Source organism: Phacochoerus africanus, chromosome 1 (assembly GCF_016906955.1).
Source record: "Phacochoerus africanus isolate WHEZ1 chromosome 1, ROS_Pafr_v1, whole genome shotgun sequence".
NCBI classification, from domain to species: Eukaryota; Metazoa; Chordata; class Mammalia; order Artiodactyla; family Suidae; genus Phacochoerus; species Phacochoerus africanus.
The window spans coordinates 207069798-207349748 of NC_062544.1; the positions used below are offsets into that span (position 1 = coordinate 207069798).

Here is a 279951-nt window from a genome sequence, read left to right on the forward strand (position 1 = left end):
TTTTCTAGGGCCACACCCATGGCATATGGAGCTTCCTAGGCTAGGGGTCAAATTGGAGCTGTAGTTGCCATCCTACACCACAGCCAACGCAGGATCTGAGCGTGTCTGTGACCTACACCACAGCTCATGGCAATGCTGAATCCTTAACCCACTGAACAAGGCCAGGGATTGAACCTGCAACCTCATGGTTCCTAGTTGGATTCGTTTCTGCTGCATCACGATGGGAACTACATGATGTGGCAAAAGTTTATGTGCTGGCATTTGAAAAAAGAAATGTGCCAGGTCCCTGAGTCCTGGGTCCTTGGTCCTGGGTCTGCAGTCTTTCTTTTGCAGGTCCCAGCGCTCCCCCCCCCGCAACTCGGCCCAGAGTGGAGAAATGTGCACCAGGAGGATGAGGACCAGGTCTTGTGCCCCAATTTACACAAATATTAGACCACAAATATTAGCTCTGGTAAAAATATGACTTACCATAGATTACAAAGCCATTAAATGGCAGATCGAGATTAATTACATAGGTGCCAACTGATCACTGTTCATTCAGTACATATTTATGTAGTGCTTGACCCACGCTGAGCATTGGGGGGAATCTATGGGAGAATAAGATGTGGTCCTTGCCCTCGAGGAGCCTGCAGTCTAGTGAGAGTGCCATATGCTTAAATGGAAAACAGTGTCATGGGGCAAATACTCCAAACTCCAGAGAGTTTGTGTGATTCTGAGAGAGACATCCTACTGTCCACAGCACTACCCTACTGATTCAAAAGTGGTGATGAAACTCAAAAATCACAAATATACCCCCTAAATCTAATTGTCATTACTATTAATAAAAGGTGTATAGTCTCCAGGCTTCATCAGCTTTCTTAGTGTGAGTGGGAAGCAGACAGATACCAGGAAGATTCTGGCATCCAGAAGGCTGTTCCTGCTCACCCTCTCAGGACAGGTCAAAGAGGGAGTGGGCGGAAGAATCCAGGACATCTTGAAAGAGAAGACAGGAGAGAGAGGTGTGTGTGTCATTGTAGAACGAGAAAAGCCTCACCCGTCAACCCGGTTCCCAGGCTCTGGCAGGTGGAGTTCCTCCCTGTAAACAACCCCAGTCCTCTCCTTTGACCCTTTGTTGGAGGTTGAGCACATCCCGCTTGGCCATCTAGGTGAGGCAAGATTCAAATCATGTGGGGTGACAGCACCCCACACCTTCTTGTTTGGCTTCCTCTGAGCCTCACCTCCACCAGCCACTGTGGTCTAACCCCCTTTATCCAAGAGAAGAAGACCCTAGAGGACTGGCCACAGTCTAGTCAGGTAAGACCAGGTGGCTTGTCACTGGTTCTGCAAAGAGATGGGGTTCCTCTCTGTGAGCTGATTCCTCCTGTTCCCAGCTTGAGTCTCTGGTCCCCTCCACACTGCCTTGGAGTTCTACATTCCTATTTTCCATGACCTGATGAAAATGCTCTGCTCTTCCTTACTACACAGGGTTGATGAGATTTGTAGACCAGCATTTTTCAGCCTATAAAATCCCTTGACATACTTATCTCTATATTGATTTTGATCTTAACTGCCCTGGAAGAACAGTAGGATAGGTATAATTTTCTCTATTCAGTGGCTTAGGAACTGAGTCTTGGTGAATTGAAGTGATTTGTTCAAGTCTGATCTGCAGACTAAGACCCAGATTGGATTTGCTGCCTCCTTTTCTCTCCCTCTGCTACAACCCCAAGCAGGTCAGACCTTATCTCAAAAAGCCAAAAGAAGTAAAAGGGCTTCCTAAACTGTCAAACGGCCAACAAAAGTGTTCTTTTCTTTCAGGCAGGTTGGGAGGGATTATTTTTGAATCGATCTGAGAGAGATTTTATAGTGATGTATAGGCACCATCAAATAGATTATTTTTAGGTGGATGAGACTATGTATGTAAAAAGGCCTCACAAACTGAGAAGTGATATGCAAATTTGAGAAAGTGGCTACAGGGAGCCTGACACAGGCTCTGGATTTCCTTTGGGGCTGAATGACACTCTCTTAATGTCAACAGCAGTATTATGAGGTACTGATCACACCAGCCCTGGGGAAATATTTCAGCTTTTCTGTCTTACTGTGGTATGTGGGAAAAGCAAATCTCAAGGGGGGGGCACCCCCACATCCTTTCAAATTGACTCCTGCAATTTCCTCTCTTATGACAGCTATCATTATATCTCATTGTTCTCCAGTTTTAAGAAAATCTCATCTTCAGTGATTATGTAGTTTATTTTTTAAGAGGCTAATTTTAGCTATCATTTTTCTCTTCATGCTCTAAAGGTTGTATCATTCTCAGTTGTGGAAAGAGTTGTTTCCTGTGTGTGTGTGTGTGTGTGTCTGTTTGAGTTTGTTATGACAGTGCTAATATTCATCCCCGTGGGCCCACCACAATCCAGTGAGTTGCAAAGTTATGTCATCTTTAGCAGGCTCCTGTATATTTTTTCTGGCTGCAAGGGTCTTGATAAATCCCTTAATCAATTACATGATTCAAAGTAGAGAAACTGAGGCCCAGAAAGAAGACATGATGTGCACAAAGCCAGGCAGCCAGTGATCACTGGAGCTGTAGCTTGTTCGCTTCTCACTGCTGAAGTGCTGGGTATCCTTGAGCAGAAGCTTAGCTGTATCAATGAGGGGACTGTACCCAGATGTCCTGTAAGAGTCTTTCCAATTACAGGTTTGGGGGCCCTTTGACCTTTTCTTAGCATCCAGTGGAAATGCCACCTTACCCTGTAGAGGAGGAGACTCTTCCAGAGAAGCCTCTTTCCTTATTAACTTGGTTCTTGTGACATATTTGCTATCAACCAAATTTTGGGACTTCTTAGGGGTAGGGTTGGGAGATGGGCAAGCCGTGGTGGTGTCTACAGTTGAACTAGTTGCAAATATTAAACATCCAGGACATTTCTTGTAAAAATTCAGGCATCTCATTTTCTAGGAAGATCAGAAGTTTTGGTAATGGTGGATCCAGGAGATTCCTTGTGGTATAATGGGTTAAGGATTCTGCATTGTCACTGCAGAGGCTAAGGTTGCTGCCATGGTTGAATTCAGTCCCTGCCCAGGAACTTCCACATGCTGCAAGCACAGCTTCCACCACCCACCCCCAAAAAAACTGACAAAAAAATGAATGGATCTGCATTCCCACCATCAACTGGGAGGGGGCAGCCTGTGCACCCTGTAAATGGAGCATGTATTCCCCAACCCTCCACAGTCCCCCTGGGACCTGACTGAGGAAACCGAGTATTGAATTTGTCAATACTTATCTCTTCCAATCTCTTATGGGTTCAAATCATTCTCTTTCAAGAGAAACCTAGTTCTACATTATGAAAGACCACAGATCAATGTCACCAGGGAGGAGGTGAAATTAATTCTTTGGTCCTAACCTCTCATTATTTCAGAGGTAAGAGGAAAAATGATGACTTCTGCAGAATACGCCTTTGGCTCTGATACCTGCTCAGGATATTAAGCCAGATATCAAGACTCAGTGACTTGAAAGCTGAAGTATTAAACAAGATGACACAACTCCAACATCATCTCCAGGGACAAGAGAAAAGGAAGGGAAATTGACAAGTACTGGGTAACACTGCTCCATAGATCACTGACATAAAAATAAGAAAAGGCATTATAATATATGACAGCACATGGATAATGATACAATGCCTGCATCCCAAAGAATACAGAACAAATTATTGAAATCTTGGAAACTAGGCCAATGAATGATGTGGTTTCTATAATTAAATCACTAGTAAAATATTACCTCTTGATTACTTATGGTGTACATCACTCTAAGCTTGGGGATTTAGTAATAAGGAGCAATGACCCTCCCCCAAAGGGGCTTCCCTAACATTATAAAGGTGTATGCAAATTACTGCAACACTTGATAAGAGATGATAAATGCTGCAAGAAGAGGAAAGCAAGTGTGGTTGATTTTACTAAGGAAAAATTCATGAAAAACAGGTTGCCATTAGGGATGGTTGTAAGGAGGAAATGACATTTGACCTGGGCTTTGGACAGAGATAAGAAGGGTTTCCAGCAAAAAAAGAATTTGATCACACTTCTAAGTTAGTACTCTCTGAAAACACTTGAGAGTGTTTGCTGTGGCTGCCTATAGGGCCAGTGGTGTGTAAGGGGGAATGAGGTTGGTTCTGCACCAGGTCCTAGTTGCTGAGCAGCAGGCTAAGGGCTTTAGATCAGGCACAGCATAGTGGGTTTGAGGAACATGGCAGCTATTGACTAGACATTTAGTCCAAGTTCATGATCATCCATGTCTATTATTTGGCAGTATCATAACATCTGTGTATGTACTGCCTAGCTCTGCTGTAAGTTTTTCAGGAGGATTAACAGGAAAAAAACAAAATTGAGCAGTTTTAGACACAGTGGACAGTATCAGATACTTAGGGAGGAAGGGGTAATATATAGTGAAAAGATGGATAAAATATCATAAAAACACATTGAACAAATCATAAGGGATATTTTGAAAAAAAAATATTATTAACCTTTCTTTTTTCTTTTTCTGGCCATACCCACAGCTTGTGGAATTTCCAGGGCCAGGGATCGAACCAGAGCCATAGCAGTAACAACACCATGTCATTATGCTCTAGGCCACAGGGGAAGTCCAACCTTTCTTTTCTTTAAAAGTCTGTTCCTCTGGGTTATCTGAAATTTAGAAAAGTTATGTTGCATAAGTTCCCAACATGTGGGATGTGGGTCTTATTTTTAGTTGATAAGCTTTGTCCTTTGGTCAGGGAGTAGTCACCCACTAAGGAATAGTTAGAGAATGTTTGTCTCAGCCCGGACTCTTCTGTAATAAATGTGCTGGGAATTCCCCAAGTATGTGGCTACTTCTCTGTGGTCTACAGCATTCCTCATGAGTTGAAGGGAAAGTTCTGGGCTTGTGAAGAGCTCTACCAGTCACCAAAACAAGAGTTAGCACAAATACCCAAGGTATTTGTATAATTAATTAAACTTTTCTCATTTTCATGCACATGGTTATATGAGACATGATTCAGATTATATCTATAACTCAGAAGTCTGTGCTTCAAGGGAAGTAGGTAGTTGTCATGACAAAAGTAAAATGAAGTATTTGAATAAGATTCATTCATTTGGAGTTCCTGTTGTGGCTCAGTGGGTTAAGAATCTGACATAGTGTCCACGAGAACTGGGTTTGATCCCTGAACTAGTTCAGTGGGGTTAGGAATCCAGCATTGCTGTAAGCTGTGATATAAGTCACAGGTGCAGCTAAGATCGGGTGTTGCAGAGTCTGTGATGTAGGCCTGCAGTTGCAGCTCTAATTCAACCCCTAGCCTGTGAACTTCCATATGCTGCTACAGGTGAGGCCTTAATAAGAAAAGCAAAATCATTCATTTAAAACAATTTATTGGGAGTTCCCATCATGACTCAGCAGAAACAAATCTGACTAGTATCCATGAGGATGTGGGTTTGATCCCTGGCCTCTCTCAGTAGGTTAAGGATCTGGCATTGCCATGAGCTGGGTTGTAGGTCACAGACATGGCTCAGATCTGGTGTTGCCATGGCTGTGGTGTAGGTCGGTGGCTATAGCTCCGATTCGACCCCTAGCCTGGGAACCTCATATGCTGAGGGTGCAGCCCTCAAAACACAAAACAACAATAAAACAATGACAACAACAAAATGTTTATTGAACATCTGCTCAATGCAAACATCTTGATTCATTCATTTCACAAAACTAATATGTGTTCTAGGGTTTAGGAAAACAGGAGTGGTGAACAAAAAGAAACAATCTTCTCTCAAATAGCTTACATTTCTAATGGAACAGATGGTCAATAAAATCAATCATTGAAATATATAATCTATGGGACACAGAGAATAATTAGACAGAGAAGGGGTTAGGAAGTCTTTGGAGGTGAGATTTTGGAGAGGGTGTTTAGAGAGGAATACATTGTTATTTAAGCAAAGAGCTTAATGATTCAAGAGAGCAAACCAGGTAAATAATTGGAGAAACAGCATTCCAGGCAGCTGTAGCAGCAAGTTCAATGGTCCTGAGGCAGGAACTTGCCTTCTTACTGCCTTTGAGAGTAAGGCATAGATTAAACTGAGTGAAAAAAAAGTCTTTGGAAACCAAGTTAGAAAGATGATGGTGGAGTGGGGATGGGGCAGTGAAATGGGCCCTGAGAGACAAGGGGAGGTCCTTGACGTTCACTCTGAGTGAAATGGGAGCCAACTGCACATTTTGGGCAGAGGTCTGACCTCCATTTTAACATTGTATTGAAGATAGATGAAGACAGGATAGGGAGAGGGCAGGCAGAATGACGGAGATTCACCAGGGAGCTCATGCTGTAATCCAGATGATTGCTGTGGAAGCTTGGACAGGTAGGTAGTGGTGGAGGTGATGACATGTGTTTGGAGCATATGTGTGTTTGATGGAATGGGGAGTAATGACACAGGCAGGGGACCAGGAGAACTCCAAGATTTTTGCTGAGCAACTGGAAGGAAGGAGTGGCCTTTATCTAAGATGGAGAAGATCATGAGAGGAAGAGGTTCTGAAGGAACATTAGCAGCTTACTTTGGGACAGGATGACACTGGAGATGTCAAAAAGTGACTTAATATGTGAATCTGAGATTCAGTGAGGATATCTGAGCTGAAGATAAAAAGTGGGAGTCATCAATAGATACATGATACAGCAATGAAATTAAATGAGGTCTTCTGAGGAGTTAGTATAGACAAAAAAAAAAAGAGGCTTAAGGGCTGATGTTTGGGGTGTTATAAGGTTTTAGGTTAGGGTAGTGGGGAGAATCTAGTCAATAGTGTGCTAAAGGGGGAAGGGCATGGTGGGGGATATCTTGTACTAGCAGAGAGGAAGATTTTGTCACTGAAATTGTTGAGAGTTGCCAGCACATGGTAATAATGAAAAGCATGTTTCAATCATATTTTCTATAGATAGCACTCCCACCCCTTTATCTTCTGCATCCTGGAGCAGGCGACTCCTGCCACCCCAACTCCCTCTATCCCCTCTGGTTCCATGGGAACCAAAAAAAGATGGAGGAGGAGCAGTGGAAGTGGCAGGTTATGACCACTAGGAGAGATGGTTTGTGTGCTGGGATCCAAATGATGAAGACTTCCAAGGAGGAGAGAGGTGTTGGATGGCACAGATGCTGCTTAGAAGTGGAGTGAGATGATGTCAAGAGATAAAGGGAGAAGAGGAACTGGAGCTGGTGGATACAGATGTTTCTTTCTTTTCCTTTCTTTCTTTATTCTTTTTTGCCTTTTTTTTTTTAGGGCCATACTTGCAGCCTATGGATGTTGCCAAGTTAGGGGTCGAATCAGAGCTATAGCTGCCGACCTACCCCACAGCCACAGCAATGTAGGATCCGAGCTGTGTCTGTGACCTACATCACAGCTCACAACAACACCACAGCTCATGGCAATGCTTGATCATTAACCCAGTGAGTGAAGCCAGGGATCGAACCCACATCCTTATGGATCCTAGTCAGGTTTGTTAACCTCTGAGCCAGGAAGGGAACTCCCCAAATGTTTCTTTCAAGGAGCTGATTTGGAAATGGACCCAGAGGAATTTGGCACAAGCTAGAAATCAAAGAGAGAGGCTCCCTGCCCCCCAATTGTAAGAGAAAGATAATAGAATTGTTCTTTTGTAGAGATTGTACCTGGATTAATCCACACAGATATAGTATTTTATTTTCTTTCTCCTAGCCCTATAGGTAGTACTGGTAAGGGTTATTTCTTACATTTTTTTTTTCAGGGAAGGAAAATTAAAGTTCTGGGGGTTGAAGTCATCTGCCCCAAATCACATAGCAAATTAATAGCAAATGGGGCTCGAACCCGGGTTCAAAAAGTCAAATTCATTGCTCTCTTCACTGCTACTGCTTCATACCAAACAGATAATTTTGGAGCACACTTATAGCTTTAGAACTCTCTATAAAGTTCGAGGAAACTTTCACTGTTATTGTTTAAGGATCTTTCGTAAATTCCAGGAATTCACACTTCTCAGGTATATCTCCTGAACTGTAGGTGTTTTTACACCAGATGCAGGATGTTTGGGGCCCTGGGAGGGAACTAGAACTCGACAGCTGCATCAATGGAAACTTGCAATATTAGAGAAGTCTTTCTTTTTTTTATTTTAAGTGATTTTTATTTTTTCCATTATAGCTGGTTTTCAGCTGTCAGTTTTCTACATACAGCAAGGTGACCCAGGCACACACACATATATACATTCTTTTTCTCACATTATCCTTCATCATGTGCCATCACAAGTGACTAGATATAGTTTCCAGTGCTATACAGTAGGATCTCATTGCTTATCCATGAGAAGTTTTTCAAATATAGTCAACACAAAGCTTCAGGTTGAACCATCTACCTGCTGGAGGAAGGGAATCCTTTCTTGCACCTGTAATCGTGGGCTGATTCTCACATCAGTCTCCTCCCCTGGTAGTGAATTTGTATCTACTTACTGACATTCTTGATACATCTATGATGCTGCCTGTTTTCTGTCCACCTGAGGATCATATGCTGTTAAAATTCTTTCTGTTCACATGAAGCTCCAAGCACATGTTTCAGGGTCAACCCTTCTTGCTTCCCAATTGAGATATTGCTACTCTATAAATAAGGATACATTGAAACACATATTATTTGGTCCATACTTGGACAATGCATTCTGGTAATCAAAATTTTAGAAATGGAGACCTGATTGAAATAATGAGACATTTATTTGGGGTTTGTTAGAACTGCAGCCCAGGTGACACAGATTCAAGAAGCACCTGAATTGTGTTCTGCTGAGCTGCAAAACGGCAGAAGCTTATAAAGGCAAAAGCTGCAAGGCCACAATTGCATAAGTTGTTTGTCAAGAATTATAATTGCAGCTGGCAAGAAGTGAGAATGCTTGTTAAGCAAAGATTGGTTTGGATCTGAAATGACTTGCATCATTACAAGGCAAGACTTTGAGACCATAGGGTTAGAGCTGGTGGGTGTTGTTCTGAATACGTCGGGTAGTGTCGCTGGGTAAAGAAAGTTCATGTTCTCAGTGGTGCAGAATGTGTCTGAGAACAGATCTCCAATGGCTGCTCATGACTCCATTTTTGGATATCCACACTATGATTATTTAATTATAATTTCAGTTTGTCGAGAATGAAAAACTTTGCATGCCACTGTTCTCTCCCATCATTGATGGTACCAAGAGGACACTCCTAGAGTAAAATGTAGCTTTAATCTTCCAGCAGCAGGTCATCCTGGGTCCTTGGTGTCTGTTATGCTTTTTGCAAGAGCCCTTTGATACGTATGTATCCAGACAGCTCAGTGAGACTCCTAGAATGTCCTATTGCACCTTGCACAGATTACTGTCTAGTCTTTATCCAGGCATCTTGTAATTATCTATTTGAAGATCTAATTTCTTTCATATGAGACAGTGTATTCCTTTAAAACAGAAGGAAATTCTATTTGTAGATTTTCTTTTACTGGAGAAACTTCTCTCTTTTCTCCCTAGCACAGTGATTGTAACAGAGAAGGTCCCCCTCCAAAATGTGTTTCAATTAATACATTAAATGAAACAATTTCTACCATACAGAATTTCACTCTGGAAGTTAATCTAAATCGTGTAAGAAAAAAAGTGGAGTATCCAAGTTAAGATATTCTTATAAACAGAATGAATGCCACTATAATCATTAACGGCTGCTGACATAAACATTTATTTGATTTTGAATGTGTTTAATAAATAAATAATTCTTGTGAATCAGTGAGACCAAGAAGATGAAATTAATAAAAATGTCCAAACACACACACACACACACACTCCAACTTTTTAATGTCACAAAAAAGCACTGCAAATTAACACAAATATTGGACTATCTTAAAACTTTTAACTATCACATATATATTTTAAAATTAAACCTTCTTCGGACTTTCAGAAAAATGGGCTTCTTATTCCTTTTTAAAAAATTATTGTAATTTAAAAAATATTGAGGTAAAAAGCTGACCTTTAATATTGTATTAGTTTCGGATGCACAGTGTGATAATTTCACATTTGTATATATTGGAAATTGATCAACACAGTAAGTCCAGTTATCATCCATCACCACACATAGTTACGATTTTTTTTTTGTGTGTGTGATGAGATCTTTTAAGATCTACTCTCTTAGTAACTTTCAAATATACAATATAGTACTATTAACACTAGTTGCTATATTGTACATAACATCCCCAGGACTTATTCATTTTATAGCTGAAACCCGTTTAGCCCACCCCTCACTCTCTGCCTCTGGCAGCCACCAATCTGTTCTCTGCATCTATGAGATTTTTTGTTTGTTTGTTTCCACATATAAATGGGCTTTATATTTTAATGAGACTTAAATTACTACATTTCTCAGAGGGGCAATTTAGCCATATACACCAAGAAACTTAAATGTACAAACCCTTTGACCCAGCATTTCCATTTCTAGAAATTTTTATAGAGGAAAAAATTAAGGACTTTAAAGGTTTTACCAACAAGGGTCTTTGGTGCCTGGTCATTACAAAAGCAAAGGCGGGGGGGGCTTCCCGTTGTGGCTCAGTGGTTAACGAATCTGACTAGGAACCATGAGGTCGCAGGTTCGACCCCTGGCCTTGCTCAGTGTGTTAAGGATCCGGCGTTGCCGTGAACTGTGGTGTAGGTCGCAGACGCTGCTCGGATCCCACGTTGCTGTGGCCCTGGCATAAGCCGGTGGCTACAGCTCTGATTCGACCCCTAGCCTGGGAACCTCCACATGCTGCAGGAGCGGCCCTAGAAAAGGCACAAAGACAAAAAAAAAAAAAAAAAAAAAAAAGCAAAGGGGGGAAATAAAGGCAACATGAGCAAATAACAATAAGGGATGAATTAAATAAATATGGATGATTGTATAATGGAACATTGTACAGTTACTAATATGCTACTGTGGAAATTATTCATGCACTGAGTAGTGTGGCACAGTCTGGAAAGCAGGGGTTTGAGATCTGAGAGATCTTTGATCAACTCAAAGCTCTTATCATTGACTGCAACCTTGAGCAAATTCCTCAACCTTTCTGAGTTTCAGTGTACTAATATGTAAAATGAGGGTAGTTGTAATACCTGAACCATAGGTCTATGGTGAGTGTAAAATGAACCAACGCAGTTAAAGCCCTGTGTTTGGAACACAGTAAGTGCTTGATAAACATTGCAACCATTGTCTGTATCAGCATCCTCATCAATATGCTAAATGTAAAGGGCTGCTTTTGAAACAATATTAACAGCATAATTCAGGTTTTTTTTTAATGGCTCTACCTGTGGCATATAGAAATTTCCAGGCCAGGGATTTAATATGAACCACAGCTGTGACCTATACTACAGCTGTGGCAAAGCCAGATCCTTTAACTCATTGAGCCAGGCCGAGGATTGAACATGTGCTTCCACAGTGACCTGACCTCCTGCAGTCAGATTCTTAACCCTCTGCACCACAGTGGGAACTCCATAACTCAGTTTTTGAAGAAGAAGAAAAAAAAGATATAATCTACAGATAAATGTAGAAGAAGTCTTAAAGGATATATACCAAAAACAGTTTACTTTCATTTTCTCTGCATGGTAGGTTTAAGAAAAGATTTCTTTTCCTTCTTTTGCTCCTTTGTATGGACCACAATGTAATAAAAGTTAAATGGGTCCAAAGAATCATTAATATCCAGGTCTAGCTGGATGATGCCTAGGAAGGTCAGCCCTCTCTGAAGTGTCACTCTCATTGGTTGGAGGAAACAGATAATGAAACCAAACAAGACGTTCCTATCATTTGGTGTATTTTGCCTGCCAAATCCATAAACAAACAAACAAACAAAAAACAAGCTAGTAACTTGTTCTCTTGTTCTTATTTATTTCTTATCCTGGATGCTCTTAAAAATGCAATTTCCTATGAATGCATAGCCAAGGACTAGAAAGCTTTGATTTGCAGTGGGGTAAATGTGATACAATTAAATATATCCCAACTTTATTATGTTGGGTATTTGACCTGCTTGGTAGATGATCTCTTAGCGTTCCAGCTTGATTTAGAATAGAGGCTCCCCATTAGGTCTATGTGGAGTCTTAGACTGGCACGACTGGAAGATACCCTCCTAGTACATATGAAAAAAATTAAAAATGCCAAAAGAAGAGGAATAACTTGCATCTGAACCCAAATTTCCTGACTCCTATTACATTAAGGCATTTTCCACCATCACTAGTTTTGTATAATCATCCAATTGTTTAAGTTGTTCTAATATAAATTCGATTGATTATTACACTCCTTCTAGCCTTTCCTTTCCTCAAACTTTTAAAACTCTATTTTGATACCCATTATATTTTAAGTATTATACCAGGCCTTTAGATCCATTAGTCCTCTGATTCTTACACTGTCCCATAAAGTAAATACTGGATCCACTTCATGTTTGAGAAAATTGAAGCACAAAAATTTTCAATTGCTACCCAACCTCAGGCAGCTGGTAAGTTGTAGAGTCTGGACTGAAGCCCAGGTCTGTCTGACTCCAAAGCTTTCTTTACTGTGCCAGCCTATTTCCTGATATGGGAACTGATTACCTGAAATAAATCAATTTGTGTCTTTCCCTGTCCATTACCTTGTGGAAAGCTTGGCTTAATTAATTCTCCAAACATTATTGTGCCTTTAAGTTGTGGGTGAGTGATCTTGACATCCCACCCAAAAAGTTGTGTTTAAATCAAAAGTAAAGACATCTTTCAGGTTCCAATGGAAGAAGGTAAATTGTGGGCTTAGTCACTCCTACTGATGGGTTGAGCTCCCTAACGGGATTGAAACTTAGCAATTGAAAACAAATAAGAATTAAAGTTTTGCAAAAGTTGAAGTAAATAAAAGCATGAAAGGAAAAGACAGGAAAAAAAATAACCTTGTTCAATGTAAGTAATATCATCTTTACGAAGAGAAAGAATGTATTTTAAGGAGAAGCACTGATGTCAGAAGGTCATGGAAGCATTAGCAGACATGAAAAAAAGTTAGGGATATGGATTCCCTTGGCCTTGCATTTTCTCTTGACCTTTTCTCAGAGAAGATGGCCTGTAGTGTGACTGCTAACTCTTTGGGCATAACACAGGAAGAAGAAGGAAAATTATTTTACTCTAGTTTGTTTCAAAGACCAATGTTTTTGAAGCTGGCCTAGGTCAAGGTCAGGGTGATGTGGAATGGCTCCCTTCCACAGCCCCCCAACTACCCCTCCCCCAGGTCACTCTCTAAAACAAGGCCATTGCCACCTCTTTCTTCTCCAACTCCACATCACATACTAGGGCCTTTTGCTGGTAAAACTAGAACTTTTGCCAAACTATTCTGTCCAGTTCCTCTGTAACTAAGGGCTTTGTTCTCAGAGGATCTGTTCAGTAGATGTGCATTGGACTTATCACTGTAAGAAAAAATTTCCCCCACCTTTTTCCATTACATAATTTACATAACAGGTTTGTAACTTCTCAACCTACAAAGCAGTTTCATGATTTATTGTGATAAAACTTACCCTAGAGACACTATCTTTCTTCATCTCTCAAAGCTTCTTTGATTTTGTTTCCTGAATGTAGATTTTGCATATTAGTGGGCAGATAAAAGTCACTGCCCCAAAATATAGCTATTCATGTATAGGAACGTCTTTATTTGGGTATGAATTTTCTTTTGACTTTAATTTTTGGAGAGTTTCTGAGGGCCAGATTTTGATGATCTTACTGTATGAAACAATTAATTTTTTCCTTATACTGGAAAATAGTTAATTTGTGATGAAAACGTGAGTGCTTAAGCTTTCAAATGTTCTGACTAGTGCCAATACTTTTTTCTTATTTTATCCTCTTTGTAACATTTTCATTGTATAAAATTAGAAAATATAATTAAGTTAAAAAAACGATAATCCAAATCACCCAGAGAAAACCTATGTTCACATTTTTTTTTTGTCTTTTTGCTATTTCTTGGGCCGCTCCCACGGCATATGGAGGTTCCAAGGCTAGGGGTCGAATCGGAGCTGTGGCCACTGGCCTGCGCCAGAGCCACAGCAATGCAGGATCCGAGCCGCGTCTGCAACCTACACCACAGCTCACGGCAATGCCGGATCGTTAACCCACTGAACAAGGGCAGGGATCGAACCCGCAACCTCATGGTTCCTAGTCGGATTAGTTAACCACTGCGCCACGACGGGAACTCCTGTTCACATTTTTGTGGATATTCTCATAATACATATGCATTAGCTATACATAACCATATTTTATTTTGATAAAAACTAAGATCATGCTGTGTCCTATTTTACAACTTTAAAAAATATAACTTGGATGTTTTTCTATTGTACTTATACAGTGTTAATTATACCAGTTACATAATATTCTATCTAAATTAAATTAGGTAGTTTAGCTAAAGAAAATAAATTATAAATAAAATAGTATTGATATTTTAAAAGAACATTAGCATAAGGAATGAACTTGGATTTGCCACTGGAAGACGATGAGTTAAAAAGATAGCTAGATATATCATTTATTTTAAATAATCTCTCTATTTCATGTGTTAAAATATACCAACACAGCTTCTAGTCGTGTACCAATTAATCTCACTTTGTCATGAGACTTAAATCTGCAGATAGGTAACATTATTAAAGAACGAAAGTAACCATCTTAGAGATGCCTACTAGATATGACGCTGAACTGTATATGATCCCTCCTAAATTAAAGGTTTTTCATTCAGTCACTCCCAACAGGAAAGTTAGTTTCAGCTACTCTCTGTAGCATTTTCTAAGTCTGTCCACTGGCTGGGCTTTTGTGGGAGAATAACAGAGTTTCATGGTCAAATATTAGTGGCATTTGAAGCCTACATTGCCTATTTTTGGTAGGATGCAAGAGAAGAAGTAATGGATAATATTAAGCAGGAATAGTACTAGTTATTGTAGATTGGGCCCAGCTCATTAGGAAGAGAAGATAGAACTGCCCTGACAGATAACAGGGATTATATTTTGGAGATGTGTCAAATGTTTCAGTGATCTCTTTGAACACCATGCAATGTCATAGTTGAAGTTCTTAAATGCAGGGATACTGCCAAACAGCACTACTTTGAGCTAACCCACTTTTGGTGATGCTTATCTCAAAAGAGAAGCTCTAAGGAGTGGTCAAACCAAGTCCACGCGGTTGAATTTCTCCATCACAAATAGGGCATAGATAAGCCACAGGTGGTTTTTTTTTTTTTTCTTTTTAAAATGATTTTTTTTAAAATTATAGTTGGTTTTCAGTGTTCTGTCAATTTCTACTCTACAGCAAGGTGACCCAGTCACACACACACGCACACACACACATACATTCTTTTTCTCACTTTATCCTCCATCATGTTCCATCGTAAGTGATTAGACAGATATAGGCTCCTGTTCTATACAGCAGGATCTCATTGCTTATGCACTCTGCGTGCAATAGTTTGCATCTATTAACTCCAGACTCACAGTCCATCCCGCTCCCTCCTCCTCGGCAATCACAAGCCTGTTCTCCAGGTCCATGAGTTTCTTTTTCCACAGGTGTTTTTCACTGCTTTCATATTTGGAAGAGATACTCTGGAGCAGAAATTGACATAGGAAGTATGTGTACAAGTTACTTGGGCAGCATCAAACTCAGGACCTGTAGACTTGGGTTTCTGTCCAGTCCCCCAGACAATAGCCTCCTGGGATGGTTTGACATATCCCTGGTCCAGACACATCCCATCTTCTTACCATCACCCCATAACTTGCCAGTAGTCTTGACTTGGTCAAAATAGACTAGACGATCCCTAAAATTTTGGGCAATGCCACTTTCCCTTTGGCATCTTCCAGGGATTACCAAGAGCACCCGCTTGAATATTATTTTATTTCTTCCTCCTTCTATGATAATATGCATTAGGCTCCTCAAAAGATGCAAGATCAAGACTCCACCACTCACAAAGTACTTTCACAACTTTTTCATTTGATCTTCTCAAAATATCTCTGAGAGTAAGCAGTGCAGGCATCCACATGCACTTTTGTAGATAAAGAGTTGAGAGATATTATTACAACACACATGTACACTTAATATATGAAGATGACATTACTGACCACACTTAATAATGGCTATTTTGAGTCATCTTTCCCTGGTCCATTCTTCTACCCCTCTCTTGATTGCTGTACATATAGCCATACATTTACAGAAAGGCTGATCAAAACCAGAGATCTCTCTCCAGGAAGCCAGACTTGAGATACATATTCAAAGAAACAAGGAAATGTGAATATCAAGATATCATCTTAATTTTCTCAGTGCACATACTATTTATTCTGGCTAATGTTGCTCATCGCTTTCACAGTCACAGATACATATATATTTATCTTTACTTTATAATATTATTTACTTATGTGCTTATATCGTTATCTTTTCTTAAACACATTTTTTTCTCTGAAATACAGAAAAAGAAAAGACTTTTTTTTGATGGATGTTATTGTTCTTCATCTGTGTCTCTTATCTAACTACCTTCAGGAAGCTAATATGATTTTTTTTTTTGGTTTTTATTCTTTAGCTTTCTAAACTGTCCACTTAAGTCATCTTATAATGAATCTGAATGTCACTCTTGAAGCATAACTGCTTTCATTTTCTTTGTACTTCTATCCTGGCTTTCATTATTTTCATGAGAGCTCCCCCTTTGTCCTAGCTCTCTTGCCTCTTCTCTCTGGTGCAATGCTCTGGACCTATTTGGACCTTCTTGCACCTCATACGTTAAATTTCAGGGGTTTACCTTCTCACCAATGAGGAGTGAAATGGGTCAAAGTTGCATAGAATACTCTCTAACACTTTCTTATATCAATTATTCTGTCCAATTAGGTGTCTTGTTTAGCATTTAGCATTTTAGGAACTTTTTTTGTCTTTTGTCTTTTTAGGGCCATAACCTGAGGCCTATGGAGTTTCCCAGGCTAGGGGTTGAATCGCAGCTGTAGCTGCCGACCTACGCCACAGCCACAGCAATGCAGGATCCAAGCCACGTCTGTGACCTACACTACATTGGATCCATAACTCACTGAGCAGGGCCAGGTATTGAACCCTCGTCCTCATGAATACTAGTTGGGTTCATTAACTACTGAGCCACGACAGGAACTCCTGTATTTCATTATTGAAACATGGATTGTCCTTCAAGCTATGGTGACCAACAAGATGAGAAATTAGCAGTGTTTTTTTTTATGACCCTAAGCCCTTCTGGTCTTTTCCCACCCCTTTCAAGTGCCTGCTCCAGAATGAATATTGCCCTTTGGTTTTGAGATTAACTTCCCTCTATTCCCTCCATCATGCTCTTAGGAGAGGCTTTTATATTTATCATTTACACCGCAGGGTCATTTCAGGCAGAAGTGAGTTTTTCCATGTTCTGTCTGTCTCTTGTGGTGTAGACATCTTCTGTGACAGTCTCTGTGACTGACCTCACTATTCCAAACACAGGATTCAGCATTCTGTGGCCATACAAGAGGACAAAGGAGGGCATGGCTCCTTCCCTTACAGAGCTCATGATATGTTCATAGAGACCAGTCCTAGGCAATGGTTAAAGAAATGGTCGATAAAAGATCATAGTACCTGAAGAGCACAGGAAAAATTGCATTTCTCAAATACCATTTGTTCATGTTAAACTTGAGGGAACAGGTGAACTTGGAGCTTGGTTTAGAAGAAAGAGCTTTAAATCATCTCTTGTCACTCTGGTTCCATCACATCCAAGGAAACAGACTCTCTAAGATGAATCTCTTTTGCATTTTCTGTCATGTGAGCTCCATAGAGTGTGGATATTTATTATTGAATGCTTTCTACATGCTCTACTTGGTGTGAAGGATACCATAGTGAGGGAAAAAAGCCGGTCCCTATCTTCAAGGATCTGATGTGTACTAGTGAGTAGAATGTGAAAATGAAGGCAAATTGACAGGTAGGTGCATAATAAGAACTGTTACAATGATAAACACGGTCTCAAGGAGAAATGGTGGAGAGGCATATAACTCATGAGAAAAGACTGGCCAAGGAAGCCTATAGTTGCCTTCTAAATTGAGACAAAAAAGATAAATGGTAGTTAATCTGGGAAAGGAAATGAGAAGGAGCTTGGTGGACTGATGAAGCTGAAAGTATGGTATAGCTGAAGCGTAGGGTGTAAGTGGTATGGTGGAGCAGGGAAGATGGAAGGAGGAGATAGAGAAGAAAGAGGAGGGAAGAGATGTGATGAGAGGTGAACCTCTATGAGTTAGTAGGAGTTCAGATCATGAAGGTCTTGCCCAGCCTGCTCAGCAGTCAGGTTTTATTTAGATGGTAACGGGGATTCATCAGAGGGTAAGGGGCCAGTGACACAATATGTTTTGAATTTTAGGACAATTAGTCTTCCCCCTCTGTATCATGTACATTTGAGACAATAATATTGGAGAGAAATCAGTTAGAAGAATTTTATGGTAATCCTTAAGAGATGAACTGAGGCTGTGGCAAGATGTGGAGTGAAGTAGAGAATATAGTGGCTATTGAGGAATTAAAAGCTGTAGGACTAAATGCCTGAGTGGCCAGTATCAGGCAAGAAGAGGGAAGCAGGCACCTTTCCAGATTGGGTAGCTCTGTAGCTGTGATCTTATTCACTGAGCTCGGAACAAAAAGGAGGAGCATGTTTATGGGGGAGGTACGAAGATAAGTTCATCTTTTTTTTTAAAATTTAACTTTATTGGATTATAGTTGACTTACAATGTAGTATTAGTTTTGGCAAAGTGAATCAGTCATGCATATAAATATATCCATTCTTTTTTTCCATATTGCATTTTCCTGTGCAATACAATAAGTTCTTGAATAGATTTTCCTGTGCAATACGATAGGTTTTGTTAATCATCTGTTTTATGCAGTAGTGTATATATGTTATTTCCACCCACTCAATTCTTCCCTCCCCCAACAACCTCACCAATACTAACTGTAAGTTTAGTTTTGAAATCTATGAGTTTTTCCCTGCTTTTTTTTTTTTTTTTTGTCTTTTTAGGGCCGCACTTGTGTCATATGGAGGTTCCCAGGCTAGGGGTCAAATTGGAGCTAAATAGCTGCCGGCCTACATCACAGCCACAGTAACCAGATCTGAGCTGCGTCTTCTATCTACATCACAGCTCATGGCAATGCCAGATCCTTAACACACTGAGCGAGACCAGGGATTGAACCTGTGTCCTCATGGATACTAGTCGGGTTCATTAACCACTGAGCCATGATGGGAATGCCAAGTTTTTTTTCTGTTTTTTAAAGAAGTTCTTTTGTATTGCTTTTATTAGATTCCACATATAAGTGATATCATGGGACATTTGTCTTTCTCTGCCTGATTTATTTCACTCAGTATGATAATCTCTAGGTCAATCCATGTTGCTGCAAATGGCATTATTTCTTTCATTATTTATTATGACTATGTAATATTCCACTATATATATATATCACATCTTCTTTATTCATTCCTCTTTTGATGGACATTGAGGTTGCTTCATATCTTGGCTATTGTAAATAGTGCTGTAGTGAACATTGTGGTGCATGTAACTTTTTGAGTTGGTTTTCTATGGCTATATGCCCAGGAGTGGGGTTACTGGGTCATATGGCAGTTCTATAGTTAGAAGTACCTCTGGGCCAGCAAAGACAACAGATCTAATAGATGATTGTGTAGATGGATTGGGGGTTTATGAGAGAGATCTGACTGTAGATGTATATATGGGAGTCACAGATCTATAGATTATTGCTAAATAATGAAAATAAAGAAGATTGCTTAGAGAAAGCATCCAGAGTGATTTCTGTCAAACATCAACATGGGAGATATAGCAGAGTCTCCATAAAGGAAACTGCAAGTCATGAACAAAGAAGTAGAAAGAAAACTGAGAATCTGCCATTCCAAGGAAGAGAAGGAAACAAGAATTTCAAGACACATTAGTCAGCAATAACAATGCCAAATAAATCAAAGAGGATAAAGAGTGGAAATTATCTATTGGCTTCAGTCTTAAGATCTGGGTTGAGAATATTTCAAAGATATGCTAAAAAGCATATTTCTATGGATTAATGAGATAAAATTAGAGACAGCAAGGATGGACCATTTTTCTTTTCTTTTCTTTTTTTTTTTTGAAAAGCTTGGTCATGAAAAACAAGTCATCCTTCTCGTGCTTTCTAAGTTCAAATGAAATAAATGTGGTCTTTTCCTCCTGGCAAGGCTTTAGACATCTGAAGAGAGTGATCAGAGTACATCACATTTGCTCTTTTCTCGGCTCAATTTCTCCAGTTCCCTCTGCTGTTCCTCCTGTGACACAGTTTGTGGTCCCTCACCATGTATATGATAACTTCTCTAGAAAAGAAGACGATCATCTCCCAGAATATGGGTCCAAATGACCAGTCTGATAATGGAAAAAGAAGAATTTGAAGAACATTTGTTGATAACATGAAATGTTTTTTCCTGAATTTGCTTAAACAGTTCACTGTATGTTGGATATATATCCTGTGCCCTGACATAAGAAAGCGATGATTTGTGTGGGTTTTAGAGCAATGTTTTCAGGACAGCTCCACAGAGCCTGGCTTTATGGGGACAGGAGAGAGTGGACCTCAGACTCCTGAAGAAAGGTGTCACCAATCAAGTTCCTCCTGCTTCACAGGCCAGCAAATCCTTCCTAAGAATTAAAGGCAATGAAGACAGGAAAGAGGAGCCTGAAACCCTAGTACTTCCTCTAACTTGCTTTGGAAGCATCTGGTTTCTTATTTGTAAGATGAGGGTGTTGAATTAGATGATATCTAAACTGTCTGGCAGCCTCTCAGGTTCCATCATGTGAAACCAATTGAATATTCACTTTGAGAAAATAATCCTGTCAGGGTGCCAGTAATATGGATTTCTTGACCTCTGTGTTGGTTCCATGGGTGTGTTTATTTTTATGATACTTTATTGATCTACATATTTATGATTTTTGGAATGCATGCTCCACTTAAATAAAATATTTATAATAAAAAATGTCGTTAAAATAGTAAAGGCTGTAGTTTTTATTTGGGGTGTGGGGGACAGTTGTCAGCATTTAGGTGAATGTCTTTCCCTGAATTTCCTGAAAATGGTACATGAGCTGTCACAGTTGGCCTAGCAGGAAACCCAGGCTTTGGGGTGACTTCCTTAAACAGAGCTCCCAGCCAGGAACATCTGGTTAAGGAATGTGGGCTGGTGCCCCTCCCTGACATCAGGATTAAAGAGGGGTAGGTAGTAATCCCTGGTAGAAAATCCACACACTCCCCTGGGATGTCCCAATAACTGAGAAAGAGGCTGGTTCTAATTTCTAAGCACTGTCACCATCCTGTTTCTGAATCAGAAGATTCAAAGTCAGGATCTTATTTACTTTGGAGAGATATAAAAAGGAGCTGCTGCCGGCTGAATTGTTGGCCTTGGTTGATTCTTTTTCTTTTTCTTTTCTTTCCTCCTTTTTTAAAAACTTTAAAAAAAAACATATGGTTGATTTACAATGTTGTTTCAATTTCTGTTATACGGCAAAGTGACCCAATCACACACAGTTCCCTGTGTGTACATTGCCCATCCATTCCAAATGTAACAGTTTGATTTTTCTGTTTCTTTTTCACTTAGGAAAAAAACAAAACAAAACCAGAGTACTTATAAATCCTGGAAGTATATCATCAGGACCAACATCTTCATCCTGGTCAATTCCTGTATGCTTCTCTTTTCTGTCTTTGGAGGGTGTGGGAGGCTGGTGAGTTAGCCTTAATTATTCTCCTCTTCAGGAGGAGAATGCCACCACTTCCTGTCCCTTCCCTGGCCTAGGCTCTTTATGGTCAGGCCATTTGCAAAGTAGACAGATATTTCTGCTACTGCCAGAGCTAAGTCACTACCCTTGATGTTCAGCTAAGTTGGCTTTCTTCTACTTTTTCAGATACTCTTCCAGCCAGGTCTCCCCTGACTCACAAATCCTTGCAGAGGTTTATCTTAATGACTACCTCCAGAATTTATCTTGGTGGGGGAATTGCATTTGTTTTGGGCATGTTGAAAGGGAGAACTTGAGAGACCTGAATAGACAAGCATTTTGAATAATAACCACACACACAAAGCAGAAATGGTTACCCTGGAAAGTTAGAAGTCACAGATGAACAGGGCAAAGATGGAGTATATGCAGTGTGGCTCATCTCTCCATGAAGGCTCTAAATCTTTAAGGAAGTTATTAATCTCTTGAGGCTATCGTACTGAGCCCAGACTCTGTATCTGGGTTGATTATGCGGGACTTAGCCCAGCAAGGGTGGAGATGTGACAGCAGAGAAGGGAATACAGAGGATGTATGAGGAGGATTTCAGGCTTTCATCTCATCAGAGAGCCTTGGCTTTGACCAAGTGTTACCAGTTCTTCAAGGGGTAGGGTTGGGGGTAGGCAGCTGACATTTACACGCCCACATTATATGCTATTCTTTGAACACCCCTCCTCCTCACACCTCACACCTTTACACCCTTTCTGGGAAATTCCTTGCCCATCCTCTAAAACGCAGTAAGCTCTGAGGCACTTTCCTCTATAGCTCTAACTTTCCACCCTCTCTATCCTCCTATTCCACTCACCCCTGTGTCTCTCATCTTCTGTTTCCATTGTGTTTTGTGCACATTCTTGTATTTGGGCTTTCTCATATAAATCTGCAGTTATCCACTTATGTTTTCATTGTCTCCTCTAGACTATGAGCTTCTACTGATGAAAGACTGTGGCATGTGTTTCAGTGTGTGTCTGTGTGTGTGTAAGTGCATGTGCACAGAATATGTTTCCATTTATGCCCCACAAAGAGCTTCATTACTCAATGGGCATTTACCGAGCCTCATGGATGAGGTACTGGGTAATGTGCAAACAACAGTGGATCAGACATCAGACATGCCCTCATATCTCAGACCCAACAGAGAAACAAGCAAGGCACCCATTCATCCATTTGAGAACTTGTTCTTAGTGCCTGCTCTGTACCATGCCCATGCCAAGTGCTGTCTCTGAAGATGGATGCAGCATAGTCCCTGCTCTGGAGTTGCTCGCAGCCCAGGAGTGAAGACAGGAGAATAAAATAAATGGCATTTATAGAACAGCATGACAAATGCTACAGAAGTCAGAAACTCCAGTGTCATTGTAACCTTGACAAGATGAGTGGTGGAAGTCTTCATGGAAATGTGCAAATTTCAAGGGATCTGTAATCTCACCAAAATCTGTAGTCACTATCCTACCTTAATCAATTCTTTTCTCTATATTTTTGAGGGACTCCTCTAAAAATTAAGATTTTGTGTGAGAATCTTGGCAAACCTGTAGAATTTTCCCTTCTTAAATGCAAGAACAGTTATCTAGGCACTAGCATGTTTCTGGCCCTGGCCCTGGCCCTGGTCAGGTGTCCGCCATTCCGCTGTGGGGTCCCTAGCATCTGTGGTTATTGTGGGTATCCATTTGCATCAGAGGGAAGTCCAGGCCAAACATCCCAGAATGTCCATAATGGATGCCTGAATTCATGACTGCCATCACAATCCTCTTCTGACTCCAGAACATTTGGAACATTTTGAAGAGGAGTTGGGGGAATCCATATTAAGCAACTTTCTTATTTCTGGCTGCACTGCAGCCTATGGAAGATCACCGGCTAGGAATCAAATCCAAGCTGTAGCTGTGACTTATACCATAGCTGTAGCAACGCTGGATCCTTAACTCACTGTGCCACTGTGCCACTGTGCCACAGGAATCCCTGGAGCAACTTCTATGGGCTTATCTGGAGTATTATAGGCACTGGAGAAAAATTATTTAAATCTTGTGAGTGTTGAACCGGAAAGAATAATTTAGTCCTTCAACATATTTCCCCAAAATGAAAGCTTCAGAGGTCCAGAAACAGAGAAATAGATCTGTTTTGTTTGAAACGGGTTAGCCATTTGCCATCATAAAGTCTGGACCCTCATTTTATGGATGAGGAAACTGCCATGCTGAGAGGGAAAGGAATTGCCCAGGGTCCCTCCCTGGGCAGGGAGGGAGGGAGCGGGGCCCATATTTCTTTCTCCTGGTCCTGTATTCTCCCCTCATTCCCCCTCTGCCTGCTGAGGGAAAGCTCAAGGAGCAGAGCCAAGGGCCTTGCCTACAGAGGAGGGAGCTGGGAGGGAAGAGATCCTCCATCAACTCCATTTCCCCCCCAGACACAGAGCAGCAGCCCTGCTGGCATGTTATCGCTAATGTACAAAATGTGAAATTGTGAAGAATTGTTTGCCAATTTTCTTATCTCAACTGGCACAGAGGAGGGCTCGTGGGAGAGTTTTCGAGGTGTTAGAGTATTTTTGTTTATCCACTGCACATCCCTCGGCTGTTCTCACAGAGACTCAGGAAAGGCTGCACACATAAATTCACATAAATTACCTTTATGAAATGTCAAAATTAAAAGCGGATTTTTATTTTGGGGCTATGCCTCGAGGATGTTAACCCCTTCATATGAGTCGAGATGTCACCATCAGAAAAACAGTTGACATCTTTGAATGCAACCCAAGCCACAGAAACTACCACCCACACTTCCTCCCCAGCCCAGCACTCCCTCACCTGCATGTGGGAAGAAGTTCCTGTTAACAAACCACAGACTTTTCTAAGCTCCTGGTTGGCCCACAAATATTCCTCTAGATACTATATGTTTAATCTTGTGGTGGCTGTAACTTTATTTTTCATTGTCTTTAACTTTTAAACAATTAACTAAACTGAGAGTTTAGGGGACACATAATCCATCTGAGCCTCAGGATCCTCATTTATAAAATGTGGAGGTTAGAATAGATGGGTGTGTTCTAACTAGGCAATCCATTTTTTCAAGGATCCAGTGAGGTAGTGATGAAGACACTCAAGTAACAGTATTTCTAAAACTTTGTGGAAATCACAGATACCTGCAGTAGGGTGGCATAGGATTGAAAAATAAATCCCAGGAACACATAATGGAGAGCTTAGGAGACCCACGTGGGAAATGAAGAAAGCAAGAGAAAGAGCGGATGTGCAGGCTCTCTAGGAAGGCAGAGAGAGCAGGGAGACGAAGGATTCAGAGGAAAGGCAGTGCTGAGGAAATGGAGAGTACATAGCCCTACGAAGGGGTTCTTCATGAAACAGCCCTGAGTTTTATCAGCATCTCTATGTAATGGCAGTCTTGCTATCTTCATCAGAAACATGATGCTTTTTGTTATGTCTAAACTTCTTTATTAAATGCTTGTGTAAGGGGAAAAAAAAATCTTCAAACACCCTCTTTCTTTTCCTCTGGCTGGGGTTGTGGCCACTGAGTGTTTGAAGTTGATTAGAATTTCCCAAGATAATTATTCATCTCCTTCTCTGGGAAACATATATTTATTGGAGGTTAACTATACTGGATTTCCCTTTGATTTTCAGAAAGCAAAAATTGTTATCTTAAGATTGTAGCGTTTGTCTATAGGACAGAAATTTTTCGGTACATGGTGGAACAGAATCTTCCAGGAAAGGTGTTACCGAGCTAGGTTCATTTTGTTTGACATGCAGCAAGTCAAAATGCTGATGCACCAATGTTTGCAGCAAGAGAGGGTTTATTCGCAGGCAGCCAAGCAAGGAGAGGAGAGCACTACGGGTCTCAGATCTGCTTCCCAGAAGGCAGGGGGCTCTGGGTATTTATAGGATAAAGAATAAAGAAGCAGGTTAGTCTGAGGTGTGGGGGCTGTGGAGAACATGAGGAAAGGAGGGAAAAAAGGTGCAGTAATTGATGTTCTGCACAAATGTAACTAGGCTACAGGCCTCTGAATGTTCAAAAATGGAGGCACTTCAGCACAATCCGAGGGTGGAGTCTTTGGTCCTCTGGCATCAAAAGGTCATGAAGCAGACACTGCACATACCCAGATGGAGGGGAAGTGGTCCTATCCAGTCTCACCAGTACCTAACTAGACACAATCAACTCCAAATTCCTGGAAAAGAGCTTGGGCAAACATCTTATTATTTAGGCTATGTGCAGCTCAGATGACATAGAAGTCTTGATTAGTGAAGGTACAGGAAATGGTTTTGACTAATGATTACCTGTGCTTTTATAAGGAGATTGGAAAGTGCTGGAATAGGGGGATGTTTATAGCTCTGATGGTCTAGGATAGAGTCCCAGAATGGAATATGAAACAGGAAACTGAGTACTGGTAGAGAGATTCAAGTCAGCACCACAATATTACTTCTGTAGATCTAGAACTCTTTTGCCTTTGCAGATGTTTCTACCATAATTATATCAATATTAAAATGCATATTTCTATAGCCATAAATTGTTCAATATTTTATCTATCTATCTATCTATCTATCTATCTATCTATCATCTATCTATCATCTTTGTTTTTAGGAAAAATATAATAGATTTTGGGTACCCTGCAAGTTTTATTTTTTCAAATATGAGAAAAAAATATTTTCACCATAAAGTTTAATTTTTCTCTTCTGATTTTAAAATGCATTAAAACATTTCCCAAGCCCTTAAAAGTTTTGTGGATCCAGCCCCTGCCCCTCCTGTGCCTAAGGATAAGTCAGCCTGATGCCAGGTGAAGGAGGAAGCTTCCCCTGTGGCGCTGGGTGTGGGCTGCTGATGGGGGAAAAGCTGGGATGCAGCCCGGCTTCATGCAAGCTGAATCTCCCATCCCAGAGCAAAGCAAGGCTGACTGGTGGCTGACATTTGGCAAAAGTGTCTTCACTTTACTGATATATACGTTTGGTAACTGCTTCTCTTCTTTTCTTCTAAATGTTCTGACTTGAATCAGTGAACTGGAGTCCCAGAGTCTGATTTCATGTTTTAATTCTATTTTGCTGTGACCTCAGGCGATTCTTTTACATCAGTGTTCCAAAATTTGCAAAATGAAGGAGTTGGACCTGACAGTAATTCTCTAGCTATCCTTTATGCCATATATGCTTCTAAAATATTCTTAGCAAAAGTCCCAGAGAGATAGATGAAAGCGGGTACCAAGCGAGGCAGGTATACGTAGATCAGGATCCAGAAACAAGTTATTTACTCCAATATGATATTAGATTTAGCCCTGAATTTGGTGGTGGCTGAGACATACAGAATTCTTACCGTCTGACCAAAGGAAGGTAACACTTCTTTAGGCATTGTTGGAGGAGGTCATCTGGAGGACATGGTTGCAAGTTGACCATCAAGTGGACTGGGCAATGGGAGGTTCTTCACCCCCTGCCCTGTCCTTGCAATGTACTTTTCATCCAGAATCCCCCAGCTCGAGCCCTTTTGGAGGATGCAGGCTTGACAGCAATGTGTGTTGAGGCCATCCAGATTGAAGATATGACTGAACCCAGTTAAAACTTCTCTATAAACTTTAAATATTCTGGTGTGCAGGTGGGTGTGGAGATCTACTCACCTTGTGGCTGCACCCAAGACAAGCCTGGTATTTAAGTTCTCTTACTTATTAACCCTGCCACCTACCAATCTGGAGTGGTCTGTCTCTTTCTTCTATCTCTTCTTGCTCTTTCTGCACAGTGGCTGATTTCAGATTTCACCTGGGAAGCTCCTAAGTTTGTGAACCAGTGCATTTATTCATATATTTTATTTATTTATTTATTTTTTATTACAATAGCAGCACAAACATGATTTAATTTTTTTGAAAGAGAAAAAATTCACTTATAATCCATCTACCTCGATAAATCGAAGTATTTCCTTTCTCATCTTCACCAATGTAAAAGTTATTCAGTTATTACCAGAAAAAAAGTCTTTGTTTTTTTGCTTTTTTGACCCAAGAAGATCCATTCTTTACTTCGTCCTGCAGTAGTGCTTGTACACATTATTTTAAATGTCTGCTCATTATCAACTGGGTAGCTTAGCAGTTCCTTGGCCATTGGGTATTTAGTTGGTTTCTAATTTCTTGTTATTGCCTAGAATATGTAGTTAATATTGTAGGCTTTTCGAGGATAATTTTTATTACATGAATTCCCCAAAATGAGAAAATTAGGTAAAAAACATGGACATAATTACTTTATATGTCTTGGCCCTTTACTTCCTTTAGATATTGTACTGTTTTTCCTCAGTAGGGCATCACATGCCAAGATAAATGTACTGGACCATCTTAGGTAACAATCCTTTTCAATTCTAAATGGCTTTGGATGGGTCTGATACAAGCATAATTTATCCAGGTACAAGTGTTTAGTATTTTGAGATATATTTAGTATTTTGAGATATATTTAGTATTTTAGAGAGAGAGAGCGAGCGAGAAAGGGACTGGTTGAGCAAGGACAGAGGGCATGTTTAATCGAATTGGGAATAAACATTGTCTGGGCAGGTGGCGATGGGGACTGGCATGGGCTACTTGGTTGCCTGGCACTCCTCTATTATCCAGACGGTTGTTGAAGAAATTATGTTCATTGTCCTGACAAAGGTGTCCCCAGGAATGTAACAGAGCTGGAATCATTCTGGATCGAGGCATCTGGGCTCAACTTTCCACTCCTCACGGCTGTCAGAATTTAGCTGGAGCTGAGAGACCCCTTCTTTCCTGGACCTCAAAAGCTCAGTCTCAAAATGCTCCATTTCCCTTCCCCAAGAGTTTCCAGAGAAGACAGCCTGAGGGAGAGGAAGTAGTGCTAATTAAAGCCTCCCTCTGTTTTCCAGGCCCTGGAACCTTTCACAGATGTCTGCTGTTAGGCTCCAGTTCACCAAATGCGGCAAATACAGAAGCAGGCTTTCCTCCCCTAAAGGCACAAACTTTCCTTCACAGGTTATGGGGAACTCTAGAAACACACTTCCTTCCAACAGCCACTGTAATAGAGGTGGCAGACCTGCAAAAATAGAGCATTCCCCTGCTGGGGAGGACACAGTGCTTCAATTCTTTCTCTCTCCCCACCCCACACACACACTACACACACACTAAATTACTCCTGCTTCTCCATGCATGCCCTTGTATTCCTCACAAATTATCTGAACACTTGGCAAAGCTCTTCCTGTTTTAAGAGCTTGAAGCATGGTGGGCATGTTGGACTCAAGCCGTGGTTGGGATTCCTTAGTGGGAGACCAGCTGCTGTCACTACTATCCAAGTGTGCCTGTGAGGGAGGGCCCCACCAACTCTGGGATCCCCAGGGAGATGGAGATGAAATCATCTTCCTAGGAATGCTGGAAGAATCAGAGGAGACAACCTCAATGTAATCTGGCAGAGGGCTTTTCATTCATGAGTCCCCTAACCAGCTGTGTTTTCTCCTCCAGAAAGCTCCTCAGGGGGACTCTGTATATGTCCACATTTGCCCAAGACAATGCCAGTTTACTCCTGGCACAGTTTTTTTTTTTTTTTTTTTTTTTTACTTTTTTAGGGCCACACTCACGGCACATGGAATTTCCCAGGCTAGGAGTTGAACTGGAGCTATAGCTGCTGACCTACACCACAGCAACAGCAACATGGGATCTGAGCTGTGTCTGTGACCTACACCACAGCTCAAGGCAATGCCGGATCCTTAACCCACTGAGCGAGGCCAGGGATTGAACCCACAATCTCATGGATACTAGTTAGATTCATTTCCATTGCGCCACAATGGGAACTCCCTGGCACAACTGTTAATACCACCCTTTTCATACTCAAAAGTGTCCAGAGTTAGGCAATAAATTACATGCTCCTACTATTTTTACCTCTCTTGAATACTCTAATTATCCCCAATTTCAATCATGTAAACTGTCTTTGGATAGGGGTTGTTTCTCACATTCTGGTGTTGCACAAAAACCAAGGAACTGGAATTTGTCTGATTAAGAACACTGAAGCTGCCCTGAGAATAAGATGGCAGTCATGTGATGATGCTGAATTGGAGCCTCCTATCTGGTGGCATTGGTAGTGTGCACACCTTAGCCACAACTATGTAGCCTCAGCTTGAAAATGGCCACTTGATTGAGGCCACTTTTTGCTAGGCCAGCATGTGCCTTCTATTTTGTTTTGGGTCACTTTATCTTTACAAAATGTAAATAAATCTATTGTGTTTCTATTTATTTTAAGTCAGATAGAGCTCTTGTAAGCATCCAGAGACTTAGAAAACAGAAAACAAAAATCACCTGTAACCCTATATACAGAGGTAATCATTGTTTTCTTTATTGAGGTATAGTTGATGAATGATACTATGTTTCAGGTATGCAAAACTGATTTGCAATTTTTAAAGGTTATATTCCATTTATGGTTATTATGAAATATTGGCTATATTCCCTATGTTTTATAATATATCCTTGCAGCATATTTATTCTATACATAGAAGTTTGTGCCTCTTAATCCCCTATCCCTATATTGCCCCTCACTTCTTCCCTCTCCCCACTGGTAACCACTAGTTTGTCAGAGATAATCTTTGTTAATATTTTATCTTACTTTTTTCAGATTTTTTCTAACCTCTGTCCTACCATATATATGCATACATATATAAGTTTAGGTATTATTTATTCCCTCCCTCCCTCTCTTCTTCCCTCCCTTCCTCCCTCCATTCTTTCCTTCCTTCTATCCTTCTTTCTGAATTATTTAAAAAAAATGTTAGGAGTTCCTGTCTTGGCACAGAGGAAACAAATCTGACTAGGAAGCAAGAGGTTGAGGGTTCGATCCTTGGCCTCGCTCTGTGGGTTAAGAATCCGGCGTTGCTGTGAGCAGTGGTGTAGGTGCAGCAGACATGGCTCGGATCTGGTGTTGCTGTGGCAGTGGCATAGGCTGGCAGCTGTAGGTCTAATTAGACCCCTAGCCTGGGAACCTCCATATGCTGCTGGTGCAGCCCTAAAGAAAAAAAGCAAAAGTAAATAAATAAATAAATAAACATTTAAAAATGTTAATAACATCATTCATACTAATTTATAACATTTTTACATTAATAATATATTTTGGACATCATTCCATGGTGAAAATATATATATATATATATATATAGTCATCTCATATTTATGATGATTACATGGCATTCACCCTTGGGTCTTATTTAGACAATCCCTTACTGATGAATACTTAGTTTCACTATATAGTTTTTGATATTAGATACAAGGTGGTGAGAGTGTCTAATGTTACTGTAATACAGAATGTTTTGCCATTAGATATAAAGTTATGTATTTTTTCTGCTATTAGAAACAATGTTGCAATGTACAACATTCTATCTATGTGTCTTTGGGTATTTGTCTAAACTATTTTTTTCACATACATTTAAATTTTTCAATTTATTTTAATTAATTTTTATTGAACTATAATTGATGTACAATATTATATAAGTTACAGGTGTACAATATAGTGATTCACATTTTTTAAAGTTCATATTCCATTTATAGTTATACAATATTGGCTATATTCCCCATGTTGTACAATTTGTCCTTGAGGATACAGTTTTAGAATTGCAATTTTGCTGTTAAAAATATGCTCAGTTCTAAGTTCTTTTGTGCCCTATCGCTACCCAAGAAGTATACAGAAAGATGCATTTTTATCACTTTTGACTCTTACATAAGCTTTTGGGCTGATAGGTTTTCACACAAAAATGCTATGAAAACTTGAAGAGAAATTGTCTGATAATGATTTAATTCTGCTGTTCCCCGGTTCAGCTTCTTGTTCCCTGGGATTAAAGACGGGAGAAATGGAACTTTGCAGATTCCTTTTTACTGTCTGGAGCATCTCTGCTTCTTTTTCCTGGTAAATGTCCCCAGAGGATTGTGGAGTCTGTGTTAGTGAACTGCAGCCATTAGTACCTCTGTTTAATTTATATGTGGTGGGTTTGTCAGTTTCAGGAATATCATTTGTTCATTGTCAACTGTTTTGCCGTACCGAGGACACAGGTGCCTTTTCTTTTGTTTTTTGTTTTTTTCCTGATGAGAAGATTGTTTCTTCCTTTGTTTCAGGCTGAAGAAATGTCAACAATTCGGAGTTTTGAAGGATTCCAGCCTGTGTCTCTGAAACAAGAGGGAGATGATCAAGCCTTTGAGACTGATCATCTGTCTGCAAAGGAGGAGGACCCAGACACGCTCTCAGGTCTAAGGCAGATATCCAGGCTGCCAAGCATGACTGGATCATCACTCTGCCCCAATCCTTATCACCGGCCTTATAGCTCAAGGAAGTACTTCGTTACGCGGGTAAAATTGTAAAATCATTCGTATTCTTAAACACTACATCAGACTTCTCCTTAAAATCCTAATATCCTTCCATGTACCACACGTTACAACAACTATTTTCACATTTGTTAGCTCATGTAATAGTCAAAATAACTTATCTCCATGTTATAGGTGAAGGATCTGAATTTCAGAGAAGGGTCTAACATTTTTAGTGTTCGTTAGATTTAATATTATTTTTTATTAGAGTATAATTGATTTACAGCATTGTGTCAATTTCTGCTATAGAGCATAGTGATCTATCTATCTATCTATCTATCTATCTATCTATCTATCTATACATACATATTCCATAGATGGATGGGTGTGTGAGAAGCAGGTCCTCCAGTCTCCATGGGTCTTTGACTCCTTAGTCCTGTAATCCTCCTAAACTTGATCTTAGTGTTCTATGAAGAGAGAATCAGACTAGCTAGAATATAAAGCTATGAGTCCACAGTGGGTACTTGTTTTATGTTTGAAAAAGACATGGATGATACAGTGGAAAGCGTTGCTGAGAATGAGCCAAACCTCAAGGGTCTAGGTGGGCATGCTTGTATTATAGAGTGCAGGCAGGCACTTTACCCCAAGCCTGTAGCTGTAGTCTGGAGCTGAGCTTCTTCCCTATGAAGATGGACAGATGTGTGATGAGATGTGTGATGACGATGGGGTGTGTATATCTAGATGTTAAAAATATTTTGAACTTCTCATATTTGGATCAAGCAGAAAGCGCTTCCTTGGTTTCTAGAAACTTCTCTGTCTTGAACTCTCCTTACTACTTACAGATCTCCTTTCTGACCCTTCAACTTTCTTGTCAACATAGTAGCAGTGGGCTCATAGGCAACAATCAGTTGGGGGCAAAATTGCAGACCATGCACTGTGGCAACAGAAACCACCTGATTTTTCAAGTATTGAACATTGAACATCTCTTTGTTGAAATTTGTCTTTCAACCTAATCTCCTGAGTAAGTGGTGGCCAAGAGTTTGAGACTATTGACAATACTTTAACTGATAAAGCCTGATTCATTAGCTTTTAAAATATATCTTCCATTAAGATATATTTTTAACTAAAGAGACTCAATGTGTGTGTGTGTTTTGAAGGTATATATCCATATTAACTATATTCAGTGATGTAGGTACAAAGAGCTTTGGTAATTCTAAACTATGTGTGTATGTGTTTGTGTGTTTTTGCATGTGTAGAGCAAATGTCTTGTTTTCCAAAGTGTATAAACTTCATCGAATATGCAAAGTTAAGTTGTAAGATACAGCTGTGAAGGAAATAAAAGCATCCTCTGAAATGTCCTTATCTTTGATAGTGATATGGTGTATCTGTGAGGATTTGATGAGAGATGAACAGTGATGAGTGATACAGAATAAGGGATTTATCACTGGAAGCTGGTGCAACTGACAGTTGCCTGAGAAGTTTGTATGAAGCTGTTGTCTTTGCATCTGATGATGGGTCCGAAGTGGCTAGAGGTCAACTGATTGGCCTATAGCCAATAGGGAAGTAGGAATAGGGAATAGGGGAAAAACGGAATCTGCATGGACAGACTAGAATTCCTTATGCTTGAGTGGCACTTATGAAGGAAAAATGGAACATGGTCCCTCTCCCACCAAGTCTGAACTTGCAAGTGTGAATCTCTTTCGGAGAAGCTGGTGTTCTTCTCCATTGAGCTGCACTTACCCCACCTGGGGGAAGGAGGATCTGAGGGAGGAAGTCTGACTGTAACACAAGCAGCTATAGGTCCAGGGGCTGCCCTCATCTCCATGCCAACAAGTGAATCAGGAGATCGGCAGCTATGAACCTGAGCTATGTCAGGCCTGTTGGCCTGCCCTGATCTCCAGCAAGGAACATGACTGATGTTTCACTTCTTCCTTTCGAATCTGACACAAATATCTCTTGTGGCCAAGCTGAATTTGGAAGCAGATGGGAGAGGGAATTCTAGAAAATGTCCTTCCAGCTTAGCTAAATTGACACAGTCTAAAGCTACAACAGGATATATGAATGTGTGTATTTATTTACATGATGCATTTATTTGTGTGGCTCTACGTAGCTTATTTGTGTGGCTCCAGTCCCCTAGAGCAGCACTGTGAAGTAGTCAGGGGAGGGCTTATCACTCTCACTTTAATGGTAAATGTACTGAAGTTTCAGGGAAGTGGAGTGACCTAGGTCATAAAATATTAGTGGAAGAGCAGTAGCTAGAATCTGTATCTTCTGTTCCTAAGTCCAGTGCTCTTTTTACCATAATGTGCAATGGAACTTATGGCCCCTTTGTAAAGATTTTCAATGATTGATCTTGATTCATGTGAAGAACGTCTTCTCTATCAGGTATATATAAACCAACTTTAAGTTCTCAAAAGCTTGGGAAGGAAAAGCTTTGTCTAATGTTATCAGTGAATCTAAGGTAGACCCTAGGACTTTTAGGAGGTAGCTGTAAGGCAGGCAGCACTCACTTTTCTTCAGATCAGGAGGCAAATATGATGATTTATTTTTGAGCATGTGAATACAATGAATGTGCTTTAATGCATAATAGGATAATGAAAATACAATTGTTGGCTCAACTGAAACTGCCCTATTTTTGTTGGTCTGGCATTGTAAGGTGCCCATGACCTCACCATGACCTCTGGGCTCTGTAGTAGGAAAGACGTTCAAATGAAGGAAGCTAACTCATTTTCTCAAGGGATAATTAGATAAGGCCAAGACTCTGAATGACTCAGATCTATGAAACATTCATCAGAAGGTATCATTTCTTGGAACAAAAATGAGATCTACAGATGATCTTGCTTAGTGGTTCTCAGGCTTTGTCCTGCAGACAGATCACCTGGAGAGCTTGTTGAAACACTTGCTGGATTCAGCAGATCTGGGTTAAGGCCTTGAATTCTGCATTTATATAAACTCTCTGGCAATACTCATAATTTCTGTCCACAGACCACACTTTATAAACGCCAAGTTGCTAGTCAATGGTCTCATTTTCAGAGGCAGCTAATGCCCAGAGAGTGGAAGTTGCTCACTCAGAGAGGGGAAGTTAGTGAGCACTGACTTGCCCAAGAGGCTAGTAAGTAGCAAAGCTAGGGTTTGAGCCAGTGTTTCCCAATTCCCACTCATAGTTCTGTGATCCTATGCAGTAATTTAAAAAAATAAATTTATAGTGTAAGAATTTAAAGAATACATGTTGCAAATTCAGAAGAGCAGTAAGTGACTGAATGGAGAAATTCCTTGGCCAGGCATTTTATTAAAAGTTTTAAAGTAATTTCACAAGAAGCTGTTTATTGGAAAAAAAGAAAAAGGAAAATGTGGATAAGCAAGATAAAATCACCATAAACCCACAGCTTGAAGTTAGCCAAAATATATAAATGTGCTTTTATACATTTTGGTGCATTTCTTTTCTTCCCTTTTTTTTCCCCTTATATTTTATTGTGCAAAAATAGCATTACATGTCAAATTGGTCTTATGTCAATAACTACATGTCTGAAAAATCATTTTCATCACTCTATAACATCCTGCTACAGAGATGTACTATACTTTATTTAAGTTTTGCTGAGTATTTAGGCTGTTTCTTGTTCATATCTTTTAATCTGGGAAGGATATTTTGCCTTAGTTTGTTGAGACAGGAGAACACACAGTTCTCATCTTCCAGGAGTGCACATCCAATGCTATAATAAGGAGGACCAATGAGATGAATTTCAAGCTGAATATGTGAAAACATAATGAATATGGAAGAATAAATCAGTTTAGGACAAACAAGAGGCATTTTTAGCATCATAAGATCATGCTTTAGGTAACATCTCTATACACCAGGTTGTAAAAGAAGTGAATCTGTTCCTTTAAGCCTTTTGCATTCTTCATGGGTCTCTCTGGATTGTTGCTTCCTCCCCTCAGGCTCCCAGCCTATACTTTATTTCCTGCAACTTTGGTCTTCCAATAGAGCTTAGAAACATTCTTGTTCAGAGCCAGGACAGACCTCAGAGAATAGCTAATCCCATGCCTGGGACATGCAAAAGAGATGTGACTTGTCCAAAGGCAACCAGCGACTTAGGGGCCAAGGCAGCCCTGAAACCCAAGATTCCTGGCACTTTCCACCACCATCCACTGCCTCTGACCTTGGACAATGAATGAAAAGTCACAGTAATGAAGGTCTGAACCCCTCGCTATCAGTCTGCTTGGATAACCTTTTCCTCCTATTTTTGTTCATCTGTTATTATTGCTTAGACATGTCTAAAAATGGCCTACTGCCTTCTCTCAACAAAAGTACCCCTCAAGGCTAATAACTCGAGGTATATTATGATAATCACTTTAGTTGTGTGGAGTGATATTCAAAAGCAACTTATGAAAGGAACAATACTCGATCTGCATGGGGAAAGATATATTTAAACTCCCTGTAGGAATCTATATTTGCAGATACCTTATCAGAAATTTGAAAGCGATTAGAGATGGGGAATTATCTCTAAATTTATACTTGAGAATGTAAATTACATACAAACTAATGGGACTAAAACTATTTGATCTTTTAGTATTTAATTAATGGTTCCCCGTGGCCTTTTTATAGCCTGTGTTCTATTGTGAGCAACGAGACTTTAATAAGCAGGTTTGGGACTTCCCATTGTGTGGAGAGATGTCGTTGCCTTCATGACACTAATTTGGCTTTCATACTCTCTCCTTTTCCCTTTTCTCTTACTATAGGGTTCCCCATGTCTTGCTCTCAAATTGGGAATGACTAAATATACTAGTTGTATTGTTATTGGGTGTGTGAGCTGCTTTCCGGCTCAGAAATCATCTATCTCACTGGCGGCAGAAGGTTCCTTGACTCCCTTCCTCACACTAACACCTTTTGGAGATTGTAATGAAGTTGATGTTTCTATCTGAGGGCAGACACTTAGCGATAATGAAATAAGATGCATTTCCTTCCTTTTCAGGGAGCAACACATTTGCCTGGGCTTTACAAATCACATCCACTTTAGAGCTGGTTTTCTTACCTTATGCATTTGCCACAGAGCAAACCCTGTCTGGACGTGCTGACATCCATGAAAGAAATCATATTGTGTGTGAGTCCCTAGGAGCATTATTTTTATCCTGCCCCCTCCTCTCACTGTCAATCAAAAGATTTTAGTGTAAGGAGGGGAGTCAAGAAACCTTTCCCAGAACATGGGAAAATATTAGCAGCAGACATGAATATTGTTTGTGTGACAGCTGGTCCCGGGCTAGGCTAGCTCCAGGAAACATGAGGAAACAAATACATATGTCTTTGAAATTTCCTCAGTACATTTGTTTTGACTGAAAATATTTACTGCTAGATTCTTAGAGATGATATTGCCCATTATCCTATTTAGTGACTTATAGATAAGGATCCCCCTAATGATTTTTTCTTAAAATTTAGAATTAGCAATCCATGTGTGCTCTCTTGAGAAGCTTTCTTTTTATCGCATGATGAGCACATTCCATCATCCTGTCCTATTAGTCTTAGGCTGTGAAGAGGCTCAGAGCTAATTGCTCCATTGCAGTAACCATTTGATTCCCAAATCCTGGTACAAAGATTTCCCTTCTATTTAATACTAACAAGAAGAATGATAATAAAGTATCTCATGATTCAGCATTACCAAGTGATTTTGGCATTTCCTGACAGCTATGTTATAGTTAATGTCATTTTTGCTACCTAACAAATGAGTAAACTGATGCATGGGGTGACAAGGTGACTTATCATGAGTCTCACAGCAAATGGAAAGGCTGAGATTTAAAACCTTGTCCTGGACCCAAGTCAAAGTGTTCACACACTCTATTTCATTTTTGACACTAAATGGCTGAAGTTAATTTATTATAGTAACCAATAATAACAAATGGAGGAGAGTAAAATATTCTTTCAGGATAGAATGCATAACTGTTCCCTAAAGGCTTGATTGATGCTTTTGCTGAAGGTAAGAACACAGGCAGTGAGCACACAGATAGAACTCCAGAGACTTCCGAACCATTATGTAAAGAATACACTTTATTTATTTATTATTTATTTTTGCTTTTCAGGGCCATACCTATGGCATATGAAAGTTCCCAAGCTAGGGATTTGAATCAGAGCTGCAGCTGCTGGCTTACGCCACAGCCACAGCAATGTGGGATCTGAGCTACATCTGTGACCTACACCACAGCTCATAGCAACACCAGATCCTTTAACCCACTGAGTGAGGCCAAGGATTGAACCCACATCCTCATGGATACTAGTCAAGTTCTTAACCTACTGAGCCACAATGAGAACTCCCAGAATACACTGTATTGTTAACATTTAATTCCTGACAACATGTGCAGGAAAACCCCTCTCTCCACCATCACCATTCATCAGGTTCCCTACTTTTAGAGTACCACTGTTACTATTTTCCTTTTTTTTTTTTTTTGTCTTTTTGCCATTTCTCGGGCCACTCCTGTGGCATATGGAGGTTCTCAGGCTAGGGGTCCAATCAGAGCTGTAGCCACCAGCCTATGCCACAGCCACAGCAAAGTGGGGATCCAAGCTGCATCAGCAACCTACACCACAGCTCATGGCAATGCCGGATCCCTAACCCACTGAACAAGGCCAGGGATTGAACCCATAACCTCATGGTTCCTAGTCAGATTCATTAACCACTGAGTCATGATGGGAACTCCCACTGTTACTATTTTCTATGCATCCTTCTTGAGTGACTTTAGGAATGTACAAATAGATACTTTTTCTTATTCATTCTCCTTTTTTTCACACAAAAATGTGGCATATTTACCCTTTCTTCTGAGCATGTTTTCTTTCACTTAATATATTTTGAAGTCTTTCCATATTAACATGTTTCTTCATTGTTTTTATATATTTATCATATTTCATTGCATGGATATGTAACATAATATATCTAACAAGTCTGCTATTGATAGACATTTGCTTGATTTCTGAATTTTTGCTAGCCACAAACAAGACTGCAAGGGACACTTTATATATATATGTCATTTTGTGCATATACAAGAGTATGTATAGTATAACTTCACAGAAATGGAATGTGTGTATCGAAAGATAGATCACTTTGATAGATTTTGCCAATTGCTTCCCATAGGGAAGACAAGTTAGGTTTGGAAAAATTCTCCATTTTTTAAAATTCATCTTCACATATTTTTGGAAAAATGCCTGGTATAAAAGCATTCAACGAAATGCTTATTTTAGAATTATTTCATTATTCTCCAACTCTGCATATAATTCTTTTCATCTGAAAAGCATTCATTTCACTACCAAGCTATATTAGCTTGAGGCAGAAATGATGTGAACATAGGAAGAGATATAAGAAATATAGCCATGATGAGTCATCAAAGAAAGTATGATTTTTTTTTTTTTTGAGAACTCTGACCGGTAGGCCTGATCGAGTCAGGCTGTGTCACAGGGAGCTGAGGAAGGGTGTTGGGACAGTTGTCATGGAATCATAGGAAATTTCCCTGCAGGGTACTTCAGTCCTACCAGCAGGATCACTTGAAACCAGTCATGTTGGCATAACCTCATTATCAGTGGGAGCTCAAGGTGTACTTGATTAAGGTCCCAGAGCTTGCTGATTTCATGACCCTTGGGTTTCAGCAGGCATGGGGTGCCCTATCAGCTTTCTGACAACCCTTTAACCAGCAGCAGAGGATGACAATAGAATCAGAAATCAATCAGTCCGCTGGCTGACTATTCAATTCTACGGGAAACTTTTAAAAATTGAGACATCAGAATCTCTTGGTATAAAGGCTGTGATCATATTTTCTTAAAGATGTTCCAGGAGGTTTTGATCATTAGCTTGGCTTAGAAGCTTTGGTTCTGTCTAATGAGTTGTCTTGTAGATAAAGAAATAGAGGCTGAGGAAAGTCAAATAATTGTCTGTGGGTCACAGACTGTATTCATGATAGATCCGGAACATGTACCCAGCTCTCTCGACTCTATGTAGTTGTCCTGTCCATTTCCTACATGACATGGGCTGTGTGGAGTTAATCGAAGGGGAGGGGAGAGCTAAGTCAGTAAATTCTGTACTTTTTGCCACCACCTCATCTGAGGCAGATCCATCCCTTTTCTATACTTCACATGTGAACTCTTGTGAGATTTTTCTTAACCAGTGGACTCTGTGGCCAACATCTTTCAAAGCCTTTTATCATTGACTGAGAAAACAAGTAAACCAAAATCCTACAACCACCTTTTCTCTGCGGGAGGAAGATATTTGAATGGGTCCTAGCTCTGCTGATGTTCCATTTTGTTTTGGGAGAGAAAGGTCTCAGGCTAGGAGGATTAGGAATATTAATATTTATGGAAGAGTAGATGTGTAGCATAAAGCCCTATTGTAGAGAGACTATATGAGAACTTGCAACATCCTTGTCCCAGTGTTGGGCATGAGGCCAGAACTGTGTTGTAGGCCTGGACATGGAATGTCTGGGTTTCCTGTCTTGTCTGCCATTTGTTAGCTGAGTGAATGTGATGAATTTCTTCCTTACACAGATCCTTGTTTCCACACCTAAAAAATGAAATGGCTTATAATATGTAAGCTATGAGCTGCTACATATTGGAGTCTTCTGGGATGCTTTTAAAAAATCCAGATGTACTGTTATGTGGGCCCCATCCACTGAGTATCTGATAGAATTGGGCAGGTATACAGCCTGGGAATTAGGATTTTTCAAAGCTCTCCTGGTGATTCTGATGGGTAGCCAAGGCTGAGAGTGATTGCCTAGAGAATAGTGGTTCTCACATTAGAGTTCCACACCTACAGCATTCCCTGGGAACTTATTATAAATGCATATTCTCAGACCTACCTCAGAACTACTGAATCAGAAACTCTAGGGACTGTGCCCAGAAACCTGTATTTTAAAACACACTTCAGGTGATTCTGATGTGTACTGAAGTTTAAGACTCACTGAGCTAGAAGACGTATGGATTTATTATTAAGATAGGGTTAACCCATTTTTAAGCTACTATGTAGGCACATAGTAGGAATACCTATTTGGAGAAGGGTGAAAAAAGAGAGATAAAGAAACCACAACGGTTTACTTCCCAGAGCCAGCTAAAATTATAGTCAGAACATTGGAAGAAGGTTTCTCTTCTGTATGTTATTGCCATGTACTCTTTGAAGAAAGAAAGGTTCCGTTTACATTTGTTTATCAGAATAACTGGTCCTCTGAAAATGGCTGTCTTCATTTCTATGTGAAATTATGAGTAAGTCAGTCTCATAAGACTTGGATCACTTTTGTCCCACCCAAGGAGAGCAGCTTACTAAATACCAGAGTTCAAGAGTAAGCTCTCCGGCAGGCAGTGCCTATGACAAATAGGAAAATCCAAGAATGATTTTTCCTGGTCAGCTTTCTGGAGGAGCTGCAGGGATATGATAACTAATCATGAGCACAAGGAGGACTGACTTTGTCTTCTCTCAACTAGGTATTTTCTTTTTCCCACTCAGCCGGGCACCATTGAGACTGCCATGGAAGACTTGAAAGGCCACATAGCCAAGACTTCTGGAGAGACAATTCAAGGCTTCTGGCTCTTGACAGAGTGAGTATTTAAAACTAACTGAAGGGCAGTGGAAGTATAGTATTTTCCTTGACAACATAATAGAATAGGAGACAGTCATATGGAAGAATTTCTCTTGGATACTGTGTAAGATAATTAATTGACATATCCAGTTGGAGAGCAAAGCTTCGTGGTGTGCCATGGCTGACGATATGACCAGGTTTGACCCCTGCCACTGTTTCCCAGGCTAGTTGCTCTATTCAACCATCACTATGACTACATTAGGTCAGGCCCACATAATTTTCTCAAGGACTATTGCATTAGCCTCCTAACTCCCTAGTTCCAATCTCTGTCTCTTATAAGCACTCTCTTTCCAACTATCTCAGGCTACTAAGCATCCTACTCTGGGTTCTGTGGAAAGAAAAGTTAGGAAAGAAGATGAATGAGGCCAACATGTACAGTGTGAAGTTTATCTTACATACAATAACATGAGCAACAAAACTAGAGAAATCACACAGGTAGAGAAGACAGGCCACCTGTCCAGAGTTAGGATAAAAACCAAATCTAACACTGAAGTCCTTGTCACATAAATAACTACTCCATTCACCCTCATGGCTTAGCTTAGCTACCAGGGTTTTCATTGCAAAAGGCACCATGAAGATGGTTACCTTTCTGTCCTACACTGAAACTCTAGTGTCTGTGTGACCTTTTCTTCACCACCCAGTGACTATTAGGAATGCCACGATCTTTACAATAATAAGTAAAATATGCACATAATAAGGGTAAGAGGCACCTCTTTTCTTCCGCAGCATTCAAAATATTAAATGGAAAATGCAATTAGAACTCTGTTTCAGACACTTAATTGGTACAGAAGTTTTCTTAGGTATAAGGTCATCAAAAGTTCTAGCAGAAAAGCCCAGAAATTTCTATACTTCTGGGAGGGACTTCTTCTTTGAGTAAATTTTAGGAAGACAACACTGAACTATTCCACCATTCAGAGAGCAGAACAAATTCCTCAATCAATGGAATGCAGGACCAAATAAATTGTGAGCCCATCTGTCTCACCACTGTATTACATTATTTTTTCAAATGCATTCTAAGAATTGAATTAAAATCAACTTTTGAAAACCAACCTGACAACTTCTAAGCATTTATGGCTTCATCTATAAATTGAAGATAATGCTATATACCTGAAGATTTGTTATGAAGACTGAAAAAATAACATTGTAAAATTCTTAGCAAAGTCCCCAGCACAGAGTGGATTTTCAGTGGATATTACTATCCTTCCTCCATTCCCAAGTACTGACTCTTGGTAAAAAGCTTTTTTTTGGTAGCCTCTATCTTTATTTCTATCATATCCATCTCTACCTCTGTCATCTCTGGGTTACCTTTAATGAAAAGCCTTTTTGTTTATTCACTTTGCCAAGCTCCATTTTATTCTCCACACTTCACCTCCCATCTACAGAGTAAAATATGACTTATGCAGATGAAAACTCTGCCTTGATTAGGATACATGTCTACTTAAATTCTGAAGGTTACATCAGAAGTAAACACTTACCTATTTTGCTTCTACAATGGATTTCATTTATAAGAAGGATTGGACAAATGTGGTCTTTCAAAATCCATTGGTGGCTGTTTTTGAACTCTCAAATAATAGAATCCTTAATTTCTTTAATGGTGCATGTTTTGTTTTGTTTTATTTGTATAGAAATTTGACTTGGTCTTTTGTTTGTTTCAATGTTTTTATTCAGTGATTATAATGGCCTGAAGATATCAATTGTCAAAAGATAAATCTGCTTGTGTGATCTGCATGGAGGCTTAGCACTATAATTGTGTGCTTGATTTAACATCCACGAGGGTGATTGCTAAAACCAGCATTTTTCAGATAAATATGAAAAGCTTTGCCCCAAAGACCCAAGTTTTGTTCTTAGCTCTGAACTTAATAGGACGCTCAAAGAATTGGTAATGACTCTCTGGCAACTGGTTTTCTATTTCTCTTTTGTTTTGTTGCACTCATCTATATTAAGGACAATAAAACGGTATGTATCCTGTGCATATAGAATTTCAAGTAATTATATTTGCATATTTTCTGTAAGACTTGCTTCCTTTGCACATTGGAACCCATTTATCCCCTTTAAATAATAGGATTTTTATGTTCTTTTTTGGTCATCCTCTCTGCCAAACTTCCTTTACTTTTCTTCCCCAAGCCCTTCATCAAAAGCTATTTTCAAGAACAGATTTGATTTCAGTCATTTCTACCATAGTAAGAATTTCCTGGTTTCTTTTCTTTGCCTGTTAATCCTATGGCTAGTTCATACTGCCTTCGTGTAAGGGAAAGGGCTGCCAGTTATAACGATGGTTCAGACATCTGGACTAAATGAATAGGCTCCCAGTCACTGCAACTGTTCAAGTAGAAGCTAGGAAGCTGTTTGTCAAAGGAGGAGCATGCATATAGGTTTTATTGTTGTGGTATTTTTTTTTTCATTGTTAAAAATTTCATTGAAGTATAGCTGTCTCACAATGTCAAGTTAATTTCTGCTGTACAGAAAACTGATTCAGTTATACACATACACATATCCATTCTTTTTCAGATTCTTTGCCGTATGGTTTATCACAGAATTCTGGGTTCCCTGGGCTATACAGCAGGTCCCCATTGACCATCCTTTCCAAATACAATAGTGTGCATATACCAGTCCCAAACTCCCAATCCATGCTTTTGCACTTAAATTTTCTGTTTGTTTGTTTGTAGGGCAGCAATGTAGGGAAAGGCAAAAAACAACAGTAAAAACAATCAAACAAAAAACAAAACCTCCAAAATAACAGTGACAAAACTAAGCAAAACAAGCACATACAGGGCCACAGAAAGGTGAGAGCCTGAGGCTCCTTTTGTCCCCTTTCCTCTTCTTTCTAATGGAATAAAACCCACCCATTCTTATGAGTTATAGGGGCTGTGATACAGACCAATTTCCCCAACCTTGCCAAAGCTCTTTTCAAGCATAACACTTTTTTTTTTTTTTTGGCTACACATATGGCCTGTGGATGTTCCCAAGCCAGGGACTAAACCCACATCACAACAGAGACCTGACCCATGGCAATGATAATGCCAGATCCTTAGCTTACTGTGCCACAAGAGAACTCTTCATAACACTTTTGTATATGACAGAAATGACTGGGCTTTATGTCAGCATTCAGCTCCTTTTGAGGAGATGAGAAATCCCAGGCTGGTCATCCAATGATTGAAAGAAAGTCTGTTTTCACAACTTTGTAAATCAACTATACTTTAATTAAAAAAAAAGTGAAGAAAGTGTGTTTTCAAACCAGTATTCCAGTTTCAGAATGATGAATAGTAAAAACCCTATTGATGGCGTATTCAGCAAATTACAAACTATCTTCACGGTCATGAACTTACTTTATACTCCCTATATTCTTGCTGGTTTTAGGATTCCCACTTTACAGATGGCAAGTGAGGAAGAGAAGGTGAAGTGGCCAGATGAATATCACATAAGTGATAGAGCAAAAAATATGGACCACACCCCTGCATTAGCTGGATTCGATTCTTTCCCACAGAATGTAAGGAGTAGATGTGGGATGACTAATGAGCCCAGCTCCATCTTTAGTCATGTGTGGTCAGACTCCTAGATGTAGTTTGATATGGAAGGGCAAGGTGGGAACTGTTGAGGGGAAGCTTGAAAAGTGCTCATGGACCTTGTGTATCATGTTTAAGAACTTTAATTCTATCCCTTAGGTGACAGAGAGGTATGGATGGGTGAGAAAATGTGAAGCTATTTCTATTTTATAAAAATCACTGAAATTCCAAAATCCCTTGTCCAAAACCCTTGGGACCTCATGAATTAGTTGAGAGTTTTTCAGATTTTATAAATGTAACACAATGTGTATTTTATTTATGTCCCAAATGGAAGTCTGGGGCAGCCCTCCATAATCAAACATTAATATTTTTTTTTGCAGGGAAACATGATATTAGAATAAATGGCTTCATGCTGGTCCAGATCTAGTTTTATTGCAAAGTGAGTTTGTGCCCTGGCTGTGGTTTTCAGAGCTTTTCTGAATTTGGAACTGTGGATGAGGGTTGGTGGCCTGTACATGTTTGAAATGTGGAGGATAAAGGAATAGGTGGGTGGCTAGCTGACAAATCTGATACTTGGGCAATATCAGTGAGGGTCTGGTTCAGTGGCATGCCAGAGCTTCACCCTGGCTCATAAGAGGGGAATGGTCTAATTTCATGAATTTTGAGAGCCAATTGTTAAATTATTTAAATTATATAGTTTCACAAATTATTATAGTATGCTAAATTAAATTAGTTTCATGCCAAGTAAATTGCCTCACTCAGTGGGTTAAGGATCTGGCGTTGCCGTGAGCTGTGGTGTAGGTCATAGACACGGCTCTGATCTCTCACAGCTGTGGCTGTGGCCTTGGCCAGCAGGTATAGCTCTGATTCAACCTGTAGCCTGGGAACATCCATATGCGCAGGTGTGGCCCCAAAAAGAAAAAAAAAAATAAAAAGTCCCCATCTTCTGATTATTTTGGCTCCTTTTGCTGTTACATACACTCTTGCCTATTCTATTTGCATGGTGGGAATAATACATGACCGTGTGCTCCTGCTCATCTCTTACCAACTACACACACACCAATATCCTGTGTCCTGTCGGTAGCTTGGAATTGGCCCTGGTGGAAGCAATTACATCATGGAAGTAAGAAAACCTTGGCGATCAGTGTTTGATTTATTCTTTTGTTCATTGTCTATACCTAATGGGGGATATGTTAACAATGAGGATTGTTTAAAGATATGTCATGGAGAACAGTATGGAGTCTCCTTAAAAAGAAAAAAAAAGAAACCAGAAGTAGAGTTATCATACAATCCTATAATCCCACTCCTGGGCATATATCTGGAGAAAACTTTAATAAATGCACCCTCAATGTTCGCAATAATCAAAACATGGAAGCAGTCTAAATGTCCATTGACAGAGGAATCATTAAAGATGTGATGCATATGTATATACATATTACTCAGCCATAAAAATGAATGAAATAATGCCATTTATAGCAACATGGATGGACCTAGATACTATCATACTAAATGAACCAGACAGAGAAAGGCAAATATCATATAATAGCCCTTATATGTGTAATCTAAAAACCAAATGATACAAATAAACTTATATACAAAACAGAAATAGATCCACAGAACTAGAAAATAAACTTATGGTTACCAAAGAGGAAGGGGAAGGAGGGATGAATTAGGAGTTTGGGGTTGATACACACACACACACACACACACACACACACACACACACACACACACTCTCTCTCTCTCTCTCTCTCTCTCTCTATATATATATATATATATATATATATATATGTAAAATAGATAACCAACCTATAGCACAGGGAACCATACTAAATATTTTGTAATAACATATAGTGGAAAATTATCTATCTACATCTATCTATCTATCTGTCTGTCTGTCTGCCTGCCTGCCTGCCTGTCTATCTATCTATCATCTATCTATCTATCTATCTATCTATCTATCTATCTATCTATCATCTATCTATCTATCTATCTATCTATCTATCTATCTATCTATCTATCTATCTGAATCACTTTGCTATGCACCTGACACTAACACTGTAAAACAACTATACTTCAACAATAAAAAGTTTAAAAATGTGTTATGTCTGTGGCTGTGACAGTGTCACAGCACTAAAACATTGAGGAAATATCCTTCCAGCATTCAAAAACTATTATCCAATTCAGCAAAACGTCACTTTTTCACTGATGCATGGATGAAAGTGGCTGAGGAAAGATTACTGCCAAGCAGAGACGGCAAGCCTGCAGAGGGTCTGCATTCTGGCTGGGGCAGAGGCCATTGGCTGCTCTCATACCTGTACTGCTGACCCCCAGCCCAAGCCAGAAATTACAAAAAACCACTTCCTTTCTATCTCTCTAATGCTCTTTATTGCAAAAGCATAACATGGTGCACACTGGAAGACAGACATGCTTAAAGGAATTCTGTTGTTTAACACAGAGTATATATTGAAGTATGCATTAGGAACTGAGAAGCAATAAACTGATAACTGACATAGCTGGCCTTTGTGGGTCTTTGTGTTTAATCATCTGTGAGGAGAGAGTTTAGGGCCATGCTTGGGCTATAACCTGGCAAACTGATGAGTTTTCTGTGCCACCGTCCCAGGTTTAGAAAGACATGGTAACTACTTTATTGTGAAACCACCATATGCCAAACACTGGAGAAGACACTTTGGGCACACAGTATCACTTAATCCTCCCAACAGTCTTGTCATTTCCTTTTTATAGAACTTGTTGAATATAGTTTTGGGGAAAAATGTGTCTGAGGTTTCCATAGAGCCTCTTCATGGTGGTGTTGATAGATAGTTGTTAATAGATGGTGGTACCATCTATGGTAAAGATGGTCCTAATGTCATCTCCCTTAGTCATTTTCAAAAGAGACAGTAATCCTGACATATTTGTATAGCCTTGCCCTCTATAGATGCTAAGGGCATGAAATTAAGTCAGTCAAGGCATTTTCCAAGGGCTATCACTCAAATTTGTTCAAATGAGCTTCTCTGCAATGCTATGCATTTATACACATATATTATTCAGCAAAATTAGAAAATGAGTTTGAAGGCACTTGGGTAGAGAATAAGAGAAGAATGGACAGAGAGACCAAAAGGAGAACTGGAGAGATGCAGTCAACTCCATTGAGATCCCAGTTAGCTGAAACCATTAAGAATACCCTGAGGAGAACTATATCCAGTTTCTTGGGATGAACCATGTTGGATGACAATATAAGGGAATGTATATATATGTATGACTGAGTCACTTTGCTATACAGCAGAAATTGGCACAGCATTGTAAATCAATTACACTTTAATAATAACAAAAAAGAATACCGTAAGGAAGCTCCAGTTAGACCCAACACTCCATCCCAGCCCAGCCTATCTGCTATGAAGACAGGATGATGTTTATCTCAACTTTCTCTCCTTCTCTCACTGTCTTTCCTGGCGCTTCTGGGAAAGGACTATAAATAAATAGTGTGTACCCTGTTAGAAGTGGTCCATTAAGCCAGCACCAAGGAGAACATCTTGACACTCTGCGGAGTCTCCAAAAGTGCGATATGATGGCAATGAAGTGGCTCTTCAGTTGAATGTACTCAAGATGTCTTTGTCTGCAGTGGTTAAGGAGGTGGGAGGAGATAGGATCTTCCCTCCACAGACATTAGTGTGAAGTGGTGGTGCGGGTTGCTGTGCTTATTCCTCTTAGTCCTGAACGAGAAGACTTGCCTTTAGTGGCTGGGATCAAGTAACTCTCGCTCTTCATCGCAATGGAAAATACAACATGTTGCATAGCCTGTCTCTCCCTAAGCCCACCTGGGTTTTTATCCTCAGACTTTGTTGAAATCCATCTATCTCTGTTGACCATATAAACAGTGGAGTGAAAGTGAAGTTGAGGAAGCAGCCTGGTGACATAGAAAGAGTCCTGAATTTGGAGTCAGTAGACTTGGGGTTGATTCCTGGCTCTGCAACTTATTGTCAGGGTAGCTGGATGAACTTGATTAGACTTTTCCATTTTTTAAAAAATTACTGAATTTGCCTTAATACATTCTTCTGTCCATTAGATAGTCCCTGCTCTTGAGAGAAGCACAGCTACTGTTAATTTTTGGTATATATCATTCCAGCTTTTCCCCATGCATTTTTGTCAAAGATTGTTATAATATTAATATATAACATTTAGTGAGCACTTAAATTGTACCAAATGTTATGTTAAGTGCTTCCCATTCACTTGCCATTTTATTGATATAATGTGTATAATTTTGATGATCTCTAAATGGCATTTTTCTTAGGTTTTTCATTGCACTTTTCTCAGATATCATGTAGTTTTGTAATGTATTGGACAATTACTTTTAACCTGTCAATGACTACACAAATGTCAAAGTTTATATTATCCTTTTAAAATTGAAGCACTAAGTAAGGGTTATTTACCAGTAGGCCAGAGTAACACTCCACAACTGGAAAGAGAAATGAAAAAATATAGGGCATTCTCCCATTTTTGCATAAAAAATAGGTCATATTTCTATAGAAATTTATAGTTTTAAAAGTATTCTTCTTCATATAATTCAATCTTTTTTACCTTTTTATTTGATTTAAAAATTTTATTCACTTTTTCAAAAAAAACAGTTTACTGAAGTGTGGTTGATTTACAATGTTGTGTTAATTTCTGCTGTGCAGCAAAGTGACTTAGTTATACATAGATATTCTTTTCATATTCTTTTTGTTTATGGTTTATCACAGGATATTGAATATAGTTCCCTGTGCTACACAGCAGAAACTTGTTGGTTATCATTTAATTCAGCCCTCGTAGCAAATGTCCAAGGTAGGAAATATTACTTCCGGTTTGCAGATGAGGAAATAGAGGCTCGGAAGAGTCACACAGCTCTAAAGTAGCAGAGATGGGGCTCCAATGCATTATGCTGCCTTGACTGTTGCTAAAATGGTTCTTTTGCTCTTGTGCCCAGATTTCATGGGTGCCCCTTATCTGACTTTAAACCAATTGATAAACTCAGGATTCTGCCTCTTGGGCTTGGTGGGGTAAGTGGAAGTGTGCAGGGCATCTCTGCTTAATTTAGAATGATTTCCTGAAAGAAAGAGCTATCCTTGATGTTTAAATGAAAAGAAAGATGTCCTGTGAGCAAAGCAACACTGAGACACAGGAGCCTGGGAACCATTTTCCAGGTCCAGGTGCCTCTGGATTACACTAATCCCCAAAGCAGCAGTGCCTGTATTCACTTTCACACCTGCCCTCACATTTGACCCTGAAAAAGACCCCTGGGAGAAGGCAAAGAGGAGTTATTGTCTTTATTTTATGGATGAAAAAACCCAGAAATTAAATGACCTGTCTAAGGGCAACCACTTATTAAGGGTCACAGAAGGGCTTGACTTCACGGGCCCTTTCTCCCAGCCTAGTTGTCACCTCCTTGCTCTGTTCTTGCTACCTTTTGTGATTTTTCATCTCCTGACACAGAGATCACCATGGTTTAAATTGGTTAAATGATCTTTGTGCCTATGTCTGGTTTCTTTGTTGATTGTCTATTGTTTGCCCAGAGGAGGACAGAGATTTGTTGGGCAAGTTCAGAGACCTTTTCCTCTTTTCCTCTCCAGATCTTTCTGGCCTTGTGTTGTCCTTTTGACTTTATTTAGTCTTTTCCCAGAATCAACCAAAAGAGTCAGATACCTGTAGGGAATGGTGGATGCTGCTGATGGGCTAAGGTCAATCACACCTTATGTTGTAGAGTCTAATTAGAAGGAGTGCTGAGGTGTTCCTGTCGTGGGGCAGCGGAAATGAATCTGACTAGGAGCCATGAGGTTGCGGGCTCGATCCCTGGCCTTGCTCGGTGGGTTAAGGATCTGGTGTTGCTGTGCCTGGGGCGTAGGCTGGCAGCTGTAGCTCTGATTAGACCCCTAGCCTGGGAACATCCATATGCCACGAGTGTGGCCCTAAAAAGGCAATTTAAAAAAAGGTGTGCTGAATTACTTTTGTAACGAAAAATACTGCTACTAATAATTTAAAAAAATACCCCCCAAAAAACCCCAAATAGACTGCAGAGTCAGGGATTACTACATACTTTAGTCATGAATGATAAATGTAATATGCAAATTAATAATTTGAAATGTGGCTTCTATCCAACTCCACTCATTTTTTTATCCTTCCATCTATTCTAGACTTTGCCACTCAAAGTGTGGTCTTGGAATCAGCAGCAACAGCAGCACCTGGGAACTTGTTAGCAATGCTGACCCTCAGAACCCCTCCCCACGTCATAATGAACCTGAATCTGATTTCTATGATTAAACATTTGGAGCATTGGTGTAGGTCACTGTCATGCTCATGATCTGAGGACAGCAGTGTATTCTCACTACCTGCATCCTCTTCTTTTGCATCTTTAAGACTCTGCATGTCAGGGATTGAATTCCCTTTCTGGCTTGATTTACCATTATGCCTCTTAACAAATTCTATCAGTCAAATTCATCTGCCCGCTATTTCCCCAGAGTTCCTGTTGCAGTGCCTTGGTCTTATGATTGTATTCATCTCATTTTCTCTACTTCATGTGCTTTCTCTACTTCCTGTCTATCCAGACCTTTCCTGTCCTTCACAAATACTGTGGCCATAAATATTTTCCATATTCACACAACCAGAATAACCTTCTCTGTGGTCACCTTAGGCTACATAGTATAGTTCATTGTGCTTCTTGTGAGGAAAGCATTCCTTAAGTTAGGGCCTGATTCTTTTTATTTTTGTTTTTTTGTCTTTTTAGGGCCGCAACTGCATATGGAGTTTCCCAGGCTACAGGTCAAATCAGAGCTGTAGCCTCCGGCCTACGCCAGAACCACAGCAACATGGGATCCGAGCTGCGTCTGCAACCTGCACCACAGCTCACAGCAACGCCGGATCCTTAACCCACTGAGCAAGGCCAGGGATTGAACCCGAAACCTCATCTTTCCTAGTTGGATTTGTTAACCACTGAGCCATGACGGGAACTCTAAGTTAGGGCCTGATTCTGATTGACATTTATAAGCCCATCTCTGCCCATCTCCTGGGACTTGGTACAGTGTCTGGTACATGGTAGGGGCTCAGAACCTATCATGCACTTGATTTGCATTTAATTTTGATAGAGTCATCTACTGTTTGAAGCCCCGCACTGATACTAATAACGTCCACCCATAGAGTCCTACCCTCCATCATCCTGGCCCTCCAAGCAGTTCAATGCCCAACGAGACTTCTTCCATCATTGGGTGAAAGTACTCAGGCTGAAAAATGCCTCAAATCTATCAAGATGTTAATGACCTGTGGCAGTACTCTGGCAGCAGCAAAAGCACCTCTGTTGCCAGAATCCATTTATACTGGGTGGGTGTTTTAGACAACCACTTAATTAAACTCATTGCTTTTCTCTATAACTTCCCCAATGGCAGCAGGCTCATCCAGATAGCTAATGGTCCCTGAGTAGCCTGAATTATAGGAGAGTGAGGGCATTTAGTTACTGCAATCACAAACTTACCTGAAAGTGTTTTCCCAAGACTGCTATGAATTAGGGAGGAATGGGAAGAGCCAAGAGCTGAAAAAAAAAAAAACCCTAATGCAGCTCCATCACTTACTAGCTATATGACCTTGGTACATAAATCTCTTATATCCTCTGGGCCTCAGTTTTATCATTTATCAAATGGGAATGTAAAGAGGGATACTAATTTAAGGGTTAAATTATTTAATATATTAATAAAGCCTCACACAAATTTTTGCTACATATTATGTGCCACCTAAGTGTTAGCTTTTATTATTGTTATTATTAATTAATATTTACTCATTTATACATCCATTTATGTATTTACTGAGCTCCTTAAATAAGCCAAGACTCCACCCTAAATGATGAAAATACAGAAACAAATAAGATAAAATTTCAATCTTTTTTTTTGTGTGTGTGTGTCTTTTTAGGGCCACACCTGCAGCATATGGAGGTACCCAGGTCAGGGGTCGAATTGGAGCTATAGCCACCAGCCTACACTACAACCACAGCAACTCAGGATCTGAGCCATGTCTGTGACCTTCACCACAGCTCATAGCAATGCTGGATCCTTAACCCACTGAGCGAGGCCAGGGATCTAACCCACATCCCCATGGTTACTAGTCAGATTCCTTACCACTGAGCCATAAGGAGAACTCTTAAAATTTCCATCTTGAAGGAGCTCTCAGTCTTGTGGGGAAGGAGGATGTGTAAATGAAGTCATGACACAGTGTGACACATGGTGATACACAGTCCTGCAAATGATTATGTGGGAGCACAGACCTCAATGTATCTACATTATTGAGGTAGATCAAGGGCATATCCAGGACTAAAGAAGGAAGAGAAATTTCCAAAAAGATTTGATGGGAAAGAACAGCCCAGGAAGAGGGAAGAGTCTGTGCTGAGTAACAGAGACAGTCTCAGGGAACCACAAATAGTTCAGTGTGGCTAACTTACCCTGAGCAAGAGTCAGAGAACTAGAAACAAGCCAGAGAGGCAGAAAGGAAGCAGAAAGTAAAGGATTTTGAATGCCACGCTAAGGAGTTTGGATTTTTTTTTTCCTGGAGTCACAAATTGGGGATCCATAAGCCATTTCCACCCTGCTCAGTATTTTTCAAAATTTGAGTTTGAATGTTTTTAGTTAAGGTATGTGCTCCCAGTTTGTGAACACCTTGTCACTACTTACTGCCTTCTACTGGCACCTTTTTCTTCCCTGATGCAGTGGTGTGTGTGGCTCCTCTACTCTTGACAGCCAACTGAGTGCATCTCTTCCAACTCCATGTCCAGTGACCTCACCTTGGGATGTTGAAATCAATCATAGGAGATAGGAGAATTTGTACAAAGGAAATAAAATCAGGACATCATCATTATCATAATTATTATTTTAGAATGTTTATAGTATACAACTGCCTTTATGTTTCTTTCATGACCACTATATAGGCATTTCCATTTGGAGCTATCAAATAAGGTGTTTGATATTATTAGAGAAGTAATAGATTCTGGAAATAATTTCCCAGTAATTTAAACTTAGTCTTGATTTTTTAGGGGACTGCCAGTGTGTGTTTTATTAAAGAAAATAAATAAGACCCTAATTTTAATATTGAGGCTAACAACACAGGCCACTACAGCTGTTATACAAACAACTATTATGTCTCATATGAATAAACATGCTGCCTGATTCTCAAAGAGGAAATTGTCTCCTCTCTATGGGGTCCCTAGGTTGTCCCAAAATGCCCTGTTTTAGGGAAAGTAAGTTGGTTCTAGGGAGAGTAATCAATGTGAAGAGAAGAGAGGCCCTGCTTTTACTAGTATGTTCAATAGAAATTTAAAAAGTTTAAGAATTACTGTGGTTTCTGAAATACTCTGCTGTGTGAATTAATAAAAATGTGGACTTATGAGCAATGGAAATTACCAGAGAAACTGAGAGGAAATTGTATATGATGAAAGGGTTAATACACCAAGAAGCAAAGGTAATCATAAACATGTATGCATTGAACAATAGAGCTGAAAAATATGGGAAATAAAACTGTTAGAACTGAAAGGGGAAATAGAAAAATCCATGATTATAGTTGGAGACCTCAAGACCATTCTTTCAATAACTGGTATAAAAAATGGGCAGAAAGTCAGCAAGGATTTAGAAGATCTTAAAAACACTAGAACCCAATCAGCATTTATAGAACTCTAGCAAGTAATAGCCAAGAATAACTCCACCAAGGATACATGTTCTTTTCAAACACCCATAGAACATATACCAAGATCCATTATATCCTACAAACCTCGTCAAATTTAAAATAGTCAAAATCATAACAGAGTATGTTCTCTGACTACAGTGGAATCAAACAAAAAATCAATAATAGAAAGATAACAGGAAAATCTCTGAACACTTGGAAACAAAACAACATACCTCTAAATATTGGTAAATAATCTGTAGTCAAAGAGAGCATCTTAAAAAAATTTTTTAAAAAGTTTATTGAATGGAATGTACATAAAATTACAACATTTCAAAATGTGTGTGCTGCAGCTAAAGCAGTCCTGAGAAAGACCTTTATAGAACTAAAGGAAAAGTGCTCAAATCAATTGAGAAAATATCCCAAGTCAATGATATAAGCTCCAGATTCAAAAAATTAGAAAAAAGAACATACAAACCCAAAGTGAAAAGAATGAAGGAAATAATACCAATAAAAGTAGAAATAATACCAATAAAAGTAGAAATAATGAAAAACAAAAACAATAGGGAAAATTAAAGAAACAAAAAGCTGGTTCTCTGAAAATTTCAATAAAATTGACAAACTGCTAGGAAAGCTGACAAAGAAAAAAAAGAAGATGCAAATTACCAATGTTAAGAATGAAACAGGGGATGTCACTACAAACCCTGTAAACAGCAAAGAGATAATAAGAAACTATAGCTAACAACTCAACACAAGTACATTTGACAACTTAGATAAAATGAACCACTTCCTGAATACACACAAACTACCACAACTCACCCAAGATTAAATAAATAATTTGAGTAGCCTTATAACAACTAGAAAATTAAATTTGTAATGAAAACCTTCCCCCAAAGAAATATCCAGGCCCAGATGGTTTCATTGGAGAATTCTCTTAAATGTTTAGAGAAGAATGAACACCAATTTACATAATCTTTTCGGAAAACAGACAAGAACACTTCCCAGTTCAATATTAACTTGATACTAAATCCAAAGACAGCACAAAATTAAAACTACAGACCAATACCCCTCATGAAAATAGATGTTAAAAAAATGACAAAACATTAACAAATAAAATTCAGCAATATGTAAAGATAATTATATACTCTGACCAAGTGATGTTTAACTCCAGGTTTGGAAGGCTGGTTTTGTATTACAAAATTAATCAATATGATCTACCATACACAGGCTTAAGAATAGAAATCATGTGATCAAATCAATGCATTCAGAAAAAGCATTTGACAAGATTCAACACACCTATTCATGACAAAAACTCAAAAAATAATGGGGGGAGTGAGCTTTCAACTTGATAAAGAATATCTAAATAAAACCTATAGTTAACATCACGCTGTTGGGAAAAGATAATTTTTTCCCCCTAAGACTGAGAGCAAAGCATGTGTCCACTGTCAGTACCAATATTCAACATGGTCCTAGAAATTCTAGCCAGAATAATAAGACAAGAAAAGGAAATAAAAGGAATACAGGTCAATCAGAAAGAAATGAAAACTGTCACTAATTGCAGATGACATGGCAATCTATGAAGAAAATGCCAAGGAATCTAACAAAAAATTCTCAGAACTAATAGATGAGTTTAGAAAGTTTGCAAAAATACAAGCTCAATGTAACAAAAATCAATTGCATTTCTATATACTAGCATTAAATGAGTGAAAACAATAACAATAGTAATTACTCAAAAAAGAAAAAAATATTTAAATGCAAATATTTAACAAATGTGTATAGGACTCACAGAATGCTGCTGAAAGACATCAAAGAAGATCTAAATGAAGGGAAAGACAAGCTACATTCATAGATTGGAACAATCAATATAGTAAAGACGTCAATTCTCCATAAATTTGATGTACAGGTTTAACATAATTCCTTTCCAACTTAGCAAGATTTTTGTAGGTATAGACAAGACTATCCTAAATTTTTTATGGAAAGACAAAAAGTTGAAACAATTCTGAAAAAGAATAAAAGTGCTTCTCACTGGCAATTTCTATTTTCTACTATATAACTTCAGCCTCTGGCCATAGCTGATTGGACAAAGAGGAGCTAATCCATTAGTCAACTTGAGACCCCAAAAGGCAACTCAAAGGAATTATTTAGACTAATAGAACACCCTATCTTGAGAGTCTGAACTGACATATAGGGCTACAGAGGCCAGTTAGCTCTGAGAGCAGATTGAAAATTCATAGATAATCAAGACTAAGGAAACAAAGGTTACAGGCAAGGTGGAATTCAAGGGGAATGAACATTGGCAGTAAGCAGAAGGAGCACATCGGTCAAGAGGAAAGATATGGGATGTGTAGAAGGATACACAGACATCATGAAAGAGACGGCCTCTGAGAGAGCAAATTTTATTCCTTGTGACTTTCCAGGTTTCATAAACCCCAACTGCGCTATGGTTCCTGTTCTTGGATTTCTGTGGGATTCCTCAGAGTATTTTTATAACACATCTCTTCTTGGACTCGCCTGATGTGGGCTGTGTCTGCTGTACCCAAGGAGATGTAACTAACACAGTACAGTAAGCAAACATCTTTCCCATTTAAAAGAACAAAACAATGGAGGTGGGGAGATGTGAGCCTTTGTTGCATTTTGTCCCTCTGTTCTTCCCTCTCTGCCGCCTCCTCAAAATTAGTCCTTGTTCTCCTGCCAGCTCCTCTGGCTTCTGATCAAGTGAATCCCCTGAAGTGAATTTGGGGGAGGAGGGGAGGACAGAGCCCCTCAGGGGGTGGACCTCTTGTTAGTGCCTGCCTTCTGCCTGGTGTGCCTGGAGGACTAGAGCTATTCAATAGCCCTTCAGTGGTTTTGTGGGAAAGAGAGAAGGATGGAGTGTGCTCAGAGTCTTCTCTTTTGTGTAAGCTTTTAAAATAGCCTCTTGCTTATGGTACTATGGTAGGGAGAGCACAACTGCCTGACTGCATGGGGAAAGTACAGTGGGAGAAGCAGCTAGATGGAATGTACCTAGCCTAGGTGGGGGTCTCAAAGACCTGGATTCTCCCCTTGACCCTGCCGTTCATACTAGAAGCATGTCACTTGACTGGGGCTTGTTTCCTCCCCATGTAAAGTAGGGGATAATAACCATCTATGTGAAAACATTCACACATTGCAAAGAAATCGTGGTTATTCCAGCATGTGATGTGGCTTCTCCTTACTCCTCCTTCTGCTAGAGCTCCTGCTCCTCCGAGTTTCCTTTGCTTTGCTCATGATGACTTCCTTCCTATTTCATGAAGCATGATGGATGCCTTCTCATGGACATTCTTTTCCAGGGGAAAAATTGACCTTTGCATTTTCTGCAATCAGCTGGAGCAGTATGATACTTCAGGGTAGGCATTCCCTTACTCAGGAAAAAAAATAGTCTTTGTGGATTCAAAAATGACTGTTTCCAGGTTTATCCTCCCCGTACTTTATGGGGACATTTAGTACTATATTGGTACATGCTAAAGGCATAGTGAAGAAATGAATACATATTCCTGAGAGTCTTTTTTGTGTGTGTGTTTGTGTGTGTGTGTGTGTGTGTGTGTGTTCCAAAGAATTGTCCGTTCTTTGTGACTTGTGCTTTTCCTTCACCAAATAGCAGGAAATGAAAAGCTAGTAAGAGGGTCTTCTTTAAGGGCATTGGATAGATGCCTGGGGCTTCTTTCCCTCAGCCCTGGGGACAGTGGGTTGGGAATCCAGTCACCTGAGTTTGTGGTCTTGTGGACTTGTATTGTCATTATCCAGTCTTATTACCCCACATTGACTCTTTCATGGGTGATTTCATCCCATATCTCAGAGAACTATGTATCTCTTAAGAGCTGAATGCTTTTCTCAGGACTCCTGGTAGCTCTCACAGGGCCTGATACATGACTGGCTGCATGGAGTTGTGGGGAAAAACACGAACCACAGGAAGTCAATTCAGGGGACAGGAACAGGGAAGGTTTATGGACATCGGGTTTTTATTAGAATGCTGTGTTTACTTGGAGGGTCCCCTATTTTAAACAAATTGGAGAGGCCCAGGGAAAGAGTAACCAAATGATTGAAAGAATTGCATGTGGGTTATTTAGCTAAAGGTTTTATAAGACTTCACTTAACTCAGGGAGAGGGAAATTACTTTGCTTCAGTGCCATGCATTTTTCATCTGTTTGTGTTTGAATAGCAAACCCAAATTGGATTCTCTTTAGGGCCTGGAACCCAGTGGGTGCTCAGGGAATATGTGTGGAATGAATGATTCAGTGTTTTCCTCCCGAGTTGCTGATTCCTGGCTAGCCAATATACTGTCTTCTTCTTTCAAGGGCTGGGTTGTGCTAGGAAGCTAGAGGGTCACAGGAAAGAAGATTGCTTTTTAAATCAAGTATAACCACTCTATTCAATATCAGGGAAGATATCTCACTGAGTGGTATGCGCACATGTACGGCCTACACACGTGTGCATGCATGTGTGCACGTGTCCTGGGGAATGATAGAAGAAAATATTTGGGGGAGAAAAATTATTTCCAAACCACAAATTGATTTGACACAGCCTGAAAAGAGCAACTGAAAGTATTGTTAGGCCTAGGGCCACTGGGAAGCATCTGGGAAGATTTGAGTAACTGGGGGGTTAGGGGGTGGTCCTGGAAACTTCCTCAGATGGGTACCGCCTGTCATTGCTAGTTCGCTGTTGCCCTCTGCTGGCGAAACTGTTGTAATCCCAGGAAACTGCAAATCTCCTGGAGCAACTAGGTTCCCAGTTTCCATGAGGAGGTCTAGGTCCCCTCCCTGTCAAAAGGGTGATGAAGGGAGAGCTGAGGATGAATGGATGTGTGGTGGAAGGGTGTGGCAAATCGTCTGCCAGGAAAGACAGGCTCTCATAACCGAGAAGATGAATCTTATTATTCTAATTTTTTTATTCCATACTCTGTTGATTTGCTAAGACCTTGCTCTCCCTTTGGCTCTGTGCTGGGCACAGTAATGGACCCAGATAGGACTCAGGTGCTGTCTTTACCCCCAGAGGGCCTCTCATCAAATGTGGGAGAAACAGAAGGACAAGTACAGAAAATTGTGACTAAGACCACAATGGAAGCACTGATAAAGGCTTTTGTGTATTTAAAGGCAAGAGATGACATCTACTTGAAGGTGAGGGACGTGAGGGGAAGGTGCCATTAAATAGGTAGCATTTAAGCTGGGAACTTGAAGGATAGTGATTTTTTATTTCAAAATATCTCTTTTCTCATAAAACTAGAATGTTTATCATAAAAATTAAACTCTGGCTAAAAAAAAAAGCATGAGAAGAAGTGAAAGTCATTGGAAATCCCATCACTCAGAAAAAATAAGTATTAACATTTTCATCTATGTACTTTGTTGTTTCTACAAAATTGGAATTATACTGAAGGTAATATTTTGTATCCTGCTTTGTCTCACTTTATGGCATGAACATTATCCCAATGTTACTGATTTTTTTTTTAAATGTGCTATTTTATGGGGGCATATTTCAATGTGTAAACCCGAGGATAGGATTCTTCAAGCAGAATGAGGCAAAGCATGTAGGTTGCATTGCACAGAGATGATTAATTCTTCATTAATTCTTCATTAATTCATTTCAGAAACATTTTTTGGGTACCTATTGCCTGGGAGACACAAAGCAAAGAACTGACTCTGTGAAGTGTACAGTGTAGGAGACTGACATTAATTAGGTAATCATAGAAGTAACTATAAAATTGCATCTAAGTACAGTGAAGGAGAAATATGCTGTTCTAAAATCTATATTAGAAGGAAGAGAAGTGGTCACAGAGATCTGGAAAAGTGTAATGCCACAGAAAGGAGTAATTGAGCTCAGCGCTATAGGCGCTAAGTAGGTACAGCAGATCAGGAAGAACATGGTCAGCAAAGGGAACAGCATGTGCAAAGTCCCTTCAGTAGGAACGGGCATCGTAAGTCCAAGAAACTGAAAGAAGATCAAGGAGAAGGGCGTGCAGAGGCCTGGCCTGAAATGAAGTTGAAGACATAGGTCGGACCTGACCCTGAAGAGCTTTTTAGACCAGGTGAAATTTTTTTCATTTCTCATAAGGGCCTTGGAGAACTGTTGAACTGTTTGAAGCCAGAGTTGGTATGTGTCGGGGGCAGGGGGAGGCGGGTAAAAGGCCAGATGTGTTTTTTTTTTTTAAAGGTCTACCTCATTGCAGTATGGCAACAAGATTGGAAGGGAACTAAAGTTTATGCAGATCCATCAGGCCCAGGTGGCTAGTAACCCAAGCCCATGAAAAGGTGGTTGCAATAGTCCAGGCAGGAGATGTTGGCAGACTGGATTAAGATGGTGAAAATAAAGATGGAGAGATGTGGATGGTTTTGAGAGATGCTGGGGAGTAAAATGTTTAGGACTTAGCATGTGAGGTGAAGAAATAGGATGAGTTCAGAAAGACTCCTAAATCTCTCACCTGCATAGTGGATGGAAGGAGGGTTCTTCCTTAAGATAGGGAGCACTGGAAGAGGTCAAAGTCTGGAGGGGACAGTTATGGGTGTTGTTTTGGGGGAGAGATTTCCCAGAGAGAACCGTTCCAGAAGTGGTATAGACCAAATCGGCTCCTTCCATAGGTGGGTTTTACTACATTTGCCTACCACACTGAAGTGTTCTCTCTTGGGAGGTGAGGGGTACCAGGGAGAAAACCTACATTATATCTGGAATTGGTGTCTCCATACTTGTTTCAGGGCTTGCTAGGTGTAAGAGCACCTAAGTCATTTTAAGGATCTCTGGAGCTGAGTTTCTTGTCTCTAAAATGAGGGTAATAGAATTTGGTCCAAAGGATTGTTAGGAGGATTTAATAAGAGTATTGCTAGTCAAGGGCTTTGTGAACCTCCATGAACTGCACAAATACAATGCATTATTATTATTTCTACTTCTCTACTTCTTCTGAATATTATTGCCAACCAAACTAAAATTGTAATAATATTAGAAATATAAAATTTGATGTTTTCTCCAAGAGTTCTTTGGGGGAAAAAAAAGGTGTGATTGAAGTCTAAGTGAATAAATATACCACCCAAGAGCTAGAGATGGTGGCCCCAAACTATTTATAAGCCTGTGTGTTTACTTGGATTCAGACTTTCCCGACATGTAAATTATGCAGAGTCTGTGTCACAGCAGAGCACTTTGTGTTCCTAAAAAGAATCTTCTTCCCCCCCCCCCTCGAATCCATCCTTTACCTTTTAAAATAAATCTCATTATGGAGTGCTGACATTTTCAGTAAAGCCATTCAACCAAAATCTGAGGATTTTTTAGACTAAAAACAAATCTGGTTTATTAGGCAGCAGCTTATAACTTGCTGCTAAGTAGATACAATCTATTTAGAGAAGTTTATGTAGATAACTGATAAAACATTTCACAATCCTTGTCTCTTTCTGACTAAGACTGAGAATGTTAAACAGATTATCAAGAATTCTCTCCTTCTCTCAGTGGAGTAGAAGTTGAGTATTGCAGCATTTTTGGAGTGGATGGAAATCACAGAAGCAAGATTTAAACCAGATCTCTCGGACTCTACATCACTAGTTCTACTAGCATTTTCTAGCAAGTGACTGCAGATGTGACCTTCTTCAAAGGGTTGTTGGGAGATGTAGAGCTGATACTGTACATGCATCCTGGTTGGCATATGATAATGCAATGATCTCATCTTTTCTTCTTCTGTTTCTTCCTATTTCTTCCTCCTTCATCTCCCCTTTTCTCTCCATGTCGCCTCTTGTTCCTCCCCCAATTGACTTAACTCCTAACATTATCTTGCCTGTCTGTCTTTAGACTGCATTGATGAATGGCATATACCTTGGGGTTACCCAAGGTCACTTAGTCACTTAGGTCCCTGCCAATGATGATGACAGCTAAATTACAAAGCACGGATTGAGAGTCATGTCCTTTCATCCTCTCCCCAAACTTAGGAGATGAGTAGAAGTACTGTCTCCATTTCTCAGATAAGGAACATGGACTACAGACAGACTCAATGTCCAATCTTACAGAGTTAGTCATTGGTAGAGCTGGCAGTTTTCACCTCCACACTCATCCAGCCCAAACGCCTTCAAAATGATTATGATCAGCCCTCATTGAGCTACTCAATAGATATTTATTCAGTGCATGCTATTTGACAGGAAAAGAGTAACTAGCCCCAGAGGCAAGTCTCTGCCCTCATGGAGTGCATGCATGTGCACACACACACATACACATGTAGGGGTGATTCTAAGACCGCATTCACTGATATGGTCCTACCCTTTCCATTTGGGGATCTGTTCTAATTTGTGGTGCCAGTTGCTAAATCTTTCATGCCTTGTTCCTTCTTACAAACCATGGTAAGTGCTGAAAAGGAAAAAAGGATCAGAATGCTTTGAGAGAGTGTAATAGGGGGACAAGCTTATAAAGGAGTTTAAGAAATCTTTCAATGAGGCAATTGAACTATGCTTTGGACAATGAGTTTTCTCAGCCTGCTGTAAGATGACCATGGTCAGACCCCAGACCATCAGGAACTTGTAGTCCATGTGAAGTGACTTGGATTTGAAATCTAAAAATAACCCTGAAATCTAAAGGATGCTGTTTAATAAAGTGAACAAGGGAGTAACATCATTGCCTTTTTATTTTAGGAATAGCATTGTGGTGGCTGTGTGATGATGGATGGGAGCAGGGTACCCATATTATCTTTGCATTATATTGACTGTGTGTAGTGGGGCTTCAGATATGAATCAGTCAAGAATCATCCTTTTTCAGTCTCTTAGAGAAGACAAAACATGTACTGAAATAATCATAATAAAAGTCACAGAGTGCTATATAGGAAAGGCTGTAGCAGACAGACAGCAAAAGTGCTGTAGGTGAGAGAAATTTCAGACCATGTTCACTTTCTTTTACCCAGAAGCCACCTCTTTGATTCCTTCCTGGTCTCTAGAGGTTCTTAACTCTCAGAATGTTCCATGTGTACCCTGAAAGGATCTCAAATCTGAAACAAATCAATAAACGCTTACCTAGTGTCAGCTTTGTCTCTGGCTCATAAGAATTTCCTTCACTTGTTTCGCTATATTCTTACCACAAGAAAATGATAGAATGAGCTTGAAATAGTGATGGCTAGAGCAGGGTCAGTGACTAATATTCAAGTCTCCATTTTTTATATTCAATCAATAATGTGACCTTTGGAGATTAGCATAAACCAGTGCTTAGTAAGTTGTCCATATTGAATTAAGACAAAGAGATATTTTTGATGTCCTTTGAGGAATATGTGCTCCATGAGGGTTTTCCAAAGAGTGGAGGAGATGTAGAGGAGCATCTGGTCAGTTTACTGCCAACATGATGTAATCTTGCTCTTCCCCTAATGGATCCTGTCAGTGGCAATCATTTCTGAGCTCTGTGGTTGTAAAAACATTTCTCTGTGATCTTCCACCTCTCTCTCCCCTTGGTCACGGGACCAGAATGGGAGAGAAGGGATGGCGTTCTTCAGCTCCCCTTTCTTCTGAGGTGATCAAACCTCCTCATTTTCTTCTAGTAGAAATGCGTCAGTAAATGCCATTATCTTCAACTTGGAAAGATTATGTCATTGACTCTTCTTCTCTCTGGATTTTACAGGATAGATCACTGGAACAATGAGAAGGAGAGGATCTTGCTGGTCACGGACAAGACTCTCTTGATCTGCAAATATGACTTCATCATGCTCAGCTGTGTGCAGTTGCAACGGATTCCCCTGAGTGCTGTCTATCGCATCTGCTTGGGCAAGTTTTCCTTCCCTGGGATGTCACTGGACAAGTGAGTATTGATGTCTTAGACTTGGGAAAGTGGTACAGTGGGGGTGAACCAGGCAGGGAAGCAATCACAATGGTCAGTTCAGTCCTGTAAGCTGAAAGAATGCAGGGGAGAACAGTGCAGTTGTAGTTTGTTGGTTGGTTGGTTGGTTTACTTTATTTATTTATTTATTTATCTATTTATTTTTCCTTTTATGGCCACACCCACAGCAAGTGGAAGTTTCCAGGCTAGGGGTCAAATCAGAGCTACAGCTGCCGGCCTACACCACAGCCACGGCAACAGGGGATCTGAGCCGCATCTGAGAACTATACCACAGCTCACAGCAATGCTGGATCCCTAACCCACTGAACAAGGTCAGGGATTAAACCTGCATCCTCATGACTCCCAGCTGGGCTCATTAACCACTGAGCCATGAAGGGAATGCTGCCGCTGTAGTTTAATTCATCCAATAATCCTTGAGTTTCTACTCTGTGTCAGATACCAGGGATACAATTTTAAGTACATGTGTATTTTCATATGAGAACCTGACAAGCAAATGGTTACAAGTAAAGTGAAAAGAGCTGTGGGGGCATGGAGGAAATGTTCTCAACCTAATTCGTATGGTAAAAATCAGAGAAGCTTTCTTGGAGAAGCACTTGGGCCAATATTTGACATGGGTGGGAGTTAGTCAAAGAAGTACAAAAATTTAAGAATATTTCAAGCAGAAGGCAGAGCAAAACAAAAGGACTTGGGGTAGGAAGAAAAGTAATGCCTTTGGGATTTGAAATTATTCTGGAAAGCTTAATGGACAGAAGCCACGATAGCTAATAGCTCTTCTTAAGTCTCTTGGGGACCTTCCCTGGAAGCTTAGCAGAGCTTGGTCAACTCTCTTGGAGATGTTGATGGTTATCAAGAGACCTGGTGAGGTCTGTAGAAGAGAGTTGCTGAACTGAGTAGATTCTTATGGTCTCAAAAGGAATTGACTTTTCTAAACATTTTAAATCTAAGCCAGAAGGACAACAGTCTTCTTCTCTACCTCTGAATGTGAACTCTTCCCATGGGACTGTGAGCTACTACTGTGAGCTCTTTGAGGGCAGCTACCTCTTTATTGTTGTTATTCCTTAAATAACCAACAGTGGGTCTGATATGAAGTAAAGTAAGAACTAAAAATCTTTCTAAAATACAGAAAAAAAGCCCCACAGGTCAATCAAGTGATTGATTTTCCTTACAGAAAGCATATCAAGTCAAATACATTTTTATTTGCTTTTTTCATGGATGCTAGAAATGATTGATTTAGTTCGCTAATGTCTTGAACTTGTGGATTTTTCAATAACAGGCACATTGTAAACATATTTAAACATGGCAAAAAAAAAAAATTACTGTCAGGATACAGTCTCCTACCCCAGACTCTTGGTTCTTCAGAATTATCTCCATAGCTGATAGTCAGCAAGTAAACAGTTTCATTTTTTTAAAGAAATAATCTGTAAATATATAAGAATAAACTGTTTCTGTATGTTTATATATTTTTTAATATTTATATATATATTTCTCACAAATTATTTTACTCGATGGGTCCACATGTCATAAAATGTCCTACCTCAAGCTATTTTACCCAAAGTTATGCATTGGGACTTTAATATATAATAATAGATTAAATTCAGTCTTTTTAATAGTGCAGCCTATACCATTTCAAGTCTATTTATCCAGCTCCTTATTCATAGTTATTTATTTTTATCTTTTCTATCACAAACAAAGCTGCTATAAATATCCTTATCTATGCAAATGTATCTGTAATGCAAATTCAGTAAATGAAATGTAAATGAAATAATGCCTATTTGAACATAGTCCATATTTTTTTCTATTGAGATATTGATTTTTCTTATTGATTTTTAAGAGCTCTTTATATATCAAAGAACATCATGTTTCTGCCATATGTATGCAAGTATTTTTTCCCATTTGTTATATCTTTTGTAACTTTAAAATGCTATTTTCTTTCTTTTTCTTTTTTTCTTTCTTTCTTTCATTCTTTTTTTTTTACTGTCTTTGAGTTTTAGGTTATCAGATGTTTATTCTTTCAAGGCTTCTAGTTTATTTCTTTTTGAGAAAGATTTTCTCTACACTGAAATTATAAAACAGATTTTCAGATTTTCTTCTAGGGTTTTGTAATTTTATTTTTAAAAATCCTTACATTTATGTTACATCTGGAATTTACCTTAAATAAGGAAGATGATATGCAATCAGCTTTAGTTTTTAATCCAGATGGCAGGCTAGTTTTTTCAACATCATTTATTCAATACTCCATCTTTCCCTCTCTATCAGTTTATATTTTACATATTTATTTGTGTTTATTTCTGGATTATCCATTCCATTTCTTGTTTATTAGAGTACAAAAGGGTTTTAATTACTATAACATTTTATAACACTTTAATATCTGACAGATTTACGGCCCTCTTATTAATCTTCTTTTTAAATTATTTATCTATGCATATTTATTTTGCATCAGCTTGCCTAATTAAAAAAATCCTTTTGTTAATAGGATTTTCAAATATTAAATCAATCTTTCAGTCTTAAGATAAACACATTTAGTATTGTCCTTTCTATACATTGTTGAATTCAGTTTGCTAATTTTTTATTAGGGAGTTTTGTCTATGTTCTTGAGAACATTAGTTTTTTATTTTCATTCTTTTGTAATATCTTTGCCAGGTATTTGAGTTAGCTGGTCTCATAAAACAAGTGGGAAAGTGTTGCCTTCTTTTATTTTCTAAGGGCTTTTGTGTGTAAATGCTGTTATCTCTTCCTTGAATGTTTGATAGAATTTACAAGGGAATTTTTCTGGTCCTGAAATTTCTTTGTAGGATAGTTTTAGATAATAAAGTTAATTCATTTTATAAATATTGAGTTATAATTTTTTTCTGTGTTGTTTGGTAAATTGTGATTTTTCAAGATTTATTTTTTAAGTTATTTTATTTGAAAGCATACATAGTTAATATTCCATTATTATTCCTTTAATGTCTTCTTTTCTAATTTTTGTGATCTATGTTTTCTCTCTCTCTCTCTTTTTTTTTTTTTTTCCTGTTGATGAACCTATAAATTTTGTTGGTTTTAACAAGGGCACGCTTTTCACTTTGCCAATTTTCACAATTGTCTGATTTCTATCTGGTTGATTTCTACTCTTCATTTTTTTCTCCTTCTTTATTTCTTTTGCTTCTGTTTTTCTTTTTAAAACTTTTTAGTTTGCAACCCAAGGGCATTGATTTTAGACCTTTCTTCCTTTCTAATGTGGGAATTTAAACCTATGATATCCTTCTAAGTGCTGCTTTCACAACATCTTGCAGATTTTTGTATGTTTTGCAATCTTTCCTCAGAAATATTTTCTAATTTTTTTAACTTTTTTTTTGACCCATAGGTACTTTAGAAGTTGCATTGGCACATTTCCAAATATTTTGATTTTTCCTAGATATTTTAATATTACTGAATTTTAATTTAGAAAACCTATTGTCTCTGACTTTAATCCTTGTAAATATATTAAGACTTGTTTTATTGACTGAATTATAATATATCTTTTGAGTTTATTATGTGCATTGAAAATAATTTTTGTGTAATTTTCTATAGCTATCAATTTGTTCAATGTATTTGATAGCATTTAAATTATTTATGTTATTACTAATTTCTGTCTAGATTTTTTTATCAGTTACTGAGAGGGGAATGTTAGAATTTGTTGTCATTGTGGGATTTTCTCTTTTCTCTTTAATTTTATTATTTTTTGCTTCATGTATTTTGAAAGTATGTTAGATGCATACACATTCTTGATTAGTATGTTTTCTCTTGATGAATCAAGCCTTTTTTCATTGTGAAATGTTATTTTATCTCTGCAAATATCATAAGTCTAAAAGCCTACTTTATATCTCATATTATTATAGCTGCTCTATCGATTTTGTACTTATTTTTGCATAGTACATTTTTCATCCATTTGTTATCTTTGTATTAAAAGTGCATTATCTGTAGAGATCACACAACTGAGTCATACTTTTAATCTGTTTTGTTAATCTCTGCCTTTTAATTGGAGTATTTAGTCCCTTCACATTTTATGTAATTTTGATATGATTGAAGTCAAGACAGCTACCTTTTATTTGTTTTCCATTCCCCCCTTGTATTTTTTATTCCTTTTCCCCCTTTTTAACCCTCTCTTTAAATATTTAAATTATTTTAAGTATTTAAATATTCCTCTTAAATATATATGTGTATTACATATGTATGCATATAAGTATATATATGGATATACACACGTATTTAGGCTTTTTAGTTATAACATTTTATATAATATTGTAGTTGCTTTAGACAGAGTTTCTCAATCTATTTACATTTTGATAAGGACCATTTTTTGGTGTGGGAAGCTGTTTTTTACTTTGTTGGATGTTTAGCAGCAACCCTAGCCTCTACCCACTAGGTGCCAGTAGCATCCTGTCTCTGTGTTATGAAAATCAGAAATGTCCCCAGACATTACCAAATGTGCCCTCAGGGCAAAAATCACTGGATTGAGAACTGCTGCTCTAGGAATATAAATATTTAACTTTTCACAGTGTACTCGGTTGCTATTATAATACTACACTTAAAACATAAAAACCTTGTAAACATATTGTTCTAAAAATGTACACATTGGAAATGGCACTATACAGTCAGTGTGGTCACAGGAGGAAAAAGAATAGGCTTGGAAGGATAAAGTTTGTTATACTCAACAAATTCCAAAGAAGGTGTCATACAGGGCCATAGAAAAAGACATAGTATCTGTCAAGAGGCAGAAGGGGCAGGAGCTAGGGGAGAAATTAGGCCAGGGCCTTTATTGGAGTTTCTACTGGAAAGGCAAGGCAGGGCAGGGTAAAGAGTTTAGGATTGGCTAGTTTGAAAACTTTTTGTAGGCTTTAAGCTATAGGTAGTTCTTCATTGTCTAGTACTTGTCCTTGAGCCAAGGAGGAGGAATATTGCCTAATGAGAAGTATGGGCCAGATAGAGAAGGTTTGCCTCTGGATTGTTTAATTTGCATATCAAGGTCCATGGGTTGGGCCATCACTCTCTCTAAGAGTGGGCTACCCCTAAGGGAGGCATCTCTTCTCAGTCAGATGTCAAAACATAATACTCAGAAATTTATATACATATAAATATATATAAATATATATATGTACACATATACATAGAGGTCCATTTACATCCCTTCCTCACTGCCTTTTCTTTTGTAGTTTGTCACATGTATTACTTTCAAGTGCATTTTAAACCCCACAAGATAATGTTATAAATTTTGCTTTAAGAAATCATATGTATTTCAAAGAAAGCAGGATATAAAATGTCTCATATTTAAGCACATGTTTTCATCTCTGATGTTCTTTGTTTGTTCTAGAAGAGTCAGGTTTCTCTTTGATGTCATTTTCCAAATACACAGCACTTTGCAGTGTAATATGCTGGGATAAATTTCTTATTTTCTTTTTTTTGGGGGGAGGTGACATTTATTTAGCTTTCATTCTTGAAGAATGTTTTCTCTAGTTAGAGAATTCTGACTTGACTTTTTTTCTTTTAGCATTCACAATGTGTTGTTCCACTGTCATCTGGTCTCCATAATTTCTGAAGAAAAGTTCATAGTCATTTGAAGTGTTATTCCTCTGTATATTCTCTAGCTGCTTTCAAATGTTATCTTTATGCTTGCTTTTCAGAAGCTTGACTATAGTGTGCCTACTCCCTTGAGTTATATTATTAATTTCTAGTTTTATTACATTGTGTTTAGAGAAAGTTGTCTCTACTATTTCTACTCTTTGCCATTTACTGAATATATTTACATTTCAATACTTAATTTGTATGAACATTTCATATATACTTGGATGTGGTGAAGTCTCTGCTTTCTTTGTATCATATTTGATAAATGATACGTAGATCCATTATCATTATGTTATTTATATTTTCTCTGTCTTTTCCAATTATTTATTAATTAAATTTTTGGATAAATTTATTAATTAAATTTTGATCTGTCATAGACTGAGAGAAGGTAATTAATTTTTTTAAATTACTCCTATTTCTCTTTCTTTCTTTCTTTGTTTCTTTGTTTCTTTGTTTGTTTCTTTGTTTGTTTGTTTGTTCCTTTCTTTCTCTGGCATGCAGAAGTTCCTGGGCCAGGGATCAAACCACAGCAGTGACAATTATTGTAATTATTATTATTATCTATTTACTCTCTAATATAAACTCATTTATGTTAACAACTCCCTTTTTAATCTTCTTTTTATACTTCCATATCATTCACTTTAAATTTTTTATAAGTATCATTATCAGCTATATCAATGGTTGTTTATTTAGATAATAAGCTTCCACTTGATGTGACATCTTCAGTAGTATATATTAAACCTCCAGTGAAGCATAAGAAATCTGCATATTTGTACTATTCTTACATTCTATTGTCTTTCACTTCCCTTCTTTCATTAGTTTTACCAGACAAATTTCATTTTTATGGCATATTTGATTTTATTTCCCATGAGGCATGCAATTATTACTGCAGAGAATTGATATAATTTCAGTCCTTTTAATTAACTCGTATGGCTTTATTTAGTTTTTCATTCTGGGGCTAGAGTAAGAAAGCCTGTACCAGCATCTAGCATGCTGTTAAAAATTAAAGGGCCTTTTCTGGGCCCCTGGGGTTAGAAACATGATGAAGGGGTGGTTTTTAAAGTTCCGCTCAATTTTTTTAGCAAACTTCCATAGTCAAGTTCTGGACTAGGGGGAGAGCCCCGGATTTTGGTCCCAATTTTACAACCGTTAATTTTGTTTCCTCATCTATCAAAAGGTCATTCATATTGTCATTCTGTTTCATTAATAGTCTTATTGTACAACTCTAATTAGATGCCTTGAAAGCCTTTGTAATATGCCTTCTAGATATCAGGTGTTAACAAGTTCTGATTTTCTCTCAGATAAAAGATTTTGTTAACATGGAACTAAATAGATTAATTTGATTGTTATCTTTATTTCCAAGTCAATTGGCCTTGCTTGGTTGGGCATTAAGTCACCATTATAAGTAAGAGGTCAGGCGGCAGCAGGCAGCAAAAGGAGGAAGAGGCAAGGGAAAATCAGCTGCTAAATAGTCATAAATTGACTCAGGGGAAAGACTGAAGAGAGTGAGCAATTCCCTTGCTAAAAGAAAACACAATGACAATATTAGCACCTGCTGGCCTTAGGTGGTCATGCTGACACTGTTTACCAGGAGCTTTAACATCTTCTGTGCCATTTGATCTTCAAAACCAAGAATAAATACCATGGATTGACTATATTTTAGAAATGAAAAAAGTGATACCAAGAGAGGTCCGGAGATTCAGGTACCATCAGCTATTTAGAATAAGAGTTGGATTTCAGTATCAATTCTTCCAACTTCCTGTCCAGTGTTCTTTTAATAAATAATATTTTATTCCTTTTTTCTCTCTCCCTTCACTCTCCCTTCTCCCCTCCTGTTCCTTCCTTTTCCTTCCCTTTCCTCTCCTCTTTCTCTATGATCTTGCCTCTGTTTTTTTCATCCTCTCTCCTTTCCTTTCCTCCTCTCTGTCTCTCTGGGAGAAGATAGCCTCTCCTGTTAATGTAGCTTCTGCTTCTTTTCTAGGAATAGGACTATTGGAACTTAGGAGAACATGTGCCAGCATATTCCACATATGGGTGCTTACAAAACAGTGTTGTTTTGTTTTATTCACTCTTTTGCCTTTGGCTTAATGTGCAGTGAGAGGGTGATGGACAAGAGAAAGCTACAGACTATGGATCATTTATTTCTGAGATGAAGGAAGATTCTCTTGGATTAAAACATTCACCAGACACAAAAATCAGGAAATGATAAAAGGTCTGGTTTATCCTACAAGGTAACTGGTTTAACTAGTTGCTAACACACAGATTTGGTAATTGTTCCTTATTCAAGATCAAAACCCCAAATCTTATTTCTATCATAATTGGATTCATTCCCACATCTTAATTTAAAATTTAATTTTTATAATCCTATTATATATATAATCTCCTGAAAAGTAGAGGAAAGAGAGGAAGACTCAGTTTCTAAGATTAACCATAAATTTAAAGCTTTGACTAATCTTAACCACATCAATTTTCTTACTGTTTCAATTTGGACAATTCACTTTAATTCCTGGGCTCTCAATTTCCAATCTATAAAATGTCAATGATAAAAATTCGTGTCAAGCCTAGCTCATTAAATATAGCCCATTTAAGTGATAGGTATGAGAGTGTTTTTTAAATTGTAAGGTGCTAAAATGATTTGTTCCTTAAAGAGTTCTAAAAATCCATATTCATTTGTTAATGCTCCCAATTTTTAAAAAATATATCCACAAGAAATAATGATGAGGAAACTGACTGGTCAATTCACTTGTGTATAATCATGTAGATAAATAATGGTGGGATCTGAATCATGAGCTCCTCTGATGTCAACTCCTTTTGTTGTGTACCTAATTCCTATCTGTCCTCAAATGTATTGGGATTTTTGAGGTTAAACAGGCCCCATTTTGTGACCTCTGTCCCATCTGCAGTCTATAATGAGGAGGTAGAGTGTAGATGGTCTAGAGCTTAGAGAGCAGGTCCTGAAGTCAGGCCGCCTGGGAGCCAGTTTGAGGTGTGCTTCTGGGTGACCTTGAGCAAGGCACACAACAGTCTATGCCCCAGCCTCTTCATTTGTAAACTGGAGAGGGTAATAGTATCTATAGTATTGGGGATTAAATGAAATAATGCCTATAAAATGCTTAGAAAAATATGTTAAGCTCTTGAAGGATGTAAGCTTCTATAATAGGTTTTTGAGAAAGGCCCTTGTTAAGGGTTCAGGGATTTGCATACGGAATCACTTTCTTGATTAGGAAAGTCTCCTCCTTGTTAATTTTAGTTTCCTCATTTATAAAATTTCTAAATTTTTAAAATTGAAGTTTAGTTGATTTATAATGTTATGTTAATTTCAGGTATATAGCAAAATGATTAATATAACTGTACCTATACCTCTGTCTATTCTTTTTCAGATTCTTTTCCCTTATAGGTTATTATAGAATATTGAGTAGATTTTCTTGTGCTATACAGCAGGTCCTTGCTGGTTATCTATTTTATATATGGCAGTGTGTATTTGTTAGTTCCAAATTTCTTATTTATACCTAAACCTCTAAAATATTTTTTGCTTTTTTTTTTTTTTTTTTTTTGGTCTTGAAACCCTGTGCTTTTGTAGTGCTCCATTGATGTATCAATTTTACCAAAATAAATCATCTTAGAGGACTGAATGATTTTACCTAATCAATTACTCCTGTGGAAAAAAAGAGGTTTTCTGCTGGAAAATAATGTTGCTTCACACTCATGTGCTAACAAAACCTAAGCAGGAAGGTCAGGTCAAGAAATACCTTCCTGCAAGAACAGGTATTATATGTTTCTCTCTCTGTACTGTTTAAATGTGTCTTCTACAAAATCTGAGGGATAGGAAATGTTGCAGGAGTGAGGCTTGGAAACTGCTGGAGGGGGTCACCCCTCATCCTATCTGTAGAGATGCTGGTAAATGCAGGACCTAGGAGCTGCCCCCTGTTGAATTATTATCAGCGGGAGGAAGGCATGAGAAGGGAGGGCATCTCAGACATTACTCCACTACCTAATCCTTGCTCCCTTGGATCCAAAGGCCAGTGAGCTGCTCTGTGCCCCTATAGTTCTGATTTGGCATCTCCTTCTCAGACAAGAGCTTCAAAGGGCCTCTGCTCTGCTTTGCTCTGCTTTGCTCTGCTCTGGGTGAAACCGGCTCATGGTCCAGGCCAATTCTGCTGGCTTCGCGTCTGTCAGTGGGTCCTAATCACTGTTATAAGTGTGGTTCTGCGGAACACCTTGTAAAATATTTTCCTATTGCTCCAGCAACATCTCCTGTCTAGACAATCTAATTATGAGCACGGAGCAAACAGCTCAAATGTTTGCCGCTCCTAAGGGTTGCCTAACTCCAGAGGTGGGGGTGGAAGGGCAGGGGAGGGGGTGTGGATGGCCTTGGTTACTTTTTGTTGACTTGACCAGAAAACTGAGTGCTCCAAAAGAATCCAGCTAACTTTTAATTAAAAAGAAATGATCTGGTTGAAAGCTGGCATTTTGTTGTTTTTCCAAACTCAGTGGAAGATTAAAGGTTGCAATTCATTTCCCTCCAATCATATCTTTTTCTTGGCTTCAAAGGTGATTTGTGGTCTCTTTGCTTAAAAAAAAAAAAAAAAAACCTGAAAAAAAACCCTACTTATTTAATAATCTGCCCTCCCAACAGCATGTCGAAAATAAAAAGTGGCTCCCTAAAAGTATGTTTTTTCCAAGTAGTAATTCGATTACATTCAGGGAGAATTTCCTGAGCTGTGGCCACGTGGCAAGCATGATGATGACAGTGATGAGACCTGGACTCTGCTCCCAGGATGTTTACAGTCTCCTGGGAAGGCAGACACATACGCACTGACACTTTAACTAGGCTTTGATTAGTGCTTCGGGAGAAAGTCAGCAGTGCCATGGGTGCAGGAGAGGGAGAGAAAATTTCTCCTTGGAGACATGGGAAGGTCTTAGAGGGGAGGTAGAATCTGAGGGGGTCTTTATAGGATGAGCAGGATTTGGGCAGAGAGCTAGTGAGGAGTAGGACTTCCGGGCACAACAAACAGATGGCTAACTATTGAGACCATGCTGGGTCTCCTTAGGGGCTGGGTCCCAGCTGTTGAGAAAGTCTGGTGGAAGTTTTTGAATGACTTTGGATAATGTATGAGATATTTGGGTTTTAGTCATCTTAGGATCTGAGATGTAGAAGGTTGGCACAGAGAGGAGCCTAAAACAATTGGCATTTTGCTTCAGGAAGATAGGAGTGGTGATGATGGAAGAGACAGTTTGGAGGAAACAGAAATGGGAGAATGGGGTCAGCTAAGGCAGAGATTCTGAGATTCTTTGAGGGTCAAGGTGGGGATTATAATGACCTGAACTGGGCCAGTGGATGAGAAAAGGAAGGCATGGGTGTGAGAAGACTTGGCTTAGTAGAACCCTTGGCACTGGCACGTGATGACTGAATTGGGTGTTCTTCATATGTGATGGGAAGGCAGAGAAGGAACCCTGAGACTACAAGTGGAAAATGCTCTTTATTTATGATGCTTATTATTTGGGGTGCATGCTTGGCTATGGGAAAATTCCATGGTTGGGATAAACTATTGGCGCCACTGACTTTTACTGAGAACTTTCCATTTCCAGGTACTGGGCTGGGTGTTGTGATGTCATTGAGCTAAAGAGAGAGTTTCTGCCCTCATGGAGTTCTCAGTCAAGGGCATAGTCAGATCATTAATAAGTATAGAATTACACCAGTGGCAGTGCTTTGAAGAAGAGATACAGGCTGGGGTGTGTAAATTATCCATTGCTGTGTAAATACTTACCTCAAAACTTGGTAGCATAAACTAAAAATCATGTATTATTATTTTTTGTTTCTGGGTCAGGAATATAGGTGTGTCTTAGCCAGGTCCTCTGGTTCAGGTCCCTGGGGACATGGCATCTTAAGCTAAAGTTCACATTGCTGTTGACAGGCTCAGGTCCTCACTGGTGGATGGCCAGAGATATTGGTTCCTGCCATAGAAGCATTTCCCTAAGGCTACTGACAATATGACTCCTGGCTTCCCTTACAGGGAACAAGGGAGGGAGTGAGAGGGAACAAGGGAGATTGAACAAGATAGAAGTCACAGTCTTCAGATAATCTGATCTTGGAAGGGACAGCTCATCACCTCTGCCATATTCTATTCACTGGAGGCAAGTCAATAAATCCAGCTCACACTCAAGGGGTGGCCATCACATAAGGGCATGGCATATCAGAAAGCAGACATTGCTGGAGGCCATTGGAGAAGTAGCCTGCTGTGGAAATGATATCAGAGCATTTATTACAAGATTAAGACCTAAATGGGAAAGTGAAGATGAGGGAGTTTTCTCTGAGGAAGGGATTCTAGAACTGGGGTTGGAAGAATGAGTAAGAATATGAGTTAATGAGTAGGTGAAGGTTATGGAGAGTGTTCCAGGGAGAGCAATGGGGTTTGTGTAAGGGAGGGAGAGACCCCGGGTACCTCTGGCTCTCCAGCATGGCTTGGTAAACATGAAGGGCCCGAGGACACTGACAGGAAGATGGGTTTTGTATTTAGATGTCCCTAAGCTGCAACATTTGGGAGAGTTAGAGTAATTTTTCCTGTATCTACCTTTCACTTACACTGGCATTCACTGGAGGGTGAAGGGGTTCATAGTAAGAACTAGTTTGAAAGCCCTTGCTCTAAACTGTAGGGCCGTTTCTGGAACTGCTGAGGAATGGGTCTGATTCAGTATATAAAATGAATAAAATTGCCCACTTATGTCTTAGGATAATTACTTACTGTGGAATGAGATAATGTTCGTAAATCTCCTTGGGCTTCTTGGAGAAAGACATTATATAAACACAAGGCTTTATGGTGATGATGGAAACAGAATTGGGGATTAAAATCAGATATGCATTTTGATGCTATGACCTTTTACTCCAAACTAAGAGATCTATAAAGTTCATGTCAGTTCTTGAGAAGGGTTTCAGGTTAAGAAATGGAGGCAGCAGGGCATTGGGAGGTGAATGGAATGGGTGTAGGCCTGGAGAGGCAGGGTAGGGGTTGGGGTGCTCTCTTTTTAGCTCATTTACTCTGATATTGAAGAACATCTTTATTAATCCAAATCTGATGAAGGTGACCACTTAGAAATTCTTCTGGGTTGGGAAGAGGAAAATCTGAATTCTCCTGATTCTGCTTTCCAGATTCTGTGCATTCTTGAGAGAAAGTTGTTTCCCTTCTCAGAGCCATACTTTACCTCCATGTAACATGAAAGAGGTTAAATTAGATAATCTTTCAGGTCTCTGTCATCTTGTGGGCCAATGATTTTATAAACTTCTTCCCACTGGTGCTCCCATGAAATGAGAATAATAAGAACTCCTTGTCAGCAGTCAAGGAATATTGTGACCAGTGACAGTTTTTGTTTTGGGAAAGTTTAATATTGACGGCAGAACTTGAACTTTTGTGCATTTATTTTGCAGACCCCAGGGAAAGATGGAATCAGTGGAAGAAAATAGGCCAGATCTGGTGTTTGATACATTTTTTTCCCTAGCTTTGAATGACATATTCTCTTCTTCCTCCTCTTTTTTACCCCCTGCTCTTCTCTTAGTCCAACCTCTCTATACCCAGTCATCTAGTTCATAGTTTGGGGTTAATAATATCCATCCTATAAAGTTGTGAGGATTATTATTATTATTTCTATTTGTTAGGGCCACTCCTGGTGCATATGGAAGTCCCCAGGCTAGGGGTCGAATCAGAGCTACAGCTGCCGGCCTGCACCAAGGCCAGAGCAACACCAGGCTTGAATCATGTCTGCAACCTGTGTTGCAGCTCACAGCAATGCCAGATCCTTAACCCACTGAGCGAGGCCAGGGATCAAACCTGCATCCTCCAGATACTAGTCAGGTTTATTTCCACTGAGCCACAACAGGAACTCCTAAAGTTGTGAGGATTAAATGAGAACATTCAGAAGTGCCAAGCTGGTGCTCCAAACATATTAATTTCTTCTTTGTTTTCCAATATGCCCTGCTTTCTTTTCAAATCAGGAAGATAATTCTGTACTTTAAAAGATATATCCTTTAAAGTGTTGCAAATGCTAATAGATAGCTATTCCCTGAACAGTTACTGAGTCATTGAGTGGGGCAATTAGGACTACAGTACTGTGCTGTAAATTCCACAGGAAAGGAATACTAATCTAATCATTCACTCAACTCAAGGCCTGGAGACCTGGAGCCTGTTTTCTGATGGAAATGGGAACTTGAGGAGTTGATTTGAGAAAGGCTAAGCTCTGTTAATGGGAGACAATGGTCTATTTCTGAAAGCCGGAGAAGCACTTGTAAAAATGCTGCTAGGGGTGTTCTCTTGTGGCTCCATAGGTTAAGGATCTGACACTGTCACTACAATGGCTTGGCCTGTTCCTGCTGTGGTGTGGGTTCGTTCCCTGGCTGAGCATGAACTTCTACATGCTGTAGGCATCCCCCATTCTCAAATGTTCCTAGGAACAAAATGGTATCCCCCAATTCAGACCACACAGGAGGCATATAAGAAGGGGTGACTCTACAGGTATGCATAGAGAAGTGACCTTAAACCCAATGCATGGCCACCTGAAACACCTAGGCTTATATATATATTATATATATATATTTACCATTCGATGATGGGACAGCAGGCAGAGGAAGCTTGCTCCATCAGAAGACCTAACTTATAATTATGAACATTAGGTAATTAATGATATTTGATTTTTTAGTTAAGAAGTTGTTTCAACTATTTCATATAGTTACAGCCTTTGTGTGTTTCCCTTGCATTTTATTCTCCTTCATGGTGAGTTCAATATTGCTACTCCTAGATCCTGGAAACAAGCTTTAGTTATAATAGTTTTAATATGGTAATTCAACAAATAGAGGACAATGGTTTAATATCTCTGTAGGGAGAGATGAATTATATATTGGCCTTGCCCTCAAATAGCCTGAGATCTATTTGGGAACAGGGAGAGTAAATGTATAGAAAGCAATTTTCACAAAACTCATAACAACACAAACCCTAAATTGAAAGATGGGAGCAGTGCATTTTGGGAGCAGAGATGAGGCGATTATCTTTTTGAGGGTGAGAATTGTTAAAGAGACAGATTGATGAATTGTGATAGAAAAGAATAACATCACTTATACGCTGAGGGAAGAGGCTTATCAAAAGACGTGATGATACAGAAGTTCCTGTTGTGGCTCAGTGGTAATAAACCCTACTAATATCTGTGAGGACTCGGATTCAATCCTTGGCTCCGATCAGTGGGTTAAAGATGCAGTGTTGCCATGAGCTGTGATGTAGGTCTCAGACACAGCCTGGATCCCGTGTTTCTATGTCTGTGGTATGTAGAACAGCAGCTTCAACTCTGATTCAACCCCTAGTCTGGGAACTTCCATATGCCACAAGTGCAGCCCTTAAAAAAAAAAAGATGTGATAATACAAAAGTGTAAAACTTTGTTTCAGAAACCAGGACCAATCTCTTTGATGGGAGAGAGGACGGAAAATGGAGAGTTTGTTACAGACAGTGTTAAATGACAGAATGAGGATATTGTATATATTTTGATTGGCCAGGGGGAGTCACAAAGATTTCACTGCAGAGATGTTTTATGCATCTTTGTGTCCCTGCAGCTTGTAGTCTGACATCAGTATGTGGCAGGCACATCACCACGTACTCAGTGAATAGTGAATCCATGATCAGAACAGGTAGTGGTATGTGGGATGGACTGGGGCACTGAGGATATTTTGATCAGGTATTTGAGTCAGTCCTGATGGATGGGATGCTTGACCTAGGTATAGAAAGGAGAAGTCGTAAGTGAAAATATGAGTATCATTCTCTTGTGGGCAACACTAATTAATGGCCTTAGACTCCAATGGAGAAGGTCACTTGAGATTTGCTTGGATGGAAATAAAGTCTGAAAACAGAATTGCCATGGGGTTTATGGACCCAGCATCCTCAGCAAGTATCCACTTATGTCACATACTGTGATGAACTGAGAAGCAGGCAAGGATTTTGTCACACTTGCTCTTGACTTTGCCTTTGGGAATCTGTGCCAAGAATGCCCTAGATTTGATCTTGGGTGCGGTGCTATCCACTCACTCATAGTGCCCTGGCAGACGTGTTGACAAGGATGGGTGGATGGTGGGGTTTTGCGGAGCTATTTCTTGGCAAACCTGTGAGAGGAGGCGTCCCCAAATGCCACAATACTGTTATTTTTGAGTAATGGACTGAACCCAGGTGCCTGATTGGACAGGGCCACTCCCAATTTCTTCTAGATAAATATTTGGTTGCCAGGAGGTTGTATTTAAACGAGAAATACCTCCTTAGGAAGTTGTTGCCCAGGAATTCCTGCAGAGGGCAGGATCCCATCCCTGCTGGGAAATGTTTGAGATTCACCCCAAAACTTACACTGCACTCACTATACACTTGGTGAGAGGGCATCTAGTTTGAGGTTCTCTAAAACTCTGTTCCTCTGAATAACAAGACAACCATCAGTGTCAGAGGCACTGGTATTTCTTTGGAGGAAATGTTTCTGGTCTTTAGCATCATAAGGGAAGGCTTCTGAAGCACAAATGGAATCCAAGTCAGAGATGTGGCTCTAAAGAGAGAAAATCAGTTCTCTGCGAAAAGAGCCTGATTCTTTCTGGAATCCAAACAGAGTCTGGGAATTTGAATCGTTCAGACAGCAAACACTGTTGACTTTTCTCTTGCTGCCTGTAATCAAGGTCTGAATGTTAGTTTTTTAGGCCCCATCCATTTAGCTTTTCTAGTCTCTCTTTGGGGAGAATCCTTTTATGTTTTTGATTTCCATTTTCATTAAATGAGACCATTAGGGTTCAGCAATTAAACCTTATAACTTTTTGGGGAGGGGGAATCAAAGTTTCTGTCTTTGGAAATTCCCCAGTTAACATCGTCAGTGTTTCATTTCGTTTTTTAAAGAACACAGAACAAAACACAGAAACACAGCAAAAAACAAAGCGTAAGTAAAAGCACAAGTAAAAAGACTATCACTCTTAATATTCTATTAAGACTCATCTTAAACATACATTCTCCATAGCATGTGGCATCAAGGTCATATGCTGTAACTTTCCACATGATTTTCTGAATCATTTCTTAATCACCAGCTAGCTATATATTATTTCTTGTTTTTAACACTTTAATGCCTTTTCATGAGGGGCTCCACTGACATAGATCACCTCAGAGAGAGGAGACCTTACCCATGTCTACCAGCTTAAATACAAGTGAGAAGAGGCTTAATGCATTGGACTGGGCCCCCAGGCAATAGGAGGGTCTGTTTTGGAGACTCCATCTGGAGGAATGACATGGAGACTGGGGGACACTTGGCAGAGTCCAAGTTCAAGATCTGTTTCTTCTGATTTATTGCAGAAGAAACTGCTCTCTACGGTGTGTTTAAATTCTTTCAGTGTGCTATTATTATAATTTAATACATGAGAATGGGTGATAAGAAATATAGGATTTTGGAGCTGGGAAGGAATTTAGATATAAATTGTGGCCTTAGGGGACTGTGATCCAGATCTCCAATGGCAAAGCCTAGAGTAGAGATAAAAGATGGAGAAACAACCAAGGAGGTGGTTCATTGACTTTCATTGATTTCAGTCTGTAAATTCTAGCATTTTAAAAGTTTTCTTCTCTTTATGTCTTCAGAAAATAGAGAATCTGCCTTTTTTTTTTTTTTTTGGACTCTTTAGTGCCGAACTTGCAGCATGTGGAAGTTCCCAGGCTAGGGGTTGAATTGGAGCTGCAGCTGCTGGCCTATGCTAGAGTCACAGCAATGCCAGATCTGAGCCTCATCTGTGACCTACACCACAGCTCACAGCAATGCCGGATTCTTAACCCACGGAGCAAGGTCAGGGATCAACTCATGTCCTCATGGATGCTAGTTGGGTTCATTACCACAAAGCCACAATAGGAAGTTCGAATCTGCTCTTTAGAAGCATCTAGGGAATGAAGCATTGGCCAGGTAGACAGGGGATGTGGAATAAGAATTTTGACTCTCCATGAGCAAACTGACATGACTTTTGATGGATTAATGTCTCTCTTCTCTGGATGTTTTATTTTTTTGTTTGTTTGTCTGTGCCATGGCATGTGAAAAGTTCCCTAAACCCATGCCACAGCAGTGACAATACCGGATCCTAAACCCACTGAACCACCAGGAAACTTTCTGGCCTGTTTTAAAAATCTGTATGGCAATGAGAACACCCTGTGATCTTCCAGGTGTCCTTCAGAATTAAAATTCTATAATTTGAAATTGTTATCTAAATACTCCTAAAAAGAGTAATAATGATACATTGAGGCAGGAAAAAAAAAGTTTAGATGGTTGGACAGAAATTATACCATATGGAAGGTAACATGCTTGGATATTAAAGTTAAGGGTTTTAAATTTGACCCGATCCCAGCATTTAATCCTTGTTAAGAGTCATTGCTGGTGAAAAGCCTTTCAAAAAATGTTTCCCCTCATTTCTTAGAATTTTTAAATTCTGCTTTTCTGAAATCCATGCAGTTCCCCTGGGCAGTTGCTGGGTGGCAGCAGAAGTGCTGAAGTGGTGGCCTATGGATCAAGCAGAATGAACAAATGATAATATTTCAAGGATCACTTAGCATGAATGTATGCCCTAGTCCTCACAGCAAGTTGCTGATATAGCTAGGAAGGGTACTAGGGCTGAGATTGTCAAAAAAAAAAAAAAATCCCATTATTTCTCACTAGGCATTTGAAAAGGGTGGTAAATAATTACAGTCGCCACTACAATTTACCAAACAGCTGTGTGGGCCAGGCACTGTATCAGGCTCTTTATACATCATTGTGAATCCAAATATCACCATTAGCTAGGTGTTCTTATCCCCATTTTACAGATGAGGAAGCTGAGGAAAATATTATCTGAAATGTCCCCAAAGCCACAAAGCCAGCCAGTGCTTTACCTGGAATGAAACACAGATCCCTGTGTTACCCAAACCTACACTTTTTCTTACCATGGGACTGCTAATATCTCATCTGGTTTTGAAGTGAGGTAATCAATGGGTCAGGAAAAATTTTGGCTAGAGAGATAATAATAAGTTCCAAGTACTTTAGTATCCTGTAAGTTTGCAAGACATCTTGCACACTCATTATTTGATTGGATTCACATACATACACATATATGCACATGCAAATCTCACAATAAATGCAGAAAGGTCGGTTAATTTTGAATTTTATAAACAAAATATGGAGGCTCACTTGAGGGTGAGGTCATCTTGGCAAAGTCCTCAGTAAATAGCACAGGGTTGTTGGGTCTCCTGACCCCTAAGTGGGGACATCTTCATTACACCGGGGTCTTGCAGAGATGGGTTGTTTTCTCTGCATCGGCTGTCCTCTAAGGTCAGTTGGACCAAAGGCAGAGGGACCATCTTAGGCTTTAATACATGGCATTGAGATAGTCTCCATCTGTTTGATGGCCCTCATCTTTCAACACTAGCTGACTCTAGCCAACGTTTATGATGATGCCTGTGTAAGCTGCAGCTGCTTACCGAGCTCTGCAAAGAGTAGATGTCTCACTTAAGTTTTCCCATCATGCACGTAAAGAAACTGTGGATGCGTTGCTTCTTTACTGAAGGCCTTTGGTTGGTGCCAACATTCAGACAAATATAGCTAAATTATTCTTAAGAGAAAATAGAAAAGAAAGCAATATCTTAGATATTGTGCATGCTTATGTTTTGCATCATTTGTTTTTGGATAGTTCATATATATATATATAACTTCTTTCAAATCTTGAATACTTGCAGTTGCATCAGAGAACTTCTGAAATTAGAATGGACCTTGGAGATAACCTAGGTCCGAAAGAGGGAAAGGTACTTATTTAAATCAAACTCCTTGACAGAGAGACATGGATGGCTGGGGTGTCTTGATTCCTTGGGATCAAGCTTGGGCTTGAGAACCTAATAAATGCGGATTTGAATCCTGACTCTTATTTACTGATAATATGACAACAGGTTAAACACTTGATATCTCTGAGCCCTGGTTTCATCTTTGCAGGGTAGTTGGTTTGCCTAAATAAGCTAGTTGATTCAAAAGTCTAGGTACCTAAGTACAGTGCTTATGTACTTTGCCTCTCTTTTATACCCTGATTCCCTAATGCCTCTCATTTGGTTTGGATTCTAATGAGATCACATGTTTTAGAGTTTACAGCACAGATGAACTCCATGATACTAGAGTACGACTCAGTCCTTGATGGGAAAAATACAGTGCAATCAATCTGTTTATAATATATTTACGTCATGGGTTAACCATGTTATGGCATGCTTTTCTCATATGTACTTTTAGCATCTGTTATTACATTGGGATCTGCTTTGACTTGTATTTCTGAACCTGTATAATTAAGTTTTATATTATAGTGGGCTTCACAGCATTGGGTAATGAAAAGAATTCTGGCCTTGTAATCAGCAGAATTTTGTGCCAACTCTACCAGGCCCTAGCTGTGTGATTATAAATACCTCCTTTTGAGGACTGTATTTGAGCATTTTTGTTCAGGTGACCTATACAATTCTGATAAGTTTTCAGGTTTGATTTGTCTGTATTTTCTTCTACTGGTGTATATTGAGACCTCTGTTTATTATGTCTTCTAGTGGGATATAAGCAAGTGTCATGCTTCTAACACAAATCAACTTCCTAGTGGAAGACTGAGCCACTTCCCAGATGCAGACCTCTCCTGTTAAGTTGGGTGGGGGTTTTGGTTGCTTTTGTTTTTGGTCTTTGTTTTGCTGTTATTTGCAGTGCCTTGATACTCAATAAGATCAGCAAGTTCACTCGTTGGCTCAGGCAAAAGTAGACCTTTATATAGTACCCCAGGTTACAGGAAGATGGCACTAGAGACTCTTGTCTCAGAAAAATAATAAAACCTGGGATCTGGAATGGAATAGAAACATAGAATCACTAAGCTGAAGACCACCCAAAGCAGACATCTTCTCCCCAGTAAGCCTGACAGGTGGTTATCCAGCCTCTGTTTTCAGGCTTCTGGTAAAAAGAGAATTTGCTACTTCTTGCCTTCCATGTCCCCTCTGTGAGGCTGGTTAAAATGGTCTTTTCTGTATTAAGTAGCAGTAAGCTCCTCTTGAAACCATCATCTGTTGGTCTTAGCATTTGCCTCTGTAGCTACACGGAATCAAATGTCAGTTCATTAATTCAACAACTATTTAGTTTTTATTCTAGTCAAACACTGTACTGAGCTCCGGAGAGGCAAAATATGACATTTTTTTTTTTAAAGGGGCTTATATATAATATGGCTGAAAGGCTAGAAAAGTACAATGTCAGTTTCAGTATGATACAGCAATGTCCTGTTGTATGAAAATATGGGGCCCTGTGGATCACAGAGGGATGCACCTTACTCAGATGAGGATGGCAGGAAAGATATCCCAAAGAGTTTGGAAATCAAAGTTTTCATGTCCTCCTTCACGTCTGTCCTCTGCTGGTTAACTGTACTTCTAGGATGTGGAAGGCAATGTACTTTTGGGAGTCACAGAAAAACTCAGGTAACTTGAATGCTAACCCCAGTTTTGTTACCATTGTCCCTGTGAGACATGGAACATGTCAAATCATTTCCCACAGTAGAGGATGCAAATAGCATCATTTCATACTACCAGTACTAGACAAGTAAAAATAAACAATTGATGCACTCCTCTACTGAATCTCCCAATATTTCCTTCCTCTTTATTTCTACTTCTCGCTGGTCAGCCTAGAGTAGAAAACCAGCACTTAATTCTTCTTGTGTTTGGGCCAAATCAAGTCTCACAGAGTTCTCTCTTCCATACTCTGTGCCTGCATTGGGGTGACCCCTAGCTTGTGCCTGAACTGTTCTCAGCATGACAATAAAAAGCACTACATTAAAAGTATACTTAGAGAAATGCACAGAAATTTTAAACATGCCCAGGCAAATGGGAAGTTTCCCCTAGGATCTTTCCATTGACCAGCACAAAAAAGATGACTAAGGCAATGTCTGCCCACTCCCATGTGGAAATAACTTTGTGTTTGTCTAGAAAAAATGTATGTTGAAGATGGCCTGATGACAGGTTATTCTGTACCCCCAAATGCCTTGATACATCAAATCTTTTATCTTTAGGATTCTTGCACTAATTTTTTTTCACTGATCCTTGGAGGGATTTTTAGAGAAAATAGGGGTCTGAGAAGTCTGTTAGAACTGAGGCATTACTCCTACCTGCTTCCACCAAGCTTTGATAATTTTCCTGGAGCTCAAGTAAAATGAAAACATTGGGTGAGGGGGACCTCTCACAATCACTGGAGTAAAATCTCATAATGATAGGACATGAAATCCAGTTTCCAAGTCCTGTCACATAAAATATTATTTTCCTTGGTATAGGAAAAAGTATAATGGCTATTTATTTGGCCTGTCTGGGTAAATTTCAATGTCAAAGCCAATCTTTCTTGGCAGTTTTTTTTATATTATGGAGAACTTAAATCAGAACATGGACTTGGGAGTTCCCGTTGTGGCTCAGCAGGCTATGAAACTGACCAGTATCCATGAGGATGCAGGTTTGATTCCTGTTCAGCGGGTTAAGGATCAGGTGTTGCCGTGAGCTGTGGCATAGGCATAGGTCCCAGAAGCATCTGGGATCCCATGTTGCTGTGTCTTTGGTGTAGGTTGGCAGTTGCAGCTCTGATAATTCAAGCCCTAGCCCAAGAACTTCCATATGCCACAGGTATACGCCACTCCCCCGCCCCTGTAAAAAAAAAAAAAGAAAAAGAACATGGACTCAAAGGGTCAGTGAACTCACTAACTCACTGATTTTTGGATTTTGAATGATTCTCATGTGTGTGGTGGGGGGAACAGTGATTAAGGCATTAAGATTAGGGGTCCAGGTAGTAGCAATGAGAATTCTCTAGGACCATATTATAAGAGTATAGATTGTCTAATGCAATTTCAGTAAATTTTCACCATTGATTCATATTTTTGCAAAAGAATCCCCAGGATTTGCTACCTCCTCTTGTTTCCTCAGCTAAAGGAAGTGAATCTTCTTCCTCAACTTGGAAATAGATATTTCTTATCAATTTAAAAGCATTTAGAGACTTGACTGATTTTGATCATGTTTGAGAACATATGAATAGCTATTCATTCCTACCTTACCTTTAATTTTGATTTATGCTTCTTTTAAAACAAATCCAAACCATTAAGTTTTCCCATGAGCACATCTTGGGAATTTAGTGAACTTTGATATATATATAAAAGCGAAGTTCATTATTGACTGCTATAAATATAACCCACAAAACCATTCATTTATCAAATATTTACTGAGGGTAAGTCATTGCACATATTTATGTCTTTTGATTGCTTTAGAAAGAAGAGAATAGAAGAATGCATCACCTATAGGGAAACCTGAGGCCTTTTCCTTTTTGACTGAACTCCTTCAAATCAAGCTTCTACTTGATAACTTGGCTCAGAGACCAAGACCCATGCATAAAAGTAATATTTCAAGCTAGGTTCGACTGATCTGTTCAAATAGAATAAACATGCATCAGGTATGAATATGTGTTAGGTGTTAGAGTGATATAGAGTGAAGTAATACAGTCCCTGCTTTCATAAAGGGTGCATTTTGCAATAGCTAACTTGAATATATAGACATCTGTGCTTTAAGGTGAGGTGGGCTTATGCCATTGGAGTGGCATTGACACCAAAGAGAAAATTCATACAGCTGTGGCTGTATCCAGGGAACATAAAGGAAGTGGTATGTGACATGACTTTGAAGGAGGGAGCTAGGATATTGGTGGGGAGCTGAGATCAAAGATAGGGTGAGGAGAAGAGGGTGGTCCAGGTGAAAGGTTCAGCAAGAATAAAGCCACATGGTCAGGATAGAGCAGGGAAATACAGAGACCAGTGAGTGGATGCCATTTTGCTTGAGTATAATGAATGCATAGGGAATGATACAGCTAGAAATGGGGCCAGATAAGGGAGGGAGTATTTGAATGCTGGTATAGTGTTTGTACTTTCTTGGTGGTGATGGACCTACTATTTAATTTTAAATGAGAAAGTACATCTATTTAACAAAAAATTTGAAGTGCCCTGTATAGGTCAGGTAGCATATAAACTATTGAGAATTCAAAAAAAGAAAATAGACAACTCAAACCTCAAAGTCTTCAGTGAGGAGAGGCCAATACAATTCTTTTAATATAGGTATGAGTACTGAGAAGGATATCTTGTTCACACAACTAGGGGATTATGGAAAGTTTCTTAAAGGAAATGAACCTTAAGGATTGGCTGAGGGTCATGTATGTTGAGACAATGAGAAATGCTGCTCCAATAGGATCCTTGAAGTTGTTTATATGATTGTTAACACAAGGAACACTGGGAAGCAAGATTTGAGTGGGACGATGGGGACAGAGGGATGGGGGAGGGAGGGAGGCCTGTTAGGAGGCTGTTGCAATCTAACAGGGAAGAGAGGATGAGTCTGGACCATAGCAATGGCTGTGAGGATGAAAAGGTGGTGGCTCCAGTGAAAGAAGCAGCAGCAGCAGCAGATTTTAATCTGATGCTGGGAGTGGGGATGGGGCTGGGAATTGCAGAAGTGGAAGAGAATGTGAAAAGGAGTTGAAAAGCAGTCTGGTAGGCAAAAAGATGTTACTTCTATTGTTACAGACTGTAGCAGTCAGGAGGGGGTGGTTTCAGGGGAAATGTGTAGAATTCAGTGTTGAGTGACTACTGAAAAGCAGAATAAGCAAACTCCATAAAACTGGGCCATGAGCAAAATTCTTGGGTTATGATGTCATAGTTTCTCCTTCTTCCCTCCTGGAAAATTTTAGGCCACAGGACAAGTGGCCAATATTGCCTCAAGTACATTTCAAAGTGTTGTCCTGGGAGTTCCTGTGGTTAATGAATCTGACTAGGAACCACGAGGTTGCAGGTTCGATCCCTGGCCTGTTCAGTGGGTTAAGGATCCAGCGTTGCCGTGAACTGTGGTGTAGGTCGTAGACTCGACTTGGATCCCGAGTTGCTGTGGCTGCGGCACAGGCTGGCGGCTACAGCTCCAGTTAGACCCCTAGCCTGGGAACCTCCATATGCCGTGGGGTGCAGCCCTAGAAAAACAAAAAGACAAAAGACAAAAAAAAAAGAAAAAAAAAGTGTTGTCTAAGGTGAAAAGATCTCGAGTATTAACTGTAAAGTGTGAAAACCAGATATTGTTAGCAATTCCTTGGCTTGGCTTATGGAGGCTCTAAATAATACCTTGGGATTATTTATGATGACAGGTTTGGCGCTCTTCTTGGAAAATATACATGCCCCCTTAAGCAAACTGCTTCCTGGGGAAGAGACCAACAGAGGCAGAGTTTCCTCCAAACACCTAATTTTCATTTCTTTCCCTCTGTCTCTTTTTTTAACTTGGTGGGTAAAATTAGTGATTACTGGACCACATACATATATTTAATGACCCCACATGCTTTAGGGATGAATCATGGTGGCCTTCTCTCTTTGCCTCCTTATTACTTCATTTCCAACTCCATTTCTGTCTCCACTGTAATTGCAGCGCTGGGTGAGACGCTGCTGGAGGAGGAATTAGCTGAACTTCGGTGGTTTGGCAACAGAAAGGTAGAGAGGAAATCACATGGAACAGGAGGTCTGTGTGAAACATGTAGCCCTGTGGCTTTCTGCCCAACCAAGGCAGCTTCCCCTACAGCTCCTAGCCCCCCTCCGGCTTTCAAGGCATTGAGTGTGAGGTAGGGGTGAGGCCATATGCTGCGTTGGTCCCCGATATAATTATCTGGCTCTGAAGGGGCACCTTAAACACACATATAAGCACTCACAACTTCCCCTCCTCTGAGATCCCAGGGGAATTTCAAAACCACATACATGTTTCAGGAAAACAGTAAATTTAGGGTAAGGAGAGGAACTGATTTGGGTTGTCTGATAGTTTAGTGGAGAAAAGAATACAGAAGGTAGGATGAAATTAAGAATGGGAAGGAGTTCCTGCCATGGTGCAGTGGGTTAAGAATCTGACTGCAGCAACTGGAGTTGCTGTGGAGGTGTGGGTTTGATCCCTGGCCCAGAAGAATCTGGCATTGCCACAGCTGTGGTGTAGGTCACAGCTGGGGCTTGGATTCAGCCCCTGGCCTGGGAAACTTCCATATACTGAAAGTACAGCCATAAAAAAATAAAAATAAAAATAATGGGAATATACAGCTCTATTCTATTAGAAGCAGTTTTTTTTAAATGTGTTTTTTTTTCACTTATAACTCAAGTCTCCACTAATCAAAATGTGCCACTCAATAGGGCTCTGCAGTCATCACATGTTTGACCCATGTGCAGAATGTATAAGGCTACACGAATGTTCATGGCTTGAAATATTGCAAGCCAATTAATCAATTGGGGAGACCAATTGTTGGAAAACTATGTACAGGAAACCTCAAAACAAATGCATGAAGGAGTATGGGTAGCATCAATCCATGAATTAGAATGTAGTTTTTATCTTTCCTTCCAATTTCACAGTCTATGTGGGAATTGCTCTTAGCTGGCAGAGGGAAATTTGTGTCTGCTCCGGCATACTCAGAAATGGAGAGCTCACTACCTCTCCAGGCAGCCTGTTCCATTTTTTTAATGAGCTATAACTCTGAGCACTTTCTCCTGTTTTGCCAAATACAGCCTGTTGGTGCTTCTTTTACCTCTGTAGCCAAATGGAAGCTTATTTCTTCATATCCATAAACATCAGAGCCGTGAACGTGTGGTTTTTTCAGGATTTGTGTTTCCAGGCTGATTAACCCTCTTCACAGAGGACATTTCCCTTTATCAAAGACCCTTTCTTGTACCCCTGCTTGCTTACTTAGGCTTGGTGCCTTTTCTTTCCATGATGTTTCGTCTTTGTGGAATTAAAATGGTGCTGTGACTCCAAGGCTCGGGGCAGTGAAGGTAGGTTCTGGGTAATGGGATCATCAGATAAGTGTTCACAAGGCAAGCGTTTGGGTAGTGGTGTCCACTCCCCTGAATGGGGATAGCAGCAGCGGCCCAAGGTCAGCAGGAATCTTGGGTCTTCTAGCCAACCACAGGGTGTCAGAGGCTGATGCTGGGAAGTGTTTTGATTTGCAGACTGAGCAGATTGTTCATCCAGATCCATAATGTCCTATCTCAGTAACATTGTAAATGATGCTATGAGGAATGCCTATTTCCCTCCATCTCATTATAGCCCATGCACTCATACAATCAGGTTGGATGCGGCATCATGGAAGGGGAAAAGTGTCAAGACCTATCTCCAGTGTTCTTAGGAAGTGTGTACATAGTATAAAATAATAGAAATCCATAAGTCAAAACTTTCAGGATATATCTGAGGTCAGGTATGTTCTAGGCTAGACGTCAACAAGCTTTCCTCTTTCTAAAGGGATAGATAGTAAATGTATTAGACTTTATGGACAATACAGTATCTATCACAGTGTTTAACATTGCTGTTATAGAGTGAAAGCAACCATAGACAACATATAAATGAATGGATGTGGCTGTGTTCCAATAAAGCTTTTTCAAATAATAATAGGCAGTGGGCCAGATTTAGCCGCAGGCCCTAGTTTGTCAATCCCTGCCCCAGAGGGTGGACAGTTGTATAGTGGAGGATAGTCCTCGGTGGCTTATAGCGAAGCCCTGTTCTGTCATGTTCAGCATTCCTATGCATGATTCAGTTGAAGGCAGAGGGCACACCTGGTAACTTTGCTGATTTCAGGAAAATTGAGAATATTCTCTAAGATATTTTGCAACATGGTTAGGGTGCAGAAAGAGGAAGGTACAGTCTAGTGGTTCAGACCACCTTCTTTGGAGTTTGGTGGGCCTACGTTTAAATAGTAGCTCTGCCACTTTCTGTTTGGAGGAATTCTTAACTAACTTGTGTAAGTTATTCAGCCTCTCTGACTTTTCCTCATTTGTAAAATCGGCATATTTTTACTTGTCTAAAGAGTTGTTGTAAGGTTTAAATTAGACAAAGTGTATAAAGCATTCGATACAATATGTGGCTCGTGGTGAGCCCTCAATGAAAGTAGCAGGAAAACCTCACTGAGTCAGTTACACAAAGGAAGCTGTCCTGTCTGGAGGAGCACTGACATAAGCTGATTCATCACACCGAAGCAGAATCTTTCAACTGGTACTTCACATTGTGTCTGGAGACATTATCAACCTTTAGATTGTGACTTTGGATGGAAGAGTGCAGAGAGGCGATTCCCTCTTTAACGAGGTGTTTTAAGGAAAGATCCAGAGGGGGAATGTATGAATGAAAGGGTAAACTGGGTCCGTGCCTTCAGAGAGGCAGAACAATCAGAAGAAGAGGGCTCTAAACAAGGCATTCGAATATTTTGAATATTCTATTACACCAGAAGTCTTCATCCAGAAGATCTCTAAGTTGGATCTGCCGTCACTTCCTTTGATCTCTATGATTGGGTGGGATTCCTATTGCAGAGGATAGGAGGAAGTAGTGATATTAATGCACCTTCTCTTTGCTACTTAGGGATCCTGCTGTCAATATAAATCCTGTATCAGCATTAGCCATTTACAGGACTCTCATCATGCTAGACTAGAAGATAGTCAGATGGTGAACTGGGTTCTACTTAACTTTGGATCTTTAGCCTTACAGAGCATAGGATAAATGTTTTTTAAGAGTATGAGCATCATATTTGAAATAAATTAGTTAGGAAAAATATACATCATAGCCTATGAGATACAGCAAACTCTAAAAGTAAATGTAGGCTACTCAGCAAAGTTTTTCATATGTTCCTTACAAAAGTGAAACTATCTAAAAATTACCCAGTTCTCATATTTATAAAACAGAGAAAGAATGTTGAAGTAAAATGAAAGGAAATAATAAAATAGAAGTTAATAAAAAATAACAGTAGGAATTAGTGCAACAGACAAATCATCTAAAACCTGATTCATTTTAAGGCAAAAAAAAAAAGGATGATAAAGCCATCACTAATATGGAAGCAGAATATTAGGCACTCAAATCACTAATGTTTGCAGAAATAGATAAAATTGAGAATGAGGAAAGAGATGTAACTATTGCTGCAGAAGAGGTTAGAATAATAACAAGAGAATATCATAAACAATTCCATGGGAATGTAATTGACATCTGAAAGGAAACAGATAAAAATCTTGGTAAAATGTAAAACTAATTCAGAAAGAAAAGTTAGGATAGACCTTGAGTCAAAGTCTATCAAAAGTGCATTAAAATTCATATCATTTCTTGCTATTTGTAAGAACCTAAGATACTTCTAATGCCTTTTAAGCCATGACAAAAAAAGTATGAGTGTTGTGAGTGAGATGACTCAAACGTTATTCATTTAATAGATACATTAAAAATAAGAACTGAAGAACTTGTGGCTCTTTTTTATGTGCTTCTTACCTGCTTCCTCCATTTTTCCAGTCTCCTAAGTTGTAGCCTAGAGACAAGGACATCAATTCTTTCTGCATTCAGCTCCCCAGGGCTAAGGTGAGAGACTTAGAGAAGCCTTGCATCTTCTGTTAAAGTGGACCAGATGATCATGATGGAGAGAACACAGGATTTGCAAACAGCCTGCTTCAAAGTGCTGACCCTATTGTTGCTATTTCCACCACTTTAGGCAAATTAACCGCTGAGTCTTAGATTCTTTATAATCTGGGGACGATGTGCTTGCTCTGTGTTAGAGGGCAGTAATGAGGATTAATGGATAGGATGCATGTATTGGCCACTGTGGGTTGCCTACCCAACAACCATGTACCCACTTCTTCCATTCTAGTCAGAACAAGTTTTATTTATGTACCCATTGTCTTCAGAGAAGTCATGTGATTCGAAGAAGGTGATCTCCAGCCCTGGAGATGGTGATTGGCAAGGTCCCTCTCTCCTCAGTCAAGGCTTTGGGGATGAATATACGACCCAATTCAGGCCCTAGAGCTAACATGTAATAGGAGTTACTATGAACCAGATACTTTTATAAGGTCTTTACAGATGTTTACATACAGCCATGAGGTAAATACTGATAATTAACCTTATTTTATGAATGAAGAAAATGATGAAAGGAGAGGTTACGTAACTGGTCTAAGGAAGCACAGTTAATAAGTGGTAGATCTGAGTTGAAAGCTAAGAGTCTGGCGCCAAAATTTGTGCTCCTGAGCACTACACAAACTGAGTCTCACATAAGTGAAAGTCTGAGAGGGTCATATATAATTTTCTAATTACAAAATCAAAATGTAATTGCTATTTTTTCATCTTCCTTAATTTTTAAATACAAACTAAATGTTCACTGTAAGCCTGGGTTTCAAAAATATTGAGCACTGGTAGAGTAGGTAAATTTGTCCTCAAGGATTTGGATGCTCTGATTTGACTCTTTTTCCTGCTCAGGCATCTACTAGATTCCTGTTTTCCCAGTTCCAAAAGCACACCCAGGAAAGACCTTGAAAGTCACCCACAGGAAGATTTTAAATGGTTGCAAACAGACTGGAAGAGTTCCCTAACCCAGAGCAATGTCAAGAGGCATCATAGCGCTTTCCAAAATAAGTGAAGCAGAAACAGTGGGACTTTAGGCATCAGTCAGGGGATAGATGGTGTATTTTGGGCAGCGGGTCATCTAGGAGTTCCTGAAGTCATATCTGGTAGGCGTTTGTGTTTTCTTTTAGGATATCAGGCCAACTCTGGCTATAGCTCCTGTGCATCTTTATCTGCCTGGACACAGTTTATTCAGAAGGCCGGGAGAGTGGGGGAGAGGGCATTAAACATGTGGTTTTGAGCCCATCGTGTTTTTGTCTCTTTTCTCCTTCTCTCTCAATCTCTTTCTCTTATTCTTTCTCTCTAGTCTTCTCATCAGTTTCCTCTCTCTTTCTCTCTCTCTCCTTCTCTGTCTCTCTTTCAGTCTCTGTCTTCCTCTCTCCCTTTCCCCACTTCTTCTATGCCTTTCTTTTGTAGCTGCTCTAAAGAAATCATATTTTCTAGATTTTCTACAAAATTGCCTTGGGGCACTTCAAGGACTATCTTTCCCATCTCCTTGTTTTGATTACTACGAATAGGTATACACAGCTGGCCCTTTTCTTTTCCAGTGAAACCACAATCCGCTCAGCAAATCACTGCTTTTCATTTTGCTGGCTGGAGGGAGAAAGGATCAGCTAGGTGAGATGAGGATGTGGAGGGGGGGATGGGAAGATAATGACAGATTTGATGATAATTAATATTTTCTGTGTCTGAATAGTGAAAGTCTCAGCCAAGTCCCCCAGCCAAGCTCAAGTTAAACTCTTGGTGTGTGGGTTTAAGAGCTGTGCAACCTGGCATGCTGGGGCTGGTTTAGAGGGAGTGATGCTGTATATGTGGAATTTTGTGGTTGTCTTTTATTATTATTACTGAGTAAACCATGCATATCTAAAAAGGAGACTTTAAGTCAACCCACTCTCAGGGTGAATTAACGTATTGGGTCTGAGCTACCTCGCCCATAATTTAAATTACCAGAAGGTTTATGTATTAGTTATTAGAGGCTTGGAGTTCCTCAACCATTCATTTTCATTTTTATATCAAACCTTAATTATTTGTGTCTCATATATATGCCCATTTTTTAAAGTAATGGGACATCTTAGATCTGATGGAGTGCTAATAATTTTCAGATCCATTAAATAGGTATTCAACGTCTTTCAGTGTTTCAGACTGGAAATACCTCTAATGGGACTCATAGGTTTTATTCTGGTTTTTCTTTCAAAAAGCCAATGAATCACTTCTTTTGTATCAATAATGAAAAATAATGAACAAAATATGATTTCCTTGTAATATGATTTGTTGGCAGTTTTAATGCTCTGAAATTAGAGTGCTTTATTTTTTAATGAATATGTTTTTCTAGAGAGTAACTGAATGCAGTTACAGTTTACTGACTATGACATTGATGTTTTCAACAATTTCCTTAAAAATAATATTGGATGGGATCATGGAAGCCTAGAGATAAGGTATTTTCAGGATCGAGAATGGTTGGTAGCAACCAGTCACTTGTCCAATAAACATCTGTTAAAACTGAGCATGGCAAGTAATTGTCACACCCTCACTGTTTCATTTAATCCTCATGATAGCCCTGGGAGGTAAAAATTATTTTCTTCTTACTAAAACCAGGGAAAGTAAGGCCTGGGGACATAGGTGACTTGCCTAGATCACGGAGCTAGAAACTAACAGAGCCAGGATCCGAACCCAACTTTTGTGTTAAATAAATCACCTTAAACTTTGCCATTTTTAGTTTTTGCAACAGACACCATGCCTGGAGACTTCCTTCCTTCTCCTTTGACAACAATTGAATTTAAACAGGGCAGATCAAGGACATTTGATGGGAAAAGGATGCACAGACATTACAAGGGCAGGTATCTGACACGATCCCACTCATGTTCCCAAGTTATGGGTCTAAATTACCCCCTTAGCTTCAGGGAGAAAACTTTCTTCCTGTCCTCTCCCCTCATTTTTTTCTTTCCCTTCAAAATTCCCCACTTTTTAAAAGAGTAGACTTTATTCTTTAATACTGGTTGCCACATTATTGGGAGGAGAAGGGTATTGCAAGCAGTTTGGAAAGTGTTGGTGGACTATGACTTGTAAATCTTTCTCTCCAAGTCCTACCAGAACCCAGCAGATCTATGGAAGGTGGGTCCATGGTGCTGCAGGGCTCCCCTTAGTGAGGGCACTGCAGCCTTTCTCCTCAGAGAGGGAAGGGCCCTTCCAGGATGTCAGGCTCGATGTGTTCCATGGAATCACCCCCGTAAAAGAGGTGTTCAGTGCTCCAAGCAAATGAAGAAATATCAGACTGCATGAAGTCAATTCACTTTCTTCCTGATGAACTTTCAGAATGTTATTAGGCTAACGTGCACTGAGAATGTCTAAAAGTGAGAAGTATTTCCCAAAACTCTTTGATCACAGAACTGTTTCTTCATAGAGACTTTCTGCATGTAGATATCACAGGTACTGCGCATAATTTATTTCAATCTCACAACAATCCTTTAATGTCGGTGTTAACCCTGTTTCACCTGAGAGTCAGAGAGTGTAATTCCCTTGTCCAAGGTCCTGCAGTTCTAGTGGTCCAGGTAGGATTTGAACTTAGGTCTTTCTGACACTAAATTCCATGATCTACCCCTTATTCAATTCCGCCCTGTGCTTTCTCTGTAGAGACTTCTCTGACTTTCCACCTGAGATGATTTATCTTTTCTAAGAACTCTAGTCCACTTATGTTAGTTTGTATTAGGCATTTTTAAGGGCTGTGGTCCAGCCCATATCAGTCTTGCTGGAGTGAAGGCCTTGCTCTAAAAGGCACAGCTCCAGAAGACATGGCCTGACCCCTCGACTGACTTATCTGCTACAACTTGCCCCCTACCTTCCTCTGCTGAAGATCTGCTGGCTTCCTCGGTTTCTTAAAAACACCAATCAAACACTCAGTGTCTCTGCATTTGCTGTTTTATGCCATTCTTCAGCTATCACATGGATAAATCCCTCATTTTTTCAAATCTCTATTTAAATGTCACCTTCCCAGAATGCAGATCAGCCAATAGAAAAAATAATTTTTCCTGTCACATTTTTTTTGCTTTACCCTGCTTTATTTTTTTTCATACCATACTTTTCCACCACATATTACATATTTAATGTTTCTTGCCTATCTTAATGAGTTGGAAGGTGAACCCCACAAGAGCTGGAACTTGTTTTGGTTCACTGCTGTATCCCTGGTGTGTAGAAGAGCACCAGCCCAAAGTAGGAAATCAAAGTGTAGTTGAGGAATTCCTGTTGTGGCACAGTGTAAATGAATCTGACTTGTATCCATGAGGATGTGGGTTCGATCCTTGGCTTCTTTCAGTGGGTTAAGGATCGTGTTGACCACTAGCCTGGGAACTTCCAAATGCTGCAGGTGCAGCCCTAAAAAAAAGCAAAAAAAGTATAGTGGACTGCAAATAAGTGAAACACTGTTTATTCTGTGTTAGCCCCACAACCAGATCATGGGAATAGATCCCTCTTTCAGGTATTTTCCCACTCAGGTATTTGGAGTTGGAAATGAGAGACACTAGGTGGGAAATGTAAATTGGGATTGGGAGTAAGATGAGAGAATACTTAAAACCTTAGCTTTGGAGACCAGCCATGTGCATGGAGGCAGAGAAGACTTTTTTCCAAAGAGAATAATGAGGCTGCAGGGAGAGCAGTTTAGTCATAACAGACCATGTGGCCTGGGATAGAGAGAAATGAAATAGCTGTCTGGGTTCCTGGGCAGCCTTCTACTTTCTGTTCTCTATTTCTCAGGAAGCGAGGCTGCATTTCTCTACCAGGTTTTGGGAGAGAGGTCTCTATGTTTATAATAAATTCTTTTCACTCAGGTGAGCTGGAATGGTTTAGTTGTAGCATTTAGTTTGTAGCTGTTAAGACTAACAGTGTTCAAGGTTAAAAGTTCAAGGTTGGCATCCATGATGGCTCACTGAGGCCGTCAGGAATCCAGCCTCCTTTCATCTTCCCATTCTGTCATCCTTCACTCGGAGACCATGGTGTTCACGCTTGCCACCTCATGAGCAAGATGGTCATGCACCTCTTGGTGTCACCTCTGCACTGCAGACAGGATGAGAGTGGAGGAAGAGGCAAAGAATGTTGCTCCTGGTAAGGCTGTGCCTTTTCTTTTTTCTTTTCTTTCCTTTACGTTTTCTTTCTTTTCTTTTCTTTTCTTTTCTTTTCTGTGCTTTCTTTGCTGGGTGAGTGGTCTTTTTCTTTCTTTTTCTTGCGGTCTTCTGCGTTTCTTCCATTCTTCCTTCCTTCCTTCCTTCCTTCCTTCCTTCCTTCCTTCCTTCCTTCCTTCCTTCCTTTCTTTCTTTCTTTCTTTCTTTCTTTCTTTCTTTCTTTCTTTCTTTCTTTTGATCTTATTCATAAATGTCTTCCTTGGGGAAGTCTATTTATATCTTATTGTCCAGAAGAGTGTCCTGTTCCCAAACAGGGAAATCAAGTATTTTAGCTTTTCAGCCTTCTGTACAATGATAGCAAAGGAAAAGGAGGTTGTACAGGGCTTTTGGTTAGCTGACACAAATAGAGGCCCAGAGAACCTGCTATACATCACAGAGGTGAGCCTTAATTGCTCTCAATTGTTTTCTCTTTCCAACTTGAATGAAGGGCATTGGAGAGAAGAATAGATCTAATGCTTCTTCTGTGGCCTTCAGAGCATGTAGTATAGTGCTAAATATATAACATTTATCTATATGCAAATATGATTCTGGATTTTAACTTGGTCTGAAAATCTTACTTTCTGTGAAGGAAGGCTTGGCTCCAACCATGTTAACTGCCATCTTCCCCCACTCCAATAGCATTCCTTACTTAACTTCCTGTCTTAACCATTCTAAAGCTTCATTGCAAGCCTTTGCTGGTTGGTCTGGGCCTTAACTTTCTCTTATATACTTCTAACATAAGGATATCTTCATGGCCAGTGCTCAATGAATTTGTAGTAAATGAATATGCATGTCATTGAGTTCCAGATCTTAGAACTCTTGGTGCCAGAAGTCAATTATTTACTGACTTATTTGTATCTTTTTCTAGAATTCAAATAAAAGTAATGTATACATTTTTCTAGAAATACCACTGAATGCTTAAGATTCTCTAAAAAACACAAGACTATAAACTTTACTAAGGGCTTATTCAAAGGCTTGTTTTAAGGGGTCAGCTGCCAATGTTGTGATGATAGAGCAGGTATGAGCACAAATGAGAGGCAAAGTCGAAACCAACAAATAAGATGAGAAAAGAAGTAAGAAATACCTTAGAGTCCCCAGGCAGTTCAAATGACACTGATTTCTCCAGGAAAGGGTTTCTAATATCTGAGCAATTTGCTCTGAGTACTGATGATTTTGGAGGGGAAATATTCAGAGCTGCTGATATTGCTATGCTGTTCTAAATGCTCTAGAACAGCATTTAGAACATTGTTACCTGTCAGTAGCAATGTTAATTTACTTGAAGATGCTGAGTTAATGTCCAGAAGAATTACCAGGGTTTGCAATGAGGGTTTAAGATATCAGTGTTTTTAATGAAGAGTCAAATCTTGAAAACATAAGTCATATGTGTTCACCTTTGTAACTTTTCCCTCAACTTAAGGTATGGTTTTTAAAGGAAAAAAAAAAAAAAAGAGCAAGAGAGAGACGTAGAAGTATGGGGAAAGATTTAGAGAGCTGAGTTCATAGTGATGATAGGACTCTATCATCTAATGATATACTCAGGGAAAATAATTTGCTTTTTAACAGAAATTTTATATCAGAAATAGTAACAGAGGCAAGAGAGAGAAAGAGAGAGAATTATGTATAAAATGTGTGTATGTACACATTCCAAAATTCAGCTAAGAAATAAAATTAGTTTTCAAGTTTTTAAATTTGGACTAATAATGTTGCTACTTAATTTTTTTAAATGAGTAATATATTGTGTGTAACAAGAAGATGCTGCTATTTGTGAAAAACTGAGATAATAAGGTTAATACACTCTGTTTAGTTCTTTCTGTAATCTGTCATGACACTGCAATGGGAAGTAAGAACAGAACTCCAAAGGTCAATATATATTGTAGAAGGAAAGAAAAGATTAGGATAGTATAAAGGACTACTATAAAAAGTTATATACTATTCATCAAATAAGTTTGGGCTCATGCTTATTTTTAGGAGGGGCTAACCTAGTCAACCCCATGACCATGAATCCCTAGAAATTGACACCCAGTGCCAGCTGTGTAAAGACCCTATGTTCCATCTCTTATTTTTTCTGCCAAACTTGTACTTTTCTCCATTTCCCCCTTTTGTCTTTTCTGGTCCCACCTCAGCCAGGTAAGGGGCTCTCTTAGGTCCAACCCTGGGCAGTGGAAATCATTTCAAACTAATCTATGTTTTCAAAAATCCTAAACAGATTTCATTATCATGCAGGAACAAATTCACATTTACAAGGGCAGCTTGCTTCAGGGAAGGAAAAAATTACTCATATGTCACTGGATTTAGCCTCAAGCCACTGATTCAATTCATGGGCCTAACTCACTGAGTTTGGAAAATAAGCAGCTTACAGTGGTTTTGGAAAAGATTCCAGCTTGGTATGAGGTGTCTGTGTTTCTGGTACCCGTGTCTCTGTGTGCGACTTTTCTGTTTTTTCCAGTTCCAAGCACTTATGGAAAATTTTATCCCGTGTCACTCACCAATGTGCAGGGTAACTCTAAGACTGAAAACCTAGGTTGAAAATAGCTGATTGGACCTTCAGCAAGTGTGGGGGCTCAGGGCTGTGAAGCACTCCACACCTGCATTTCTTCCCCTTGGCGGTCTCCACCTGTGTGCCCCACAGGCATCTCAGACTCAGCACATCATCCCCCCTCCCACCCCCATCTCATGCTTCCCAACAGACCTGCTTCTCTTCTGCAGACTTTTATTTATGAGGATGGCCTCATTATCTTCCCAATTACCCAGGACTGAAAAAATCATCTTAGACTTTTTCTTCTTATTTCCCCCAGTCTAATCGGTTTCTAGATTTTGTCAAGTTTATCTTTGCTACATTTCTCAAACCTAACCCTTTCCGTTTCCACTGTCCAGATCTTCCTTTCTGTCTTTATCACCTTTCACGTTAAGGATTAAGGCTGTTTCCTGTCTGTGCTTCAGTGTGGTGGTGATGAGCCTAAGCTCTCCCAACCTTCTGTGCTGGTTTAAATTCAGTTTTAGCCACTTATTGACTGTATAGTCTTCAGAATGTCTTTTACATTCTTTTTCATTGGGTTTCTTCATCTGTAAAATGGAGATGATGCTATTTTGTATTTCATAGAATTGTGTGAATTAATTGAGACTGTTTCAAATGTCTGATACAGCACAGGTTAAATATTAAGTACTATGAAATTATTAGATCTTCCTGCCTCCAGTGTTCACATCAGTTCCAAGATTTATGCCGTTTTATACTACCAGATTATCGTCTGAAAATATCACTCAAATCAATTTATTTCTCTGCTCAAAATTCCACCAGTGATGCCCCATTTTCTCCTTATGCTTCATAAAATGGATTACAGAAAGTCTCAGGAAGCAGAGAGTTGTGCTAGGGGTTATGAGAAGCCCCAGGATAAATGTGCTCCATCTATCTACCTGAAGTCTAAATTTTGATCAATGTTAAATGGTTTAGATTGTAGAATTTTTTTTGTTAAAATCAATCTAAGCAAATTAAATGCAGTTGGAAACCAAAGTATATTATTTTAGTGATAAAACAAAACAAGAGATTGCAAATAAATTTTGTGTTTGAAGCAAGTGACTTTGACCCTGTGATGCTGGTGATAGTCTACTGGCAAAATGTGAGAAGCGGTAACACATGACTTCATAGCTTGAGTCATAAGACCTTTGCAATATGGTCCCAACTTAATTTTCTAGTCTATCTATTTCTATATTCCCTTATGTAGAATTCAAATCATTGTCAAATTAGACATATCAACATTTCCCATACCTGTCCCATTACTCCTCTGCCAATAAATGGGCTCACCTGATTCCTTCCTCTTGAACTGTTCTAACCACTCCACCACTGCCCCCCCAAGTACTCACACACATTGCATATACTTTCCTTTGGTCTAAATTCATTCAGGTCATGAGGATGAATTGATAAAGAGAGGTATGAAAAGTGACTTGAAAGTTTCTTTCATTGAGCACCCTAATGTAGAACACTATGTCTTAATCCCTTAAGAATAAATAAGCATAGAGATATTTGCATCAATATATCAGCAATTCAAGAGGGAGCATTGATTAAAGAGCAATTGGATGTCTTTGGAAGGGAAAAAATGTTTTGCGAAGGAAGCATATCTGAATGATCCCAGGGCAGATAGGCTTGGCCACGATTGATTGTAGACAGTTTTAGATAGAGAAGAGGTTTGGGGTGAGGCCATTTTGGAGAAGATTTGCAGATGTCTTTGGAGTTATATAGTCTGGAACTAAGTCGGGTAAACCTCCTCTTAAAATAGTGGGTGAGGGTGCTGACCTTGGGGTATTTGAGGAGTTAACCGGATGAGGAAGTTTTTGGTGATTGTGTGACTGAATACTGAAGCAATTTCAGCTCAGTTGAAAGAACCCAGATAGACTCAGTTGTAGCCCAAGATCTGACTTTTACAAGTTTTGTGGGCTTTAGATAAAATTGACTTTCTTGGTCATAGTTTCATCATCCAACAAATAGAAATAATAATGGGGGTATAAACGTCAAATGAGGCGGTCTACTTATATGTAAAAACACTTTGTTGGGAATTCCCTGTGGTCTAACAGTTAGGATTTGGCCCTTTCACTGCTGCAGCCCAGGTTCAACCCTTGGTCTGGGAACTGAGATCCCACATTAAGCTGCTACATGTTGCAGACAAAACAAACAAACAAACAAACAAACAAAGAAAATTTTGGAAATTTTAATGGAGTTTCCCTATCCATGAAATGGAGATAATAATATACCTCCCCACAGGTTATTCTGAGGATTAAATGAGAAATCCATGCAAATCATTTACAAAGTGTTTGAAAATATGATGCTACAGGGAATAGGTATTAGTCATCATTATTACCATTGCCATTAGTATTCGTCTTCTACACCTATGAAAAGATATGCTTTTATTATGGTAGTGTTTTGATTATGGTTTTGACACTCATTTATGGTTTAGGGGTTTGAAGGGGTGGTATCATGACTCTCTTAACCCCTTGGCAAAATCTTCGTCTAAGAAGTCAATGTTAATTATTAGAGATTTTGACAATTATATTTCATTTGCATAGTGCTATGTTTATTTCAAAGTGCTTTCGTAAATATTTATCTCATTAACTCCTGTAAACAGCTCTCATCATCAAGCAGGGTGAGAAGGATAAACACCAATTGGTAGATGGACAAATTGGAGCCAGGGGCATTGTTTTTTGGCCATGGTCACAAAGCAAGCTTACAGTGGATACAGTGGATCTCTGTTGCTGTAGTGGAGACCTCCCAGAGTTCTGGCTATGTCTCTGCTCATCCACGGCTGCCATTTCAGATGAGCTTCTGGAAGACAGGTACTAAAAGAACACCCATGCCTTTTCATTCTCCAGATACCAAGTAGTGTTCCAACACATAGTAGGACTTACTGACTTCTCCTCAAACTCACTGTTTAAAAAAACCTAAAGGTGGGAGTTCCTGCTGTGCCTCAGTAGGTTACAATCCTGACTAGTATCCGTGAGGATACACGTTTGACCTCTGGCCTTGCTCAATGGGTTAAGAATCCAGTGTTGTAATGAGCTGTGCCATAGGCCTGCAGCTGCCGCTTTAATTCAACCCTGGGAATTTCTGTGTGCTGCAGGTACAGCCCTAAAAAGCAAAAAAAAAAAAAAAAAAAAAAAAAGCAAAAAATCTAAAGGTATCCTTTCTGTTTTTTTCCTGATGATTCTGAATATAACAAAAAGATGTAATTTGTTTGAAATCTTCCTGTAGTATCAGGGTAGGAGCTCCAAAAAGGGAGGTAAAACTTCTGCAATTGCAGGATTTACAACAGAATATTAAGAGTGATTATCTCTGGGTGGTGGGATTAGATGTAATTTTCCTTACTTTTTTGCTGTTTTGCTTCTGAACCTGCTACATGCTTTTGCTCCCTATTAAGTTTTACGTAAAAATATCAATTATGTGAGGTTGGCAATTGGACTACACTTTGGAGCTGGTATATGTCTCCCTCACTTGCCACCTGGGTGACCTTGGAAAACTTCCTTCACCATCCTGATTCTCAATTTCCTCATCTATGAAATATGGTGAAAATAATAATAATGTACAGCTCATAGGAGGAATGAGGAAGAATTAAGAGATAAGTAGGGATTATGGTCTATGACAGGTGATCAGTTATATACATCTACCACCACCTTAACGTCTTCTCCCCTCTTTTCAAACTTAACAATTGTTTTAGGTTAGCAAAAAATTCTATGTGGAATAAAACATAACGCATTTGCAAAAATAAGTGAATGCTTTCTGGTGACTAATTATCCTAAATATCAATTCTTTCCTACACATCTTTTGGTGACAGGCTCTTCAAGGTATTCTAATTAGATGCTCCATGGCAGTGAGCAGAGCAGGCTGCTTGGTTATTATAGAAGGGAGGCTGGGAAGCACTGTTTGCAACGATGTCCTTGGCTGTAAGGAGACAGATGGAGAGCAGCCTCTGCAGTGTGGAGGGTCGGGCTGTCTTCTGGGACAGGCCAGAATTCAGGCATCTCAGGGTCCCTTGTCTGCTTGTTTTGGCCCTTGTACAATTGCTCGCCTAATAGGAACCTGTGGCCTCTCTTTCAGAACTTGGGCTCGGTTTAGGCAGCTCTCTAATTGGTTTATGTCATTCATTAGGAATTTCTTTTCTTTAAAGTTTGGTGACTTGAAGCCAGATGGTGAGAAGAGATTCCATACCACCCATATGTTTTGTTGTTCCCAAGGTTATAAAGGAGGTGGTGCGGGGGATCTTCTGGCAGTGTCCCTAGATTGGCTCCCAATTTCCACAGAGTTGGAGGCCTGCACTGTTTGGATGGGAGGCCCTCATCTTCCATCTCCACCTTGTAGATGGGGGACGGGCTGGTGGCAATGTCCCTGGCAGGGACCAGTCACTTTCTTCTTCTCTTCTGCACCTAAAACCAAGAGCCTCTTAATCTGAGGTGTGGATAATTAAAGAACTCTTTCATTTCTGGAGAGGGTTTGACTGAGGTAAAGTGGGGAACGATGTGACAGGAATAGGAGTAAAGAAATATCAAGGGTGGATTTGCTACACCACATACTCCTAAAACTCAGTAGGAGGGGAAATAAACCCAGCTTTGCCCCAGAACTGTACTGACAACTCTAGTTAAGGGCACCACTGTCTTCTCACTCACTGAGGATGAAAACCTCAGGACCATCAAAAAGTTGAGAGGAAGTTGCACTAAATGATTTTTCAAGTATATTTCCAGTGTGAGACTGGAAGCCTCTAAAGTCTCTCTTTCTTTCTTTCTTTTTTTTTTTTCTTTTTAAGCCTGCACCTGCAGCATGTGGAAGTTCCCAGGCTAGAGGTGCAGCTGCAGGATTATACCACAGCCATGGCAACTCTGGATCCTAGCTGTATCTGCAACCTATACCATAGCTTCAGGCAATGCTGTATCCTTAACCCACTGAGCGAGGCCAGGGATCGAACAAGCATCATCATGGACACTATGTTGGGTTCTTAGCCCACTGAGCCACAATGGGAACTCCCTTTTTTTGTTTTAATTTTTGTTGTTACTACCTTGATCCAGATCTCATGATTTCTCCATGTAGAGGCTCCTAACTGGTCTCACTTACTTTTTACTCTTCCCAATCCATCCTACCTCTCAAGCTTTGAACACTTAATTTTCTTTCAATCAAAGCCATGATCAAGTTCATATCTCAACCCTTATGCAAAGCTTTCTCAGCCCCCCAGTTAGTTGCTTATAGGATAATGTCTTATAGTATAAGAATAAACTCATTAGCCTAGTTTTTAATACCTTCTATTGCTTGACTCCAATCTTTTTGTCCAATTTCTTGATAGATTTCTTCTCCCATGTATACTAGGTTTAAGTCACACTGGATCACTCAACATTTTCGTGCAATATTTTACATTTTCTTCTGGGAATACGATGTGAAGTTCTGAGAACAAGGGATGGCTGAATGTCTAAAACATGTGAATGTCTCCCTATCAGTTCAACCTTCCCATCAGGTGGTTCTGCCCATGGAGGACTGACTGGTGATTTTAACTCAAGTTTAAGTTTCTGGAGAACTAACTCTAAGTAATACTAAATAACCAGATTGATGGCATAATATCACCATGTACAGTAGTAAAATTTGTGCTTAGGACCCACTTTACTCCTTGAGTGGGAGAGAATGAGCAAAGGTAGAACTGGAATGATAAGTTAACATTATTGAAACACTGCATCCTGCAAGATATTTGTGGGGAGTTTGGCTGGGTCACACTGGCCTGCCTCTATCTCCTTTGGAGGGATGAAGAGTGGGCTATGTATCTTAGGGTAAAATAGAGCTTGAGGTCAAGTAGACCAAAGAAAATAATTCACTACTTTTAACTCGGGTCTTTGAATAGTTTGCATCTACTTTGAAAGATGCTGTAAGACATTCAGGCAATGAATGTAAACTATCTGATTAATAAATAGCCCAATGTCTTTTATACCAGGCCACGACTTACCAGAGGGAGCTTGCCATGCACACCGTGTGCTTCCGTGTGGAACATGATTGCTCCCCTTTTCTGTGCCACCCCCATCACTCACTACACACACACACACACACACACACACACACACTCTCACACACACTCTCACACACAATGGGGACAGTGGAGAGGGAGATTTCTCTCTTATTTTAGAGCAGGGAGTAATTGGTTAATGACTCAAGGGCAATTCTCAGTGTTCATCCTGCCAAGGAGGAGAAGTAGAAAAACTGACACTTTCCTACATTCATGCTTTTATAGCATATCTTTCTATTTAGAATATCCTTTCTCATCAAGGTACTCAGTTTGTATTATGCATTCGAGTTCCAATTGCTACTTCTTTCAGGATTCACTGATCCTCAAGTCAGTGGTGAAATCTTTCTCTCTGCTTCTCTTTTCATGGTTTTCTCCTCCTTTCTCCCTTCCTTCCTCCCTCCCTCCCTTCCTTCCTTCTTTCATCCGTCTTTCCTTCATTTCCTCCTTTCTTTTTCTTTCTTTTTTATTTTTCATCTACGCCCATGGCATATTGGGCCAGGGATCAAAACTGAGTCATAGCTGTGACTTTCACCACAACTGTGGCAATGCAGGATCCTTCACCCAGTGCACCACAGTGGGAACTCCTCTTTCTTTCTTTCTTAGTACATACATGTCTTTTCTAGTAGACTGTGAACAATCTAACAGAGAGGATTTCCCTGGTTTATCTCCAGTGAATGCTGCCGGGGGGTGTTTGGTTCCACTGAGCTCACATTTGCTAAATGTATCATATAGCTGCTAAGATAGAGTTTAATCCTTTTTTTTTTTTTGTCTTTTTGCTATTTCTTTGGGCCGCTCCCGCGGCATGTGGAGGTTCCTAGGCTAGGGGTTAAATCGGAGCTGTAGCCGCCGGCCTACACCAGAGCCACAGCAACGCAGGATCCGAGCCTCGTCTGCAACCTACACCACAGCTCAGGGCAACGCCGGATCGTTAACTCACTGAGCAAGGGCAGGGACCGAACCCACAACCTCATGGTTCCTAGTCGGATTCGTTAACCACTGCACCACGACGGGAACTCCAAATCCTTTACATCTTTAAAACACCATGGTCTCTTTGGCTTTAAATGAGAGTTCATTTTTATTTAGTGTTCGGTGCTTACTTAACATAAACTCTATTGGGCATCACTCAGATTACAAAATAGGCCTTGGTCTCTTTGACCTTTAAATTATAATGAAGAAGCTAGTTTGATACTCTGAGACTCATTTCTTCTATGGTTTCCATAGAAATATGTGAGGATATGGTAGAAGAAGTCATAGTTAGACTTGAAGCATCTTTAGGGGATTGTATGTATGTGCAAATTTTAATTTCAATAATTAGAAGTTCCCAAGGGTGCACATTGCTGTACTAGCCATGATGCAGGATTAATTAAAGACCATGATCAAACTTTGTCTTGATGGCTGTTACATCCTTTGGATAATGCTCATAATGCAGATAGAAATTAATTTTGCCAGACACTGAAATGTTCTGCCATCTCCTAATTATGCCGTAGAAACATGATTTGTTTGGTTTAATTTTTAAAAAGAGCTCTCTTTTTTAAAACACTTAAGCCATTTCTTAAGCTTTGGCCAAGATAGGAGAGAAATCTGTCTATCTATCTGTCTGTCTGTCTATCTATCTATCTATCTATCCTCTATCTCACCTGTTTGGAGCTCTGTCTCCTCTAATTTAGGAATTATTTCTAAAATGGAAGTACATTTTATGTTGAGCTGGTAATTCAATACCTGTCTTACCAGGATATAGCACATTGAATTCCTTTCGCTTTTGCCTTGAGCTTTTAGCCTAAATAAGTCATCAGAAGGGTTTGTTTGTTCTGCCTTATAGTTTCTGATCAAAAGCTTCTTTATGAAAGATGAGATGCCAAAGGTGGAATTTAACTACAAGGTATATTTTCCATGTCTACTTTCTCCAAAAATCAATTTGAAAATCAACTCTTCACAAAATGTTTCAGCAACAACAGGTGTAAAAAAGACACAGAAATTAGAAACTGTACTTGACAGTGAACTCCAGGTGAGTCAGCCGTGTGGTAACTCACCAACACAGCTAATGTTGTTGTTGGCTAAATTAGCAGATATAGAAAAAGGGAAAGGGTTGCCATGGTGTATTCCACAGCGACTGGATCACTTTTGGAGTTTTGTTTTCCTTTCTTGGCCACATACTTTAATAAAGGCATTGTGAAAGTGGAACATATTCATAAGAGGGTAACTTGGCTGGTCAGGGAATTTTGACCTTGTCAAATGAGGAATGGTTGAAAGAACTAGGTGTTTGTTGTCATTGCTGTGGCTTTTATATATATACACATAGAGAGAGAGAGAGAGAGAGAGAGAGAGAGAGAGAGAGAGAGAGAGAGAGAGAGAGACCCTATGATAGAAAGTTGTATCACTATAAACATTTGAACAGCCTTCAAGCAAACCTAACCCAAGCCTATTTTCTTGATGAAAAATGAATTTTCTTAAGGACTTCTGTTTGATAATGCCATTATATGATAGGAAAACTGTCTAAATTGTAGCCTTTGGATTTTGCCTTTAAATATAGGTTACCAGTTGAATCTTCTTCTCTTATTAACCCTAACCCATAAACTATTGTTCCTTCTACCAGCCAACCAAGACCCCTGTCAGAGGCCCTCACTGTCGACAGCCCTCCTTTGATCCTTCTCAGGCTGTATCCATCCCTGTGGTGAGAGGAACGCTTAGGGCCAAAGAGATATGCCCACTCACAGCTCATGTCCCTGACTCCCAGATACTTGTTTCTGGGACCGATGGCATTAGCATCACCTGGAAGCTTGTTAGAAGTACAGTCCAGAACCTCAGGACTCACTCCACCGAGTCAGAATTTATGTTTTAACAAGGTCCCTGGTGATTCAAATACATATTAAATTTTGTCAAGCATTGTTCTAGACCATTCTCTGGGTACTTGAAACACTAGAATTCTGGGCCAATATGGCCCCGCATCTGCTTTCAGGGCTCATCCATGGGCTTGCCCTTCCAAGAGTATATCATGCTACCAATGGATATGTGCTAAGGCCTGAGGGGTGACCAAGAGGTGACCACTTGGGAGCATTTCTGTGGATGAAACTCAGAGACATTGGTTGATTTGTGCTCACTCATGCATGCAAAGCTGTCACACTGAGGAATACTGAGGTTTGAAAAAGAAGAGGGAGGTTCCCAGGTCTCTAACTGTATTGTTGCTCTGAGCCTGGGTGGAAATAGAATGCTCTGTGGTAGAAGTAAATCTTAAGTAAAAACAAAATCATAAAACCCCAAGCTCATATGTATGCAAAGCAATAATATTGCAACATGAAGATAAATCAAAAACCCCAAGTAAATCCTACATCACTTACCTCAAAGCAAATATACACTGTGGAATGTAGGTAAATCAGTTCTATTTCAGGAAATGTCTGGAATTTCTTAACTTTGTGCACAGCTCAGTATTTACACCGTGTTCCTTCTTTGTAATCTACCCTCCCTCATCAAATTTATGATTTGGCAGATTTATTGGATGCAAAGGAAACTAGAAAGAGGGGAAGACAATTCAGAAATTTCTGTTCTTTTGATTTACTTTTCAGAGCTCTGCTAAAGGAATGCTTTAAACGTGTGTTGAACAGTACTGGGAACTCTCCATAGAGCCCTACAATAGTTCTGCAAATAGGCATTTTTATCCTCCATTTTGCAAATAAGGTAACATATTATAAGGATTAAAATGACTTCCCTAAATCATGTACTAAATGAAGGCACTGAAATTTGAACCCAGGTCTGTATCCTTTAAACGTTAAGACTTCTTTTATGATATCAAAAGGCCTCCTTAAATAACATGCTTCACTCGTGCTAGGTACAATATCCTCACTTTGGTCAGGGATGGAAGAAGGGGGCACTGAACACCCACTTCTTTTTTTTTTTATTTCTATTGCTGTACCTGTGGCATGTGCAAGTTCCTAGGCTAGGGGTCGAATTGGAGCTGTAGCTGCCAGCCTATGCCATAGCCACTAAAACACAGGATCCAAGATGCATCTGTGGCCTCCACTGTAGCTTGTGGCAATGCTGGATCCTTAACCTACTGAGCAAGGCCGGGGATCGAACCCACATCCTCACAGACACTGTGTCAGGTTCTTAATCTACTGAGCCACAATGGGAACTCTTGAACACTCAATTCTTGCTGAACAGTTTGAATGGCTCACGTTGACCATGACCAAGAGAGAATATAATGTCAATGGTGGACTACATTTGTGTGCAGAAGTTAAAGATGGACATGTTTGCTTTGTCCATGTAATGTATTGTATTCAATACCATAAATAAACTTCCCCAGAAAGTGTTTTTGTAAACTTAAAGGGAAAAAAAATATGTGACATACAATCTCTTGAAATTTATTCCTTTTTAATCCCTCCAGAGTGGAGAAAGCAAAATGTTTGCAGCCGTAGGACCATGATCCAGGGGGCTCAGTTAGGGAAGGGGCTGGGTTCCCATTCTGTCAGTCAGAACCCTCTGTGCCCATCACCTTCCTTCGAAGCCTTGGTTGTTCCCCAAAGGGCCAAGGAGAGTTGGGCAAGGAGTTTGTAATAACTGATCTCTCTAATTGCCCTTTTATATATTCCAGACCATCTACTCTCAATCTCTTGTGAGGAAATAGAAACAGATAATATTCAGAAAATGTTTTTCTGAGAAACTTTTTTAATGTTAACTACTTTGTGCCTGTTGAAACTTGGTTATCTGGGGAGCTCAAAAGTAACTTCCTTTTGAGAAAGGAGACAAAAACTTACACAAAACTGAGGCCAATGCAACTTGCCAAAAGTCCAAATTTATAATAGAGAGAGTTGCCTCAGAATTGTTTCCTTTGCTGGGTGGCATTTTTCTTGTAGCTTTGTAGGAATTCCTCTCTCCTTTGTACACATGGTGACCCCTTGGCCCAGGAGGGCCCCCGTGTGGACCTGGCATACCAGCATCTACAGCACAGTGATTTCAGAACAGGGCCATGATACACTAGCTTCATGCAAAAATGTAACCCCTTCTGTCCTGGGAATTTCTCTAAAAATCTCATTTTATGTACATCTCAAAATGGATGAAGTCCTCCATCTCCTTTAAACAAACAGAAAACAATTTAAGAACTCATTTTTAAAGTATGAAATTAAGAAACATAGACTAATGAAAGGGAAAAGCAGCAACCAGATCAATCTGGCCTGAAGGATGAATATTGTTGTTGTGTCGTGATTTGTATTTTTAATAGTAAAGACTATGACCTATTCGTTTCAAAACTGGTTGGCCATGTGTTACAAGAAGGATATTGTGAAGGCAATGGACATAATTTAGACATCAATAATTTCATGTTGGTGAAATTATCACAAATGCTTATAAGATCGGCTCAGTAAGTTGAACTGGTATTTTCTGTTGTTGTTGTTGTTGCTGATGTTTTTTCTTTTTTTCTTTTTTGGCTGCACCTACATCACATGGAAGTTCCTGGGCCAGGCATCGTGGAGTAGGAGCTGCAGCTGCAGCTGTAGGCCTATGCCACAGAAACAGCAACACTGTATCTGAGTTGCATCTGTGACCTATGCTGCAGCTGTGGCAATGCTGGATCCTTAACCCAATGAGCGAGGTCAGGGATTGAACCCGCATCCTTGCAGATACTCTATTGGGTTCTTAACCCACTAAGCCACAGTAGGGACTCCAAATTGAATTGTTTAGTTGGAGACTTGAAGAGTTCTGGCTTTGAATATTGGAAATGAATGCTAGAACCATGCTATTCGAGGTTTTGAATGCCAGGCTGGGAAAGTGTTTCTGAATTTGATAGGCATCTGGATGTCCCTTTATGTTTCTAAGCTGGTTGGATCAGCAGCATGGAGAAAGGCAGAGGGTGGAATAATTCAGATGAAGAGAGAGTAGAAATGAAAATTGAGCTCTAAAATGACTGTCTTTACACAATTAATAAATGGCAAGTACGTACTGACTCTATACCACATGCTACATACAAACATTGAGTTGATATAAAAAACTCTGTAGTAGGTGCTTTGAACTTATCATATCCATTTAAAAATTACACTGTTAACAAAGTTACATGACTAAAAATTCCCTCTGTCAAACCTTAAACTTTTTATTTTTGCATTTACGGATCATCTTACCTGGTTCCTTGTTAAATGATGTGAATGGTACCTTTGTACATGTTGTGTAATGTACAACTTTCCCAACTAGATGTGGCAGCCCTACAGATTTTTACCATATATTTTTTACTTAAATGATATTTGGCATAATAAAAGTATTTATAACTGCAAAAAATAAATAAAATGACTGTCTTCACGTTAGCTCACTTTAGGAGCAAACAATTGTTTGGTAATTAAATATCTTTTATTTATTGATTTATTAAAGTAGATTAGATTTGCAATGTTGTGTTTGTTTCAAGTGTACAGCAAAGTAATTCAGATATCTATCTATCTATTCTTTTTTCAGATTCTTTTCCATTATAGATTTTTATAAAACATTGGATTTAGTTCCCTGCACTATATTTTAGATCCTTGTTGGCTATTTCTATAGATGTCTGTGAATCTGTTCCTGCTTTGTAAATATGTTCATTTGTATTATTTTTTTAAATTCCACAAGTAAATGATGTCATATGATATTTGACTTTTCTTACTTCATTTAGTGTGATAATCTCTAGGTCCATCCAGGTTGCTGCAAATGACATTATTTCATACATTTTTATGGCTGAGTAATATTACATTGTGTATATACCACACTTTCTTTATCCATTCATCTGTATATGAACACTTGGTTTGCTTCCATGTTCTTGGCTATTGCAAATAGTGCTCCTCTCTTTTCTAATTAGATCTTTCATCTTATCTGGATATATGCCCAGGAGTGGGATTGCTGGGTCATATGATAATTCTATTTTTAGTTTTTTAGGGAACATCTGTACTGTTTTCCATAGTGGCTGCAACAATTTTACCTGCCCATCAACAGTGCATGGGGGTTCCCTTTTCTCCACACCATCTCCAGCATTTATTATTTGTGTACTTTTTTTTTTTTTTTTTTTTTTTTGCTGCACCACAACATGTGGAAGTTCCTGGGCCAGGGATTGAACCCACGCCACAGCAGTGGCAATGTTGGATCCTTAAACTGCTAGGCCACCAGAGAATTTGTATTATTTATAGTCTTTTTGATGATGGCCATTCTGATGGGTTTGAGGTGATATCTCATGATAGTTTTGATTTGCATTTCTCTAATAATTAGCTATGTTGAACATCTCGTCATGTGCTTGTTATGTCTTCTTTGGAGAAATGTCTATTTAGGTCTTCTGTTCATTTTTTGATTGGGTTGTTTTTTTATTTTTTAGTTTTGAATGTAGCTATCAGGGATGAATTTCTGCAGTTGATTTTTTATTTTTTTAAATTATTTTTTAGTTTTGAGTGTGGCCATCAGGGATGAATTTCCTCAGTTAATTAAACCACTCCCTGCTGATTCTCCAGTGGCTTATTTCTAGCTTCTATATTAGGATTAGGCTGCTCCAGACCTTTCACTGTCCTGCTCACCCCCTACCGTCAACCCTACCAAGTTACATAGGCTTCTCTGGCTGGTCTTCTTCTACTCTGATGACTCACATGTAGCCCAATTAGGAATAAATAAGAGCATCATAAAAATACAAATCATGGTACATACACTGAATTTTCTCTTTTTCTCCTCACCCCCAACTCAATGGGCTTTTTGCTCTCATGATTTCCTCTGTCTTCAATGTACTTAATGCTATTCTACTTCAATCACCTTCTTGACTTCTCAGTAAGTCCTCATATCTGTCAAACTCCAGCTGAAAGACTACCTATTTCACAAAGCCATTAGACTGCTCTGACTTTCTTAAAGACTTATTATGTATTCTTTTAGCCCTTTGCACGGTACTTGGTACAAGGTTGAAGATCAGTAAACATGTATTGAATAAATGAAAACTTCTTTGACTCAACTCTAAGGGATTTTTCCCACCTCTGAGTTCTAATTACCATTTTATCCAGAGCAATTTATCTGGACTTTATGGAGAAATGTTAACAAGGATCTGCTGATGATGTTGACATGCAGAACAATTGTTAAATATTGTGGGAGTTACACTCTAAAGGGTTTGAAGGAGAGTTCAGAACATGAGGCTCCTTATACAGACTATGACAATGCCAGTCTATCAGTATATGTCTCTAAGGGTGACAACATTTCACGTCATCTTTGTCAGTTTAAAAAGTTATCTTTTTTAGTCCTAGGATAACATTTGTTTCATTCTGACAAGCATGGAGCTTTAAGTGGACCTTCTAAAACATGAGCATTTAGATGCCCAGGACTAAAAGAACCATGCAGTTTCCTCCCCTTTATCTAAAATATTTACCCTCAACCTTATGGGATTAACTTTCAATTTAGATGGCATCTGTGAATCCAAAGCTGTTGGCATAAAATGGACATATTTTCCTTTAGGAAAGGGACTGAGGTGGCTTTTGTTTGTTTTTTTGTTTTACTATTTGCCCATGACTCCAACAGTAATGCATTCCTAATATACCTCTCAACTGAAGTGCAGAAATGGCAAATTAGAAGAAGAGCTGCTGGAATGAGGAATGTTGATAGCAGCAAGAAATACCAGCATGATGGTGTAAGAAGCAATAGCTGATATAAGAACTAATAAACTGAACAGTTGAGAATCTTTTAGGTTTTGAGTAATAGCCTTACTCTTCATATACAATGGTTGCATCTCATGAAGGAAACTCTGAGAGGATAGGAAAGTATTACGGAGGTTTGACCATAAATCTAGGTAACATTTCAGATTTCAGTCTCTGTTTTGGCAAAATTAAGGGATGAAGAATATAGGACATACATGGATAATAAATCCCTTCCATGTCTTAAAATATGGAGTTTATGATGATTTTTATTAAGCCACAAAATAGTTATTTTTAATGTAAGCTGTTTAAAAAATGAGAATGTAAGTTTTTAAATGACATCCATCCAAATAATCCATTCATACTACTTCTGAAATAGAAAATATTTCTGTATGTCATTAAGTGAAACCCCAAAGTAGGTAATCCTGGGCTCTTTCTGGTCATAAATGTTAGGTATGTGCACAATTGGAGTGTCTTCTAGTGGGTATCTAATCCAATGCCTTTATTACTCCATAGTAAGGTAGGGTATCTTAGTTCTATGGGGCTCCTATAACAAAACACCAGAGACTGAGTAGCTTATAAACAACCAGAATTTCTCTCTCACAGCTCTGGAGCCTGGGAAGTCCAAGATGAAAGTGCTGGCAGATTCAGTGTCTAGTGGGGGCCTGCTTTCTGGTTCATATATGGTGCCTTCTCTCTGTAGTATCACACAGTGGAAACTTTGAGGGGTCTCTCTTTTTTTAAAGTACTAATGTTCTTCATGAGAAGCTTCCCTTGTGACCTAATCATCTCCCAAAGCCTTCACTTCCTAGTTCCATCACCTTGGGCATTACGATTTCAACATATGAGTTTGGGGAGAATACAAACCTTCAGAAAACATAGCAAAGGGAAGTGGAACCACATACATAGTATGCCCAGCTCTAAGCCACACAGAAAATTAGTATCGGTGCTAAGATTAGACCCAGGTTTTAGTGACTGTCAGTTCAGGAATCTTACATCCATAACATGTAACATTCTACAAATGGAATAAAGGAGCATTCAAACTCAAGGGCATCCTAACTTGGTTGGTGAATTTATTTATTCACCCATCATCATTAAAGAAGGACTTATTAAGTGATTACTATGTACCTGGCATTGTAAGTGTCCATGTTTGTTTTATTCTAAGTATTTGCTGTGAACACACACACACACACACACACACACACACACACACACACTGTGAACCATGAAATATTAGGTTGTACTTTTGTTTGGACCTCAGTCTTCTTCCCCTCATCCCTGAACATGACTATCTCAAGGACAAGCTCGTCTAAAGTTTCCCAAGCAGATAGACTTTACTTTTAAGGACTTACAGCCTTGGAGACTCCACAGCCTTTTTCTGTTACTCTCGTTACTATTCATCTTCACCTTCTCTGAATTCCACTTTTGTTTTCACTATAGGATTTTTATTCTACAGTTTAAGATGAGACATCAGGTCTCAGCAGCCATCTGATAATTTCTCTTAGCTATTAAGTTATCCTTTGGCTTTTTGTCTAATAATGTAATGCAATTATTTAGGTCTTTCTGCACAGATACTGATTTATGGAAATAGAAAAGGACCCTAGAGATGATCTAGTTCAACTACCTGGTTTCACAGAGGACCCCTGGAGTGCAGAGAAAAGAAAATGGTTCAAGTTACTCAGCAAATGAGTGGCAGACCTAGCCTTTGATCACAGGCTTCCAAACTGCCACTGAAAGTTCTTACCCTGGCATTGCATTACCCCTGGAATTCTCTCTTTATAGATACTACTGATCTGTTTTACTGCATCACGGACCTCTCCCTTGGAGGAATATAACCCACAGAGTTTCTTGGTTACCCATGCCAGTAAATGGTTAATCTCACTGAGCCCAAGGCCTTGGAAACTCCTGGGAGAGAGCCAGGTGAGCAAAGAGAGCAGATAAAGGCAGCACCTGCCTATGGGTTTGGAACAGCCTAGGGACACAGAGAGAATGTAAACACATTCTGCAAATCTTATTGTCTGACTCCAAGCCAGCGTCTTTTGGGTTCTTGTCATGGAAAATATTTCGTCTGAGGTCATTCATAGAACAGAGGAGCACTGAATACCCTCCAGGGTGCCAACCCAGTTCCCCCTTTTGTCCAGATTAAATAAGCAAGGGACTAACATTTCAGGGGCCTAGGAGGCCTGCCTTTCAACAATACAGGCTGGGAGGTAGGGAAAAGGAGACATTTAGAAAATAGATTGTGTTGTTCTGAACTGCTCTCTCCCCCTGGCTGCCCGCCCTCCTTCCTCCTCTGGCGCGGCCTCCCTCTGTTTGCTCACCCATACTTACAAGCACACGCCCTGCGTTTAGAGCAAGAGTTAATGTCTGTGTTTCCTCATAAATCTCGGTTTGCTGCCTGGAGCTATGTTTTTAATTCTGTGGTGGAGCTTTGAGATTTGAGATGAGTAGAAAGGCGGGGCCGCTGACGGAGGTAACAATGGACGCTGCCATTTTTTTTCACTCTGGGGAGCTGTCCTCCTCATTTGGTCCTTTGAACAGGTACTTTATACCTCAGTGTTGCGTCTGTGAAATCCAGGCTGGAAGAAGAGGAGGGCATTGAGGGAAAGGATATCGCCTGTCATGCACTGTACAAAAGGAGGCATGGCTTCTCTCTGGAGAAAGAAAAATGTATGGAATGATCAAATTCACCCAGACTGGTGACTGGCTGGAATATTTTTCTAGTTCGGCTAAAAATGACTTCAAGAAGGGAAGTCTTTTCGACAAAAACAATTCTTGTCTCACAGAGCGGGTTGTTGAAGAAAGTTATCCCTCCATTCACTGAGATCCTTTTTGTGCTGTTGAAACCATATTTAATGTCCATGGTTGATCCATTAGCCCTTGTATGATAACTTCTTCTGTTTAAAACTCATCTCTTCAACATGCCTTTGCTTTTTTTTGGTTTAGAAGGCAAATCTTTTGGGGGCTGCTGCGATGATTTAAGGTAGTAATTGCTTAGGCCTTCCACCCTGCCAACAACTGTATTTGAGAAGAATTCGGCCTCTGAGTCACTGAGTAGAACATGTAATTAACATGACTAAAGGAAGAGCTCTGGTTTTTGCACATTCTGGTCTTCAGTTTATATACCTATAAAATGAAAGAATTAGATACACACCTCTAAGGGGCCTTCCAACTCACACAGTCTAGGATCCTAACAATCTCCAGCTTTTATAAGCCCTCTTCCTCCACCAAGTTCTTATGAGTCCTAATGGATCCTTTCTTCTGCTTCTATACCTTTCTGTGAGGTTTTTAAATTTACCAGCAGGAAAGGGTACCTTGGCCTTCTTGCTTCCACTAAGGTAGGAAAGGAGGCCAGATCCATCTGGTTTCCTTGAGGATAGAAAGCATAAAATAAGTTGTAATAGGTGAAGTTCTATAATGAGGCTTTCAGGTTTCTATTGATACTTGTTTAGGCCTGGGAGGCATATGATAGTAAAATAAGATCAGAGATCATCAGATCATGGGCTTCTGGTGTTCAAGGACTGAACCTTATCCAGAGAATATACCAATTAAATGGTGGAATCAAAGATAAGCAACTTAGGAATGTCTCAGAGAACCACATTTAAGGTGATTTAAAAGATTATTTTCAACCAATTACAGAAGTTTTCTAGAACTATGCTTATTCAGTCTGAAGAAAAGAGAGTTGAAGGGGTGTTTTAAGTTGAATGCAAGTCTCTCTGATGGATTTAAGTCTAAGTAGGAAATTATATACATCAAGCAGAAGGTGAACCCATAAGAAATACCCTGGGACTCAGAATCAGGTGGAGGATGAGGGGATAAAGGGTGAAGCAGAACACAGAGGATTCTAGCAACTCCTCTCTGCTAAAGATTTGCTTCTCTGGTTTTGTCTATGTCCAGGCATCATGTGTTTTTCCTCCTCCTTTTTATTTTCTTCCACTAGTAGTTCTTGACTTGACCATCTGATTAACCCTGGTCATATTTTTTTTCTCTTATTTCCTCTTAAGTTCACCCATTTCTATCAAAGATGTTTTTAAATTGCTTGTAAGTGTTCAATAAAATAAAAAATATAAAGTCTCTAACAGTAAATAGTACCATTATGGTATATAATAGGGACTTAATATTTGCTAGCTGGACAGTGACTTCCAGCATACCAGATGCTTTCTCATGAAATTGTTACCTGAAGATCTGGAAGGTGGTGTGAAAAGCCCAAAGACACAGAGAAAATGAAGGCCAGGGTTTATACTGAGAGAATGATATTGAGAAGAAAGCTACCAAATCTTTCTTTGCTAAATAATTTGATTCTGGCATTCTTTATCTGGGACTCTACCCCCACTTTGATTAATTTGACCAGAGCAGCTCAGTGAGAAAGATCCCATCTTCTCAGCCTGACAACATAATGTTTTTCTAATTTCCCAATACACTTTTAGTGCACTTATTCTCCTATAATCTCATAATTGCTAATGTTGCAAATATTAAAATTTTACAGTTCATTTTGAGAAAGATATTTTCTTTCTGACCTTTAGCTGGATCCCAGGGCAGGCTTTTTGCCCACAGATTAGGGCAGGCTCCTTAGGGCAATTTATTTAACTCTGTGTATATTGGAAATAAGGCTGCATTGTGTAATGGCAGGGGCTTAACTTGGAATGTATTTTGTAATGATAGCCCAGAATGGTGAAAAGATCCCCATATGAAATCTAGACAGAGCTCAGCTCTGTCTGCAGTGATGCTTTGGAAACCTTAGTCCTTTCTAAGCCTTGATTTTCTTATCTTCAGAAAGAAGGCACTGGGTTATAGCTTCCAAAAGCCCTTCTAGCTCTGACATTGTTCAGTTTATATAACTTAAACTGCTATTCCACCACATGATGGATGATTTGTGCTTTTCTGTGTTTATAAGATAACAAGGTAGGTGTTGAAGTTCCCAAGGAATGTTGGGACAATACTTGGTATGGGCTTTGTAGCAGCAGATGTGTTCTATTCAGGGGGGCTAATTTGAGGCCCCTAAACTAAAGAAGCCATAATCCAGAGGCTTCCTGTGGATCTTCTATGTCCTTGATTTGGTGAAGGCTAGTAGCGTCATGACGGTAGCTGCCTACACCATTCACACAGACTTACTGAGCTCATGGAATGTCACTACATGGAGATATCCTAAAGGACACATGGGGACACGGAGATTTAAAAAAAGAAATGAGTTTGCCTATAGTAACACAGCATTAAGTACCAGAACCAAGACTCTAACACAGGGCTCCCTGTCGTCTTGGTGAATGCATTTTTCACTCCACTCTGTCAACTTAGATTGTCACTCTTATGGTAAGGATGAGTAACTCTTTAATAAATAGTTCCTGGTTGTAACAGTGTCTGTATTGTCCACAATCGCCCTAATGTTTGACAGAATATGATAGTTGTTTATAGTGCTCTGGTACTAAAAGATTTGCTGAGAAGTACCACCTTAGTTTTAACTCGAAAGAGATGACTTAGTTGTAGATTTATCTTCCCAGCTATCACCTCTGGAACTCAGGAGAGAAGGTTGGCTAAACTTGTATATTTAGAAGTATACTACATCTCTGAGGAAAGGCATTACCATGCTCAAATTGATTGGTTCGTTAGAAATAGGGTCCCTCTTGCATTTCATGCTTAAACTTCATTTGGAGTTCCCCTAAGGTGAAAGAATGTAAACTGTATTTACTAGGGAAGCTATCTTGGCAGATTTTCATCCCCTTTGGATAAAAGCAAAATTGCACCCAGCACATAAATTGACACATGAAGCAGTAAGTAATTGTTTCATGCAAGTTGGTTTAATGGACTCGAGCGAGAATGCTCTATTAACTTGTGTGCATAGAATATTCATTGAGCTTAGGGCTTATTACCAGGCAAGGAAAAAAAAAAAAGAATAAGGGAAAGTATGGGAGGATGATAAATATCAGTGTAGCAGCTGAGAAAGTGAGCCTTAAAAGGAAAATTTTAGAGGTATCTATGCTATTTTTATTTTCCGCTCTCTTCTTTTTTCCTTCTTCCTTTTTTTACCCCCTTTCTGGGCAAAATATATAAGTACAAAAAAGGTGGAGCATCAGCCTCCAAATATAATCATCAAAATTCTGAGAAGTGGGCAGCAGAATGTGCCAGGCTCTTTTCTTAACTTCCCTTTTGTAAGAAGAAGTTGACGAATCAGCCAGTTTGGGGTGTTTTATGCATATGTGTGAGATTGTGTTTATACGCATCTCTATATGGATAAAAATTCAGAAACCACAGTGACATTCCCAAAGGGATACTTCCTTAATACAGGAAGTGACAGCTTTGTGAAGGCATCACAATTGAGCTCTGCTTTTTCATTCTATATCCCAGGATTTAATTTCTAGAAAAAACGAGAGCTCTGTGATGTTCCATGGGACTGCTTAGAATTACAGGCAACTTAGTACTAATGCTTGTCAAATGCAAAGCACCTGAGCTTGGCTTAACCTCCAGGGATCTCCGCATTTAGAGATGTTTAAAACCACAAACCATAAATTCTGACAGGTACATGCAAAGGAAGAGGCCACAGAAATTACAAATTTGTTATTCATTGTGGCCACATTCCCCGACACAACTTCTCACCCACCATCACTCCCAATCTGACTTTCTCTTGCTCTGCCCTTGGGTTTATCAGATGACCAAGCTTGGGCTATAAGAGATAGTGGCTGCCTCCCACATATTCTGGGTCAGGACTGTCACCAAGTACAGTCTTCCTATGAGCATTGACATGTTTGTTGCTGCACTTTCAGTGGGTGTAATGTGTTCAGAGCGAGCGTAGGAACCATTAGATATAAAAGCTGAGATCACAGTGTATTTTGAAATGGCCATTATCCCTCTTAAAAGTCATACATACTCTCTTTTTTGGGAAGTTCTAATGTCTTTTCTCAGTCATTTCTTGCTTGTGTTTACTGCGTTGTGGATACAGCAGTTGTTATCTTCCTTCTCCTCAAGGCTGTCTCCCTTGTTGACTCTGTCATCCACGTTTCAGTTTCCATGTCACCACCTTGACTCTTCCTTCTTCCTTGCTCTTTTAACTTTGACCATACGAATAGTGGTGAGTTCAATATCCATTATCTCCAACCCTGGCCTTTGTCCAGAGCACCAGAATCACATTTACAATGAAGCACTTACACATAGAATTCTCAATAACACCTTGAACTTATCATGTTAGAAACCAAATTCATCCTTTTCTTCTTACCTCCTAAATTACCTGAAATAATTCAATTAGTTATTAGGTCAGCCACTTATCTCAGCATCAATAAGGAGGCTTGCTAGGGTATTACATTCCCTTCACACTCATTTCTTTTTGTTTTAATCTAATGAAAATGGCTAATTTAAATGAAAACTCATTTCTTACAGGAGACAAGGAGAAGGTCTTAGGATCTACTGGGGGAGTCCAGAGCAGCAGTCACTCTTGTCCCGCTGGAACCCATGGTCCACTGAAGTGCCTTATGCTACATTCACTGAGCACCCTGTGAAATACACCAGTGAGAAGTTTATTGAAATTTGCAAGGTACGAGGCAGCTTGGGCATCACTGTTAAATTAGCATTTTGGGGAAAGGTATGTGCTTTTAAAACCTATACTGTTAAAAAAAATTAAGCTGCATCCTTGGGTTTATATACATAAAATCTATAATAGGTTTTTATAGAACATTTTTTAGTAAACAGTGCAGCTGTTTTATATATGAAAAAATATATTTATATTCGGCCACAGCCATAGCTACAACTCGGGATCCAAGCCACGCCTGCAACCTACACCACAGCTCTCAGCAACACCAGATCCTTAACGCACTGAATGAGGCCAGGGTTCAAACCCGCATCCTCATGTATCCTAGTCAGGCTCATTAACTGCTGAGCCATGAAGGGAACTCCTATTTTTCCTTTGCTAATTTCTTAGCAAAGAGTATGGTGTAATAGTGTTTAAAATTGCAATAATTGTGTTTTTCAGTGTTTATTTTGTACAGAATATATATAAAAATTTCTATTTATAAATAAATTCTAATTAGGGAAGGAGAGTGCAGTAGTGTGAAATACGAAGGTAGACATGGCTCTGTGGTCATGTTTAAATCCATTTTTCCTCTGGGACTCTTGGTGGTCACATCTCTAAAATGCACACCATGAACAACTGTCCTTCCTTTCAACCTCACTGATCCATTGCAACATTAAACAGAGAAAGTATGTATAAATGCTCCATAAATTGTAAAGCAATTAAGAGTATTTTTATGTCTTTAAATATCATCTCCCCAAGGAGATTTTAAAATCATCAGTGGCAGGGAGGTCCCTTTCTACTACTATTTCATCTTCCCTAGGGAGACCTAATCCATGGTAGGACATGCTAAGTAGTCAGGAAATAAAACAGGAGTTTCCTGGTGGCCTAGCAGTTAAGGATTTTGGTGTTACTGCTGAATCTCAGGTTCAATTCCTGGCCTGGGAAGTTCCGCATGCTGTGGGCACTGCCATTAAATAAGTAAGTAAGTAAATAAATAAATAAATAAATAAAAAGAAAGGGAAGTAAAGCAGGTGGAGCTATGAATGCAGCTCCTTTGTATTTTATATTTTCAACAGAACCAGATGTATACATAGGAGTGTGCTTAAAGGCCTAGAAATTCTTGCTTCTTTGTCCTCTCTCTGCTTATCTTATGTTTATATTTTATATTTTTACTTATTTCAGAATATCATAACTCTTTATTTGCTATAAATTCAAAACATGGCAACCTACATATAATGTTCTTCTGGGTTGGATGGCACATACTACATTTCTTGCATTATTTTAAACACCCTTATTCATATGAGTGAATATGAATATGTACAAGCAAGTATTTTTAATCAATGTCTCTTTAAAAAAAATGATCTGAGGCAAAATACATGTGACTAGAGGCTAGACAGGTTCTTTATTCCCCCAACAGGTATATGAAGCTGGTATGAGTCCTATTCTGCTCTCAGGAAAGGTCAATGGTCTTCTCAAGATTTATACAAATGTCCTTAGGAGCTGATGATCTCAAGGTTTGCCTCTTACTCTAAGCTATTGAAAGCACTAAATTAGTTCATTGTATGGATCACCACTCTCCAAGATACTCCTATTGCACAACATCTCACCCCAAGCATCAACATCAGCCACCAGCCTGGCTCTTAACCATCCAAAGTCAACAATAACAAAAAACCAAAATGAAAACCAATAAGAATAACATAACACTGACACAAGGCATTTGTGTAGACTCCCTGAGGACCTCTGGGAGATAGAGTGGGAGTTTACATCACAGCGACACAGGAAGTTCAAATGGAATATCAAATCCTTATTTTTAAAAGACTTCAGTAATAATAATGTTCTGATGCATCACTTCATAATCTTCTCTCTTCTCTCTCTCTATCCTACTCTTGCTTCTCCCCAAACTCTTCTTGTTTTGCTTTGTCTTATTAAAAGTGGAGTCCTTTATCTATTTCTTTTTTGTAAACACTGGTTAATCCAAAGGAAAGTGCTTAATAATGTATGTTTCCAAAGCCATTTCCTGCCTTTAAAGGCAATCTGGTTCTAACAATTAATATAATGTATATTTTGAAGTACTAGTAATTCTTTTTTTTAAGAAATGCAAGTAAAAAATAGATACCAACTGCCTCAGTTATTATGTCCATCAGGTCCTGGGCCAAATCTTCTCTTATTCCTCATACCTGATACGTTTAAGCACTTATTCTCTGAGTGTCCTTTGCTGGAAGAAGTTCAGGGCAAAGGATTATAAAAACAAGTTCTGTTAACTGCAGAGAAATGCCGCTGCATTACTCTAATACTTGATAGTGCTTTATTTTTTCCTGCCATATATAAATAAAATCAAATAATTTAAAAGGAAGATGAAAAATAAAATATCAAAATGGGGGAGGAATAACTATTTTCCCAATATCTGTGAGTACAGTTAGTAGATGGAAATATTAAGTTCTGCCCAAGGCTTTCTATCAGCCTAGGTTAAAGGAGAAAATTGATGTTCATATAACTCTCATTGGATGGAAATAAGAGCAGCAGGGGTGAATGAGAGTGTGTGTGTGTGTGTGTGTGTGTGTGTGTGTGTGTGTGTGTGTGTGTGTACATGCGTATGGGCCTGATGAGTGGTTTGTTGGTTGAATTTTGGTTAAACTACTTTGTGAATCTGTTAAGTGTATTTCCTTTAAGGTTTTTTTCATTAAATTATTCTTCCAAAGTCTTTTTTTTTTTTTCTTCTTGGCAACAGTCTGGGACTTTTATTTGCCAAGACATTTCTTGGTCAGAGGCCATCTTGAGTGAGAAGTGAGTCCCAGCTCACTAAGAAAACAAGTGATCTCAGGCTGGGATATGAGATGATGAGTTCTATGATCCAGTTCTTTGAGTCTTAGATTCTCTTTTATTGTTGGTTTTTATGTCACAGTGTTCTTTGTGTTTAGTATGTTTTCCAAAATTGGCTTTGATTAATACCCAGTTATATTACTACAAAATAAATATGAAGGACAATAATTCTGCAGATATAAAAATTTCTTTTATAGGAATAGTTTGGCATAACAAGATTTTAAAAGGACAATGTAAACTAGTTTTTCCATTTTCCTTTTGAATGAAATAGAAAAAAGTAGGGAGTTCCTGTTGTGGCTCAGCAGTAATGAACCTGACTAATATCCATGAGAATGTGGGTTTGATCCCTGGCCTTGCTCAGTGGGTTTAGGATCCAGCGTTGCAGTGAACCATGGTGTAGGTCACAGATGGGGCTGTGATCTGGTATTGCTGTGGTTGTGGCATAGGCTGGCAGCTGCAGCTCTGAAAAAAAAAAAAAGCAAAAAGTAGAATATGGGAGAAATGCATAGCTAAATGAATTACTTGAAGTAATTTAATTCAACTTAGCAAAACTATATGGTGAGAGGAAATCATGGAGAGCTGAGATACCCACAGTTGAAAACTTCAAATTGTTTGCAACCTAATGGAATAACTTTTTTTTTTTTTTGCTATTTTAGGGCCACACCCAAGGCATATGGAGGTTCATAGCCTAGGGGTAGAATCAGAGCTGTAGCTGCCGGCCTATGCAGTGTGGGATCTGAGCTGCTTCTGTGACCTACACCACAGCTCATGGGCAACACCAGATCCTTAACCCACTGAGTGAGGCCAGGGTCCGAACCCTCATCCTCATGGACCCTAGTTGGGTTTGTTAGCCACTGAGCCATGAAGGGAACTCCCAGAAGAACTTATTTTAAAAAATACATTTATAAAATTTATGTTTTGTTTTTATTCAGAATCTTTATAGCACTTGGAATCTCTTTATTCAACAAAAATTTTTGGCACTTACAAAGTGTGGGTATCATGATTATTATTAAAGATATAAACATAAATGAGACCAAATTATTGCCTTTGTGAAAGGCATTGTTTAATTAAGGAGGCAGATAAAAATGCAAAGATTTTTCAATAAATACTAATGGATGGAGTCCTAATAAGTACTAACAGAAGTCTGGATCAAGTGAAGGTAAGTAGAGACACTCAAATGTGCATTGAATGTCTTAGACATAGTTGAGCTGAAGTTTAATCTTCTATGGTTCCCACCATAATTGTAATGGCTCAGATGATAGGTATAAGGGCCTAAATTAAGTTAGGGATGGTAGGAATGGAGAGAAGATGAAGGAATTTTGAGATACTCAGGACATTAATGGAAGAAGGTAACTAGTAATATTTGTTAGGTAAAGGAGAGGAAGAAGTCAAAGATGGCATGGTCTGTCTTGGGTGGATGGTGGGCCCATTCATTTGAAAGGGGAAAAGTGAAAGAAGAGTAGGGTTGTGGGTTCAGTTTAGGACATGCTGAGTTTGAAACGTCCATGGAACGTGGGGTTGAGTTGGTTGCCAGGCAGTTAGAAATTTACATCTGTCTGAAGCTCAGGAGGGAAAGCTGAGCTGGTAATATAGGTTTCAGATCATACAACACTGGGTCAAAGCTGAGTCATGGGGCTGATTAGTCAGAAAGATACCTGAGGAAGGAGCATTAAGGACAAAATTGCTTTCAAATTCAAATATATACTATTTCTAAGTCTTTTAGCAGTGGTCTGAAAAATTACCATCAAATTTATGAAATATTTTATCCAAATACTTCTTTTACACATCTCACTGACTGTACATCATTTCTACATCTGTTAAGTATGTTGGTCAAATGGCCTCTTTCCAGACTTTCTTTCTTATCTCTAAGCCTTACTAAACTTCTTCAATCTGTGTATGCATATACTTTGCATTTCTCATATAAAATGGTTGTGAAAATAGCAAATATTTTTGGCATTGGTTTCATTATTACAGGATGAAAATAACCTCATATAAATTAGGTAACTATATTTTATATTTATTGATAACAGTTTGCATGTTTTCATGTAATTCAACTAACAAAAAACCCTTTGCGTTCAGGATGCTATCCCCACTTTTAAACAAGAAGACACTTAGAGAGATTAAGTGAATTGACCTAGGTATTATAATAATAACTGTATTTCCACACCCAAGCAATTTTCTAATACTCAGGGAAATGGGATCAACCAGAAGGAATTCTGTGTGTGTATTTATAATCATTACTATTATATAATATGTGATATTTTACAATCAAGGTCAATTTTCCTCAATTGTTTCATCACTTCATATTTGTAATTTTTAGCCTTTCTTCTTTTAACCATTTGTACTGAACCAGCTTCATTTGCTCAATGTGAGACAAACCAAATGCTTAGATGTTGAGGTTTTCAGCAGAGAAGGGATTTATTCAGGAGACATATAAGCCAGGGCATGGGAGAACAGGTCTCCAATTTGCCTCCCCAAAGGCAAGAGGTTGGGCTATTTATGGGATAAAGAAACAAGGTGGACTGAGGTGTGATTAGAGGTAAGAAGAAACTGAGGTGATCTGGCTCTGTGTAGGCGTATTTGAGTTGCATGCTTCTTCTTAGGAAGCATGTTCAGAAAACGGTGGCATTAGCATGATCTGAAGGTGAGGTTTTTGGCCCTCTGACATCAAATGGTCATCCTTTGGACACTTAGGCCCATTTGGATGGTCTGTGATCTTGACCATTTTGAGCTGGGCAAGACTAGCTCCATGTTCCTGAAAAACAACTTAAGTAACCATTACTATAATCACTCATTTGTTAGCAGTGCTATCTATAGGGTTAAAAGAATCTTATATTCTCTAAACTAAAAATGAAGCTTAGGAGTTCCCGTCGTGGCGCAGTGGTTAACGAATCCGACTAGGAACCATGAGGTTGTGGGTTCGGTCCCTGCCCTTGCTCAGTGGGTTAACGATCCGGCGTTGCTGTGAGCTGTGGTGTAGGTTGCAGAGGCGGCTCGGATCCCGCGTTGCTGTGGCTCTGGCGTAGGCCGGTGGCTACAGCTCCGATTCAACCCCTAGCCTGGGAACCTCCATATGCCGCAGGAGCGGCCCAAGAAATAGCAACAACAACAACAACAACAACAACAACAAAAGACAAAAAGACAAAAAAAAAATGAAGCTTAGATGACATGTAGTTTGCAAGAACAATAAATGTAGGCTTAGTCAGCAAAGGCAGGTTGCAGGATATTATTTATTAAGCGAGGTATAGTTCAAGGGAGCTCACTGATGCCTGCCCTCTGTTCTACATTCTCTTGCTGGGTTCTTGGATCGTGTGGAGAGTCTTGCTGAGCTATTGAATCATAGTGAATGGATGGATCATGCCTGTTCTACAGCCAAATCAAAGTGATCTATAGACCAATGCTTTTTACTCTTGTGCAGCATCTTTCTCCTTATTTTCAAGGGAATTATGAAAGTGATCCAATGTTTTAGCAATCAAATATAATTTTATATCCTTAATCCATTTGTTTCCCATCACATCAATTCAACAGATATTCATTAAGTATCCACCTGGCATTGAATATTACATGCTGAGCAATGCTGTAGATAATTGCTGGATAGCAAGAAGAATAAAACAGATTTTGCCCTCTAGACACTTAGAGTGTAGGAGAAGGCAAAAACAGTGATTAACAAATTATAATTTAATGTGCAAATGCTGTTGATAGGGAGATCCAAAAGCTTTTCTTGGAGCCCAGAATAGAGAATAGATAAATCCAAAGGGTGACAAATGTGATGACATTTGATGTGAAATTCAAGGTAAGAGTGATTTCCCATCAGAGCAGGTGGGAAAAGATATTTTCAGTTAAAGAAATGTGATTGGAAGCTGCAAATTATAAAGGTTTATAAAATCTTCTTAGGCAAAGAGTAGTTCACTTAAGTTAGAGTTTTAAGTGTGTGTGTGTGTATGTATGTGTGTGAATGGAATGGGATGAGGATGGAAATTAGGATTTGTAGGGAGTTCCCATTGTGGCTCAGCCATTATGAACCTGACAAGTATCCATGAGGATGCAGGTACAATCCCTGGCTTCGCTTAGTGGGTTAAGGATCCAGTGTTTCTGTGACTATGGGTATAGTCTGGCAGCTGCAGCTCTGATTTGACCCCTAGCCTGGGAACTTCCATGTGCCACAAGTGCAGCCATTAAAAAACCAAACCAAACCAAACCAAACCAAACCAAACCAATCCAAACCAAACCAATCCAAACCAAACCAAACCAAACCAAACCAAACCAAACAAAAGCAAACAGAAAGAAATTAGGATATGTAGAAACCTCCTGTTTATAGAAAAAGAGTTTCTGTCTCATCTTCTTTTTTCCCTCTACACATCTGACCAAACCCACAGTCATGGTGTCTCTATAAATATAATTCCAGGTAAAATGCACAAGTGTGATATAGGCATTCTGCTCAGCTGTGTGGCTTCCCAAGTGATTTCCATTGTTGGGTACTGGAGGGAATCATTCTGTATTCTAACCTGCTTCACTGGCTACTAGGGAGGCTGAAACCTGTAGCCTGAAGGCTTGGAAAACTGTCCAGCTAAGGAATGTGGGCCTGCAGGCATGAAACCTGGTCTCTTTACCCAGTGTAAACAGGAAGCTAGTGATGGTTGTAATAAAGAAAACTGAGACTCTAGGCAGTGAACTGCTGGCAGACAGCACCTGAAGCAAACCAGGGAACCAGTCGCTCAGCTGGTAAATAATGGCTGTAAAGTCAAGAACATTCAACACACACACACACACACACACACACACACACACACACACACACACACACACACACACTCTGCTATATTTTACCTTAACCAGCACGCAGGCACCATGTAACCCGAGTTGTTAAAACTTGACCCTCTGTTTTTGAGACTGGAATAAAAAAGGGAGCCAGGGGTGGGTGTATAAAAGCTTTTAGAGAAAAGTATGTGGCTAGTGGCATTCATATCAGATGACACCACGTTCCTGTCACACAGATTGAGTTCAGGTGCTTGAAATGCTCAAGAGCCAGCTTGGGGACTTGGCCTTTTGTCTGCCTCTCCTTTAATACACAGCTTGTCCCTTAGTCTTCACAGCCCCTCCTCTCTTTAAAAAGGCTCACAGAAATGACTAGAAATGACATGCATCTCACTCTAATGAAATGCCAAGATCATTGAGTATGAAATAGTGTCGACTTTTTCTTTTCAGCCCTCTGATTCTAAGGCCACAGAGACTTCTCATGAAATAAAACTCATGATGAGGACTAGGGGAGACATGCAGTAACCCAATTTGATGACTATACAAAATCTATGAAAAGATATCCTGACAATCCACAGAGTGTTGGCTCTGAAAATGTTGAGGCAAATTGCACTTTGGACTTTAGGAAATCATTTTTCAGTGATGACAATGATGATGTAGTCAATGATTTATTGACAATATTGATTATTGATAGTAGGTTTCCTTTAATGCCTTTGCAACAGGACTCCAAATTCCAGCCTCATCTTATTCACTTTCCCCAACCTTTCCTAAAATACATTAGCATGTGGCACATACACATAGACCTTATTACAAATCCTTTATTTATTAAAGTTAGTTTAATCTTTAGAACCAAACTTGGAGTTTGATGCTGTTAGTATTCTTATTTTATAGACAGGAAATTATAAGATTCAGAGAGGCTAGATAACTTGCCCAAGGTCACACAACTAGTGAGTGACATATTAGCAATGTAAGACCAGATCTGTTTGATCTTAATACTCATGCTACATCATGCTATATACTTCCTTTGTTCAGTGGTCCTCAACAGGAGATGATTTTACCCTTAGGGGTCATTGGCAGTATCTGGACAACACTTTTAGTAGCCACAACTGGGGTTGTGAAGCTACTGATACCTGGTAGGTAAAGCTAGGGATGCTGCTTTACTTCCTAAAATGCAGAATACATGTTCCCCTGTAGCAAAGAATTATCCACTCCAAAATGGCAATAGTTTTAAGGTAGAAAAACCTCGGATTAGTTGTATAGACAGATAGCCATACTTGTGACTCTAATTCTTAGACAACTGGATGGAATATTTCAGATGCATATATGAAATTCGATAGAATAAAAAATTAATTTTTGCCTTGAGTATTTGGGAAGGCATTGTGGAAAAGATAGACTCAAGCTTCGTTTTGAAGATAAGTAAGTGTGTGGGCGCTGTACATCTTTGTAGGTTGAATAGGCTATCAAAACAGAAGTTCATGGAAGTTCCTGTTATGACGAGTCTGACTAGTAGCCAGAAAGATGCAGGTTCAATCCCTGGCCTCGCTCAGTGGATTAAGAATCCTTCATTGCCATGATCTGTGGCGTAAGTCACAGAAGTGGCTTGGATCCTGCAATGCTCTAACTGTGGCATAGTGGCAGCTGCAGCTCCAATTCTACCCCTAGCTTGAGAACTTCCATATGCCATACACGCAGCCCTAATAAGCAAAAAAAAAGGCAGTGATTCTTAGCCAAATACAGTGGGTTTTTCCAAAAAAAAAAAAAAAAAGCAAAAGCTTTTAAAAAATAAAATCTTGACATTCCTATTGTGGCTCAGCAGTAATGAACCCAACTAGTATCCAGGAGGATACAGGTTCAAACCCTGGCCTTGCTTAGTGGGTTAAGGATTTGTCCTTTCTGTGAGCTGTGGTGTGGGTCACAGACACAGCTCAGATCTGGAGTTGCTGTGGCTGTGATGCAGGCTGGCAGTTGCAGTTCTGATTCCACCTCTAGCCTGGGAACTTCCAAGTGCCATGTGTGTGGTCCTAAAAAAATAATAAAAATAAATCAATCACTCAATCAATCGATCAATCCTACTCAGAACTCACATATATAGAACTGATAAAAGTAGAACAGCTCTAATAGATGTGGTTGTAGGGACTGAAGCTTACTTTTTACCTTTTCTTCCATACCTTCTCCCCAAATCCTCAGGTATCTGTTATTTCAACATTATTAGTTAATAGCACTTTCTTCCTTTTCAAAATAATTCTGGTTTGAATGATAAATTATATGGTCATTCGACATGTGAAGAAATCTAGTGTCCGAAGGAAAAAGGTTTGAAAATTACTGAGATTTTTTTTTCTCTATGCCTTTCAACATGAGGAACATAAATTCTTTCCTAAGTAGTAGAATTTTACTGCTCTTAGCAGCAATATTATAGAGGAGAGAAGATTGTAGGACTTAAGTCAGGAGGCCAGGGTCCAAGAACTTTCTCAGTAGTTGACTAGGTATTTGGCCTTGGACAAACCTCTGAAACTCTTGGACCCTCAGTTTACTTATTGGATCCCTGTCTATCACCCTCAATACCCAGCATCTTTTTTTCTTCTTTTTTCAGCCACACTCAGGGTATATAGAAGTTCCTGGTACAGGGATCAAATCTGAGCTGCAACCATGGCCTACACCACAGCTATAGCAATGTCATATCCTCAACCCACTGTACCAGGCTTGGGATCAAACCCACACTGCTGCAGAGGCAATGCTGGATCCTTAAACCACTGCACCACTGTGGGAACTCCAAGGCCTATCATCTTGTACAGAAGAAGTTTTCTAAATTTGTTGATTTCAATCCTTGCCTTCCATTCTATCTTGTTTAAGCTCTTAGCTTTAGGAATATTGGTTTTGGCTTCTGGATCTATATTATTATGGAATTGTCAACTATAGAAATAGACTTTTCATCTCTATAGTCTTCATTCTCTTGGCTCATGTATCCAGCTGAGTACTGTAAATCTCTAAGAGGCTTACTCATTAGACATCTCAGACAACATGTCTACACCTCACCACCTCTAACCCCTACACACCAGGCCTTCTCAACTCAATAATGATGACACTATATAGTCACTCAGAAAAAAAATCTAGGTGCCATCATTGATTTCTCTGTTCTCTTAACGCACTATGTTCAATTATACTAGCAAATTCTGTGGCTCTACCTCCCAAAACTATCCCTAATTCAACTAGTTCTCATGTTCTTCACTGCAATCCTGATCTAAGGCACCATCATGTATTACCTTGATCAATGAAATGACCTCAAGTGCATCCTATCTTTCTACTTCCACTCTTGGCCCTAAGAGTAAATTCTTCACACAGCAGGCACAATCATTAAAACTAAAAAAAATAAAAACAAAAAACATCTTGAACTTCTTAAAATCTCTTCAATCTGACAGAGGAATGGATAAAGAAGTTGTGATAAATATAAACAATGGAATATTACTCAGCCATAAAAAAGAATGAAATAATGGCATTTGCAGCAACATGGATGGACCTAGAAATGATCATACTGGGTGACATTTGTCAGACAGTGAGAGACAAACATCGTATTATATCACTTGTATGTGGAATCTAAGCAAAGGATACGAATGAACTTATTTTCAGAACAGAAGCAGTCTTTGAAAAATTTATGGTTACCAAAGGGGACAGGTCAGGGGGAAGGGACACATGGATAGGGGTTTTAGAGGGAAATGTTCTAAAATTAGGCTGTACAACTATAAATATAATAAAATATAAAATATAAAATAAAATAAATTTATAAAATAAATAAATAAAACATAATATAATTGATTGAATTATTAAATATTAAAAAAACAGCCAAAGTAAGCCAGCAGGTTAAAAAAAAATCTCTTCGATCTGTGCTCCTTAATATAACTCTGAAGATTTTTTTGTGCCTAGTGCTTCAACCTCTTCCTTGTGGTCACTGTAATCCAGCCTTACAGGCAGACTTTTTTGTTGTTGTTCCTTGAATACACTATGCTCATCCCTACCTCACAGCTTTTGCAGGTACTGTTGTTTTCTTCCTGGAATACCTTCTTCACATTAATGCCTTCTCTTCACCATTTGGGCTCAAGTTTCACTTCCTCAGAAAGACTTGTCATGAAGACAGTCTATGTAAGGAACCCTGAATTTCAGGACTCTATTATTCCCTAACCACATTTGATTTTCCTCCTAGAGTTTATCATGATCAAAAATCCTTTTCTGATTTTACTTTTTGTCTCCTTACCACAAGCATGTGTAAGCTCCATGAGAGGAGGATTCCTGTCAACCCATTCACAGCACTTAGAACATTCCTGGAGTGTAATGTAGGTGATTTTAGATGCTCCTTCATCTGTTAGTGACACGGAGGGTTAGTTTACAGCACTGATAGAAATAACTCATACACACACAGAAAATTAAAGCAGCTAAAACAAAAATGGCACTTGGTAAACCTAAAGAGCTAATAATAAGCAAACTGAAAACTCACATACTATTTTTGGCATTGAGAAGCAAGTTTTGGCCTGAGAAAAGTTAGTCTCAATAGAGTCAAACATGGAATCACACTAACAACTAAAATCAAACTGAGGAAAATGATAAAACTGAAAATAATAATCATCAGAAGAAAACTTACAATGGCTAAATTTTAAATGGACAACAATCAAATTTTTGTTGTAGATATTGCATCGAAGGAATCCATCCAGGGGAAAAATTCATTAAAAAAGAGAAGATAAAATGGAAAGAAAAAATAATTATTTAAGCCTTGGTTTTTAACATGGAAATGATGATACCTTATTTACTTCCCTAATATGTTTATGCTGGAATGAGACAACTGATGTAAAAGAACTTATTGGAAATACAAAGATATGAGCTTTCCTGATTCATTTCCTTCTTTATATCTCTGTTTGGAATGCTCCCTGAATTATACTCCTCTTAACCCAATTCAACTTGACTAAAAAAAGGAATTTTTTTCACTCATTTAACTTAAATTTCAAGGTAGGCCGATGTAGTAATGCAAATGGCTTTGTGAGAAATTCCTCTCTCCCTATGTCTTAGCATTGCTGGTTTCAGTCTCAGTCAGGTTCTCACCATGTGTGGCACCCATGACCATGAACATTTCTGGGATTGGAAATGTTCACAAACACATTGGTCATGTGTCTATACCTGAGCCAGTCTCTGTGACCAGAGAAATTGATTCCTCTGATTAATTAGGACCGAGTCATGTGCTAAAGTCAGCTTTACTTAAATTATTTGGACTAAATGGAAGAGTGTAGTTCTGCAAAGGAAAACTGAGGTACTCTTATTGGAAGAAGAATCTCAAATGGAGGAAAAGATGATGGCTTGGAAAGAATAGCAGCTCTTAACTAAGCCCTCTCTAACTGCATTTCACCTGTTAAAACCCCATTAACCCTAAAAGGATTGTCTCAAAAGTCTCCTTTTGAAGTTGTTTCTGGTCCTCTAACCATGTATGATTTCTCCCTCTTTTTTGTTCTTTTAGCATTTTGTGCTTCTCTTTGCTGTTAATTTTTGTGAACTTTGGGCAATCATTACAGGTTCACTTTTTGTTTTCTTTTCTTTCTTTTTTTTTTCTTTTTCTTTTTTTGCCATGTCCACAACATGTGGAATTTCCTGGGCTAGAGATTGAACCTGCACCACAACAGCAACCTGAGCTGCTGCAGTGACAATGACAGATCCTTAACCCACTATGCCACAGGGGAACTCCACAAGTTTATTCTTTATATGATTATAGTGTCACTTCTTTGAGGGCAGAGACTATGTCTCACTTGTCTTTAAATCTTCAGCAGCACCCGACAGGTGTCTGCTTCATAATAGACTGTGAGCAAATATTTATTAAACTAACTTCTTAATGTTGCACAAATTATGGATGATGAAAATCAAACAAGATGCGACAGCTAATTTTATTATGTACATAATTTATTAACTGATTCATTTATTAAAAGGCCAACAGAAGCATTGTTAATGGTTCTGAAAGATGATTTACATTTAAGAAGTAAGAATAACTGCATCCCAGAAGAGTGGTCAACTTTTGTGAGGACTGGCCGGGGAGGGGGTGTCTCCAGACCTACTCTGCGTTCACTAACTCTGTGCTTTCTTTTCCTCTTCAGTTGTCTGGGTTCACGTGTAAGCTCATTCCAGCGATCCGGAATGCCCACAAGAATTCCACTGGATGCGAAGGAGGAAAGGGGTTGATTGTGTTAACTGAACCCATTTTGATTGAGACCTACACGGGGCTGATGTCATTCATTGGAAACCGCAACAAACTTGGCTATGCCCTGGCCCGGGGAAGCATTGGTTTTTGACACTCTCTTTGGAAGATAAGTACATCATCCATAGATACATTATTATTGAAAATTCTGTTTCAGCCTACCATATTTTTTGATTGAAACACTTACTTTTAAGTAGTATTAACATGATTTTGAATATTTAGTATCTTAGGAAATATAAAGCTTGATTAGACTGATAGATGCACTCTTCCAAGCTCATACAAGAATAAGCACATCTCCTAAAATCAGAAAATAAATTGTCCTAAGCCCATCAAGCAATGCTGTCTAATGAATGCCTGATCATAAACTCAGGGCAGACCCTCTGGGTTCTTGTCCTTCTGTCCTCTAAATGTAGGCATGTTCTGGGTCTTGATCTTCAGCCTTCTGATCCCAATCTTCTCATGCACTGAGGTCTTGATCTATATTATTTTATCTCCCTTCTTTATGACCAGGGCTTCCAAATCCATATTCCCATTTCTGGTATTTTTTCAAGATTCAGTTTTGCATTCCTGTCTGCTAGTCATCTATATCACTTTTCCAATGGCCACATACATTCAGCATCTTCAAAATCCTGTATTTCTCTGTGATTTTTTTTTAATGATACAATTCTCCATCCCTGAAATCCATCAATTTTGATGGCTTTAAATTCTTTGCCAAATACATTCCTTATAGTTTCTGTCAGTCTGTTTGGACTGCTTTAACAAAATGCCACAGACTGGGTGGCCTCTAAACAATATGTTTATTTCTTACAGTTCTGGAGGCTAGATTTCTGAGATTAGCTCAGTAGCGTGAGCCCCTCTTTTGAGATTGCAGACTTCTCATTATTATCCTTACAGGTAAAGGGGCAAGGGAGTTGTGCTTCCTTTATAAAGGCATTAACCTCCTTCCAGAGATTTCAGCCCTCACAACCTTATTACCTGAATCTTCCCCACCTCTTATTATGATGTCAGCATGTAAATTTGAGGGAGGGGGCACAAGCATTCAGACCGTATGTGACTTAGTATTGGACCCAGTGCCCAGATATCAAACTTAAAATTTTTCATTCTTCTTTCAAAATTCTTCATCTATTCCTTCTCCATTGTATTCTCATAAGTATGTTATTCGATCACTTTTTCGTTCCTGTTTACCTAGATAATTGCTGTAGCCTTTTAATTAGTATTCCCTACTCCCAGGCTGATCCTCTTCCAATTCAGCAGGCACTTGGTTTCCAGATTCCTAAAGTGGAACTTGATCATATCATTTACTGCTCAAAAGCTTCCAATGACTATTTCCTTTCGCAGTTTTTTGTTTGTTCACACATTTTGTTTTTTTCAGTATCAGACTTTTCCTTCTATTGAAATCTGTTTCAGGTGCCCAATATATAAGACAGATAGAAAGAAGTAGGAGCACTCTGATTGACATAAAAATAAGCATGTCAGTGACCTCAGAAATGCCCCCTGCGGAATGTCTATGGATCCAGAGGATTTAAGAAGCATGTTTTCAAAAACACGGTCCTAATTCATCCTGTTTCCATTTTCTTTTCTTTTGTATTTCCTTTTTGTCTCTCCCTGACTTATGTCTAATTTTGAACAACTCAGGAGATTAACTCATTTGTTTTCAACTCTAAAAGATTTTCTTTTTCAATTTTATTGTGTTTTTAAGTTTATTTTGAAAAGAAGTTTTTAATGTTGAATGCCATAAACAGTATTATAATCAGATTTTTGCCTGTCCCAAGACTCAAAGTTGAGATACCTTGGCTTGTACTCAAGTTAAAAATTCCAGCTTTTGGGGGGGCGGGGCTTATGTGAAGTTCATTTTTAACGTCTTTTTTCCAACATGCTTACTTCCTCAATTTCCAAGATTTGTCCTCTGATAGTTTACAAATATCAATTTGATGGAGGCATTCAAAATCCAAACCTTGAAGAACTCTCATTTTATTTTGGCTTTATCTTTGTTTACTTCCATTATTGTTTCTCTCCCTCCCTCTCTTTCCACTCTCCAGCACCCACTTTTCCCCCCCATAATGGCAAATATTGTTACAATCCCCAAGGCAGGGAACTTCTATTTAGACTGTAAAAGGAAATGTTGAAATCCTTAGCTGTCCTGTCAACAGTAGTGGAATGAAAAGTCGTTGGATTATTTTGGCAGTGGTTCTGAAGTAGGCACAATTGGCAAATTATTATGACATCGCTGCCCGAAAATCCCCATTTTGCCTCAAGATAGTGGCATTTGTTGGCAGAAGCCTCTGAAATGTCCAGCACATTCTCTCTCAAGTTACCATTTAAGGATCAGTCTAACAATTGACTTCTTTCTGCATATTCATTCCCTTTGTAACCTAGGCTGGACTCTTCCCAAATGACCTTCGAAAAGACACAGTGTAACATTATCAATGGAGCACATCAGAAAAGATGAGAGGAAGGAGATGTCTCTTAGCCCTGAGGTCCAGTGGGTAACTATAGGGCACCAAAGATATTTAGTGTGGAGAAGAGTGATCTCAGAGATGACATGAGACCTATCTTCACATTTCACACAGACTGTCCTGTGGGAGTATTCCAGAAACTTATAAATGGGATCTAGAAAACAGGATTATGACCAGAGGATAAGAGAAGTCAGGGATTTAGATGATAGTTTAAGATAAGAAAGAACTTCTTATAGTTAGAAATGCCCAAAGATGTGATGGTTGTTCCTTCGAAGAGTGAGTCCCCCCAAAACTTGATGTGTGCAAGTAAGGACTAGATAAAGTGTACATTGTGAAAAGGATTTCTAAAGAGAGGACTGATAAAATCCTTTAAAGCCAGAGATGTTATGATTATCCAATTAATTGTTGCTAATGATTAGGTAATAGACTTTTTTTCTTCGGAAAGAGTTGAATCAGTGATGTGAGACCATGGAAAATTACCTTCACTTTCCTAAGGTTTAATTTCCTCTTTTGTAAATTTGGGACAGTGTGCTCTCTTCTGCCCACTTCATAAAGATCTTGTGAGGAGTCAATGAAATAAGTTTAAATTATTTTATTAAATAAAAATCACTGAGTATCTGCCTGTCAGAGTGATGTCATTTTGGCAGCAGAAACTGGGGCAATATCCAAGAGAATTGAATTCAGTTCTTCTGGGAATTGTTTCTTGGTCACTCTGGACCTACTGAGCATCTTTTTCCCATTGACATGTGATATTCTCACATGGGTTCCTTGTCCATAAGCTTGACAGGCAACCAAAACCCACAAACCAGGAGACCTATATGCACACCTAGGCTTTTCCTGCAGACTATCATCTGAATTATACCAACAAAGGGGCATCGTACGTCTGATTGGGAATAAGATTAGATATAAGAGACATTAAGTAGAAAGAATATCATCATAAAAATGTCATGGTTGGCCATATTCTCTATCTGATCTTTATCCATTCAGGAAATCCAACTAGAAAGCCCCCAATAAATCTCCTTTCAGCAATCTCGGACATCTCTATTGCCAAAATGCTCTTCATCTTCTGATACATCTTGGGTAGTTCTGATGGTGAGAAAGTTCTCTTTCTGTTCATTTAGATTCTATAACACTCATCTGCCATCTCTTTCATTTAAAAACAAAATTACTTTGACAAGTAGGTTGATCTTGGGTTTCCATACCTGAAAGAGGGGCATTTCGGTTATAGAAGCAAAGGCTGATGTGTTCTCTAACCCTTACTGAAAGGGGACCTGTTAAGAATCACCATGTCCGACCTCCAAGTGGACTGTTGGGCCTCTTTGGAGGTCTGACCTTTGGCCATCCTCTAAGGCAGAAAAGAGAAGCCAATTCATAAATTCTGGGTCTTTTGCCTTGAACTGCATTCTCATTGTCCCTTTGCTGAAGCATTACCAAGGAAGCCAATTCACAGAGCCTGGGGGCTAAGGAAGAGTAGAAACTGTCTAATCCAGTGCTTTCGTTTCACAGAACACTGAACAAAGACCTAGACACTGGAAAGAAATTGTTCAAAAAACAGATGGTGAATTTTTGGCAATTCTGGGATTAAATTTGAAAGTTTCCAATCTCCGATTTCAACCCCACCATTCTTTCCAGATATCTCCATTCCCAGGACAAGGCATGTCATCTCTATCAGTGTATCATAGTTTCTGAGTTAGTTCTGAGGTGGGAAAACAATAGGTCATCGTTGTTTGGGGGGAATTTCCAGAAATTACCTGTATTTTCTTAAAGGCTAAGGTCAGTCATAGTACTCTCTGGTTTCCTATCTGATCACAAAGCCCAAACAAAGCTGCGGAAGCCAGCAGAGCCAGCAGATATCTTGTAAGGCAGCTTTACCTCTGCCTGGCATTTTGCGGGGCAGGAGAGGGGAGGGCCAAAGTATTAAATTCAGGCTTAAAAGCTCCTCAGAAATTCTTTACACACAAGAGACCAAGCTGGAGAAAAGAAGATGACTCGTGCCAAGGGGAAGAAAGAGAGAGACTAATGCCTGTGGTTTTCAAAGGTTAACAACAAAAAAAGCCCGAGTATTTGCACAGAGATGAATGCTCATTGGCTCCTGGCCAACAATTATACAAGGGCTTGTGCCCACATCCTGTAGCTGTGGTTTAGGGACGCTGCTCATGAGTGACTTCTTATGTTTAGTGGCAGGAAACTTTAGTCACTGATGTGTAAACTCACCTTTGGTCTGCACCTCCCACAAAGTGCTCTGCAGGCAGTTAGGGGACCCAGCCTCCCGATTTCCTTGCAGATACCAGTTTCTCAGGGACTAGGGAAAAACTCAGCTTAAGGCCTTGGGAGCGACTAAGACTTGATCAATACTTAACCTTATTCCATTCTATTTTAGCAACCCCTTAAGATAATTCTGGAGCCACAAGAAGGAATTATGATAGCTTCTGCTAAACCCTCTCTTTAGCCTCAAAACAAAAGACAAAAAAAAAAAGGAAAGAAAGAAAAAGTGCTTTCTTTCACTTTAGGGCTACAATGGGAAATATGAGAGGCCAAGTTATGAGGTTCCTTCTGAGCCTGGATCTTGTAGCTTATGAGCTATTTTACACTCATTTTAAAATGTTCTTAGTAAACATCTCACAAGTCTCCTTTTCAGTGAAGCCAAATGGAATTTGCAAGAAATCACTCAAAAAGCAGATGGTAAGTTTTGGGCCAAAGAGGGATTAAATACTGAATCTTCCATTTTTCCACTCCTAGCCACTGCTCTTCCATATATCCTCATTCCCAGGAGAGGCATTATCATCTAAATCAGTGTATGGCAGTTTTCATCTAAACCGGTATATCATATGTGAGATGTAATGTGAGAAAACAGTAAGTCCAGTTTAATGAACCCTCATGTGTTAGGTAGATACGAGAGATCGTGATGCTACATTATGGGTAGAGAGTATGTTGAGATCAATTTCTCTGAGTTATTACCTTGTATCTCACACCCTGTCCATAGTGCCTACTCCCTACATCTCAGAAACTACTTTTTTTTTTTCCTTTTATATTCCCTGCTCACTCTCAATTGAGACTGGAAGGACACTTAAAGGCCATCTCATTTAGCTTCTTACCTATTGCAGGAATGCCCGTGACCAAGACACATGCAGTAGAAGCAGACTCAGCTTCTGCAAAACCTTCCCAGGGTAGGGAATTCCTTGCTTCCTACAGCCGAGCAACTGCAGTGAGTAGAAGCTTTTTCTAACTATTACTTCCAGATTCTTCCTCCCTGGAGATTTATCTCTTTGGTCCTTGAGCTTCCTTTGAAGTTACTGCAAGTAAATCAATTTCCTATTTACCATGGCCATACTTCAAATAAAGGCAGCTAACTGGTGCTCTCCCCAAAACTAGTTTTATTTATTTATTTATTTTTGACATAAAAACCCCACTTGCCACAACCATTCTTCAGATGATGGATTATCCAGAGACCTTACTGAACTTACCTCTTGGTCATGGACTAGTCTGTGGGTTAACCTTTCTTTTGAAATATTATATTCAACACTGGCATGGCAGTTAAAATATAGGCTGACCAGTGCAAGTTAGAATAAAGTTGCTCTTCTTTTGCCAATATCCTTTTATTAATGAAATCCAGGTTGTCTTTATCATACTATTTATTCACATGAAGCTTATGGTCAACTTTATACTATCTATAATATATAGTATACTTTTCTGGTTCAATAATCTCATTTAAGGAACAAATGAGGCCACTATAGTATGGTTTACTTGCAATGAACGTATATTAGCTCCTAGTAATCACTGCTTTTATTTATTTATTTAAATTTTTTTTTTTCTTTTTAGGGCTGCATCTGTGGCATGTGGAAGTTCCCAGGACAGGGGTTGAATCGGAACTGAAGCTGCTGGCCTAAGCCACAGCCACAGCAACATGGGATCCAAGCCTCATCTGTGACCTATACTGCATCTGCAGCAATGCAGGATCCTTAGCTCACTGATTGAGGACAGGGATCCAACCCACATCCTCATGGATACCAGTTGGGTTTGTTACCTGCTGAGCCACAACAGGAAATCTTGCTTTTTTCTTTTTTGACATTTAAATTTCTTTTTCCATGGAGTTCCCGTCATGGCTCAGTGGTTAACGAATCCGACTAGGAACCATGAGGTTGCAGGTTCGATCCCTGGCCTTGCTCAGTGGGTTAAGGATCCAGCATTGCCGTGAGCTGTGGTGTAGTTTGCAGACGCAGATTGGATCCCGCGTTGCTGTGGCTCTGGTGTAGGCCGGTGGCTGTGGCTCCCATTCGACCCCTAACCTGGGAACCTCCATATGCCCCAGGAGCGGCCCGAGAAATGGCAAAAAAAAAATAATTATTTTTCCTAAAGTATCTGTTTAATATCTTATCCTGAGTCAGTGTCAAACTTCTTATTCTCTAGTGTCTGGCAACCAGCATTATTTTGAATAGCATCTTTTTCTTTCTTTAGTCTAGAGAACAAAGTGGGAGTGGTTACCATGTTGGGCAGTGAAGCCAAAGCAGTTATCAGAGTGGTTTATTCCACAGAGATCTTTGGCATTGGTTAGCTGATGGTTTTGTCTCCAGAGCAAAAAGGGATGGGAAGTCCACTCAAGTCTTATTTGGTCCATAAAGGCAAGAGTAAACTGAAGTCTGACTTGATTTAGCATCTACCACCCCATGATATCATTATTCTCAACAAATTCAGATTGTCCAATTTAATGGCAGCTGTTCCCACTATCATTTTTGGCCTATTGAGAATAGCCATAATGAAGCTGTTTAAGAATAGTCGGTTTCTCTTCATAAATGCATGTCTCATGGCCTTGGTGAAGGAATTAAGTGTCTCTGGATCTTTTGACGGGAGAAAGAGAGTAATGGAGAAGCTTTTACATCATAAATCTATTTGAGCATCACAGTCGCCCTAAGCCTTTGGATTCTTTCCCCTAGCATTTTAACTTCATTCAGTGTATACTTCCTTTGTGTTCATCTTTTAGTCAATAATCCAAGAAAACTGTTGGAGCCATTTTTAGTGACTCAGACACATTGAATCCATAATCTTATTGCACTCTGATCAATAAATGTTCCTCGGGGGAGTTCCCGTCGTGGCTCAGTGGTTAGAGAATCCGACTAGGAACCATGAGGTTGAGGGTTCGATCCCTGGCCTTGCTCAGTGGGTTAAAGGATCCGGTGTTGCCGTGAGCTGTGGTGTAGCTTGCAGATGCAGATCGGATCCTGCATTGCTGTAGCTCTGGTGTAGGCCGGTGGTTACGGCTCCGATTCGACCCCTAGCCTGGGAACCTCCACATGCCGCAGGAGCGGCCCAAGAAATGGCAAAAAGACAAAAAAATAAAACAAAATAAAATAAATATTCCTTGGTCCAACCTTATATTGCTTCCACTTAGACCTGGTATGCTTAAGATCCTTTCCCTTCTGTGTTATCCAGTTTTCTGTTGGTACACAGTGGCAAAACTTCACAATTTTTTAGGGGCATATTACACCTTCTCATGAATAACATTTTTTAACTTGTCAGAAGTTGAATTTGGTTACAGGTCTAGAAATAATGCATAGTGAGAATGGATTACTGTCATTTAATCAGGTGCTGATTCCAACTACAATTGTTGATCCAGATATAAGATTTTTTTTTTTTTTTTTCTTGAGAGAGACGATAAATTCCCTGGTACCTGCTATGCAGTTTTTGATCTGGCAAGTTTTTTTGTTTTTTGTTTTTATCCTTTTACCTGATATTAAAACTCCTTGAGGGCAATTTGCTTTCAGTTGTTAGGACTAGCAATATACTTAGCAATGTAATCAACCTTATAAACTTACATCATATTCTAATCAATAGGAAACTTGAGTGATCTGTTCTGTAAGACAGCACTTTGGTCTGTTTTACTGATGATATCATGTGTTGATATAACCAGGTGAAAAGGAAGTAGCAACTATTCTAACACTTTTGTGTCACATGCATGGAAGTATATATCCCCCAAATTCTGAGGATTTTGTCTCTAAGAGTCACATTGGTGACTTTTCTGATACATCATTGGTCCAGGACATATCAAGATACACCTCCTAAGGCAAATGGCAGATTTCTGCTCTCATATTACTAAGAAAAAGTCACAATGGGGTTCTTCAGACCTTGGAGGCAACACATATTTCATTTGGGTCCTCGATTTGAACCTACTGACCAAGTAATCCAAAAGGTTTCTAGTTTTGAGTTAGGGACAAAACAGGAAAAGGATCTAGAATAGGTGCAAACTGCTGTGAAAGCTACTTTGTCACCCCAGTAGATCCTATGGTGCTTGTAGTATCTGTGGCAGATAGAGATGCTGCAGGGACCATTTGGCTAGCCTCTCCAAGTGAATCACTGGATAGAGCTTAGGGTTAAGAAAAGATATTCTGTTTTCTTAGATAACAGTTTTGCTTTTGCATCACTATTGCACCCTAGTAGAGACTGGGCCCTTGACCCTACATCACTAAGTTGCAATGCAATAAGCTGCCTATAATGAACTGGATGTTGCCTGACACACTAAGTCATAAACTTGGATATACACAGTAGTACTCTACTATGTTACCTATTAGAGGTGATATACACCTGACCAGGCTCAAGCAGCTCCTGAATACCAAGTAAGTCTCATGAGTAAGTGTCCCAGAGAACCATGGTACCAATTTCTACTACATGTTCTTCTCTCTCTCTCTCCCCACACTTATGGCTTCATGGAGAGTTCTGTACAACCAATAGACTAAAGGAGGAAAAATAAGCTGATTTATGAATGTTCCTGCTTGATATGCTGCCTCACCTGGAAGTGGACAGCTGTGGCATCTACTTTTTGGTGGTCCTGAAAGATGATAGTGAAGAATATTCCTCCTAGTGGTCATAATAATTGGAATTCCATTTCCATGCTCTGCTTCAAGACTACTTTCCATTCTATTACCGAGGAAAAAGATCTGGACTAAGGATATCATCCAGTTACTGCCACGCATATCTCACAAACCCACTAGAGGTGTTTTTTGTTTGTTTGTTTGTTTGTTGTCTTTTTTTCCTAAAAAAAAAAGGCAAGCCATTTCTTCCATTTTGCCTCTATCTGGTTGGGTTCATTTTCATGTAATGTACACCATTTCACCATTTTAAACACAAATTATTTTAATATATTAAATTAACTATTTAGAACATTGTTTCAAAGGCTGGAGGCACAAACTCTAGGCTGGAACTCCCAGAACAACACTGCAAAGTTGGCCCATCCAGAGATTAGCTATCTCTGCCATACATAAGAATCTAGGCAATCAGGAAATTTCTGTCACAACAGTAGGTAGCAGTATCACATGCCCTAGCTACAATTCATAGGAGATTTCACTGACACGGCTGGCTCCAGAACCACATTGCATCTCCTCAATTTGTACCAGCAGAATGAATGTGACACATTCCATCCCCTTCCTCCTTACTTACTTTAAAGCAGGACATGGGAAAGGCATTCTGTTTCTTCCCCTTAATAGTAATTGCAAGAATTTACCAAGTGTCTATAGGTACCAGGCACTGTGCTAAGTACTTTGCATGTATTATATCCATGTGTCTGAAACAAATCTCTCAATATAACATTAATGTCACCACCTCCATTTTGAAATGAGGAAAGCGAAGTACAAAAAGGCTATGAAACTTGGCCAAAGTTCTGTACTTATTGGTAGAAGACCTGGATTAAATTAGAACATAATCATATTCAGGATCTAGCTCCAAAGGAATGTGAGAATTATAATGTTTAGCTTTCTAACCTCTGCAGTTCAAAAATAATGCCTTCTAGAACAAGGTTGGTATAGATGTTGAGCTGGCCATTTTACTGAATCCACAACCTGACTTATATTTAAAATAACCATTAAACTGTTTTTTTGCCCTGACTATAAATGCCTTGAAGGTATCCACATTTCTCCTCTACCCCAGAACCTTACTTATATTGATAATCAGTAAATGTGTTTTATGAGGCTGATCCCATAAGCATTTTGGTTTCAACTCGTGTCAGCAACACACGTTTAATCTTTCATGAAACTGCCACGTTTTGTAGCCTGGTTTTACAAGGCAGGAGACCAACTGAGGTCTTCTCCCTGCCTTTAGAAAGAAATATTATTTTACCAAAAGTCTTTTTATTCCCTAGATTTTTGTTGTGGTTATATCAAAAGCACATAAAGACACTCAGAATGTGTCATAGATACAGAAAGTGATAAATGCCATTTTACTGGGGTACAAACTAATCATGAAGAAGACTAGCTGAGTGATGCCCAGGGCAATAGTCAGGAGTCTTTCGGTTTTAGAACAGAGTTGGGTTAGCAGAAGGGTAGGCCACACCTAGAATGAGCAGAATATGATGAGCTGGTAGATTCTCTGGCCAGAAGAAGTGTGTCAGGAAGAAGCGATGAATTGAAGTGCTCCTGGGCACCCATTAGCTCCAAGGAGAGTGAGCTGCAAGCAGTAGAGACAAGCCATGTGATTCTTGTGGCTTTTCAGATTAAGATTCCAACAGTAGCAGTAGGGAACGTAGGAAGTAAAAATGACTTCCACAGGAACTAGAATGTGTTCAGATTTGGATAAGTTGAATACGAGGGGTTATGGGACATAGTGAAAATATTTCTCTCTAATCAACAGGTACATGTGAAGGCATGTTGCTCAGGAGACAAAAATCTTTGGCTAGAGATAAAGGTCAGGGAGTCAACCAAGAATGAGTGGTAGTTGAAACCTTAAGTGTGGATAAAATTGCAGTAAGGATACAGAACTTTCTGCAATAATGGAAAATTCCATAAGTCTATGCTGTCCAACACAGTAGCATTAGTCATGAAATATTGCAGATGAGACTTGGGGCCTGAACATTTATTTTATTTTAATGAATTGAATTTCATAAAGCCACATGTGTCTAGTGGCTATCCTATTGAAGAGCACAGGTAGAGGAATGAAGAAAAAAATGCTGAGCGTGAAAATATTTAATAATGTTAGTATTAAATATCTGAGGTTGTATTGATGACACCAAAGAGAAGAGAACACATGGATTTTTGAGGTTTTTTTCCCTCCCATATTTTATCAAATGGTAAAGAAAATTAAACAATACAAAAGAGCTGTGTTGGAAACCAACAATTTCCCTGCTCATCTCTTCCCACTTCTAGCTTAGTGGTAAGTTATTCCAAGAGACTTTCTTTCTAGTTCTGCTAGTAGTTACCTCCATAACTTTGAAAACTGTTTCTCTTTCTCTGTATTGATTTATCAGTGTCAGATATTATCTATTGACTTCCTTCTATGAAAGGAAGGTCTTTCCCATTCCTCCTTACATGTTTGTTATTTTCACTTTCCTGTTGATAAAATGTGTTACTTAAATAATATGTTTTCAACTCTATTTCCCTATCAACTTTAGTTTCTATCTCATCTCCCTTCTATGAAAATAAAGGTGTTGGGTTCCCATCATGGTTCAGTGGTTAATGAATCTAACTAGTATCCATGAGGATGCAGGTTCCATCCCTGGCCAGACTTGGTGAGTTAAGGATCTGGTGGTGCCGTGAGCTGTGGTATAAATCACAGATGCGGCTTGGATCCAGCATTGCTGTGGCTGTGGTGTAGGCCAATTCAGCCCCTGGCCTGGGAACCTCCATATTCCACAGGTGTGGCCCTAAAAAGCCAAAGAGAAAGAAAGAAAGAAAGAAAGAAAGAGAAAAAACAAAATAAAGGTGTCAGTAGGAGAGAACTCTAGCTTTATCCAGCAACTCTTTTTTTTTTCCTTGCCTTTTGTCAAATATGCATTTACTTCTACCATATCCAGGTTATAAACATTTACATTTTGTTCTGGAATCATATTCAGTGTGTCACACTTGTCTGCACTTAGTGATTCTAAGGAAAGAAGTGATTGGGCTTGTGGAAGGAGGGATGTAAGAGATTATATGCTGTTCTGCTTTCATTCTCTGTTTTACTCTGTACAGAGATGATAACTTATTGTCTATAGGTCTCAAAATTTATCGTATATTATCTTATGATTTTCTTATAAGCTAAGTTATTAATATCTTTGTTTTGAAGATAACAAAATTGAAATCAAAATAAGTAAAATGACTTGACCAAGGTCATATAACTGGGAAGTAGAGCAGTTGACAGTCAAGTTAGGTTTTCTGATGACATATCACCTCATAAATCTGTTCTTAGTAAAATTTCCTAACCATTCAAATTTGCAAAAAAAGAAAAAGAAAAAAAGTAGAGAAATTTGAAGAAAAAGAAAAAGTCTGGGTTGGTTGTCTTGATTCAGGTTTGAAATCCATAGTTCATGTTTGAGTAGAGAAATCTGAAGCAGTTTCAAAGAACTGTAGAAATGCCTCCAGGCACCTGTGTGCTTCATGAATCCAAGTTGGTAAATGCTTACCTATCAGTGAAGAATCATCCAACATTAAACTAACCTTTACCAAGTACTCATATGCTAGTGTCTGAGTTAGGATATTTCATACTCATTATCTTATTAATCCTTCACAGCAGTTCTTAAAGTAGAGAACATGTTAGAGATGGAATTAAGTAATTTGAAGTTCAATAACTCATCCCTATCATTCAGTCTATTCCTTCCATAAAACGGGCTAGAATAACCTCTCCTCCAGATATTTTGCAAAGGTGCATATTTGGAAGATGAATTGAAGTTGATAGAATGAAATGAGATTAAGTATCTTGGTTACTTGGGAGACAGGCAGTATACAAACATAACACTGATGAGTAATAGTGAAGTACTATAAAGCTTTGCTCCTGTTACTGGCAATGAAACTGACCCAAATGAATGGGCATTGGGAACCGCTCCTGTGCAATGCAAATGATTCTGAACACTCTTCTTCTAAATTGCTAAATTCCAATGAGGATCGTGCTAGCGTGATTGTACAATAATAATAGGTTCCTAATCCACAAAACTCACCCCGGGCATTTCCTATCATTTTTCAGTAATCCTGTGATTAATGCAAACTCATTAAAGAGGTATCTCAGGCAGGAGGCAGATCCAGATTTTATGCAGCTTATGTGACAAGGGGACTCTAAGGAAATAAATGAATGCGATATTACAAATACAAAAGTAGACACAAAAAATGAATCTTTTTTGAATAACAGAGTACATCTCAAAAAATACAGGTATTGCAAACATGAGATTTATTGCAACAATTAAAAATTCAGAAAATAAAATAACTTTATTAATGAACACATCTATATGGTACTTTCTTTATACCTACTGTTGACCACATATTGGTTGACTACCTCTTTCTTTGACAATGTATTTTAAAAAAGTATTTTCTATAAAGAGAATCAACAATTCAATTTTTCTTCAGTTTATTAAAATATATTTGTATAAAATTATTCTCGATAGTTTAGAAAAGTTTCAGCTTTACAATTCATTATTGATAATGGAAAATATCTGCCAAATTTCTTCTACACCTGTGATATGAGATTTGGATGACTTTTCACAGACTACCTCCGGGCTCTATACACATTAATCACTGCTTTTCTCCACTACCCTCATGTTTCCTGAGCCAGATGATTTAGGGCTGTTTGTCTCTTCATAGGAGCCGAACTTTGGCCTTGCCCTAACTTTGAATCTTGGTGTTAGTTGGTTATAAAAGTGGAGGCCAGTCCTACATTAAGATAAATAATAACCTAACTTTTCATAAAAATGACCGGGACCATATAATTTTATTCTACTAAACCCCAAGTAAATGCTAACCTACCTCTTCACTTTAACTCTATCTCACAAATACCCATGGTCATTTTGACAGCCAACTTTAGGGGAAAAGTGATAAAGCAAAGGGGGAGACAGAACTGCATTCTTTTCTTTGTTGTTTTTTTGTTTTTTCTTTTTAGGGCCACATCTGCAGCATATGGAGGTTCCCAGGCTAGGGGTCCAATCAGAGCTGCAGCTGCTAGCCTACACCACAGCCACAGCAACGAAGGATCCGAGCTGTGTTTGCGACCTACACCACAGATCGTGACAATGCCAGATCCTAACCCACTGAGCGAGGCCAGAGATTGAACCTGCAACCTCATGGTTCCTAGTCGGATTTGTTTCTGCTGCGCCATGATGGGAACTCTAGGAACTGATTCTTAACCAACTTCAGTTAAATAGAATTTGCTTTTGAAAATTAAGAAAAAAAGAGAAAAGAAAAATGGCCATGGGAATACTCTTGTAGTCTCAGAAGGGGCTCATTAAGTGAGGTATTTTGAAATTTAATCTTTATTAGTTTCACATAAAATTCACTCTGACACCAGGATTGTGGGGATAACAGAATTGGAGTGCAAAATCTTGATTTTGGTCCTGGCTTTCCCACTGATTCACTGTATGGGCCTTGGACAAGTTATTCAACCCCTGGCCTTTCAGTTATTTCCTTAAAAATATGAGTTTTGACTAGGTAATACTCTGAGTGCTCTTCTCCCTCTGGCATTGAATTGTATCAAGTAGAATTGGCTGTAGTAGCTAAAATCCAAACATATGGGGAAGGGGGGCTTCCTGTCTTCACAGTCTCAGGGCATATAATATCTAGGCCTGAATTCAGGAGTCAGAAGTAACCCTAGCATTTCTACTCCATCTTGGAAGAAGCTGAAGGCATTTTTCAAAAATGCAGTGATCTCCTTTCAAGGAAAAAGGTGTAGTCTTTGCAAGGACTCTAGTCCCTCTGCATCCCAGGATCTCCCTATGAGTCACTATGTGATTGATGAAGGGCTCATTTCCATGGTGACCACTTCTGCTCTTCCCAGCAGCTGGAAGTCTTAATCCAGCTCTGACATAGCTTCCTCAGTTGGGCTGGGCACCCACTTAACCAAAGCATTCAGGGCAGGACTTGACAGCTCGGCACTTTAGGCCCTGGAAGGTATTCCAGAAGGGAGAAGGGTGGGGGCATGGTGAAACCACTCATCTGTGCTCTCATTTTTTCCAGGGGTTAAGGTCTCAAGAGGTGTGTCCTAGCTCGAAAGGAACGTTAATGGCCAAAGAGTCTTAGGGGTTCTCAAATGCTGAACAAAACATTTCTCAGTGAGAGGGATGTCCAGGGAGACTTCGCCATACTGTTTGCTTTGGAGCTTCTTTGACAATCTTCTCTCTTCCTTGGTCCATTGGGCTAGGTTGGCTACATCTCAATTTCAATAATGGCCACCTCTTTCACTACCAGTCCATTCTCTCACGGTTTCCAGGTCTGTCCTCCTCTAACTGCCTTTGCTCCAGGTCTGTCAGTATAAGACCAAGAGCCATTTGCTTGAGTGGAGAACCATGTCTAAAAGTGAACAGACGGTCACAGCTGTGTCAGAGGATTCAGGCTTGAGTACATTCTAAAATAGAACACGGCCACAGAGGGCATGCTGTGCTCAACACTGCCAGGGAATGCAGCCTTGAAGCTTGGGTTTTTCACGCCTCAAACTCATTAACCCCCCAGCCTACATTTCACACATCATGTTCCTCCAGAATCTTTGGCTTCCTTCCTTCAAACGGAACACCCTTTTCTTCCTCAGGTGGCTTTGACTGGTCCTTTACTTTGTTACTGATACTACTACTCATCCAGAATTTTCTGAATTCCAGGGCTATAGTAGGAAACAGAATGTCCCTGTGGAAGGGAAGATCTGCTCTAATTATGAAAATTATTGGATTATAGGCATGTTGAGCTGGAAGGGGATCCTAGAAATCATGTAATTCTATCTCCATCATCCTACACTTTGTGCAAAAACAGGATCAAAGGTTACATGGTGAGTTTGGGTCATTACCAAGAAAGTAGGATACTGACTCCTTGCCCTGTATTTTTATAAGACCATTTATGAATCATTATTCTTAACACCAAACAATTTTGTGAAGATACTTTAGATAAGTTTGATAGAAGTGGCTATCATCTACACTCATAGCACCAATTGTCTTAACTGTTTGCTTTAGTTTGAGTAAACTGTAGCCTAGAAGTACCAAAGAAATGATCCCTTGACATACACAAGCATATTGAATCTTTGTTTTCATTATCTAAATCTCCATGTACAAACATCATAGTTCATAACTAAGCATATTAATACATGCACATATTTATTCAAGAGGCCGTCAGACTATAGCCTGTTGTAGGTGCTGTCTCTGGTCCTAAGGAGTATGAGATAGGAAATAAGACAATGCCAAGGTGGAATCCCCAGCACAACAAGAGAACCATGCATGACCCCCTTCTACCCTTGTATGATATGGCTGTAGAATAAGGCAAATGGGAATACCTATTTTTAAGGATATAAGATTGCTAGAGGAAAGAAGAGGAGAGAAGGATTAACTTAAACTAGATGCCCAAGGAAGACTTTTTGGGAAGGTAGTATATGAAATGGTCTCAAAGGATGGGTAAGAATTTTACATGCACACAATGGCAGGGGAGTAATAATCAAAGAGGGGAAGCAGTGTGGACATAGCAAGAAGGTGGGGGAGATCCTGAGGGTGTTGATGCCAACTTGTGGCAAGTTGATGCTAGATCTCATGGTTGAGTCAAGAGGAGGAGGAAGCATGACTCTCTACTCAGAAAGAGGTAATTCCCAAAGACTTAGACCTAACTTTCTGTAAATTTGCATATCTGGAAAAAAGTACCAAATAGGTAGGACTTTCCAATTTTAGTATTTCTCATTTTAGCTATTTCTCTACAGAGGAGTGGCAAGATCTTCCTGCTTGGCTAGGTTCAAATCCTGCCTTTATACTTGTAACTCTGTGACCTTAGGCAACTGACCCAATCCCATCAGAGCCTCTGTTTTCTTATCCATATAACTCAGCTAGGGTGCCTGTGAGAATGAAAATAACTTAAAACCTGAACACTTTTCAGAATAGTTCTTGGTTCATATTGATATGTAAGTTCTTCCCTGTGAGCTCAGCCTCCCAGGGCACAAAGATGGATTTGATAACCAGACAAACTGGATCACTGCTTGAGGCTTGGGTTTCATTGCTGATAAAGAAGATTCAGTATAGTTATATGTAGAGTGATCAACTGTCCTGTTTTGTCCAGGACTGAGGGGTTTCCTGGGACATGAGACTTTAACTGCTAAACCTGGGATAGTCTCAGGGAAATCAGAATGGATGGTCCCCCTGCCCATGGATGAGAGTGGTGGCTCTAGATCACTTAGGTTCAAATCTTAGTTTTGTCATAACCACACACATAACCTTGAACTAGGTACCTAACACTCTACTGTGGCTCAGTTTCTTTATCTGTAAGATAAAGACTAAAAATCATAGTACTAACCTCATAAAGTTGTTATGAAGATTAAAAAGTTAATATACATCATGCTAGCTCTTTCTTTTGTCTTTATTCACCTAACTCTACATTCCTTAGACAATAATTAAAAAAAGAAAAACTTGTTAAAAAGAATCAAATTAATTTCTACCCATGTACTTACACACTTTATATTCTCAATGGATTTGAGGTGGAATGAGTCTCTTCTCTACAAGTCCCTGGCTCTGTCCTCATATTTGTGAGATTGTATTACTTGGTCTTTGGCACCATTGGGTGCAAATGGAAAGCTGTGAGAGTATTTAGGGAGAGAATGTGGCCTATGATTCAAGTCCTTTCTACTCTCCCTGAAGTGGGCATTGTGGTAAAGTGGAAAGTACTCAGGGAAGGGAGTCAGGACACTGGGCTCTGTCACAGGTTTGACCTTGGCCTTCCCTCTCTGGATCTCAGTTTCTAATCCTTTAAACAATGGGATTGGGTAGCATGATCCCCAAACTCCTTTGGTTTCCATTGAAAATATTACACGGACACATTTTCTTCTTTTCCCTTTCTTTCTCCAGCTCAGGACACAGAGAAGAGAGAAGCAGACAGGAGCAGTCTCCTTGCATTTCCCCAAATGTCTCCCCATCCTAAGGAGAGGAATTCTGAAGCCTCACACAAAGGCTAATGTAGGCTCTGCCCCCTCTAATTATGGCCCATTAAGGCCCCAGATCCCTCCTGTCTGCAGAACAGACTATCTAACATTCTCCCTGGCAGTGCCTTCGCCAAGGACTCAAGCCATTGCACTCACTTCTGTTGATGTTTATGTTGAGAAAGTAGATAATCCCCACTGCAGTGACAAGTTGATTGAAGCAAGTAAAAACCGAATAGGGTTTAGAATTCTAATTGCTGACAGATTCATAATGGTGTGTGAGCCTGCTGTCTGCCTGGCTGCCCTGCTATTCAGAACAAAGTGCGACTAAAGAGTGTATTGTTTCTGGTATGAGGTTTTTCAACCCCAGAATTGTTTCTTTTCTGAATGGAGGTGTGGGAGAGAAATGTGGCTTTCTAAAAATGATAAAGAAAAACATCCAGAGGACTTAAAACAAGGGGAAAAAGACAACTGGGTGGGTGGAGTTTTCTACTGGAAAGATAAAGGTGGAGATGGATTTAGGGAGGAGGACATCTGGCTTTCTCATTGGATGGTGACATTGTATTGCTTGGGGCAAGTCACTTAACCTCGCTGACCTGTCTGTTAAACAGGTGTGTTAGGTTGAAAGTGTTTACAATTTTGTTGTCTTACAGTAGTTGTGTACTAAATATTTCTAGGAAAAATAATATACAGTCAAACAAAATCAGAATAGTTTGGTTTAATATCCCCAAACTCCTGGCACTAGCTGAGAATATATATTGTCCATTGATATCTGTATGTATCTGTGAAATTACACAAAGTAGACTGCAAGAATTCACAAACACATCTCTCATATTGGCTGTCCTTGGGTGTATAAGGAGGGAAGTAAGACTAGTGGTTGGGGAAAAAAAGTATTTCGACTGTATTTGCATGGATTTATTTCTTATATAAAATATTTGCAAGAAATAGAACAAAATATAAATTATCTATTATAGGTAGTGGGAAATACAGGTGTTATAATAGTTATGAATTTTTTGTACTCCTCTTATTTCTCTAAATTAAAATAAGTTGAGAAAATATTTATTGCTTCTTCAAATTCTAGTATTTTGTGATTTTGCAAGACATCCTCTATGAGCTTCAGCTTTCTCATTCTTATCTCAAAAACAAGAAAGTAGAATTTAAGAATCCTTAAATTCTATTCCAGGTAAGAAATAAAAACAATGGGGGAAAGGGATAAAAACATACATAGAGAGTATGGCATTAATATATGCATGATACTATATATAAAATAGATAACCAACAAGGACCTACTGTATATAGCACAAGGAACTATACCAATATTTTGTAATAATCTATAAGGGAAAAGAATCTGAAAAAAAAATATGTATAATCAAATCACTTTGCTGTATACTTGAAACTAACACAACATTGTAACTCAACTATACTTCAATTTAAAAAGAAAAGAAAGGAAAAGAAAAGCAAAATGGCTAATTGGCAGAGCAGGAAGAATCAATTTTACGCAAGTATGCTGGAAGATGGTGTTGGGACAAAAGAAAAGTGATGATTTTTTTCTCTTTTCAGTTTCTAGTCATTCTCTCTCTATATATATATATTTCCCAAATGCTAATTTAAACATCTAACACTTTATTCAATGTACAGTCATTCCTTAAGTCCCTTCTCTCTGGATTCTTTTATGCCATCTTCTCTTTAGCATGTGTACCATATACTGCTTTGCTCTTGAACTACCCTGGCTCCTGTATCCTTGTAGCCTAAACATTACTTTTCTTGATGCTCTGATTATTCTCCATGAAAAAAAATTATTTATACACATATATAATATATATATCTAACATATAGAAAACACACACACATCTCAAATGCATATATGTATTCATTTGCTATATTATATGTGTATATATATGTATATGCATTTGAGATTTATCAGCTCCAGGAAAAAAATATATTTTGTAGCTCATGGTCTTTTTCTGGTTTCTTAACCACTTTTATTTTCAGGAGTATCCCTAAAATGTGCACTCTTAGTAACTTTCTAAAGCTTTGATGCTGAAAAACCTTTTGGAATGGATAAATTCATGTTTATAATAATTCTTTTACTCACTCAGTTGTCATTATTGGGTGGAGTTAACTTGAGACAAAACATAGAATGTTTCTTTTCAGAAATAAACTTCAGTTCTATACTCTACCTGCTCTATTATTTTGTCTCTTCACATCCTAATCTCACATCAATCTGACTTTTTTAGAACCATCTCCTGAGTTTATCCAAGTTCTTCTCCAGTAAGATGGTGAAAAGCTTCAGGCACATTATGAGCTAATAAATTGACAGTTTCTAGATTAAAGCAAATGCAGAGACAATGATTAAAGAGCTTCTACACTAGTAAAGTGAATAATAAGCACTCAGAGATTGTCCGTGGATAAAGGGTCCCTGTGGGCATATTTCAAAGTCCATTCAGTGGTCAGGGGTTGGAGAGCTCTTTTAGGAGAAGAACATGCCATAAATCACTTGCTCTTCAGATTTGTTTCTAAGGAGACAGAGACTGAAGCCATGACTTAACCTTGCCAAGATTTTAAACCTGTGGTTCCACGAAGTCTAAGTATTCTGAAGCTGAGACCACCAAGTTATGTTTCTAATATCAAAAGCCAACTGAACACTGATACCCTTCTGACATTCTGAGAACACTAACATGGGATGGTTCTCTACCCTTCCCTAGATGTTTTTTTTTTTGCCAGTCATTACTTCCATTCTATATTGTGGGTGGTGGTGTAAATTTAGGAAAAGTTAACTGTTAGCCACTCCAGATCCAACAAACACAATTTAACCATTATGAACATTGAATCCTTCTGCTAGCTTTTAGCACCTGCCTTTTCAGAGCTATTGATTTTTTTTTTAATGAAAAGTCACACCCTGATAAACTTAAAGTGTAATTGACAGAGAGAAAACAGAGCCTGGGTTATTGTCACTATCAATGGACCATAAAGAAGATGAAACCTGATGACACTGGCATGTGGGGGGAGAAGTTCCAGTGCTATTGTATCTTCTGAACCACTGACCATCAACAGGTGTTTATGGACATCACAGTCATTGCATATCCATCACAAACCTTGGGAAAGAAGATTGAGAGAGTGAGGGGAGAAGAAGAAAGATTTGGAGTTATCCCTGAGAGGGGTCTTCAGTCTTCTAAGGGTTGAACTCTTGTAACTGTTTCTTGCTTTAGGAATATTAAGAATCAAATGGCTACCCTGAACTCCTGTTTTCCTAGGGACATCTATGAGAAATACAATATCTTGATATTACACTAGAGAAAAAGGATTGAGGATTATGCACGTCTTCTTCTTATTTAAAGACATAGAAACCAGAGAACAAAGCTCACGACCCCACAATCACTGAGCATCAGAGCTGGAAGTTGTATTTTTTTTTTTCACTCCCAGGCGCATGTTAGGCCTGAGCTTTGAAGGCAGATTGCATTGGACCTTTTTATCCTTTTTAATTTAAATTTATTGTAGTATACTTGATTTGCAATATTGTATTAGTTCCAGGTGTACAGCAAAGTGAATCCGTCATACATATAATTATAACCATTCTTTTTGCCCATATAGGTTATTACCAACTATTGAGTAGATTTTCCTGTGCTATACAGTAGGTTCTTAATCATCTATTTTGTACAGTAGTGTGTGTGTATTATTCCCACACTCCCAATTCTTCCTTCCTCCCAATGGTTTCATCTATGGTAACCATAAGATTGGTTTTGAAATATGAGAGTTTGTTTCTGTTTTTTAAATAATTTTATTTTACTAGATTCCACATGTAAGTAATACCATATATCTGTCTCCCTCTGACTTACTTCACTGAGTATGATAATCTCTAGGTTTAAATTCCACCTCCTCTCCTTAAGAAGATTGTAAACTCTTGAGCATGTTACTCAGTCTCTGTGCCTATGTTTCTCAATCTGTCAGTTCACAATAATAGTAATATCTATTTTGTGGGATTGTTGAAAGGATTAAATAATATAATTAAGGTAAAGTGCTTAACATAGTTACAGGCACATGTTCACACAATTTATTCTAGCTATTATTATCATTATTATTGTTATATCATGCAATTGAGGACATAGCAAGTCAAATCTGTATTCCCTGGATAGGGAGGTATTGTTTTATGGTAGCAAGAAAGTGGCAAATCTGATCCTATCACTGTCATTAAGAAATTTTTGAGCCTCTGCATCACATTAAGATTTTGCCTGCCTTCTTTATCCTCAAGATAAGGTTCACAAGACCCTTCCCAGCTGGCACTGGCTGGCAGTCCCAGCTCCATCCTTGGTCTACCTCGTTACCTATCCACCTGCCTACTGCTCCCCTCCCCAAGGTTTGATCAGCCCCACCCTAGTTTTCTCAACAATTCATGACCTTCCTCATCTGCAGGGCTTCACACTTTTCCCCTAGACCAGACAAATGCCCCCTCTAAGCTCTTTTCCTGGTTAATTTCACTTACTCTTCAAATTGGTTTGCTTTAGCTAGGCAGCCTCCAACAAGCTGTACACACGTTGTTTCCTTCATGACACACTTTTGAGTTTCCTGTTTTCTTGTCTCATTATACAGCTTGATTAGATATAGACCCATATATCTAAAATAGGGATATATTTTTTTGCTGTTTTATCCCAGCTTTTAGAGTCATGTCTGCCTTGAGGGGAGGTACTCAATATATATTTATTGAATCGACAGATGATACCCAGGGTTCCCATTCTCCCTACATGGAGAATCTTGCAGCCTGAACATAATGAAAGATTTTGTTCTACTCCCAGTTGCTGGTAAATGGAGCTTACAGGTTGGAATCAAAAATTACAGACGTAGCAGTTTCCCAAGAGGACCCACCTGAACCTTTGACTTCACATGAACAGGGTTTAGGAGAGAAGATTGCCGTGCCCTGAGAGAGGCCTGGAATATCAACAATTAGGCCATGGGAAAGAGAGGAGAATGGTGATTAGGTCTCTGTGCTAAGCGAGGGACTTGAAGATGTGTGATTTCCATTGTCTGTCTAGGTAATCCTCCCTTACATTTTCCCATGATTGCCTGCAATAAGATTTCTTAATCATTTGGGAGGTTTAGAGTGTGATCCCTCGAATGTGTAATTATCTCCATTATTCAAAACAAAGAAGACGCGTGCCTGTCAGAAAAAAATACAAATAAAAATGTAGCCTCCAGCAGAAAACCAAGCTCAACTCTCTACTCCACTCCAGATTCTCTCTCTGTTTTTCGCCCAGTCCTCCTCCTACCCCCGCTCCAGCCCTTCACATGAAGTGGTCCACATCTCTGCTTCTGTAGGCTCTTAAATTTCAGCAGCAAGGCAGGAGTATGTATAAGAAGTGGACAGTTTCCTTGGACCAAAAAACATGCAGCATTCAGTTCAGACCAAGGCTAGATGGCCCTATCTCACAGGAGGGCATGTGCTGGGCCAAAACGTAGTTGCTGCACACCTTCTCAAGTAGTTTCAGTGTTCTGTTTTGTTTTTTTCTTCTCCTCTCTGTAGAAAACACATTGTTCATTTATCCTTCTGAAATCTTGAAATGGTGGCTCTGGTTCTTACAGCCTGTTCAGCCAAGGACTTGCTCTTGATAATCCCTGGGACCCACTGGGCCTCACAGTAAAATGAGAAAAGACCCTACATGGGGTTTGGATGACTGTGTTCTAGAGATGCCTCTGCCCAATACCAACTGGGTGACCTTGAGAGTTTTATTCTCCTTGGGTTTTGATTTTTCTCATCTTCAAAAGAAAGCTTTGGTTTACAGTTGATCATGGACATGGAGAGCAGACTTGTGGTTGCCAAGGGGCAGGGAGGAGGAAGTGGGATGGACTGGGAGTTGGTAGATGCAAACAATTACCTTTAGAACGGATAAGCAATGAGGTCTGACTGTACAGCACAAAGAACATGATAGAACATGATAGAAGACAATATAAGAAAGGGAATGTATATATGTATGACTGAGTCACTTTGCTAAACAGCAGAAATTGACACAAAACTGTAAATCAACTACATTCTAATAAAAATGAGAAAATAAGAAAATAAAGCATTGGTTTACACAAGGGATAGCCATTTTTTTTTCTGTAAATGGTCATATAGTAAATATTTCAGGAACGGAAGGCCACATGCTCATGATTGCACTTACTCTCCTCTACTGCTGTAGCACAAAAGCAAGCCACGGCCAATAATGGTGAGTGTGGCTAGGTTCCACTGAAACTTATGGATGTTGAAATTTGAATATCATATAATTTTTACATGTCATGGTGCATTCTTCTTCTTTTGACTTTTAAACCATTCTTAACTCATGGGCCATACAAAAGCAGGCTACAGGCCCTAGTTTATCAATCACTGATCCGTATCTTAGTTCTACAAGGGGGCAGGATCTACAAAATTCAAGGGAGATGTGTACCATAAATACGCAGCAGCATACTTTGTTCCATTGATCTGATTGCCTTTTAGTCACCATATTCAATTTACTTTGAATTTCAAATGCAATTAATATGAGTGTGTGATTTTGTTTTGTTTTGTATCACAGGGAATTTGAAAAGACTGAGTGAGTCTTTCGATTTTGATTTTGATTTTGATTGTCCCCAAGACCTTCATGTTCATCCTCTAAGAACTCCTGGAATGGGTTACAGCTCACCTTCTAGGGTAATTCTGGGCCACTGTGGACCAAACAACATTTGTTAAGTTTCATATATTCATGGCCATGACAGGGAGCTGAGGCATGAATAATACAAAAGAGTGGATAGAAAATCATTTATACTGCATTCGGCTTTAAAATACACCATGGATATTTTTTTTCCCTCTGAAGATTTACCTTCTTAATCCCTTTTGCTGATATGAAAATGAGTTTGCATTACCTGAGCTCACAGTGGATTATGGAAGAATTGGGAGGCAGAGGAGAGATGTGCTGGAAATGCAATAAAAGTGACACCCCAGGTTAAGTCTTTCTCCTCAATGCCTCTTGACTCTCCCACCACTGGGATTTCTCTTTTTTGCCAGTTCCTCCGTCACACCCTCTCATCAGAGCCATACTATTGTCTTTCCCATCATGAAATTTCACCTTAGTCTGACCCTGATCCTGGGACTTCACTCCCTTGGTTTTGAGATTGGGATGTGAAAACACTGCATAATTGAAATAGTTTATGGATCCATAATGAACTGGATGGAAGGAACATAATATTGACTCATCAAATTCAATTTTTAATTTGTTTAAAGACACTTTTATGGTGGAGATCTGCCTTAGCTCTCACATGAATATTCCAGTGCCCCCCCTTTTTTCCATGGCATCCTCTTTTTTCACCCAGGAGGAGGTCACTACTTTCCAGGTTAGCCAACCAACATGTGAATGCATTCAGCACAGGCCTCGCCACCCCCCTTCTTCAATATCCTGGAAGGGATTTGAACAAGCTTTAGTGAGAAGCTGAGGAAAGTTTCTGAAAAAGTGACTCCCCTTAGCAGTTAACTTGAAAGAGTTGGGAGATGAGTGATAAGTACTACACTTCCCCTAGATGAGTTGATCTAAGATTAACAGCTGATCAGGAGCCTACTTTCCAAATGGATTCTGGCAGGTTCTAGGATACTTTGTGCAGCATAGGGGAGCAGCACTGAACAAGGATTGATGTTGCATCACATCTGGGCAAAACCCACCATGACATGCCTCAAAAGTGTCCTTGGCCTCAGAGTGGCATAGAAGATATGGTAAATGGTCTATGAATCTCTTTGGAGGGTTCAGAGACAGTAATCTCAGGATCTGGAAAAATGTCATGATGAGAAAAAGCAATGTCAAAGCAGAACATGATGTGGAACACATGGCAAGAGATTTGTGGCATTTCAATTCGTGAGTATTTATTGAGTTTCTGACTAGATGTCAGATATTGTTCTAGCCACTTGAGATACAGTAATAATAATAATAATAAAAAAACATAAAAATACCTGCCTCATGAAGCATTTTGGGGATGGGGAGCAAAGGGAGAGGAAGGAAAATAGACATGATAGAGGAATCCTTAAGAAGTTGAAAAATACTGTGGATGGAGAATGCTGGAGGTAAGTGGTTGATTCTGAATATAGTAATCAAGGATGGTCTCATTGAGCAAAGACCTGAAGAGGGTGAGAAAGAGAACCTTGGGGATACTGAGAACATCCAGAGCAAAGGCTCTGAGGCGGGATATGTTTGACATGTTTCAGGAACGAAGGAGGCCAGTATACCTGCAAGTGGTGTGTTAGGAGTGAGTCAGGGAAGTCAAGGTCAGATGGGCCATGTGCATCCAGATCTTGGATGTGGCTATAAGCTTTGGCTCTTACTTTCAGTGAGATGGGAAGTCTTTCACTATTTTGTGTAGATGGGCAACATGATCTGACTTAATTTTTAATGGGATCACTTTAGATGCTCTGAGTAAAATCATTTATAGATATCTAGGGGGGAAACAGAGAGAACGGTAAGGAGGCTAATGCAATAACCCAGGTGAGATATCATGGTGGCTTGGATGGGGGTGCTGCAAGTAGATTAACATAAGTGATTGGACTCTGGACATATTTGGAAGTTGGAACAGTAGCATTTTATTATTGTATAGATATGGGCTATGGGAATATGAGGAAAAGTCAAACAAGTCCACGTTTTTTGTTCTGAGCAAATACAAAAATACGGTTGCCATTTCCAGAGTTTGGGAAGATTAAGAAAGAAGGCTAGGGGTTATGGAACATTAGGAATTGATATGGGATGTGTTAAGCATGGAATATCTATCTATACTCTTAGGAGGAGGTGGGATCTAGTGAACAAATGACAGGGTTATTGAGGAATAAAGGCAGTAGAATACATGGGCATTAAAGCTGGAAGGTAGAAATGAAAACATCTCAGCTAATAACAGCTTGTACTGATAGAGCTTTGGTCCAGAGGTTTTCTGCATGATGTGACATCAGCCTTCTCAGAACTTAGATACATTCTTGCAAAGAACAGAAGAGAAATGTGAATGAACGCAGTTGGAATTTAAAGAGACTAAGTTTATCCAGAATGGTAAACATTGTTATTTTTGCCACCAGGCAGAAACTGGGCCTTCAATAAAGATTATATGCAAATGTATTACAATTTTCCTTGTGAATCTATGTTTTCTGTTGTAAATACCATATGTGCTACACATTTTAATAGCATGAGTGAAGGAAAGATAATACAGTGAGTGTATGAACTTCATGAAAGAGTAACCTGAAAGGTACATTTGAATGCAGAGTGGAAAATATAAATTCAAGGAAGGAGTGGTGGAGCTCACATAAACTAATAAGACAGGTAATCAATGGTTCTTCTCTTATTTCATTAAAAATACCCGAATGGCAGGTCCTAGATCTAGGGATCAGACCCTAGTGTGACATCAACAATCAAAGAAATCTTCAGGGAGCATGTCTCAAACCACCTCCTATGAGGGAGTCACTTGCAAAGAGTTCATGGAATTACCACTATCATTTCCACACATTCTGAAGAGCTGGCATGGAGCAGGGATTATACTTGTGCTCTATTTTTTTTTTTCTCTTTTGGACACACCTGCAGCATGAAGAAGTTCTTGGATCAGGGATTGAATCCTTGCCACAGCAGTGACCACACCCGATCCTTAACCCACTGCACCAAAACAGAACCCATACTTGTGCTCTAAAGGATAGAGATTAGGACTAATGTTATGGGTGCTATTGGAAAAATGATTTCACAAGATAAAACTGACAATATTGTTCAAAGATGGGATGAACTGCTCCTAGGAGTTAGTGAGTACCCTGTAGACAGAGTTTACAAACAAACTCCAGAGCCATTTGGCAGAGAACTGTACAGCAAGCATCCAACAACAAGTTCCTGCCCAAACCTGAGATTCTATTAGCTAATCACGGCACCATGAAAAATGTGGACTAAGACAAATACTATTGCTAAAGGCTCAGCAAGATATAGGAAGACCAAAAATAAGGACCAAACTCATGAAGTCATTTTCTGTTTGTATGCATTTGGCAAAGTTTAATGACTGGTCACAAATCTAGTGTAGACTTTCACTGGCTGATTAGATAGGAATATTTTAGGTTTATTTTAAATAGAGAGACTTGAACAGTGCCTAAATAAATACTAGATAATTTGGCAGTTAAGAATAGTTTCAGAAGAGAGCTCTTATTCTCCCCCTTTTTTATAAACGTAAGCAAGAAAAAATGTTTCTAACGGAGGTTTTAAAGGATCAGAATCTGGGATTGAAGAATAGGCCACAAAGCTTCATTTTACTGTGAGCTGTCATTTTTCAGATGGCTCCTAATCACATTCCACAGCCTGTCTGGAAGGACCAAAATATTAGTGTTCTTAGATGCAAGGCAGTTAAGTGATTACTGTCTCATGCAAAGGCATCTTGGTTTTAGCTGAGATCGACACAGCGGAATTACAGTCTCTGTGTCCTTAAGTTGGCTTCAGACATTTTTTGACAAACAAAAAGACTACAGTCACACCATTAAGGTATGTGTAGAACTCATGGAGGAGCTCAGAATCAGGATCTTGTCTCTGTTGCATGATATCCTCCTTTGAGTTTGTAACTCAGAGTTCAGTCATTGGGCAGTCCTCTTTTTGTCCAGAAATTTCACATTTAATATCCATTCAATTCAGCCAATACTTTTTTTAGTACTCACTATGTAGCATCTGTTATGGGAATTACTGTGGGCTTTAGAAGATAATGTGGGCTATGTCCTGGCCTCCAGGAGCTCACAGAGGGAGTGAAAATCCAGGAAACTAACAATAAGAATGTTGTGCTTTGTGTTACAATAGAGCCCAGGGAGCAGTCTATGCTTGACTTCAGAGAGTTGATACAGGCCAACTTTTAGAGGTAATTAGATTTTAGACAAGAAGGCAAAGATGGGAGATTTTGTCTGGCAGGAAGACTAACACAAATCAAGGACTGGGGGCATGGAAAAATAGGAAGGCTTAGCACCTCAGGCTGGTTGGAGGAAAAGTTAGGTGGATGAAGAGGGTTGAAGGTTAGAGATGAGGCCAGACAGGTAAGATGGAGCCAGAACCTTAAAGGACTTGGTGTGTTAACCCAAAGATTTGGACTTAATATCCTGAAAGTAATAGGAGACATTCTTATTTCACAATGTTGTTGAAGATCCAACAAGATAATCCATGGGAAAACACTACAGGAACACATATTTAGAGATCTGTTTATATTTTCTGTCATTTCCATTTTGCGGGGAAGATCCTTGGACCATAAGAGAATATAATCAAAAGATTGCGAGATAAGTGCAAAGGGTTCTGTACCTGGAAAGAGGTCAGTGAGAGACAAATCCAAGCTAAGCTCATGATACTGAGGAAGGAAGACATCCTGATGCCTTCCCATAGCCCAAGGCTCGTGTGGTTGCTTCAGGGAAGCAAGCACTTGTGTTTGTACAGAATGTAACACCTTTATATTTGCATTGGCTGTGAAAGATTATAGACCAAGTTAATATACTTGCTTGGCAACCCTGGAAGAGTCTAGGTGTGCTCTGGTGGTTGAGATGTAAACTTTTAGAAAAACTATACAGTGAAAATAAAATTATCTAAAAGAAGCTGTTGTGATGGGAAAAGACACTAGAATCCAGGGTCAGAGAGAATCTGGACCAAATTTGAATCCTGGGGATCGTGTCCTCCCTCTTTTTGTCTTATTCTTTTTAATTGAATTTCTGCGATATAACTAGTATTTTGACAAATATATTCACCTATGTACCCATCACCTCAAACAAGATAAAGAACATTTCCATCCACCCAAAAAGTTTCCTCATGCCACTTTTTAGACAATGCACTCTCACTTCTAGCCTTGGATTTATATCACTATGAATAGTTTTGGTTTTTTTCTAGGATTTCATGTAAATGGAATCATACGTATTATTTTTTGTATGACTTTTCTCTCTCTGTTTTTTTTTTTTTAATGACTGTGCCCTCAGTATGTGGAAATTCCAGAGTCAGAGACAGAATCCAAGGTGGAGCTTGTCCTATGCAGCTGCTGGAGCAATTCCAGATCATTAACCCACTGCACTGGCTGGGGATCAAACCCCTGTCTCTGCAGCGACCTGAGCTGCTTCAGTCGGATTCTTAACCCACTGAACCATAGCAGGGAACTCCTGTATGACTTTTTTTATTCAGTATATTATTTTGAGATACATTATGCTGTGTACATTAGTGATATTTCTTATTATTGTGGAGCAGTTGTCTACCATAACTCCTGATTACTAAACTAAAACGTGTTGCTCAATTAACTGATGATAGATGGATTGTGTTGAATTTTCAGCTTATTCTTTTTTTTTTTTTTTTTTTTGCCTTTTCTAGGACCGCTCCCACAGCATATGGAGGTTCCCAGGCTAGGGGTCTAATCAGAGCTGCAGCCGCTGGCCTACACCACAGCCACAGCAACATGGGATCCGAGCCGTGTCTGCGACCTACACCACAGCTCACGGCAACGCCGGATCCTTAATCCACTGAGCAAGGCCAGGGATGGAACCTGCAACCTCATGGTTCCTAGTCAGATTCGTTAACCACTGCACCAAGACGGAAACTCCTCAGCTTATTCTTTTATCCGTGGACTCTACTGGCAAAGATGGCAGAGACAGCACCCCTAGGCACAAAGTGTAAGTGTAACTTGCTACAATAGTTTAAAAGGAGAATTTGACAGTACCTATTTGTTTTAAAACTTCATTCTTTTTTTATTTAGCAAGTCTACTCTTTAGGATCTATCATACAGAAATAGTCACATGTTTTCAAAGCTATTAGTATGAAGCATTTTATAAAATCTTCTACATTTATTCCTCTGGAATCTCCATCCACTCCACAGGTTTTTTTTTTTGCTATTGTTGTTGTTGCATCCTTACCTTTTACTCCTCCCTGGTACTGAATTTTTTAGCTGACCTTAATGTTATTTAGGAAGGAAGGCATTTTTTAATGCAGACAATTCCTCATCCAAAAGAACTAGAAATCTAGGAGTTCCCATCATGGCTCATTGGTTAATGAACCTGACTAGTATCCATGAGGACACCAGTTTGATCGCTGGCCTTGCTCAGTGGGTTAAGGATCCGGCATTGCCGTGAGCTGTGGTGTAGGTCTCAGGTGCAGTTCGAATCCCAAGTTGCTGTGGCTGTGGCGTAGGCAAGCAACTACAGCTCTGATTCGACCCCTAGCCTGGAAACCTCCATATGCTCAGGTGTGGTGGCCCTAAAAAGACAGAAAAATAACTAGATATCTATATATTCTATGTATTTGTATTGACATTGTTAACATCGAAAAACTTCGATTATCTCAAAGCTTCTAACTTTGGTTTTTCTTCTTCATCCTTAGTTCTGAACTTGTCCAGAATGTAAGAAATCACATAAGGAGTTGATGAAAGTGGCATGTTTCATATGTTACTGTTTCTTGCATTTCTCCCTGGCATCCTGGGACACCTTGTTATCCAGCCAGGTTTTTTTAGCCAAATGCCTTTTCAAAGAGGTTTTTGTAGTTATCTAATGAGTTTACCCTATGAAGTGGTCACTGTAAGTATTTTTATTTTACAATTGATGGAATTTAGTCACAAACCAAGTAAATATCCTCCAGAGAGAAAGACCAGGCAATGGCAGAGCCTCAGTCCAAGGAATGCCCTGCTTATGTCTTGGCATCTGCACTCTCCAGCAGTCCACCTGAATGCACAGCCCTGCAACCCGAATGTCTGCTAGCATCTGTAAAAGAGTGGTATTAAGACAGTTGTAGAGCTCAATGACATGAGCCAAAGTCCAATCCTGGTAATACGAAAGTCTAGATCTGATGTGCACTCTTCCACTTATGAAATGAATGTTTCAGTGTTTATAGAAGTCCTATTTTTGTGCAAAACATTATTCTAAATTTGGGGCCAAGACTAGGAATGGATCATTCTTTGGCACTTAGGAATGCGTACCAAATAAGGCAAATAATAAAAACAGTAATATCGAATCCTTACTATGTGCCAAGCACGGTGCCAAGTATATTACATAACTTTCACTATTTAAATCTCACAACAGGTAATGCTATTATTACCATTTTATGGATTAATAACCTGCTGTCCAGAGAAGTTAGGTGACTGGTTCATAGCAGCACAAGGGGAAGTGACAGAGCTAGCCTTTGAACAAGGCAGTTGGTCCCTCGGGTCTGCATTTTTAATATCCTGACTATGCTGATCCGTATAAGAATGCTTCCACTTCATAGGTATTATAGGGCAGTTTGCAAATGGGCGTCCTTCTGGAAGGATGGGAAGGTGTGGTCAACAGCCCGTTATGGTCTCACTAATCACTCACTGTTTTCCACATGTATCACTCATATTTTCACATTTTTTTTGCTCTTTCTGTTTTGACTCTATCTTGAAATGAGCTCACCCCTATATTCTCCAAGCCTGCCTGTCCTTTGAGATTCACGTCATGTGGCACAGATTTCACGATGGCCTTCTAAACATCCACCACCAGAGTTAATTATTTGTGTTTCCTCTGCATTCCATCGCCATCACCTGCTGCTTATATTTTTATTTTGCCTGATATTAGAGTTGATATTTTTTAACCTATTTCTTCTCTCTATGGCTTTTTTTTCCCTTGTGTTTTCAGGGCCACACCCACGGCATACGGAGGTTCCCAGGCAAGGGGTCAAAGAGGAGCTGTTGGCCTACACCACAGCCACAGCCACACCAGATCTGAGCTGTGTCTGCAACCTACACCACAGCTCACGGCAATGCCATATCCTTAACCTACTGAGCGAGGCCAAGGATCAAACCTGAGTCCTCATGGATAATAGTCAGATTTATTTCTGCTGAGCCATTATGGGAATTCCTCTCTGTGCCTTTCTTGAGTGCAAAATGTAAGTATTATTTGTCTTTCATGCCTAAGACTGGGCATGGTAGGTGTACCAGAAGTAGGTACACTATTACCTGCCAGAATGGTAAGGGTTAAATGTGACCAAGAAGGGGCTGGGCGTGAAGTAGTTACATTTTTCTTAAACAATTATCATTTAGTCATCTGTCTTCAGGTCAAGGGCCTCTCCACTCTGGGTTTTCCAGAAGAAGATTTATCTTGGATCCAGCTCTCTTCCTCCTCTCCTTCATAGGAAAGATACGCTGAGTTGAAGCAAGTTGTGCAAAAAGGGGTTGAAGTGATGAAATTCGATCATAAATAACAGAGACAAACAGGTCTTTCTTGTAACTCTCAAAAAGCTCAGGAATGGTCTGATGTATAACGATTCTTTTCTTAACAATAATCTGCTCCCATTGTTTTAAACAATACAACCACTGAGTCTCTGGAGTTCTGTGCTCTTTGCTGGGGAGATTCAGAGGTCTCTGGAGCCGAGACTTGCAAAGCTCATGCACTTTCTTCACTTCATGGATCCAAATATAGGCTCTGGTCATCTGTCCTCTGAATGTTCATATTCTGTCTTAAAGAGGTTAATGGATCTATCCAAGATCACGGAGCTACTTTTTTTTAAAATGAATTCTCACAGCTCACATGGAGCTAAAACAAAATTACCAGGAACTATCATTTTAGAATTTGTATCATGATCAAATTTCTCCTTTCTCTTACAGAGATCAAAGAGAATATTTTTGAACTTCTGAAAAGCTGTAGAAGAAAGGGAGACTTTTATGAACCAAGGGGTTAAGATAATAATGATAATTTAAAAAGGGCATAGTTTCTAGTTTCCCTCTCACCTAAAGTCCTATTGCATCAGGCTGTGTCCATGCCCAGCCAGAGTATTAAATTCACTGCAAGCTGCTCAGAAAGCTGTATCTATTTCAAGGTCGCAGCCCAGGCTGTGCCTTTTTTTTTTTTTTTTTTTTTAATGAATTGTGGGGCAGGAGAGGGGTTCAGGAGGGTGGGGAGACAGAAGGTAGAAGAGAAGGGGGGTTATTTCAGGCCTTGCTTCTCTAAGCCTTCAACGTCTGAGCCCCAGGACAGACCTTCCTGTTGTGAAATACTGGACCAGTTGTTGCGGTCTGAAGATAAACAACATTCCAGTAGTTCCCCCAGAGGCTACCCGAGGCCTTGTGCTTTTTAACATTTCCCTGGCCCTACGATGATCCAGGAGCTGAAGCTTACTGCAGTGCTGCAGTACACACAGCAATTTTGTGGTCTCTGTGTTCTTACATTGGGCTATGGTAATGAGCCCAGGGTGAGATCTAAATACCTCTGCCTGGTTGTTAAACCCCTGCAACACTAGCATCTTTTGTGTAGCTTTGGACACCCAAGCTGTGCTTATGAGAAGTTTGTAAGAATGGTTCTTTGCCCTGGTATGCGAGGTTTCTGTCTTCATTAAAGTTGGAGGCTGAATTAGGACTCCCAGGTTATGTGAGGGCAAGTTTGGAAACCAGATGCAAACCGTTAACAAAATCCACCTGGGTTCATCATGAAAGGGTTGGGCCTCAGGTTGCTTTACCCAACAGAACAGGCATTTCAAATGAGTTTCTCATTAGTTCTTGGTTCCTATATAGGTAGGCGTGGCTTTAAAGGGCATAAAACCACAACAAATCAAAGAATAGCTCAGACTTGCCTTTGACTTTATGATTGAGGATTTGAGTAATGATTCATGGACTGTGAATGTCAGCCCTGGTCCCTGGCTCATCTCTACCTGCAAACACCATTGCAGCCAACAAATTTGAGAAACACATTCTCTCAGTTCTGGTCACTTTCTGCAGCTTATCAATGGCACTTACACCCATTGTTATAACTTCACCACAGTTGCCTATAGGGCATATACAAGGAGTATTACTAACATAATTTTAATAACAAGAAACTGAGGCTCAGAGAAACGAAAACATTTCCAAAATCTTACACCTGCCACTATTGTATAAGTCAAATAATTTTAATTTCTGTTGCCATTCGGCATTATTTTACCTTTTGTGTGGGTATGCATATGTATAATTGCTAATTCAGTCAGTTTAAGATGGCTATAGCAGGCAAACATCTAAAGTGTCCCACAGTGATTTCTGCCTCCTTTATACAAAAAGAAAAAAATTTTTTTTTGCTGTAGTAATGACTTTACTATATGTTTTGGGTATGACACTGCGGGTAGTGTGAACAAATATGCAGATTAAAAATTTGAATATGATATTTTCAATAAAAGGAAAGCCATCATAACATAACAGAAACATAAATAAAAAGAAAAATGGCTATTTTAATCATTAGCAAATAAACACAATATTAAGACATTCACCTTTAATAAAACTTAGCACCTGGCATGCCCAGTTTTTGAAACAATGACATAATAGTAACGAATTATAGGTAATGGAAAAAATAAATAATAATAACTGTGAAAGATAACCAAAGGCACGAAAATAAGTACTAATACTGAAAAGACTTTTGCAATCATCAAGCTAAATGGTCAAATAATCTAGGACATAAAAACAGCTTAAGAGAGCAATGTCTGTAATATGATGGCAGATTCAAAGTATATGGAGTAGAGCTTGAGAAGGAGGTTAAAAAGAGAAATAAATATAATCAGAGGAAAAATGTCACACATGTACCATCCCATACAGTTTTCCAAATTTTTAAATTATAAATGACTTCTCTTACTCTTGACAAAAATTCTGTGATATAGAGAAGGAAGCAAGGAGGAGGTTGTTATTCCCATTTTACAAACATGGAAACTGAGGAGCAGAGATATTAAAAGTCTCACCTAAGGTCAAAGAAAAGGGAAAAGGTTAATAATCAGCTCTTGTACTTCGAGTTTCTCATTTATGTTTATGCATTTAGAGCTTAGCCTTTTGTATAGTACTCGTGTCAAAAATCTATGTCTTTACAAAAAGCTTTTGATGGCCAATAAATAGGAACATATGGGAAAAAAGTAAGCCTCCATGTATTTTAAAGCAGCAATGGAGTAATTTCAAGATAGTTTTACTTTCCATTAATAATCAATGAAAAGTTTCCAATTAAACCAGAATTTGAATAATTCAAGAACTGTGTCACATAAACTCCTCTGTTCTCTTTTGGTTCTGTTTTTTACATTTTTGTCTGTTTTGTTTTTAGGAATAAGTCCAGCATCTGTAAATTTGCTTATAAAAAAAAAGGGATTTTTCTCTTTATATAAAAATCAGTCAGTCAAGGATTAAAGTGAAGATGATTATTGCTATTCTGTTTTTGAAATGTCTTTAGTGTGTGACATGGACGCATCAGACCACGAGGCATACTTTGCCAAAAAGTGTGATAAGAACACATTCATCAGAGACAGCTAGAGGAGGGTGTGGCACCTGATGGGAAACCAGTAGGAATGGCAGCTATGACCCTGTAACTAAGGGGACAGCAGAGGAGTCCTAACTCTCCACTCTAATCTGACCGCCCAGGGCCAGTGGAATCAGCAGAGGTCAGAGCTTAAAAATCCCCTGGTCCATTTATAGACAGAAAAATAAGAAGCCAAAGAAGGAGAGATACTTACAGATTATCAGGAAGCATAGCTGTCTTCCATGATTTCCACTCTCATTTTCCCCCTTGTATTTAGAGGAATAACAGGATTTTTCTGGTGAGAGTAGCAAGCATTGGGTGTGTATTACATCACTGCCATGGCTTCTGGGATCTTTGCCCCCCTTTCCCATCTCCCCCAGGGGCAAGTGGGATTGATCTTTAGCCCACTATGCAATGCCTTGGAAGAAAGCTCGGCCATACATCGCCACCATCCTATGCTTGGTTATCTAGGGCTTATCTTGCAGTGGGAGGGAAAATGCAATGTTCTAGGTTCTGGAGTTCTGTTTCTGCACTTTATACCCGTACAATCTGAGACCAGTCCCTTAACTTCACAGGGCCTCAGTGTTTTCATCCCTTACATGGGGTTTAACAGGTCCTACCATGACACCTTCACACATTTTTATGAGGATTAAAAAAGATGGATGGTATTAACAGTTGTAAACACTGCAGGACAGCATAGGTATTAACACCATCTGTTTCCAAGAGGAGTATAGAATAGGGGTTAGAAGCTATGGATTTACTTAAAGTTTGTTCAAAAGCTGCTTTGGCCACTCAGAAGCTGTTTAAATTCAGGTGTGTTGTGTACCTTTGCCAAAATCTCAGTCTCTTCATTCTGAAGTGGGAATTGTAATAGTTCCTACCTCCCCTCAATGGATGACTTTGAGCGTTAAATTAGGTAATGCCACAGTGGTTAACACATAGTAAGTAATCAGAACGTGTTTCTATTCCTGGGACACCATAGCTACAAACTCTGGCTACTGTGATTCCCAAAATCTGCAAGAGTGAGCCTTTCTGGAAATCCACACTAGAATTCCTTATACCGCATGGGTGTTCTTTTGAGCTAATCCTTAACTATCCTTGGGACTATCACTATTCCCGATTTTTAAAATACAGTTATGTTTATAGCGGTCAGCAGAAGTAAAAAGAATTCTGTAGAAATAATTCGGCCAGTGGAAGTAAGAGAATTTTGACAAAGTCAAAAGAATTTTTCTGCACCATGTTTTCTTACTTCTGTATTACTTCTAAATTTTTCTTGGAGGATAGTGATCTCTGGCAGGGATGGGAAGGACAGTGGGCTTGGGAGTTGATGAGAAAAGGGAAAGAAAGCAATTGAGGAGATGACCAGACTGAGAATTTCATCCTAGGTCTGCTCCAAAGACACAGTGTGACCTATCACCTCAGGTGTCTTTTCTGAGAAAAAAGAAACGTTTCCCACTAAGGGAAGGAGGAGGGTAGGATCAGAGCTGACACGGTTTCTGGTCCAGAATTTGTACTAAATAATTATTCCCCCCCACTCTTTCTCCTTTCTAAGGAATTCCTAGCGCTAACATTCTGTAATTTTGGAATTGTGTCTTTTGGCAAAGGGAGATAGACCCCTCTGTCATGAAGTGTTTAACATATGGGCAAAACCTCCTGGAAAGAATCCCAGGAAATCAGGTGATAGTTTCCTGGTCTCAGAAACTCCTTCCTACTCCACCTTTAAGATCTTTTCTTTTTTTTTTTTAATAATAATTTTGTGAATCCTCCCAGTCAAGACCTTGGCACTCTTGCGTACAGAGCTATAAGTACTTTAAGTCACTCTCTCTGAAGCAGTGATCCATATCTTGGTGCCATGTCATCCAGAATCCTTTGGAAACCAATGTTTATTAAAGGAGGATGGATGGTACTGAGCCAAGCCCTGCAGACCACACAGAGAACTGAACTTAGGAGCCTCACCTAATTAATTGCTCTAATTGGCTTTACTAGCCAGCCAGCTTCACTGCAGAGATATTATCTGTGAGCTGAGAAAGGGATCTTAAGTATCCTCTCTAATCAAGCTCCTCATGTTATAGGAGTGGAAAGTACGGATGGAAGGGTCCAAGTGACTGTCCAAGGGTCAGAGATCAGTAGAAAGGGTAGCACTAAAAATTGGATCTTTTGACTCCCAGTCATTCTGTCACCAGTGCCCCAAAATAATGTCAAGGCATAGAGAATGCATCTTTCTTCATGTTAAACTGAACCTCCTTCCACCAAATTTTCCAAATCTCCTCTAGACATTCAAGTTCAATAACTGAATGGACAAGGGTATGCCATTAAATGAAAGACACTGCAGAGGCTGTTTAAAATGGCCTGGAGGCTGAGCCTGCTGACCTTGCACTGGGTCAATCTTGGGTCAGACACCATTCAGTAAATGGAATCTCAATGCCCAGATTTCAGGGTTTTATTCTGTGGGTTTAGCTGGTCTGTTGTCCCAGCTGTTGGAAGTACAGGCCATAACATAAGTCTCTTGCCTCTGTTGCCCCTGTGGAGAGACTTGTGCTTGGCAATTTCAGGAAATCCTGTTGGCTGGGGTGATGGGTTTATGGAGAATCCTGAGGAAGCAAACAGTATTATGCAAGTAGAGCAGAAGTTCTCAATCTTGAGCATTGGAATCACTTGGAAGGTTGGTTAAAACACAGAATAGGGACCCTATCCCCACCTTTCATGATTCAATAGGTCTGAAGGCAGGAGCTCCCTGATAGTCTAGTGGTTGTTAGGATTTAATGCTTTCACTGCTGTATCCCAGGTTCAATCCCTGGTCTGGGAACTGAGATCCCACATCAAGTCTTTGCATGCTATGGAAAAAAAAAAAAAGTCTGAATGGGTCCCACAGATTGAGTTTCTATCAATTTCTTTAGTGATGCTGATGCTGCTGTTCTGGGGACCACACTGAGAGCCACTGGCCGAGAGCATAATGTGTTGATGTACACAGCTGGTATCCAGCCACATACAGCTGATGTCCAACAATTTGAATGGAATATAAAGAATTCTGGAAGCTCTCTCTTTAATGGGCTCCTTAGGCAAGCACTGCAGCTTTTTCCTTTGGGTCAGCCTGGGTCTTTAACAATCTGGCTAGCATTTAGGAAGGCATTTGATATTCTGGTTTTAATGTAAACACTTCCCACCTGTCCCAAGTATGTGTATCCCTTTCCAAGAGCTTCAACATTTCTGACATTGGCAGAACCCTAATCTTCTCTCTCCCTTCTCCCTCTCTCCCTCTCTCCTGGCCAGCATCTGTTCATTTCACAGCTGTGGCTGTTTCATTCTGTCTGCCCCTTTCTCCTTGTGTCCCCAACAGCTCACTGGCCCCTCCCCCACCCCATTCGGATCAAAATACTCTGTTTTTATTTATTTACTCCACAGCTGTCAGTGTTGTGTCTGGGTCACTGCAGTGCAACTTGCAGGGAAATGTGATCCATGAAGAGTCCTTAAAACTGCAGATACTTGTAGTAACCAATGGACCCACACTCAATAACATAGATAGCTTCCTTGGTCCCTGGGTTGGTCTGAAAAAGGCTGGCTTAAGGCTGTGTGTCAGGGTAACCCCAGGAGGAATGAAGCTGAATGGTCCTTGGAATTTACACTCAACCATTTAAAGGTATTGAACAATTCTGAGTATTTAAAACTTTAGCACTAGAAAAGGAGATGGAATTGTTCAGTGGAAAGAGCTCTAAATTAGGAATCCAGAAACTAAATTCTAATTCCAGCTCTGCAACTAATAAGCAGAGTGACTCTGAACAATGAGCTCCCCCCTTTCTAATCCTTTTTTTTTTGTCTTTTTGCTATTTCTTGGGCCGCTCCCGCGGCATATGGAGGTTCCCAGGCTAGGGGTCTAATCGGAGCTGCAGCCACCGGCCCACGCCAGAGCCACAGCAACGCGGGATCCGAGCCGCGTCTGCAACCTACACCACAGCTCACGGCAACGCCGGATCGTTAACCCACTGAGCAAGGGCAGGGACCGAACCCGCAACCTCATGGTTCCTAGTCGGATTCGTTAACCACTGCGCCACGACGGGAACTCCCCTTTCTAATCCTTATATTGAAAATAGTGGACTTGATAATTTCCAAAGTCCTGCTCTCAGTGGTCTAAGTAATAAAAATGTGAAGACTCCCTTGAGTGTTTGATTTCTATATGGTGGCTCCATATCCTATACATAGTGATCCCAGCTTGGGTTCTAAGGAGTTTCCAGTTTTTCACTGGGGTAACTGAAAAACTTGACAGTGTGGGTTTTGAGGCAGAGACTAGGACAATGAAAGCAATATAAGTGAGTAAATCAACCAATAAGGATTCATTCAGCAAGTGATATGTCTAAAGGAGATTTGAGAGAGGCAATCTGGCAAGCATTCATTCACCACTGGTTGAAGAGGGACTAAACTGGACCAGATGTAGGAAAGGTAATCAATATGAAAGAAGAATCATCATTATACAGAAGGAAAGTGAACAGACTCTTTGAATCTATTCTGCCGTCTATTCTTCATATCCATGTTCTGAGTTAAACCAACCTGAAGGATAAAAGACAGAATCAGGAGTTCCCATTGCGGTTCAGCACTAAGGAACCTGACTAGTATCCATGAGGATGCAGGTTTGATCCCTGGCCCCGCTCAGTGGGTTAAGTATCTGGCGTTGCCATGAGCTGTGGTGTAAATCACAAACACAGTTTGGATCTGGCATTTCTGTGACTGTGGTGTAGGCCAGCAGTTACAGCTCCAATTCAGTCCCTAACCTGGGAACTTCCGTATGCCATAGGTGTGGCCCTAAAAAGAAAAAAAGAAAAAAGCAACACAGAATCATGCAGATATTAGTGGGGAAATGACCTAAGGAATGAAATGAATAATAAATACTGCCTGGTAAAAGTTTTAATTGAATTGCCCTGATTTCTCACAGTAGGTAATCTTTTTGAGAAACAGTTAATATCATATAGGTTAAAGAAAAAAAAAAAATCCTTCTTAATGCCCAAAATGCACTCCTGTGTAAATATATTTTTTTCTCTTTAGTGCCTTAATATTTTGGTGCTCTTTTTGTTGCTAATTTTTCGTCAAAAAAGATGAAAAAATGAATTAAATAAAAATTCACTTTTTAGAGCCAATTACAACTGCAGTACACAATCTCACCCTCTTTTTCATTTGATTAATACAATCACCCTATGAGGTGGCCAAATAATCACTGTTATTCTCTCTCTCTCTCTCTTTTTTTTTTTTTTTTTTTTTTTTTTTTTTGCTTTTTAGGGCCACAACCACAGCACATGGAAGTTCCCAGGCTAGGGGTTATAATCTGAGCTACAGCTGCTGGCCTAGGCCACAGCCACGATGTCAGTTTCGAGTCGTGTCTGCGACCTGCACCACAGCTCATGGCTACACTGGATCCTTAACCCACTGAGTGAGGCCAGGCATTGAACCCACAGCCTCATGGATACTGGTCCAGTTCATTAACCACCGAGCCATGATGGGAACTCCCTCACTGCTATTCTCAATTCCACATTAGGGATCTGGGATCAGAGAGGATCATGGGCACTGCTCAAATGGATAGTAAGTGTGATAATGTCACCAAAATACAGACCTTAATTTGCATTAATTAATTTAAAAACATTTAATATGTCTTGAAAATAGGACTTAGTTGGGCTGATGAAGATAGAAAAGTTTTCTGTTCTTAAAGGCAGTTCAGCGGGGAAGGTCGAGCGTGTGAAGGACTGGATGCAACTGTGAGTTTCAAGTGCTGTGACCAAAGTACCATGTCAAATAGGAGCATAAAGTGGTAAGCTTCAGGAGAGAAAGTCACACTGGTTTCTGTTAATCTCTAAGTTATGAAAGGTTTCTCTCTGGCAGACATTTAGACCCCATTTTACTATAACTCTGTTCCTTAACATGCACACAATATATAGAGTGCATACCAACAAGAATTTATGTAGAATAAATGCCTTCTAGAGATATTGACCGTGATGCCCATTTCTGTACAACAAATACAATTGATCACTTCGCATGAGTTACAAAGAAAAAATATTTCCATGATGATAAACATCTCAAAATGTGATTTGGAAAAGATTTTGCAGAAGAAAGAATAAGGAAACGGCCAGTACTGTGCAATATTAAACCTTTGGACTATGGTAAGCATGCCACATTTCCTTCATAGGGCTTCCTCAATATTGCAGAAAATTTTCAATTTAAGTATTTCTTCAACATTTTAGTCATTCTCCTGCCTTCATTTTTTTACTCATCATTTTATATTTTCCATGTTGGTAAGTTTTCAGTCTAAAAATTCCTCTGTGAATAGAGGCCATTTTAATAGAGGGTTACTTATTTTTTATATTATTTTTCAGGTCTTTGACTCCTTTCAGAACTAAACATGTATACTTATTACAGAGCATTAGGGCATAACCTCGCAAAGATTATCTAGAGTTTAGTTGTTTGATAAATCGGTATGCCTAGTTAACATTTCCTCATTAATTTCTTCCAATGAAAGACATGTCTGAACTTTATATGATGAAAGAATCTTTTGCTGAACATATGTGCAAAATTCCTTTAATAAATACTTATTGAGCAAAAACAGCTATGCTGGGGGAACTAGTGGAGCTCTCAGAGGAGCCTTAGGAATGATTTAATTAAATAGTTTTATTTTAGAGAAGTTCAGTAATTACCATAACTCACCCAACAATTCAGAGGCAGAGCTGGCACCAAAATTTTTCACTGTTGATTTTTTTCCTCAGAGGCTATTTCCTATAACTGACTTAAGGTCAATGGTATTTTCAAGCAGGTAATTTTCCTGGTCCCCACAATTTCACCATAAACTTAATTTAATCATAAGTTCTTTAGAGACTTCTTCAACAGATGTTGTACCAAATCCTGCTGAAGCTGTTTGGAAACAGTGATACTGGGAAACTTTAATCAGATATTTGCAGTGTTTCTAAGCAATTAATTGACAGTGGTATTCTATAGTGCAAAGATCCCTGTTTGTTACTCAATGAAGAATCTGTTAATACTTTTTGAGGAGCCCTTATGCAAATCCCTTTATTTCTCTAGGTCCTCATTTTTCTTTAGTAAAATTATGAGACTGGTTTAAAGATCTCATTTTTTTTTCCCCTGACATTCTGGCTCTATAACTCAAATCTGGCTATTGAATAAGACATTCAAGATGATCATGACTAGATGAGTCCCATTATCTTAAAGGGTATTTTGTATCACAGAAATTTTAACTGATATCTCATTGTTCATTGATTTAAATATTTTATATCGAATTTTTATTTTGTTTAATTTATCAGATACACACACACACATATATATATATATACACATACTCATCAATGTTGTATGGGGATTTTAGATTTTGTTTACCTGAAGGTAATTGTCCCATGAAAGAAAATGGCTATGAGACAAGTCTCTTTCATGGGAAGCCAGTCCACTTAAATCTAACTGTAAATAGACCATTAACACCTCTACCCTTTTGTTTATGAAACTGACAGAAGTTTAGCCTTGGGTAAAATCAGCTCAACACACAGTGAGAGGAATGCAGTAGCCTACGCCATCATTGGAGAGCAGACTAAAAATTCTTCTTAAGTGGCCTGCAGTTGGAATAGACTGCTTCGTGAATTCTTTCCATATCCAATTCTCATGATTCTGCAATAACTCTACTTCCTGAATGTAAAAATAAACTGTTAGAAGAGCAGTGGAATGGTGACTCCCTTCCACCCTAGGACAGGTCCAACTCCCAATTAGATTCACCTTTTTTCAACTCAGGTAAAACACCACTATCTGATTTTTTTTTTTAAACACCTACACTTTGAGGGCCTGATATGACTGAGAATAGTGAGCTATAGTAGACACATTCTTGGAAGTGAAAGGTACTCACTCTAAAAATACAGATATCATTGACCTGGCATCAATAGGCTCTCACTCCGTCCCTTCGTTCCCCTCCCCCACCCCCTGCAGTCTATCTTCTGTAAAAGTACATCCAAATATAAAGTAGATGGGTCGTGTCCCATTCCATGGGATCTTGAAATGTCTGTACTTAAAATGGGATAAAGCTAAAGCTGTGTTTGAAGTGTCCTAAACTAGGGCACAAGAGCAGCTGCTCTTATTTCCAGCTGGATCCCTCAGCCTGGCGGGGAAGAAGGGCAATGGTTACCTTGACAAATTCTCATTTCCAGGCATTTGGAGACTCAGAGGTGGAGATTGCTCAAGGCAAAATGTTGACAAGTTCAAAGCAAAACAAAACCTAACAGAACAAAACAGAAAACAAGAATCATCATAATAATAACAAAATTATTCCAATGCGATTTATTTTAAAGAAAATCCATTTAACGTTGTGAATAAACATATAGCACAATCTATGCAATTCAAGATGACACATTTTTCCATCCTTCTATAGCTCATTTAACTCTACTGTTTCAGATGCATGTGTTGTTTACATTCACTATGAGGACCCAGGTATTCCAAGCTTCTTAGGTATATATTGATGAGATATATATTATTATGATGAGATACAGATCATATATATATCTACATTCAGAAAATTAGATATATCCATGTAGAGACTTGGTCCCTAGAACCAGACTTAAAGTAATGAGGAATGACTTAACAGTTACAGAAAAATTCATCATTTGCTTTACTGTTACTACTTAACATTTATTGAGACTCTGTATCAGGCAATATATTAAAATCTTTGCTTATTTTATTTTTACCACAAGACTATGAAATAAGGCATGATTGGTCTCATTTTATAAATGTCAGAAAGTGAAGCTCAGAGATATTAAAGTAACCAAGTTGACACAACTAGATAGTGGTGGATCAAGGGTCCAAACTCAGTCAAATCATACTATAAGCCTGTCTTTAAAAATACTACATTGCTTGGCAGGAAAAACAAATATAACTGATATTTTTCTTCCTTAATTCTAGTAGTCCCTTTAATGCCATGATGTTACCCAGCTGAACTAGGTAAATCGAAATTTATTAATTAAAAAAAAGAGGTAGTATAGTAGGATGAGTAAAAAGCCTATCATTCTGGCTTTTGAGCTTTAAAAGTGTCTGTCACCTTTGGAGAGAGGCAGAGACAGAGACTGGCTGACTTTATACTAATCCATTTCCTCTTCCTTCCAGTACACAGCACAACATTTCTTCCCAGCCTCCTTTGCAGTTAGGTGTTGGAGTGGAATATGAGTGGAAGGGATGTGCACTGCATTCAGGCCTGAGGCATTGAAAAAATGAAAGGACTTCCACATGAGATGATCCATGCTTCTTCTCCCTCCCTGTTGGAGGGCTGACTGGAATGAGAAGGTCCAGCTTGGCAAACTCAAAAGGTGTATGTTAGACATGATGAGGCCCTGAATCACTGTGTAGAGGAGAGCCACTGTTCAGAGGATTAGTAACATCTCTTTTACATTTTACCTGAGGAAATAGATTTCTATTGTGTCAAGACACTCTTATTGGGGGTTTATGCGTCATGTACTAATATGGGTGACTATGGGAAAAATCTTTGAAAAATAGATTTAGGAGGCTATCTGATGAATGTGTATATGTGAGGGGAAGGGATGGGGTGCTGGTGGCGGGGGCGGAAGAGTTTTCCCCTCTGGCATCCAGGTAAAGATCTCTTGAAAATTTATAGGACAAAAGACCTCATTTCTTCAAGAAAAAAAATATGTTACATGTATATGTGTATATATATATTTTGGAAGGGAGGTATGTGAAAATTGATGGAGTTACACCTATAGATAAAAATAGATTTATAAGGCATATCAATCAATAGCAATAAACCCTTTATGTTTGAATCTTAATTCAAACAAATTGTTTTAAAAAGCACATAAGTGTGAAATATGTGGATATTAAGTAGATATTTGATGACAGTAAGAGATTATTCTTTTTTTGTATGCTAATATTTTGCTGTTTAAAAGAATTTGTAGCATTTAGAGATTGCCTAAATATTTACAAATGAAATAATATGATATCTGGGATTTTCTCCAAAGTAACATTGGTCGGGATGGCTGGGAAAAAAAATAGATAAAATGATTTGTTTGTGGTAGGCGATTGCTAAATCAAGGTAATGGATACATGGGGTTCATTATACTTTCTCTACTTTTATATATATTTGAAACTTTCTATTACTAAAACGTTTTTTTAAAAGGAGAATATTTCCTTAGGGAGAGAACTGAATCATTAAGCAATGCATATATAGCTATTTTGAGACCCTGAAAAAGTTACTCTGCCATTGTTTCTACCCCAGATGAAAACCCTGAGAAGGATGGCCGACTCCTCTTACAGATTTATAGAATTAGAGAGTTGTGAGGCCTGTGACTTGCTTCCCAGGAAAGCCTGTACAAGAAGCGAAATCCAGTGTGGAAATGAGCACATGGTGTGTGCAAATAGAGATTTGGTCTCACAGGGTCTCTTATGGCACAATGTGGCCCAGAATCAGCAAAAGGGGGCAAAGAGACCCAAGGAGAGCCCTAGACCTCTTGGCATGAGAAAGAGGGATAACTGAGTAGGGACCTGTGTGGACCTCGGGACATGATTCAAAGTTGTAATGGATCTCAGTGAATGCTTACATGGTGGTAGAGGACCAGATGCTTCCTGATGCCTCAGCATAGAATAAATCCTTTAGAACCTAAATGAAAACCTGGGACAAGGAGAGTATTCCTGAAGTGAACAGGGTTACCTTCCACCAACCGGTAGAATGGGGTACACAACGTATACATCATATCCAATTACATACCAATAAAGAAAATGAAAATTTTACCCACCCACATGTTGGGACTACAATTCATATACACTACAATTACAGTGCCTTTCAAAAACCCAGCGATTATTTCCACCACGTGTAAGTTCCTCCAAAGAAGCTCTAAACACTCCTTGTTTCTCTGTTTTTCTTCTACATTGCCTTTATCTTGGCCCTTTAGGTTAGTTAAATATTTAAATTCTTAATTCCTATAGGAAAAGATCTTCCTGGGAGATAAGAACTCTGGGTTGGAGCCTGTGCTCTGCTAATAACTGTGTGTGACAGGCAAAAATAATTTACCTTTATGGATCTGAGATTCTTCTTCTTTTTTTTTTTTTTTGTCTTTTTGCTATTTCTTTGGGCTGCTCCCACGGCATATGGAGGTTCCCAGGCTAGGGGTCGAATCGGAGCTGTAGCCCCTGGCCTACGCCAGAGCCACAGCAATGTAGGATCCGAGCCACGTCTGCAACCTTCACCACAGCTCACGGCAACACTGGATCGTTAACCCACTGAGCAAGGGCAGGGACCGAACCCGCAACCTCATGGTTCCTAGTCGGATTTGTTAACCACTGCGCCACGACGGGAACTCCTGAGATTCTTCTTTAGTGAAGTGAGGCTTTGACTCTAAATACATATTCAAGGTCTTTTCAACAGTGGGCTATTTTAATGTTTTGTTTTGTGTTTGTCCTCCAGGTTGCAGAGAATGTCAGGGAATGTCAGACCATGCCATGTAGATTCACTGGTTGACCCCATATAATGAGGTATCATGGATCAGAGTCTAAATTTCTGAAGCTGGATCAGGGGTTAGGATCAAAATAATCAGTATTTTAAGCACAGTATGGTACTGGGGAAATCATAAAATGACAAATTCTAAATACTAGAAGGGATCTTAGAGATTATCTATTGCATGTTCTTTTAACCTAGAGAGACAGTTACTTGTCATATTTCAAACGATAGTGGTAGAGCCTCACTTTGAGCATTAGTTTTTTGGTTTATGGCTCAGTTAATCTTTTCACTATTCCTTCCAGCTTTAACTATAAAGCTGCAGATTTCAACACATCTATTTTGTTGTTTGTCTCAAATACTATTACTGAGCATCTGTTGGATACAGAATGCTATGAAAACTTCTATATGAGTCATTGAAGAGCCACCCGTACTTGTTAATTATATCAGATAATGAAAGTTCAACTGGGCTTTGTTTTGTTTCCTCCTTGCCCCCACAAGGGGTTTACCACCTATGTTTTCTTTTTTGGGGGGAAGGAGCTTTGTTGAGAAGGCTTAAATGCATATTTTGGAGGTAAAGTTGAAAACAAAGTATAATTTTGGGAGAAGAATAGTACTTGACCCAGGCCTTACAATGTGGGTAGAATTTTGTGAAATCTGGGGGCGGGGAGGAATTGGGAAAGATATTTCAGAGAAGAAAAAAAATCAGTGAAGTCTGAAAGAAAGAGAATGTAGAGAATGGGGGGTAGGGTGGAATCTGTTATACGGATGTACCCAGAATTATGGCAAGGCTGGAAATTAGACCTGGGATTTGGACTTTGTCATGAAAGAGGGAGTCATGGCCATATCAGTACAGGAAATGATGTGAACTCTATGGGCCCAGAGTCCCCTAAAATCAATTTTGGCAAAATTAACCAGATCTCTGTTTGGAAAGATACACTGTTTGCATGTTTTGACAGTACCCCTAAGCATGGGAAAGTGCTAGGGAGGAGCTTTCTCTGAGTCCCTAAGGAGGTAAATGAAATTGGGGTTAGTTTCATTGGGAATACTAATTTTAAAATTTGAATTCAGCTAGGAGGACTGAGAAGATGTTGGCTTCAAGCCAGAACACAGAAAAAACAATGGTAAATTAAGTTAAAGTGGTTTAAACCGTTTTAAATAAAACCATTTGGCCATAAGGGCTTTAGGGCCCTGTAAGGGCCTGAAATAATTCACAAGTTTGCATTTTCATAGTGACAGGAGCAGCTGACAACGTCTACTCTGGTTTTCTTCCTGAGGGCTTGTTTTAACACGGTCTTACTTTCACAGCATATAAGGTTTAACTTTTGGAAATGAAAACCAATAATCAATTCTAAAAAATGATATTAGTTTTGCCAGACTCTAGGGTTTTTGTCAGTTTCCATCTGTGTCGCCTCTGCCTTTATATCTGGATGGTACTTATAAATAACTATTGTCCCAAGGGAATCATTTATGCCATAGAAATAGAAAAAGAAATGAAATCTGTATGCTTTCCTATGATAGCAGCTGATTGTGCAAAAATTTCCTCCATGTGTAGTTACTTAAAATAATGTGCAAGTCTTTAAGAGCTCCGACTCTGGAACCCAATACCCAGATTTTAATTCCACTTCTACTACCTTCTTGCTCTGGGACCTTGGCAGACTTAACTTCTCTGTACATAGTTCCTTCATCTGTAATACATAGGTATTTGAGGCTTAAATGAATTATAATACGTAAAGAATTTAGAAAGGTGCTAGGCAGACAGTAGGATCATTAAAGTGTTACATGTAATGATAATAATTTTAATGTATTTATTTATTCATTCGCATTAATCACTGTTCCCATCCTGGCCCTCAGACCCCAAATCTGCATGGCTACCTCCTCTTCCTATTCAAGCCAGAAATGCTCCCATCTCTGCATTTATGCTGGAATTGAATTATTCATTCTAAGAACTTTCTCATTTAACCTTTTGATGAAATGTTCTCGTTCTTTAGTTTTTGGATCATGTGACATTGCCTTTGCGAAATCTGCTCCCAACATGCCCTTTTGTAGCAATTCTTAGAATTCACCACCACCTCTTCTGTGTTCCCATAACATTTTTCATATTGTATCATTCTTTTATGTTTGCCCTCATTACTAAAGGCTGAGCTTCTTGAGTCCACAAAATATTGCCCTTTAGTCTCTTTCTCTCTAGAACTTTAGACAGAGTCCTGTTTCAAATGAATACTGTGTATAGTCATTGAAGTAATTAATTAGATGGCACTGTGCACAATGATATTGGAAAAAATAAAATCATTAGAAATCATGAGAATTCGAACAAAGACATCACTAAATTTTGTTGAACTGTCTAGAAATAAGACCTTAAGTAAACTGAAACCACATGCAGGATCACAAAGAATTAAAAGGGGGCTTTTCAACAATTTTTAGCTTATAACAAGTAATGCCAATTAATTTTCACTGAGTATGAAAACAATTATGCCATTACTTCCCCCTACACCTGTCACAGCAATATTTTTCTAAAAGCGTGAGGATTTATAGCATATTTCAAAAGTTTTTAGGTCCACCAGGTTTTATTTATCTAGTCCCCAAATGCTTTTAAGTTATATTTATACACACATGTCCATGTACACACACCACCAGCACCACTGCTACCATCACACTAATCCAATGCAATTTCTTATAGATCCCTTCAGTTAATTAATTATTATCACATCATGATTTTGAATTGCTGAGCAATATAAAATCCTTTCTTAGCATCTTTGGGAATTCATGACATAAGAGTACTCCTAACACAGATGAATCTACAAACTAAAATATGTTGGATAATTTAGTGGATATTTCTTAAAAGGCAAAATGCAAATTATTAATTACTTTAATTCAGTGGAATTAAAAAGGCAAAATAACAACTACATATTGGTAACAATGATAATGATATATGCTGCAACCTACCATGATCAAAATGCAATCATAAATTTGTAGTCGCTAAATAATATTGCCTTGAAATTCATAATTTATAAAATGAATTGGATAAATTTATAATCACTGCAGACATTTTTATTCTTTTTTAGGGCAGCACCCGTGGCATTTGGAAAAATCCCAAGGTAGGGGTTAAATCAAAGCTGCATCTGCCAGCCTATGCCACAGCCACAGAAACACCAGATCTGAGCCCACATCTGTGATATACAACACAGCTTGTGCCAGATCCTTAACCCACTGAGCAGGGCCAGGGATTGAACCCACATCCTGATGGACACTATGTCCATTTCTTAACCCACTGAACCACAATGGGACCTCACCGTGGGCTGTGGGCAATTTTTAACACAATCAGACAAAATTTGGCACTGAATATGGAAGATTTGAAGACAATATTAACTAGTTGATAGAAACTAGTTATTTGCTATTATCCAGGCAATTGTTCACAAAGGGAGGTTCATCAAGCTTTAAATAGTCAATATTATGTTCTTGAACCAAAGTGGATTTACATTAGAAATCATCTACATAAAGGAATGCCCATATCTTCACTCAACAACAATACACATTTGCAAATGAAGAAACACATTCTAAGATAAGTCATGAGTTAATGAGTAAATCATATTCAACCCAAGAAATTACAAAAGAGGAATTATGTAAAACTATGCAAAAAAGAAATCTGGAGGAAGGAAATACAAATGGTAAGAGCAAAAAATAGCTTGAAACAAAAAAGTAAACAAAAAGAATCAAAGGCCATTTTTTAAATGGCCACACCCTCTGCATATTGAAGTTTACAGTAATAATAGTCAAAATAGTATTGTAATCAAGTTATCATCTTTCTTTTTCTAAATTTCTTTTAAGATGATTATTAAAATTTTGCCTCTATTCCCTTTGTTTCTTAATTCTTTGTATATACTTTGTCATTAATGTTTCCCTTGTATTTTAAGAGAATTTATCAATTCCATCTTCAGCTGTAGCTATTCTACTAGTCAATTTACTGTGATTTTAATTCTGTTAATTAGGAGTTCCCATCGTGGCTCAGTGATTAACGAATCCGACAGGGAACCATAGGGTTGTGGGTTCGATCCCTGGCCTTGCTCAGTGGGTTAAGGATCCGGCATTGCTGTGAGCTGTGGTGTAGGTTGCAGATGTGGCTCAGATCCCATGTTGCTATGGCTCTGGAATAGGCCAGTGGCTGCAGCTCTGATTAGAACCCTAGCCTGGGAACCTCCATATGCCTCAGCAAGCGGCCCTAGAAAAGGCAAAAAGACAAAAAAAAATTGTTAATCACATTTCATCTTCAAGATATCTAATTGGTAGTTTTTCACAACAGAGTTATTGATTCATCAACATGGTAAACTCTTCTTATGCTGAAGATACTTACTATAAGTTTCAGAGTATTTTTTGCACTAGGAATGCTATATCCTTGTGTGCTAGTTCTCATGTTTATTGAAGTTGGTGACTCCCTCTCTCCCCCTACCCCATGTTATTGATTTTCCTCAAGTCTTGATGATTCTAGCTTATCTCTTCATCTTTGTATTTAAGAATATTTGACCTTTTTTAAGAATATGATTTCTGGAGTTCCCATCGAGGTGCAGCGGAAATGAATCTGACTAGGAACTATGAGGTTGTGGGTTCTATCCCTGGCCTCGCTCAGTGGGTTAAGGATCTGGCATTGCCATGAGCTGTGGTGTAGGTAGATGTGGCTCGGATCTGTTGTTGCTGTGGCTGCGGTGTAGGCCAGCAGCTGTAGCTCTGATTGGACCCCTAGCCTGGGAACCTCCACACGCTGCGGGTGCAGCCCTAAAAAAGGACAAAAAGACAAAAAAAAAAACCCATGATTTCTGAGTTTTTCAGTTTGTCTTCAAAATTGAAAGAGAGAAAAAAATGTGGTCTTTGCCAGGTTATACCAAGAGCTAGTATTGCAACTATGAGGATTCCTTTTAAATATAACCAATTATCCAAGACCTTACCCTGCGTCTCAAGTCCAAGCGGTCATAGTGACCACTTTTGCTTAAAGCAAAAGCACATTTTTCTCTATTGTATATAGCCTAGAGAGTGAGAGATGTGAAAAGGAGATCTCTCTGCATGTTATCCTGAAGGTCTCCCCAAAAGACTTCCGTTCTTAAAGACCTGTTACCTTCAAACTCAGCAAACACACATGCATCGCCATCGCTACCTTTTATAGCAGTGCTCCCTTTTAAGTGTATTGAGCTATGATTTTCTCAGTAATCAAATCCTGTGTGTGTGTTGTATGTGTACATACATATATATTTAGGTATATGACAAGAATCTGGTATAATTTCTGTTAAACAGAAGTGAATCGTCCTTGCTTTTCAGTACTATAACTCATTTATATGCCTTATTCAAAATTCTTATATATAATACTTAATATGTAATTCTATATTTATAATTTTGAATATATATACACACATACATACATTTAGTGATTTACAAAGGTGTAAAAGATGAGAAGAAGGTAGGTTCATGTCTCATTTCACCATTCGATTCACTTTCACTCAGTATCTAAGTTGAGAACATAATCACTTCCTGGTTTAAGAAAAAGTTACACTTAATAGAAATTCCAGGAATTCAAAAGAGCACAAGTCAAGCCTAGGTGTGTATGTGGGTTAAGGATTTAAAATAATCCTTATATAAATAAATATCAGTAATTTGTACTCTTTTTGTTAAAAAAAAATAAAGTTCTGAATTGTACATCTCATACCCTTTTTGTCAATATTAGAGTACTTGAATTAGATTTTAAAAATTCATTGGAAGTCCAATTTTTAATTTTAGAAATCTAATGAATTATTGGCATTTCATAACAATCTTATGCCATGCACATTAATAAATATGTGAATGAACTATGTAATGTCTTATCATCATAGATACATTTCACAATTAAAATATTGAATTACCCACAATAAGCCACATTATTAAGTATTTTTAATTAACTTATCTCTGATTCTCCTTAATGGCAGTATTGTTCGTGGTATGAGATTATAATTGTTTTAAGCCATAGAACTGCCAGGTTTCACTGGAACTGCTGACCTCAGGAATTCTTATAAGAGATAGTAAACCCCTTACTGTTTAAATTAGTTTTGATCAGCTTTCTGTTACTGCAGATAAAACCATTCTAAGACAAAAGAACTGATTTTTAAAATATTGCTATTACTAATAAAATTTTCTTTTTAGGGGATAAGTTTTTAAACTTAGAGATTGATTTTGTTTTATATGTAAGTTAAATTTCATTTGTAAATATTACTCGCTTTGTCTTTCACTGATATCTGACGGTAGTTAAAATGAGTTCTGAGGGCTTCCATAATTCTGAGACAAATTCCAGAACAGAGTTAAATGTTAAACTTTACATAACAACCTGGCCTAGCTCTCAGTCACAATGGTTGAAATGAACAAATGGTTGAATATTCAGCTTTGGTAAAGTATTTTTCCAGGCTACACAACAATGAATTGCTATCAGACCCATCATGTGGCTCCAAGAAGATAAAGCTCCTTACCTATTATATATACTTAGCCAGTGATATATCTGCTCAGGCAACTGAGAATAAATCTACCTGCATGGAATTAGGGAAAAAGAATATTTTCTGAACTAAATTAATATGAACTTACTTAAAAAGAAAAAATAAAAGATTGTAGTTCTCTTGAAGTGCAGCAGGTTAAGGATCCAGCGTTGTTAGTGCAGCAGGTCAGGTCGCCACTGTGGAGCAGATTGGATCCCTAGTCCAGTAACTTCCACCTGCCAAGGGAATGGTAAAAAACAAAACAAAACCAAAACGCAAAACAAAACAAAAAACGTACTAAAGTATTCTGAAAGTTTTAAAGAAAAACTTTTCATCATTTCTCTTTATTTTCATTGTTCAGAGGAATATATACAAATGTACGAACTCTGGTTTTTCACTAATTCATATGTTTACTTGAGGAACAGATTGAAATTTTAATGTTTAATTGGAACCTTATTTGGTAGGTGAGTACTTAACTCATTTTGAAAACCAATTTTCACTGGTAGTATTGATAGCGAAAACTTCCACTAAGATCCAATGGTCTTTCGGTCACTGTTTACCTAGAAACAAGTTGACATGTTAATATACAAATACTATTTGGGACTGTGGTGCCAAGGGTGATTCTCCATGGGACTAAAGCACATAAAATAAGAAATGGTTTGAAATATGTCAGAAGAAATATTTAACCTATTGGATTTAGAATCAGAAAACCTAGGTTTATGTGTTCATCTTATTACCTGTGAGATTGTGGACTTCAGTTTCTCATCTCTGAAGAGGAGATAATAATGATAATAATAATAATAACAACAACAATGACAGCAACTTTTTCCGAGGAAGTGTCAAAAGGAATGAGTTAAGATATGTGAGAATTTTTTTAATGAGAAGTTTATAGAAATCCTAAATTTCAGAGGGTTCTGAATTGCTACGTAATGGGCCATGCAAAATATTACCTGGGGAAAAAAAAATAAAAGCAGAAGGCACATTTAACACTCATTTTGAGAAGAATTCGGTTTACAGTTTTGACTACGGGGCTTTTTTTTTCCCGCTATCTGGGATTACCCAAAGGCGATCATTTATTTTTAAGTTCTTAACCTATTTCTCGGGTCAAATGTTTTTGGGGAATCCCACAAGGCCATCTCTGTAGAGTCTTATTAGCACTAAAATTGGAATCTAAGAAATCTGGGGTCTGTTTACAGCTGTCATATTAACTATGTGGCTTTAGGCAAACGGTTCGGGGCAAACCCAGAGTTTGATAAATAACAAATGAGATAACAGATATGAAAATGCTTGGTTGACTGAATATGCCCTGGTCCCCTTTGTGAACCTGATCAAATTGAGTTCTCTGTGCCTCAGATTCCTCATTCACAGGATGAATAAGTTGGACAGGATCATCTCTGAATTTCTTCCAGTATTTACATTAACCCAGTCTCAATTTTTTTAAGTGGTTAAACATTTTGGGGAAATGATAAACCATAAGATAAATGTTTTTTGTCAGAGTTAGAATGGGAAGATAAAACTGGTAAAAAGACAATAATATCAGGATATGCCATGTTTTTTATTATGTTTTCTTTATTCTGCCTCTTTTTCTCTTCCTGAACATCCAGGACTATGGTCACAAGGATACCTTGGGAATACAGACACAGAAAAGCACCCACATGCTGACTTTCCCTTCCTCTGTTCTCTGTTTTTAGTAAGTTCAAAGTAAAGATGAGACGGAATCTACCAAGAACTGTTTCCTCGGCACTAACTTAGACTTACCCGAGATCCCTAGCCAAAGAAGGATCACTAATCTCTTTAAAATGAAGTGGGTCTGATTATACACATTTGACTTTCAACAAAGGATCTACTTGAAAAAAAGAAAACGTAAAGTGCCTGGAGGTTTTTGTATTCCTTAGTTTCCCATAGTTTCTAAGAACAAACGCTGTTTATGAAACTCACAGTTTTAGGGCCGATTTCAGGAGCGAAGGAAAGGATCTATGGGACATCAGGGAGGAGAAAATCATGGCCCTACATCTCAGGTGCTATCATGCAAAGGTTTCCTAAAGAAAAAGAGCAGGGTGCTTATGGAGACTACAAGGCTGAGAGATGCGGGCAATGTGTTATGGAAAGTACATTCTGCCCCACATTTTCCAGGTCTCCAGCATCCTGTGGTCATATTCTTCCTTTCTATTCTCACTTCTTGTCCTCCTGGACCTAGTTAGCATGAACTTGAAGTTTCCATCTCCTGGCTCAGGAAGGTGGGAGTGAGGTTTTCCAATCATTCCAAATTTAAGTCCATTGTCCCACACAAACTTGGTTGTATTTCATAGTCAGTTACTGTAACTGTTTTGTCCAGTGTTGTAGGTGCATTTGAGATGTAGCATCTTTTTCTGTGGGATAAACCTGGGTTCCTAACCAACATTTATGCCATGGTTTCCATAAGAAATTTTGATCTCAGTTCCAAAATACTTCTTGGCCTCTACATTAAGGCAGAATTGAAGATAATTGGTTTTTTTTCAAGTGTACCCTTCTAAGTTGAAGATAAGAGGCACATGAGAAATGAAGGTGCAGTCTAATCATGGTCTGGTACTTGATGTCCCCTGAGTCCTCAAAGAATGTCTGGATCCCCCCAAACTTCCATTTGCTCAACACAAAGTGATACGGAACCTTTTTGAAATGAGTTGATAGTGACATGCCAGGCATCTTCTAATAATCGTTATTTTTCATTCTTCTCTCTGGCCATATGGAATTACTAATTCTCCAGAACAGCCATGCTGTCTCACACCTCTGATGTTATACTCCCTCTTTATCCTTAAAGATTCAGCTCAAACATCATTTCCAAGGAAACCTTTCTGAGCACTGCACACACGTACAATCCAAACACACACAAGACAGTCCCCCCATGGAGCTTAAACATGCCATGTATGTAAATTACTAATGTTATAGGATATATCTCACAGTATAACATTCAGCTCTTGACCTTCCATCTCTCACTTTTTGAGAACAGGGGTCATGTTACTTGCCTTTGTATCATTTGTATATCCCCGGCATGTGGCAGGTAATCAGTAAATATCTCTTGCATAACTAAATGAATACACGGAAATAGTTAGGATTTTTATGCTGAGTGATGATGCCCTTCTTAATTCACACCTCAATTTACCTGGGCCAAGCATATCTTTAGTTGGGTGAATAATCAGAACTGCTCCATGTCCCAGAACTCATTAGCAAGAGCTCTGCAGGGTGAAACCAGGCTCCTTCACCCTCATTCACCCAATCACACTGACAGTAAGGAGCTACAGGGAAGCACCCAGAGCCCACACCCTTCCTGTAGACTGTCCCTTGGCACGAAGTGTTCCGAAGTCTGAATCAGCTACTTCTGACCATCTGCATGCTTGACTGCTGCTCAAAACTCGGAAAAAAAACTGCCCAGGTGCTCAGCCTCAGAAAAACAACAAGGTGGTCTGGGACAACAGAGACCAAATTAACCGAGTGCAGAAGTAAAAAGGAAGCAAGCTCAAGCTGAGAGTCAGGAGATCTGGTCTAGTTGCTCCACTAGAAGGTAAATGGGTTAAGCTAAACCATCTCTCACGTCTTGTCTGATACTCAAGTTCTAAGATCTGAAATAAAGGGCAGTCTATCCGCACCTGAAAGGATAATAATATTTGCCTACTCTGGATTAACCCTATTCACAGCTCAAGGTCACTGTCAGTGATGATTCAATATGCACACCAGATACTCTCCTGGCCCTCATTCCACGAGGCTCCATTCTAAGAAAGTTTAGACTCACAGTCTCACAAAGAGCTCACTGCTCCATTCCACACACCACGAATGATCACACAAATGGCTCTGCACTGTCTCTCTGCAGCATCCCCATCAAGCACTTTATTTGTGCCCTAGAGATAGACTAGGATCCAATACTAATTTCTTTGGAATAGATCAATAGAAGCAGTACTACTACCAAGAGCATCACCGTTTACTCAGTGTGTAGTGCTTCCAAGCCTTGTGCCATATGCTCCATGTGTTTGCTCGTTGTGTTCACATCACCATTCAGTTAAGTGTTTTCCTGATATATATAAAGAAATCACAGTTCATCATTCATGTAATTCAGACAAAATCTATAAACTAGCTGAGAAATGGTATATAACAATTATAATCCCTTATATTTGCATACTACTTTAGGCTTACAAAGACCATTTTATAACATCATTCTATTTGGTTTTCACTATGATGCTTCGGCTGATTCATGATTGTTTCCACTTTAGGAAACGGAAACTCGAAGTGAGGTGAAGTGATAGCAGGTCTCTTGACCCTAGTCCTGGGCTTTCCCAGGAAACCACCAATCTTTGCTGGGATGGCTCAGCAGTAAAGAGGGGCCAAGTGACAGAGTTTCCTAGTGAAGTGGCCTGAGGTCAGACAGAGTGTATGATGCTGAATGTCTGGATCTTAGATTAAGATTGTGAATGAGATGAGGGATGAACAAATGCAGAGATGGAAAGAGGAAATTGTAGGAGAATCACTGCTCATGTTCTCCTGGATTGGACTGCATAGACATCACATCAGTAGTGCAGGGGCAGATCTGTGCTGAGCTCATGTTTAAAGAAAGGTTCCCTGAGTGTGGTAAGGGGGGAGGTCATGCTAGGTGGAGCCACTTCTGTTTCCGCAGGGGCTTTTGGTGCCTATTCAACTTGAAACTTCAAAAATAACTCATTCTGTGTGGAATAGCAGGTGTTCACAGTCAATATATTTGCTTGGCCTCATGTTGTCTGTTGTTTGGTGGCAATTTCTCTTCTCCTTTACCTACTGTCAGGTCATTAGTCAAACAGAGTGACTCGCGAACAGTGCTTAGAAAGGAATTACATATCTGAATCTTTTGGACAAAGGAAATTGATATTTCACATTCTGGGTAAAACTAGGTTTATCAAACAAAGTTGGTGGCAGTCACTCTGTCATTTGGTGAAAGTCAATGTTTAGAAAATCCAGGATTGCTTTTATTTTATATATGCTTAATTCACAAAAGAAGTGTGGGTGAAATTCACTTTAAGGAACTAGGGGTTCTTGGAGTTCCCGTCTGGCTCAGCTGTAACGAACCTGACTACGATCCATGAAGACGTAGGTTCAACCCCTGGCTTTGTTCAGTGGGTCAAGGATCGGTCATTGCCATGAGCTGTGGTGTAGGTCACAGATGTGGCTCAGATCCCGAGTTGCTGTGGCTGTGGTGTAGGCCAGCAGCTACAGCTCCGATTACACCCCTAGTCTGGGAACTTCCATATGCCATGAGTGTGACCCTAAAATGCCAAACAAACAAAAACCAAGGAAACTAGGGGTTCTCTTTATCTCACGCTTTGGTCCCTCTTAATTTAACTTTAGAAGACTGCGATTGGAAGGATGATCAAATAAAAGTCATCCTTTAGCAGTGCTTGTATTCATCCAGCTGTGTGTCTTCTGTCCCTGAGTGAGCCTTGACTGACTCCTCTTCTGCTTTCCTTGCACATTTAATGATTTGCTTATTTCTATAGATCTTGCCTCATAAACATCTTCAGATTCTCCTTTAAATCTCACTTCTATCTCTTTAGATTTGTCCTAGGTCATAATTCCTGTGAACTATTGTAATCGCCTTTTAATCATCATCCAGACTCCAATCTGGAACAGATTACTGACAGACTACAAACAGATTAACCCAATGTGTAAAACCTTCCATGGTTCTGCAACCTCAAGATAAATTTCCAAACCCTGCACCTTCTGCTTCCTGAACCTCATTTCTTGCCCATCTATCATACATCTATTTACTATATTGACTTGCAGATCCCAGAACTTGCTACACTCATTTAAGTCACCTTGTCTCTGATTATGGTGATCCCTTAACCAGAATGTATTTGCTATCCTTGCCCTACTATTGATTCATTACTGCATGATATTTTTTCTCCTTTCACCCATCCCTGACTGCTCTCTTCCCCAGGCCTTCATCATCCATTTATCTTTTGGAAATTTACACACTCTTCTTAGATCTGATTTCATTATAATTTCAGTAGTAGTACCTCCATTTGTTTATAATTTCATTATAATTAATTTCATTATAATTTCAGTAGTAGTACCTCCACTTGCTAAACAGAATTTCTCAAGTACATTATCTGTGCTTTTTATCTTTTTTTTCCCTATAGGAAGACTCAACAAATATGATTTAAATAGATATCTATAATATATTAAATTTTTTCCCAGTTCAAACAGAGAAGCTACTCATATTCTTTCTTTTTTTTTTCCATACTGAATGATACAGGAAAAGTCTGTATTATCATATTGATTTTTTTACTTTCTGAGAATAATCCTTATTTAATAATAAAGGTTTCTTCCTTCAAAATTGTTTATTTATGTGTTATCTAGTTTTTTACTGTATATCATTTTTATTTTTATTTTAAAATATTTTATTGACATATAATTGACGTACAATGTTGTATTGGTTTCAGGTGTACAGCAAAGTGAATCAGTCATACATATACATATATCCATTTTTTTCCCCATATAGGTTATCACAAACTACTGAGTACATTTGCCTGTGCTACACAGTAGTTTCTTGTTAATCATCTATTTTATACAGTAGTGTGTATATGTTATTCCCTCCCTCCTAAATCCTCCCTCTCCCCCATGGTTTACCCTATGGTAACTATAAAATTGGTTTTGAAGTCTATGAGTTTGTTTCTATTTTATAAATAAATTATTTTGTATCACTTTTTATTAGATTCCACATATAAGTGATATCACATATTTGTCTTTCTCTGTATGACTTACTTCATTGAGTATGATAATCTCTAGATCCACCCATGTTGCCACAAATGGCCTTATTTTGTTCTTTAATGGATGAATAATATTCTTTACAATTATTTAATTCAGGGGTCTGCACTGCTGTAATAAATGGCTGTCTGAGAATGTGTATGTCTCTCTTCTTTACTGCACGACTTCTAGGAATGATTGGTTGTGATTCAGTCTGGCCCTAGTATCTCTCAAATTACTCATACTTTCAAATATCATTCAACCATTTTGAAGAATTTTGGAAAGAAATATATTTAGTTTACACCATGAAGAGCAAATTGTCACTTTATAATGTAACACCATTCTTATTTAGAGATATTGATAATGTATTGGAAAGTAAACATATTTCAGCTTGTTTATATTTGGTATGGAACATAAATGCCATTTTCATCTGTTCCTTTTCATTTATGGATTGTTTTGTAATCTGAAAACACTTACTTTGTATTCTTACTCCACTACCTTTTTTTTTTTTTTTTTTACTGGATGATTATTTTATTAGATTTGCATTTTTTTAATTTACTTTTTTATTTCTACAATATGTTTTCTTTTTCTACTGTACAGTGTGGTGACCCAGTTACACATACATGTATACATTCTTTTTTCTCACTTATCATACTCCATCATAAGTGACTACACCAGTCAGAATGGCTGTCATTAAAAAGTCCACAAATAACAAATGCTGGAGGGGTTGTGGACAAAAGGGAACCCTCCTGCTCTGTTGGTGGGAATGTAAGCCGGTACAACCACTATGGAGAACAGTATGGAGGTACTTTATAAAACTATACATAGAACTACTATATGATCCCACTCTTGGGCGTATATCCAGACAAAACTTTCCTTAAGAAAACACATGCACCCGCATGTTCATTGCAGTTCTACTCACAATAGCCAAGACATGGAAACAACCCAAATGTCCATCGACAGATGATTGGATTAGGACGATGTGGTATATATCCACTACCTTCTTCATCTATAAAGTAGAAGCCCTATGAGGGTTATTGTGAGGATTAAAAGATACAATTCATACCAAGTGCTTAATATTGCCTAAGTAGTAAGTAAGTAGATAGCTGTTGATCTTTATTTTTGAATACTTCTTCTTGGACCTCCTTAACTTAGTTTATTCTGCAATTATGAAAACTGTCACTTTCTGATTCTGGAATCTTATAAAAGTTATAGGGTATAAATGTGAAATTGTTTTGGTTATCCTAAATTGTTTACATTCTTACACAAATTTCGGTATCATCTTGTCAATTTCTTAAAAAGCTTGATGAGATTTTCATTGGAATTGCAGTAAATTTACAGATTAGTTTTGGGAGGGAGGATATAAACAATATTCAGTCTCCCAATTCATGTAATTGCATATCTCACTAATATTTTTAGGCTTTATTTGTTTTTATTTTTTATTTCATCAATATTTTGCAGTTTTCAGCATTGATATCATATTTATAACTGTATATTTAATAGATTTGATAATTTACTGAATGATATTTAATTTTTTTCAGTTTCTAAGTATTTGTTTATTTATAGAAAGACAACTATTTTTGACTAGTAACTTTGTGTCCTGTGAACTTGGTAAATACATTTATCTTAGAATCATTTTTTATTGCATTTTATTTGACTCAATATTAACAACTATATCTTCTATAACAGTTTTACTTCCTTTTCTCGATTTTTAACTCCTTTTCTTTTCCTTGTCATGTTGCACTAAGACTCTCACTGAAAAGTTGAAGGCAAGTGTTGAGGAGGGACATGACACCCTTTCCTTGTTTCCACTCTCAGAGCGAAAGCATTCAAGTCCTTCATGATTAAGAATAATAATACCTATAAGTTACTGTGTAGATACTTATAGTCAGATTTAAGAGGTTTTCTTCTGTTCCTGGCTATTGAGAGTTTTATCATAACTGATTTTTTTCATCTGTTCAGATAATGTATGATTTTTCTTTGTCCTTATTAGTAAGTTGCATTGTGGAGTTCCCGTGGTGGCGCAGTGGTTAACGAATCCGACTAGGGACCATGAGGTTGCGGGATCGGTCCCTGCCCTTGCTCAGTGGGTTGACGATCCGGCATTGCTGTGAGCTGTGGTGTAGGTTGCAGCGTGGCTCGGATCCTGCGTTGCTGTGGCTCTGGCGTAGGCCGGTGGCTGCAGCTCCGATTCAACCCCTAGCCTTGGAACCTCCATATGCCGCGGGAGCGGCCCAAGAAATAGCAAAAAGACAAAAAAAAAAAAGGTGCATTGACTGATTTTCTTATTAAACAAGGCTTTTATTCCTGAGTTTAAAACCGTTTAGTCCCAATGTATTTATTTTCTTTAAAAAATATTGTTGGCCCATCAGCTGGGCCACCTCTAAGCAAAATTAGCAGAGGATAAAAATATATATGACCAGGACAAAAATGTATATGTCCTTTGGACAGAGTAGCCCAAGCTGACTCTATATGGATCATAATCAAACTCATTACCAAACCTGGTTCTTACCCCTGCCTGGAGCCACTAGTTAAAATAACTTTTATTGATATCTGTCCTCATCATTTTAGTCTGATTGTCAATTTTGTTTCTTCCAGAAGCCAACTGTTCCATCTTCAGATGATGCTCCAATAAGGCTTCCAACCCATTTCACCAGAAATTCCACTTACCCTGAGCCCCTTAGGCCAAGCTACAAAAGACTTTTTCTCAAACGATTCCTAAATTACCAAAATGGTTTTTATTCCAATCTACTGGCACATAGAACTCTTCATGGGCAGACAGTCCTAAGTAGGGCCAACACATTGCCCCTGCTAGGCACAAAGCAACTACAGATGAGACCTTTGCCCAAATGTCAAGATTTGGCATTGCCCATCTATCAGGGGGGGAATGTGGAAGCTGTTCTTTATGATAAGAATCATTTTGTGTTAACCTCCAACAAACAAATGAGTGACCTTGAAGATCAGCCAATCAGAACTGCCATTTTCCAATCCCTTATTTGCATGGCAGGAACTGAGGTGAGGGGGGGCAGAATCATATATATATATATATATATATATATATATATATATGATTGCTAGTATTTCCTTAGAAAATTTTTAATGTTTGGTCATTGATATTGTTCTATAATTTTATTTTCTTGTGATATCTTTGTCAGATTTTGGTATTAGGATTATGCATATTTTGTAATTTGGAAAGTGTTTCCTTCTTCTATATATACTGCAGAATTAATATTATTTCTCCCTTAGTTGTTTGTTAAAATCCATCTTGAAGCCATCTGTGACCAGACTTCTCTTTGTGAGAAGGTTTTTAATCAAAACTTTAGTTTTCTCTCTACTTAAAAGAGACACATGCACCCGCATGTTCATTGCAGCACTGTTCACAATAGCCAGGACATGGAAACAACCCAAATGTCCATCGACAGATGATTGGATTCGGAAGAGGTGGTATATATACACAATGGAATACTACTCAGCCATAAAAAAGAATGACATAATGCCATTTGCAGCAACATGGATGGAACTAGAGACTCTCATACTGAGTGAAATGAGCCAGAAAGACAAAGACAAATACCATATGATATCACTTATAACTGGAATCTAATATCCAGCACAAATGAACATCTCCTTAGAAAAGAAAATCATGGACTTGGAGAAGAGACTTGTGGCTGCCTGATGGGAGGGGGAGGGAGTGGGAGGGATCGGGAGCTTGGGCTTATCAGACACAACTTAGAATAGATTTACAAGGAGATCCTGCTGAATAGCATTGAGAACTTTGTCTAGATGCTCATGTTGCAACAGAAGAAAGGGTGGGGGAAAAAATGTAATTGTAATGTATACATGTAAGGATAACCTGACCCCCTTGCTGTACAGTGGGAAAATAAAAAAAAATTATATATATAAAAAAAACTTTAGTTTTCTTAATAAGTATATGAGCATGCATATTTCTTATTTCTTCTTATGTTCATGGTAGTAAGTTGTATTTATCAAAGAATTTGTCCATTGCGTCCAAGTTGTCAAATTTATTGGCATAATGTTATTCATAATATCATCTATTTTTCTTTTGACATCTGTAGTGCTTTCTCCTCATTTATCACTGATATTGCTAATTAGTATTCTCTCCCTTATTTTTCTGAGAAGTCTTGAAAAGTGTCTACTAAGTATTAAACTTTTGACTTCATTGTTTGTTTCCTATTAGTCCAGTTTCTATTTTATTGATTTTTACATGTATTTTTAATTTTTCTTAGTATTTCTCTTCTTTTAATTTGCTACCTTTCAAGATTTTTTTATGGTGAAAAATTAGCACATTGATGTTCATCTCTCTTTTTTCCTAACATAGGCATTTAAAATAATAGCCATTTTGTTTTTTCTTTTTAGGGCCACACCAGTTGTGTATGGTAGTTCCCAGGCTAGGAGTCAAATTGGACCTGCAGCTGCAGGCCTACACCACAGCCACAGCAACAGGAGATCAGAGCCACATCTGTGACCTGCACCACAGCTTGCAGCAACACTGGATCATTAACCCAATGAGTAAGGCCAGGGATCAAACCTGCATCCCCACAGAAATAATCAGGTTTGTAACCCACTGAACCACAACAGGAACTCCCAAAATAATAGTTTTCTTATTCCTCTTTTTATTCCCTTTTCTTTCTGAAAAAGTTAGTCCAAAGGACTTTTGGGGTCCATATTGGGAAGAGGGGAAAAACTATGGTGGCCCAGAGTGAGATTTTAGATCCCGGCTAGTGTGAGGAAGGTGTCTAAGGGTAGGTTTTGGAACCCAGCTCAGGATGGAGCCTGACAAGTGTGAAGAGAGTTTGTGTGTGTCAGGGATGAACAGCTTAACTTGGAACACTGGAGTCCTGACAGGGAGATGTGAGTGTGTATGTGTCAGCAGTGAGGGAGATTTTTCCCATACAAGGGGTTAATCAAAGAAGCAAAACTATTAAGCATAATGGGAGCCAGTGTCTCACTATTAGAGAAGGGAGTTGCAAATATGGAAAGGGAAAAACAAAATGGAAATGGTGGTGTTAGGTTAGAACTGAAGCTGTCAATGTGAACTCATAGTTTTCAGTATAGATAGCTAAATAGATATAGAGATAAATTAGTAATAGATATATAAATAAACATAGGTATAAATGAGTGTATATGTGTGCATGCCTTAGCTTGATTCACTAAGAGGAATTGAGAGCAGTAACGTAGTTTTACAAACAAGCCTGAGTATCATTTAAATTTTGGTTTTGAAATGAAATTCTCCACTAAAGGAAACTGGAGCTCTTTGAAGGAATGGCTATTTCCAGAGCTTGGGCAGAGAAAGCACAAGATGAGCCTGGAACATTTTGTAATGCTGAAAAGTAAAGAAGTACTCTTGGCATGATGGGTACATGTCCAAAGAACAGAGATGCTAACTTGAAGGAGCTTCCCAGGCCAAGTGTGGGTCAATTTAAGCACCCAAATAAATAAGATTGGATTATAGCCATCAAATAGACTATAACTATATGAATCCATGAATGTATAAATAAATTATAAATGCAAAGATTAATAAGTCACATAAAGGGTAAATTTTAAGATAAGGCAAAATGTGCTAAGGTACATAGACTAATCAAGCTTGTGTTAAAGAAAGATGTATTGGTAAATCCTTGAATCCACTTCAGTTTTTTTGTTTGTTTGTTTGTTTTTAGGGCCTGACCCGCAGTATATGAAAATTCCCAGGCTAGGGGTCAAATCAGAGTTTTAGCTGCTGGCCTATGCCACAGCCACAGCAACACGGTATGCAAGCCGTGTCTGTGACCTACACCAGAGCTCATGGCAGTGCTGGATCCTTAACCCACTGAGCGAGGCCAGGGATCAAACACACATCCTCATGGATACTAGTTGGATTTGTTTCTGCTGCACCACAACAGGAACTCCCAAAGTCCACTTCAGTTATTCTTTAAATATCTTAGAATTAACCTCCATTGTATTCAAGTAATAGTATATTTAGTACTCTTTATAAGAAATACTGATGTAATATAATTTTAAATGATGTGTAAATAATTTATAAACAATGGCTATTTCTGAATAAGAATTATTTTTAACTTCACTCTTTCAGCTTTTCTCTAGTAAAAAGTAATGATGTTTCTTATAGCCATCTATGTGTTTTCCTAGGCAACTGTAACAAGTTTAAACTTCCCATTTAACAGAGTGTCTGAACTGGAATTTCCTGTGCTTTTCCACATCCATTCTCCGTCATCCTCCATCATGCACTGTGATCTAGGAGGCTGACATCTGGATGTCATGTCTAGGATCCCATTCCCCAAATCTTCCAAATGGATTTGGCCAAAGGAGATCAAAGCGGAACATTTGTTCTTACTGGCCAGCTTTCCACTGGATGATGGTTGGACCATGGCTCTCATCCATGGCCATAACTCTTATCTGTCACAGCTCCTGAGAGGGACCCTCCCCTACAGCTATAGATCATGCCAGGTACTGGTAATTGCTTCTTCCACCTGCCCCTTGAAATTATCTGGATACTTCAGCACCCCTTATTGTTTTACTTAAACATGGTCTACAGTTTTACAAATTGCTTTTTATTAAACACTCTTCAACAACAGTGTGCCATCTGTTTTCTGCTAAGAATCCAACTAACACAGTATCTAATGACTCCCCCCCCCATGAAAATTATACTTCCTCTGACTATTGACTCACAGATTTATAGATCTTAATGTTCTATTACCCTAGTAGGTATATTTTTAATTCTAAATAACACACTGCAATTTCCATTTCTTTCTTTATATATTTTAGATATCCTTTGACTTCCCAAGAGGAAAGATAAATAATTTAGCACCCCTATAGTGCCTAAGGGAAGTGATTTTCAGACAGGAAGGAGCTGCGTGTTCCTAGAATTATTAATAGAAAAATATCGTGTTAAAACTGCCTTTGACCTTGGTCCTTCAATCACTATATCCTCCATTTCAGCTGGAGTTTTATCTTCTCATTATATCCAAACATCTATAGCATTTTTAAAAATAGTATTTTGGGTACATATTAAATGCTTTTTGCTACAAATATAACATGTATTAAATAATAAAATAATTAGTATCTGCAAGTATCTCATGAAATAGAGTCTATCATTTAGATAGTTGGGACTCGTCTTTCTTCAGGTAAACTTATTGGGAGGTAAAGACTTTTTTGTTGTTGTTTTTTGTTTGTTTGTTTGTTTTTTGTCTGCTTCTGAGGCATATGGAAGTTCTCAGGTTAGGGGTCAAGTTGGAGCTATAGACCCAGCCTATTTCATAGCCACAGCAATGTGGGATCCCGGCCCCATCTGCAACCTACACCACAGCTCACAGCAACAGCAGATCCCCAACCCACTGAGTGAGGCCAGGGATTGAATCTGCATCTCATGGACACTATATTGGGTTCTTAATAAGCTGAGCCATGATGGAAACTTCAAAACATTGTTCGATGAAGCAAGCTCTTTCGCATTGAAATATCTGAGCAGCCATATGTATAAATCTGTTGTCATAGAGCCCAACAAAGCACAGCACATGTATGCTAAGCCTGGCCTAAGTAGTGCATTGGAAAGGACTCTGATTTCTCCAAATTCCTCAACTTTTGCTGTTAACAGTGATCAGTGAGCTGGGCACCATCTGCTAAAGAAGTCTGTCTCTCAGACTTGGTCCCTCCACAGGCTTCCCCAACTCAAATGATGGCAACATCATCCTTCCAGATCTTCAAACTAAATACCTTGAAATTATCCTTGATACCTCTCTGTCTCTCACTGTGGCATTTGCTCTGTCAAGAAATTCTGTTGACTTTTTCTTTATAATTTGCACCAAGTAACAGGTGAGGTGTATTATTGTTTTAATTTTATTTTGAGACGAGCGAGGATCAAGAAGGTTAGATGTTATGGCTAAAGTCACATAGTGAAAGTATATTCTGAAAAATTAGAAGATGTAAACAGGAAAATACCCACACAGATTCCTCCCTGCCCTGCAAATCCTATTTTTTAGTGTCACGTTGAAAACATTTGTCATTATGATGTTTGGCTATGCTTTATGCTGATGAAGGCATTTCATTATTTATAAAACATCTCTTTTTCCTAACTGTAGGATACAACCCTTAATTCTTGGGAACTGAGTTTATAGTGTTTCAACCTGTGCCAGAGTTTCACTGTTGGCATTTTCACTTGTTCTTTCACTCTACTTTTACCAAGATACTGATGCTAAGAGTTTTGTGTTTTGTCTTTAAGTCTGTTTATATGGATTATAAATGGGTGAGGTCTAAATAAAAAAGAAAACAACTTTATAAAAATACTCTAGCATCATATTACATTAGCTAATATTAAATTGAACATGACTGATTTGAAAACATATTTCAGGTGTGTCTATGCTAAAAGCAGTTCTCATTGTCCTTCCTATGTTTTGTGTGTTTAGCTAGTATTTTTTGTGTCTTTGTGATTCGGATTGTTTAGATAACATTCCTTTGTTATCCCTGAATCACTCCTGCATTCCTTTATTTTTCTTTTCAACTTGTCTAAGTAAAGGGAGTAATCAGAAAATGAGTCTATCTCCTTTAAGAATAGATTGAAACTCTAGTAAAGCAACAAGCCTTTTTTTTTTCCTCTCTTAATTGAGGATCTGGCCAAATAAAAATGCAAAAATGCCAAAGAAATAGAGTTATGGGAATTCAATAACACAAAACAATGGCTTTAAGAAAATTTTCAAATAGTGTATCAATAACTAGGTAGTTTTAGAAGGCATTGGAAATAAAAAAAAATAGCTTATGGAAATAGGGAATCCATTGACAAGAAATCTGAGGCAGTCAGATTTGTCTCTTATGTTTTGTTGGAGTGGAGTGAGAATTATATAAGGCAACTTCCAGTATATCTGATAGTTGATAAAAGGTGTAGTATGAAGGCAGAGGAAGAGTCTGTACTATTTCTAGGTTTTAGGTTTATGTCTCTTAACTCTTAAATTAAAAATAGGACAGAGAGGGTAATGTGACCTAATTTAGATACCTGGATTTGGGGATTCTAAGTTTGGCAATGTAAGGACATGCTCCGCCTTCTTGGGAAAGTCATCTCCCCTCTGTAGGGTTTCGTGTCTTAAGTGAAAAAAAAAAAAAAAGAAAAAAAGATACTGGCCCTTTAGTCTATCTTTCCTATCCTATTTCTCTTCATTTGACAGTATTAGGATGGGCTGAATTGTCTGAATTAAAATGTCAGAAAATCCTTTTGTAAGTATTTCAATGCTTCTGATTGAATGCAAACCTTTGGAAGTGAATGATAAAGATCCAATAGTACATTGGTTTAGTTTAGTCTTGCCTGGTAAGGGATATTATAGACTTCAAAATAGCACAGTACTTTGCCAAAAACAAAAGCATAAATAACATTTATTTATTTAAACATCCAACCAACATCTTTCATCTACAAGTTTATATGATAAACTATAACTATAAAGTTACAGTATAGCATCATACCTCAAACCATAGCTATGAATTATTAAGCAACTAGTATATGGCAAAAATTTGGATACTTTACCTAGAGTTTGATTATAACAAGTCTACAGAGTGTAATATTACTGTCACTTAAAAATAACCCTTAGAAATGTTTAACGGTTGTCAAAGATCACACATGCTAATAAATTACAGAATTTATTTCATATTATAATTAAAAATCCCTTTCACATATGAATTAAAGTATGGATTTGAATAACATTAAATTATGTATTCCTTTTTGTAAACAAAATTAATAAGAATATGTGTCAAAAATCTCATTTTCCCAACAACTTACACTGTCATATTGAGCAAAGCAGTTCCTTCCACTGGATCTTGGTTATACCCACTATACGTGGAAGGATTATACCAGATGATCTCTATTTATCTCTACAGTCTTAAAATAATGGACTATTAATGGACTTCTGTGAGCTTTTATCCATTTTTTCCTCTCTTTTTGTATGTCCAAGTTATTGTGAGATCATATTTTTGAAGCATAATAATGTGCTTTTTACTCCTGATGTTTTCTTTTTGACTCCTCCTCCGTTTAGCCAGGTAGACTCTCTTTGGATTGCCTCAAAGAGGATATGACATAAAAGAAATAAAAAAGAAAAATAGAGTTAATCCTTGGCTTTTTAGTCTTAAAAGTCTTAACTTCAAGGCACTGAGTAGGATTCATATGCTTAAAATTAGATTATAGAGATTATGGGGGAGGGGGAGGAGAGATGCTTCCCATTCTGGAGACTTCAACAGATGCCTTGAGTTGTGGAGAAGAAGACTGTGCTGATACAGTAAGTGGGGGCCTCAGTAGGTCCAAATTGATCTTGAGTGGCACAGAGGGTAGCAGCATCAGTAGTTGAAGACCTCCCAATCTCACCAGGGCACAGACTTAAGATAGAGCCTTTGCTGCCTGGAGCCTAGGAGCAATGTGGAGGTAGAATGAGAGCCACAGCCACTCTCTCAATTTTCATTAGAATGAAGAATGCACGTTGCCTGGGTTGAGGGATTTTGTTACCTGTCTTTCATCTTGGCCTCGATCTGACAAGACAGCAGCCAGCAAGCTGCCCCACTGGCTGTCCGACAGAGTGTTATCCTGCTTGACATTTTGCTTAGTCCCCATCTGACTTGCCCCAGGTACAGATACTCATTTCCATGTGCCAGAATATTTATAATGAGATATTATAAACTCTGCCACTCTAGATGGAGATTTAGGTCAGGAGAAGTAGGACAGAATAGTGCGGAAAACAAAATCCCTTCCCTTCCCTTCCCTTCCCAATGAAATATTCTTATTTGTATAGGGGCAGGACTGAACACAATCATCTCTTGGTCCCATCCACAAATGAATTCAGTGATAAAATACACCTTGTAAAAAAAAGAGTCCTCTGCCTTAAACTAGAATATGTTAAGAATATCCAGTAGGGAAGATTTGCCTTAAGGAATGAAACATAATCTTTCCAACATATTCTTCCATAAAGAAAGATAACTTGGGGGGGAAATGCCCCAGGCATTGCTGATGACCCTAGTAGTGACAACTATGATTGAAGTTATTTTTTATATCTTTTGATTAACTTTCATGGAAACTCAAAGCCCTGAGGTTTATTTACCTCCAATATTAAATTCACTTCTACCTCTACCCAGGACAATGTGTGGTTAAAGGAAAGGATCATTAATTCTCATTTCTAAAAGACAATGAAAATTTATGCCTGAGTCTCTTTATTTAACTGTGGATTTAAAAATGGACATCCCTGGGCAGCTAGGTCTCACTGGTTTTGCCAGTACATTTATTAAACAACTTTTGATTACTTAAATGTGCATGTGTGGCTTTTTCCCAGAAAATATCCCATGGTGCATTATTCCCAATTGACATCTAAGGTAAGAAGAAATGTATGTCATTCCAAACATGGAGCACAACCAGCGCTAACAAGTATCAGAGAACTTACAATAGTTATTAGTATCCCCCTTTTTAAAGTTTTATTGAAGTGTAGTTAATTTACAAGGTTGTGATAATTTCTGCTATACAATAAAGTGGCCCAGTCATAAAGATACATATATTCATTCTCTCTCAGATTCTTTCCCACAGAGATTATCACAGAATACTGGGTAGAACCCTCTGGGCTAAACAACAGGTCCCCATTGGCCAATCATTCCATATACCTCAGTGTGCACATGCTAACCCCAAACTCCCAGTCCAGCCCTCCCACCCCTCTACCTGTCTCCTTTGGTAACCATAAGTTTTTCAAAGTCTCTGAGTCTGTTCTGCAAATAAGTTCATTTGCATCCTTTTTTTTTTTTAAGATTCCACATATGGGTGATACCATATGATGGTTGTCTTTCACTGTCTAACTTCACTTTATGATAGTTTCAAGGTCCATCCATGTTGATGCAAATGGCATTATTTCATTCTTTTTTATGGCTGAGTAATACTCCATGAATTCTTCTTCTTAATGTATTGCTGGAGATGTGACATATTGCATTGAAGGAGCAAGATGAGATCTTTGCAAAAGAGAAAAGGCTATGTCTATTGAAACACACTGATATTAGGATGTTGTGCTGTAAAATTAAGAACACACTGTCATTTTGATGTTAGCTCATGGTACAATCTATTGTCCATGCCATGCCTTTTCACCCAAGGTCACAATTCAAAATTTCCAGTTGAGGGTTGGAACTTTGGCAATAGCTCAAGTTAACTTTTATGTCCCAACCAAGAAACATTTCCATTATATGCCTGTTCCAGCAACCTGCAAATACGTAGTCTCCACCTCCATTCAAATTCCCACCTGCTACTCCATTATTCATCAAACATGTATTGATTATTTAGGAGAGCTCTTTTTTCTGTGCAAGAATTGGCAGTGGTGCTTGTGAAGTTTTGAGGTAAATAAGATGTGGTTTCTGCCTTCAAATTACTCCAGCCCTGTAAGGGAGAGACAGGGACTCTGAATCATATGCTGCAGACTAACCAAACCAACAACTGATTTTATGAACTTGATCTTTTCCCTTGTGATATTGGATATTTCTAAGAATTAAATCTTTCATCAAATTATAAACAGTGATGAGCTGTTTTATTCAAAAAATATTCGTGATGGTCTATCATGTAGCAAGATATTGCTAAGTGTTAGAGATACAGACAAAACTGAAGACTGGGCCCTTAATCATTTAACAGCCTGGTAGAAAGAAAATCACCAATGATGTGCCATAGACTAGGTATAATGCTCCCTGGAATTCTAAATAGGTTTTGAATAATAGTAGCATTATTAAAATATCGGTAAATTCTGGGGTTAATAGACACAAACTATTGCCTTCAGAATGGATAAGCAATGAGATCCTACTATATAGCACTGGGAACCGTATCTAGTCACTTATGATGGAGCATGATGGAGGATAATGTGAGAAAAAGAATGTATATATGTATGTATGACTGGGTCACTTTGCTGTACACTAGAAAATTGACAGAACACTGTAAACCAACTATAATGGAAAAAATAAAAATCATTAAAAAATATCTGTAAACTTCTAAAAGGACTATTTTGAGTGGATAAAAATAAATCTATGTTTATTTGGAAATGTGATCTCTGGTCTGTTTGGGGGGCGGGGACAATATAGCAAGATACAAAAGACTCTGTCCTTGGATCTTGAGATACAGCTTCTAGTGCTACTCTTTCTGTGTGATTTTGGGAATTTTATCCACTCTAGCCCTTCATTTACTGTGCTGTAAAATTAAGAAAATTGACAAGTTATTTTCTAACATCTGGGCCAATCCAATGAATGCAAGCGACTGGACATCACAGACTTGACTTCTTCAGTTGTTCAACTGCAAGGTCAATGGTGAAAAAAAAACCGACCATGTGGGTCTAAAATGACAGGGCCAGCTGTACTAAGACCTTCGTAAAATGAACTGAGAAATGGAACTTCGAAACCAGAGGGACTTCCCGAGAGCTGGTGAAAAGCCCTTCTTCCCCAGAGCCCAGCTCCTAGCTTCCATTTCAGATATACCAGTTTCATGAAAAGACGGCTCCTGAAATGAACCTGTTTGTGATCACAAATTCTTTAAGATCCAGGCCAGCCTAATCCCTTGACCTGAGGTTGTACTGAATAGAGGGATTAGGGTATTTGATGTGAAAGGTGAGACAACCTGAGGTTAGAGTCTCAGGATGAGGTCACTGGTTTGGCCCCTTGCTTATGAGACCTCAAGCAAATTCTGTGCCAATGCAGGAGAGGTTTCCTCCTTATTTGGTTTGTGATATATACTGGACAGTCACCGCAGTGCTAATCACAAATAAAATAGGGAGAAAATGACCTGTTTGCTTGCCTAACATTTTCCACTGAACCACAATGAACTATTGCAGAAAGCAGGTGCAAATTCATATGGTGCCATTTCTACCAGTTTTCTTACAGCAAATCAGAGTCGCAAAAGATGAACTGCCTTCTGTCTGGTCTAACTTATTTCTCCAACCATTGGTTTTGGTTAACCTTGGTGAACTATTATTAATTTCTCTTAATGAATGTATGTTATTGGGTTGAAATTTTGTATTCCTGATATATTTATTTCCTTCGTATAAAAAATTATTCTATGGATGTTTCAACCAGAATCAATTTTCTGGACAACCACACATAGAATGAGTAGAAGAGAGATTTTTTTTCCGTGTATATTTGCACTGGGGATTGTATTGTCCTATGTTTATATGAGACTTTAGTTGATGGTTGGTATGGGGCATTATATTATTGGGGAAGACTCCTGACTATTTGGTTTTTAGACATGCACACACACACACAAAATGCCTGCTGAGTGTTAGTTCTCTCAATGCAAAGTGAAATACATGAGGAACTTTGCTCCTCTCACAGAGCAACAGTGAAAGGATATTCCTCAAATTATCAAAGGGACAGTATATTCCCTTTTCATTTTTATATTTCTAGCCAAATATTCTTTCTCATGTGCCAGAGGAGACTTTGCATTATGCAAAGGTTTTAGTCACTAGAGGGAGATGTAATCACAAACTCCCTTTAGTAGGTTGGAGACCATGGGACAGATGGAAGGCAAAGGAGCCAGGAAATGACTTGGTCGCATATCCTGCCAGAAATCTCAGTGGTAACAGAGATCCAATGGGTATCTTATGTTAAGCTCACTCTCTGGTATGCTGATGGCTACTTACCAGAAAACAGCTCATCTATCCAAACCTGCAAGGACATCTCTACTGAAAAATTGGCAGTCTTAAAGGGCCACAACTTCCATCTGTGTTTAAGTAAACACCTGTTACTGTTAGATGTCGTAGGTTATTGAAAGCCTGGGCTACTTAGCAGTATCACGGAATATAAATATTTTAAAGAATATTTATGGATCCCATAAATACTTTTCTTTTTAAAGGGACAGAGATCCTGGAGTAGCAAAGGAGATAGGAAATTTACAGGTCACTTAGTCCCTTCCCCTCAGTTTACATATGAAGGAACTGGGTCTCAGAAGAAATTCGTTTAAAGATAGTACTTAGTAGCTACTCACTGAACTAGAATTTAGGTCTCCTCACTCCTAATTCAATGTTCATTTTACCACTTTCCTTTCTATATTTCATGAAGACCTACTACTTGCTGGGTCCAGTTAGTGCTACAAAGATGAGTAAAGGTTGTCTTTGACCTAAAGGAACATATGAGTAACAATTATTGGAAGGCTATGGAGGGTCCCACAGTGGAGGAACTCAAAGGGGCTAAATAAAAATAAAAGAGCTAATTCATATGCATGGTTTGGATTGCAGGTATCCCAAATACATACTATAAAGTAAATTTTTCATTCAGGTTCCCTCTCCAAACCTTGCCATCTCTGGATATTCCAGTCTCAACCCCTCTTTCGGTGAATTATTATAAATTTAAAAAATATTAGTAAGTGATGCTCAATGAAAAAAATGTATAAAATTTTAGGTAATGTTTAATCCTACTTATATAACAAGGGACATGAGTACAGAATTGAAACTGGAAGTAAATAGGATAAATGTTTACAAGCACTTGGTTTCTGAGGGCTAAAATTATGGATGACTTTTATTTTCTATCTTTTTATTAATTATTATAGAAGTAATAGATGAATATATTTTATTATAAAAATCAAAATGTAAAACATGGAACTTTAAAAAAATTAGAAAATATAGAATATGTTAGTGATATTAGAATTAGTGAGGATTCTATAAACAAATCCAAGAAAGCACAAACCATAAAAGAAAAATATTGATAGTTTTGACTATATTAAAATTTAAAATTTTTTATGATGATATAGTGTACAAGAGCAAGTGGAAGACTGAAAGAAGACTCTTGAAACTCAAATAAATGATAATGAATAATGAAAACTGTGTCCTTAATTTATAAGAAACTTCTAAAATTAATGAGAAAATGTCAAATAACCCAATAAAAATACAACTAAATATTAAATATAGGAATTTTGAAAAAAGAGAAAACTGAAAGGCCAATACATATTTGAAACTCCTCTAGCAATCAGAGAAAGTTAATTGAAATCATAGTGAAATTCACAACTATTAGACTAGCAAATTAAAAACTTGGAAAGTATCAAAGACATCCCACTGGTGGGAGAGCAAATTGGGAAAATCATTAGCAATGGTATTTGGCAATATCAAATACATTTGAAAATATCATACTCTTATGACTGAAAAAATCATTTTTAGGACTATTACTTAGAGGAATGCTTATATACCTACATGAAGAAATATGTTCAAGAATAATCATAATGATAGAATTTGTAAGACGGAAGTTGGTGAATGATATTCAGTAGGTGAATGAATATATAAACCCAGTGAAATTCTAGGCAGCAATGAAAATAACTTAATCTTCATGTATCAAGATGGATAATTATCAGGAGTTCTAGTCATGGCACAGAGGTAAAGAACCCAACTAGGATGTGGGTTTGATTCTCACTCAGTGGGTTAAGGATCTAGTGTTGCCATGAGCAGTGGTATGAGTTGCGGACACGGCTTGGATCTGGTGTTGCTGTGGCTGTGGTGTAAGCTGGCAGCTGCAACTCTGATTTGACCCTTAGCCTGGATCCTCTGTATGCCGTGGATGCGGCCCCCCAAAAAAGATAATTACCAGAAACATAATGTTAGGGTAAAAAAGAGATATCATTGGATACATACAAAATATTAACATTTAAATTGTTTTAAATTAAATAAAAGACATTATTTGTACATGCTTATGTATGTATTAAGCTTATAAAGCATATAATGGGAAGTATATATATGAACAGCAAAACAGATATGATTCCTAGGGAGAAAAAGGGGGAATAGAATTTTAGGGAATTGTAGGATAAATTTGTATCCTGAACTTTTATTTCTCAGCAATTTTATGTCTTTGAAAACATGTTGTATTTATTAAAAAGAATGATTGTATTTATTTCTCCCTAAATATGTTTTTATTTCTTTAAAATTCTGACGCCAATATGGCAAAACATAAAAACATAGAAATCTGGTTGGTGTTTATATGCATGCCTGTTAATTATTTTCCATATTTTTGTGTATTTTAAATATTTCATGACACAAATTAAAACATTAGAAAATCAAGACATATCATATAATGATGAACTAACAAATTGTAAAAATGTGCATTTATGAATCTTTTGGAATATTGAACACTGGCTGGATACTTTATGAATTAAATGATGAATTTTTAAAATATGGATAATTATATGAAAATTTACTTATAATATCATGCCTGGGATTTTCTTCAAACTTATTTACAAAGGGTGAAAATAGGTAGGAGTAGGGATATAATTAGATTGGGTTTAAGTTGATAATTATTAAAATTGGGAGATATAGACATGGGGATTCAGTGTATTAGTGTCTTTACCTTCCCACAATGAAAAGTAGAAAAATGAATTGAGTTTAAAAAATAAGAAATTTGTAGAAGAAAAAAAAAAAACTATCTACAGCTTAAGTTCCTCTTCTAATTGACTGTTGTCATTTCCAGACCTATTCCCTGAAGTCCTGAATACATCTATTCCTATAGAAAAGGAAATATTTGCTTATTATATATGTCATCATACTAAAAATATTGGGTACCTTCCTTCCTCTCACCAACAAACATTTGTTAGAAATCTATCTATGGCAGTACGTCCCCACATAGGTATTCTTTCTTTCTTGTGTGCCTTGAGGCATATGGAGTTCTCAGGCCAGGGATCAAATCCAAGCCACAGTTATGATCTGCACCACAGCTGTGGCAATACTGGATCCTTAACCCACTGCGCCCTGCCAGGGATTAAACCTAGGTGCTAGCACTCCAGAGAAACCACCAATCCCATTCACTGCATGAGAACTCTCCCACATAATCATTCTTAAGGCTGCATTAAACTCCATACAAGGACATAACTTACTATCTTATTGAGCTATAGTTTTCTAAACCCAGTTGGAAATGTATGAACATAGTACAACTAACATTCTTTTGTAAATGTTAGACATATTTCAATGATTTTTAATTTATAAATTTTTTTGCAATTAATATCTATCTAGAATTTTTCAAAATAAAATATGCACATCATGAAAACTAAGGCTTCCAATGACAACCACAAGTCTTCTGTCTTAGCTTTTCACACTGTCCAGGACATTTAGCCATTTATGGATTAAGTTCATCTGCTGGTTATTTCCAAAACCCTAAATAATGCACTTACACCACTATTACTTTTATTTGAAAATGTTACATGACATTGTTTGAAATTTTACAAGATGAAAATTTAACCTTATTAGATTAGTTCTCATTTCTTTCTAATATTTCATTTTCCTGTAGTTCTATTGCTTATATTTGTAACTTTAAATGTAAGTTAAACTACTTACGATCTTATAAATATACTTATATCTTTGTTTCTTTTTTCACCAACTTCAGATAGGGCTGCTCTGCTGTTCACTTTGGAAAAGAGGAAATTAGTTTCCCTAGTTTTATTTTTATACCACATCCCCCTTCTAACTCCTGTCAGCCATACTTTTCAAGATTAATAATTGCATTATCTTGGAGTTCCAGTTGTGGCTCAGTGGTTAACGAATCCGACTAGGAACCATGAGGTTGCGGGTTCGATCCCTGGCCTTGCTCAGTGGGTTAAGGATCTGGCGTTGCCATGAGCTGTGGTATAGGTTGCAGACACGGTTTGGATCCCTCATTGCTGTGGCTCTGGCATAGGCTGGCAGCTAAAGCTCTGATTGGACCCCTAAACTGGGAACCTCCATATGCTGCGGGAGTGGCCCAAGAGATGGCAAAAAGACAAGAAAAAAAAATTGTATTATTTTCTGAAGTTAATGAATTTTGTACTTTGTATGTGAACAGACTATAATAAGCAGATAACATTATTATGATTCTCTAAGTCTTGGTCATTTCAGGGCTAACTATACTAAAGTGTTTTAGGATGAATTTTCTTTTTTAAAAACTCTAATGTAATCATTCCTTTGTGTTTCTTGTTATATAATTTTCTTAGAATCCATTTTAACTGGATTTACAATCCTTTGATTGCTGATACCTTTTTTTTTGCCTTTATTCTCATTTAGTATGTGAACTGTCTTTTCAAATATCTCTAACAATATTATTAAAAATATCAACATTATTCCTATTTCCTATGTCATTTTTGTGTCTTTGGAGTCAGTTATTCTTTATTCACTTTTGAGTTTTATTTGATGGAATTTCCCATATATCTTGTGTTACTTTGTTTCTATTCATAGATAAATATGTAGGATTTAGTTAGAATTCAAACCCTTATTTGGGTTGGTGAACTTTCTTCAGCACATCAATAGGCTTCACCTGATGGGAAACTTTCTCTATATCATGAAAATCATTTCTGCAAACAAGCAATTCCTAAATAAAATGTGATATCCTGGATTTTGTCTTGGAACAGAACAAGGATAAGAGTATTAAAACAAGTGAAATACAAATAAAATCGTAAGTTTAGGTGACAGTTATGTGTTAATGTTGTGTGCTTGGTTTGGGCATCTATGTTAGATATTAATATTAAGATAAACTGAGGGAGCGGTCTATGGGAGCTCTTCACTCTATTTTCAACTTTTCTTTAAATCTTAAATTACCTCAAAATTAAGTTTACTACACACATGCACACTACAGAGAGAGAGAGAGGGAGAATGAGGAAGAGGAAGAGGAAATTCCATACTCTTTGTTTATTTTCTTGGCCCAGGCCATTTTATCAGAAATGTGAAGATTGAAACATATTTAACAAAAGCTTATGAACCACCAACTATGTACCAGACATGGTGATAGATGCTTTGAAGATATAAAGATGAATGACGTATTTCCACCTCTGTTTATAAACAATCACATTTTAACAAAGGCATGAATGCCATTTATAATTTCCCACTTATATGGTTAAACTGGTAACCTTGCCTTTGTAGAATAGAATAAATCAAAGGGCCCACCACCTTCCAGGTGAAGAACAAAAACTGATGTCTTACCATTACAATTTTAACTATCTGAACAGTTTCTTGCTGAGAGTAGATGCACACAAGACATGAACGTTGTGCTATACTTGTGAAGGTAGGAATAGTCTGTGATTCTGCCTTGGTGCCTAGCACAGTGTCATATACATAGCAGGATTTTTAAGGTGTTGAATTAAAAAATGATTTATTTATTCAATAAGTATGTAACACATGCAAACTCTGTGCTAAGTATAGCTTTTACATTTGAAGAAAATATGAATGTCAACAAGGAGAGATGATCTATGTAACATACATGTTGATGGTTAAATGGGTGGCAAATATAATGTTGTGGAAAGTGCCCGGGCTCCAGAGTCAGTAAACTTAGATTTTGAAACTGGCTCTGCCACTTATTATCTACTGTCTTTGTCATCAGACTTGCCTTGTGTGGAATAGGATTTATAACATTCACTTACAGGGGTTTAAATAAAACAATATGTCCTAAATCACATTGGAAATAAAAAGTGCTAATCAAAGTAGACATTTTAATATACAGAGATCCAAAATAAAATAAAACCAATTTTTCCTATTTACTCTCTCCAGCAATTTTGTTCAGAAAAACATTAAAAACAGCTTTAGAACATATTTTGAAGTATTTTTAACAAACTGGAAATCAACATCTGAAATGTTTTTATCAATGTGTATAAAAGTAAGTCGAAAAAATTCCAATTGTACACTTTAAGAAAAGTATTGACAAATGACTTCATTTCAAGGTAAAAGCAGGTCCTGTTATTTTCATTTCTATGAAATCTGTCATCAGCTTCCTAGCTGCTCTTCTTCATGTTTTAGAGTGCACTCTCCATTGCTAATTGACCTCAAAGTGTGGTGGCCTTTGACAGCTCCCCATCATAGAGGGTTGGAAAGCAAAGTGACCAACAACCTCTTCTAGCTCTGAAGGTTCAATTCTGGAAAAGTAAGTATTTCTGAACAAGTCATTCCTGAGTGACTCGCTGTGTTCCTTGAACAAGTCAATTCACCCTTTGTGAGTGAGGTGTGCCTCTCCCTTGTATATTGATTAGGGGCTGGAATATAATAAAGTAAGACTGTATCAAAATCATTTCACAAACACTTATTGAGACACTTCTATGTTCAAGGGCCCAAATCAGCATTTCTCTTTTTTTTTTTTTGTTTTTTATTTTGGGGCCATACTCATGGCATATGGAGGTTCCCAGGCTAGGTGTCAGAGCTGCAGCCGCAGGCCTGCACCGCAGCCACAGCAATACCAGATCCAAGCCGTGTCTGTGACCTACACCATAGCTCATGCCAGATCCTTAACCCACTGAGCAAAGTCAGGGATCGATCTTGTGCCCCCATGGATCCTAGTCAGATTTGTTTTCCCTGAGCCACAAAATGAACTCCCAAATTAGCATTTCTACAATGTTCATAATGCAGTTTTGCAAACAATATCTCAATGAATTCTCAGAAAAATCCTGAATTAGTGGTGTAGATGGGTAGAGATTATCAGCATTTTATGAAGGTGGAAACCAATGTGTAACATCTCAAAGTTTTAGGTCATAAAACTGGGATCTGAATTTGAAACTCTGAATTCAAATCCCAGTTTCCGTGGACTTATATTACAAAGGATTCCCAAGGGAGTAGTTGCCAAGGGGGAGGCAGAGATAATAAGACACAGATCTTACACTGAAGATGTTTGCTGTCTCTACCTAAACTTTAAGATCTTTACTTAAACTTAAGATCAACACCTAAACTGTGGCCACACAAAATAGAAACTGAAAGCTATAGGAAAATAAGCATAATTTAAAATATGAAAAGCAATCAAAGAGAGCATCTTTGTAATGGGAAATGTTTGATATTGGCTTTGAAGATGAGTGATTGTTGGGATCTGCTGCCTAGTACAGAGAACTCTACCCAATATTCTATGATAATCTATGTGGGAAAATAATCTGAAAGAGAATGGATGTATGTACAAGTACAGCTGAATCGCTTTGTTGTAGAGCAGAAAGTATTATAATATTGCAAATCAACTATACTTTAAAAAATGAAAAAAAAAAGATTGTTTTGTGGGGGGATTGTTTTATCATCCCATGTTGCACACACTATTTTTTAAACAAAATATTATGTGTGTAAAGACTATATATACTATATTTATATGACTAAAAGAATTATAACATGGTTATTACTCACATATCCATTACATTCTCAATAATTGTGAAATCACTCCAGTGCTCTTCATCTATTAAAAATCCTGTTCCTCCACTTTCAAATGTTTCCACTATCCTGAATGTTAATTATTCTTTATTCTCTTGCTTCTCTTGTAGTTTCACCATGGATCTATGGGTCTCTAATTACATATTGTTTAATATTTTGGTCTTTATATAAGTGAAACCATATTACACATTGTCTTCTGCGACATTTTTTTATTTGACACTATGTTTTTGAAATTCGTTAATATTGATCCATGAAGCTGTAGTTCATTACTTTCGTATGTGAGTTGTTTTTGATTTATTCCTTTCTATTATGAACAATGTTGCTATGAACATGCTATTGTCCAAGATCTTCATTTAGGTGTGGAAATTCTGGGTCCTAAAATATGAAATCACATCTGGAAGTGTAACAACTAATCAAACCGCCTTTCCAAAATAGGTGTGCCAATTTATTCTCCCCCTGGCAGTGTGTGGCAATTTCCATGACTTCAGATCCTTGAAAGCAGAAGCCATCTTTTTCTTTTTCTTTTTCTTTTTTGTTTTGTTTTGTCTTGTATTTTTAGGGCCACACCCATGGCATATGGAGGTTCCCAGGCTAGGTATCCAATCGAATCTGTAGCTGCTGGCCTACATCACAGCCGCAGCAATGAAGGATCTGAACTGCTTCTGGGACCTACACCACAGCTCACGGCAACGCCGGATCCTTAACCCACTGAGGAAGGCCAGGGATCGAACCTTCGTCCTCATGGATACTAGCCAGATTCGTTTCTGCTGCACCAGGACAGGAACTCCACAAGCTATCTTCTTCATTTCTGTGTCCTGATCCCAGTACAACACCTGGCCCAGAGTGGGTACAATGTCATGTTTGCTGGTCGAATGAATGAGGAGAGCCAATGCTTAAGCAAAGCCAGAAAAATAGGGTGCAGGTTCTTTTAGGGATTTTATAGAACACCCACTTGTTTTTTCTTCCATTAGGAAGAGACAGATGCTCTATTGATAAAGGTTTTGTAGGCAAAATTACATTTTTTGTACCCACCATGGTAATGCTGAGTCAGTTTCCAGCTTGTGCTCTGATTCTTGCTAACACTATTCCCTCCTTTCTTCCTGGCTTGGACAACACTCTTTTATATTATTATTATTATTATTATTTTTAGTGCTTAAGGAATGCACGTTCAAGAGAGATGAATAAGAAACTATAGTTCAAGATAATTTTTTACATTATCATCTAAAATTGCACCATTATGAAAAAAAACCACTATTAGCCCTGTATGGATGCACTGTAATCTATTTAATTGTTACTGAGGTCATTTTGATGTTAGTGACTTCAAGGCTAGAGGAAGTAGCTTTTGGGAGTATGCTTATTCACACAGAATGCATAGGGGATGACACAACTTTTTGATTTAAAAGTAATCCAACATTCAAAGCAGTAGCATGGACTTTCAGAACATCAGAGCAAGAAGAGAATTCCAGAACATTTAAATCATTCCCTCATTTTCCATAAGAGGAAACAGAGCCAAGAATATTAACCCCAGCAATAATGGTTACACATCCTCACTCTGAAACTTCATATTGCTTCTAAAGAGTTGAAGAAAGGTCAAGTTCCTCACTGGGCATGCAAGAACTTCTTAGTATTGTGCTCTTTCCAGTAAGCCAGGTTCAGTCACCAAAAATGCTTGCTACCTACTATGTTCCAAGCTCTGCCAGAGACTTTTTTATTTATGCCTAGTTGTTTATTGCTACCACCAAATACCACCTGATTTTACAAATAAAGAAACTGAGGCTGAACATTTAGCAATTTTCTTGAAGTCTCAGAACAAATTGCCACAGTGCCTAAATAACCCAAGTGCCCTGATCCCCAGGACAGTACATTGAGATAATTCTATTCTAGGGAGTATCAATCACTTAACACATTCTAATTTCATTGAACCAAGGGCAAGTGACACATGGATTTTCCACCTGGCATTATTCTTACCTATTAGGTCTGTCTCTACACTTTAGTCATACATGGATGGCTTTGATTTCTTACTTTCAACTTCTCTCCAGCCTGACATGTTGCTGTGACACCCGAGTCAGAAAAGGGTGGGGGCAGGGTGGGTAGTGTGGGGTGGGTCCGGGGCAGTGAAAAGTAGATGACTGGGTGCTGTTTTTGCTCTGATATTATTGTTAAGATCCAAGATGCTGTCCCTCTCCTGTTGCTGTGTACTCTTTGCTTTGTAATTCAGAAGTGTTTATCATGACAAGCTGTGAGCAGATGGACTGGAGAGTGGAGAGAAATTTGACCCCAGAAAGATGTCACTTAAACAGCTGAGGATAGTATTTCACCAGATGTCCAAGCATTTAACCCCTTCAGGGCCTTATGAAGATCAGTAGCAATGCTTTCACTTGCTGAACTATTAAGCCACTTTTTTTTCTTCTTAGTGCATGGTAGTAAGTATTTGTCTGTTATAAAGCATATTCTGTATTTAAAAGCATTTGTATTTAGCATCTTCTTGGATGCATTCATCAATGCAGAGAGTTGATTATGATAAATATCATTATTGCTACTTGAAAAAATAGGCAACCGAGGCCCCCAAAATCCAAAGTCACATGGAAAAACAGAAGAAGAGCTAAAACAGCTAAAGGAATCAGGAAGTTGGGAGGGATCTCAGCAATTACCTAATCTGAAACCCATACTCAGCAGACACAACTGAAGCCTAAAGGGGTAAGCAATTGGCTGAGGCTCCCCTAGTGCATGGTGAGTCCATATGGCACTTGAACTCAGGCCCTTCTTGTAGCCCCAGGGTATCCTCGGCTAATCTTTCAATTCCTGCCTTTACACTGCCCCAACATGCCTGCCTTACTAGCTGGCAAAAAAGCAATTTGATGTGCTGGCTGGAGATGAAGGGGAAAAGGGACTTCCATGTTCTACCCAGTCATCCTGTACAATTGTACCAAGCTTCAAAAGCTCTCCTGACTCTTAATAAGTAAATGGGTTACCCAAAAAGATTGAAATCAAACATTCCTAGTAATTTTGAGAATTGCTTAACTTTCTGGGTTTAAAAAAAAGAAAGTTCACCTCTTTGATTTAAGCAGTCTGCCAACATCAAAAATAGAAAGAAAAAAAAAAAATTCTGATTTTTAAATTCTCCCTAAAGGAAAACAGAGAATTGAGAAAACTAGCGTGGAATGAAGAAAAGAATAATGGATTAGTAGTCAAATAACCAGGATCTGAATTTCAGATATATGAAATTCTTCTGAATGTTACTTTGATTCTCTGAGCCTAAGTTTTTTTCTTATTAAAAATGAGAGTTATTAAGAGTCTTATCTGCTTTCCTGGGAGGATGGTGAGAATCTGTGGCTAATCATTGTGACTCCTTTATATTTTATTTATATATTTAAATTATTCTACACTAATATGCAATAGTATATAAAATAGCATTAATGGTCATCTCTCCTTTTGTATGGTGATGGAGACAGGTGAGCTTAGCAGCTCAGAGAACATGTTGGGGAGTTGTATTATCTGAGTTGGAATTACAGATTATTTACAATCTGTGTGACCTTGGGCAAGTTTCCTAAACTCATTGGTAAGACATGGGTAATAACAGAATATTCCCCACTGGTTTGCTATGAGGATTAAATGGGTTAATGTGTGTAGCATTCTAAGATTAATGCCTTTTGCATACTAAGTGCTATATAAGTGGTTGTTAAAGTTTTTTTTAAAAAAGATACTGGTTACTTCAAGGAAAATATATGTTTAGGATAACAGGAGGTTTTCTTGTGGTTTCCTTTTAGCTATATTCCTATTTCAGTTTCTAGCCATAGGACTTTCCTTGCATAAATAATATCTCACCTCCAGGTACCTTCCTTGAATTCCCACCCAACATTCCTGGAAAGCTACAACCAGATGACTTTTCTTTTGGTTTTCTGAAGGGGTGAGGGTGATTGGTCTTCCTGGGTCCATGGTGACCAGATGGCCTTGAGAAGTTCTGCTGGATCAAAACACAGGTTCCATGCTACCGTGAACACTGCCTGATGACCTCAATACTGCTGCCCCAACTTTTCAAAAGCAGGAAGGGCATACCCTGGGAAGACTGAGTTTCCTTCAGTTTGAGCCCTATGGTCCATCCCTATGGACCAAGGCAGACACCGTTTGTTCTGTGCTGAAACCTTGTATTGGCATTCTTCATGCATTTGGTAATGCTTACATGTTGTTGAACTACTGGTCTAAGAATTTAGTATGTATAACCTTAGTTTTAATGCTTACCCCTATGAGTTCTGCACTATCATAAAACTCCTTTTTCAGATGAGAGAACTGAGGCATGAAATGTTAAATATAACTTGTTTAAGATGGTGCACCAAGAAATCTAAACTTGGAACCTAGGATCTGGGCAGTACTGACAGCAGCTCAGCTCATTTCTACCCCCATTCTGTTTGCTGGAAACCTCTTCCATACGGCTCCGTCTAAGTGCAAAACAATCTGGGAACTTACTTTCCAGTAGCAGCCCCAACCTATGGAAAAGGAACATGAATATTGGGGGCACATCTAGGTTCTCCTTCATAAATCCACATTTAGTAATAATTATTTGGGGGCAATTTTCTCCAAACATGAAGAACTATGGATGAATAGTTTTATAGATCACTGAAATTTATTTTGCAGAGTGTTCAAACAGTAATTGATTGATGTGCCTATTTCACTGCACACTGGATGATTTTATGAATTGTCATGAAAACGTTTTTAATTTGATAGTTCCAAATTGCATCTCATTGTAAATTACCTTTTCTGATTTCTAGTGAGAGTTACACATTTCCATGCTTGCAAACTAACTTTTTTTTTTTTTGTCTTTTTGCTATTTCTTTGGGCCGCTCCCGCGCATATGGAGGTTCCCAGGCTAGGGGTCTAATCGGAGCTGTAGCCACTGGCCTACACCAGAGCCACAGCAACGCAGGATCCGAGCCGCGTCTGCAACCTACACCACAGCTCATGGCAATGCCGGATCGTTAACCCACTGAGCAAGGGCAGGGACCGAACCTGCAACCTCATGGTTCCTAGTCGGATTCGTTAACCACTGAGCCACGAGGGGAACTCCGCAAACTAACTTTGTTTCCCCTTTTGTTAGTTTATTTTCCCTCTGTTTAGTTTGATTCTTTTTTTTTTTTTTTTTTGTCTTTTCTAGGGCCACACCTGTGGCATATGGATGGTGCCGGCTAGGGGTCTAATCGGAGCTATAGCTGCCAGCCTACACCACAGCCACAGTAACGCCAGATCTGAGCCGCGTCTGCAATCTATACCACAACTCACGGCATCGCCAGATCCTTAACCCACTGAGCAAGGCCAGGGATCCAACCCTCAACCTCATGGTTCCTAGTCGGATTCCTTAACCACTGAGCCACAACAGGAACTCCTCCTAAAATTCCTTTATTTTTCACAGGTCTTTATCAACAAGTATTTGTTTCTGTCAAATTTTCAGAAACTATTTTTCGCAGGTTATTTTATTCCCATTTGTTGCTGTAGGTTTTGTACTTTATATAAAAATGGTCTATTATCTCTATGTGAGTTAATGAAATGCACTTGTGCCTATTTTTAGTTACATTTATTTTACAAATATTTTACAAATATTTTTAATGCTTTAAGTCTAGAAGTAAAGACTATACAGTACGAGTAAGAATCTAAATAATTTTCATTCAAATGGCAACCATTATTTCCTATTCTATGCATCGAATAGTACTTTCTCTACTTTCAATTTCCAATGCCTCTTTTTTCTTTTGGAGTTCCCATTGTGGCGCAGTGGAAATGAATCTGACTAGGAACCATGAGGTTGAGGGTTCGATCCCTGGCCTTGCTCAGTGGGTTAAGGATCTGGCATTGCCGTGAGCTGTGGTATAGGTCACAGACGTAGCTGGGATCTGGCTTTGCTGTGGCTGTGGTGTAGGCCAGCAGCTGCAGCTCCGATTGGACCCCTAGTCTGGGAACCTCCACGGGTGTGGCCACGGGTGTGGCCCTAAAAAAAGAAAAAAATAAATAAAATAAAATAAATCGAGTGTACTAAATTGCATTAATTAGCAATGACAACATTAAAAAAAATTTCCAATGCCTTGTTTTCATAAAATAAGTCTAACTATAATGGGTCTATATCCAAATAACTTATTCTGTTCCACTGAAATAGATATTCTTGTGCTAATATCACATTGTGGCTTTATAATATATTCTAATAATAAGTAGGGGTTTTCCCTCTATGACATAATTACTCATAGTTTTTAAAGACTATTCTCGATCTTTTTTTTCTTCTAAATAAACTTTAAGGAAAAGTTTGTCTAAATAAGATACAGGGTTTGGTTTACAATAAGCTATAAACAAATACATGAAATATAAGTATTGCAATATAGCATAAATTAGTAATAAACTGAACTAAGTTCTGGTACTGGGTTGCTCAAAGAAGAGGAAACTTGTTACTCAGTGCTCTAAAAATCACCAGGAGTAGTTCAGGCAGAACAGGATATAGTCATAATGAAAGACTTTGATATAACATCATAAGTATTAATACAGCAAGATATCAAAAATAATCATACAATGAAATTAACTGGGCAGCACTATTAGATATGTATCCAACTTTGAATACAAGAAAAAAAATGTTTTCTGAAGTCACCAAGGATCATTTATAATAATAATATTTTAAAGGAGAGGTATTATAGTAAACAAATATAAAATAATAAACAAACAAAATAATAAAAAAAATTTTAAATAAACAAATATTTAAAAAGTAGACATTTTTACAATTTTTCACCTAATTAAATATTGGATAAAGGGAAAAAGATTATTTATTTATTTTTAAAAAGTCTATGTAGGGAGTTCCCATTATGGCTCAGTGGTTAGCGAACCTGACTAGTGTCCATGGGGATGCAGATTTGATCCCTGGCCTCTCTCAGTGGGTTGGGGATCCGGTGTTGGGGCGAGCTATAGTGTGGGTTGCAGATGCTGCTTGGATCCCAGCATTGCTGTAGCTCTGGCATAGGCCAGTGGCTACAGTTGGATTGAACCTCTAGCCTGGGAACCTCCTATGCCTTGGGTGCGGCCCTACCCTTGTGTTTGTGTGTGTGTGTGTGTGTGTGTGTGTAAATTTTCCAAGTGTTCAGAACATGGAAACTTTTTCTCTTTTGCTGCAGAATACATTCATACCTCCCAAGTTACTTTATGTTTCCATTTGCCTTAAAATTGAGAAAACTTTGCATAGTTCCTATGCAGGCAAAAAATTAATCTGATCTGAGTTTTGCCATTATAGTTATCAGTGATTGGTAAGGTGATTTCCGAATTAAATATATATGAATGAGAATGAAGAAAATATATGAATTAAAGTGATTATACATATTATTCACACCTTTTCAGAAGGTTCTTTCTTCTCTTCAGAAACATTTTTAAAATGTAAGGTATGTACATACATATTGAATTGATTATAGTTTGATATAGTGCTGAATATTTTTGTCGTTTCAATATCTTTATAGTGGAGCAAAGAAATTATTAAACACCTGTGAAACACCCTGAATGCACAAGTTAAAGACTTTTATAATTCTCTCTCCCCACCTGCCATCCCTAGCCCTTCGCCTGACAGGCAACTAACCTGACACACACACACACACACACACACACACACACACACACACACACATACCACACACACACACACACACACACACACACACACACGTCTTTTTGTCTTTTTAGGGCTGCACCTGCGGCATATGAAGGTTCCCAGGCTAGGGGTCAAATCAGAGCTATAGCTGCTGGCCTACACCACAGCCAGAGCAATGCGGGATCCAAGGTGTGTCTGAGACCTACACCAGAGCTCATGGCAATGCCAGATCCTTAACCCACTGAGCGAGGTCAAGGATTGAATCTTCAACCTCGTGGTTCCTAGTTGGATTTGTTTCCACTGAGCCACATGGGAACTCCAAACCTGACATGTATTTTTATTTATTTCTTATTTATTTATTTATTTATTTATTTTTGTCTTTTTTGCCATTTCTTGGGCCACTCCTGCAGCATATGGAGGTTCCCAGGCTAGGGGTCTAATTGGAGCTGTAGCCACCAGCCTACACCAGAGCCACAGCAACTCGGGATCCGAGCCGCATCTGCGACCTACACCACAGCTCACAGCAACACTGGATTGTTAACCCACTGAGCAAGGGCAGGGACCGAACCCGCAACCTCATGGTTCCTAGTCAGATTTGTTAACCACTGAGCCACGACGGGAACTCCGACATATATTTTTAAAGCAACACTCCTTATGGGGTATTTCCAAACTATGTTACTGAGGGTTCAGAGAAAAACAGAACAAACTCTTTTATTCACACTTGTTTCATTAGTTACCTAATTTTAATTAAATTGTGTTAAAAAAAAGGGAGTCAGAATTCTGTGACACAAGCTGGTTTTTAAATTTTTTTTTAGAAAATTATAGTTGATTTACAATGTTGTGCCAATATCTGCTGCATAGCAAGGTGACCCAGTCATATATAGATATACACACATTTTCTTTTTAGAATGGATAAGCAAGGATGTCCTATTGTATAGCACAGGGAACTATGTTTCATCTCTTGGGACAGACCATGACGGAAGATAATATAAGAAAGGCACAGGAGTTCATGGATCTGGCATTGTCACTACAGTAGCCTGGGTCGTTGTTATGGCATGGGTTTGATCCCTGGCCTGTGAACTTCCACATGCCATGGACCCCCCACCCACAAAAAAAAAAAAGAAGGAAATAAACAGGTTTGGGAACAAACATATCTGATCCTTGATAACCCAAGTGGAATGTTCTCACTGTGTTAGTGTGCTAGAAAAGTGGGTCTCAAAGAGTGGTCCCTGTATCAGCAGCATTGGCCTCACCTGGGAGCTTGTTAGAGATGCAAATTCTGGAGCCCCTCTACAGACCTAGTGAACCAGGAATTTTGAGGTGAGCCACAGGTGTCTGTATTTTATTATCATTTTTACATTTCTACATACTTACATTTTATATTTTATTGTTAATCACTCTTTTTGGTTTCTAACTTTTATAGTAAGCTTATTTTTGTGGCTTTGTGTACACCTTAGTAGAAGTCTCCTATGTAATTCTGAAGCACCATAAAAGAACCATGTGGCATCGAACTGACCTGAGCAGTCTAGCAGCTCAGATATTGGTAGGTGGTAGGTGGGAAGAAGTCTGTTTTATGTCTCCTGCTTTACCTTCAAGTCTTCTCAAACCCACTGAAAGCTGGCAGGTCCCCTTGAAGGACTGTTGCTAGAGACCTAAATGCCAGGTAAAGTTGTAGCTGAATTCCCAGTTCCTAGCAAACACTCGCAAAAGATGAGTTCCCATTCTTTTTTTTTTTTTAATAACTTTTGTGGCTGCATTGGTAGCATATAAAAATTCCCAGGCTAGGGGTAGCATCCAAGTTGCAACTGCAACCTACACCATAGCTCCTGCAACACAGGATCCTTAACCCACTGACTACAGTGGGAAATCCTGAGTTCCAATTCCTAATAGAGTTGCTCTTCCAGGTCTCCAGTCAAGAGAAAAATCTTTCTGCCTGGGCTTATTGTCTGCAGAAGGAAGAGGGTAGGGGTTCAAAGGAAGCTTTGCTCAACATTTTGCTTGCTCTTTACAGGTTCTAGCACCGTACCTGGGGTAAAGGGATCAGGCTCCATCCACCCTTACTCTGTTTCTCATATTCTCTTCTCAGGTGAATAAGGCTTTGCTAGTCCAAAGTGGAGATTCTCCCCCTGCCCCCTTTTTCCTGCTGCCAGGCATTCAAATGCCACCAACAGAGAAATGGATAAGAAGCTCTCACCCACCTCTCTGCTTGGTTCACTATCAGTGTGAAGAGGGCAATGCAGTGAGGACTGACGCCTGTTTTCTTCTGCACTTACTCCCTGCGTGTGTGGATGGGATATTGTGGATAAAGGTGATTCTCTGCTATAAGGTGTTGTACCTTTGAATCACTTGAGGAGTTTTGAAAAATACTAATGCCTTGGTCTATTACATCAGAATCACTCGGAGTTCCCGGCGTGGCTCAGTGGTTAACGAATCTGACTAGGAACCATGAGGTTGTGGGTTCCATCCCTAGACTTGCTCAGTGGGTTAAGGATCCGGCGTTGCCATGAACTGTGGTGTAGGCTGGCAGCTACAGCTCCGATTCGACCCCTAGCCTGGGAACCTCCATATGCCACGGAAGTGGCCCAAGAAATGGCAAAATGACAAAAAAAAAAAAAAAAAGAATCGCTGATGATGGGACCCTGTCCAAGGTCTTTTTAAAGAGCTTCTTGTGGGTTCCTGCTGTGGCATAATGGGATCAGCAGCATCTCTGCTGCACCAGGACGCAGGTTGAATCCCTGCCCATGCCCGTCACAGTGGTTGAAAGATCCCACATTGCTGCAGCTGTGGCGTAGGTCACAAGTGTGGCTCCGATCTAGTCCCTGGCACGGGGCAGCCAAAAATGAATTTTAAAAAATGTCCCACGTGATTGATTCCAATGTCTGGTGGCTTGGGCTGAGAATCATTTGTCAAAGGAAGGCAGTAAGAACAGTCCATGAGAGGCTTTGTGTCTCTGGTTCACAGGTGAGTAAACTAAGCCCCAGAGAGGTATCATTGCCTTGGGCCAGCAGGCAAGACTGGAATTGAAAGTCCCTTGGACTAAATTTCCATGCTTTCTGCAGTCTCCAGGAAAATCTCACTGACTGGCGCATTCACAATCCTGTGAGTTAAGACAGACACAAAGATTGGTTGTGAGAAAGTGTTATGTGAGTGTCAAGAAACCAGCAATTAGTGATAAATATAAAAGGTCCAGGGAAACTGTCACACACACAGGAGAACATATTCAATGGAACAAGGTTTCTAATGCATCTGGGCTTTGGCTTTGAAATCCCAAATAAAATGAGAAAGTGTTCTCTGTGAGCTAAATGTTCCTTAAGGGCTCCCCAAATGGGGTCACTTTTAACTGAAGGCCAATTAGCAAGTGCATGTTAGTGATTTATTTATTTATTTATTTATTTATTTATTTATTTATTTATTTCCTGAGGGTAGTCTCTTAGAAAAGCGTTACCCTTAATGTAACTAATTTGTGATTCTTTGTAGAACTAAAACCCACTGTTCCAGCGCAGGAGGATTTTCTTACAGCTTTTCTTGGCCTCTTTTCTTAATGGCAATCCTGGTTCCTAAAACAACTCATTACTGAAGTAATTATACCCTCTGCCTCTGTAATCAGGGCCTGATTATCCAAAATTCTAAAGTTATCTCTTTCCCCCTCCAAAGCATAAAAAAAAAAATAAAACACACTCACACTCTTAAAAGTGCACTTTTCTCTCTTCTTTCTTCCTCTCTCTTCTCCCCCCTCATCTCTCTCTCTTTCTTTCTCTCTCAGTCTCTCCTTCTCATCCTCCCTCCCTCCCCCTCTCTCCCTCTAGCTATGTTAAAAGAACGGTTGGTTCAGAACTTGGAGTATTACATTGGAATCTCTCCAGAAGTTTATAAATCTTTTGAAGGTATGAGTCCCTTGTCAAAGGGAGGGTTTTTCTTTTCTGAGCTGAGTGAGGACAAGGTATGTGAGGATGGGCCTTCTCAGTTCAATTTGCTCAGTGCACAGGGAACCACCTCCTCCTGCTGACTAAAACCCTTTGATGACTTCCTATTACCCCTAGGCATCTTTAGCATTAAAGGCTTCTGCTTTGTTTTCTGTCTTCCTTTGCAGCCTAAACTTCTGGCACATTCCTTTGCCTTTCAAACTCCATTCCTCTTACTGGCAATGGAAATCTGTACACCTCCTTGTCTTCATGTTAAGTTTCTCTGCTGTATACATCATATATGTATGCCTGTATGATTTTCATATTCACATCTTCATGATTAACTGCCCTTTTTCCCCCCTACAAAATCCAATTGAATCATTACCTCCCCCTGGAAGTCCTTTCTGCCTTTTCCAACTCTCCTGCAGTCCCTGCCTACTCCTTGACCACCAAAAAGAAACAACAACAACAACAACAACAAAACAAAACCCAACTATTTGACTCAGAATTCTCTTTGTGTTTTCATGATACTTTGCATTACTATTATAATCATCAGTATTTTAATTTTTCTCTTTCTCAGTCAAACTGTGAGTGATGGTATCTTCTTTGTCTACCATTTCTTTCAAATAGCCCCATGACTGAACACTAAAGAGGATCTCTGGGCTTAGAAAGATCAATATGGAGACATATTTATGGAGACATAAAGCACAAATTCCTCAGGCGTGTCACTGGCAAAACCACTCTTTGCTTCCTACACTCTATTAGAAACAGTACCATGGAATGGCCATTCACTTAGGTGTACACCACTCCCTGAAGGAAGCCATCCCAGTCTCACAGGTATTGCATCCAAGCAGGTGTATCAGCTGTGTCCTCAAAAGAACATTTCACCATTTCATTCATTGTGCCAGCAGTGTCTGGGTCCTGCAGTAGTCAAAAGACCACTGATTGTAAATCCATTATTGTACCGCACTTGCTGCAAATATGGGTCTTTTCTCCTTCTAGGTTTGATGCTTTATGGGATCCTCTATCCATGTACTGGATGCTCTGTGAACCCTTATTTCTGATGTCAGTGAAGCCTCTACAGGCAAGAAAAGAAAATTTATTCCTGCACATTTGTCAATTCCAACCAATATGAAATTCTGCCTTTTCCAAGATGGAATCACTTAGCAAGTGGTAACTTGGTCTCCTCAAGAGATGCAGTTGTATTTGGAGTTCAACTTTGAGCTTCTCTTCTGGAATGCTGGGTACTAGGCAGTGGCAGTAGTTAGATCAGACTTGGTGAGGGCGACTCCAAACAATTGGATCCATCCATTGCCTCCAAGCCTATTTTGCATCTGCCTCCAAGCCTATCCACAGCAGCCCCCCCCCAACACACACACACTTTGAACCCATGGCACCACTGGGTAGGGCAGGGAGAGGACAAATGACTCTGTCTGACATCCTCTGGCTAAGTGATTTTCTCTACTTGGTTGTTTACTGACTTTTGTGACAGATGCTCTCTGGTGGGCATGAAATGCAACTCAAAGTTCTTTATACTTGTCTTTTCCCATATACCTACCCACAAGCTTCTTCCCCAGACTTCCTTGTCTTGCCTTTCCAATCTTTCACTTTTCAGGGCTCTGACCAATCAGCCAAACCATTCACCACTGACCGTGAATCTGCATATATTCTTACAACAGACTACTTTCTTTCCACTTGATGCTAATGACTAGATGTACTAGCCCCAAGCTCTGTCTGTTAGAAAGATTTCTACTTAAAAATATCTTTCAGGGTTACTCTGGAGTGGAGCTTTAATGCAGCTGCTTTCCATTTTCAGCTTGCATCCGTGCCTGGATATCTGGAAACAACCTATCCACAAATTGAGCTCAGCTTCTCCACTTTTCTATAAGATGGTCATAAAAATTCCCATGCAACCAGAGGTGTGGCTGGAGGTAGATGTATTGGTATAACACTAGTAAATGGCATGGTCTTTGGAGCTGCTTGCTCACGTGGCTTACTCATGTTCTGTAGCCCTGCTTGTGTCATAATCTCTATGCTATGATGAACCATTATCAGATCTACCTGACCATATGATTTGTGTGTCTGATGGAACCCAGCTCATAATGGACAGCTCTGGCTCCATGATCACATGATGCCCTATGGTCAGGCATTTCATCTTTGCCAGAGTGCAGAAGAATTGCGGGGGGGGGGGTCTAAGGAAATAAATTATCATGAAGTTTAAAAAGAAGACAATTAGCATACACTTAAACAGTGGCAGGGGTATGGTAAAGGAAATTTTAAGGTCTTAGACTTTTCAGAAAGAGGGTAAGGGTACTAATTAAATGTAGACTTTGATATGTTAGTTATTTTGTAATTTTTTTCAATAGCCACCCAAAGAATAGAAATAGAATGTATTACTTCGAAACAAATAAATAGTGAAATACAATTAGAAAAAAATGCCAAAGGAAAGTCAAAAAGAAGAAAGTATATAGAAGAGTGGAGCAAATGGACAGGATAAAGAAAGAGAGTAAACTGTATTAGCAAAAACTTTGAAATCTAAATGGATTAAATTCTACAATTAAATGTAAAGATAAATCATATTAACTTATAAAAATATGTAATTATATTGTTTTAAAAAGTATAAATATAACATGAAGATACAGAAAGTTTGAAATGAAAAGAAGTATGTTATGAAATTGCCAACTGCAAGACAATTATATTAATATCGCACAACAAAGTGTAAGAAAAAAACATTACTAGAGTAAAGTAGGCTCATTTTATAAGGATAGGCATTTTAATTCATTAGAAGTTTACAATTCTTTATTTATATTCAGCTAATAATGCAGCTTCAGCTAATATGAAAAGCAAAAACTCAACAGAGTTATTATAAGAGAAATAAAAGACTTCCATAATCACAGTGGGAATTTTAATAAATTTCTCCAAGTAGTTGGTAGAAGATTGTATCAAAACTCAGTAAAGATAGAGTATAGTTAAGCACTATTATCACAAACTAGACATATTTGCATCCAATAACTACAGAACACTCTTTCTGAGTACCTATTAATACAACTGCTTATAAAAGTTGACCTTATTTTGAGTATCAGGTTTTAACAATTGTTCCAGAATTAAAAACATACAGAACATACTATCTGAAGACAATATAATTAAGGAAGAAATACATACTTTAAAGATAATTTGAAAATACATGTTTGGAGTAGAAAAAATACATTTTTATGTTAGAAATTAAAGAATAAATTAAATGGAAATTAGAAAATATTTTGAACATTACATAGTAAAACTTGTGGAATGCAGCTAAAGCAGAATTTACAAAGAAAATTTTGGCCTTTTTTTTGTTTTGTTTTGTTTTTTGTTTTTTAAGGCCGCACCTGCAGCATATGGAGGTTCCCAGGCTTGGGTCTAATCAGAGCTACAGCTACCGGCCTACGCCATAGCCACAGCAACTCTGGATCTGAGCTGTGTCTGTGACCTACACCACAGCTCACGGCAATGCCGGATCCTTAACCCACTGATCAAGGCTAGGGATCAAACCTGCAACCTCATGGTTCCTAGTCAGATTCATTTTCACTGTGACACGAAGAGAACTCCAAAAATTTTAGCCTTAAAATGCACATGTTAGAAAAGAAGAAAGACTGAAATTAATATACTAAATGTATGTAATTAAGGCAAGACTTTCTAGGTGATATACCAGATAAAATTCAAAAGGCAAGTAACTAAATAAAATTCAGTCCTTCCTATGTGACAGTGTGGTGTGAGTATTCCTGATTAGGTGGTAATCTATATGACATTCAGGTACCAAGTCTCCTGTCATTGTGTAGCTTGATCTCCTACAGGTTCTTGGAGTTTTCTCCCTTTAGCAAATAGAAGAGAGGGAGAAAATGAACGATTACATGCAATCATTTGATAAGTAAGTCCTGGAGGTAGCATGCTACATTTTCCCCTAAACTCCATTGATAAAGATTCAGTCATATGCCCATGTGTAATTATAAAAATCAGCTTAGAAATGTAGTCTAAAATGTGACCAGGGCAATTCGGGCTCTCACAACTTCTATTCCACTTTCTACTAAAGGTTCTAGTTCGTGAGGTAAAAGACCAGATAAAGTGATAAATGTTAACAGAATGGGAAAAGAAGAAACAAACAACAAAAAAAACTGTTGATAAATGTTGAAAATAGAAAAGTTAATAATATTGCTAGATACAAAATCAATATACAAAAATCAATTGCAAAATTCTATCTACCAAAAACAAGCAGTTAGGAAATAAATATGTCATTCAAGCATGCAAGATGCCCTAAGACGAAGAAAATCTAAAATTTTTTGAGTGATATGAAAATACACCATATCTTTGGATTAGAAGAGCCGATATTATAGAGATGTCAATTTTCTAAAACTGACCTGTGATTTCAATGTAATATAAAAAACATCACACATCTTTATGTATATAACTTTAATAAGCATTTTCTATAATTTATACCTACGTAAAACAGACGAGACTGCCTAAGGCACTCTTGAAGAAAAAAAGAATAAAGTGGGAAAACTTGTTGTGCCAGATATTAAGACTCATCATAAAGTAGCAATAATTAACACAATGTGATATTTATACTTGGTTAAACAAATAAACCAATGGCATTGATGTTTTAAAAAGTTCCAACAAAGAAAAATCAATTATTCTATAGCCATGACAAGAAGTCACCTGAATCAATTTCAAGCTTGTCTAAATAAACAGCAATAACTTGTCTCGGTGAGCACTCTTTTGTAAGCCAACCAATTTGGTACCACCCTTCTCATCTGAAAGTCAGCCAATCGGTGATGTATGTGCTCCAATAAATCCACCTCTGAGTGCCAATCAGTCAATAACAGTCTTATCCAACTTAACCACACATTTCCAGATTATGTCAACTCACATTTCTGAAAGTCCACACTTTCCAAAAGTCTTAAATAAGGTAAGCTGTCTGTTCTTCTGTCAGAGACCGACTCTTCTCTGAGAACAGACCTCTCCCTTACTGTAGTAAACAATAAACACAGCTTTGTCTTTTATGTTGAGTGATGATCTCATCATCTTTTGGATGAATAGTGTGAAGAATTTAGAGATGGGAGTTCCCTTCATGGCACAGCAGAAACAAATCCGACTAGGAACCATGAGGTTTTGGGTTTGATCCCTGGTCTCGATCAGTGGGTTAAGGATCCGGCATTGCCATGAGCTGTGGTGTAGGTCGCAGACACAGCTTGGATCTGGCGTTGCTGTGGCTGTGGCATAGGCCTGCAGCTACGTCTCCACATCTCCTATTGGACCTCTAGCCTGGGAACCTCCACATGACACAGGCGTGGCCCTAAAAAGACAAAAAAAAAAAAAGAAGAATTTAGAGATGGATCGCTACACAAATGGACACTTGATTTATAACAGAGACTGAGTCACAGGTAAGTGCAGAATAAATAATGCTGAGACAAAGGCTGATCTTTATTATACAAAATGCACAAAATGTATTTCATGTAAATTAGAAACAAATATAGAAGTAAAAGTCTTAAAAATTTTCTAAAATACTATAAAATGTCTTTGTGATCTCAGTTTAAGAAAATATTTCTTTAACCAGCTTTAACCAGTCCCCCAAAAGTAGTAACTGTGAAAGAAAAAGTGATTTTTTTTTTTTTGGGTATTTTTAAGGCTGCATTGGAAGCCTGTAGATGTTCCCAGGCTAGGGGTTGAATCAGAGCTGCAGCTGCCGGCCTATACAGCAGCCACAGCAACATGGGATCTGAGCCTCCTCTGTGACCTACACCATAGCTCATGGCAACACAGGATCCTTAACCCACTGAGCGAGGTCAGGGATCAAACCTGAGTCTTCATAGATGCTAGTCAAGTTTATTACTACTGAGCCATGATGAGAACTGGAAAAAGTGATGAGTTTGTATTAAAATTTTAAAGTTATATCATTCAAACACCATAAAGAAATAAAAGGAAGCCACAGAGGTTGGAAGAAGATATTGATATCATAGTATCTGAAATCAGTACTCAGCATATATAAAGAACTACAAATAAATGTTAAAAAGCAGACAACACAATAAAGAAATGGGTAAAATATTTGAACATGGACATCACAATAGAACACAGCCAAGTAGCCTATAAACATTTAAAAAGATCCTTAACTTAATTAGTAATCAGAAAAATGCAAATTAAAAACATAATGTGTTTACCATCTCAATTATTTAGCAAAAACTCAAAGGTTTGACATCACGTTTTTCAAGAATGTATTGTAATGGGTAATCTCATATAATTTTAGTGTGAGTATTACATTAGCATGACGTTAAAAAGTTTTCCATTATATAGTAAAATTGAAAATATCTACATTTTATGATTCAGAAATCCTCATCTATGTATATAACCTAGAAAATATCCTGGTGATAGACACTAAGATATCTTCACAAGAATATAGATGTCAGAATTTTTATTCTCTGTCCCCCCCAAAAAAACCCACCAAAGTGTGGATAAATAAATAATGGCATATTCATGAAATGGAATGCTAAGCAAGTTTAAAAAAAAATAGGAGCAAAACTAAACTAATGAATTAGGGATGCATGTGTTGGGGGTGGGACTACAAAGAAATGCAGAAAAATGTTTGTGACAAAATTTGGAAGAGTCATATCTAGGGGGTCAGGGAGGGATGTGCTTGTGAAGAGGTCCCTGTGTGAGATGTTGTCAGTATTTTATTACCCAACATGGGTTGTGATTTGGGTTTGCTTTACTTTTAATTTTTAATTTGTACTTAGAAGTTTTATGTTCTCTTCTGTGTGTATCATAACAAAATTAAAACAAAATAAAATAAGTAAAAGGACATAGATGTCTAAAGGACATCTATGGTGGGAACAGAGGACTCACTGTGGTGGGGCCAAGAGGTGACACACAGTGAGTCAGTAGTGCACATTGCTCACGGGCTGCCATATTAGCAGAGTGCCTCTGGATGAGAGTAAACAGAAGAACCTGAAGACCTTAAATAATAAGAAAATATACGCTCCAACATGGTAGCAGTTGGGTGACTTGGCTTCAGCTTGTTAATTCTGAGACATTTCTTTATCTCTGTAGTTTTGTTCCTGCATTTTTCCACCTGAGTTTTTCATATCCCCAGGGTTGAATAATGTAAGATGACTGAAATGTCTACCAGAATCATGTCTGGATTTCTCTCTCCTCTTCTATTTATCAAGATGTAGAAAGCCTTCTCCCATACTTCCCCACACATTGTCTTGGACAGTTTGACATCACATGCATGTTTGTAAACTGATCTTTATCAAATAGGAATGGGATTCTATTAATTCTTTCTGATGGAAGGCACGTTGGTGAGTAAGTCACCATAACCACTGTCAAGAACTGGGAAGGGTCTGATATTTGACTTGTAAGCTGTGAAGTTAGCCTGCCACAGTTTATGGGTGCTGGTAGAAGACATAAATCTATTAGGTCATCGACAAAGGGAAGTTTCCTATTCATGGCAAGAGAAGCAGCCTGAGTATCAGCAATTTTGCACGGGTTCCCTGAGGCCCAGCTCCCAAAGGGCAGCAAAAAGACTTCTAGGTAACACTTGCACACACTTAGGTACATTATGGAGAGGGATCCTGAGTTTAGGGAGCCTGAATATTTCATAATGACCTATAAGCCTTTCTTCCCCATGTTGAAAAAATGCACTATCACTCTCTTCCAAGGCTATTCACCACATGAACATCCTTGAAAATATATTTTGGAATAAAGATGAGTTATTGTCTCTGCTCAGAGGAAGTATACAAATGTGGGAGACCCATGGATAATTATTCCCTAAGAACCACTGCATGTTTTCTCTCTTAAAGGAAAAATTATTGGGGTATAGTTGATTTATAATGTTGTATTAGCTTCAGGTTTACAGCAAAGTGAATCAGCTGTACATAGACATGTATCCATTCTTTTTCCCCATATGTTATGACAGAACATTGAACAGACTTCCCTGTTCAATGCAGTAGATCCTTGTTAGTTATCTATTCCATATATAGTAGTGTGCATATGTCGATCCCATCCTCCCCGTTTATCTCTCTCCCATGGTTACCCCCTGGTAACCCTAAGTTTGGTTTTGAAATCTGTGAGTTTGTTTCTGTTCCATAAATAAGTTCTTTTGTAGCATTTTTCATTAGATTTCACATATAAGCAATATCATATTTGTCTTTCTCTGACTTAATATGATGGCAAATTTTCTATCTTGAGGTTGTCTATGAATGAGTAGAGAGAGTAAGGCAGGTTGGAAACACCTGATCTGGTGTAGAGGCAGCCTGTTCCTAAATAGAGCCAAGACATCACTCTTTCAAGTGCAAAAGCTTAAAGGAAGCTGAAGGACATCTACAATCATCAGAATTCAGGAGACTAGATAGTTCCAAAACAAATATTTACAGATTTAAAGTTAAAACAAAATCTTAATGCCTCATTGCACTGAGAGATAGCTTGTCCCAAGAGAATATACTTTTAGAGTAGAAAATGAAATCTAAAAAGGAATTTCCCAGGGAATTAGTAGAATATGTAAGTACTCAGAGTATAAATATCAAAATGCAAAGCAAAACTAAAATTATTGAAAGAGTTGGTGTCCTAAATATTCCTGAACTCATGAAATATCTGTACGACTGATCTTTATCTTTTTTTTTTTTTTTAAGGGCCGAACATGCACATACAGAAGTTCCCAGGCTAGGGGTTGAATCAGAACTGTAGCTGCTGGTCTATATCACAGCAGTGCAGGATCTAAGCCGCATCTTCAATCTACGCCATAGCTCACAGCAATGCTAGATACTTATCCTACTGAGCAAGGCCAGGGATGGAATCTGCATCCTAATTCACTAGTTGGATTTGTTACCACTGAGCCACGACAGGAACTCCCCAGGTGGGAGTTGATATCTTCCTAAGTGATTGTTGTCAGAGAATCCTCAAATTTCCTTCCTGCATATCAGGAAAACAATCATCAAGGAAAGTCATTCTCTGGGTTGCTATGATGGTGAGAGACATTTCAGAGCATGAGAATCCAGATGACTTCAAAAGCTACTTAATATTTATGAAACTAAGTGGAAGTATGTTTTTCACTATGGGTTACTCAATTTCATCAAATCTTTTTTTTTTTTTTTTTTGTCTGCCCTGTTGCATATGGAGTCCCAGGCCAGGGATCAAACCTGAGTCACAGTTACAACCTACACAGTAGTTGCAGCAATGCTGGATCCTTTAAACTACCATGCCCAGTCAGGGATAGAGCCTGAGCCTCAGTGCGCCACAGATGCCCCTGATCTCGTTCCACTACTGTGGGAAACTTATTGTCATCAATACTTTTGTGAACCTCCCACAAATAGCCTCTCTCCATATAGAAAAGTAACTGTAAATAAAATCCGATGAGCAAATACTATTCTTATATCTTCTCTGTTAGCCCTTGTTTAAGTGGCAATTATCCATACAAAGTCTCTCTCTGCTTTTTTCTGAGATTGATCAACTCCTGGTTGAGGATATGTATGAGCTCTCATACACACAAACCACACACACATTATGAGGAAAAGGGAAACTCTCATAAATGGAAGAGTCACTACAGATCATCATATTGAGTTATTATTATTGGTTATATCTGTCTCACCTACCAGATGTTGCAACCCTTGAAGCAGGGATCATAGTGTCATCCATCTCTATAACATCAACTCTAAACATATGACTTGGCATTTGGTAGGTTCCAATAAATGGTGGTTAAATAACAAAACACAGAAATTATCCAGTCTAATCTTCTCATTTTATAGATGAAAACAGTGAGACCCAGGAAGATGACAAGCCTAAATGTAAAAAACTACTTAGCAGCAAAGCCAAGTGTAGAATTTAACTTTTGACTCTTACAGTGCATTTTCTAATAGTCCAAGACAATTTACCATTTCCAAATGGTACAAGGAGTGTTTCTCTCAAACACCATCTCCTACGAGGAACAGCAGCTAACTGCATGTAATTAAATTAAGGTGTGAGAAACCCCGAGTACCCTTATTCTGGAACAATATCTCCACTTCATTTAAAATTAGCCACTGTGAGTGGGATGGGACAGATCTGATTATGCATCACTGTTTACCCTGACACTGACTTGAAATGAAACTACAACCCCAGTGCTGCTTTGAAAGGTAGGTGGCTGTATCCAAGAAAAATAAAACCCCTACTCAGCAAAGCCCCTCCTCAATTATAAGAGAGATACACTACCGGTAAGGAATTTTTTTTTTTTAAATAAAAGGAAAAAGTAAGAGAGTGCACATTTGAGGATAAGTGGAAAATGAATTTGATTTGAATGAAAATCACTGCACCATATTGAGGAAGAATCAAACAATGTAAATTAGAAATATAACACTGCACTTTGAAAGAACATTTCCTGGCAGATGTTACAGCTGAAAGTATGGTCTATCTTACCTTTCCTCTAAATGGCAAGGCAACAGATGAGGAAAAGAGAGAAGGAATCAGAAAATAACTGGCAGTGAAAAGGAGAGGAATCACCATGGGAGACCTATTATCAGGGTCAACTATTATTCAACTTAATGACTTGATTCACTTTTTTAAAAAAGCCTTTAAAAATTATCTGTTCATATGTTCCATATATTCTCTTCGGAGTTTCATATTGGTCAATATTGTGCAAAGAATAGATTTTACCCCAGACAATTTGAATAAAAGGATTTATTATAGCAGGGCAGATAATTGACAGAATTATTAAAATGGTTGAATAAAAATCTGTAGGATGCAATTCCAGAATCTATTCTCGAGTCTACATTGCAGAGCTAGGCTGCCACAGGAGCTGCTTCTCCTGCCATGATCAGGAAGCTGCTCCTCAAATCAGGAGGTGTCCTTTAGTACATATGTAAATACAAGACTGCCTCAATCTAAGATGCTAAATTAGCTACAGTCTCTGGTTCTAGAACTGCATGCATCATTGTGCTCCAATCCAGAAACTTCGTGTGTAAAATTGGAAGCTGCACTAAAGCTCCAGGGTCTCTCCCTCATGCCATCTTTTCCACTCTCAATAAGATGTTTTCTGCTAAATCAGCAAGTCTGAGAAACAGAGTTTGGTTCCAGAGCCATTGCCACATTTGCTATCATCCACAGTGAAAAATACATGCCCGCTATCCCAGTTCTCCCAGTTCAAATTTCAAGTCTCATGCAATTCTACCTGACATGGCGGTCTTGGATTGCCAGCTGAAAATGAATTGGAAAAAAATGTGTTGTGCTTTCTGCTTTCCACAGGAAAGAAATCAACATGAGAAGAAAATTGGAATAGCTATTCTGAATCAAGTCTTATAACCACATTAGACCTTACTCTTACTTCTCCAAGTTTATCTTTGAAAACTTTCAATCTTTTTTTTATTATACAGAGAATTATGTATTTGGTCTATCTTTGAGCAAAGTCTCAAAGTCTAGAGTATTCCAACTATAAGTAAGTGTTTAACAAATATCTATTTAATTTTTAAAAAGTGGAGATGCATTAGACTGGCAAAAGCTAGAGTTTCCATTCTGCTTTATACTCTGTGCTTTGTACTCTGTCCTGCTTTATCCTTTTTATACTCTGTGTAAAGTATTCTCACTTCCATCTATTAACTCCTTTGATATCCTCAAACCACCTGTGGAGTGAACAGGATGGCTATTAACAATCTTCATTTAAAGGGGAGGAACTTGAGGTTTGGAAAAACTAAGCAATAGCCTTACCTTAAGTTCTTATAAAAAGTAAGTGGTTCTCTAACTTTAGGATCAGATATTGCATGTGGTCTACCACTAACTAGTTGTCTGACTTTGGGGCAGTTACTCTTCAGCTCCCACTCAGTTTCCTTTCTTGTCTGTATGGTAATACCCAACCCTCTCTTTGAGGGTTCAAAGAGAATAACCTGAAATGTATGGTGTAGATACTATGTCCTCCAGTTATGTCATAAGTATTGTGTGAGGATTATTTTCAATATTTGCAAATGTTCATCAAAAAGAAGTCATTTTTTAAAAATTTAAAAAAATATTGAAGTATAGCTGATTTACAAAGTTCTGTTAGTTTCAGATTTAGAGCAAATTGAGTCAGTTACACACACACACATACATTCTTTTTTTAATTTTTTTCTTTTTAGGGTCGCACTCAAGGCATATGGAAATTCCCAGGCTAGAGGTTGAATAGGAGCTGCAGCTACCGGCCTGCACCTCAGCCACAGCAATGCCAGATCCCAGCAGTGTCTACAAACTATACTGCACACAGCTTATGGCAACGCTGGATCCTTAACCCACTGAGCAAGGCCAGGGATCAAACCCGCAACCTCATGGTTCCTAGTTGGATTCGTTAACCACTGAGCCACAACGGGAACTCCACTAGTCAGGTTCTTAACCCGCTGAGCCATAGTAGGAACTCCACACACATATATTCTTTTTCATTATAGGTTATTACAAGTTGTCATTTTTTTCAAGTGGGAGTATTATGCAATGTAAGTCTCACAAGTACATTTTGTCAGGCCAATTGTTTTTTATTGAAGATAAGTACATACAATGTAGGGGTGGAAATCATCAAGGTGAGAGGCATGAATTACTGCTGGCCCGGAGGATGAGGCTACACATTTCCATAAGAAAAGCTGAAATCAGTTGCAAAGTTAAAGCAAATCCACAAAGAAGAAAAATTTAGTTTGTTATAGCAGCATTGAACTTATTGCTTTTTCCGTAATGCAGTTCCAGAACTGAGCTCTGTCCACAAATGAGCGAAGAAGACAATGGGATTTGCTAACATTTCAGTCATGGCGTTAGATGGGATATAATGACCACTCTAAGCAACACAAGAAAATCATGTCCTGGATGCCTCTTTTTCCCACTTCCCAATCCGGGCATAAAAGTGGTTCACTTGGACGCATCCTGGCTCTCCCACTTGCCTAAGATGTGATCTTGGCTGAGCCAACAAATATTTCTGAGAGCAAATCCTCATTTGTAAAATAGAGGATAGTGCTTCGAATGTAGAGGTTTGTTTTGAGAATTAAATCGATAGTTTGTAAATGCAGCCAGCACAATACCTGGTGCACAATTGTCCCTCCAAAAACATTCCCTAAAAGTTACGTGGCTATCTGTCCCTACATTTTATAGCAGTTGCCAGATCTTTGGATATCGTAGATCATATTTATTTACCTTTTAATATAAACATGGAAAATATATTTATAGTCATTTGATTTCTATCAGATATTAATAAAATGTTTTTAAGAGAAAATTGCTCATATCGCACAACAAACAGTAAGATATTATAATCTCTTTATAAATTATATTATTAATAATATATTAATGCATATGATATATATTTATACATAAAATATATTAATATATTTTAGTATCAAAATAATGAGATTAAAACTTTTTTAAAGTTATCAAATGTTGAAAAAATAAATTAAAATGAATGTTTCAGTACCAAATTTAATGGAAACACATGGAAAATTATGCAAAGATGACTAATGAGCAAAGCCAACTCCTTGGCTTTTAGAAAATGTCATAGAAAGCAGACAATTTATTCCCAGATGCTAGGATCTCTGCTACTTAATTTTTGGAATAATGGATTTCTAAAATAAGGAAAAGACAAATATCTAAGAAATAAACTATGAAAATGATCAGTGCAATTACTAAGCTGAATAATTAATTGTGGATGATGGAAAATCAAAGCTTATTTCATTTGTACACAGCACTCTGCAGCAGTAGCTGTAGTATTGGATAAATAAAATGGTTTAGAGAAAATGACACACCCTGACTTAGTTTTTTTTGTTTGTTTGTTTGGATTTTTGGGGCTTGGGGTTTTGTGTGGTATATTTTGTTTTTATGGGTAAGATAGTGATACCAATTGTACAAAGGGTTTTTTTGGCTGAGATAATATGTGTGAATAAGGTTTGTACACTGTAAAAATAGTATACAAAAATTGTCTTTCTCTCATACTAACTTAAATACTTTCAGGTCTATCACTAAAATTTGACCTATTTTCTCACTCATTTTAGGTACCCATCAAACATATATGAATAAGAAATCCAAGTAGAGTCCAAGTTCATTTTACTAAGTAATGCCACCTTAAGATCATCCTTGCAACTCCAATTCTGTATCCCCCTAGCAAATCTGCTTGAACTACAACGATGGCAATTTTTTTCAAAAGCTCCAGTTTCCTCCCATTTCCTTTCCAGAAACCCTCTCTAACCAACCCCACAGGAAACATTACCTTTCTATTTCAAAATATGTTGAAATTTGTTGCTTATATAATTATTTATTTTTTTTTTTTGGTCTTTTTGCTATTTCTTGGGCTGCTCCCACGGCATATGGAGGTTCCCAGGCTAGGGGTCTAATCGGAGCTGCAGCCACCAGCCTACGCCAGAGCCACAGCAACGCGGGATCCGAGCTGCGTCTGCAACCTACACCACAGCTCACGGCAACGCCGGATCCTTAACCCACTGAGCAAGGGCAGGGACTGAACCCGCAACCTCATGGTTCCTAGTTGGATTCGTTAACCACTGCGCCACTACGGGAACTCCTATAATTATTTTAATAACTGTTTATTCACCATTTTATTTGTAAGTCTATCATTTATCTAACTAGACTGTACATTTTTAGAGGTTAGTCGAGAGCATTTGCACCCTCCATAGGGCTTTCCTTGCCCACACTCATTAAATGAAATGATGTTTATGACATTAAAGATCTGGGGTTTTATCTCTTCCTAACCTGCATCAACAGAAATAAGCCACTTTCTGTAATGGAAGACCAATCCTCTTGTCATATACTTCACTGTGTGCTAGCCTCCTCAACTGGTTCTTCTTAATCGGAGAGATTGTCTTCAATCCATAGGAGTTGAATTCCTATGCTCCTATTGTCCCCATAGGAACTAGCACAATTCCTGTTGTCCACTTGTCCAGTTTCAAGAAATGTTTGAGGAATAATTATGTGATGGGACAAAATTTGCTACCATTCAATTCTACACCAAAGAGGGCACCAAACAGAATACTGTTTTCCCATTTTACGCTCCTCTAATGAGGAAAGATTCCTCCACTGAGAAGGAGATTAAGTTGATCTACGTAATAAAGGGCCTAAGAGAATGATATTATAGTAGTTGCAAGATTAAGGAAAGTGGCTAAAATTGTGTTGAGTGTTGCTTTTGATTGGTTATATGGGGCCCTTCTAAAGTCTATATATGGATAAAAGCAGAGAATGAAATGCCTTTAATTGCTTTCACCTGTTGAACAATGCTGGTTGAACTTGACAGGGCTCATGTACTGATCCACATGGGTCTCTGTGTGCTTTAGGACTGTAATTAAAGGGATGAGTGAAACTATGGATCAATTAAAGTCTGAGAGAGTCTCGGGGCAGGTTTTTTAATAAGCAGGAATTTTGGCAACAGTAGACTGTGGGCTGTAATAAGCCCAGAGAACTGTCAGTTGTAGTTTCAGCGTTTTTGTTTTTGTTTTTTTTCCTATTTTCACTCTTCTAAGCTTCCCCAAACTCTCATGGTCCAATGTTGGATCTGTTGGGTAAACTCGAGAATCCAGATTCAGTGTCATTTCTCACAAAGAGGAATGGTAACTCAGTCTAAGAAAAATCAATATGAGGAGTTCCCTCTGCAGCAAAGTGAGTTAAGAACCTGACCACAGCGGCTCAGGTCGCTGCAGAAGGGTAGCAAAGGTTCAATCCCTGACCCAGCCCAGCGGGTTAAAGGATTTGCAGGCTGCGGCTTGGATGCATTCCCTGGTTTGGGAACTTCCATATGCTGCAAGTGTGGCCATGTTTAAAAAGAAAAAAGAAAATCTGCATGAATACACACAACAGAAAAAAAATGTATATTAGATATTTAACTCTGTGTTATACATAGTAACCAAGAAATAGGCCCTAACGTACAACAGAGTAAAACTAGAAATTTTGTTATAGCTCTATAATGTAGTACTATGTGCCCCAATAATTACGCTGTGAAAGAAAATTTACTAGCATGAAAAATACTTGAATACATATTTAATTAAAAATTATAAATCGTTTATATCAAATAATTAAATGTTATGCACATATATACACATATGTGTACACACATATAAATATACATAAACAGGTATATTTATATATATAAGCATAGTTATATATAGTAAGATTTTCAAAATTTCTATACTGAGCATATTATTATTGTGTTCAGGAGAAAAAATAAAAACTCTTACAAGGGAGGAGAATGTATTGCACACTGATTTTTAAAGATTTACTCTAGAGGACTCAGTATTAAAGAAAAGTGCACATTAATTGAAATTAAATCCATAGAATCTCTCTGTTAACATTTTATTTACTCCCCCCTCCAAAAGGGAAGAAAACAAACAAAAAAACCTTGCCTAAGGCCAGGAGAGAGAGGAGAGGTAAAAGAGGGGAGGAGGAGGCTGAAGACTCCTCCTGTGTCCTGGTAAATGGAATCTGCCTGAGCATGCATGCCATGCTTAAGCTGCCAAACATCTTCTCTCAAAGAAATATTGAGGAGCTGCTGCTATGGCTGATGAAATCAACCTGACCAGTTCTTTTTGTCTGCCTGCCTCCTCCGCCTCCAGTTCATTGTGCAAGAGAAAGCTTAAACCATCTTCCTGTCAGGTGGAATGAGAGGATAAGCACCAGGTGGCCATGCTCCTGGTCCTGGGGCTCCGGGTGCAGCTGCTGGGTACAGGGCTAGGCTCTGCCCCAGGGCACACACCGTCCCTGTGTTGAGAATTGGCTGGGCACAGTGTGTCCGCTTCCTATTCAAAAGCCAGAATTTTAGGTTTGAGGAGCCAGATTCTTATGCTGTGAGGTTGAATGACTATTAGGAATGCAGGAAGCAAATTAATTATTTTGCAAGAGGAATTCTACTTGGCAAGTTCAATTCAGAGACCCTTTCATGGCTATAATGAAAGCTGGGACATGGGGAAGAGCTATGGACGAGCAGAAGGTTACATCAATTCAATTGACCATTGATTGTATATTTAATATGGCAAAGCACCTTCTAGGCATTATGGAAGAAACAAGGACTGTCCTCTAGGACTTTCCAGCTTCTGCCTGGAAGGTAGATCTGCAAACAGCTTATAGGATTTGGCAGTGGTGAAGGAGACCCTAGGATGAGCTTTGGAGATCCAGTCAATCACCCATTTCCCCAAAATCAATAGTACCCAAATGTAGATACTCTGGCCTTATGCATTCTTGTGTTGATAAGTTGGTGAAAAGATAGTAAAAGAATAGTAGAACACCAGAACCCCATTGCCCATCCATTCAAACTATTACAGATTATGTCCACCAACACCAAACTCTCCAGTCACTTTGCTGTACAACAGGAGTTGAAGAAACCCTGTAAATAACTATACTTAGAAAAGATGAATAATAGTAGATATAGGATATTCTAGACACCGATAAGTGGTCCCAATCCTGTTTTAGCAGCATACTGAAATTTGTCGTTTGGGGTGATCTACTCCCTTGTACCAAATTTCATTTTGTCTTTAGCTCCACCCATCTCTAATATTTTCTAATTGTCATGGAAACAGCATATCTGTGAGAGGCAGTGAAGTTTAGCCACATTAGAGCTTGTACCTTTCCAGCTAAAATCATAGTATTAATTATAGGGAAGAGACTAGAATGGCCCTTGATTTCTTTCTTCTCTTTCTGTCCCTTATCTTTTTGATTCCTCACTGTAACCTCCTTCAAATATAAGCTGTATCGTGCTCTTTACTTTGTCACATTCCCCGGTGATGCCCACTGACATGAAGCCTGGAAAAATAAAAACAATCCCGGTAGTGTGCTCCCACGAGAAAACCAGGAGCTCTGATGTTGGCTTCACAAACCTATGTGCCCATTGATCTTCTAGCCGGTTTCTTTCTGTTCGACTATGTGCTACCCATGTTGGTCTGCTTCTGGTCCAGCCCAATTCACTCTTGTTCACCATGGAGCACAATGATGAATGAGGTATGGACCTTGTTGTCTGGTTACTGAGAGTCCATCAGAAAAGAAACGACAAATAAGGACACAAATGACCAAATAATAATGCAGGAAAAGATAGTGTCTTTTCTTTTCAGGAAAAAGGCAAAAAAGACAGTGGGGTTCAGAAGATGAAGAACACGCATCTGGCCTGAGAAAAGTGTAAAGGGAGAGGGGCCACTCAAGTTGCCCCTTGGAGAACAGAATAGTGTTTTAATAAGAGAATGTGGAGAAATAAGGCAGGATGCATTGAACAACTTAGGGTTACAAAGCTATGTGTGGAGGAGGCCTGCATGGAGAAAGGGGCACCTTTAACTTAGCAGCAGATTATGCAGCTGGAATAGCTGATTATGCTGGATCGTGGAAGACTTTGGACACCAGTGTTCCAAAAGAATGACCTATGTGGTAGGCAGTAGAAAGCTTCTAAATCTCTCTGATTAGAAATGTGACAAGATTAGGAAAAAAATGCGTGATGAAATAGCTCTGAAGAATACTTTACAAATTTAAGTATTTGCCTAAGTAAGCAATGATGATGCCTGAGTATTCTGGGAATAGATATTGTAAGAGGAAAAGCTGCTGGACTTGGCCAGTGATTAGTAACAGAAGTACAAGAGAAGAAATCAGAGCTTAACTGTGAGTTTTGGGCCAAATTAACAAGGCCAGCTGGGACTTCCATGTGACAGAGAGGGTTAAGGATCTCGTGTTGTCACTGCTATGGCTTGGGCCACTGCTGTGTTGTGGGTTCAATCCCTGGCCAAAATAAATAAGTAAATAATAAAAATAAATAAATATATATATAATAAATAAATAAATGAATAAATAAATAAAATAATAAATAAAACAAATAATAAATAAGTAAAAGTAAATAATCCCACTCCTAAATAAATAAATAAACAATGCTCTCTGGAAGAGCCAGGGAAGTCAGGAAGAGGCACTGTCATGATGGAAGGGGACAAAGGCAGAGTGGATCTGCTTGAGCTTTAAAGATCTTGAAGGATACAAACAAGGTGTTGGTTAATTCCTTAGGAAAATGGGTTGGTACCTGAAATCCAGTTAGGGTTAGAATACCTGAGTTGGTTACCATTATTGTTTGGTGGGCGTTGAAGCCATAAATGTGCATGAGAGGAAGGCAGTGAAGACAGAGTAAAGAAGTAGGAGAAATGGCTCTTTTTCCTGAAGCCTCCCTTGAGCTCTGGTAGATGGGTCTGGCCAGCACTCAAGCAAGCACAGATCTGTGGGTTTCTTGGATCTGTTCACCACAGTGACTAGTCCATTCCAAAGCCCCAACAGTCAGTTGGATCAGAGTGTAACCACAGGCATCTGATCTTGACCAGAGTAAGCTCTAGAGATCAGCTCTGCTTCAGAGAGGGCCCGGAGTGGAACACTTCTCAGCTCACCTTGCCCTCTCTTCAGTACAGTTACATCACAGTTGTAGAATTGCAAGGTTGAAAACAGCTTCATTTGTGTGTGTGTGTGTGTGTGTGTGTGTGTATTTGTATGAATAATGTATCCATAAATGTTTTGTAAATTATAAATGGTTATACCATTATTATTATTGTTGCCAATAGTATAAAGCAGAACAATATTAAGATGGTGGATAACACAAAAAAACCCACAAAGTCTTGGCAATAAACCCTTTGGGCCCCTCGTTTGTCACTTGAGAAGACCAAGAGGGGAACAGCTTGCCTGAGATCCGACAGAGCCACCGGCAGGACTCAAACCTCTGGGTTTCCAGTCAAGTCCTCTTTCCTTTTTTTCAGCCATGTTAATCCTCTCCCCATTCTTGCTTTTTTTTTTTTTTTTTTTTTTTTTTTCCTCAATCTAACACACAACATAACATTGAGTAGAGAAAGGGGTCATTTCTTCCCTTTCATTTTCAGTTCTAAGCTTGAGGGCAATTTGGAAAACTTGCCAGCGAGCTGGAAAATGGAAAATTCCTTCCAGCACTGAAAGAATAGCAGAAGATTGTGTTTTAACCCACTGACTGGGCTGAGGATTTAATACAATCAGGCTTTTCCTGGGTGCTGTGGGAGATGAGGTGAGTCAGAGGGGCTCTGTATCCCAGCTCTTCACAGTCCTCTGGGAGGTGCACATGCAAACAGCTAAGGCAAAGCTGAATGGCATAACTGCCAGAGGAAGACAAACAATATTTTTGGTTAGTTCACATCCTGAATGGGTAGAAACCTGGAGGCTCTGATGTTTGGCATCGCCTGTGATATGCTAGGAGAGACAAAGGTCACCTTTAAGGAAACCATGTTTCCATAATGCCAGGCATTCTAGGAGTATTTATTTTATTAGTACTTATTTTTATTGCAATATAATTGATTTAGGATTGTTTATTTATTTATTTTTTCTTTTTTGGCGCCCTCAAGGCAGGAGTTCTTGGGCCAGAGATCAGATCTGAGTCGCATTTGCAACCTAAGCTGCAGCTGTGGCAATGCCAGATCCTTAACCCACTGTGCCAGTCCAGGGATTGAACCTGGTCCCAGGCTCCCAAGACTCCGCCAATCCTGTTGCCCCACAGCAGGAACTCCAGGATCATTTGTTCTTAAAAGTGGAACAGGAGTTTCCTGGTGGTGCAGCAGCTGAAGGATCTGAGTACTTCCAGGAGCTCGGGTTGCTTCAATGGCACAGGTTGGATCAGTGGAACAAACTTCTCTCTCCACCTGTCTTTTTACACTCTCAGACTCTGGGGGCCTTAACAGTAGACTCCAGGAAAGGCGATGGAAACATCCTATGACCCAGCACACCCAGGACAAGAAGCTACAGGGGTTTTGGCTCACTGCCAAGCTGCAAGATGAACCCGATAGGGTTCCTAAATAACAGCGTGGCCTCAGCCTCTGGCCTGACTTCGTGCTATTCCAGTCGTGTGACCTGTCTCCTCCACTGATCTAAGATAACACTTATCACAGACCGCCTTGGAATCAAGTTACTCTTGTGCAGGCCCGCTTCCGCCTAGACCCCATGCCTCATTCACCTCTATCCCCCAGAGCCCTGGCACTCAGTAAAGCCCAGTAGGAGTGTAGGGTTGGCTGTAATTACAGCAGACCTCTTCCTTTTTCACAGGTAAAACCTATGGCTCTTCTTGGGCAATTTGAAAAGGAGAAAATGTACATTGTGTTGCAAACCTTGAACGATTTCAGAGACCAGGGCTCTGAAAGAAATGCAGATCTACAGTTTACTCCCTGGAACTCTGTGGCGGTCCTTTCCCCTTCCACACCTGCATTTCTGTAGGTGGTTAGAGGGGTTAATATGTTTTATCCCTTTAGTTCTCAGGTTTATTTATTTATTTATTTTTGTAATTCTATGATTCTATTACTTTGCTAGGTAAATTCAAATGTAAAATCCTTTTTGGCTCAATTTCTCTTTCTTTATCTCAACTGATCCTTGACAGAACAAGATGTAAATGAGTCAGAATTTGTTCTAAACATAAAAAAGTTTTATTTATTTATTTTAAACATGAGTGGAGTATAAGAGAAAGATCAATGTGCTGTTATTGAATGAGAATAATTTTTCATTCACAGGTTCTGACCTTCCAAACTCTAGACCAAAAGTCTTTAAAAGCATGGAAATAGTTATTTCTTGTTACCACGCTGAAGTGAACTTTGTTAATTTTGATTGGCAGATAAGGAAGCATCTTGGGGATTTTAAGAAATTCTCCAGTGTCACAGAACCAGTCAGTGGTAGTATCAGAATCTCAACTCAGACTGACCTCCTACTTTGTCTCTTCGCTGCTTTTATCCACCTTGAGCAAGGCACTTCTGGGTCTCAGTTTGGCTGTAAAACGGACTTGATAACATTTCACAGAATTCATGGAACATTAAAATCATATTCGTAAAACAGCAACAACCTGGGAAGCCTGAAAGAGCTAGCTAAAAGATGATCCCATTAATAAATAGCCAGTGTCGTAGCCCAGGTCCTCAAGTCCTGCTTTCAAATGAAAGTGAAATTCAAAAGCTGTTGATCTCTCAGTACCAAAAATCTTTCGATCTTAGTTTTGCTCAGTGCCTTGTCATTTTATATCCCTAGATCCAGTTATCAAATTGCATAGCTCATGAATTCAAGTTTACTTGCCAACAGAATTAGAGGAGTTAGAATAAAACTAAGAAAATCTAAAGATTATCCCTTGGATTATTTTTTAATTATTAAGTTAGCAAAATTTTTCAAAATGATAATCCTTATTAAGGATACAGTTAAACTAGTGCTCTCACATATAGCCTGTGGCAATAGGAAATCCTCTGTAATACAATCTGTCAATGGTATCAGATGGCAGTGTTCTTGTATATACATATATACATATGCATGTATTTTTAATTTTATGGCCACACCCCCAGCATATGGAAGTTCCCAGGCCAAGGACTGAATCTGAGCCACAGCTATGACCCATGCCACAGTTGCAGCAATGCTGGACCCTTTAATTCAGGCTGCAGGGCCTGGGATTAAACCCACACTTCTACAGCTACCCAGTCTTCTGCAGTTGAATTCTTAACCCACTGTGCCATAGTGGGAACGCCTTGGACATATATTTCTGACATACTAATTATTTATTTAGTGATGTAAGAAGGGGTGAAAATTTTGGAAAAAGATGAATATGCTTATCTCTTTTGCCTTTACATATACTTGACTTTAACCCAAGTCAGCCTGCAGCTTTCGTCATTTGTGGGGATGCAAGTGGGGAAGTACAGGAAGTCATTAGGGTTAGTATAACAAGAATGTGGAGGGAGAATGTTAATATTCTGTTTCTGGCAACCAAAATAGGAATTAAATGTCTACAGGAAGTAATGAAACTTAAAGCAAAGCTTATAAAGAGAGAGTGATTTCCTGAATTCCCCTGGTCTTCTACTTTAAGGCCTGAAAGATTGATCTTACATTTCAAGGAAGATACTGGTCACATAAGGAAGAGAAAGAGGGGATAGCCCATTCCTGCCAGTTTGAATAATTCTAAGAGAAACCGAGATTAGGTACCATGTTTTTCTTCCCCATCCAGAGGACCCACTATATTGATGGGTGCAACGAGAAGTAAGAGTTGCTTAAGAAATACCTAACTAAATGGGGGCTCGGAGAGGTGGAGAGGAGGAGCAGGAAGAACCCAAAGACAATTGGAACAATGGCCTGCTTTCATATTCAGAGCATGATGGAGCTTAAGGCATAAAAGAACTCCAGCCTTCTGACTAGTGAACCTCAGACATGGTGCAAGAAATGAGGATCAGATGGTCTAGAAAAGTCGATGTGCCAGACCTGTTCATTACTGTACTACTCACAATGGCAAAAAAGTCCACATAAACTCTGTGTCTAATAAGAAAGAAATATTTAAATCGAGGTACCCTCCTTTTGAATCAGAGTTTTATGCGGAAGTTGACGTTGAATGTAAAAAAATACTATAGCATGGAAATCTGAGCTTTTTCTCCTGGCACTGAGTTTCATCCATTGATTTTTAAAATGTTTAAATATTTAAGATCTATTTTGCAGATAAATTTGTGTTTTGCAATGGTATTGAACTTTTCATAAATGAGGACTATACATTTTGTTTGCATTATATTCAAAATCAGTTGGAAGTTTTTGAACTAAATATTCAGTGAATGAAGTAATTTAAAAAACTTTAGTATTGAAACTTTTAGATAAATATAGTTATTAAAAATAAAGTTTATGAACAGAAAGATGTTGAAACTTACCCCTATAAAAGCAGGAGAGAAACAAAGCAAATTAAATGATGAAAGTCCAAACTGCATAAAAAATTTAATTTTAAAATTATTTAATTGCATTTTAGAATATGTAAACTTATAGAAAAAATTTTAATGAAGCTCCTGTTTATATTAGATCAATTTATAGTCTATTTTAGGATGAAATAAAATGGAGAAATCCTTTTATGTTGTAGCATCTAAGTTTTGTGACACTTCCAAATGAATAAAAAAAGAAAAAGTTTATTTAATGAGTTTTGACTGTAAAAATATTTATTGAAGAAAAGCATTCTAAACAGAGGCAAAAGACAGTATCTTTGAAAATATTTGGGCTGAAATATTTGCACATTTTTGTATGAAATATATTAGAATAGGAAATACTTTCCATTTTGCAAACTTTGCACTGAGTTTATCAAATATTTCAACCTCAATGAAAAGAGTATTTTCTCAATTAAAAATATGCCTATAGTGGGAGTACCCATTGTGGCTCAGCCCATTGTGGCGCAGCAGAAACAATCCGAATAGTATCCATGAGGATGTGGATTCCATCCCTGGCCTTGCTCTGTGGGTCAGGGATCCAGCATTTCCCTGAGATGTGGTGTAGGTCACAGATGTGGCTCAGATCCCATGTTGCTGTGGCTAAGGAGTAGGCGGGCAGTTGAGGCTCTGATTGGACCTCTAGCCTGGGAACTTCCATATGTGGCAGGTTCGTCCCTAAAAAGAAAAAAAAAAAGTCTCTAGTGACGACTCAGTTGAAAATGACAATAATTTCAAATTTATTAATTGGAAAATGTAACTTTAAAAAATATTTCAGTCAACTATCTGAAAAAAATTAAAATAACGTCATACTGAAAATATGTGTTCTTCAAAAAACATGAGTTTCCTGGTATTAGAAACAGATTTAACTAAGAAAATTAGTAGAATTTGTGAATGTATACAAACAATGGTCATTCAGTTAGGTTGTTAAGTTCAGATAATTAATATGAAGACCTTTTTTTTTCCAGCTTTAATGTACATGGATACATATTACTTAAAATTTTTAGTGAAAAATTATTTCCGCTTTTATTTTTGAATATAAGTTTTGAATGGTACTATTTTATGTACATCATTATCATATGCCATTTTATCAAAATAAATCAAAATAGATCAAAATAAAGATTCAAAAATATTTATATAATTAATATAGTCACTCTTGATGGAGTATGATGGAAGATAATGTGAGAAAAAGGATATATATATCCATGTGTGACTGGGTCACTTTGCTGTACAGTAGAAAATTGACAGAACACTGTAAACCAACCATAATGGAAAAAATAAAAATCATCAAAAAATAATAATTTTAACTACACTTTTATTCTCAAAATTGCCCTGAATTGAACATATTCTATGATTTCCCCTAGCAGAGAGATTTCTCCATATTGCTCCTTTATATCCAAAACAAAGACTGGAGACAAAACAAAATTCTATTCTTAAAAGCATTGAGAAAAGACAGCAAAGAATTTTTTGTACGTGCCAAAATGATTGCACTCGGTGGTGAGGATTATGAATTCTTATTTCTTTTCTAATTTCCATTTTGAAAATTAATATCATGTTATTTTTATAAGGAGGAATTGTGCTAGAGAAAAACAGAAAGTGTTTGGAACTTCATGTAGAAAGAGACTGCTTGAGTCAGTATGGCTTCTGCTAATAGGACTGAGGGCAGCAAAGGTAAAGATGCAGGCACACGGTGCCAGCTTCCCCCACATCTCGTGAACACATGCCTTGCCTGCATCTGTCAAAGCCTCAGCTGGTCAAGATGTTCTTCCTTCCTTGCCCTCCAGACCCAGCCAAAGTAGTACTGACAAATAAGGTCAGATTTGGGGGCTGAGGTGAGTGAAGCATTTTATATTTATATCCATAGACACACACTCCTGTGTATGTTCCAGTGACTTCAGGGGACTTTCCACAGCCATGGGTGTCCTGTGTCTGGTGTGAGGTAACTCCCTGGCCCAAGTAGTTCTCTAGATGCAAATCACTGGGTGAAGAGGGAAGAGGCTCCTGGGGTTATGAATTGAGGTGGAAAGGGTATCTTTCTCCACCATGTTTATCTCTTTTCTGTTCTATCTATTCACTATGCTAATAACAAACATAGGATTTTTTGGGTAGGGTGTTTTGTTTTCCTCTGCCTGTGACTGCTAGCTTTAAGATTAAGGATCTATGGAATATGTGACTTCATGACTTTCAGCTTGTATATGGATGGGGCTTTTCTGAGTGATTATTCTGATTATCTGAGGGGGACTAATATACATAGAACAAATAAAATAGAAGGCTGCTTGGCATGAAACCAATACATGGTAAGTATTGGGTATTACTTTGACCCTTTATGGAGGAACAGTGTCTAGAGGGGAGAGTTTCAGTGGAGACAAGAAGATGATGAGAAATGGTGTGAAATAATAAGAATTAACAATTTAGAATATAAGTTGAGCACATATTACATAGAAGTCTGAGACTCCGAGAATAAAATAGTGAAGACAATTCCTGACCACAAAGCATTCACAACCAGATGATGAAATTCAACTGAGCTAAGTGAGTGTAATGTCTTCCATTTCATGCAAATTTCTAACCACACTAGTATGCATTTTCTGGTATGAGTGTTCAAAGGAGCTAAAAATTGTTGACCAAAATTCAAGCGGTGGAGGGAACGGTGGCCATCCTCTCTTTATTAGTATATTTAGAGAGCAACCTCTGCCTGATGGACTCTTTTTTACTCACTGACATCCTCTAGCACAAAGGAATGGTTTAAGTGAAATAAAAGTACAGTATGGTTGTTGGGGAAGACACTGTTAGATTGCCTATCTAGCAGGTTTTTTCCATTTCTTTTTTGTTAACAGAATCTGCTTCTGTTGGGATTTGAGGTAGCAATGTGCTCAGGAAAAGTGACTCCCAACCTTCAATAATATTCAAAGGGTGAAGTTTCCTTTCCTTTCCTTTCCTTTCCTTTCCTTTCCTTTCCTTTCCTTTCCTTTCCTTTCCTTTCCTTTCCTTTCCTTTCCTTTCCTTTCCTTTCCTTTCCTCTCCTCTCCTCTCCTCTCCTCTCCTCTCCTCTCCTCTCCTCTCCTTTCTTTTTTTTTTTTTAATGGCCACACCTGCAGCATATGGAAGTTTAAGGACTAGGGGTCCAACTGGAGCTTCAGCAGCCAGCCTATACCACAACCACAGCAATATCAGATGGAGCCATGCCACATTTGTAACTTACACTGAAGCTTATGGCAAAGCCAGAGCCTTAACCCACTGAGCCAGTCTGGGGATTGAAGCCACATCTTCAGGGACACTATGTTGGGTTCTTAACCCACTGAAAAACAAGTAGAACTCCTCAAAGGGTGAACTTTCATTAATTTAAGGCTAACTAATTTAAGACATTTTTGCTAGTGAGTTTTGCTTTGGCCAGTCATTAGTTCAGAGTGGTGTGCAACCCTGTTCTTGCTAATAGAAAGTAAGGGGGTGGTACAACCACTATGGAGATCAGTATGGCGGTACCTTAGAAATCTTCACATAGAACTACCATATGACCCCGAAATCCCACTCTAGGGAATATATTTGGACAAAACTTTCCTTAAAAAAGACACATGCACTTGCACGTTCATTGCAGCTCTATTCACAATAACCAAGACATGGAGACAACCCAAATGTCTATTAACATAAGATTGGATTAGGAAGAGGTGGTATATATACACAATGGAATACTACTCAGCCATGAAAAAGAATGAAATAATGCCATTTGCTGCAACATGGATGGAACTAGAGACTCTCATACTGAGTGAAGTAAGTCAGAAAGAGAAAGACAAATACTATATGATATCACTTATATCTGAAATCTAATATATGGCACAAATGAAACTTTCCACAGAAAAGAAACTCATGGACTTGGAGAATAGACTTGTTGTTGCCAAGGGTAGGGGTAGGGAGTGGGGTGGTTGGGGAGCTTGGGGTTAATGGATGAAAACTATTTCCTTTGGAATGGATTAGCAATGAGATCCTGCTGTGTAGCACTGGGAACTATGTCTATTCACTTATGATGGAGCATGATAATGTGCAGCAATAGAATGTGTACATATATGTGTAACTGAGTCACCATGCTGTACAGTAGAAAAAAAATTGTATTGGGGAAATAACTATTAAAAAATAATGATAACAAGCAATAAAAAATAAAAAAATTTAAAAAAAGGGAAAATGTGTTGGGAAATTTCAAATGAAGGAGCTTGAGAATTAAGGTTAATATTAAAGATCCATTTGACATCAAAATGGAGAAAATAACTTGCTATATTGCCTTTAACAGAACACTTTATCCTTCTCGGTCTCAGTTTCCCCATTATATTTATCACTTTTGTCTAATAAACAGAGTTAATGTTAATTTTATTTTATTTTATTTTTTTATTTTATTTTTTTTTGTCTTTTCTAGGGCCGCACCCACGGCATATGGAGGTTCCCAGGCTAGGGGTCGAATCGGAGCTGTAGCCACCAGCCTATGCCAGAGCCACAGCAACGCGGGATCCGAGCTGCTTCTGTGACCTACACCACAGCTCACGGCAACGCCAGATCCTTAACCCACTGAGCAAGGCCAGGGATCGAACCTGCAACCTCATGGTTCCTAGTCAGATTCGTTAACCACTGCGCCACGATAGGAACTATTTTAGAGAAAATAATTGGATATTAATATGATTTCCAAACAGTGAATACCTATAACATGCAAATGATTACTATTAAGAATGAACTATTTTGAAATCTTTATTTTAAAATTTTTGTACAAATAAATCAGTGATGTCATGAAAGTATATGCTAATACAACAACCCTAGGAAAGTGTGCTTTTTACTTAAAGAAACTGAAGGTAAATATAATAGTATACAAAACACTTGCCAAACATTTATTTGTGTGTACCTATTTAATTCTCATTGTCTGAATTAATTTCTCTCAAAATCCATGTAATTGGTTGATACATTGGTTTCCAATTATTCACTCTTAAGAGCAATGCTTCAATAAGCATATTTTGCATATTTCCTTGCATAGATGTGAGAGTGTTTCTCTAGAAAAGTGAAGATTAACTTCTGTCTTGTGGCATATACATGAGTCTAAACTATACTAAATGCTGTTAAATGGTTCTCTGGAGTGGTTGTGACAATTTGCCAATTCACTTACACGGCATGAGAATCCCCTTACTCTCTCTGTTTCACTCTTTGACATTATTGAACTTGTTCATTTTGCCAATACGATGGTAGGGGAATTGAAAGTTACTGTTGTTTAATTTGAAGTTCTCTTTTTAGAAATTAGAATAGCTAGAAATAGGTGTGATGGCAATCAAAAGAATTCATGATAACAGTGATTACATAATTGAGGTTTATTTTTCTCACATAGGAAGTTGCTTGCATCGCTTTTGCAGATCATTAATGTAATCAAGAAAATTAGGCTCAGCCATCTTTCAGTTGCATTATCCTAAGAATGTTGTCTTTTCTTTTTCATGCTTATTATCCTGTGGTTGCAAGATGATTGCCACTGTATCATTTCAATGTTCAATAGAAAAAGAGGAAGGCAGAGAGATGGCTCATATAATCTCTTATTGAATCTGTTCCTATTTGTCAGCAAAGAGAGGATCCCTAATCTTCACTCCAGCAGACTTCTTATGTAGTTTTTGCTCAGAACTGTTAATTAGTCAATATTAATACATTGTTCTTGAAGCTTTATACAAGCTAGAAAAAAATGAGTATATCCCTCATATGTTTTTTCTTATCCCAAACTGTCTAAGCATTTTGAGGATCTCTATTATTTATATGACTTTTAGGATCAAACTTGTCATGCTCGACTTAAAAAAATCCTATTGGATTTTTATTAGAATTGCATTTTTTTTTACATTCTGGAGAAATTTAAAACTTTATAATGTTATAAACAGCAAAGGGTTGATCCTACATTTTAAATTCAATCTGACAATCTCCGCCTTTTAACTGAAGTGTTTAGTCTCTTTACATTAATGTAATTATTGATAGAGTTGTGTTTAAGTCTACCATATTGGTAATCTGTTCTTGACTTTCTCTTAATACTTTCATGCCTTCTTTCAGATGAATAAATTATGTGCTATAAATACACTACCATTATTTTGACATTATAAGAAATAATAAAGATAAATTCTATGGGAGAAAAGGAGATTAAGCCAGATGTAATTTGAGATTTTCAGGAAGCATGAAAAATATCAAAAAGGTAAATATCTATAAAATGTGATGCATCTGTTATTTTGTATTATATAAGCATTTAAATGTCTAAATTATTTTTGAGAGGACTGTTAATTGCTTAAAGCAAAGCAATGATAATATATTGCAGTTTTTAGAGCATATATATAAATAAATCATAAAAAGAACAAAGGGTGTTTACCCTCATTTGTGGAAGAAGACTGCTTCAACTCTAGTAGCTCCACCAGGCATAGAAATAGGGGTGGCTCCCTCTTTTTTTTTTTTTGTCTTTTTGTCTTTTTGCCTTTTTTCTAGTGGCCGCTTCCGTGGCATATGGAGGTTTCCAGGCTAGGGGTCAAAATGGAGCTGTAGGCGCCGGCCTACACCAGAGCCACAGCAACACGGGATCTGAGCCGTGTCTGTGACCCACACCACAGCTCACAGCAATGCTAGATCCTTAACCCACTGAGCAAGGCCAGGGATTGAACCTGCAACCTCATGGTTCCTAGTTGGATTCGTTAACCACTGAGCCATGAAGCAAACTCTGTTAGGAAATATTTTAGGTTATTTTGGTATTTTTTCACCTTCAAGTTTCTTGTGGGTTTCAAAAACTGATATGGTAGCTTATATAGTTTGTTGTTTATGTTAGGGAGATTTTAATTTCTATATCGATCTTAATCATAATAGAATCAGAAATATATCACTCACTTTTATTAATTACGAAGTTAATATTTGATCCATAGTTTATTTTAAAGTCTGCTTTTTAGTTTGCTACTATATGAGGAATTTGATGCCTCTGATGGTGATTTATAATTTTATTGCATTGTGTATTATACTAATTATTTGACTTTTAGAAGAGTTATTATCTTGTTGGCATTACTGAGAAATGGTATGTAGACCTGGAGCTGCTGCCTCTCATTTTTTCCACAAGGATATAATCTGCCTAAGAATTAAGCCAATATAGAACTGAGAAATAGAGAAAGAGCAAGGTCTAATTATATTAGCCCATAAATCAAGTTGCTTCTAAGGTCTTACTTGGACTTTCCAGTAACATAAGTCTATTATTTCCCTTCTTGTCTCAAGCTATTTTGGGTTGGATTTTTGTTATTGTTGTGTGTAACCTGATTAATGTGGGAAACATGATGAATACATCTTTAGGAGTATTGAGTGTGTTGTGATGGAACATAGCATGGCTCAGTGTCACAGCATGTAGTTATATCCTCACTATATATAGTGAAGATGTTAGTTCACAACAAAATATCCAGAAAGAGTTCCCTGGGGCTTGTCAGCCATGACCATATGTGGTGAGTTAGTGCTACAAGAAAGGTCTTTATCATATGAAGACATAAATCTCCTATGATGGTTAATTTTACATCCCAACTTGACTGGCTCACAGGGTACCATATCTTTGGCTAAACATTATGGCTAAGGATTTTTGTGAGGGTATTTCTAGCCAGATTAGCATCTGTGGACTCAGTAAAGCAGATTGCCCTGTCTAGTGTGAATGGCCATCATCCAGTCCACTGAGAGCTGAATGGAACAAAAGGTAGACTTTGTCCATTTTCTGTTTAAGTGGTTGAGGCTAGACATGGATCTTCTACCCTCAGACTAGGATTTACTCATAGTTCTCAGCCCTTCAGACTTGAACTGAACAATTTATAGGTATGCATGTGTATTATATGTTTATACACACACACACACAAACACACAGAAAGAGAGAGAGAAACACACCTCCTTTTATTGTTTTGCTTTAGTGGCTTTGTAGATGTTGTGTATTTTTATAAATTGAAGATTTGTAGCAATGCAGTGTCAAGCAAGTCAACCGAAGCCATTTTGTTCAACAGCATTTACTTACTTGGTATCTCTGTGTAACATTTTAGTAATTCTCACAACATTTCAAACTTTTTCATTGTGATTATATTTGTTATAACTAGTGATTAGTGATCTTTGATATTACTACTATGATTTGCTGAAGGCTCAGATGATGGTTAGAATTTTTTAGCAATAAAGTATTAGTAATTAAGGTACATTTTTTTTAGACATAATGCTATTGCACACATAATAGACTACAGTAGAGTGTAAACATAATTTTACATCTACCAGGAAACTAAACATTTGTGAGACTCACTTCATTGAGGTGGTCTGGAACTGAACCCCATCTCCAAGGTATGCCTGTATATTTACATGTACAAATACATATATTCCTGATTCTGGTTCTATTCTCTAAAGATTCTTGGCTAATACAGCTCCCTTTTGCTGTCTTATAGAGTTGGAAATAATGTACAATTCTATTGCTTTCATTACTCAAGACCTTTGGTTCCAAGCAAAATCTTTCTTAAAATGTCTGTCTTTGACTTTTTTTTTTTTGGTTCCTGGACCAAATTCCAATGTGTGTGTCTATGTGTGTGTGTTGTGTGGGAGGTGTATTCCCACACAATGCCAAGCAATTTTCAGACACCACCAGTGTTTCTGAGAATTAAACTCATCTCTGATGACGAGCTACCCGGAGATAGGGTAAGATTTCACAGCTTAAGTATTCTGTCCTATAAGACTGCCTCTTACCACTTCAGATACCAGTCCCAGGTTCAGGTTACCTGTGCTCCTGACTTTCCAGGTATAAATCAGAGGTTCCCACTATTGACCCCCACTCAGGTTGGATTTGTTTGTTGGAACAATTCCAAGAATTCAGAGAAACATTTTACTGACAAGATTTCTAATCTATTATTTTTAAAAAAGATATAACTCAGGCAAGGCCAGGTGGATGAGATGCACAGGGTAAGGCATCTGGGAAGGGGCAAGGAGCTTCCATGTCCCATCCAAGAGTACCACTTTCTCAGTATCTCCATGAGCTTACCAACCCAGATTTTTGGGTTGTATGGAGGCTTTATTAAATAAGCATGATTGTTTATACCATTGGCCATTGCTGATTGAAGTCAATCTTCAGCCCTTCACCTCTCTTTGGAAGACAGAGGGTAGCACTGGAAGTTTCAACTTTCCAATCACACCTTTGGCCATCCTGACAACCAGCTCCCATCCTTAGGTGCTTTTTAAAAATCACCTCATTAACATCAAAAAGATACCTTTAGGGCTCCAAAGAGTTTTAGGAACTCCATGCCAGAAACTGGGATAAGACCAAATATATATTTCTTATTGTAAATCACAGTATCACAACCAGCATTCACATGAGGGCAATGTTACATTGTTTGCAGCTTGGTATCATCAAAGAGGAGACAGTACTCTGGGCTTGGTGACTGTCCTCATTTGTTTTCCTTGCCATTGCCAATATTTAGCAAACAGAACTGGCTTTGCCATGGTTACCAGTAAGTTGGTGCCTGTGCCCATCCAGCTAAGGCTGTGGTGTCTATACCTGAGCATGCATATGCCCAAAGATGCCTCGGTGCTTGCAACCTGCGGCATTTCCTGGAACAGCCGCATCATGTAATTATTCCCTACATTTCTTTAGGAGAAAGCCAGAGGAAAAAAGGTTCTCTGCCAAAACTCATTTTTTTTTTAAATAAGAATTTAAACAGAATGAATCCTTGAGCAATCACTTCAGGGTAGTTTAAACAGGCCAATCCACCTCTACAAAGTGTTTTCTGGGCCCTACCTCCTCTCTATTCCCTGGACTGTTGTATTTTACTCAGGCCCTCATTTCCTCTTACTTAGACTATTAGTACCAATCTTTCTATAATTGCTTAAGGCTTGAGTAAAAATGATATTAGCTAGTCTTTTCAATAACCCTTTAGTGTAGGTGATGTTTTCCCCATTGTGCCAATGGTAAAGCTAAAGATAATTCCCCCTCTGTTATATTGTGAATTGGTTCTAGAACTCAGACTTCCCACTGCAGTACTTGATATCCTTATGGTTATACACTTTTGACTCTGACACCACTGTTTGAATTCGGCTGAATGAGTCCTTATAAGTAAACTACTGTAACAACAAACCATAGATCTCAAGGATTAACAGAATAGAAGTTTATTCCTCCTTATATAAAAATTCAACGTTGATGATCTTCTCTGTAGTCATTCAGGAACCTAAATTCCTTCCTTCCTGTGCCTTCTCATGCCTCTAACCTAAGTTTCTTCCTTCTTGTGCCTCTTCCATGAATGATGTTTCTAGGATCCATCAGAGAACTGAAGTAACAGGATAACCCACTACTTATATTAGGAGAGACACATATATTCACGAAAATCCATTTCCCTGGAGCAGAAGCTCCTAGAGCCATAAACTTGTAAAACATTTAATTTTGACAAATTGCTAGAAATTGACTGAGGACAAGTGTGAGAGTAAGAATCTCTTGGGCCTCTCAGTCTTAGGAGAGGCCAAAGGCATTTGTGAGCTTTATGTCCAGAAACCCAACCAGATCATCCTTGTGAAGATTCCAGAAAGATCATTTTATGGATATCTCAGGGGTCGAGGAAGAGTAATTGCCTTAGTTTTCAAGGGCTGCCATAACAACATACCACAAATAGGCATGGCTTAAACCAATGGAAATGTATCCCTCATAGTTCTGGTACGTAGAAGTCTGCAATAAATGTGTCAGCAGGGCCATGTTCCCTCTCAGAAACCTAGTGAGGAGAATCCTTCCTTGCCTCTTCCTAGCTTCTGGTGGTGGACATTGACCCTTGGTATTCCTTGGCTTGTGGCCACGTTGCCCCAGTCCCTGCCTCTGTTATTCCCTCTGTATGAGGATACCAATCATAGTAAATTAAGACTCACCCAAATGATTTCATCTTAACTTGATTAACTCTGCCAAGACCTTTTTTTTTTTTTTTTTTTAACAAATAAGGCTATATTTATAGAAGGTTCATAACCATAATCATTATGAAATATACCTAGAATCTTCAAAACAAAGGCCTACCCTTCAGGAGCAAGGACTTTTCCAGAGCCTTATCACAACTGAGGTGAGGGAATTCCTCCCACTGCAAGCCTCTCCAGCCTTCTGCCTCACCTAAGAGAAAAAGTAAGAAAACAAGCTCAATAGAAGTTATGGCTTTAAGACAATAGACTGGAAGTGCTGTAGCCAGGAAAGGGAGTAGGGGACAGAGTGGGAAAAAGAGCTGTTCTACTGGAGAAACATTTGTGAAGGTCACAGTCCCAAGACATAGGACTGAGATTTTAACCAGAGGATTAAGGAACAGTCCCTATGCCCTACACATTATCACCACACCAGTCAGGCTCCAGTATAATAACAGTGGATTATAGCTTAGAAAGCTGCCAAATAGACTCCCTCCTAAGAGGAATACTTAAGGAAGTACAAAGTCAAGAGAGGAGACAAAAACAAGGACACTAAAGGAATTTGGATCTTCTGGCACTTAGAATTACAGCAAACATTAAACACAGCCAAACTCCTAGCCAAATTAACATAAACCCTCACACTAAAGGCCTATTTATCTCAGTGTCTATTTCCCAATAAACGTATACAGCTTTTAGAGCATACCAAAAGGTAAAGGAAAACACAGTCTGAAGAGATAAATCATCCTCAGAACCATCACCATGTAGAACACAGATATTGAATTTCATGCATAAGAAATATAAAATAACCATTAATATGTTAAGGGCTCTAAGGAAAAAAGTTGACAAAATGCAAAGAGATGGGTCATATAAGCAGAGAGATGGACACAATCAGGATCCAAGGGAAATTCTAGGAATTAAAAACAAAACAAAACAAACAGACAAACAAAAATAAAAACACTATACCAGAAATGAAGAATGCCTTTTGATGGCTCATCAATAAATTTGACATTGCTCAGGAATAACTGAGCTTCAAGATAGACAAATAGAAATTTTCCAAGGTTAAATTTAAGGGTAACAATACATACAAAGGAAAGAAAGAAAACAGAACAACCCAAAGCAATGAAAAACTACCTTGACAATCAAAAGGAAAAAAGAGAATAGAAAGAAAAGTACAAAAAGTGAGGTAATAATGATTAAGAATTTAGCAAAATTAATGATAGGCACACCAAATTACAGATGTGGGAATTTCAAAGAATACTAGATAGGATAAATAACAAAGATACATTCATATATCAGTCATGATAGGATTTTCTAAGCATATCATACTCAAACTCAGAAAATTAAAGAAAAGATAAAATCTTAAAAGATGGAAAAGCAAAAAAAAATTTACTTCTATAGAGAAAAAAGGGTAAGAATTATAGCAGACTTGCCATCAGAAACCAAGCAAGATGAAGAACATGGCATGATATTTTTAGTGTTGAAAGGAAAACCAAAACAAAACAACTAACCTAGAATTCTATATCTGGAAAAATTATGCTTTGAATGTGAGGAAGAAATAAAGATTTTTTTCATACAAATAAAAATTGAGGCAATTCTTTGCCACCAGATGTTCCCTGAAAGGAATTTTTAAAGAAATTCTTCAGACAAAGGGAAAATGACCATCAGAAAAATGGATCTCCTGACTAGGAACCATGAGGTTGCAGGTTTGATCCCTGGCCTTGCTTAGTGGGTTGGGGATCCACCATGGGCCTGAACTGTGGTGTAGTTCACAGACGCGACTTGGATCTGATGTTGCTGTGGCTGTGGCATGGGCTGGCAGCTGTAGCTCTGATTGGGCCCTGCCCGGAAACCTCCGTATGTCACAGGTGTGGCCCTAAAAAGCAAAAGAAAAAAAAAAGCAAAAATAAAAGAAAGAAAGAAAAAGAAAAACAGATTTACATAAAAGCCAGAATTCCTGGACAAATTGGTAGTTCTAGGCCAAATGCAGGAAAACATAAAATGAAACTGGAACATCCTGCAATGCCAGGAAGTAAGGAAGTATTCAAAAAACCAAAAAGGATGAGCATGTCAAAGGAGCAGAGAAGCCAACTTGAATATGCTCCCAATGGTCCAAGCTGGAATAATGTGAGCAACAAAAGAAATAATGCTGTATTGGATTATAACTGAAAGTATAAAATTAATAGGATAAGTCCATACGGATGTGTATAAATAATTAAAACAAGAAATAAGTGGGAGAGATGGAACAAATTTTTCATACATGAGTTTTCCATATAATATACATAGATACATCTCCTTCCAGAAACTGTCAGTTAATTCTTCCTGTTATTGAGTATGGGCTGAACTTAGGAAATTGCTTCCAAATAATGGCATATTGAAAGAAAAACTGTATAGAAACTTTACAGATGAGTATTTGGTGTATTCTAACTAATGAAGTGATCCAGATTAACATCACCAGTGCTAAGTCATGTTGCTATTACTTACTTCCTGATCGAATGTGATAAGAAGTATACTTCTCCTCTATAGTACTTTTCCTCCAAAGCCCCAAACACTGTAATCATGTAAAATTATGTCATAATCATAAAAAAGCCAGAAGACAAACCCGTATCAGGGGACATTCTACAGAATACCTAACCAGTATTATTCAAAACGATCAAGGTCATGAAGAACAAAGAAGAGTGACGAATTTCAAACACCAGAAGAGATAAAGGATAAATAATCAATAAATGCAATATAATATCTTAGATTAGATCCTAGAAAAATTGGTGAAATCTGAATGAAATATGGAGTTTAGTTAATAGTAATATAATCATGCCAGCTTCTAAATTTTTGTCCAAAATACCGTGGTTATATAAGATATTACTATTAAGGGGAGCTAGGTGAAAGGTGTATATGAATATTTTGTATTATTTTCACATCTATATTCCACATCTTATATCATTCCAAAATATTTTAAAAAGTAAAAAGATGAAGATACATCATGTAAGTTTGAATCATAAAAAAATTTGAAGTGGTCATATTAACTTTCAGCAAACTAGATTTCAGGAAAAACAATATTCCCTGTGATAAAGTGGTTTATTTTATGAAGATGTAAAGGTAAGTGTATCTAGAAGACACAGAAATCTTAATGTATATTCACCCAGTAACAGGACTTCAGGAAATAAGAAGCAAAAACTAACAGAACTAATATATAAACCTGCCAGTAGCAATGAGTATATGAGGTCATTTTCTGACACAGGTCTGACTTATAGATGATTTCAATATTCCTGTTCCAATGACTAATAAAAAAATAAATAAGGATATAGGAAAACCAAACAACAATTCTATAAATCAACTTGACCTAATTGATAGCATTAAATACTTTCCCCAAGAACAATAGAATGTTTTTCCCCCAGTGCACGTGAAACATTCATTGTGATATGTTGTTCCATAAACTAAGTCTCAATAAATATAAAAGGACTGAAACTATACAAAGCATTTTCCTCTGTCCCAATAGAACTAAATTAGAAAACAGAGTTCCCGTTGTGGCTCAGCCATAATGAACCCGACTGGTATCCATGAGGACTCAGGTTTGATTCCTGGCTTTGCTCAGTGAGCTAAGGGTCCGGCATTGCTTTGAGCTGTGGCATAGGTCACAGACGTGGTCCAGATCTGGTGTTGCTGTGGCTATGGTGTAGGCCGGCAGCTACAGTTCCGATTCAGCCCCTAGCCTGGGAACTTCCATATGCCATGGGTGCAGCTGTAAAAAAAAGATGAAAGAATAAAAAAAAAGCTAAGTTAGAAATCAATAAGAAGGGAGTTCCCGTCATGGCACAGTGGTTAACAAAACTGACTAGTAACCATGAGGTTGAGGGTTCGATCCCTGCCCTTGCTCAGTGGGTTAATGATCTAGCATTGCCGTGAGCTGTGGTGTAGACTGCAGACACAGCTCGGGTCCCGCGTTGCTGTGGCTCTGGTGTAGGTTGGCAGCTACAGCTCCTATTAGACCCCTAGCCTGGGAACCTCCATGTGCTGCAGGTGCGGCCCTAGAAAAGGGAAAAAAAAAAAAAGAAAAGAAATCAATAAGAAAAAGGATATATCAAATTCCCCCAATGTTTAGAAATTAAATGGTGCACTTCTAAATAAGCCATTGATCAAAAAGAAATAACAAGGAAATTAGAAAATATTTTAAACTGCATGAAAATGGAAACATGACATAACGACACATGTGGGATTTAACTAAAGCAGCATGTAGAAGGAAATTTCTAGCATAAAATGCTTGAATTTTGTGAAAGACAAGTCTAAAGGCAATGCATACATTTCCATAGGAAACTGGAAAAAAAATAATGAAATCAAAACTAAGCAGGTAGAAGAAAGCAATAGAGTGGAAAGTCTGACACAGAACACAAATGAAACATGCAGATATAAGCTTCTCTTTAAAAATAATCAATGAAATTGATCAGTCTGTAGTAATACAGATCAAAAGAAGGAAAAGTCACAGCTTACAATTATCAAGATGAAATAAGGTACAATTCTAAGGATAAAAAATATGATAGGGGAATTTTATAAACAACTTCAGAGCAATCTGTTTAGCAACTTAGATGAAATGAATAATTTCTAGTTAAACAAACTGACAATACAAAATGTTGGTGAGGATATGGAATAGCTGGAAATCTCACAAAGTATTAACACAGTCAACAATGGGACTGAATCTCAAAACATTGCATTAAGGGAAATGTGTCCAATATAAGGCATTGCATATAGTGTACTTTAAAATTCATTTATATGAAATTCTGTAAAAGACAAGTTTATAGTGACAGAAAGCAAATAAATCAGTTGTTGCTTGATGTCAGGTTGTGATGGGACTGATTAACTAGGTACAAGGGAACTTTCCATTATGTTGGTAATATTCTGTCTCTTAAAGATGATAGTGGTTGGTGCTCCTGTTGTGGCACAGCAGAAACGATTCCGACTAGTATCCATGAGGATACATGTTCCATCCCTAGCCTCACTCAGTGGGTCAGGGATCCGGTGTTGCCGTGAGCTGTGGTATAGGTCACAGACGCAGCTTGGATCCCATGTGGCTGTGGCTGTGGCTGTGGCTGTGTTGTAGGCCACCAACCATAGCTCCAATTTGACCCCCAGCCTGGGAACCTCCATATGTTTCACCAAAACGCCAAAAAAAAAAAAAAAAAAATTCCTCCTCTGTCCACTGGGGCATGAGACTTGATAACATCTAAGGTTCTTTCTAGATCTGCATTTCTGAGACATCATATCAGTGTCCCTATCAGAAACAGGAGAGAAGAAACAACCCTCCACAAAGTTGCTGAATATAAACTCCTCAGATTTGAGAGATGACTAAAGGAAATTAAAACAAGCAAGAGCTGAAATAAACTATCAAGCCTATGTGTGATTCTTTAAGAGGAGTTTTGCCTTATTTTAAAGTTTTTGATTTTTTGCTTGGTTGAAGAGATTTATACCTTTTAAAAATCATTCCTGTCATACATGCCCTCCTAGGTTTTCTGAAAACATGGGCTACTGCAACAAAGGCATCAGTAAAGAATATTTTCAAAGGAAGTCACTATGCATATTGTTCTGGGAGTTTGTGTTTTTGTCATTTCTTTTACTCAATATTTAATTGTTTCTTTGGTGTCAGAGATGAGGGGTTCGAGCTACCTCCAGAGGCCCTGAGAGAGACCTCATCAATAATGGTGTCCAGAGGCAGTCTATCCATAGGTTCAACATGCATTTCTAGTCATGTTTCAGAAATCTCAGGTCATGGAACCATTGGTGAAGATTACTTTGGAAGGTTCACTTCTTTGCATATCAAAGTTAATGGTGGTCATGAATGCCATGGTGTAGCTCACTGTACCCTCCTGCCGCAGGACTGAAGCACTCATTCCCTGAGTGCTGAAAGTATTGGTAGCTGAGTTCTCCCAGTTCAGACTCTTTCCTGGGACATCCTATTGGCTAAAGACATAACCTAATGTCTTCATTCCTCCTTCCTAGAAGGAGCCATCATTGGATGACTGCTCAAAGTGGAGGTATAAATGTCTAGCCACCTCCTCCCCATCTAATTAGGACTCCTCTGAAGTGTCAACCCAGTGCTAAAGCTTTCTGTAGATATGACTGACTCTTCTGATGTGAGTAGATTGCAATTTTAGCCCCCTTCTGCCCAATCATGCTTCTCCTCCTACAGATGCCCCTCCAAACAGCCTTTGCAATTAACATTCTACTGTAAATCTCCAAAAGAAAATAAACATCTATTAAAAAAAACCCACAAAAACAACCAAAAAATTCATTTCAGACTCTACCTTGTGGGGTACTGAATTGTGAAAAAGGTCCAAACTTGCTTCTTTTCATGTTCATGTTTAGTTGGAGTTCTCCTGTAAAGAACTAATATGCCCAGTGTCCTCCTTCCTGCCCCATCACCATTCTAGCTTCATCTACAGTTACAGATCTCCTACATACAATACTTCATTTCTAGGCAAGTTATCTTTTAGTTATATACATATACTTTAGGGATATGCTCAATCAAAATGCATCCATATATCCATAAAAGACATGTCCTAAAATGTTCAGAGGTACATTGCTGTAATAGTCAATTACTGAAAACTGAAAACACATACCAGCAGTAGAATAGATAAGTCTGGCCCTCCTTTACATGCATAAAGAGAATGGCCAGATTAGGGAGAGCCTTTTGCAGAGAAGCAGGCAGTGTTTTCCTGGAATGAGAGTTCCTTTCAATTTTCTGAACAAGTGATTAATTGCAGTCCTAGGACAAGTATCCAGGAGACTGAGATTTTTTTTTTCCCCAAACTGTTCCATGGACCTATACGCCATCAACATGTATGTGAAAAACAGGGGCAGCAGTGGGCGAAAAACAAGAAGGAAAGACAGTGTCAGCAAAGGTCAGGGTGTCAGGCAACAGTCACAATAACAGCTGCCAGGGCTCAGAGGACTACAGAGCATGAGGAGGACGGCCACTGTATTGGCTTCGGACACATTCCTGAGGTTTTGCATCATACACCCAGGTTGGTGGTCTTTGCTCATCTCAGCTCTTTCTCCTATCCAGCCTCCCGAATGTGTGCTTTCCAGGCTGCTATATCTGCCTTCCTCCCAGAAAGGATTACTCATCTGTACTCTCACAGCCATGCCGTCAACACCAGGGAGAGCCCCTGCCTCCCTGCTTGGCCAGAGGCTCTCCAGACCCACAGGTTATGAAACAGAAGCTCCACAGGCAGATTCCCTGGAAAGCGGACAGGGCTTGTGTGGCATGTTCCTCACACCCCCAGTGTACCTAACACTTTACGTCTTTGTTTGCATATATTCAGAGAAGCAGAAAAGCATGCGAGAAAGGGTGTTGGACTTTGAGCCACTCATCTTGGATCACCTTGAGGGAAAGGAGAGTAATTTATCTTGGGACTGCTAGTTGCTGGGAAGTATGTTAAATGTGCTCACAGATTTTAAAAAATTTTCCTTGGAGCCTTTCTTCCAGGGGGGTACTTCTTTTTTTTTTTTTTTCCATCTTTCGTCTTTTCAGGGCTGCACCTAAGGCATATGGAGGTTCTCAACTAAGGGTTGAATAGGAGCTCTAGCTACAGGCCTTTGCCACAAGCCACAGCAAGGCGGAATCCAAGCCGAGTCTGTGACCTACACCACAGCTCACGGCAATGCTGGATCTTTAACCCACTGAGCAAGACCAGGGATCGAACCCTCATCCTCATGGATATCAGTCTGGTTTGTTAACCACTGAGCCATGACGGGAACTCCCCAGGTGGGTATTTTTAACACTACATTTCAGATCGAGGTTCTGAGGCACAAAAAGTGTAGGTAAGTTGCCCAGAGTCACCCAGTGACTGTGCTGGAATCAGAATCTTAACTCAAGGGGGTTCCTGTTGTGGCACAGTGGAAATGAACCCTACTAGTATCCATGAGGACTGGGTTTGATCCCTGGACCCACTCAGTGGGTCAGGAATCCGGTGTGGCCATGAGCTGTGGTGTAGGTCATAGACCTACAAAATGCATCCATATATCCATAAAAGACATGTCCTAAAATGTTCAGAGGTACATTGCTGAATTGCCCAAGAAAGTGAATGTCAAAATTAAAACCTGAGTCTACTGAAAACCAGCCTATTGCCTTACCCTGTGCTGGCTCTCAAGTCCACAGATAGATCTCTATGGATCTACTGTTTAGCAATCTGTTCTTTCCTAACTTGTACTTGCTCCAGAAGGGCTACCAGCAAGAAGAGCCTCTTCTGTACTCACCATGGTCTATGAAAATGAAGAAAAGGACCATGTGAGCCAAACAGACAACCTGAGGTAGCCTTGAGAATATGTTTGGATGTCTTCTCTCAGAAGCTGGATCGACATCCTCCATCTGGGATTACTCCGCTCCCCTTCTTATGTCCTGCGTAAACATTTGTACTGTATTTAAATCATCTACTTAAGCATTACTCTCTTTCCCTTACATATAAGATCCCTGAGTTCAGGGACCTTATCCATCTCTTTATTTTCTGTTCCCTGAACATGGTAAACACAACGTTTGATTGCATGGTTGAATATAAAATAATATAGTCAATGGTATTGAGAATCCAAAGGTATCTAAAAAGTAATGTTCCTTGATCCTCATTTTACTAGGAAGAGATTGAAGTTTAGACAGTGACAAGGACATAGCCAAGGTCAGAAAGAACAAGATGCAGGAACAGGACCCCTTCTCCAAATGCTAGTGTAGGCTCAATTCTGGGTTTCAACTGTAATGCTCAAGATCCCTTGCCTTTTCAATTACCCCCATTGAATTATATCTGAAGATAATAAGAAAATACTACAATCTATGTTGCTGGAGAAGTCTCCTTATCCAGAAGTACCTCTGAGCATTCCTCAGAAATATTCAGATGTTATAGTGGGCCAGGCTATATGTGGCGTACTCATCCTCTCCCCTTGCTGTTTCCCTTAATCATGGACATGGTCTCCTGCCATTCCCCAAGCACAGAGCATGATGTGCAAAACATTTACCAAAGAGCTGCCGGTAGCACAAGAAAATTGCAAAGCCAGAATGAGAAAACTGGCTATTAGACAACAATGCTTCCTGGAGCCTGTCTGCCAAATCACATCAGAAGGGTATTCTGGCTCCTTTGCTCCTGCTCAGACTTCCACCAAATTGCTAGGGTCTGCTCTTCAGAGCTACCTCTACTGGAATCCTTGCCCTGAGTACCAGTTCTGGTCTTTGGTCCTGCAAGAGGAACTCTAAAATGTACTTTTAATCTGGAAAGGAAAAAATCTTCAAGAAGAACACCCCCCCCCCAATCTCCATGATTTCTTAAGCAAAATTTGTCAAGGCAGGTCTGAGGAATTTGCATTTGTATCCCTTCACCAGTATTGGCTGTCCAAAGACAAAAGAGTAGGTACTTAGCTACATTACCAAAACTTTCCTAGAAAAGAGAGTAGTGTACCTCAAAGAAAAACTCTTACTTCCTTATTGAACCACAGTAAGAAAATACACAGTAAACTTAGAATGCCTATTTTGTTCCAGTTTCCATTAATCAAATATCCAGGTGTCCAACCCCACAGTGCTTTTCTCAAAACTTGGGAGCTCTCTGATCAGGTGCAGGTGGCCAATGGCAAATATTTGGGATCCATGTGTATTATTAACAATAATTAACATTTATTGAGTGGGTACTATACGCCAGGGACTGTGGTTAGCACTTTGCATGAATTTTCTTATTTAATCCTTCCCAAATCTTATAAAAAAGACACAATGATATATTCTGGGTGTGGTTTAGGGTGCGGTTGGTTTGGTGCCCAAATCCTACCATTCATCTCTCTTCTTCTCCAGCGTTCCCAGCCAAAGAGCATATTCACCAAAGAATCAGCAGCCAAATAGGAGAGAAACTGCTGATATTAATAATGTCTGGGAAAGCCCACAAAGGAACACTCTTATGAAACAAAACTGGAGAACACAGAGGCCTGAGGCTTAGGAGAAGTGTCTAATCATCCAGCCTTCAGCTTGAATAAAGGCTAGAACAAAATTCAGAGTGTGGTCAGCTTCCTAAACGGACGCCAAGAGTGGGAAAAAAGGTCATGGAATTTGACCTTAAGACACTGCCATTCTGCCCAATGATCCTCTTAAGTTTTGACCAATTAGGTGAAAAATCCTTGCTCCCTAGGAAAATTACAATGAGGTCAGACAGAGGACTGTGATGTAAGGGAGGAAATAGAGCTGCCCTCACCATGGGTCCAGGAAAATTAGTACATACAGAGGATAGAGGGCCATCCATGTGTCCCCTTTCCATATTTTATAGGAGAGGAAATAACAGCTTAGTGAGGTTAAATATCTTCTTCACCATCAAATGGCTAGAAATTTTTCTTCAAAGATAGGTTCTTTGTCTCCAAATCCTTAACTTGAACAGCTGCCTACTGACAACACCTGTTAATAATTGGCTTTTGCTACTTTCTAATATTATAGGACCTAAACTCTTTCAAACTTCTCCTCCATTGTTTCTGGGATCCTCCAAGAACTAGCTGTCACTTGTGATTATGAACTTTGCCTGTCTTCATCACAGCACACCTGTCACTGCTCATTCTTTCCTGCTCTAGCATCATTGAAGGTGTTATAATATATGAAGCTTCTAACTGAATCTTTTTCATGGTCTCTAGAGACCTATTGGGTTTCTCTGGGATCCATCTTTACCTCTGTGGGCACATATACCACTACAGGTTTCAAGGGGCTCAAGAGGTCTTGAGTTCTTTCATACTAAATTCATTTTGGATTCTATGCAAAAGCACAGACAATTCCTTCCTTACTATTTCTTTGACACAAGCTCCAAGGAAGTGCCACGGTGTCTCTGAGAGTTTTAAAGCAATCTGTCTCTTGAGTTTCTATTTGCAGAGGCAATGTGCTACCCAGTCACCTCTTTCTGTTTTTGTGTCTGATATTTTTTGAATCCAATGCCCTTGTAATTTATTCATTATGCCCACTCCCAAGATTTTAAGATTTTTATAAGACATCTTAATTTCAAGAAGAGACCCCCCCCCTTAATTGAACTGGAGAGGCTTATTAATTATTGAAAATATTCCACTAATCTTTAGAAAGAGCTTCATGTTTTTATTATTAATATGCAAGAAAGGGGAAAATAAATGTGAAGAGGCTATGTTGTTACTGGCCTCACAAGTGCTACCAACTCTCCTACACAACATGTCTTGAGAACATGTGAAAGGAAGCCAGGGAAATAGTGCTTCTCTTGGATATTTGCTGGGGACTGGATTTCTGACTTACCAGTCTCCCTTACTGCTCCTCTGTTCACGTCTCTATCACCTTGCTCTGTCCTCTGTCCTTTAATACCAGCTTGCTTGGGGTGCCCCTCTGGAGATATACACCCTTCTCCACACAATCAACTCTCACCTTATGTGGGCACCCATACTTCTGAATTAGAGACTTTTTCTATCATTTTCTTCATCAGATGAACTCAACCTCTCGCGGCCCTAAAACAGGGAAAGTGTCATTATCTATTTCCGATGTTCGAACGTTCAAGTTTGTAACTGTTTGGCCTCCTATAAACAAAATTAGGAAACAAAATTAACAACCCAGATTTCTGGTGTCTCAAGTCAGAAAAGAAAAGGGTTATTTAATACGTTCCCTAAAAAGTTTGGACAATTCACAAATATGTGGAAATGAACACACTTCTCCAGAGCAGGTGGGTCAAAGAAGAAAGCACAAAAAATATTAGAAAGTAAATTGATATAAACAGATACAAAAACACAACATACCAAAACTTACCTCTTCTATATTAAAAAAAAGAGAGACCTTAAATCAATAACCTAAACATTCACCTTAAGAAACTAGAAAAAGAAGAGCAGACTACACAAAGCAAGCAAGGAAAGGAAATCATAAAACATTAGAACAGAGATAAAGTAGAGAACAGAAAGAAGCAAAATAAAAAATTGATTCTTTGAATAGATGAACAAATTGACTAAATTTGACCATGTGACAATTGTGCCTGTTGGAGACAATAAGGCAATTGAGCTCATTTCCAAAAATTGATGCTATAGAAGTTTGTACTCTTTGCAAAATGCCCATGCTTTTGTATAAAGTGGATGGACACAATAAAAATAAGTTCCTTCAATCCTTCCTTGCTAAGCACCTACTCTATGGAAGCTCTCGCTATGTAACAGTGGTTGTGAGCCAAGAGAGCTGTATAAGGCACAAGACTTCAAAGAGTACTAATAGAGAAATAGACGTGTATCGGATTCTGTTCAGAATCATTTATATGGATACTTAACATGTAGTAATAACATGAGTGACTATAATAAAGACAATATGAGGTAAGGGCCATTAAAGATACAGGCAAGTTACATATTCCAGCTGGGGAAATCAGGAAGGATCTGAGAAATTTTGATTACATTTTGACATGTGATGAGTAGGGAATGATGATTTTATTTTGTTTTGTTTTATTTTATTTTATTCTTTTTGGCTGCCCTATGGCACATGGAGTTCCCAGGCAAGGGATCAGATCCAAGCCACAGCTGCCACCTACACAGGATTCTTAACCCACTGTCCCAGGCAGGAAATCAAATCTCGAATCTGTGTTCTGCCACTCCAGAGACACCACCAATCCCACTGTGCCACAGCAGGAGCTCAGGGAATAGTGTTATTGTTTTTTTAATAGTATTTTTCTTGAGAGGACTCAAATATTTACAAGTGGAGAGTTTAACTTGGTGTTCAGTTTGACCTGACTGTAGAATTTGTTTAGGAAAAGAGGATAAACATAGACGTACATTTAGGGGATAGAAATGGAAAGCTGATGCCAAAAATTTCAAATCATTTCATAGGCAGTGAAAGAATTTTGAAGGGTTCCAATCAGGAGATCCTTGTGATTAGAAAGCGATAGGCAGTGATTTTTAAGAACCTATTGCCAGTGTTGAGAGTTAAATGGGAGCTGGACCCAGAAAGAGGCAAAAAAGCAATTAGAATTCTCTTTCAACACCCTAGAGGTCAGGGGGATATGTGCCAAAAAAAAAAATCCTTGTGTGGTGAGCTTTTATAACAAATCACATATATTTTTTTTCTTTCTTCTTATAAATCCATTTTATCTCATTGCAAAAAGGCAGAAAGATACTGAAGAAAGTGAAAATAATCCATAACGCTCCAATTAGGAACAAAATAGTCTTTATTTTGGTCTACTTCTAATTTTTTTTTCTGCCTGCGTAATTAAATTTTCCAGGGCTAAGATTATAACACACATTGAATAGTGTATTTTAATATAACATTATAAGCATTTTTAATACATGTTTATTGTCTTAATCATGTTTTAGAAAAAATGATAGAAAAGTTTCTTAAGTGATGGTAACTGTTAATCATGCTTTTAAAAAAATTGATAAATATAAACACTTAAAGAGGAAAAGAAAGCTAAGCTATAAACCACCATTTAGAGATAAATAACAATAAGTATCCTTGAAGTACGTTTTAAGTATAGAAATTTACAGTAACAATTGAGGCGCTCCTGTCATGGCTCAGTGGTTAACGAATCTGACTAGGAACCATGAGGTTGCGGGTTCAATCCCTGGCCTCGCTCAGTGGGTTGAGAATCCGGCGTTGCTGTGAGCTGTAGTGTAGTGTAGTGTAGTGTAGTTTG

General features: G+C 38.7%; 1 protein-coding gene across 1 annotated transcript; it reads left to right on the forward strand.

The window, feature by feature from the left end:
- Nucleotides 1-1075: 1075 nt before the first annotated feature.
- TPRG1 (tumor protein p63 regulated 1) lies at nt 1076-140090 on the forward strand. The gene is made up of 6 exons (XM_047788648.1): nt 1076-1293; nt 31740-31970; nt 41393-41484; nt 64274-64450; nt 123143-123296; nt 136970-140090. The coding sequence occupies exons 1-6, from the start codon at nt 1165-1167 to the stop codon at nt 137162-137164; spliced, it is 978 nt and encodes a 325-aa protein (XP_047644604.1). The 5' UTR covers nt 1076-1164; the 3' UTR covers nt 137165-140090.
- Nucleotides 140091-279951: the final 139861 nt, after the last annotated feature.

Excerpts from the sequence above, each read along its gene's own strand:
- TPRG1 (XM_047788648.1), top strand. The coding sequence starts at position 1,165 with ATGTGGGGTGACAGCACCCCACACCTTCTTGTTTGGCTTCCTCTGAGC. Across the intron at positions 41,485-64,273 it reads GGCTTCTGGCTCTTGACAGA|GATAGATCACTGGAACAATG; the intron begins GTGAGTATTTAA and ends TGGATTTTACAG. Across the intron at positions 123,297-136,969 it reads AGTTTATTGAAATTTGCAAG|TTGTCTGGGTTCACGTGTAA; the intron begins GTACGAGGCAGC and ends TTTCCTCTTCAG.